The sequence below is a fragment of the Pelobates fuscus genome, chromosome 11, assembly GCF_036172605.1.
Source record: "Pelobates fuscus isolate aPelFus1 chromosome 11, aPelFus1.pri, whole genome shotgun sequence".
NCBI lineage: Eukaryota > Metazoa > Chordata > Amphibia > Anura > Pelobatidae > Pelobates > Pelobates fuscus.
This window is the reverse complement of record NC_086327.1, coordinates 104,441,276-104,729,633: the sequence shown is the minus strand read 5'-3', so window position 1 is coordinate 104,729,633 and position 288,358 is coordinate 104,441,276. Positions and strand designations below refer to the sequence as shown.

Here is a 288,358-nt window from a genome sequence, read left to right as displayed (position 1 = left end):
ACACTTCATCTAATTGATTTGGTCTGGGTGCAGTGACTCTGTCCCCTTAACCATGTTTTCATGGCAGGGTTAAGACTGCCTCTAGTGGCAGTATTCCACACAGCCACTAGAGGTGCTTCTTGGCTTTTCATGGAGTTTCACGCCATGAAACTGTGCTGGAGGTCCTCACACTTTGCATGAGGATGTCCAGCTTCCACAAAATCCCATAGGAAAGCATTGAGTCAATGCTTTCCTATGGGGATGGCCTAATGCGCATTAGGTTCCCCCTCACAAATGACATCAGAGGAGGCAGAGACAGAGCCAGTCTTTAAATGGCATTTAACCCTTTTATTGCCGGGGAATGGAGGGGGCAGGGGTAGAGGGACACTATAGTGTTATTAATACAGCCTTTTATTCCTAACACTATAATCTTCCTTTAATGCTTTCCAGCTTCACCATAATTTGGGTGGTGGTATGTGGGATAAATACGTTAATATATATATTTAGGGGTCCTACTCAATGATCTTCCACTTCTCCTCACCCACAGTGAAGGGTTACAAATAAAATAATTAACAATGGCTGTACAACCACTCCTTCCCGTACCCCTGAACTGAAGGATGCTGAGATTAAAAGTAATACATCTGAGACTTCAGAGGACAACCTATACACAACTGGAGAACCTCAATGAGCCCACACATCTCCGTACCTATCCACCTTTAGCTCCTTCTAATACCACACCCAGTTCAAAGGCATTCCAAATCTCTACATCCCTAGACTAACTTCCTCAGCTTTGTAATTCCTCAGTCAAAGTACAGGGAAAGAAAACCACAGGGATTCACAAGTTTTGCAAATCTATAATGTTCAGAGCTTAGTGAATAGCCAAACAATGTAACTTAAAAAGTTCAGATTGTAACCTATTTAGGCCCACAGCCTATTTCCTTTGGGTTTAAAAAAAACAAAAACAAAAAAAACAATATTATAATAATTTTGTATTTTATGGCTGTTGTTATTAACCTAACTTTTCATTTCAGATGATTGACTAAAAACCCCATTCAGTTTTAAAGATAGTCTTTAGAAGCTGGATCAGAAATGTTTGACTTATGATACACAAGAATGGCTAAGTTGCTGCAGCATCACCTATTGCCAGGTTTAGGTACTGCATCTCGATTCCATAAATTACAGTTCATTGACATTAAATGACCCTTTACTTAGATGGAATGCACTTAATTGTGACACACAGACTGTGTTTAGAGCATAGGCCCTTCTGTGTTATGTTTGGCACGGGTAACATCTGATTAACAAGCTTTCTTTGGGGGTCTCTAACAGGGGGCAATTGATTTGTTTATTCTTTTGAGTGTTATGCATACAGTAAAGAGCTAAGGCATAACATTTAAATACATAGCCGTGAAATTTATGCAGATTTGAAATCTAAGCATATTCATTACAGTAAAATTACAGAGACTGGCATAGCTTTAAAAACAAATTTATTGGTTCATTAAATTGTTGTAAAGTATACTGCCCTCGCTTGCCAGAATCATAGTAGACTGTAAGGTTTTGAGTCTGTCGGTGAGAGATGAATGTTTAAAAAGCCTTTTCATTTTAAAAAAAAATTGGTTAAATTAGGTAGACCCTGTTTTTCATTTCCTGCATAACTAACATTTGTTTTTACATAGGGAAAATTAATTTGAATTGCTGATTTCAGCCCATGACGATGTTTACGCTTTACAGTCTGGAGCAATCAAGGTAATTAATAGATAAAACATATAGAATTCACAGACTATAGAACTATGAAAATCAATTTAACAGGAAGTACAGTTGGATAACATGTTAGAAATTGTTCGAAAGTAATGCTAAGTCCTATGATTAGCAACCTCTAAGTTAACTTTGCTACAGTGTTAAAACAAACAGAGCTATCTATACGTGAAAATCCGATAATTATTAACTCACATTACTAAAGTAAACTTAGCTGCAAAGACTAGAAAATTATCCTAGAGTTTGGACGCTGAATTTTAAAGGATCACTGTCATTTTTTTTCCTGTTATACCTTTCATACGCCCTTTGTGTCTAAATGATTGTACTTGCCACTTGCCCTTAAAAAAAACACAAAAAAAACAGGTTGAAACAGAGTGCCAAAAAAGGATTCATTTAAAAACAAAATCTGTGCAAAGTGTTCATCCTAGCAGTGTATACATGGCTAGCAAAACGGTTCTCCTGGCCTTGTGTACTGACAACTGCCTGTCTGTAAGGATAAAAGCTTTAAGTGCAGTATCACCATACAGCTTACAATTTACCATCTTCAACAGATTTTGTTTTGAATTACTCATGCAATATCAAGTTATATGTTTAGATTGCACAAAATATGTCTTCTTCAGTTTTCTCTCACCTAGCAAGCTTTTCTCAGTCACACACACCCCATTGACTTCACTTACTTGGCTCTACAGCCTTTTCCTAGAACCTTATTAAAACACTCACACACCTATGGTGTTGGTAAACACCTATTTTCAGTATCCCCCCTCTTGTTGAATTAATTTACATTACCTACACTTATAGGGTTAATTTAAGCTTCAGTTTTGTCTCACTGCAGTCCTTGTGTTTCATAATTAAAGGGACATTATAGTCACCAGCTTAATGTAGTTGTTCCTGTGTCAAAAAGGCATTTCTCACATTACTGCCTAGTTTCACCTCTAGTGACAGTCACTCAGATGTCCACTAGAGGTGCTTGCTAGTCTAGTGCTGCACAGTGAGCAACACTGGAGTTTCTGTACGTTCCCCATAGAGAGACATTGATTCAATGCAACTCTATGAGGAAATGCTGATTGGCCAGGGCTGTGTTTTGCTGCGCATCATTTCCTATGTCAGAGCATTGGATTGGCTTTGATCATCAAAAGTGAGGATCTCAGTCATGGAGGTAGAGCGGGGGCCAGCCAGGACAAGACAATAATACAATAACAATAAGATATATGAAGCATTGGTTAAATGTTTAATTACAAATGCATGCAATGTTATAGTATAAAGTATAGATACAACACACTTGATGCTAGTAAGCTAGGACCAGAATAGAGTTTGCCCGCATAGTAAACAGAACTTGGTTGGGGTTCTAACATGAAGCTTGGAAAACAAGGCTCAGATAGAGTTAAAGGGTGAGGCTCGATAACCTAATACAGATGATGTTTATGGACAGATACTATAGATTTTAAAAGTCTTTTCTTCTGGCCAAGTGATGAATTAGGTGTTCTTGGTGGCATGCTGCGTCACCTGGAGAAGTAATAATATGAAAGAATCAATCCCAAAGCATTGTCACTACCCAACGGGTTAAAACTAATTTTCAGCAAAACGCTCTGTACAAAACGCGATTATACTCTGGCAAAAAACATTATTTCCCAGCAGTGCACAATATGCCCAGTTGGCACTTAAACAGAAACAGGGTACGGTATGCCTTGTAAATGGGGGAATTCCACGTTCGCTTTCTTCACCTACCCTAATTATGCCATTAAGTTGAAATTAGTGAAAGTACCTAGTCGAGCAAAACAATGGAGATATGAGGAAGGCCCCTACCAACCCAAATACACAAGATGCCAAAAGATTATAGAGAAAAACACAGACTTACATCTATCTCCCTCTGTCTAGGTAGTGATTCTAATCAGAGTGTCTTCTTCATCTCCTCTGCTTTTTATACCAAGACGCAGAAATGTCTGTAGAGTCAACTCGTATGGATCAGTGGAAACCTATTGTATCTGGCAAGAAACAAAACTCTTTAGTTACTGATGGTCAAACAGTCAACCAATCCATAGATGCAAATAGTGGGTAGTATACATAACTGTAACACATTCACCGCCTGCAGGTAAATATCTTGGCTTTGCGTCTCCTGTGGGAATTTCCAGGGAAAGGAGTTTCAATAAGGTAACTGCCATCGGTAATGCTCATAAGACAGGAAAACAGACAGGATTTTGACGTACTATTTTTGTGCAAACTACAAAGTGTTTTTCATAAGCCACAGTTGCATTATGAATAAACAGGCTCAAGTGAAGTGATCTCTCTAAGTGTGGATAATTTTTAATTAGCTCAATAAGAATCCCGGGGCTTTTTGGCTTTCGATGGTATTGGCTTACATTTATCTAATTATCTAATATTTCTCCATAATAACCCTGTGGTTTATTCTCTGGTTTGATCATTAATAAATAAATGGAAAAAATATATATTATGTATCGAATGTCAGTTCCTTTTGATAGCAGTTTCTCCACTCGACCAACAGACCTTATAAATATTCATGTTTTTTTTATTTCCTGTTAGTTTTTAGCCTCACGGCCCCGCCATTGGGCAAAGGCCCTGTACAGATTCCTAATTTGATTATTTCTGGGCTTCATTCACAAAAAAATACGATATGTTTCTCAAGAGATATAATTCATGCTGCAATTCGGCACCTGGTGGCGGAGCTGGAAGACATGTTACAAAAAAAGTGTGTTTTCTGCTTATTGTGTTTTGTAAACTAACGTATTTTACTAAGAATGGTACATAGATATTGATGTAAGATAAACATTTGTCTCAGAGCAAACAGAATAATTTATCAGGAACTGACCTCTGTATTTGTATTTTTAGGCAAAAGCAAGTGCTTAGTAATAACTTATAACGCTCTTAATACCGCAGTTTGTTTGTCTGTCTGTTTCTCTGCCCATATATCTCACCATTTATAACAATCTACCTACCCATCTATCCACATGTCAATATTCATATCTAGTGCTCTGTCTATATATTTGTCTTCTTAACTAACGTACAAAAAATTACTACTAATACTACTAAAGAACTCAAGTTTAAACTAATCCAGCCGTGTTACTTTTATATAACTGACTGCTGAATACACACACACCGACTGCTGAATACACACACACACTGCCTGCTCAATACACACACCACCTGCTGAATACACACACAGACTGCTGAATACACATGAATACAAACACACACACACACACACAGACAGAGTGCTGAATACACATAGACTGCTGAATACACATGATTACACACACACACACACACAGTGCTGAATACACTCAGACTGCTGGATAGATACACACAGACTGCTGGATACACACACCCACACAGACTGCTGAATACACACACAGACTGCTAAATACACACACACAGACTTCAGTGAGGGGTGCAGTGTATGTGTGTGTAGGGGTGGTGTGTATGAAGGGTGCTGTGTAGGTGGGGGTGGTTTGTGTGTGAGGGGTGCAGAGTGTGTTAGAGGTGCTGTGTGTGGGAGGGGGTGATGTGTGTGTGACGGGAGCAGATTTTGAGTAGAGCAGAGTGTGTGTGGGGGATATGCTGTGTGAGTGAGGGGTGCAACACTCCAAGGGCCTCTCAGGCCAGTGAGGGAGATCATTGATCGGGATAGGGGCTGTAGTGTGTGTGTGTGTGTGTTTGTGTGTGTGTGTGCAGGGGTGCAGTGTGTGTGTGTGTGTGTGTGTGTGTACAGGGGTGCAGTGTGTGTACAGGGGTGCATTGTGTTTGTGAAGGATGTAGTTTGTGTGTGTGTGAGGGGGCAGTGTGTGTGTATGTGGGGCAGTTTGGTCATGAGGGATACAGTGTGTGTGGGGGGGCAGGTTGTGAGAGGGGTACAGTGTGTGTGTGGGGGATTGCAGTGTATGTGTTGGGGTGCAGTATGTGGGAGGGGTTCAGTGTGTGTGAGGGGTACAGTGTGTGTATGGGGGCAGTGTGTATGTATGGGAGGGCAGTGTGTGTATGTGGGCAGTGAATGTGTGTGTATGGGGGGTAATTGTGTGTATGGGGGTAATTGTGTGTATGGGGTAATTGTGTGTATGGGGGCAGTGTGTGTGTATGGGGGTAATTGTGTGTATGGGGTAATTGTGTGTATGGGAGAAGGGTGTGTGTAGGGGGGCAGTGTGTGTGTATTGGGGCGGCCGGCCCCCTGGAATGACAGAACCGGTCGCAGCTGCGACCCCTGTTTGTACGCCACTGTACACACACACTCACACACAACTCACATACATACACATACATACAAACACACACAGAGACACATATATACAGACACACACATACATACAAACACACATACATACAAGCACACATACATACAGACACACAGAGACACATATACACATACATACATAAAAAACAAACACACATACATACAAACAAACACACACATATTCAAAATATTTTAGTCACCCTCCTGTATCCTACCTTTTAGATGCAGGAGGGTGACTTCCCTGGGGTCCAGTGGTGACTCAGCCTGATGGGAGTCAAAGTTCCCACTCTGACTCCCTCCTCTCTTCCTTCCGCGCGGCTCTGTCTGATAGTTGGGAGGAGTGACCAGGGCGGTAATTTCCTTCCAGCGTCTGATGTCATCTCAGGGAGCCCGGTGGCGCTGTTAAAGATCCACAGCTCTTACCGGCCCCCCTGGAAATCCATAGCCATCAGGTGGCCCTAACAGCATGGGCCACCCGATGGGCCCCTTCACGTGCGGTCCCAGCGGTTTTACCACGCGGGCTGGGGCCACACACATGGCTGCGGGCACCCGGTCACAGCTGCGACCCCTGCAGTGGAGTAAACACAATCCATGGTGCCCCGGTGCAAAACTGACTATGGGCTCCCCCCTCCATCACCCCATCCCTCCCCCCGACAGGCACACACACACACATACATAGAGACACACATACATACACACACAAACACATACATACATAGAGACACACACAGATACATATGCAGACAGACAGATACATACAGACACATACATACATACATACACACAGACAGACACACACAAGACACAAATACAAAGACACATATATACACACAAGCACATACATACAGACATACACATAGACACATACACATATATGGACACAAACACACACAAGATACACATACATACAAAGACATACACACACAAGACACAAATACATACAAAGACACATACATACAAACAGACAGGCACACATACAGACAGACACGCACACATACAGACAGACACACACACATACAAAGACACATACATACATACACACAGGCACATACACACAGACAGACATACACACATACACATACACACATACAGACAGACACACACACACACACATAAGACACACATACATACAAAGACACATACATACAGACAGGCACACACATATAGACAGACATACACACAGACACATACACACATACAGACACACACAAACAAGACACACATACATACAAAGACACATACATACATACAGACCGACACATAGACACATACACACATACGGACAAAGACACACACAAGATACACATACATACAAAGACATACACACACAAGACACAAATACTTACAAATACACATACATACAAACAGACACGCACACATACAGACAGACACACACACATACAAAGACACATACATACATACACAAAGGCACACACATACAGACAGACATACACACATACACATACACACATACAGACACACACAATCAAGACACACATACATACAAAGACACATACATAAAGACAGACACACACACACATACACACACATATACATACAAACACACACATATACAAAATATTTTAGTCACCCTCCTGTTTCCTACCTTTTAGGTGCAGGAGGGTGACATTCCCTGGGGTCCAGTGGTGGCTCAGGCTAGTGGGAGTCAGAATTCACACTCTGACTCCCTTCGCTGCTTCCTCCCGCACGGGCTCTGTGTGATTGTTGGGAGGAGTGACCGGGGCAGTCACTTTTTCCCAGCAGTAATGTCATCACAGGGGGCCCGGTCGCCTAAAAAAACCATCTCCATCGGCTGGCCCTTACAGCATGGGCCACCCGATGGACCCTTGGAATGGCGGCCCCGGCGGTACAGGGTCGCAGGGGTCCGCATGGACCCCTGCGATCCCTATATGTATGCCAGTGGACCCCTGTATGTATGCCACTGCATAAAGTACTGTGCATAACAATCTCTAAAATTACAGTTTATTTATTTTGCAGATATGAATGATTTTAAGGGTGTCTGTTAAAAAGGTATAATTTAAATATACACGTTCAGTAGAGTGACATTCTAAAGCTACTGCATACATATGTTCTTTATACAAAAACCAAGAGATAACTCAGCGCTAATTAACACACAAAATACCAGAAGGCAGCAACCTAAAAAAGGGGAACCCGTCAAGACCCTCAAAACTAATATAAAACAAGACAAGACAAGGAAAGGTTGCGCCAAAGATGAAAATATATATACAGATAATATCAATAGTATATTACTAGGACTATCTGTACTATTGGTATTATCTGTATATACATGTGTTTGTTGCATTGCCATTAAACAGCAAAGAAAGGCAATGAGTTATGAATTCTTACTATAGTGAGAATTGTCAAGAAATCAAAGTTAATTTTAAATTGAAGACAAACATAGCCAAACTGGAAAAAATCTCAAAGTCAGCTCTATTTCTAGTTTAGCAACTTTGGCCTTACATTTAAAATTCATTTTGAATTCCTGGCAATTCTTACCTTAGTAAATAACCCTCACTTTGATGAAAAGGATGTACATAAGAGAAGGTCCTATTCAGCATGATCGGGGTTATTGGGGGAATAGGGTTGGTTTAGCCTTTTGGAGTTGGTAGATTTGGGGTTTGCATAGCTTTAGGGTGACTCAGGGTTAGCTAAAGGTTAGGGTTAAGAGGTTTTAGAGCTTGGTAGCATTCGAGTTGGGTGATTTAACGAGAACCTGCGTTTAAGCTGTTGTGTAGTGTACTATAACTCCTATAATTCTCAGCCAGGAGATGAATGAATTTTTTAAGTGTCTAATTACGTTCTGTGAAGATGTGAAATGAAAATAATGTATTCAATTGTAGATAATAAAATATTTTAATATAGAAATCTTATCTTTTTTAAGTATCATCCTTAATATTCCTGATTTAGTTTTATTTATTTTTTTAGATACACTATAGTCTTTAGTTTGTCGTTTACATTTAAAGTATCACTACAGTGTCAGGAAAACAAAGCGGTTTTCCTGACACTATAGTGCCCTGATGGTGTCCCCACCCTCAGGGTCCCCCTCCCGTGGTGCCGAAGGGGTTAAAACCCCTTCAGTTACTCATCTTCTTCCACTGCCGGGCCCCCTTACCTCTCCTCCCCCGCCGACGTCAGCTCCCCCGTCTGACGTCAGCGGAATGGAATGCGCATGCGCGGCAGTGTCGCGCGCGCATTCAAAGTGTCCATAGGAAAGCATTTTTCAATGCTTTCCTATGGACACTCTGTGTGATGGAGGCATAAGCTAGAGGCTGGCTTAACCCCAAATGTAAACAGAAACTGCTATGTCTACAGCAGGCAGGGTTAACCCTAGAGGGACCTGGCACCCAGACCACTTCATTGAGCTGAAGTGGTCTGGGTGACTATAGTGTCCCTTTAATTTATGTGTGCTGGTTATGGATAACTTACTGTTAATACCTAAGGTGGATATTGCTAATGGAATACTTGAATATTAGTTGCTTTTTTCTTGCCCTGACTCCCATTTCATCAGTATAGCAAGTCCAAGCAATGTGCATTATTAAATAGACAGCCCCCAGCCCCCCCCCCCCCTTTAAATATTTAAGAGACAAATTCTTATCATTACTATGGAGTGCTTCTGTGCTAGTACAGACAGTGGTTGTGTGACAAATGATAGACAGATTGCAAAAGTAGGTAAGAGATGAGAGAAGGATGCAATAAGTAATGAGACAAACAGAAGGAATGGAGCATAGACAAACACGGAGAGAGATAGCACAGTCAGGCTGTAAATCTTGCAGAGGATTAGGGATTTACTTCAGATAGAATAATGTAAATGTTACTGGCTCCACTGTGACTGGAAATGTTCTCTCACAGCCAAAACTTGGTCCGTACTTGGCTGGGGAGTCTGCTTTGTGTGCCCTCCTAAATTGGAAGCTTTTCTTTTTTCATAGTGGCTGGAAAACTGGAAAGTTGGTTTCTGTGTCTCCGGCAAAATATAGTCATGCCACGAAGAGATTATTATTATCAATATTAAAATTATTTATAAAGTGCCGTTGAATTACGGGCTGTGTTAGACAGACGTAATACGCACGTAATTAATAGCCTTACAAGCTAACACGCACTGGAACGAAAGCAGAGTTGACAATGATCGTTTATTTTATTTATTTTAGATGTTGCAGCCTTCCTGTCGACATTTCTCAATTCAATCCAATTTGGACACCAGCAATCAAAAACAACTAATATTTGGAACGCGCGTTTTTGATGAATATGTTTCCTATTCACTTTATCCAACATCCTAACATTCCAAAATGTCAAAGGTTAACCCTCAAAGTAGATCACAATAGGTGTAGTGCCAAAAAGTAGCAGTCTTTGGGCTAAAGTATCAAGCCTAAATGTGGTGCACGTCTGTATGTGTATCACCATGGCCAATATGATTTATAAGCCATAGATGGCGTATGGGCAACATTCATCCCTCCATTTGATGATGGACTAGGATGCCCCACGTGCCCTGAAAAGTACCCAACTGGTTGAAAATGATAGGAATTCCAAATCAAAAACATCAGGCAGTAGCAAGACTTCCTATATAGTAAATGGGTTCAGGACACTGGTATATTAAATGGGTGTTAAGTCACCTGCAATATCCCCATGTAGGTGCCACAAAACTCATTGGAGAGTAGGTTATCTAGTGGTACTAAAATATACCATTTTGACAGTGGACGACAAAAAACATGTATTCAAATTTCAGAATGTTACCTCATGAATCACATATGGATTATTTTTCAGAACATGATTACTCTTGACATTTGAAGTAATTTTTGTATCGTTGTACCTCATTGTTCTGTTAACAGCACAGATTCAAATTTTTCAACTGCTGTACCATGAAACTGTTGAGATATCCTACCAATGATATATTGTCCACATGCTTTTCTCATTGGTTCCTGCACTGTTATTCATTGTCAATGTATACTGACTTACCTGCTGTTCAAGCGTAAATAAAGGAGATAAATAAATAAATCAAGTCACCTACAACATTTACCTGCTTTATAGTGTCTGCTAGCTTTGCGAGAACCGATACACTAATACTGTAACCATCTAAGAAGCTCTAACTGTAGCATTCCAAAAGTAGAGGTTGATTTTAAAAATATGATGCACATCTCAGAGGCCATAAATGTTTTGTTCACAACAGTGCATTATAACTATGTCACGCATATTACATGTTTTTAAAAAATATATAGTGTTAGAGTAATATCATAAACCTTGTTACCTTTATTGTTCATCCCTAAAAAATTTGTACAGGTAATAGATAGGGATGTAAGGTGTGAGAAGTCACGGCATAAGTCCAACAGTTTATATTACACCTGTACAAATAGCCGTGATAATCTACAGCCTGGACATTTTAGTTTAGCTTAGTTTATAACGCCCCTGATCAATACAGTTATTTTAAATTTCTCATGTGCTACCCTTATCAATAATGTCTCTGTGCAAACTCACTATACAGTCGCCAACGTTAGGATCAGGTACAATAATAATGTCAACTGTGGCAAGGAGAGTTTAGAGGTTGAGTGACAGGTATACTGATGGATCTATCGGTCCGATGGTATGGAAAGGAAGAGCGAATGGTAGAAAAAAACAACATATAAGGATTATTAAATAGTGAGGCTGGTTAATTTAGATTGTTCAGAGCTAGGAGAAGGAGGTATGTTGAGGTTAGAGAAAGGACATCTGGTGAAGGAGGATTATGGACATTTTTTATATAACAATGAGTTTTCAATAGTTTAAAAAAAAGAAATGAAGGTGATAGGCAACTGGACATGATAAAAGAGTGTGTTCTAATAGTGTAGCATAAGAAATAAAATTTGTGTAACCAGGGTAATGCACAGGGAGATGACTTGAGGTGACTCTCCTAGAGGAAAGAATGTCACCAGGTAGAAATGTAGTAGACTTGTGCAATTTGTTCGGTCCGAATTTAAATTCGAATGAATTTTGGCGAATTTCCGAAGTGCCGAACCGAGCCGAATTGCCGAAGTGCCAAATTGCTGAAGTGCCGAAGTGCTTCGGATTTCTGAAAAGTGGCAAAACAGGAGAGGGAAGGAAAATTTAGGGAATGATTACAGGAATCTAACACTACCCACAACCCTAACCCTAACCCTGCCCCTAAAGCTACCCCCTACTCCTAACCCTACCCTAACTCCTAACCCTAACCCCTACTCCTATCCCCTAACTCTACCCCTACCCATACCCCTAACCTAACCCCTAACCCTTGATACGCCCACCGGGCGGAATGAACAGGGACGAGATGGGAAGCGAGAGTGATACGCCCTGCGGAGACGGGGAGCATGAACATCCTCCTGAGGTACCCAACTCCTCTCCTCAGGACCATATCCCTTCCAATCAACCAGATATTGTACTCTCCCCCGGGAGATTCGAGAATCAATAATAGAGTTGACCTCATACTCCTCCTGACCCTGAACGGAGCGAGGAGGGGCTATTGTGGAGGAAAATCTGTTACATATGAGTGGTTTCAGCAATGAAACGTGAAACGAGTTCAGAATGCGTAAGGTATTAGGAAGAGCTAAACGATACGCAACCGGATTGATACGGGTCAGCACCCTGTAGGGTCCAATATAACGAGGAGCGAACTTCATGGAGGGCACTTTTAAACGGATGTTCCTCGTGCTCAGCCATACCCTATCACCTGGAACAAAGACCGGAGCCGCCCTTCTACGTTTATCAGCGTGTTTCTTGACCAACATAGAGTTGTGCACAAGGATTTGTCGAGTTTGATCCCACAACTTCCTCAAATTGGCAACATGAACATCAACCGATGGCACCCCCTGGGAAGGAGAATCCGAAGGAAGAATAGACGGATGAAAACCATAATTCATGAAGAAGGGGCTTGAATGAGTAGAATCGCAAACGAGATTGTTGTGTGCAAACTCCGCCCAAGGAATCAAACCGACCCAATCATCCTGGTGTTCAGAAACAAAGCATCGTAAATATTGTTCAATTTTCTGGTTGGTACGTTCAGCAGCTCCGTTAGACTGAGGATGATAGGCAGAAGAAAAGTTTAATTTAATACCAAGTTGAGAGCAGAAGGACCTCCAAAAGCGGGAAACAAATTGGGAGCCTCTGTCCGATACAATTTGAGAGGGTATCCAATGTAGGCGAAAAATCTCCTTGGCGAATATCTCTGCCAATTCGGGAGAAGACGGAAGTTTAGGCAGGGGAATGAAGTGTGCCATCCTAGTAAACCTGTCAACCACGGTGAGGATAACAGTCTGTCTTTTAGAGATAGGTAGATCGACAATAAAGTCCATGGCCAAACAGGACCATGGTTTCTCTGGAACCTCCAAGGGTTGCAGGAGTCCACATGGAAGCGTATGGGGTTGTTTGGTTTTAGTACAAACTTCACATGCAGCGATGAACTCCTCAACATCCCTCCGTAAAGTAGACCACCAGAAGTCCTTAGAGATCAAGGCGTAAGTTTTGCGAATACCAGGATGTCCCGCCATCTTGCTATTATGTAAACACTGTAAAAGTTCCAGTTGAAAAGCAGGAGGAACGAAATGACGACCCGCAGGGGTCTGTTTAGGTGCGAGATGTTGCAACTTAATGATCTCGGCCAGTAATGGAGAATGAATCCTGAGATTCGTATTAGCAATGATATTGCACTTCGGAACTATAGAAGAAAGAACTGGTTCAGGTACAGTAGAAGGTTCATATTGGCAAGATAATTCATCGGCTTTAGAGTTTTTAGAACCAGGTCTGTAAGTCAGTACATAATTGAAGTGAGTCAGGAATAAGGACCAACGAGCTTGTCTAGAGGATAAGCGCTTAGCCTCCCCAATATATGACAAGTTTTTGTGGTCTGTCAAAATCGTAATAGGGTGTAGGGTCCCCTCCAACAAATGTTTCCACTCCTTTAAGGCTTTAATGACTGCTAACAGTTCCCTGTCTCCGATGTCATATCTGCTCTCAGCCCCAGAAAGTTTCCTGGAAAATAAACCACACGGGTGTAATGGTTTATCTACCGCTAATCTTTGTGACAGAACCGCACCTACTCCTGTCTCAGAGGCATCGACCTCGAGTAGAAACGGCTAAGTCGTATCAGGATGGACTAATATTGGAGCAGAAGCAAAAAGTTCTTTGAGCCTCTTGAAAGCAGCGAGAGCTTCAGGAGACCACGTCTTAGTTTCTGCCCCCTGTTTGGTCATATTGGTAATGGACGCAATAATAGACGAGTAACCCTTAATGAAGCGCCTATAATAATTGGAGAAACCAATAAACCTCTGAATAGCCTTGAGTCCCTTAGGTAATGGCCAATCTAAAATAGACTGGAGTTTGTCAGGGTCCATCTTAAAACCTTCCCCAGAAATCACGTAACCAAGAAAATCTATCTGAGACTGATCAAAGCTGCATTTTTCCAATTTACAGTATAGACCATGTTGCAGAAGTTTCTGTAATACCGCTCTGACCTGTCTATGGTGTGTTTCAATCTCCCTAGAGTGTATCAGTATGTCGTCTAGGTAGACAATGACACAATCATGTTGAAACTCCCTAAGTACCTCATTAATCAGATCCTGAAATACTGCAGGAGCATTGCAAAGTCCAAACGGCATAACTGTGTATTCATAGTGACCGTACCGAGTATTGAACGCCGTCTTCCACTCGTGTCCCTGCTGGACTCTCACCAAATTATATGCCCCTCTGAGATCTAACTTGGTGAAGATTTTGGAGCCCTTAAGATGATCAAATAACTCGGTGTAACGGATCGCCTGGCACCCCGACTTGGTACCTCCGTTAATGGATGCTCCTAGTGCTTCCTGAGGACTCCAAGCACTCTGGCAGACACCACAATCACCGAATCCGAGAAACATATGAACCTTCTCAAGCCTCTGAATGCTGTAGACCATTGAATAGGAACCATACGAATAGGCTTGTACTCCTAGCAGTCAACTGGAACAGCATACAATAAATCCTTCCCCCAATAATGAGACGACACATCACTTTGAGGGTAAAACAGGAACTCTGGACTGGCTCATCCAGCCTGGCTTTTATTTCCAACTCACACATACAAGCCACACCCAGGGGGAGGCATAAAAGAACCAATGACATAGATGTTACCTCCCATACATCCCTTCCCCTTAGTGTGACACATAATCCCATTATGCATACAGTGTAAAATATACTTTTACACAACTTTCATAACTTTAAAACCATACATCACATTCACATAAAAATACATATCCACAATCAATCCATTCAGGGGAACAACATATTAAAAAATGGCATGAATCCGACCAGGGGTTCAAAAGTTACTAAAAGTATATTTTGTTCCTTTCTGGCTGGCAGAAAAACATTCCCACAATGCACCCTGGTTTCCTCCCTTCTGCCCTGGAGTTAATTGGAGAAGTAATCCAATTACCCAGGACTAAAGGCAGACTCCATTAACCACATGGTTGCAAAACAACATAAAACTTTAAAATACATAAAGTCACATTTACACATAACACACAGACATTTCACCTATCCCCAGATAGCTGGGATCTGCACGCACAAAACTACCGAATAGCGCGCAGATCCTACTCACACAGTACAATTGCCATGGAGCTAAAGTCTTTCCCATTGTCTTTCATTATATGAATAGGCTCCATGGTATGGCTATCTGGGGTATCACATTCCCATAAAGTCTGGTCCATAGTCCAAAGGCAAGAGGCAGGCAAGCAGCCCCCTCCAAGGACACGTGGCGAGGTCGGTTTCGCCACACTTCTCCCCTTTACCCCCCAGACTAACAGGGTACTTGACCTCCTGCCGGTCAGTGCCCTTGTTAGTCCAGCAGCCCACCCACAAGACAGAAACAGCAGAGCAGCCCACCCACAATAAACAGTTACTACACCTGGGTGAGGGAGAATCTTGTCCAGGTTCAGGTGCCTCACCACGGCTGTGTGGGGGACTGGTAGGCTGCCTTGGTAGGTTGCTGAGGGGGCAGAGACCAGCGGTACTCTGTCCTGTTGCCAGCACTACCACGGGAGTAGTCTGGTTGGAGCCTGGTTGCTGGAGACCGACTGTCTCCCCTTGAGTTACACAACTCTGCTGCTGGAGACCGACTGTCTCCCCTTTAGTTACACAGCTCTGCTGCTGGAGACAGACTGTCTCCCCTTTGGCTAAACAGCCCTGTTGTGGGGGTGCAGGACCGACCGTCCCTACCCCCTGTGCTGGAAGTGCAGAGACCACGGTCCCATCTGCACAGGTGTGGGGCTTACAGTCTCCCCCTGGTACATTAAGCTGCCACTGGGGAGAGGTGGTAACCAGCTCCTCTCCCATTAGAACACTCTGCCGCTGGGGAATGGAGACTGGGCTCTCTATTCCCTGTACATTAATGATCCGCCGCTGGGGAGAGGTGGTAACAATCTCCTCTCCCATGCATACTTCCCGTCTCTGTGGAGGGAGACCGACTGTCTCTCCTCCCAGCACAGAGTCCTGCTGTGGGGAAAAGGGGGCTGGGCTCTCCATTCCCAACAAATCACACTGCCGCTGGGGAGGGAGGACGGCCCCTTTAGCTCCCTGTAACTTGGGCGCAGAGACCACGGTCCCATCTGCGCTGGTGTGGGGCTTACTGTCTCCCCTTGGTGCGCTAAGCTGCCGCTGGGGAGAGGGGGTAACAAACTCCTCTCCCTTACACACTTTCAGCCGCTGGGAGCAGGGCTGACCCTCTGTACTCCCTGTAGGCAGGGCGCAGAGACCACGGTCCCATCTGCGCTGGTGAGAGGCTTACTGTCTCCCCTTGGTGAGCTGCGCTGCCGCTGGGGAGAGGGAATAACAAACTCCTCTCCCTTACACACCTTCAGCCGCTGGGGAGAGGGGATAACAGGCTCCTCTCCCTGCACCGTAGACTGCCGCTGGGGAGCAAGAACGGCACCTTCAGCTCCCTGTAACGCACACTGCCGCTGGGGATCTGGGCCGACTGCCCAGCATCCCTGTAGGGCCGGTAGAGAGACCGCAGTCCCATCTCCACCTGCCCTCTGTGGGTCTTCCCAGGACCAATCCGTGAGGCCCCTCAACATTTGTGAGTAAGGGCCACCTGATTCCCCACCTGGCAACTCTGGCTGCTGCTGGGAATCTGGGCCGGCTGCCCAGCATCCCGGTGGGCCCGGTGGAGAGACCTTGGTCCCATCTCTACCTGCCTGTTGTGGTTCCTCACAGGACCAGTCTATGAGGACCCCCACTTCGGGTTCCTCCCGCCGCCTCAGGGAAAGACGGCTAACCTCCTCGGATGCAGCCTCTACTCGGCTGCTGTAACGCTCCTGCTGCTGAGCATACTTCCTCTCTTTTGCCAACCGGAATTCTCGGTCCAGCCTTGTGTTTCGCTCAGCCATGACCTGGTTCCAGATCACCCGGCGTGTCTCCATGGGTATATCATCCCCATACTCGGCCACTCGCTGCCTCACCTCGGCCAGCCAATCATCTCCAGAGCCAGAACCTTCCATACTTGTCTGCTCCCAGGGGCGCTGCACGACTGCTAGCGTTGCCCTCAATTTGTAAATCCAAACAGTGTCTCTGAGCTGCTTTACCTCACACTAGGACGCCATCCCACCGCTTGCCACCAATGTAACGGATCGCCTGGCACCCCGACTGAGTACCTCCGTTAATGGATGCTCCTAGCACTTCCTGAGGCCTCCAAGCACTCTAGCCGACACCACAATCACCGAATCAGAGAAGCATATGAATCCTCTCAAGCCTCTGAATGCTGTAGACCATTGAATAGGAACCATACGAATAGGCTTGTACTCCTAGCAGTCAACTGGAACAGCATACAATAAATCCTTCCCCCAATAATGAGACGACACATCACTTTGAGGGTAAAACAGGAACTCTGGACTGGCTCATCCAGCCTGGCTTTTATTTCCAACTCACACATACAAGCCACACCCAGGGGGAGGCATAAAAGAACCAATGACATAGATGTTACCTCCCATACATCCCCTCCCCTTAGTGTGACACATAATCCCATTATGCATACAGTGTAAAATATACTTTTACACAACTTTCATAACTTTAAAACCATACATCACACTCACATAAAAATACATATCCACAATCAATCCATTCAGGGGAACAACATATTAAAAATATGACATGAATCCGACCAGGGGTTCAAAAGTTACTAAAAGTATCTTTTGTTCCTTTCTGGCTGGCAGAAAAACATTCCCACAATGCACCCTGGTTTCCTCCCTTCTGCCCTGGAGTTAATTGGAGAAGTAATCCAATTACCCAGGACTAAAGGCAGACTCCATTAACCACATGGTTGCAAAACAACATAAAACACTTTAAAATACATAAAGTCACATTTACACATAACACACAGACATTTCACCTATCCCCAGATAGCTGGGATCTGCACGCACAAAACTACCGAATAGCGCGCAGATCCTACTCACACAGTACAATTGCCATGGAGCTAAAGTCTTTCCCATTGTCTTTCATTATATGAATAGGCTCCATGGTATGGCTATCTGGGGTATCACATTCCCATAAAGTCTGGTCCATAGTCCAAAGGCAAGAGGCGGGCAATCAGCCCCCTCCAAGGACACGTGGCGAGGTCGGTTTCGCCACACTCGGTAATAAGTGGAATAGGATAGGCATTTCTGACAGTTATTTTATTCAAGCCTCGGTAATCGATACAAGGTCTCAGCGTGCCATCCTTTTTCTTAACGAAAAAGAACCCAGCCCCGGCCGGGGAAGAAGACCTCCTAATGAATCCCTTTTCTAAATTCTCCCGAATATACTCCTCTAGAACCAAGTTTTCCTGAACAGACAAAGGATATACATGGCCCCTCTGAGGCATAGTCCCAGGTAGAAGCTTAATTTTACAATCAAATGGCCTGTGTGGCGGCAAAGAATCAGCATTCTTCTTGTCAAATACTGCCTTTAATTCTAGGTAAAGGTCTGGTATCTGTCTTTCTGTGGACTGAATAGGAGTCTCAGGTATGTTAACATTAGCTAATGGAGAAACCTTGCATAAACACCTATCCTGGCAACCCTGGCCCCACGAGAGTATCTCCCCTAACTCCCAATCGATAATAGGGTTATGTTTCTTCAACCATGGGTACCCCAGAACTATGGGAACGGAAGGGGATGAAATGAGCAAAAGAGATAAATTCTCCACGTGTAGGATACCAACATTTAAACTAATGGGTATGGTTTCACGAAAGATAACAGGGTCTAGTAGTGGTCTACCATCTATGGCCTCAACGGCCAAGGGTGTCTCCCTTAGCTGGGATGGGAAATTGTTCTTAATAGCAAAGGCTTGGTCGATAAAATTCTCAGCAGCACCGGAATCTATCAATGCCATAGCCCTTACTACTTCCTTCTCCCAAGTTAAGGAAACTGGTAGCAGAAGCCTGTGATCTTTATAATTAGGAGTAGAGGACAAAATAGAAACACCCAAGGCTTGTCCTCTAGAGAGACTTAGGTGCGAGCGTTTCCCGGACGGTTAGGACAGTTCGAGAGTAAATGACCCTTGGCTCCACAATACATACACAAACCCTCTCTTCTCCTGTACTGTCTTTCCTCCTCAGAGAGGCGGGTATAACCTATCTGCATAGGTTCAGGAAGCAAAGATACCGTGGAGTCAGGACTTGGAAAAGCGGGGGCTAACCTAAAAGAAGGTCTCCGGTTCCTCACTCGAGTGTTCTGTCTCTCTCTTAAACGTTCATCTATACGAGAGATGAACGAAATTAAATCTTCTAAATTCTCAGGGAGTTCTCTGGTAGCAACCTCATCAAGGATTACTTCAGATAGGCCATTCAAAAATACATCCATATACGCCTGCTCATTCCACTGGACTTCTGACGCCAGAGACCTGAACTCTAGTGCATAATCCACCAGTGTTCGGTTCTCCTGTCTCAGGCGCAACAGTAATCTGGCTGCATTAACCTTTCTACCTGGAGGATCAAATGTTCTTCTAAAAGCAGCTACAAATGCGTTATAGTTATACACTAATGGGTTATCGTTCTCCCATAGTGGGTTGGCCCATCTCAGAGCTTTCTCAATAAGTAGGGTGATAATAAATCCTACCTTTGCCCTATCTGTAGGATAAGAGCGGGGTTGCAATTCAAAGTGGATACTAATTTGGTTTAAAAAACCACGACACTTCTCAGGAGCCCCACCATAGCGTACTGGGGGGGTAATGCGAGAAGAAGCACCCACTGTGGCTACCTCTAGACCTAAACTGACAGGAGAAACAGGGGTATTACGTATCTCCTCTGGTGGGTTATTGGCATGAGATAATAGAGCCTGTAGCGCAAGCGCCATCTGATCCATTCTGTGATCCATGGCTTCAAACCTAGGATCAGGAGAAGCCAGCTGACTGTTTGTACTTGCAGGATCCATTGGCCCTGTCGTAATGTCAGGATCGGGACAGGGATCCAACACGCAGAGTACAAACAGTAGCCAGATACGTATACCGGACCTTAGAATGGCCGGACTAACGTAAGTAGTACAGTATAGAATGGTCAAAGACAAGCCGAGGTCGAGGGTAACAGAAGACAGGTAAGCGAGAGACAAGCCGAATCAAGGGTAACAGAGATAAGCAGAGTAAGGTAAACAAGCCGGGTCAAAACCAAAAGGGATAATAGAATACACAAGCACTGAGTGACTAGAACAAGCTAGAACCACGACAGGGCAATGAGCTAATGAAAGAAGCTCTGTTAAATACCCTGTTCAGAGCAGTAACCACACCTCCGAGACGTCCTGATTGGTCCTGCAGCAATTGACTGACAGGTCGATCTGGGGGAGTGTCCTGATGATGACTTCCTGCCTAGATGGTGTAAAAGGCAGTCACTCCCTCGCGGCCGGCCTTGCATGACCGGATAGACCGCGGGGAAGGGAGTCATCAGACCATCTGGATGGTGGAACAGCTAAGTCTCTACCTCTTTTGGAGGTAGAGACCACAGGTACCCTGACACTTTTATTTAGAGGGATGTGACTTCCAACCACATTCATCGAATGGTGCAGAATTGACCAGCATTATGGTATATTGCTTAGTAGCATTAAGAACTGGAAGATAAAATATGGACAAAATTTTGAATAAGAATGAATAAGAGATGAAATCTGAAAATAAAGGCAATCTGAAGCATGGGCGTAGGAACCCAAAAAAATCTGGGGGGGATAGCATTTTTACTCGCCGGTTATATTCTTATTCCGTAAACTAGGAGTTGTTTATCCCATTGTACAGCGCTACGGAATTTGCAGTCGCTATATAAATAATTAAATAATAACATTAAAGGGTCACTACAAGGAAGGGGTTTTACTTACCCGGATACAGCGCCGGGATCCTCCTGATTAGAACCACCCCTACCCTTCCCATGAATATTAGAAGCACCACTACCCCTTCCATGCACAAAAGAACCCCACCTACCCCTTCCACGCATATTAACCCCCTACCCTTTCCATGCATATTAGTACCCCCCTAACCACTTCCATGCATATTAGTACCCCCTAACCCCTTCCATGCATATTAGAACCCACCCTACCTCTTCCATTCATATTAGTACTCCCCTAACCCCTTCCAATAATTTTTCTACCTCCCCCTCCTCCCATACATATTAGTAGCCCCCCCTAAACCCTTCCAATTATTTTTCTACCTACCCCTCTCCCCCTATCCTTATTAGTAGCCCCCCAACCCTTTCCAATTATTTTTCTGCCATGTTAACTAACGCCAGTGCTGGAGTGCCGCCGTGTTTACATTAAAAGGCCCGCAGGGACAGGCTATAGACACCAGAACCACTACATTAAGCTGCAGTGCTTCTGGGGACTAGTGTTTCTTTAATGTGAGGTAAATTAGAGATTAGTGCCACGAATAATATGCTAGATTGCCTACTTACAACCAGATGAGGATGATGATGGGCTCTAGCTGCAGTCTGGCTCCACTGGTCTGGTGTAGAACAGGCTCTCTGGAGGCTGTTTGTAACTGTGGTCACAAAAATCAATGTTCTGTGAGAACGGGAAGCAGCTCAATTTTTTGGGGGCCCTTTACACAGCTCAAGGTCTGGGTTCCAGGGTCCACCTTCACGTTCCACCAATGAGTTTGTTCACAGGGGGTGGAGTAGGGGATGTCCTGATATGTGTGTAAGGAATGCATTGTGTGAATCTGTGTTTGTATGTGTAAGGGCTGCAAGGTGTGATTCTGTGTATGTACGGGATGCAGTGTGTGCGTCTGTAAGGGGTGCATTGAGTGTGTGTACGGGGTGCATTGAGTGTGTGTACGGGGTGCATTGAGTGTGTGTACGGGGTGCATTGAGTGTGTGTACGGGGTGCATTGAGTGTGTGTACGGGGTGCATTGAGTGTGTGTACGGGGTGCATTGAGTGTGTGTAAGGAATGCATTGAGTGTGTGTAAGGATTGCATGATTGTGTGTGTGTGCACGGGGTGCATTGAGTGTGTGTAAGGATGAATTGTGTGTTTCTGTGTGTGTAAGGGTGGCATGATTGTGTGATTGTGTGTGATGGATGTCAATCTCTTTCTCCCCCTCCCTCGTCACTCTCTTTCTCCCCCTCCCTCCCTCCCTTGTCACTCTCTCTCTCTCCCTCCCTTGTCACTCTTTCTCCCCCTCTCTCCCTCCGTCCCCCCTTGTCACTCACTTTCTCCCCCCCCCTCCCTCCGTCCCCCCTTGTCACTCACTTTCTCCCCCTCCCTCCCTGTTTCTTTCTCCCCCCCCTCCCTCCCTGTTTCTTTCTCCCCCCCTCCCTGTTTGTTTCTCCTCCCTCCCTGTTCCTTTCTCCCCCCCCTGTTTCTTTCTCCCCCCTATTTCTTTCTCCCCCCTCCCTATTTCTTTCTCCCCCCCTCCCTGTTTCTCTCTCCCCCTCCCTGTCTCTTTCTCCCCCCCTCCCTGTCTCTTTCTCCCCCCCCTCCCTGTCTCTTTCTCCCCCCCTCCCTCCCTGTTTCTTTCTCCCCCCCCTCCCTCCCTGTTTCTTTCTCCCCCCTCCCTCCCTGTTTCTTTCTCCCCCCTCCCTCCCTGTTTCTTTCTCCCCCCCCTCCCTCCCTGTTTCTTTCTCCCCCCTCCCTCCCTGTTTCTTTCTCCCCCCCCTCCCTGTTTCTTTATCCCCCCCCTGTTTCTTTATCCCCCTCCCTCCCTGTTTCTTTATCCCCCCTCCCTCCCTGTTTCTTTATCCCCCCTCCCTCCCTGTTTCTTTATCCCCCCTCCCTCCCTGTTTCTTTACCCCCTCCCTGTTTCTTTATCCCCCCTCCCCTCCCTCCCTGTTTCTTTCTTCCCCCCCTCCCCTCCCCTCCCCTCCCTGTTTCTTTCTTCCCCCCTCCCCTACCTGTGTTGTAGCGTGGCCGAGCTCTGTACTGTCCGCGGGTACAGGGAGCTTTTGTTTCCTGTACCCGGCGGACTAAAAGGAAGTGCACACTCAGTGTTCACTTCCTTTTAGTCCGGCCGGGTACAGGAGACAGATGCTCCCTGTACCGGCGGACTATACAGCACTCGGCCATGCTACATTGAGGGAGTGACAGGAGGGAGCGCTGAGCGCTTACCTCCTGTAAGCCCCTCTCCTCTGGCTGCGCCCAGCCCGGGCAGAGCTGCAGCCGCCTGAGGCTCTCTACAGAGCGCTCGGGCGGCTGCAGCAAAAGGGGGGCCGGCGGAGCTGGGGGGGATTTCCCCATTACCTGTCCCCCCCGCATGATTTGCTGGGGGGGATGCGTCCCCCCCATCCCCCCCGGTTCCTACGCCCATGATCTGAAGTCAGGATATGGTCAAGACAGCAGAATTGTATGGGAAAGGGGATAGGGTCATGGACTGACCAAAGAGGGGGAAGGTAGATGCAGTAAAGACTTTGGCTATCTAGGGTGTGAAAAGTTAAATGTTGTTTTATATAGAGGTAAAGATGTAGCAACAATACAGACTTAATTCAGCGAACAGTGAATGATGCAACATGAAAACTAATTTGCAAAATTCTGCTATTTTGACCCAAACTTTATAATTCGGTTTTCAATTCACTATAATTCACTTTTAATTGAATAAAACTTCATTGCTTTCTCTTCAGTGTATTATAATTGTAGTTTGAGATAGCTTTGGATTGAAGAAGTGAGTCTATATTGAAACGAAAATGGAAAATGGTAGAGGCATGTAGACAGTAATCAGGAGAAGAAAGTTAATGTTATCAAGAGAGAATTACTCCTTCTTTGTATCTCCTACAGTTATCTCGTTGCATTCTGTCTGTGGAATGCTCTGTCTCCCTACATTACAATCACCGTGAACTTTCATAGCTTAGATTGTTCACTAGTCCCTTATCAACCTCGCAATGAATAATGAAACTGGCACACTCCTCAGCAGAAAAATATATAAAAATACATTTCAGCTCTTAATACATTTTCATTAGACAAAAAGCAGGCAATAGCATTTATGTACTAGAGTTAATTTACTAGCCAGTTAACTGAAGTGAATTAAAAAAATAAAATAAAGCTAAAACAACTGGAAAAAAATGCTCAAATAAGCTAGAGTAACAGATTGGCTAGTTTGAACTGAATTCTCAAATTCAGTTTTTAATTTAATTTAATTGAATCTTGGTGAATAAATCCCATTGTGCTTTTCTATATCTGTACTGAATTCCTGGATGTATTTTTTCTGCCAGGAAAAAAAAAGAAAACAAAAAAAGGATTGCTATTTTTGGAGTGATCATCTCTCTCTCTTTACACCAGTGGATCTTAACCTTGGTGGACAGGAACTCAAATCATGTGCATGGCATTAGCTTTGAAATTAATTCTTCAGTTTTAAAATTAGCTCAGTAGCCCCACAGTTCAGACAGATTATAATGTATAACAATACATTGTGCAAAACATCTTCTTTAGCTTTTTAGATTTTTCCCAGTTTCAGAGAAGACACTGGAGAGCAATGCCATTGTATGGGGAGTTGGAGACCCAATTATTGTTCCTGACCCAACACTTAAGAACATCTGCTTTACAAACCTATGTCTCATTCCAAAACGGGCAAGGACCACTTAGACCCCGGGCACTACCGACCAATCTCCCTATTAAACACTGACTTAAACCCCAGATGACAGGCGGCGGATAACTCACAGAATGATCAACACTCAACGCAATTATCTCCCTGGATGCCGAAAAGGCATTTGTCTGTCTCCTATGGCCATATCTATTTCAGACGCTGGCCCACATAGTTATTCCCACAAACTTTACTAATGGCCTTCACTCACTCTACAACCGCCCCAGCGGACACCTCCTACTCCCCAATATCTCAGCCCCAACCTTCCATTACAAATGGGACGAGATACGGATGCCCCCTATCCCCACTGTTATTTTCCATTTCAATGGAACCTCTCCTCCAAGCCATTCGAAGCCACCCAACTATTACAGGACTACAGATAAAACAAGACAAAGACACAACGTACCAGCATACGCAGACGATATACTTCTCACATTGACTAACCCAATACAATCACTTCACGCGACTGTAACTCTCATTGATGGCTACACAGCCCTTTCCAGGTACCAAATAAATGTAGCCAAGTCCAAACTAATGCCTCTGGCCCTCGCAGGGGATCAACTCCACACAGGCCCGGACTGGCCATCGGGCACACCTGGCAAATGCCCGGTGGGCCGTGATGGCCGTGGGGCCGAGGCCGGCAAGGGAGATCACAGGATCTCCCCTGCCAGCCCCAGCAGGGCCAGCGCTACCCAAGCGCCAGCTCTGCTGTGTGCCTTCATGGGCCGGTGGGGAGATCCCTCACCAGCCCACAGGCACTGTTAAAGGCAGCCGCCGGCTGAGGAGTGAGGGAGGGAGGAGAGGACCGGCGGAGGAGAGGACCGGCCTCTCGCGGGATTCTGAGCGTTGCCGCGGTTACCGCGGCAACGCTCAGATCTCGCGAGAGTGAACTCTAGCCTGCAGGCTAGAGTTCACTCTCACCACTGGACCACCAGGGATCAGGCAGAACGGCCCTCCTCATGGCAGCACGGCTCCCCACCCCCCTCCCAGGCTAAAGGTAAGAAGGCAGGGGGGGATATAACTTTTTTTTTTAAATAATTAATAAAAAAATATTTAAATGTAAATAAAAAATCACACTAACAGTCCCCTCACACACACATCACCCATAGACACACACAACACCCCCAGACAAGCACAGCACTAAAACACACACAGCACCCAGACACACACAGCACCCCCAGGCACACACAGCACCCTCAGACACACACAGCACCCCCAGACACACACAGAACCCCCAGACACACACAACACCCAGAAACACACAGCACCCAGACACACACAGCACCCCCAGACACACACAGCACCCAGACACACACAGCACCCCCAGACACACACAGCACCCAGACACACACATCACCCAGAAACACACATCACCCAGACACACACAGCACCCAAACACACACAGCAACCAGACACACACAGCACCCCAAAACACACAGAGCACCCAGACACACAGAGCACCCAGACACACACAGCACCCTGACACACACAGCACCCCCAGACACACACAGCACCCTGACACACACAGCACCCAGACACACACAGCACCCCCAGACACACACAGCACCCCCAGACACACACAGCACCCAAACACACACAGAGCACCCAAATACACACAGCGCACCCAGACACACACAGCACCCTCAGACACACAGCACACATCACCTTCAGACACACACAGCACCCTCACTCACACACAGCACCCTCAGACAGACAGCACCCTCAGACAGACAGCACCCTCGCACACACACACACACACACACACACACACATATATATATATATATATATATATATATATATATATATACACATATATATAATATATAAAATAACCCTCAGTGAGTTAACAGACAAAGAAAATTAGAAACCTAGAATGTGACGGCAGATAAAAACACCCTCACACACAGCACCCCTCTTACAAACACACACACTGAGCCCCTCACACATACAATACGTCCAAATATATATATATATATATACACACACACACACTACAGCACCCCTCACACTGCACCACTACACACATTACGCTCCAGATACACGCTAGATTCCTTACCCTATATGCACTCTTAATCCTCTATACACACACACACAATCTCCTATACACACTCTGGGTCCTTTATACAATAGATCTCCTACACACACACACTGCACCACCTACACACACACTACATTCCTTGTCAGCAAACACATACAACATTCTCTAAACACACCCTCTCTACAACCCCTACACACACTACGTCACCTATACACACACACTACAGCCCGTATGCACACACTTGCTACATCCCCTATAACACTATGCCCCCTATACACACACTCTCTACAGCCCCTAGCCACACATATTACACCACAAACACAAATGAAATTGACCTATTTACACAATACCACACCACACTCTACACACACGCAATCCCACAACCAGGCTTCAAACACATGCGCCCAGTTACTCATGGGGGGCCCAAAGCAGCTGCCCTGTGGGCCCCGCCACCAGCATTAAAAAAAATTTACAAACATATTTCCCTACCTAATGGGCCCGCGGTGCTAGTATTGCGGCTGCACCAGGGCCCGCACACTAAGGGGGCCCACCGGGTGGCCCATACCCTTAGGGCCACCCAGTGAGCATGTTCCAGCAGGGGTCCGGTCGGCGCTGTGGCCCTTTAACAGCGCGACCGGGCCCTTGCTTAACGGCTGCATGGGAGGAAGTGACGTCCGCGAATCACTTCCTCCCACCTCAAAGACATTGGGCTGCGCAGGAGGCTGCTGAGCCAGGATCCAGTGAGGAGGGGGAGCAAGCAGAGCCAGACCCCCAACTCCCAACTACAACAGCCAGCACACTGAACCCCAGGGAAGGAAGCCTCTTGCAAAGGTAGGAAACTGAAGAGTGTCTGTCTGTGTGTGTGTGCCAGTATGTTTGTCTGTGTGTGCCAGTATGTTTGTCTTTGTGTCAGTATGTCTGTATGTGTGTCAGTATGTCTGTCTGTGTGTGTCAGTATGTCTGTCTGTGTGTGTGTCTGTATGTCTGTCTGTCTGTGTGTGTCAGTATGTCTGTGTGTGTGTCAGTATGTATGTCTGTGTGTGTGTGTGCCAGTATGTTTCTATGTGTGTCAGGTTGTCTATCTGTGTGTGTGTCAGTATGTCTGTGTGTGTGTCAGTATGTATGTCTGTGTGTGTCAGTATGTCTGTCTGTGTGTGTGTCAGTATGTCTGTCTGTGTGTGTCAGTATGTCTGTGTGTGTGTCAGTATGTATGTATGTGTGTGTGTGCCAATATGTTTGTCTGTGTGTCAGTATGTCTGTGTGTGTGTCAGTATGTCTGTCTGTGTGTCAGCATGTCTGTCTGTGTGTGTCAGTATGTATGTCTGTATGTGTCAGTATGTCTGTCTGTGTGTCAGTATGTCTGTCTGTGTGTGTGTGCCAGTATGTTTGTCTGTGTATGTGTCAGTATGTCTGTCTGTGTGTGTCAGTATGTCTGTGTGTGTGTCAGTATGTCTGTCTGTGTCAGTATGTCTGTGTGTGTGTCAGTATGTCTGTCTGTGTGTGTGTGTGTGTGTCAGTATGTCTGTCTATGTGTCAGTATGTCTGTGTGTGTGTTAGTATGTATGTCTGTGTGTGTGTGTGTGTGTCAGTATGTATGTCTGTGTGTCAGTATGTATGTCTGTCTATGTGTCAGTATGTCTGTCTGTGTCAGTATGTCTGTGTGTGTGTCAGTATGTCTGTCTCTGTGTGTGTGTGTCAGTATGTCCATCTATGTGCCAGTATGTATGTCTGTGTCAGAATGTCTATGTGTGTGTGTCAGTATGCCTGTCTGTGTGTGTGTCAGTATGTCTGTGTGTGTGTCAGTATGTCTGTGTGTGTGTGTGTGTGTGTGTGTGTGTGTGTGTCAGTATATCTGTCTATGTGCCAGTATGTCTGTGTGTGTGTCAGTATGTATGTCTATGTGTCTGTGTGTGTGTCAGTATGTCTGTCTGTGTGTGTCAGTATGTCTGTCTGTGTGTGTGCCAGTATGTTTGTCTGTGTTTGTGTCAGTATATCTGTCTGTGTGTGTCAGTATGTCTGTCTGTGTGTGTCAGTATGTCTGTCTGTGTGTGTCAGTATGTCTGTCCGTGTGTCAGTATGTATGTGTGTGTGTCAGTATGTATGTCTGTGTCAGTATGTATGTCTCTGTGTCAGTATGTATGTCTGTGTGTGTGTCAATATGTATGTGTGTGTCAGTATGTCTGTGTGTGTGTCAGTATGTATGTCTGTGTGTGTGTGTCAGTATGTATGTGTGTGTGTCAGTATGTCTGTCTGTGTGTCAGTTTGTATGTCTGTGTGTGTGTCAGTATGTATGTCTGTGTGTCAGTATGTCTGTGTGTGTTGAATGCAGCACCGCCACTGTGACCCCATACTGTCACAACTCACCGCCACTGTCACCCCAAAATGTCACTGTCACCCCACACTGCCACAGCTTCACATAAAGTAAAATATATGGGGAGTTGGAGGCTTTCCATATTAATGCATTCTTTGCTATGTTATAAATGGTTTGTTTTTCTGACAATCAGATGAGAAACATGGATTTACCAAACCAGGAAACTGGGGAAACTGAGAATAAATTGCAAAGTTTAGGCTAAAATACCCAGACCGAGTAAAAATTCTATATCTCAGTTACATAATTGAGTGTGTCAGTATGTATGTCTTTGTGTTTGTCAGTTTGTATGTCTTTGTGTGTGTCAGTATGTCTCTGTGTGTGCCAGTATGTCTGTGTGTCTGTATGCATGTCTGTGTGTGTGTCAGTATGTATGTGTCAGTCAGTATGTCTGTGTGTGTGTCAGTTTGTATGTCTGTGTGTGTCAGTATGTATGTCTGTGTGTGTGTCATATGTCTGTGTGTGTCAGTTAGTGTGTCTATGTGTATGTTAGTGTGCCAGTCAGTATGTATGTGTATGTGTTAGTATGTATGTCTGTCACAGTGTCTGTGTGTGTCAGTATATCTGTTTGTGTGTGTGTCAGTGTGTATCTGTATGTTGTCAGTATGTATGTATCTGTGTGTGTCTGCCAGTGTGTATACCTGTGCATGTATCTGTATGTAGCCAATGTGTGTATCTGCATGTGTGTCAGTGTTTGTATCTGCATTTGTCAGGTTATGTATCTGTGTGTCTGTTTGTTGTCATTGTGTGTGTCTGTGTATCTGTATGTTGTCAGTGTATCTGCGTGTGTGTCAGTGTGTGCATCTGTGTGTCTGCATGTGTGCCAGGTTGTGTGTCTGTATGTGTGTGTGTAAGTGTGTGTAAATGTGTCTGTATAGCTGCATCTGTATGATTGTGTATATATGTGTATCTGCAAGTGTTTCTGTGTGTGTATGTGTATCACTGTGTGTGTGTGTGTGTGTTTGTGACAGTGCATGTGTATTTGTGCATACATCTCAGCATTCAACACTACACGCAAATACACACCTGCATTCAAACTTCAGCACTACAAATAAACACACCTCTTTTTTTAAACAACAAAATTATATATAAACACACCAGTGTATTCATAAACCAACACTACACATAAATGCATACTTGCATTTAAATGCCATCTCCACATACAAACACACCCCTACATTCACACAAACATACTGCATACAAAAACATGCTTACACTCAAACACACAAATACTGCTCAGTGCTAAATACAACCCTGCATGCATGGGAAAATGGTAGCGCCCCAGCTGTCAAAGCATTGTTGGAGTTGCATGACAGATGGGGATCTACCTTTTGCCCCCTCTTGCCCAAAATAATTCATGCACCAGAGCCCTCTCTACTTTACGTCCGCCTCTGCGTTGGGGTGGGGGGCATGATTGCATGCCAGGGAGGGAACGACAGGGTTCAGGGGGCCCAAGCAAATGTTTGCCCAGGGTCCAATCCATATTAAAGACGGCCCTGCACACTGCACATTGGCAGACCCAGGGTCCGCAGGTCCACTATGTACACCCCAAAGACACATGGCGGCCTGGGACTCCCCAACTTCTTTCACTATTACCACGCGGCCCATCTGGCGCAACTCCAACAATGGCATGCACCAACGAGAGAAAAGTGCTAGGTGGACCTCAAACATAATATTCTTGGTTGGGAGCTCCCCAAACACTACCTCTGGGTTCCAAGGGAAAAACGACCGCTCCCATCTCTGACCTCCCCAGCTGTTACACAAACCCTTGACCTCTGGGACAAACTTAAAATTTAAATATGACCTCTCCTCTTTCCACTCCCCGCTAACCCCCATATAACGCAACAGACTATTCCCACCGAGACTGTCCCTGATACACTTATGTAGCTTCGATCAAAGAGACGCCTTGAGATTGCAACACCTATATCGCAACTCTGAAGTGATCGCCTACTCCGACCTTCCAAACCCTGACACTCTACACACATCAGACTTCTTCCGATACTTACAACTTAGAGACTTTGCTGCTACCCACTGCATCAAACAAGCAGGCATGGCACCGCCTATAGAGTTCGAAAAACAATGCTTTGACACCCCCGTACTAACAGGGCAAGTTTCTACGATCTACCATACACTCACCACACACTCCTCGCAAATTAGCATCACATATGTAGCGGCATAGGAGCACAACCTGGGCCCACCGAATGACTCCACACACTGGCTGGATATCTGGGAAGCACTAAGCTCCCTAACTAACTGCGTCACACACAAGGAACAGGCATCCAACATTTTATTCCGGTGGCACCTCAAGCCCACTAGACACCATAATATTGGCCGACTCCCCACCAATCTCTGCTGGAAACAGTGCGGCAAACCTGGCACATACTTACCATTCTGGTGGAAAGTCCATCAACTCATCGAGCAAGCCCTCACAAAACCTCTTCCACCAGACTCCCTTACCAGAAGCAAAAATATGCTTGCCGCCAGAATTACGCTTGCTGCGCGCAGGGCACTGGGAGAACTGTGGGCCAACACACAAATCCCTACAAAATGAAAGAAACACATAAATTAGATAAACTGACCGCTCATATACACAACACCCCTAAAGCATTCCATAGACTCTGGGATCCCTGGGTCACCAATGGCCCGTAACTAACAAACAACTACACACACACTCATATACAGAAATAAGGTATACAAATTATACCAAACAAGTGGAGCGCTCTAAACAGTAGAGGGGTTTACTCACCCCTTTGGTACAGTGACAGTCTTGAAAAACTTGAATGTACATATAAAAGGAAACAAGAGAAACAAAAATATAGTGCAGATGTTCCAAAATGGATAATTGGTAGTAAGTAATGACTGAAACCACTCACATGGACAGGAGCCTATATGGTATTGGCTCCGTAAAAGGATCCTTTATGCTTTTAGGGCAGCAACACACCCCTTTATCCCAGGTAGTGTCCCTCCAGGAGTATACAACGAGAAGAAAAGCAGAAAAACAACTGTGTAGAATTGCACATACTATAATGGTATTTTGAAATATAAATAGTTGTGCTCACCTTCTGCAGAGCCCTGAAATCCCGGCTCTGAGGTTGATAAACAATGTGCTACTTTAGAGGGGGAATAGCACTCTCCCCAATGGAGTTCCTGATGGCTATAAAGGACTTTGGACTAAAGTATAAAATAGTAAATAACATTTATTGTTAATACATTAAAAACAAAATAAATGGGTACTTAGAAAGTAAAAAGATCCAATAAAAGTCCAATAAAAAGTCCAGAATAATCAGCTAAACGCGTTTCACTCTATGAGCTTCCTCAGTAGCTGCATGATAGCCTCAGGAATCCTTCTTTTTAAATGTTTGAAAGGAGGAGTGGATTTTCAGAGGAGGAAAAAGAGACAAGCGGAACCATTAGATAAGAAAGCAACGGAGATACAAGCAGGAATTTTTAATTTAACTCCACACGTTCTTAAATCCCCTCAAATCAAACTACTACAGAAGGGCCTTAAATTTGCACCAACTAAAAGCTTAAACAAATTCAACACATATGTTGATCTCAATAGATTCAAAAGAACGTTATGTTTAAAAAAATTCTTTCAAAAGAATCCCATCATGACTAATTTTGAAAATTCTCAAGACAATTACAAACATACTAATCTAAAAGAAAAATCTAAATTTTACCCTAAGAATTTGATATCAAGCGAAATGGTAACTTTTGAAAAAATGGTATTAAAGGATCTCAACAAAATTAAGAAACCCAATAAATATCAGCAGAATCTCACCAAAAAAGAATGTATGGCCTTAAACAAATTCCAGAAAGACAATTCAATAGTCATTAAACCAGCGGATAAGGGGGGGGGGGGTAGTCCTCATGACATTGGAGAACTATAACAAAGAATCTCAGAGATTATTGGACGATGATAACACATATAAACAATTAAAAGTAGACCCCACTAAAGAATTAAAAGAAAAATTCCATAAGTACCTAGAGAAGGGTTATAAAAAAGGTATTCTAAACCAAAAAGAATTTAATTATTTAAAAATAGATTTCCCAAAAATTCCGGTACTATACCATCTACCTAAGGTCCATAAAAATCCCACCCAACCCCCGGGAAGACCTATAGTTTCAGGCATTGGATCTATATCATGTAGACTTTCCGAATATATAGATCGATGCCTGCAACCTTTGGTACAACGTACACCTAGTTATTTAAAAGATACAGGTGACATTTTGAGGCATATAAATCAACTAGTGTGGAATGAAAATTGTTTCCTAGTAACCGCAGACGTTAGTTCCCTCTACACCATTATTGAACATGATAGAGGTTGCACTGCCACGAGACATTTTTTAGAGCAATCTAACGATTTCTCAATTGATCAAATTAATTTTATTATGGAAGGGATCCTTCTAATTTTGACAAGCAATTATTTTTGGTACGATGGCAACTTTTATCTCCAGGCATGTGGAACGGCGATGGGAACGAGATTCGCGCCTAGCTCTGCCAATTTATTTATGGCATACTGGGAGCTCCAGTTTGTCCATTATGGGGCCGGCTGGGCAGCGGGTCTCGTTACCTATCGCCGTTATATAGATGATCTATTCTTTATTTGGGAAGGCACGGAGGAATCTTTAACTAGTTTTATAAATTCACTTAACTCCAATAATTGGGGTATAATTTTATCCACAGATATTAGTAAACTTAAAGTAAATTTTTTGGATCTTAATATTTATGTAGAAGACAATAAGATAAAAACAAGCACCCATTTTAAACGGGTAGATGTTAATAGTTTTATTTACACCACAAGCTGTCATTTTACACCCTGGTTAAAGGGAATCCCTAAATCACAATTTATTAGAATTAAAAGAAATTGCACTGAGGAAGTAGAATTCATTAAACAGGCACAAAAATTGGAAAATAATTTCCTTGAAAAAGGTTATAAACAAGATGTTTTGTCAAATGCACTTAACGAAGTATCAATAATAAAAAGAGATAACTTATTGAAGAATACAAAAAAGAATAAGATAGAATCTAATGCCACAATACCAATTATTTGTAATTATAGCCATGGAAATGATCAATTCAGAAGAATAATTAATAAGCACTGGCCAATTCTAAGGGAAGACCCTGCTCTAACCGTCATTCTGCCAGAAAAACCTAAACTAATCTTTAGAGGAGCTCCCAATATGAAAAAATTACTAGTGAGAAATCACATTCGAAAAGATTGTAATATAAAACCAATTGACTGTAGAAAAGGTTTCTTTGGATGTGGTATATGCCTAGCATGTAAGAATACTGGAAATAAGAAAAGACACATAGAAAATTTCAATAATGCAAAAAACAATGAGGAGTTCCACATAAAAAGTTTAATTACTTGTTACTCTAAAAATGTCATTTATATGTTGGAATGTCCATGCGGCCTAAAATATGTAGGCCGCACGAAACGTAACTTACATACAAGGGTAGAGGAACATGTTAGGAACATCAAGAAAGGATATGAGGGACATAGTATTTCTAACCATTTCAAGATCTCCCATAATAGTAATCCTAAGGGACTGTCTTTTATAGGTATTTATAAAGTTTTAGGAAATTGGAGGGGGGGGGATTCAAACCAAATTTTAGGCCAACAGGAAATGAGATGGATGTTCAACCTTGGTACTCTACAACCCAATGGTTTGAACATTGATTTCGAATTATGCCATTTTCTTTAAATCTATACCAAAGTGTAATTTCACATCATTAAATTAGGTCACCATTTAAAATGGAGGATGGAGATGGTTGGCAATATCACTTAGTGATGTCACTTCCGCCAACCATTTACACCATTGGATATTTAAAATTATGTTACCATTTAAAATGGAGGATGGAGATGGTTGGCAATATTATTTAGTGATGTCACTTCCGCCAACCATTCACACCATTGGATATATAAAATCATGTTACCTTTTAAAATGGAGGATGGAGATGGTTGGAAATATCACTCAGTGATGTCACTTCCGCCAACCATTCACACCATTGGATATATAAAATCATGCTACCATTTAAAATGGAGGATGGAGATGGTTGGCAATATCACTTGGTGATGTCACTTCCGCCAACCATTCACACCATTGGATATACAAAATCATGTTACCATTTAAAATGGAGGATGGAGATGGTTGGCAATATCACTTAGTGATGTCACTTCCGCCAACCATTCACACCATTGGATATATAAAATCATGTTACCATTTAAAATGGAGGATGGAGATGGTTGGCAATATCACTTAGTGATGTCACTTCCGCCAACCATTCACACCATTGGATATTTAAAATTATGTCACTACCAATGAACATTACGTAACTAAACATCACTGATGATTGACAATTTTGTCAACAAATGGAAATTCTCTACCACAGATGTTTTCTCTTGTAACATATAATGTAGAGCGTAACCTGTTTTCCAATTTGTGATTAATTCCACACCATGTGACTTCAAGAGGAGGATCCACAAGGACTTTCAAACATTTAAAAAGAAGGATTCCTGAGGCTATCATGCAGCTACTGAGGAAGCTCATAGAGTGAAACGCGTTTAGCTGATTATTCTGGACTTTTTATTGGACTTTTATTGGATCTTTTTACTTTCTAAGTACCCATTTATTTTGTTTTTAATGTATTAACAATAAATGTTATTTACTATTTTATACTTTAGTCCAAAGTCCTTTATAGCCATCAGGAACTCCATTGGGGAGAGTGCTATTCCCCCTCTAAAGTAGCACATTGTTTATCAACCTCAGAGCCGGGATTTCAGGGCTCTGCAGAAGGTGAGCACAACTATTTATATTTCAAAATACCATTATAGTATGTGCAATTCTACACAGTTGTTTTTCTGCTTTTCTTCTCGTTGTATACTCCTGGAGGGACACTACCTGGGATAAAGGGGTGTGTTGCTGCCCTAAAAGCATAAAGGATCCTTTTACGGAGCCAATACCATATAGGCTCCTGTCCATGTGAGTGGTTTCAGTCATTACTTACTACCAATTATCCATTTTGGAACATCTGCACTATATTTTTGTTTCTCTTGTTTCCTTTTATATGTACATTCAAGTTTTTCAAGACTGTCACTGTACCAAAGGGGTGAGTAAACCCCTCTACTGTTTAGAGCGCTCCACTTGTTTGGTATAATTTGTATACCTTATTTCTGTATATTTGTTTTTTATTGTGGGTAAGGGGTATTCCACTTTTAGTGTTGAGCAGCTTTTACATTTTGGGCACTGTAAAGAAACACTTTCTATCTCTTTATTGAGGTAGTTTTCTCTATTTTGATACACACACACTCATATTGCTGCACCACTGACCACCCCTCATACCACCGAATGCAGCTCCACTAACGCCAAGACAATCCTGAACTGCTTACCACATGGGAAAACCCAACTCCCCTCATTTATTATTTTTTACTCTCCTACCTGTCCCCGTGCCGTAACCACTCTGCATAACCCCAAGCAATGACTCCACTCACTGCAAATGTTCCCTCCAAACCCACCAGATACAACCTAAGACTCACATAACCTAGGGTGAGCCACGCTAACCACGGTCCTTGTTGACTCTTGATCTTAACTCATTTTCACCCCCCTCCTTATTTAGAATTTTATTGTTACACTCCTGTTTATCCCCCACCCTCCCTGTGCACCACCAATTCCACATCACCTTGCAGAACCGTAGCTCCCACCACACAAAGCAAGACGGCCTTCACTAACACGGGCCAACTGATTCAACCATTATCAAACCTGACACTTAAACACGGCTGTATATCTGTACTGCTTGCAAATACACACACAAGACCTGTTATGCAAAACCTAAAAATGCCAGGACCAGCCTAATCTCAGTCACTGAAGCTACGGACCACCAGACCCTGCTTGTGCTGCGAGACAAAACGTTCTTTATCTATAACCCATAAATTCTTTTGCAGAACAACCTGTATACTATTGTTATCCTGTTATAAATATATATATATATATATTTTTTTTTTTAAAGAACATCTGCTTTAGACAGCAGTGCTTTCTGTTGACACCTGTAAATATTGACACCTGTAAACGCTGTTGGCGTGTTATACATAAAAGATACTAAACATATTCTAAAAGGACAGCCTTAAATGTGCACTGTAAGGTACAGTGCAGATCCAGGTAAACTAAGTAGCCCAGAGCACCGTAAATGACATGAGCTTTCACTGCTTCTGACAATTTACATACTTTGCTAAATCGAGAAAAAAAAACACCATGCACACATATAAACTTCTCAGTATAGCACACTTTAGTATATCTCCCCACTTTGATCCTCTTAGCTTCACCCATACTCAAGGAGATTTCACTGAACGTTGCCGTTGACTTGTTGGTGGGTGGTGGCCACATGTAGAAGCAAAACAGTCGATAGCTCGGTTAAAGCAGAAAGCTAGAAATTGATTTTGCCAATCTTAACTAAATCCCTGTTCTTAGTCTTGCTTCTGATCTACGTTATGCCCAGGATTATTGTACATTTTTGTTCTGTTTTTAAGCCGGTGGGTTTTATTTTGGTATTCTAACTGGCACATTTACAGATATTCTCCGTAGCTCAGCATGAACAAATGGAGCCCAAACACAAGCAGATGTGTTTCCATCTACTGAGCTCCTTAATTCTCTCACTGCTTTCAGATGCAGAGCATTATACTATGAACACATGTAGGTAATCATAAATCTCAGTAGGACATGTGCATTACAGATACTGACACCGATTATGATCTACCAGGATTTGTTCTCCTGTATCCCCTCTGAGTCCTCGATACCTGTCTGCTCTGCTTTACTTCTTTTATACTAACGGGTCTCTCCTCCCTCAAAGCAATCCCATCTTTATGAAGTTATTTTGAGGTGTAAACCTTTTTCAAACAGTTTAACACCTAAGAAGCTCTTGAGATGCCCGTCCATGCTCTCCTGTCCGTTTCCTGCTGTTGGGGTTTGACAGGAGGAGCCCAAGTAGCAGAAATAAGCCAAAGCGAGGGACCAATAGGGATAAGCGCAAGCTTGGTCAGGAAAAGCCTAATGTCAGGACAAGCGGTACATGTTCAATAATGGAAAAATATGCAAAAATGGGTCAACAGAATGCAATGGAGATGTGCACAAACTGAGAGCACAGTATAACTGAGTATAGGGGACATGGTTAGTTGTGGTTATATAGGTGAGAGGGCCACACCTCTCCCACTCTATTGGTAATCATGTCTCCACCCCCTAATGTAATCCTATCTCCTGCCCCTTTAAGAGCCTGTCCATCGGTTGCGTGCATGCCTATTGAATATGTAATATTCCCAATCGAGGGCGATGCTGCAGGCCACAGCGAGAAGGTGAGAGCCCTGGTGCCGCTTCCACTGAGGGAGAAGACAACCATCCTCCTTCCCTGGCAGCGAACATGCCGAAGGACCGAGTGTGCACTCAGGGCCGTTTGAAGGAATTTGGGGGCCCCAAGCAAAATGGACATGGAGGTCCCCCCCAACCTCCCCCCCTTCCCCCCCCCCCACGCACGCAAAGCCTACAGGAACCACAGCATAGCCATACAGTTTAAGTTCACCCACACTTTATATAAATAAAAAAGGTTTACAGTGCAAATACTGCTCTTGCATATACTGTGCATAAAATTTTAACATTTTCAACAATTGAACATTTGCAAAAAACACCACTGTACCATAAAATCAAATATACATAAAAAAGTGCACAATAACTAAATCCAACGTACATAAAACACACACGCACAGTAACAGACACACACACACACTAACAGACACACATACACTCACATTAACATTTTTCAGTTCTCGCAAACATGTGCAAATTATCTAAAACTGCTCCCCCGTGTCCTTCTTACTCCCCCCCCTCCTTGTGTCCTTCTTACTCCACTCCCCCTTTCCCCTGTCCTTTTTAATCCCCCGTGTCCTTCTTATTCCCCTCCCCGTGTCCTTCTTACTCCCCCCTCCCTGTGTCCTTCTTACTCCCCTCCCCCTCCCTATGTTCTTTTTACTCCCCCTATGTTTTTTTACTCCAACCCTCCCTATGTTTTGTTTACTCCAACCCTCCTTATGTTTTTTTTAGTCCCTCCTCCCCATGTTCTTTTTACTACCCCCCTTCATTCCTTATGTTTATTTACCCCCCCTATGTTTTTTTACTCCGCCCTCCCAATGTTCTTTTTACTCCCCCGTGTTCTTTTTACTCCCCCATGTTTTTTTACGCCCCCATGTTTTTTTACTCACCCATGTTTTTTTACTCCCCCTCCCTATGTTCTTTTTACTCCCCCTATTGTTTTCTTACTCCCCCCTATGTTTTTACTCCCCCTCCCTATGTTCTTTTTACTACCCCCATGTTTTTGTTACTCCCCCTATGTTTTTTTACTCCCCCATGTTTTTTTACTCCCCCTCCCTATGTTCTTTTTACTCCCCCTATTGTTTTCTTACTCCCCCCTATGTTTTTACTCCCCCTCCCTATGTTCTTTTTACTACCCCCATGTTTTTGTTACTCCCCCTATGTTTTTTTACTCCCCCATGTTTTTTTACTACCCCCTCCCTATGTTCTTTTTACAAACCCCTCCCTCCCCCTTCCCCATGTTCTTTTTACTCCCCCCAGACCCACCTCCCTTCCTATGTTTGTTTTACTCCCCCCCATGTTTTTTTACTCCAACCCTCGCCATGTTTTTTACTCCCCCCTTCCCATGTTCTTTTTACTCCCCCCTATGTTCTTTTTACTCCTCCATGTTCTTTGTACTCCCCCCATGTTTTTTTTATTCCCCCCTCCCCATGTTCTTTTTACTCCCTCCCTATGTTTTTTACTCCTCCTATGTTTTTTTACTCCAACCCTCCCCATGTTTGTTTACTCCCCCCTCCCCTTGTGCGTTTTACTCCCCCTCCCTATGTTCTTTTTACTCCCCATGTTCTTTTCATTCCCCCCATGTTTGTTTTACTCCCTCTCCCTATGTTCTTTTTACTCCCCTCTATGTTTTTTTACTCCCCCGTCCCCCTCCCTATGTTCTTTTTACTCCCCCTATGGTTTTTTACTCCCCCCTCGCTATGTTCTTTTTACTCTCCCCTCCCTTCCCCTTCCCCATGTTCTTTTTACTCCCCCAAGGCCCCACCTCCCTCCCTCCCTATGTTATTTTTACTCCCCCTATGTTTTTTTTACTCCAACCCTCCCCATGTTCTTTTTACTCCCCATGTTCTTTTTAATCCCCCCCCATGTTTTTTTACTCCCTCCCTGTGTTTTCTTTACTCCACCCATGTTTTTTTTACTACCCCTCCCTATGTTCTTTTTACTTCCCCCTATGTTTTTTTTACTCCCCCCATGTTTTTTACTCCCCCTCCCCATGTTTTTTACTCCCTCTCCCCCTCCCCCTCCCCCTCCCCATGTTCTTTTTACTCCCCTCTATGTATTTTTACTCCCTCCTCCCCATGTTTTTTACTCTGCCCCTCCCCATGTTTTTTTATGCCCCCTGCCCCTCCCTATGTTATTTTTACTCCCCCCTCACCATGTTCTTTTTACTCCCCCATGTTCTTTGTACTCCCCCATGTTTGTTTTATTCCCCCCTCCCCGTGTTCTTTTTACTCCCTCCCTATGTTTTTTTACTCCCCCTATGTTTTTTTACTCCAACCCTCCCCATGTTTGTTTACTCCCCCCTCCCCATGTTCTTTTTACTCCCCCCTCCCTATCTTCTTTTTACTCCCCCATGTTCTTTTTACTCCCCCCATGTTTTTTACTCCCCCTCCCCCTCCCTATGTTCTTTTTACTCCCCCCATCCTATGTTCTTTGTACTCCCCCATGTTTGTTTTATTCCCCCCTCCCCGTGTTCTTTTTACTCCCTCCCTATGTTTTTTTACTCCCCCTATGTTTTTTTACTCCAACCCTCCCCATGTTTGTTTACTCCCCCTCCCCATGTTCTTTTTACTCCCCCCTCCCTGTGTTCTTTTTACTCCCCCATGTTCTTTTTACTCCCTCCATGTTTTTTTTACTCCCCCTCCCTATGTTCTTTGTACTCCCCCCATGTTTTTTTATTCCCCCCTCCCCATGTTCTTTTTACTCCCTCCCTGTGTTTTTTTACTCCCCCTATGTTTTTTTTACTCCCCCTCCCTATGTTTTTTTACTCCACCCATGTTTTTTACTCCCCCTCCCTATGTTATTTTTACTTCCCCCTATGTTTTTTTACTCCCCCCATGTTTTTACTCCCCCCTCCCCATGTTTGTTTACTCCCCCTCCCCATGTTCTTTTTACTCCCCTCTATGTTTTTTTACTCCCCCCATGTTTTTTTACTCCCCCCATGTTTTTTTACTCCCCCTCCCTATGTTCTTTTTACTCCCTCCTCCCCATGTTTTTTTACTCCCCCCTCCCTATGTTCTTTTTACTCCCCATGTTCTTTTTACTCCCCTCATGTTTTTTTACTCCCCCCCCTCCCCCTCCCTATGTTCTTTTTACTCCCCCCTATGTTTTTACTCCCCCCCTCCCTAAAACACATGTTTGTCCCAGAGGTCAAGGGTTTGTGTAACAGCTGGGGAGGTCAGAGATGGGAGCGGTCGTTTTTCCCTTGGAACCCAGAGGTAGTGTTTGGGGAGCTCCCAACCAAGAATATTATGTTTGAGGTCCACCTAGCACTTTTCTCTCGTTGGTGCATGCCATTGTTGGAGTTGCGCCAGATGGGCCGCGTGGTAATAGTGAAAGAAGTTGGGGAGTCCCAGGCCGCCATGTGTCTTTGGGGTGTACATAGTGGACCTCCCCCTTCCCCATGTTCTTTTTACTCCCCCCAGACCCACCTCCCTTCCTATGTTTGTTTTACTCCCCCCCATGTTTTTTTACTCCAACCCTCGCCATGTTTTTTACTCCCCCCTTCCCATGTTCTTTTTACTCCCCCCTATGTTCTTTTTACTCCTCCATGTTCTTTGTACTCCCCCCATGTTTTTTTTATTCCCCCCTCCCCATGTTCTTTTTACTCCCTCCCTATGTTTTTTACTCCTCCTATGTTTTTTTACTCCAACCCTCCCCATGTTTGTTTACTCCCCCCTCCCCTTGTGCGTTTTACTCCCCCTCCCTATGTTCTTTTTACTCCCCATGTTCTTTTCATTCCCCCCATGTTTGTTTTACTCCCCCTCCCTATGTTCTTTTTACTCCCCTCTATGTTTTTTTACTCCCCCGTCCCCCTCCCTATGTTTTTTTTACTCCCCCGTCCCCCTCCCTATGTTTTTTTTTTTTACTCCCCCGTCCCCCTCCCTATGTTTTTTTTTTACTCCCCCTATGGTTTTTTACTCCCCCCTCGCTATGTTCTTTTTACTCTCCCCTCCCTTCCCCTTCCCCATGTTCTTTTTACTCCCCCAAGGCCCCACCTCCCTCCCTCCCTATGTTATTTTTACTCCCCCTATGTTTTTTTTACTCCAACCCTCCCCATGTTCTTTTTACTCCCCATGTTCTTTTTAATCCCCCCCCATGGTTTTTTACTCCCTCCCTGTGTTTTTTTACTCCACCCGTGTTTTTTTCTACCCCTCCCTATGTTCTTTTTACTTCCCCCTATGTTTTTTTTACTCCCCCCATGTTTTTTACTCCCCCTCCCCATGTTTTTTACTCCCTCTCCCCCTCCCCCTCCCCCTCCCCATGTTCTTTTTACTCCCCTCTATGTTTTTTTACTCCCTCCTCCCCATGTTTTTTACTCTGCCCCTCCCCATGTTTTTTTATGCCCCCTGCCCCTCCCTATGTTATTTTTACTCCCCCCTCACCATGTTCTTTTTACTCCCCCATGTTCTTTGTACTCCCCCATGTTTGTTTTATTCCCCCCTCCCCGTGTTCTTTTTACTCCCTCCCTATGTTTTTTTACTCCCCCTATGTTTTTTTACTCCAACCCTCCCCATGTTTGTTTACTCCCCCCTCCCCATGTTCTTTTTACTCCCCCCTCCCTATGTTCTTTTTACTCCCCCATGTTCTTTTTACTCCCCCCCATCCTATGTTCTTTGTACTCCCCCATGTTTGTTTTATTCCCCCCTCCCCATGTTCTTTTTACTCCCTCTCTATGTTTTTTTACTCCCCCTATGTTTTTTTACTCCAACCCTCCCCATGTTTGTTTACTCCCCCTCCCCATGTTCTTTTTACTCCCCCCTCCCTGTGTTCTTTTTACTCCCCCATGTTCTTTTTACTCCCTCCATGTTTTTTTACTCCCCCCTCCCCCTCCCTATGTTCTTTGTACTCCCCCCATGTTTTTTTATTCCCCCCTCCCCATTTTCTTTTTACTCCCTCCCTGTGTTTTTTTACTCCCCCTATGTTTTTTTTACTCCCCTCCCTATGTTTTTTTACTCCACCCATGTTTTTTACTCCCCCTCCCTATGTTATTTTTACTTCCCCCTATGTTTTTTTACTCCCCCCATGTTTTTACTCCCCCCCTCCCCATGTTTGTTTACTCCCCCTCCCCCTCCCCATGTTCTTTTTACTCCCCTCTATGTTTTTTTACTCCCCCCATGTTTTTTTACTCCCCCTCCCTATGTTCTTTTTACTCCCTCCTCCCCATGTTTTTTTACTCCCCCCTCCCTATGTTCTTTTTACTCCCCGTGTTCTTTTTACTCCCCTCATGATTTTTTACTCCCCCCCTCCCCCTCCCTATGTTCTTTTTACTCCCCCCTATGTTTTTACTCCCCCCCTCCCTATGTTCTTTGTACTCCCCCCATGTTTTTTTACCACCCCTCCCTATGTTTTTTTACTCCCTCCTCCCCATGTTTTTTTACTCCCCCCTCCCTATGTTCTTTTTACTCCCCATGTTATTTTTACATGTTTTTACTCCCCCTCCCCCTCCCTATGTTCTTTTTACTCCCCCCTATGTTTTTACTCCCCCTCCCTATGTTCTTTTTACTCCCCCATGTTCTTTTTACTCCCCCATGTTTTTTTACTCCCCCCTCCCCCTCCCTATGTTCTTTTTACTCCCCCTATGTTTTTTTTACTCCCCCCTCCCCCTCCCTATGTTCTATGTACTCCCCCCATGTTTTTTATTCCCCCCTCCCCATGTTCTTTTTACTCCCTCCCTATTTTTTTTACTCCCCCTCCCTATGTTTTTTTACTCCACCCATGTTTTTTTACTCCCCCCTCCCTATGTTCTTTTTACTCCCCCATGTTATTTTTACATGTTTTTACTCCCCCTGCCCCTCCCTATGTTCTTTTTAATCCCCCTATGTTTTTTACTCCCCCTCCCCCTCCCTATGTTCTTTTTACTCCCCCATGTCCTTTTTACTCCCCCATGTTTTTTTACTCCTCCCTCCCCCTCCCTATGTTCTTTTTACTCCCCCTATGTTTTTTTACTCCCCCTCCCTATGTTCTATGTACTCCCCCATGTTTTTTATTCCCCCCTCCCCATGTTCTTTTTACTCCCTCCCTATGTTTTTTACTCCCCCTATGTTTTTTTACTCCCCCTCCCTATGTTTTTTTACTCCACCCATGTTTTTTTACTCCCCCCCCTATGTTCTTTTTACTTCCCCCTATGTTTTTTTTACTCCCCCTCCCCATGTTTTTTATTCCCCCTCCCCCTCCCCATGTTCTTTTTACTCCCCTCTATGTTTTTTTACTCCCCCCATGTTTTTTTACTCCCCCTCCCTATGTTCTTTTTACTCCCTCCTCCCCATGTTTTTTTACTCTCCCCCTCCCCATGTTCTTTTTATTCCCCCCCTCCCTATGTTTTTTTACTCCCCCTACCCATGTTCATTTTACTCTCCCATGTTTAACCCCATGTTTATTTTACTCCCCCTCCCCCTCCCTATGTTCTTTTTACTCCCCCTATGTTTTTTTACTCCCCCTATGTTTTTACTCCCTCCTCCCCCTCCCTATATTCTTTTTACTCCCCCCATGTTTTTGTTACTCCCCTATGTTTTTTTTTACTCCCCCCATGTTTTTTACTTGCCCCTCCCTATGTTCTTTTTACTCCCCCTCCCTCCCCCTTCCCCATGTTCTTTTTACTCCCCTCAGACCCCCTCCCTCCCTATGTTTTTTTTTACTCCCCCATGTGTTTTTACTCCAACCCTCCCCATGTTTTTTTATTCCCCCTCCCCATGTTCTTTTTACTCCCCCATGTTCTTTTTACTCCCCCCATGTTTTTTACTCCCCCATGTTTTTTACTCCCCCTCCCTATGTTCTTTTTACTCCCCCTATGTTTTTTACTCCCCCATGTTTTTTTACTCCCCCTATGTTTTTTACTCCCTCCTCCCCCTCCCTATATTCTTTTTACTCCCCCCATGTTTTTGTTACTCCCCTATGTTTTTTTTTACCCCCCCCATGTTTTTTACTTGCCCCTCCCTATGTTCTTTTTACTCCCCCTCCCTCCCCCTTCCCCATGTTCTTTTTACTCCCCTCAGACCCCCTCCCTCCCTATGTTTTTTTTACTCCCCCTATGTGTTTTTACTCCAACCCTCCCCATGTTTTTTTATTCCCCCTCCCCATGTTCTTTTTACTCCCCCATGTTCTTTTTACTCCCCCCATGTTTTTTTTACTCCCCCATGTTTTTTACTCCCCCTCCCTATGTTCTTTTTACTCCCCCTATGTTTTTTACTCCCCCATGTTTTTTTACTCCCCCTCCCCATGTTTTTTACTCCCTCCTCCCCCTCTCTATGTTCTTTTTACTCCCCCTATGTTTTTTTTTACTCCCCATGTTTTTTTACTCCCCCTCCCTATGTTCTTTTTTACCCCCCTATGTTTTTTTTACTCCCCCTCCCCATGTTTTTTACTCCCTCCTCCCCCTCTCTATGTTCTTTTTATTCCCCCTATGTTTTTTTTACTCCCCATGTTTTTTACTCCCCCTCCCTATGTTCTTTTTTACCCCACTATGTTTTTTTACTCCCCCATGTTTTTTACTCCCCCTCCCCATGTTTCTTACTCCCCCATCCCCCTCCCTATGTTTTTTTACTCCCCCTATGTTTTTTTTACTCCCCCATGTGTTTTTTCACTCCCCCTTCCCCTTCCTATGTTCTTTTTTTACTCCCCTCTATGTTTTTTACTCCCCCATGTTTTTTTACTCCCCCAATGTTTTTTTACTCCCCCTCCCCATGTTCTTTTTACTCCCCCATGTTTTTTTACTCCCCCTCCCCCTCCCAATGTTCTTTTTACCCCCTATGTTTTTTTAACTCCCCCCATGTTTTTTAACTCCCCCTCCCTATGTGCTTTTTACTCCCTCCTCCCCATGTTTTTTTACTCTCCCCCTCCCCATGTTTTTTTTACTCCCCCTCCCTATGTTCTTTTTACTCCCCACCCCTATGTTCTTCTCACCGGGGTAACAGGAGATTCAGTTTCCTGTTCCCGGTCAGACTGAAAGGAAGTGAGCACTCAGTGTGCACTTCCTGTCAGTCCGTCCGGGAACAGGAAACTGAATCTTCTGTACCATGCAGTACCCGGCCGTACTGACAGCCAGGAGGAAGAAGAGCTCGGCCACGCTACAGGGAAGGGGAGGTGATGAGAGAGGAGTGCTGCAGCCGCCTGAGGCTCTCTATAGAGCGCTCAGGCGGCTGCAGCCTTATAGGAAGCACCGGCTCTGCTTGGGGCCCCAGGCAATTGCTTGGTTTGCCTGCCCGGTAGCAACGGGCCTGCGTGCACTGAAGAGGAGCTGCGTTGGACGATGAGGGAGGGGTGGCAAGGGAGTCACAGGTGAGTAAGTTGGAGGCCTGACACCTGCATAGCCAGCATACAGAGCAGAAAAGGGTAATCATTGATAAGCATCGGGTGCCGATCACTGGTCTCCCATTCCGAGTAACAGTACATTCTATACACGTAATGGGCAGCCAAAGATAGGATGAAGGAGAGATAGAGAAAGTAATTTTAGTTTGACTAACCACCCATTTTCTATGATAATAATTCCAGTGCTCCTTTCTGTTCCTTGCTAGAACAATATCACTTGAGTAAAGAAGTCATTTCTAGTGGATATAAATCAAATATATTGTGTGTAGCAAAAATGTATTAGTAATACTAGTTTTAAGGACAAGTCCAAAGGGGTTTTAGAAATTGTTTAATGTGGTGAGCGGAGCTAGCAAACAAACTACTCAGACGACATTTTTAGCAGCTCCTCAAGATCGCCCTAAAATCGCCCTTATTCGAACCCATCCAGCTCCCTAGACCTGATATTCCTCCCCACCGCATCAACTCGCATCGACAGATGCCGTTTTTCCAGCGGCTCAAACAATCTAAGCCAGTCCGGGGCCTTCCTTACTCTGACGATCACAGACCTGGCCACGCTCCTTGGCGGCTCAGTACTAAAGGAATCGGCGTAAACATCCTTCCCGTCGCCACCCATGCCTGACCGTATGCCAGCCATGGGACACTGCTCAAAAAAGCCAAATGCCACGATGGACATCAGGGGTATCGGGGCTATGCTGCAAAGACCCGCACAGCCTAAGCCGACTCCTGTGGAACTCCTGCGCACCGCCACATCACCAGAGAGCATGGAGCCAGAGACAGCACCAGAACCTCAACTCATACCACAGCACCCTCCCGACCCCTTTGACGGCTCGCACCAACCAATAAAAGCGACCTGAGAAATCTGCTGGTAGACATCCAGGAAGTCTGGGCAGCTGCCCTGACACTTATTATATCCGACTTGCAAGCAGTCAAAGTACGCATAACCTCAGAGGAGGAAACCCTCAAGGACACTCAGAATGACCTTATAGTCGTCAAAACTTCCATGCAGCAACTCTAATCACAGCAAATGGCCCTGGCCATCAAATGACGGCCATGGAAGATCGACAGTGCCGAAATTACGTCACAGTTCGCGGCATCCCGGCCGAAATAGCAGCTGACAAACTCCCACACTACATCAGGAGACTGCTAGCAACTAGTATACCACATCATGTGGCCAAGAAAGTGGCTGTAGATGGAGCATACCACATAGCTGGTCTGGCCACATCCTCACCCTCTCTAAGCAGAGATGTCATCCTCCGGTGCCAATCCTACCCAGATAAAAGCCTAATCATGCAAGCCCTGAGAGGCAAAGCACCACTGGCTCTCAAGGGCACATCTCTCTCCTTCTATCTAGGTTAGGTTACCATTGTCATGGAGTAACACTTCCGGGTTCGGCACTCAGCTGTGAGGAGCCGGACCCCGCCTCACTCTGACACAGCTCTGACGGTATTTAGGGAGACTGGGCCAGAGGGAGGGTGCTTGGTGATTGATTGTGTGAGCTAACGTGTGAGCTGCCTCCGCGAGACCCGGGCTCCACAGGCTCAGCTACTGGGAGCTACTTCCACCAGACTTACCTCTCCACAAGCTCAGACAAGCCGTTCCAGCCTTTGAGCAAATGCAAGGATTGCTGCATGCCATAAAGGATTACTGGAGAATGGATACTTTGCTACTTTACAAGTGGACATATCTCTGAACTATTGGAGGACTACCCATATTAACCTTAAGTATATCTTTCAGCTACTTGTCTACAAAATCATTTATTAATGAACTAATGCTTGCCTTACTCAAACCTCCATTGCTACAAGTTACTAATCTCAGGAAGGACAACTCCCCATCATGCTTATTAACTATGAACTGTTTCTTGCTTTGCAAATACATTTAGTGCTTCAATCTACTAATTACATGAAGGACAACTCCCATAATGCATATTCACTATGAAATGTTTTTGCTTTGCAAATATTCTTAGCTACTTGATTATTGTTCCTATTGAAGATTATTCTCATGAACTAATGTTACTTAATGGATCTCTGAAGAAATACTTAATAATGAACTTTGTGTTGTTGATTACTTGCACTTCTTCTTATTGGATTATTGCCTAAATGCAATTCATTTAAGTTTAACACTTATTAAAACTTCGGTTGAATCAAGTTACCAGTGATTCTCTCTTTTCTTAAAGCTACAGTATTGATACTTAAGGATTCTCCATTTCATCACTATTGTAATTAGGGAGTTTACAAGCTGCAGTTGAGTTCCAATCCAAAGCACCCCTAGTAGCGTAACAACCATGTTGACTCTCCCAACCCCACCCCTTCATTCTTCACATAGGGATGGTAAATGGGGACAAGCAAATTAATGGTTCTGGGGCCTCTGTTTAACTCTTGGGTCCAAAGGGGCCACCTAGGGTTGCCTTATGGTTATTCCGGGTCTGGCCATTAATCCAAACAGTAAATCGGTCTTACATGGAGGAGATAACTCAGAAAAGTGAAGAGAAAGACTGAGTTTCAGGAAAGGGGAAGCGAGCTGACACTTGTTCTATGCAGAGGCATTTATAACCACAAATAGGCATTTTCCCTGCAATACCGCATAAGTCTGTTCACGTTATATTCATTTTTATCCTCGATACTGATGTTGGGTTCCTCAAAGAACTGCAGTCTTATTCCCCCATAAACTCCCAAAATGTGAACAGTAAATTTCAACACTCAAAACTGTCCAATTTAATTCAAATATCTAAAAACAAATAACTGTGAACAGGGGATGTGAATTACAGGAAACTTCTACTGAACCTTATCATCTCCATCTAAAAAAATAATCAACGTAACAAAATGAAAAATATAATGCTGTAGCATATGATATTTACTTTAGTCATTAGGACTTTGATTTTTATCATCAACATGTTCAAGTAAATAGTTTCACATGCAAAACCATGTATAATAAAATCTGTATTTAAAATAGGTATGATTTTTCTTTGAAAAAAATTATAGCACTTCTATCGCTACAAACAACAAAAGAACACTGTAAACAACATACCCACTACACTTCATTCTACCATGCAGGTATGGTTCTTTGAGACTACAGACACATTGTTGACACAGTGATTTTCCTACACTCTAATCAAGCACAACCTTTTATCTCCTTTATCCTTATCTTATTTATCCTTTTATCTAAGTCACTGAAAACAAAGATCAACAGCCTTGATAATTTGTAAATATATAAATCCAATACATTAATAAAATATAATATAAGTATTAGATTGTTTTCTACAGGGGCCTGAATATTAGGCAACTTTTATGAGCTTAATGAGATACCATAAGTGCTAGGAATAGAAAGCAGTATTCCTTGCACTATAGCTCCCCCCTTCCCCTCTGGTAAATAAAGGGTTAAAAACTCTTTATTTACTTACCTTTTCCCAGCACAGTTGTCCCTCGGCACAGGGTCGATGCACCACCCCCTCCAACGGCCCGCATCGAGCGGGTGCTAATGCTCATGCGTGGCAAATGCCACGCGTGCATTAGATCTCTCCATAGAAAAGCATTGAATCAATGCTTTCCTATGGGGAAAAATCTGACGCTGAATGTCCTTATGCAGAGCGTGAAGACGTACAGCGAACAAAGATCTGTTTAGAGTCAGGAAGCCCTCTAGTGGCTGCATAGGCGCGCGCAGCCTATTGCATTAGGGTGTGCACCCTAAAGCACAAGCACACGCGGTGTTTATATATATATATATATATATATATATATATATATATATATATATATATATATGTATATGTATATGTATGTATGTATATATGTATATATATATATACACACACACACACACACAAAGCTGTGTGTGTGCTGTGTGAGGGTGCTGTTAGTGTGATGTGTGTGTGAGGGTGCTGGTAGTGTACTATGTGGGTGAGGGTGTTTGTGTGTGCGTGCTTGTGAGGGTGCTGTGAATGTACTGTGTGTCAGGGTGCTGTTTGTGTGTGTGCACTTGTGAGGGTGCTGTAAATGTACTGTGTGTGAGGGTGCTGTTTGTGTGTGAGGGTACTGGTAGTGTGCTGTGTGTGTGTTTGTTAGGGTCCTGTTTGTGTTTGTGAGGGTACTGTTAGTGTGCTGTGTGAGTGTGAGGGTGCTGTTTGTGTAATGTGTGTGAGGGTGCTGTGTGTTTGTGAGGGTGCTGTGTGTGTGGGTGCTGTATGTGTGTGTGGGTGCTGTATGTGTGTTGGTGCTGTATGTGTGTTGGTGCTGTGTGTGTGTGGGTGCTGTATGTGTGTTGGTGCTGTGTATGTGTGTGGGTGCTGTATGTGTGTTGGTGCTGTATGTGTGTTGGTGCTGTGTATGTGTATAGGTGCTGTGTATGTCTGTGGGTGCTGTGTATGTGTGTTGGTGCTGTGTATGTCTGTGGGTGCTGTGTATTTGTGTGGGTGCTGTGTATGTCTGTGGGTGCTGTGTATGTCTGTGGGTGCTATGTATGTGTGTGGGTGCTGTGTATGTCTGTGGGTGCTGTGTATGTCTGTGGGTGCTGTGTATGTCTGTGGGTGCTGTGTATGTGTGTGGGTGATTGTGGGGGGGTGGAGGTGGGGGTACATTACTTAATATCCCCCCTCCCTTCTTACTTTATGTAGGGAGGGGGGATCCTTCCTTGCTGCCTTCCCTGGTGGTCCAGGGCAGGTGGGGGCAGATCAGTTATCCCCCCTCCCTTCTTACCTTATGCCTGGGAGGGGGGATCCTGCTGCTGCTGCCATCCATCCCTGGTGGTCCAGTGGAGAGTGAACTCTAGCCCCGCAGGGCTAGAGTTTACTCACGCGAGATCTGAGCGTTGCCGCGGCAACGCTCAGATCTCGCGAGAGGAACCCGGTGGAGCTGCTGGCAATAGCTCCCCGGCTCCTCTCCTGCCTCCCTCCCTGCATGTGGGTCGGTGAGGGGAGGCTGAGCGGTCTCAATACATAGGCGTGCCGCAGGGATTAGGGTGCGCCCTAACACCTGGACTGTGGCATGCCGGAGGGGGATCCATGGCAAAACTCCCATGGAAAATTACAGTTGATGCAGAGTCTGGTTTTAATCCATAAAGGGCATAAATCACCTAACAATCCTGATGTTGTATCGATCAGGTAGTGTAAGGGTTACGCCCGCTTCACAGTGACAGACCAAACTCCCCGTTTAACGCACCGCAAACAACCGCAAACAGTCCATTTGCACAACCGCAAACTCCCCATTTGCACAAGGTTGGATACCAAGCTAGCCATGTCCCGTTCCTTGTCCTCACTGATGTCATTGAAGGTCTCTTCCTCCACCCAGCCACGTACAACACCAAGGGTCCCCGAAAGGTGACAACAAGCCCCTTGTATTTTTTTTTTTTTAAATGTACACTACTGTTACACCAGATATGAGTTGCACTGGTGTGACACTGTGCCCTGGCAGGCCCTGAAACGCACACGTGTGAAGGAAACTGACTGCTATTATTTCACAGTCAAATTTCTAGTTTTTTTTTTTAATGTACACTACTGTTACACCAGATATGAGTTGCACTGGTGTGACACTGTGCCCTGGCAGGCCCTGAAACGCACATGTGTGAAGGAAACTGGCTGCTATTATATTACAGTCAAAAAAGTTTTGGTTTTTTTTAAATGCAAGCTATTGTGACACCAGATATGAGTGGTGGCACTGGGACCACCTTAAAAATATTGGATATAGCTAAAAACCATGATCACTATATACTTTCTCTACAAACCTCTAAAACAAACCAAACTACTCATCCATCCGCTATACCACTTTATCCCACCTAGAACTAGTGCCCAGTTAAAATACTTGACTCTTACTTACCCACACTCAGTCATGCCGCACACATTTCACCACTACTCTCACTGAATCCCTCTGACTACGGCTAAATTCATCTTCTACATCAGAACACTACTCCTAAGATCGGGTTATATCCATGTCTCGGGTCTTTCATTTAGAATAGGGGCAGCTTCGGTCTCCTTCAACACTGACACTCCAGTGCATATTATTAAAAGATTGGGCAGATGGAAATCTTCAGTCTACAACCGATATATTCCTCATCCCGAGAAACAAATGAGGAAAGCTTTTAAAAGTTTGGATTTGTAAATTTGATGCAATACGTGTGTTTTTCTTTATTACCTTTTCACCCTCTTTGCATGAACCCGATTTACATATATTACTAATATGTTTCTGAACATATATATTATATTATTCACCCACTCACTCTCTGGGCGGGCCTAAGACATCATGCTGCCTAGGTCCAACGATAAATGACTATGGGGGATAATGTATAATAAACACAGGTTACTGGCTATGGAGGGGATAATGTATAATAAACACAGGTTACTGGCTATGGGAGGGATAATGTATAATAAACACAGGTTACTGGCTATGGGAGGATAATGTATAATAAACACAGGTTACTGGCTATGGGGGGATAATGTATAATAAACACAGGTTACTGGCTATGGGGAGATAATGTATAATAAACACAGGTTACTGGCTATGGGAGGGATAATGTATAATAAACACAGGTTACTGGCTATGGGGAGGATAATGTATAATAAACACAGGTTACTGGCTATGGGAGGATAATGTATAATAAACACAGGTTACTGGCTATGGGGGGATAATGTATAATAAACACAGGTTACTGGCTATGGGGGGATAATGTATAATAAACACAGGTTACTGGCTATGGGAGGGATAATGTATAATAAACACAGGTTACTGGCTATGGGAGGATAATGTATAATAAACACAGTTTACTGGCTATGGGGGGGGTAATGTATAATAAACACAGGTTACTGGCTATGGGAGGGATAATGTATAATAAACACAGGTTACTGGCTATGGGGAGGATAATATATTATAAAAACAGGTTACTGGTTGTGGGGGGATAATGTATAATAAACACAGGTTACTGGCTATGGGGGAGATAATGTATAATAAACACAGGTTACTGGCTATGGGAGGATAATGTATAATAAACACAGGTTACTGGCTATTGGGGGGATAATGTATTATAGACACAGGTTACTGGCTATGGGAGGATAATGTATAATAAACACAGGTTACTGGCTATGGGGGGATAATGTATAATTAACACAGGTTACTGGCTATGGGGGGGATAATGTATAATAAACACAGGTTACTGGCTATGGGGGGGATAATGTATAATAAACACAGGTTACTGGCTATCGGGGGATAATGTATAATAAACACAGGTTACTGGCTATGGCGGGATAATGTATAATAAACACAGGTTACTGGCTATGGGGGGATAATGTATAATAAAAACAGGTTACTGGCTATGGGGGGATAATGTATAATAAATACAGGTTACTGGCTATGGGGGAATAATGTATAATAAACACAGGTTATTGGCTATGGGAGGATAATGTATAATAAACACAGGTTACTGGCTATGGGGGGATAATGTATTATAAACACAGGTTACTGGCTATGGGAGGGATAATGTATAATAAACACAGGTTACTGGCTATGGCGGGATAATGTATAATAAACACAGGTTACTGGCTATGGGGGGATAATGTATAATAAAAACAGGTTACTGGCTATGGGGGGATAATGTATAATAAATACAGGTTACTGGCTATGGGGGAATAATGTATAATAAACACAGGTTATTGGCTATGGGAGGATAATGTATAATAAACACAGGTTACTGGCTATGGGGGGATAATGTATTATAAACACAGGTTACTGGCTATGGGAGGGATAATGTATAATAAACACAGGTTACTGGCTATGGGGGGATAATGTATAATAAACACAGGTTACTGGCTATGGGAGGGATAATGTATAATAAACACAGGTTACTGGCTATGGGAGGGATAATGTATAATAAACACAGGTTACTGGCTATGGGGGATAATGTATAATACACACAGGTTACTGGCTATGGAGGATAATGTATAATAAACACAAACACAAAAAAAAAAAAATAATAAAAAAAAAATGAATGCAGCTTCAGAATTAATCTAAATTGTATGCTGTCCAGGAGGTGGGAGGGTCTGGGAGGAAGGGTTTGCTGCTGATTGGCTGGAATTTGTCTGTTGACTGTGAGGTACAGGGTCAAAGTTTACTCAATGATGACGAATAGGGGGCGGACCGAACATTGCATATGTTCACCGTCCGTGGCGAACGCGAACACACTATGTTCGCCAGGATCTATTCGCCGGCGAACCGTTCGGGACATCACTACTTAAGAAATAATTACAGTTTTTCTAACCTTTTTTCATATGTATTGTTTTCCATTCCCCTTATTAATTTTGTAGCTCGTCTCTACACTTTTTCTAGTTCTGCAACAACTCTGTTTAAAACTGGAGCACAAAATTGCACCGTATATTCAAGGTGGGTTCTTACCATTGATTTTCAAAAAGGCAAAATGATTTTTTAATCCCGTCAATCATTAATCCTTTTTGTACCTGAGAGCATCTTACTAACCCTTGAAATAGCCGACCGGAATATAAAAAATTTGTTATCTATAATTGTTTCTAAGTCTTGTTCTTTTAATGTTTTCCCTAACTTAAGCCCATTTAAGCTGTTTTTGAACAAAAATTATTCTAGGGTTATTCACTAAACTGAATGATAGTGAATTTATGAGTTGGAGAATCTTTCCAGATCACTAATTTTAGCCTAAATTATACTATTTGGAATTCAATTTGCTATCATTCAGATTTTAGTTTATAACCTTATTGAAATTATTTTGAGAGAAAATACAGTTATAACGTTTTCTTTCCAAGTATCCGGTTTCGGGACCAATAGCTGTTTTGCTGTTTGTTTTAAATGGTTTTTATTTTGATTGCAAAGTAATATTGAACATCTCACAAATTAAGACAATAAACATGTTCGCCTACGTAGACGCATAGCTGGTCTGTATGTAAATAGTATATACGTAAACAAATCAGACCCGTGTGTGTTCGGAACAAAATATTTCAGTACGTCAAGTCAAACATGTGGGTCAAAAGATGTCATATAATGATGTAACCAAATGTCGACAATTATAGACAAAAGTAACATATATCAAAATAATGCTGACATGGCAATATTTGTTTTGCTGTGTTGACACATGCAACAACTGTTTATAGGTATAGTGTTAGTGTTAATAGGGAAAGGGTTAAACGTGTATTCTCTTATAACTCCCATCAATCAAAGCCATGTCAACATGGCCAGACCCTTGCAGAATATGATGAACAATGATGGCTTCACAACTAGACAGCCACGCATGGCTATGAATTCTAGGTCCCCTTACCTCCTAATGAGAGACTGGAAATGTTTATACACAAGACTGACATATCTGAATTTAAAGTAAGAGTCACACATAGCAGATTGACATGCAATATTCTGGAAAAACTAAACATTGTGATTAAATTGCATGTACTCTAACAGAAATAGATTCTTACGTGTCTTTTCGCACATCTTCCTCCTAGAAGCAGAACAAAAACACAATTATACAAGGAAAGTGAAGGCATCATTATTTTTCAGTCCTTATAAGCAAAGTCCTCATTTATTGTGGTACCTGTAAGTAAATGTATTTGTTTATATTTATTGGTGGATTTTGCAGTAGTAAAAGTTAGTGAACAAATGTCATAACATTACATTTAGTATTACACGTATGAGGTCTGTTAGGAAAAAAATCCAGCCAATTTTAATATAATGAGTTTGAACGGTTTGCGTGATAACGATGTAACCTGGCAGCCAAGGAGAGTGGACTGGAATGTGCATGCGTGAACAATGACGACTTCACTGTACAAGACAGTGGGGGCGCTAGACGCTGTTGAGTGAGCATTTTTACTGTGTGGCCTTTGCATTCAAAATGGCTGAGCGAGTAGAGCAACGAATATGCATCAAACATTTTGTTTAAGATTGAAGACTCCTCCACGGATGATTCAGAAGGCTTTCGGGAACAATGCAATGAGTACAGCGCAAATAAAAGTGTGGTCTAAACGAATCAAAGATGGTCAAGAATCTGTTGAAATATTTGGCACCCTGCGACTTCTGGGTTTTCCAAAAACTAAAATCACCTTTGAAAGGGAAGAGATTACAGACTGTCAATGAGATTTAGATAAATACGACGAGGCAGCTGATGGTGATTCCAACAAAGGAGTTTGCAGAGTGTTTTGAACAGTGGAAGAGACACAGGGAGAACTGTGTGAGGTCCCAATGTGCCTACTTTGGGGCTGAGGCATCCTTGTCCTATGTACAATGTTTTTTGTATCTTGTATCTTCTTCAATAAATGTCTCTATTTTTCATATTAAATGGCTGGATACTTTCTGGACAGACCTCGTACACTGATGTTATAAATTATTAGAGAGAAGGAAAGAGTCTAAAATTACTTTAGGTAACCTAAGAAGTATTTTATAAAGTTAGTTTTCCATTAAGGAGAACACGGTTATTTGCAGGGTCGAAAAGTATTATCTTCTTATAAATTATAAAAGTGATGCAAAGGTGACAGTATTGTTGTTTAGGTGAGCGGGTAATAACTGCACGCATTCAGGATAAGCCGTTGTGTCGTATCATTGTTCAGATAGATTGACTGTTGCAACAAATATCTTAGTAGCCAACTAGCCATGTAGTAATGGTCAAAATGCATGAGATGAAAGCACAGGGACGGACTAGTCATGTACCGAGGGGTTGTAGTCCTAAGACCCTTGATAGTATCACAAGGGTCTTAGGACTACTTAGTAAGGGTTTACACTGCTAAGTGGATATCAATTTCCAATAGTCTTCAATGGCGGAAAAGCTATTCAATAAGTGTAGTAAACCGTTACTCTGCTACAAGAACACAGCCCATGCTTTTTTTATGCGTTTTCTTTTTATGTGGAACCATCAGAACAGTTTTTTTTTGTTTTTTTTAAATGTGTGTAGATTATTCTCTAAGCAGTGATCTGCAGTGAGATGACAATCAAGTTAAAAAAAAAATGATTGAAAAAATGCCAAGTGAGAAAAAAAACTTCAACTTGGCACCTGTGTTGGGTTTAAAGTTTCCATCCAGTCGTCAGATGACCAGAACGCACTATTCGGTGAAATAACCCATATATTAACTAGTTTTGAATCCTATTCCCAAGTGATTAACCCAAGGAGCCCTAGGGGGTTAAAACGACTGGTTACAAATTGAATGGCATCATCTAAGCCCTATATTTGTTCAGGAAGACTAGAATGATGTCATAGATGAGAAAAAGATGTCCCCAGCCCAATTGATTATTTTAATGAGCACATAGCTGAAATTTCCTAGCACAAACACACTTACAAACAGAGGTTTATTTCTCCACATAACCCCCCCAGCCTTGCCTAGCTTGTGACTGTGTTTGTAAGATTTGCTGTAAACAAAATTCTACCTTTCACAAAGATGTCACTTATTGCACTGGCCTTAGGTCTTTCTAGAATTAGTGTTTACAGCTACATTACCTAACCCATTGCTAAGCACTAGAGAACACTGGGGGGTCTGTTTGCTAAACAGTGGGCTATGGTGATTGGACAGACAATTTAGACCAAAATAGAACACTTAGGGAAAAATAAACTCCATCTTGGCTGAGATGAGAATATTTTATAACTCTGGAAGGTTGGCCTAAATTTTCCAAGTTTGTGTGCAGTCCATAACCCACTATTCAGTAATGGAACTTTGAAGATTCTTCCCCACAGAGTGTAAAACAAAGGTTGCTGATTTAATACAATCTACCTGGACCAGACACGTTATTTACTAGGAGAATTCGCAAAATTAATTGCTTGCCCTTAAAAGTCAATTATTTAATTACAAGGACAAATGGGATACACATGGAAAAAAATACAGGTTATCAAATTTCAAAGTCTACAAAAGAAAAATGGTAGTAGGTGACCTAATTAGTTCGTACCTACACGTTTTCACTGATCACAGTTTAAAAAATAGATTTAGTGTGTCATCAAGGGCTTTCTTTTCAACAGGGCAGCCACATAGAGAAATGGCTTTTCACTCAGTGAGTGAATGTAAAAATTAATTGAGAGGAAAAACAAGAGAAATACAATCGTATCTTAGATTAAGAAAGTTGAACCATCTCTTTTTTGGAAAACACACCATTGATAACCACATTGAAAAATTCACTTGAGTGAACCTTTTTTTTTTTTATTATTTTTTTTTTTTAAATGTGATGTTCTGTTTTCTGTAAAATGCTGGCCTCCAACCATCTCGATATCAGCAGGACAGTTTAAGATTTTGGGGTTCTGTCCCACCGTCCCAACTTCCCACTTTTGGTGACATCACGGATCTGTCATCAACAAGCATAGTCCAAGTGCAGCATTAGATGCCCTTGTGCAATGCACATGGTACTATGACCGTGCAAAGAGCAGTGAAACAGTGCAAAGTCTGCCCTCAGTGGGCTGGCCTTAGATGATAGATGCTAGTAATTCAGGCTTACCGGACCCCTTTTCCGGACATGTCCGTCCCTTTGAACAGGGCCAATTACCTCTCCCGACTGGCCTATCCCCTTTATCCCCTACCATCTGTGTCCCAATTCTCTGTTTGGACATATGGAAAAGTATTTTAGTAAATTGCATTCCACCGGCTTGTCCCCTTTACTCCCCTCCCAACGGGGTCCTGTTTTTTTAAATTGGGAGGTATATTACATTTTTATTACCAAAACCGCAATTGCCATCACAATCCAGTTCAGCCCTGGCACAGTGATGTCATGCATTTCATTATAAACAGAAGTACTGATTCTAATGTCAGTAATTTGCATTTCAGTTCATTATGTTCCATCACTTTACACTTTGTAAAGATGTGATATGAGCCAGGGACAGGCATAGACAGAATGTTGATGTATAGCAGGCTTTTCAATGCACTAATACCCCTACATTGTCAAAATAAGTTCATTTTATGTAGGGCTTAAGATAGGTGACATAAATTCATTGTCATTGAAGCATTCTATATAAATATTTACAAAGGTTCATACAGATATAGCGCAGTAAGGTTTAACTGGCACACACAGCGACTGTAACATAAATTCTTTAAAGAGCAACTGTCATATTTTTGTCCATTAATTTGCTCCAAAAAACCCTGGACACATTTACATCGATGTTTAATTCATGTAAGTACATTTTCTGTAACAACACATTATTTATGTATAAAATATTTTACCAGGAAGGATACACTGAGATTTCTCTCGTTTTTAAGTATGTCCTGGGTCCACAAAACATTGCATTGATACAATAGGGTACAATAAAATACAAAAACAATATTAATACACATGTACTAAATTTAGCATAGAACAGGTAAGAAATATATAATCAATCATGACAGGTGCATTCTATGAATTCTGTTTTGAGATATGTAGAGAGGGATCTTTTAAAGTATTTTAGGCCTGGAGAAGATTTGAAAGTGTGCGGGAGGTCGTTCCATAATTGCGGTGCTCTGTAGGAAAAGGAGGATCGAGACGCTTTCTTTTTGTATTGAGGTAGACTAAATAAAGTGCTGGTACTGGATCGGAGGTTATAGGAGGTGGGAACAGCCCGGGAGAGCTTTCTGCTCAGGTAGGGTGGGAGCTTCCCAGAAAAGCTCTCAAACACAAGGCTGGAAAGATGAAGGGTGCGTCTGGATTCCAGCGACAGCCCGTTTACTTCTTTTAGCATGTCACAATGATGGGTCATGTAATTACATTGTAGCACAAATCGACAGAACAAGTTATACAATGTATTAAGTTTATTAAGATGGGTTTGCAGTGCAGGTGCATATACTACATCCCCATAATCAATGATTGGCATCAGCTTTTGCTGTACAATCTTTTCCTTCAAAACAACAATAATAATGAATAATAATGCATTGTAAGGGTACCTAATAAGTGGGTTGCAGGGGTGAGACAGTGAGTGTTGCAGGGGTTACTTGAGATCAGAGTCAGAGATTACCTAATAAGTGGGGTGCAGGGGTGAGACAGTCAGTGTTGCAGGTGTTACTTGAGATCATAGCCAGAGATTACCTGTGGGTGAGAGTAGAGAGATGCCAGATTAGTTTACATTTGTCCACGTGTGTGGAAGAATTGAAGATGCTGAGTTAGTTCCCTTGGTAAACTCCTAGGATTCAGGGCACTTATTGGAAGTTGGCACTTGATGGATAGTGGCACACAGATGAAATGTGGCCTGTACTCCCTACGGTCCCTATAGTCACATGCATTAACCTTGTGCTCAAACTCCCAATACTCTTGGACCATAATGGCTCTAGTATTCAACCCCATATATGTAACTCCCCCTGCCCTCCTAAATATGTCCGCCGTCATTTGCGGCTACTCTATCCTCCTATCAATCTTATTGACCTCCTTAACATGGCCGCCTCCATTTTCAGCCACTTTATGATTTTCCTAATATGGCCGCCGCCATTTGCCCTCCACAAAATGGCCACTAATACTCACAGCCAACTCTTACATAGCAACTCTTGCTATATTACACTTCAGACCTCCACAATATGGTCGACGATACTCGCGGCTAATCTATCCTTTTTCCTGCCAATCACCGGCATAAAGTGAGTAAATACACGCCCTTCCTGTTATCATTCGCACTGACTACATATCCCATGTAGCATTGCAACCTATGATGCTTTTGCGTCACGTGACTAATTTTCCACTGCGATTTTCACTTTATTTAACCCTCGTTTTTATTATAATTTATGATATTTAGCATTTATACTATGTAAAAAATGTAATGTAATACCTTTTATGTACTTTTAATATGTTTATAATATGTTGAATTCCAATTGGAAATGATGATTTCGGCGCCAATTTTAAACACAGTTATCTCTATATATACCACTATAGCCAGGTTGAATGTTTTTTATTCCTTTTGAAAAAACCTGCAAAGGTGAGACACGATATGGACATTTAATATTGTGTATTTTAACTTATTAAAGATGTTAATGTTACCTTTTTGTGCCAAACATCTTTGTTATATGCACTTTTCCTGGCATTTTAAAGTTTTATACTTCAAGTAATCCCAAGGTGGGGATAATACCACCAACGCTGAGTTCATAGAGCAGTTAGCCTGCTCTATCCTTGTAAGTATAATTTTACTTCCTTTTATTGGAGATTATTCCATTTTATTGAGAGCACTATCTGTTGCCTTTTTTATTCCTTCCTGATTGTGTGGACATGGTGGACAGTTGCTGCATATCCTTTAAAGCGGGGATTATACCGCTGTACGCCCGTACTGCTAGAGCTGGCTATAGCTCTTTTAAATGTAAGTGTTCTATCGTTATTTTATACTTTGATCTGATTGTATCCAACAATCTGCACTATCATGCGCCCCTGTCTCCTGTCTTTTATATCATCTTGGTGTGGACGTAGTTGACAATTGCCGTTGCCGTCTATCCTTTAAAGCGGGGATTATACCGCTGTACGTCTATACTGCTAGAGCTGGCCATAGCTCTTTTAAATGTGAGTGTTCCATCGCTAGTTTTTTACTTATAAAAGATTCTACTTAACAGGCTTCACTATCACTTATACCGGTCTCTTGTCTTCCATATTATCTATGTTCAAGTCGAACTGAGCACAGTACATCCTATCACGTTCTGACTTTCATCTTTGGATAATAAGAACTTACACTGTGAGACTGCTTTGCACTAGCCCTATCCTTGCTTTTGTGCTAGATACTGTTGTATCACTAGATTTTTTTACTTGTGGCGCAGCCCTTTCCTTTTCTCTTGTCTTTACAGGAAGTGTTTAAGAAGTATATGCAAGTCACATGCAGGGAGATGTTACTAGGTGTATAAACAGTGATTAAACTCCTAAATGGCAGAGAATTGAGCAGTGAGACTGCACGGGCATGATCTCTACAGCATAACTGCTTCATTAAGCTAAAGTTGTTTTGGTGACTTTAGTGTCCCTTTAAATGTGAAATTCCCTTTGAATTCAAATTTTAGTAAAGAAACCCGATTAAGCTAATACCTTTCTTTCTTTGACAATGATCAACTTTCATACTCCTTGGGTACTGTGCAAATAAGTGAAAAGTATACCCTTTGCCTCTAGAAAAATGCACAAATAAAACGTCAATAAAATTACTCATGTAATAAATGCAACAGACTAAATAATAAAGTCCAATAATAGTCTGTGTAGGTCCCTTTGTTCCCGATGTTTTCTGGTGTTACTCCATGATCAAATAAAATATGAAAATGCAAAGAAAAAAAAGGGGTAAATTAGTGATACACTATTTCACTACAAAAAGGGAATCCTTTGTACAAATAAGAATATTAATAAATTGACTTTATTTGAATCTTAGCTGGAAGCTAAGTATCAGTGTAAAAAAATTCACATAAATTAAAATTGGAATTAAAACAAACTCCAGATATCTTTAAATGAATAATAGTAGGGCTTCGTTACGGTATGCCTACTAGTTAGTACAGAAAGTGCTGGGTGCAGACCTTATGCTGTTCTCGGCGTCCCGAAATCAGCAGTTCAGATGTTGGTTTGCTGGTAACAGTGAAGGTGAATGCTCCCCAGGCGCTGGCTTTCTGTGATGTGAGTTGTGTCCCTCCAAACGCGTTTCTCCGTTCCAACGGCTTTATCAATGGATCCTTGGGTACTGTACCTGGAATCCTTTGCTAAAAGGTTGGGGTAGCGTTTGCATCTTAATAGTAACACATATTTTGGCACCAGGGTTTTTACCAGAGCAAATGTATACAAATTAACAAAAATATATTTATAAGTTTAGCATTTGTAATCAGTTTATTTGCATTTTTCTAAAATACCTATAAGTTTAAGTATGCTTTGTAAGTACATTTCCAATAGCTCTTCATCTTTTATTTAAAATAATAATAATAATAATAATAATAATAATAATAATACAAATGAATAACTGGGTTGATATAAGCTTTATTTGCAGTTGTTTTGGCATGTATACATGTTTCTTTTCTTTCTTGTTCATAATTGTTGTATTGAAAACCTTTACTAAATGCTTTAATTGCACAAAAGAAATCAAATAAAACTGAGGTGCAGGGCCTATCCAAATGTCTGACAGAAAAGTTATTGAATTCACAACCTCGGGAATTACATTGTAACAATTTTTCTTGGTTCAATTAAATTCATTACACCTCCTACATGAGGTCAGATTGTATGATCAGTCATAATGTTATCTCTTTTCAATAAAAAGTGGTAAACTTGTGTGGTCGGTTTCAAACGAACTGTGATTCATCTGAATTTTGGGCGACAGGCAGGACGTCCGAAAATGATAACCTCGAAGAGCCACATGGATCTACCACAAACAAATGTACTGGACAATGGCCGAGCATGTCTGCCACTTATGTCCAAACTCCTGCAGTTTAATGACGCAGTTAGGAGGGTGATTAAGTGAGTGGGCACATGACGTGATTGCCACCACGCCAGGATGCCTTCCAAGCTGGCCCACTGACAGCACACCCTGCAGGAACCACTCTTTCAGTGCTCTCTGCACGGTCCTGGTACCCTGAACTTAGCATGAGTACATCTAACGACGTACTTGCACTAAGCTGATTGGGGACAGTTCCCCTATGTCCCCAAAAGCAGGAAACCGGAAAACAAAATTGGGACGGCAGGACAGGGCCCAAATATCGGGACAGTTTTGAGGCATGGATGTCCCTAGCATTCCCCCCTGGGTTGCTCCTCTTTGGGGAGATCTTGAAATCCAGGTCTGTTGAAGGTCTGAAGAACACTCATCAAGAACACAAACAATTTACCATTCTAATAATAGGGCTTATAATGGCACCTGAAAATCATTGTTCAGTGTTTACTCGTAACATCTCACGCTTCTCTCTAACTCTCATGTATCTGTCTGTCTTTACAAGTATATCTTTTTTCAATCTGCCTTCTCGCCTTTAGGACTCCAGCTCTCGCTTTCTCTCATTTCAGTCTTGTTTACACAGTTTTATGTTAATCCCGGCTCCCTTCTCATGTCTCAGACACGAGGCAGAGATTAATGAGGGAGGCGTAGAAATATCAAACAATATCTACCCTCAGACTTCAGGACTCTTGGTGTGTGTTTGGAATGGGGAAAGGAGTCACACTCTTGTGTTCACAGCCTTGTTCTATCTCTTGCTGATTAATGTATATACATATATCTCTGGCTTGGCAGCTCTAAGTTAACCCAATAAGATCCGACTTGTGTAGTTAGACCACAAAGAAAATAAAAACGTGGCCAAAAAATCAATCTGGAATTGCATTCATTTTAAGTGGATTATAATAAATTTTTACCAATTAGAAAATAATAATACGGTAACTGAAAAAGGATATATTTTGACACATTGATTGCTATGGCCTATACCAGGGGTAGGCAACCTACGGCACTAGTGCCATGCACGGCACTCGAGGTGCCTTTGCACGGCACTCAAGGCTGCTAGAGCCAAACAGGCTCTGGCCTATCAGGAGTCCCAGTAAAACAGGCTCTGGCCTATCAGGAGTCCCAGTAAAACTTCAGATATCTGCTAATCCGAAAAGGTGGTGAAGGACAATCCTCAATTTATGCATTGCAGCACGTAGAGGAAGTGATCTCAGATCACTTCCTCCCAGCTCTTGTGAATGGGAATCCACACAGTAGTAGAGCAGCACGCAGTTGCAGGTCCTGTCTTTGACATGTACCTGGCCGGCCTGGTCCCCACTGGAACCCAGGGAAGTCGCCCACACTGCTAGATATACACAGAAATGCAGAATAACCCTTCCCACCATACAAATAATATGGACAGCCCACACACAAACATACACACAATCCGGACAAACGCAACACCACTAACAATCCACATACATGAACACAACCCCACATGCAGCCTCTCACATGCAATACCCCAAACAGCCCCCACACACCACCAAACACACAATGTGACATATCCATCCACACACACAATTTCACAAGCAGCCACCATACACAGCTTACATTCATATGTATTATACACAATACCATAAACTACTCATGAACATATACAATATAATAGCTCATATACGTAGGGCTGTCTTTAACACGGGGCAAACGGGGCAGCTGCACCGTGAGCCCCGCTGGCATGAACTATTTCTCACCCCCCCGGCCAGTAATCCGCACACTAAGGAGGCCCACCGGCTGGCCCATGCACAAAGGGCCACCCGGTGGGCTTCTGTCAGCAGGGGTCTGGTCGCGTGCTGAGGCGCTTTAACAGCGCGAGTGGGCCCCTTGCTTTTCGGCAGCAGGCTGGGAGGAAGGGACGGCCGTGCATCACTTCCTCCCACAAAAAGAGGAGCGCGCGAGAAAGAAGAGTAGGCAGAGTGGAGGGGGGCTTGACGAGAGAGCCAGACCCCAACTCCCAACACCTTCAGCCACCAGCAGGAAAGGTAGGAAACTGGAGGGTGGGTTTTTAAAGTGTAAATTTTGTGTGTGTTAGTATGCTTGTGTGTGTGTGTGTGTCAGTATTTTTGTGTCAGTATGTCTGTGTGTCTGTCTGTCAGTGTGTGTGTCAGTATATCTGTGTGTGTGTGTGTCAGCATGTCTGTGTGTGTCAGCGTTGGGGTGGAGGAGGTGATTGCACGCCTGGGGAGGGGGGACAAGGTCCAGGGGGCCCCAAGCAAATGCTATGCCCAGGTCCAGTCAATATTAAAGACGGCCCTGCATATACGCACATATACAAAGATACAAAGCAATTACAGTAAAAATAACACAAGCAGAATACGGCAGCACACGCACCTCAATTAAAAAAAAAATAGGACCGCACGCTTCGGGACATCACAATCCTATATCGGCACAGTGCTGCTAAAAGGTTGCCTACCCCTGGCCTATACCATGCATTCAGATTTATTTTGCCACACATATTTGCTTTATGGAACACTTAATGCTTGCATTTTAAATGGAAACCGTCAGTTTTCTGAGATTACACCAATTTTTTTTTAAAAAAAAACTCTTTGAAAATTAAATAAAACTTGTTAACTTTTTTTTTTCAATGCTCTTTTTTTCTTTTAAATGTATATTAAAGATTTAAAGGAACACTTTAGTCACCTAAATTACTTTAGCTAAATAAAGCAGTTTTAGTGTATAGATCATTCCCCTGCAATTTCACTGCTCAATTCACTGCCATTTAGGAGTTAAATCACTTTGTTTCTGTTTATGCAGCCCTAGCCACACCTCCCCTGGCTATGATTGACAGAGCCTGCATGAAAAAAAAACTGGTTTCACTTTCAAACAGATGTAATTTATCTTAAATAATTGTATCTCAATCTCTAAATTGAACTTTAATCGCATACAGGAGGCTCTTGCGGGGTCTAGCAAGCTATTAACATAGCAGGGGATAAGAAAATCTTAATTAAACAGAACTTGCAATAAAGAAAGCCTAAATAGGGTTCTCTTAACAGGAAGTGTTTATGGAAGGCTGTGCAAGTCACATGCAGGGAGGTGTGACTAGGGTTAATAAACAAAGGCATTTAACTCCTAAATGGCAGAGGATTGAGCAGTGAGGCTGCAGGGGCATGTTCTATACACCAAAACTGCTTCATTAAGCTAAAGTTGTTCAGGTGACTATAGTGTCCCTTTAATAATTCACATAACAATCCAGTTCAGGGGGCGGGGCCGGGCCGCCGAGCTGAGCCGCAGCAAGCCATGCCAGCTCCAGCTCTAAGAAGCTTACAAACACCAAAATAATGCACCAAAGCCCACCCGGAGAAGGGGCAAAAACAAGCTTTAAACGGGGAGAGGCACAGGAGCAAATCACGGAGATACCTGCTAAGCCACCGCAGTGCAACCCGCACAACTGGAGCAACATGAGCCCATGAGGCTTACTCACACACCGGGACGGCAGGAGCCACGAGATCAGGTGGCTGAGGGAGAGAAGGGGGCCCAGACCCGGCCCCGCTCCCCCCCCCCCCTTGGGCCGGCGGGGGTGATCCCGGCCCACGAGTCAAATCTTCGGAGACTGGAGGCGGAAGGCCTGCACATTGGGGAGCCCTTTCCCACGTGGAGCTAAGATGGCTGCCATCCGCACGCACTACTGGGAGTCACGAGGGGTCACCCTGGCCCTCCGGTAGGACTGATCCCACAGATGGACCCCTCCGGGCGGCTGAATGGTTGGCGCGGAGCCGGCTCTAACCCCTGGATTTGGTGGTGGTCCAGGGAGGCATGCCCCCAACTCTGTGAGTCCAGTGGAGCCGGGGTGAGCTGGACCCCCGGCGGACCGATGGCCGGGGAGGCGAACACCGGCGACAAGTATGAGACCGGAGAGGGGTGAGGCACAACGGAGCTGGAACTCCAACGGGGAACTATAGGTGATGGGGAGGTGCAGGGGACGAGGGGCCCGGGGGACTTTTCAGGGGTGGGAGTCTGCCGGACTGCTGATGTCCTTGAGTGCCCACAGCACTGCTGATCCCCAGGCCGACCGACCAGAGCAGACCTGGAGTGGAACACAGAGGGGGTTGGTCACAACGGGGGAGCTGGAGGAACCCTACACTGAATAACCAGCTAGGCAAAATACGCACCCCGGGCACAAGCCTGCAAGAAGCCACGGCACAGATATACCAGAGGGGGCCAGGGACCCCCACGCTGGGCAATGCTCCCCAACAGGCATTACAACGCCACCCCCAGTGGAGAGACTCACCAATTATCGTTAACTAGATCAGGAAACACCATATAGATCTAGCAACAGGACATTACACTATCATCAGCTGCTTAAAGGAGGAGAAACGAAAAAGAGAATACTATATATCTCTATTTAATCTTTATTTCATTTTTCTGGGGTGTTTTTTTTTTCTTTTTTTTACTTCAACGACAACGTATAAGCTTTGTCTACGCTCATACCCTTCATGTTCATACCATATACTATTGCTCAACGTTATACTGCTCCTTAGTTAATACATACTCAGCTTTAAGGCGCTGTACAGGGCAGCAAATTAAGCAATTGCTAGGCTAACATGTTGGGATCCGTTATACCTAAAAAGTTAAAGGTTCCCTGGTAATACGTCTCAGAAACACTCTTTATGCATGTTAAGTTTTTACTTATTTCGAACATTTGATGTTGGTTCCCTATTGCCATGTTAGGTACAATGCCAAAGGAATATACAGTCCGTGCTATAATGCCCCTAGGGGCCAAAGATTGCTACTACTCATTGCTGCTTACATAATAATTGATTGCTGCATGATAGGCTGTAAAGTCGTTCATAACCGCATACTTAATAGCCAGATTGCTACATCACATAGTACTTTACCACAGCTTAAAAACGAATAATGTCAAACGTTAGACAGTTTTTTTTGTTTTTTTTTTCACATTTACAGAGTCTTTAGTAACGGTGTACGCCTGATATCCACTTTGGTAGCTTAATTAAATGACGCTGCCTCTATATGCCTCCTTACTGCGACATTGCATTTTCATAAGGGCCCATTCAGAACCATCCTACACTAGTTTTAGCATAGGCTTATGTTATTTTCTGTTATGTAGTCAAAAACTACGCTATACTATGAAACTGTAAAGCTACATATTATTCTTGGTGCACATAATTGCCTTCACTGACTATGTTATGCTATACAAGCTATGACAAATCCGCTTCTGCGTAAGCGACAAACTGTTTGCACCTTTATTTACTAATGTTTATGCCCCTGCGCGGGCGACTACTTGCTTTACCACAAATCAGTTTGATATATGCGTTTACATTGTGAAAACAATAAAGATATATTCAAAACAGTTCAGTTCAGGCACAGCCAAGGCACACATTGCATTGGAGGATATGAAAAAATAAACATTGTTTATGTTTCTGCTCTTCCCTCTATGCTTCCTCTGCTCTGATTGACAGGTACAAAAGGTAGAGCTTGTAACAATGATTGAAAGTGAGCTAAAATAGAAGTCTGATAGCATTCTATACAGGGGTTTTAATGATCTTACTTTAAACTTTGTTAGGGGGCACTGAGGCTTTAAATGCAAGGTACAAGTTCATAATATCAAACATTTTTAAAGATTATAATTCTCAGTTTATCACAGTTTATCATGGCCATTTATTTTGAGTAACAGTAAAAAAAATTTAAATGTTAATGAGGGGGCGGAGCCTGACTGCCAAGCCGAGCAGACATGTTCAGCTTGAGCTCCTGCATGAAATCAAGAAAACTGCAATTTTGAGCCTAAATGCGGGGCTCAAAAGCAAAATCTTAGCAGAAGTTACACACAGGGGACTCCGGGCACACGATCCTATACTTACCCTGAAACTATCATCGACAACAGCCCGAGAGCCCGAAGGCAACCTGCAGGGGCCTAGACGAGGGAGAGGCGGCCGATCTCCCAGAGCTCGGGCCCTGCTTACGGACCCGCTATACGCCGAACCCCCCCCCCCCCCCCGGACCGGTGGGGGTCATCCCGGTCCACCAACTAGACACGGAAGGGGACACAAGCACGGAGAACAGGAGGGCAGAGTTACTATACAGCACGGACCTCGTGGCGAGACCAAGATGGCCGCCACGCGGGAAGCCTGGCAAAGTAACCCACACAATCAATGGAGGGCCCTATTTGAAGCCAGGTTTGAAGCCATCTGCCACAAATTCTGGCAACGCATTAACCGAAGGGCAGCCACGACAACCTGCCTACCTGCCAAACTGGGGGCCCGCCCTGAGAAGCATCAGGCAGTCAAAACTCCCACCCGGAGGGAACTCTGGAGGGGGGAGAAATCTAGGTCCCACGCCTATGCTGAGGTGAAAGTGAGGTGGAATCAGAAGGGGACGCACTCAGGCACACCATACGGAACCGCAACTACCCCGCACTCTACAAGCCATCCTAGGCCGAGGGCCAACCGGAAAATATTTCCAAGGCACCGTCCACACTGTCCGAGACCCGACCGCCGCTGCCTATCAGGGATACAATTTCTAATTAGTGGGCAAATAACTGCTTGATCCAAGGAGACATCTGACTGCTATTTTGGGGTCAAGAAGGAATTTTTTCCTAGTTTGTTGCAAAATTGGAAGCGCTACAGACTAGGTTTTTTGCCTTCTTTTGGATCAACAGCAAAAGCATATGTGAGGAAGGCTGAACTTGATGGACGCAAGTCTCTTTTCAGCTATGTAACTATGTAAAAATGTAACAACCGGGCACATCTGGGCACCCGAAAAGGGGAAGACCCAGCCTTAAGTAGTTCCCGAGTCTGTGGGCCGCAGGTGCTGGCCCTCTTCACGGCCTGGGGCATGAGGGCAACCCTCCAACATCCGCAACTCACTATCCTCCGGGGGACACCCCAAATGCACGGTACCCCCACACCCAGCTTGGGCATCGGCTGATCGAGGACTCAAGGGTCGGGGGGACCTACACATAGCCGCTTCCAGCTGTGGTCCTCAATGCTCATCAGGAACCCCACTTAGACTGTACACACTGCCAGTCACAAGCCCAGCATAATGAAAGAAAAGAAAAAAAAACAAAAGGAAAAAGACTGTGTGATTCACCATAAAGTGATAATAAAAATTGAAACAAACTGGATATCTTAGATGTATTCAATATGAATATCTATAGAAAGAATATAAAAAATATATAGTGTAATATGGTTAACACATATGAAAGGTGGGGGTGGTAGAGAACTCACAAAATCAAGATGAATTCAGGCATATCTCCCCTAATAGGGAATAATAGCGATGGAATGGACTTCCAGCGATGTAACTCCTGATGTAGAATGATCAATATTCTTTGCTCACTCAAAGTAAAGGAAGAGAAATGATGGTGCAGATTGTATAAAAAGTATTACAATTGGGGGGGCGGGGCCTGACAGCCAAGATGGCCAGACGTGTTTGCTACTAGCTCCTGGTAAACTACGCTCAAACAACTAAAAACTGTGGCAAAACCTGAGAAACTCGGCCCTAGGCAACCAAGGGAGCACCCTCACTACACTCAACTACTCCCTAAGCTTGAATTTGGGTGACCCGATGGAAGCACATGGAGCCTCAGCTTGCGGCCTACTACGGTCGACGGTCAGGGTGCTGGGGGAGACGGCCGATCTCTCGACCCCGGACTCCAGGCGGCCAAAAAAGTCTGCACAGTCCTGTCCCCCCCCCCCCTTGGACCGGCGGGGGATATCCCGGTCCCCTCTGAGTGCCACCTCACCTCAGCAGGGTCAACAAGACGGAGTAAAGACCCTAGAACCGCATGGTCACCAAAGATGGCGGATGGTCTAAGGGGCAATCGAGAAAATGAGCCCTTCGAGTCTGCCTTTGAAAAGTTCTGGCAGGCATTCTGGCTCCGCATGAAACCCCAGGCACACCGACTAACCTCTCATGCAAAACGTGAAAGCCTAACGACAACGGAGGCTAAGGTACCTCCATCCACAAAGAGCACCTCTGCCGACCCAGCCAACATAGCGGACGCCACGAGGAACCCAGAACCCACAGCCATGTGGGCGGACATAGAGGTCAGACTGACCAGAGCCTTCACAACGTTCTGGAGTAAACTAGAAGAGAGGCATGCAGCTCCAGGCCCAACAGCACCTGAGCAAGCACTCACCTTCACCGGTGCCACCAAACAAGCGACTACAAAGAAGACGGACACCAGCAATCCTGGCACGGATGAAGAGCCCAAAATGGCCGCGAGGCGGGAAATACCCTGCACACCGGCTGAGAGCAGCCCGCAAGGCACAGCCACTCAAACACAAGCCACGAACCAGTGGAACACAAGCACGGTGGGTACTCACCCCTCCAGGGCCCACTGCTCTATAGCCCACAGTCCTACCAGCCTCCCACCTCTATCCTGGTCCGAGGGAGTGCCCGGTCCGCTCCAAGCAGAGACGCACCCATGAATCGGGCTGGAGGACCCAGGGCACAGCACCAGCATGGCCTGACCACACACCCACATTGGCACCCAGATGCTTGATACCCTCCGGGGCAACGGCTTTGCCGCTGACAGGGGTTGGCTGAACTTTCCCTAGAGACTGCAATCTGACCAAACACCCTCTCCGACAACAAGATGAACATTCGATATGCCTTAAGTACCACGCACTGACTTTTCTTCTATGATTTATCGTATGATTTTCCTTTTTGTTGCATTCTCTCTAACGACCATTAACCCTTGGCTATGTGATCCACAAGCACTATTATAAGCGCTAGCTAAATCAATCTAATGTGGCATCCTAGGCATGTTTGCAAGTCACTAGGTGGCTGTTGGACTACCTGCATGTTAACATGTTAGAAAACACAAATCTATAAATGTATCACCCATTTTTGCTTTATGTGCAGTTTACGTTAAGCGAATCACAAATTTACCTTAAAAATCGTGCCAAGATCAGACTGTCATGTTCAAATGCTAGATAGGTATACAGCGAGAGTCTTTAACATGCTCTTATGTTATGTTATAATGTTTTACTTTAATTCCTATGGAGCTTTTGCCTTTGTTATTGTTTTCTTTCTAGGTGATAACCTAGCATGGCATTAAGACGCCCGCCAACATAACTTACGGCTGAAATCCAAACCTGCATATAATTGGCACTACACTGAGGGATTACTTTTTGATGGCCATAACTCATAGCATAGATCGACAGTTGTTGTATGGCACTCTGTCCTATTTAAGCGTGTACCACTCTTGTCCTGATAAAAGGGAGAAGGGGCCTGAACAGCAATATCAAAGCAAATGCAATGGGTGCAGCACTATTTAAAACATACCGAACGCGAGGCCCTGCTAGACTAATGGCTCACCCAAGCAATGTTAATACTATACGCCTGCGCGGACAAACTCTAATCTCCAGACCTACTCTTACGTTATTTCGTTTTATGTTGCCCTATCTTTATTGTTGCTTTCTCAGATTAACGCATCATTCTATAACATATTAAAAAATGTGCATTGTTTAACCATTCCCTACTGTATCTATTGTTGAAATAAGCATGTGGATTGCCGTTGGGGTACCGCATGTACGTCTGTTCCAACTATATGCACTACAAAAATAAAGAATTAAAAAAAAAAAAAAAAGTATTACAATTTATTACAAATATTGCACTTACAATGTTGCAAATAAAAGACAGCTTGTCTCCACACCAAGGTGGTCTCCATGCAAATCAGCCAATCGGATCACAGCAGGAAATAGCAGACAGTTGCAGCAGTCAAAATTAAAATAAAGTAAATAAATTAAAACAAAAGTTCATATGAACTAGCATATACTGGCTCTACCTTGTTGGTCCAGGGGCCTCCATAAGTTACTTAAAGGCCCATTACTGTCTACTGCTATGTAGGTTTTTCATAATGTAAAATAAGCTTGATGTTATTAGCCTGCAATTACATAGCCATTGTGTCCGCTAAGACTGAACTGTATTACCTGTACCGTAGTAACTGACCTCAGTTCAGCCTTACTATATTGTATACCTTGATAAGCTTATATCCCAGCCTGTTAGCAGAATATCTAAAGGGATACATCCCTAGGTTCAAGCGAGCTAACAAGACTGGATAGAGCCATAACAATTGTTGCAAGAGAACCCCTAGCACTGTACCTAGCAAAGGAACAGCCACACGGTGTGATATGCCAATATAGAAAAGCTTTTTTCTCAGCTAGACATGGGCTCCTGCCCTACCTCCGGTGCTCACTAACAACAACTATATATAGCATACCCTCCATTGCGATAAGCCTGTACAATTAACTATGCCATAAGTACTAAGCGAAACAGTTCAGCATGTTCAAGTTTTAATAACCCATAAAAATGAGGCACCGTTATCTAGGAAATGTTATTTACAGCTGTGATTTCCCTAACATGTACCTAAAATTGCACATTTCCCTTCTCTTTTTTTCTGTATCCCAACTCAATTGCCTCAATAAAAGAAAGATTGACAAAAGTGTTAATGATATGCCAGTGACAGGCTAGAATTCAAGTCAATCATTCCTGAAATGTGCGGTGGACATGAAGAGGAGCCAGTGCAGATGGGCCAGGGAATATGACTTTGGGGACACAGTAGGCACTATAACCATTTAATTTAATATCATTGGTTATAATGCCTAGATTCCTCTTGCACTGTCCCTCCATTGAATGTTAAATCATTTTTGAGCAATTTAATGCTGAATTAGGGTTTCTGGCAGCCCACAGTTTGTCTCCTACTGGGTGGTGGCTAAGGCAGAAATTATACACTTCTTTCTACTCATATTAAAATATACTTGAAATGGGCATTGTGATAAGCTGAAAGAGGTCACCACAAAGGGAGATCGGGAGTGGAACAAACACACACAAAAGGAACTGGGGCAAAAAAGAGATACACAGAGGGGCTGAGGGTAAAAGAGACACACAGAGGGGCTGAGGGTAAAAGAGACACACAGAGGGGCTGAGGGTAAAAGAGACACACAGAGGGGCTGAGGGTAAAAGAGACACACAGAGGGGCTGAGGGTAAAAGAGACACACAGAGGGGCTGAGGGTAAAAGAGACACACAGAGGGGCTGAGGGTAAAAGAGACACACAGAGGGGCTGAGGGTAAAAGAGACACACAGAGGGGTTGAGGGAACTAAAATACACATTGGGCTGGGGGGAGAAGAGACACAAAGAGGGTCTGAGGAAGAGTTACAAGAGACACACAAATGGACTGGGGGATAGAGATACACAAAGGGGCTGGGAGAAAGTAAGTGATACACAAAGGAGGGGAGTAAGAGACACACAAGAGGCTTGTAAGACACACACAAGCGGATGTAAACCAAACAATAGGTAAAAATGTGGGATAAGATACCCTAAAGTGTGTAATACAATGAAAAGAGGGGCAAGAAACACAAAGGGGGGTAAGAAGTGATAGTTAAATGATTTCTAAAATAAAACATGGGACAATGACCCTGAAATTTAAGCAGACCACCGCAATGTTCTTTCAAGTTAAATGACAAGTCTTTATTTTTATTACATCATAATTAATAAAATACAAATTTAGGTTAATGAAACCATTAAATTCAACATTAAAAAACATTTTTTATGTAGGGTAATACACAAAAAACGTTGCATTAATAGCACAATTATAAAAAAAAACAATAACATATGCCACGATTTATACCCCAAATTTATATATTATTGCAACATGAGAAGTCAAACTATTAGATACAGAATAATGATTACAAGAAAATAGGGGGCTATGTGGGTAAAATAATGACTGCAGCGACAGGTAAGCTTCAGCTCCACTAATAGACCACGGGGGCAGCTGTGATGCAGAGAGGGGGTAGGTGGTGTGGGGGGAGGGGGGGTAGAGTGAGACTATGTCACCAAAACTGGAGATAAGAGCAGAACTGATGATACATACATAGGATGAGTGCCCTGCAATATAAAATATAACTTTTAATAGTAAATAGTAAAAAATAAGGTGAAAAACCACCAATAAGTGAAGGACAAATAAAATCTGTACAATTCCGATAGAATACAGTATCCCACACACCAGATAGGTGCTAAGTATATGGGTCTATACGGATAATATGCCAGATGTTCCAACATGTGAGGGATAGGAACCCAATATTGTAGACCCCCACCCTGTTGGAAATAAAACACTGCTGAAAATAACAAAAAGGAGAAAAAGGGAGGACAAACACTAATAGCAGATATAATATTAGCAAAAATTGGCAAATAGTGCCATGGGAACAAAAACCTCAATCAAAGGATCCCTAAAGCCATAAATAAGGTGACAGATTGGTAATTAGCAATCATGGGTTAATACCCTAATACATAATAGCCCTAGAGAGAGGTCCTGTTCAGAAGTTTTCAGTGTCCTCTCTTAGATACCTATGTGCAAAAGAGCAGTAATTTTGCACGTAATAAGTGAATAAGAACAGCTGAGACCTCTAGAGTATGAGGTATCAGACAGGTCACATGAACATACCGTGTTCAGGATAAGGGTTGTAAGCGGTATGCCTAGATAATAAGAGCAGCCCTAATAGAAAATAAAAAATATAATAAACACCCCTCAATTATAAGGGAACCCTAAATGCCTGACACATATATGGACGGGTAGCACACTCAATAATGTGCCCTAAGTGACAAACTCCTGATAAGTTACAGAGAGACTTCAGCAAATACCCGGGAGACACTGGGTGCAGCCAAATCAACACAAACGTTAGTAATAACGAGGTAAATGGGCTGCTGCAGTATCCCAGTAAACCTTAAGTAGCTCTCCGGGTTTCGCCTGATGGGAGTTGAAGTCCACTCCACACTGTTGCAAATAACAAAAAGGAGAAAAAGGGAGGACAAACACTAATAGCAGATATAATATTAGCAAAAATTGGCAAATAATGCCATGGGAACAAAAACCTCAATCAAAGGATCCCTAAAGCCATAAATAAGGTGACAGATTGTTAATTAGCAATCATGGGTTAATACCCTGATACATAATAGCCCTAGAGAGAGGTCCTGTTCAGAAGTTTTCAGTGTCCTCTCTTAGATACCTATGTGCAAAAGAGCAGTAATTTTGCACGTAATAAGTGAATAAGAACAGCTGAGACCTCTAGTGTATGAGGTATCAGACAGGTCACATGAACATACCGTGTTCAGGATAAGGGTTGTAAGCGGTATGCCTAGATAATAAGAGCAGCCCTAATAGCAAATAAAAAATATAATAAACACCCCTCAATTATAAGGGAACCCTAAATGCCTGACACATATATGAACGGGTAGCACACTCAATAATGTGCCCTAAGTGACACACTCCTGATAAGTTACAGAGAGACTTCAGCATATACCTGGGAGACACTGGGTGCAGCCAAATCAACACAAACGTTAGTAATAACGAGGTAAATGGGCTGCTGCAGTATCCCAGTAAACCTTAAGCAGCTCTCCGGGTTTCGCCTGATGGGAGTTGAAGTCCACTCTGGATCCATTGTATCCCTGTTGCCATGATGTGCTAAGAGAGTAGGAGATACAGCTGGATCAACGGCCCCTGACGTGCACGTTTCGCCCGCAGCTCATCAGAGGGGAGCTGATTTGCGGGAACTGAGCCGGTATTTAAAGGTAAGTGGAACAATTTCATTGGAGGAAAGTAGAAGCCTGTCAGCCTATGGTAGCCAATCCACATCAGGTAAGGGGTTGGAATCGTCACGTGATGATTACATCATCTAAATTAACCCCATAGGGGGTCCGACAGGAAAAAAGACACGGGAGAAAGGGGGGGAGAGAGAAAAAGAACCAAACAAAGGGCTAGAGTCCCTGCGTCCATACTATCAGGTGAGTATGTGGAACGACCCTACCTAAGAAATAAAACTAGTCCAAACAGCACTTATCATAACTGTCATAAAGGCTGCCGAGTGCCTATTCATTAAACAGACATGGCAGATAGAAAATCAAGGTCCTTGCAACTGGATAACTCCTGTCAGTGCCGTGTAGGGGGTAAATTAACCCCTTCAGGGGGCACCAATATAAACCCAGGACATTTGTATCCTCCAGCCGGAGGATTGCAACCTGTTAGTATAACAAAGTATATTCTTGTAGCCTGAAAATGTTACCAAAATCTGACGTTTCGGGAATGTAGCAATAAATGTTAACACAACCTGAGCGTTGTATATGACATAGAGATAGAGGCTCAGGGTGCACTGTGCACAGTCCCTATGTCTTCATATTTCAGGGTAATGTGTCATTTTAAACCGAAGTGATGTGTGTATACTGGGGTATAATAATAAATGTTAGTAAAATTGATTCCCCTATTCATAGTGGAAGGAACAAAAGCTGATTGGTCATATTAACGAGATGGTGAATATGACTATAAATGAATAGGCAGATAACCATGATGATAACCATTAACAGACCGATGTAATTAAATTGGTAAATATATCAACAATAACTATGGAGAAGAATGGTTGACCAATGTGGAGCCCCCTGGAGCTGCAGGTCCTGACTGGTTAAAGGACATTTCCCACATCAAAGGCTTAGATACAATAAGTCAAGAGAACTGTGACCCCAGGCCTCAGGGTCCCTTATGTGGGGACTCCCTGTGTTTAAACCAATAGTACCGAGAAAGGATGATCAGGTGATATACAAAAGTCCACACTGACAGGCACCAACAGCGTGATAACTCCCCTCAATCACTAGACCTATAGTGTGGAAACAGAACTCGTCATCAAACGGTGTTCAGATGAGAACAGGTGGATTAATGGATAAAGGGGGTAAAATTGAATTCTTCATTCATCCCCCCTGGGGTCAGGGTCTTAAACTCATAAATCCACCTGGACTCTTTTCGAAGAAGAGTTAAGTTGAAGTTACCCTTCCTAGAGTTTAATGGATAAAGGGGGTAAAATTGAACTCAAGCATTAGAAAAGGTGACCCTAAACTCTAGGAAGGGTAACTTCAACTTAACTCTTCTTCGAAAAGAGTCCAGGTGGATTTATGAGTTTAAGACCCTGACCCCAGGGGGGATGAATGAAGAATTCAATTTTACCCCCTTTATCCATTAATCCACCTGTTCTCATCTGAACACCGTTTGATGACGAGTTCTGTTTCCACACTATAGGTCTAGTGATTGAGGGGAGTTATCACGCTGTTGGTGCCTGTCAGTGTGGACTTTTGTATATCACCTGATCATCCTTTCTCGGTACTATTGGTTTAAACACAGGGAGTCCCCACATAAGGGACCCTGAGGCCTGGGGTCACAGTTCTCTTGACTTATTGTATCTAAGCCTTTGATGTGGGAAATGTCCTTTAACCAGTCAGGACCTGCAGCTCCAGGGGGCTCCACATTGGTCAACCATTCTTCTCCATAGTTATTGTTGATATATTTACCAATTTAATTACATCGGTCTGTTAATGGTTATCATCATGGTTATCTGCCTATTCATTTATAGTCATATTCACCATCTCGTTAATATGACCAATCAGCTTTTGTTCCTTCCACTATGAATAGGGGAATCAATTTTACTAACATTTATTATTATACCCCAGTATACACACATCACTTCGGTTTAAAATGACACATTACCCTGAAATATGAAGACATAGGGACTGTGCACAGTGCACCCTGAGCCTCTATCTCTATGTCATATACAACGCTCAGGTTGTGTTAACATTTATTGCTACATTCCCGAAACGTCAGATTTTGGTAACATTTTCAGGCTACAAGAATATACTTTGTTATACTAACAGGTTGCAATCCTCCGGCTGGAGGATACAAATGTCCTGGGTTTATATTGGTGCCCCCTGAAGGGGTTAATTTACCCCCTACACGGCACTGACAGGAGTTATCCAGTTGCAAGGACCTTGATTTTCTATCTGCCATGTCTGTTTAATGAAAAGGCACTCAGCAGCCTTTATGACAGTTATGATAAGTGCTGTTTGGACTAGTTTTATTTCTTAGGTAGGGTCGTTCCACATACTCACCTGATAGTATGGACGCAGGGACTCTAGCCCTTTGTTTGGTTCTTTTTCTCTCTCCCCCCCTTTCTCCCGTGTCTTTTTTCCTGTCGGACCCCCTATGGGGTTAATTTAGATGATGTAATCATCACGTGACGATTCCAACCCCTTACCTGATGTGGATTGGCTACCATAGGCTGACAGGCTTCTACTTTCCTCCAATGAAATTGTTCCACTTACCTTTAAATACCGGCTCAGTTCCCGCAAATCAGCTCCCCTCTGATGAGCTGCGGGCGAAACGTGCACGTCAGGGGCCGTTGATCCAGCTGTATCTCCTACTCTCTTAGCACATCATGGCAACAGGGATACAATGGATCCAGAGTGGACTTCAACTCCCATCAGGCGAAACCCGGAGAGCTGCTTAAGGTTTACTGGGATACTGCAGCAGCCCATTTACCTCGTTATTACTAACGTTTGTGTTGATTTGGCTGCACCCAGTGTCTCCCGGGTATATGCTGAAGTCTCTCTGTAACTTATCAGGAGTGTGTCACTTAGGGCACATTATTGAGTGTGCTACCCGTTCATATATGTGTCAGGCATTTAGGGTTCCCTTATAATTGAGGGGTGTTTATTATATTTTTTATTTGCTATTAGGGCTGCTCTTATTATCTAGGCATACCGCTTACAACCCTTATCCTGAACACGGTATGTTCATGTGACCTGTCTAATACCTCATACACTAGAGGTCTCAGCTGTTCTTATTCACTTATTACGTGCAAAATTACTGCTCTTTTGCACATAGGTATCTAAGAGAGGACACTGAAAACTTCTGAACAGGACCTCTCTCTAGGGCTATTATGTATCAGGGTATTAACCCATGATTGCTAATTAACAATCTGTCACCTTATTTATGGCTTTAGGGATCCTTTGATTGAGGTTTTTGTTCCCATGGCATTATTTGCCAATTTTTGCTAATATTATATCTGCTATTAGTGTTTGTCCTCCCTTTTTCTCCTTTTTGTTATTTGCAACAGTGTGGAGTGGACTTCAACTCCCATCAGGCGAAACCCGGAGAGCTACTTAAGGTATACTGGGATACTGCAGCAGCCCATTTACCTCGTTATTACTAACGTTTGTGTTGATTTGGCTGCACCCAGTGTCTCCCGGGTATTTGCTGAAGTCTCTCTGTAACTTATCAGGAGTTTGTCACTTAGGGCACATTATTGAGTGTGCTACCCGTCCATATATGTGTCAGGCATTTAGGGTTCCCTTATAATTGAGGGGTGTTTATTATATTTTTTATTTTCTATTAGGGCTGCTCTTATTATCTAGGCATACCGCTTACAACCCTTATCCTGAACACGGTATGTTCATGTGACCTGTCTGATACCTCATACTCTAGAGGTCTCAGCTGTTCTTATTCACTTATTACGTGCAAAATTACTGCTCTTTTGCACATAGGTATCTAAGAGAGGACACTGAAAACTTCTGAACAGGACCTCTCTCTAGGGCTATTATGTATTAGGGTATTAACCCATGATTGCTAATTACCAATCTGTCACCTTATTTATGGCTTTAGGGATCCTTTGATTGAGGTTTTTGTTCCCATGGCACTATTTGCCAATTTTTGCTAATATTATATCTGCTATTAGTGTTTGTCCTCCCTTTTTCTCCTTTTTGTTATTTGCAGCAGTGTTTTATTTCCAACAGGGTGGGGGTCTACAATATTGGGTTCCTATCCCTCACATGTTGGAACATCTGGCATATTATCCGTATAGACCCATATACTTAGCACCTATCTGGTGTGTGGGATACTGTATTCTATCGGAATTGTACAGATTTTATTTGTCCTTCACTTATTGGTGGTTTTTCACCTTATTTTTTACTATTTACTATTAAAAGTTATATTTTATATTGCAGGGCACTCATCCTATGTATGTTTTTTCTATAACTACCTTGGTAGTTTTTTTAGGGTTACCCCCTACTGTCAGAGTGCCCGTCCAAGTCTTCCCTGTCCTCCCCCTTTTTTTGCCAGAACTGATGATAGCTCCACAGTGCAAGAGAATAAACCCATCTCAGATCGTACAAAAATAGTTGCTGATAAAACATAACTTGAACAAGAAAATAAACATACAGTGCTCATCCTGGAACAATTGGTTTCCTGAGTGAGCATTTTCTGGTCTAGTCCCAGACTCGGGGAGTAGGGAGGTATGTAGGCAGGGGCGTACCTAGAGCATTTGGCACCCGGGGCGGACCCTGAGTGTGGCACCCCCCCCCCCTCCCCATAATAAAAATGTAAGAAAACACCCACATTTTTTTCAATGTTTTCAATAATATTTATTGCACAAATTTGTAAACTGCTTGTAGCATTTGTAAAATGCGCCAGTTTTGTAGAAGGGGGAAGACCAGTGCTTTTGTAGAAAGGGGCTGGTGAGAACTGCCCTGCTCCTTTCTACAAAGCCCCTTGTCTCGCCCTTCATATAAAAACCCTGCACCCCGATCACATAAATTTCATACACTCCCTACACATAAAAACCCTGCACCCCGATCACATAAATTTCATTCACTCCCTACACATAAAAATCCTGCACACCCCTTAATAAAAAACCCTGCACACCCCCTTAATAAAAAACAAAAACGTGCACAACCCCTCTTAATAACAAAAAACCTGCACACCCCCCTTATAAAAACCCTGCACACCCCCTTAACAAAAAAACAAAAATCTGCAGTGCACATCCTCCCTTAATAAATAGAATACTGCAACCCCCTTAATAAAAAAAAACCTGCACCCCCATTATTTAAACCTCCCCCTTTAATTCTTTAATCCACAGCCCCCTTTAATTAATCCACACCCCCCTTAATTAATACACCCCCCTTAATTAATCCACAACCCCCTTAATTAATACACCCCCATTAATTAATCCACAACCCCCTTAATTAATCCACAACCCCCATTAATTAATCCACACACCCCTTAATACACCCCCCTTAATTAATACACCCCCCTTAATAAATCCTCACTGCCCCTTAATTAATACACCCCCTTTAATTAATCCACACACCCCTTAATTAATACAGCCCCCTTAATTAATCCACACCCCCTTAAAACATCCCCTTAATTAATCCTCACTGCCTTAAATACACCCCCCTTAATTAATCCTCACTCCCCCTTAATTAATACAGCCCCCTTAATTAATCCACACACCCCTTAATTAATACACCCCCTTAATTAATCCTCACTCCCCCCTTAATTAATACACCCTCCTTAATTAATCCACACCCCCCTTAATTAATACAACCCCCTTAATTAATCCACCACCCTTAAAACACCCCCTTAATTAATCTTCACCCCCTTAATTAATACACCCCCCATAATTAATCCTCACTCCCCCTTAATTAATACACCCCCTTAATTAATCCTCACTCCCCCCTTAATTAATACACCCCCCTTAATTAATCCACACCCCCCTTAATTAATACACCCCCCTTAATTAATCCTCACTCCCCCCTTAATTAATACAGCCCCCTTAATTAATCCACACCGCCCTTAATTAATCCACCCCCTTAATTAATCCTCACTCCCCCCTTAATTAATCCACACCCCCTTAAAACACCCCCTTAATTAATCCTCACTGCCTTAAATACACCCCCCTTAATTAATCCTCACTCCCCCTTAATTAATACAGCCCCCTTAATTAATCCACACACCCCTTAATTAATACACCCCCTTAATTAATCCTCACTCCCCCCTTAATTAATACACCCTCCTTAATTAATCCACACCCCCCTTAATTAATACAACCCCCTTAATTAATCCACCACCCTTAAAACACCCCCTTAATTAATCTTCACCCCTTAATTAATACACCCCCCATAATTAATCCTCACTCCCCCTTAATTAATACAGCCCCCTTAATTAATCCACACCCCCCTTAATTAATACACCCCCTTAATTAATCCTCACTCCCCCCTTAATTAATACACCCCCCTTAATTAATCCACACCCCCCTTAATTAATACACCCCCCTTAATTAATCCTCACTCCCCCCTTAATTAATACAGCCCCCTTAATTAATCCACACCGCCCTTAATTAATCCACCCCCTTAATTAATCCACACCCCCCTTAATTAATACACCCCCTTAATTAATCCTCACTCCCCCCTTAATTAATACACCCCCCTTAATTAATCCACACCCCCCTTAATTAATACACCCCCCTTAATTAATCCTCACTCCCCCCTTAATTAATACAGCCCCCTTAATTAATCCACACCGCCCTTAATTAATCCACCCCCTTAATTAATCCTCACTCCCCCCTTAATTAATACGCCCCCCTTAATTAATCCACACCCCCTTTAATTTATACACCCCCCCTTAATTAATACACCCCTTTAATTAATCCACACCCCCTTAATTAATACACCCCCTTAATTAATACACCCCCCTAAATTAATACAGCCCCCTTAATTAATCCTCACTCCCCCCTTAATTAATACACCCCCCTTAATTAATCCTCACTCCCCCCTTAATTAATACAGCCCCCTTAATTAACCCACACTCCCTTAATTAATACACCCCCTTAATTAATCCATACCCCTCATAATACCCCCTTAATTAATCCTCACTCCCCCTTAATTAATACAGCCCCCTTAATTAATTCACACCCCCCTTAATACACCCCCTTAATTAATCCTCACTCCTTTAATTAAACCTCCCTCCCCTTTAATTCTTTAATGGCCATTATCCACCCCCCCCCCCCCCCCCTTTAATTAATTTAGCCACATCACAAAAAATGACTACTTACATTTTGATGATGCCTTGACCGACTGGGTGCCTCACCGCCCGGATATTGGATCCTTCCGCTGGATAGTTCCGTGAAGGCGGGCTGACGGCGCTGCGCACGACGTCATCACGTTGCGCGACGCCGCGGCCCACAACACTCCTCCCCCTTCTCATCCTGGAAGTAAGTCCTGCCGGGCCGCAAAGGTGCTGCGGCTGTGCGCAGCCGCCGCAGCGTAATGATGGGGGGTGACACATGACACTGGGCGTCATGGCACCCCCCTAGTCAGTGGCACCCGGGGCGGGCCGCCCCCCCCGCCCCCCCCGCCCCCCCCTTAGTACGCCACTGTATGTAGGTTCCATCGCCAATACCAAGAGTACCAGAGTCGTGCAAGGAAGATAGGAGCCTCTTAGAGAGATACAAGTTTGAGAATAGTCCCCTTATAGGTCTTGCAAGTGAATGAAGTGCTGAAATGCAACAAACTGTTTAACCCCTTAAGGACCAAACTTCTGGAATAAAAGGGAATCATGACATGTCACACATGTCATGTGTCCTTAAGGGGTTAAAAGTCATATTTCAAACACAGCATGTCCACACGTAGTCTGGTATTTCTACACCACACTCCCAGAATGTTGTACAGTGATATACAATATATACATTTTGCCACACAAGTATCTCCAGGTATTTTTACATTTTCCTTACACTTGGGGACTATCTCTTCTCGAAACGCTGCTGAATGTGGCAAAGTGGAAATTCGAGGGTTTGAACTAGAATTACATTATTTTCCTTAAACCTTTCTAAAGGTCCCCACTCCAGTTTATATGAAATGCATTAGAACTCCATGTAAAAAGTCAGCGTCTCTATTTTGTGTTGCAATGGGAACCGTATCTTGCAAGTTTTTTTTTTTTTAATTTTTAAGGAAACTGTAAATTACAGAGCCAGAAAGACTGGGTAGAAGGTCTCCAATAAACCACATCCTCACCACTACTGATAGGGAAAAGAAAATGGACCATGCTAAAAAGACGTCTGTCTGTGTTTTTGGAATGTCATTATATGCATTTCATTGTGTTTTCTTTGGAGGGCTCCCCTGAAAGGAACGGCCAGAAGATTCTGGTTTTACTGGTGAAATTAATTCAGTTTTATTTTATTTGTAACAAGATGCTGATGTCCTGGGGAGAGAGTAAAGACAGTATATTCATTTATTATCTTATTGATTTCCTAAATGCAGCAACCATAGGTTAATTGTTAATTGGAGTTGTCACTTGTGAGGTTTTATGCACAACTCCTGCCTCTCCAATTTACATTGAATTGACTCAGACAAACAACTATTTGGGTTTCTGGCTCTTACAAGTCCAGTCGATTATTTTTTAAATTCAGTTGAGTGAACATAGCTTCAAAAGACAGTCTAACGTATTCATCATGTAACCTCTAATGCAGCAAGTAATTACACACTTTGTGTGATTCATTGTATCAGTCTTCCTGTCTTTAAAATAAATTGGGGAAATTTATCAGAGTGTTCTATTGTGAAAGTAGTACAAAAAAAATTAAAATCAGTCAGTAATGGAATGTGTCTTCTGGGTTCACTAGTTTCCATGGGGATTGCCTTTGGACCAGTTTTTAGAAAATAACAAATTGATAAATAACCCTGAAAGTCTGATTTTTATTTTTTTTTTAGCACTTGGGATATCACTGTATATGATTTTGTATATAGAAAAGGCTGTTTGACCACGATATCCATGCCATTAAACGACCACTCCATGCATCGTAACCACTACAGCCCACTCGGTAATAATCCGGCCTTGCACGACACGACAGGACCACAGAAGGCAGCCACAGGTAAGCTGTCAAACCACTGGCAGACAGTTTGACTACTTACCCTGGGGGGGGGGGGGGGGGGTGGAGGGGAGGGGCATTGTTTGATGAGGTAACTGTTACACCACTCATGCACAGTGTTAACCCTTTTTTTTGTGAAGCTGGACATTTGGTAAGGTTATAGAAGTATTTTATTTGTATTGATTGGAATGCCACAGACAAACTTGCTTTTGTAACAGATATTGTCATTATCATATTCTGCATTATATTTGTTCTAATAGAAACATGTTATTATACCAATGGTCGAAACTTTCCACCTCTTTCCAAGTTATTTTGCTTTATTTATGGCCTGTAGCATATTGCACAAAATGTGCCTCTTTGCGGCTATGCTTGAGGGTACAACACTGAGGTCTATTTAGGGTCATGTGGGATAAATTATTAATGACTATAAGGCGCACCCGAGATTTGAGACACTCTCAGATAAGTACTTTTCCAATGCAAAACAGTCGAATTTTTTTTTTTTTTTAAATAAAGTCTGTGGGGAAGTGCAATGGTTAATCCATGACATTGCTAACAAAAGGGACAGTGACATGGTGATCGTAGACATGACACACTTGTTCCCTGCTCCCATACCCTGGGAGAGAACTGCAGCAAATCGAATAAGGGAGGGAGACAGGTTGGGAGGGGACAGATTGCATATAGTCTCCAAAACTCATAACATTGCATGTTCCTTATTCCTGTCTCAGGATCCAGACAGAGACAAGAACCTGTTTTGTTTACGAGGCACTTTATTAAAGTAATTAACGTGCAGTCCCCCGCCCCCTCCTTATTTAATGAACTCTAATTAAAATAACATAATTACATTTTTGGTTTATGATGTAAGCAGCTACTTTGATAGCTTTCACTCATATATCACACATTTACAGAATGTCTAGAATAACTATATTAAAGTATAAATTCATTGAATATAGTGCCCCTTTATCTGGGAAATAGCAGTTTCTTACACAAGGTGGGATTTACATGAAGAAAGTCTTTTTGTACACGTCTGTAAAATAATATTGTTACACAGCTGCATAACTCACCCATATTACCCATTACATAATCATCGTAGACCGCAAACATCAGAGGAAAAAACAAAACTGTAAAAATGTACATACCCCATATAGTATTTGAAAACTATATAATAATGAGTACAAATAAACCAGAAGTACATAGACAAATATCTACAGAGAACATGTACAATGTAATGTAAAACTGCCCAGGCATATACCACTAAAGCACGCATATAGAAAATAGGGTGGAATGCATACAAAATGTGACCACACTTGCATAGGTGTTTTGTTATTTTGTTAATCTTTAAATTACAATTGTCTGGACCAACGAAACACTGTTTCACTTTACAAATAATAAAAACAAAATGTATACATTGTAATTTTTTTGTACATGTAGCTACTCTTACAACTGTAATTTCTAAACACAAAGTTTAAGGGACACTCTGCTTCACTAAAAGCACCCAGACCTCTTTACCTCAATGAAGTGATCTGGGTGCAGAGGTCCTTTTATTTGAACCCTGCGTAAATTGCAGTTTTGTAGAAAGTGTAGTGTTTCCATTGCATGGATAAACACACCTCTAGTGGCTAACTTCCAGACAGCCTCTATAGCTGTTTCCCTGTGAGAATAGCATTTGATTAGTGCAGTGCAACATTTTACGCACTAGCCTCTCAATGTTTACCCATGAGGAAGCATTGGATTGGCTGAGATTATTAAAACTGATGATCTCAGCCAAGGAGACTGGACCTAGGAAAGGGCTACAATATACGTAAATATGACACAGTGGCCAGACACCTACGCAGTTAGTAAGAAACTACAGCAATAGGAATGTATAACACACAGATGATAAAACTATATATTCCCAGACCCATGCAAAAGTATACATGATATATATTCACTAATCCCTCTCTAGACTGTCATGTAATCTCCCTCCACAGAATGCCGCCTTATCTCTTTTGCCACCTAATTTATTCCTAGACTGCCATCTTACCTCCCCAATACTTCTCCAGACTAATCTCTCTAACACCTCTCCACACTGCCACCTTATCTCCCCTATATCTCTACAGACTACCACCTAATCTCCCTAATTCTTTCCGAGCCTTCTCTACTGTCCGACAGCCACTTCCCCACCTCATTCCTGATCTCAGCCAATCAAATTCTTCTCCATTTGGAATAAATGGGAGGGAAATGTCCATACTCAGCAAATTGACACATTGCTCCAATTAGCATCTCATTATAGAGATTTATTGAGGTAAATGCATCTCTATAGACAGCGTTCAACATCTTCATGCAAAGCGACCCAGGAAGAGTAACAGTCACTAGAGAAGGCTTTAGGCAGCGATGTAAACTGCTGAGGCTGCAAGGACATGCTATGTAGCCCAGAACCACTACGTTAAGCTGTATTGGTTCTGGTGTCTATTGGGTCCCTTTAAGGCACCATAGGCACTAAACTTTAGCTTAATGAAGCAGTTTTGGTGTATGAATGATCCCTAATTCATACAGGATATTTTCATACTGTATATGAACATAGAATAATACAATGTCTTACCTTTTCACTGTATAAACACTGTATCTATTTATTTCGCTCCATTTTTAAATAGCAATTATTGTAATTTCTGAGTGCCTTTTAAATAATACTGGCTGTTTATAACTCAATTTAAACCTGCTAAGCGAGAATAAATCACGTTTGCTATAAATATTTGTGACAATTGTGACCTCTGCTAAGGTGAATTGGTGAAGCTAAGGGGCCTGTGTGAATGGCATTCTCAGACTGCATAAGATTTATTTTACAATGAGTGTACGATAACGTTTACAGTAGTAGAAAACCTCCATCTTCTACACTGACCGGGCAACTTGGACTAAGGATCGATGCAACCTTTGGCACTCCAGATGTTTTGAACTGCACCTCCCATGATGCTTTGCCAGCATTATGGGTATAAGAGCATTATGGGGGATGTAGTCCAGAACATCTGGAGTACCGAAGGTTGCTTATCCCTGAATGGTCAGGTCGCCAAAATCTGACCTACAATGAAACTATGAATTTTACAAAAATAATGGATAACATTGAGACAATCTTTAAAGGAGAAGTGTAGTTTCCCAGGATTTGTAATATTGTGATTACGTTTGACCTATTTTTTACAGAAATATGTTTACATCTTCTAAAATTCTATAAAATTAATGTTGAAATCTACAGCACTGTGTTTAGCTCTTCCCTGAAACTGATCGCCTCCATCTTTGCTTCCTGTCGATCACTGTTATAAACCAGGGGTGTTACTAAGTAGGAGCTGACTGGGGCTGGAGTCCCAAATGGGGTCTTGAGGAGCCACGGATCTAATTTTGGCACTATTTTATTGTTATCCCCGAGTTACATGTAAAACTAAGAAACAATTTGTGTAATTTGTGTCAGTGCTGCTTTAATGTACCATACTTGGTGTTAATAATACGTCTTGGTGTGGGGGTATTGCTGTGGGTGGAGGGCTTTAATGAAGCAGTGAAGGTTTAAACACAGCATGGTTAGAAGTTATTACAGCTGGTCTGGAGTTTAGAAATATCGGTCCATGTAATACGTTTCGGATTATTTGCTAAAGTGATAATTCAAAGTGAATTTCAAATTTACCGCCAAAGTAGCCAAACTGGAAGTATAACTGACTTAGAGAATGTTTCCAGTTTAGGTATTTTACCTTAACCCCTTAAGGACCAAACTTCTGGAATAAAAGGGAATCATGACGTGTCAGACATGTCATGTGTCCTTAAGGGGTTAAATTTGAAATTCACTTTTAATTCACTTTGAATTATCCCTTTATTAAATAAACCTGTCCAACTTTTAGGGCATGGTATAAGGCTGTTTTTAAGAGGGGCTTAATTCAATATATGAGAGGGAGGCCATAAAATTTACCCTTGGGCTGATGCCCCTGAACTTTTTGCTACGTAGAGCAGGGGTACCCAAATTACAGACCCCCAGCTGTAGAACTACAACTCCCATGATGCTATGCATGCCTTCAGAGTGGCAAAGCATCGTGGAAGGTGTGGTTTGAAAACATCGGGGGAACCACTGATCTTGAGGCAGCCATTTTACCTACACTGACCTTCTATGTCATTGAACAAGCACGTTGAGGAAGAGCAGGCACAATGCAACAAGGCAATGTCTGCCCTGGGGAACCACTGATCTTGAGGCAGCCATTTTACCTACACTGCCCTTCTATGTCATTGAACAAGCACGTTGAGGAAGAGCAGGCACAATGCAACAAGGCAATGTCTGCCCTGGTTGGCCCAGGACTAAACTGGATTGCGATGTCATTTGGAGTAGGTTAAGATACATTTAAAAGAGAATGGAGCATTGTATTCAAAAGTATTATACAAGTTATAGATGGTGTTCAGTGTATTTTTTTACGTTATAATTGATAAATACTGAATATTTAAGAATTGACCGTTCCTTTTTAAATTAGTAAAACATAGCCAAATATTTTGTAATCTTGATGGTAGTTCCAGTCCAGAGCAGCTTTTGCATCAATGAATGGCTAGGTCCAAATATCTGTGATGGTATTAATGAACAAAAACATCTATACTGGTTCAAACAAGTGAAACAAAACACAAGATTCTATCTCTTTCCACATCAGTGTATTTGCATGTGCTTCCTAAATGGCGCCTCTGCTGTACTTAAATGATCTCATGTATGTATATATGTACACACAGATGTTTTTCATTCAATCTTGTTTCTGCTCACGTGGTTGCACTGCAGATGCAACATGCCTCTTTTGCAAAAAAAATCTCCAAGGCCTTAGCTTGCAAATCCACATAAACAGTATGGAAAGTTACATATAGAACTGAAGTCTAGTCATTTTTTGTTAATTCAGCACATGCCGTATTGGAACTGTCACTTATGAGATTTTTGCACAACCCAATAGCTAAATTAGCTGTGGGACGTTTTTTAGCTTGACTAAAATTCGTTGTTGTTTTAACTTGTAAATTCCATTAACCCCCGAAGTGCAATATGCATGGGTGCAGACACAAGGGGGTGTATCGCACATTTAAGGAATGGCTCAGCACTTCACAGATTCGAATTCTCAGCAGCATCATGGGTAAGTCATTGTTTCCCAGAACGCAGAACTACTCGTCTTAATATCCAGCAGAGGGGACTGCGCTCCAAAGACATGGTTAACTTCCAATGCAATGGGTTCAAGATAACAGAAGGAAGCATTTTGCCCCAGACCATAAACACGGCCTCAGCTTCCTGTATACATAGGGTTAGAGGTCTAGGCAAGCGGTCTGAATCTCAACAATCTTTATTGGAACATATCCCACTGGCAATGTCAGTCATTTACTGTGACTTTTCCTCAAGGCTTGAGATAGATCACAATAGGTGACCAAAACATTGACAGTGTGATCTGTTCCAATAAACTCTGTTGAGATTGAGAACGCTTACACCTCTTCTTTGGTATTCTAAAACACAGAAGTACAGCAGAGAAAATTGTGTTTTTTTGACTTGACTCTGCAACACACTATCCACTCCAGCAAACGTAAATAGTTATAGTTCCATTTAGAGTTTTAATGCTAAGTGAGAGTCCCCAGCAGTCAATCACCTCTGTGCTTCTTGGGCTAATGAGGAAGCATTAGCTGAGAGCACCAACTGACCCTGTTCAGTCTATTACAGTGCTCATTGTTGGTATGAATTCGTATGGCTATAAGAAAGTATATAGTCACTGCCTTAGCCAGTACTGCTCAAACATGGTTTAAAACTGGGTGCAAGGACAACGCCAGGGGACTTCACGCACTGTAACCAATTCAGTCACAACCAATAACAATTCAGTAACAACCAATGACAATTCAGTGTTAACCAATGCTTGCCTGTCTCAACCATTCTAAAATGTTTAGTGCTTTTAGTCTTTGGCTGAGATCATCAATCCTGATGATCTCAACAAATCCAATGCTTCCCCATAAGAAAGTATTGAGAGCTCAGCATGGGCGTCCGCAGGAATTTTTCCGGGGGGGGGGGGGGGGCGGGGGGGCATAATTGTAATGACATCTATGCTTGGCCCCTTTTTGACAGTGTCATGAAGGGGAGGAGCATAGTCATTATCACATAAAGCCAGGGTGAATAGCGTTTTCACAACAATGGTGTCAGGAATACATGTTTGTATTCCTGACACTAGAGTGTTCCTTTAAGCAAATTAAAGGAACATTCTGGTCACCATAACAACTTCATCTAAATGAAAATGCTATGATGCCAGGAAGCCCCTGGGTGCTCTCTTTCCTTTAAGGGGTTAAACTGCTCTAAGCCAATCGCTAGTTCCCGGTTCATAACAGTTTTTTTACTTTTTTTATGAATGGGGAGCTAGTGATTGGCTTAGAGTGCCAGCTGACCACTCTAGCCAATCAGCGACACCCCTACCCAGCGGCACTCTGTGCTTCCTGACACTCAGTAAATAAAAGTGAACACATTAACACTGATATTTTTTTTACCTGGGGAGATGAGAAGGTCCAAAGTTTCCCTGCCAGGCCCAGGTACCAAAGCCTTATGATGTGGTGTCCAGAATAAAGTGGAGGGTTCACTTCATTTGTCCTTCCTGCTCCAATCTCCTTTTCTTCTCCTTCATTTGACAGTCTTCTTTTTCTTCTGACACTGTCTTCTATATTTGGCTCCTTCTGCTCCTTTACCTTTCTGCTCCTTTCTGCTTATTTTGCGCCCTTCTGATTCCTTTCTGCTCCTTGCAGACCCTTTCTGCTCCTTCTCCTACTTTAGCTTTGTGCTCCTTGCTGTCCCTTTCTGCTCCTTCACCTTTGTGCTCCTTCTGTCCCTTTCTGCTCCTTGCAGACTCTTCATTTAGGCTGCACCCACACCCCCCATGCCTCATTTCCCTAATCTATAAGCTGCCCCCCCCATGCCTCACCTATAAGCTGTCCCTCCATGCCTCACCTATAAGCTGCCCCACATGACTCACTTATAAGCTGCCCCCCCATGCATCACTTGCCTCACCTATAGGCTGCCCCCCCATGCATCACTTGCCTCACCTATAGGCTGCCCCCCCACATGCCTCACCTATAGGCTGCCCCCCCCACATGCCTCACCTATAGGCTGCCCCCCCCACATGCCTCACCTATAGGCTGCCCCCCCACATGCCTCACCTATAGGCTGCCCCCCCACATGCCTCACCTATAGGCTGCCCCCCCACATGCCTCACCTATAGGCTGCCCCCCCACATGCCTCACCTATAGGCTGCCCCCCCACATGCCTCACCTATAGGCTGCCCCCCCCACATGCCTCACCTATAGGCTGCCCCCCCACATGCCTCACCTATAGGCTGCCCCCCCACATGCCTCACCTATAGGCTGCCCCCCCACATGCCTCACCTATAGGCTGCCCCCCCACATGCCTCACCTATAGGCTGCCCCCCCCACATGCCTCACCTATAGGCTATCTCCCCCCCCATCCCTCACTCCCCTAATCTATAGGCTATTTTAAACCCCCCATTCCATCCCTCACTTACCTGATGTGTAGGCTGTCTCTGGCTGCATGTGTTGCTCCCCTGCGGTTTCAATCAGCAGAGAGAAGCAGGGATAGATGCAGCTTCCTATCCCTGTCTCTCTCCATACCGGCCGGCGCCGGTATTGCAGTTCATTTTAAATCTCACGAAAAATAGCAGCACAAGCTGAAAAATGAACCCCCTGCGGACGCCCATGGAGCCCAGTGTGCATGCGTGGTAAAACACCGTGTTGCACCAAACAGATGGTCTTGACTTTCTGATAAAGCTGAGTTTCACTCGTATGACAGCCAATAAAGGCTGTAATGTAAACATTGCCTTTTCTACAGTACAGCAATATTTTCTGTTGCAAGGTTAAAAAACTATAGGGACATGGCACCCAGATCACTTATTTAAGATGAAGGAGTCTGGGTGCCTATAGTGTCCCTTTAAGATGTAAAATAAATAGATGTAACATGGGTGGGTGGATGTATATAACGTAGTTTGGTCATGCATTAAAATAGTTAAGATGAATTGCTAAATGATGCAGTTTTACAGGAAATTGCCTGTGCACATCAAAAGGTGGAATTTGGGCTCTTGCATTATCAGAAAGAGTGCCAGACTGGGCAGTTGTCTGATCTGTCTTGTGGGATACCAGGCTGTAATTGAACTATTGAAAATACCCATTTTGCCACCTGGAAAACACTTGAAGACGAGTTAAAGATCATCCTTAGCCACAATATGAATTCATTATTATAACCATTTTTATTTGTATAATAATATAATTTCACTGACGTTATATGTGCCTATAGTGTCCCTTTAAAAGCACATTTCAAGCAGAATTAACAGAGTTTCCTCTAAGTTTTACCAATAATTTGGATTTGTCTTGCGAATTCTCCACAATCCCTGGTTTAAGGAATTAACCTCACAGGGACGGAACGTTAGCCCATGAGGGAAGGTGTTGTACAGAGATACATTATTTACATAACCGATGGTTTTCATGCCTGAAGCCCTTAATTATAGGAATAATGAACATATGGCACAAGACATTTATCGGAATATACAGGAACAAAGAAATGGAAAAATATACAAAATAATATTAGACTTCATGTGACTCCCTATTTTCTCACACTTTTCGTAAGAGGAGCCGTTTAACCTATTTCCTTCCACAAGCAGTCAGCAAGAGCACAACAGAGACATGAGGGTTGACCTGAGGGTAGGGAACATTTTGCTCTAACCACCAACAAGTGCTTCCGCCCAGTGTCTACCCTGCAGGCAGAGTACGCAAGACTCATTGTCGCCTCGGAGCGGCTCGGTTCTCTTTAGATTAATGCCAATAGGAAGATTTCTCATGTTAGCAACAAAGGATATAGAGATTGTTTATGTATTTTCATTTTACGATCACAAAACGAGAAACAAGAACTGATTGTGCCAATTTTTTAATTTTCTTATTTTAGACTTCTTTTAATTCTTGCATACAATGCAAGGTACACACGAATGTCTATAGTAAATTGATGCATTGTTTATACATACAATGGAACAGATTTAATTAAAGCTGTTGCATGGAACACTGTGGAAAAGAAAACCTTTCCATGAAATCCCTATGTGTCAGTAGGACATTCTGTATTATTCTACGTTACTCAGTACTGGCTGTGAGCCCTTTAAAGTTATACGTATTTTTTTCAAAAATCTATAAGTCAGTATTGGTCTACCTGTCTGTATATCTATCTTAATATATTAGAGCGAGAGAGAGAGATAGATAGATAAATGGATAATTGGACAGATAGGTATATGATAGATAGATAGGTAGGTAGATAGATAAAGTGGCATACCTACAACTGTCATAGGGGTTGCAGCTGGGACCAGGTTCATCACTCCAGGGGGCCCGGCCACAGCTGCAACCCCGGCAACTCATGCGACCGTGACTGACAGCATACCTTCACGGTTAGTGCACTGCAGCACCGACCAGGGCCCGCAGGTTGCCGGGTTAATGGCAGGAGGGGAACACTGTGCTGTGCTGCTTCCCTCCTGCCGCTGTGTGAACCGATTGGAACGCATCTGACAGGAAGTGTTCATTGAGAGAGCTCTTCCTGTCAATCCTGATACCGCCCTCCCTGTGAAAGTTACAGAAGGGGAGGGGAAGAGGAAATGGAGACGCATGTTGGGGTTGGGGGGCAGAGGGAATGGAGACACATGTTGGGGCGGGGGGAAAGAGGGAATGGAGACACGTGTTGGGGCTGGGGGTGGAAATGGGACACATGGAGGGACTGGGGGGAGAGGGAATGAGACACATGGAAGGACTGGGAGAGAGGGAATGGGTCACATGGAGGGGGTGGGGGAAAGGGAATGGGATATATGGAGGGGCTGGAGTGGGAGAAAATAGAGACACATGTTGGGGCGGGGGGAAAGAGGGAATGGAGAAACATGTTGGGGCTGAGGGTGGAAATGGGACACATGGAGGGACTGGGGGAGAGGGAATGAGTCACATGAAGGGGTGGGGGGAGGGAATGGGGGTATATGGATGGCTGGGGGGGAGGGAATATAGACACATGTTGGGGTTGGGGGGTAGGAATGAGACACATGGAGGGACTGGGGGAGAGAGGGAATTAGACACAGAGAAGGACTAGGGGGAGAGGGTATGAGTCACATGGAGCGGTTAGTGTAGGGAATGGGATACATCAAGCATGTCAAACATGCGGCCCACAATGCATATATTTGCGGCCCACCTGCCCTGGGGCCACTTTGTGTTGTGGCTGCAACCCAGGGCTGGCGCGTCCATAAGGCGGCACAGGCGGCCGCCTTAGGGCGCACGGGCTCTGGGGGCACAAGATTTCAGTGACCGGCAGGAGGGAAGCTCTCCCTCCTGCCGGGCCACCATCTCGGCCCCCGGTGCTGCGTGCGGCTGTGCCGTAATCAGACGCGGCGAGGGAGCTCTAACCTCTCTGCTCTGCTCCCTCGCGCGCTGTCTGCTGATACCGCGGGAGCCGGAATATGACGTCATATTCCGGCTCCCGTGGTATCAGCAGACAGCGCGCGAGGGAGCTGGAGCAGCGAGGTTAGAGCTCCCTCACCGCGTCTGATCTCAGCACAGCCGCACGCCGCCCAACAGCCCCACTGGACCCCAGGGAAGGATTCATCATCCACACCAGCTCTCCAGGTAGGGAGGCTGGGTGGAAAATATTTATTTATAAAATAATTAGTGAGTGTATGTGTGTATGTGTGTGTGTGAGTGTATGTGAGTGTGTGTGTGTGTGTATGTGTCTGTGTGTGAGTGTATGTGTGAGTGTATGTGTCTGTGAGTGACAGAGTGTGTGTCTGTGAGTGACAGTGTGTGTCTGTGAGTGGCAGCGTGTGCGTCTGTGAGTGGCAGCGTGTGCGTCTGTGAGTGGCAGCGTGTGCGTCTGTGAGTGGCAGCGTGTGCGTCTGTGAGTGACAGTGTGTGTCTGTGAGTGACAGAGTGTGTGCGTCTGTGAGTGGCAGCGTGTGCGTCTGTGAGTGGCAGCGTGTGCGTCTGTGAGTGACAGTGTGTGCGTCTGTGAGTGACAGTGTGTGCGTCTGTGAGTGGAAGCGTGTGCGTCTGTGAGTGACAGAATGTGTGCGTCTGTGAGTGACAGAGTGTGTGCATCTGTGAGTGACAGAGTGTGTGCATCTGTGAGTGACAGAGTGTGTGCGTCTGTGAGTGACAGAGTGTGTGCGTCTGTGAGTGACAGAGTGTGTGCGTCTGTGAGTGACAGAGTGTGTGCGTCTGTGAGTGACAGAGTGTGTGCGTCTGTGAGTGACAGAGTGTGTGCGTCTGTGAGTGACAGAGTGTGTGCGTCTGTGAGTGACAGAGGGTGCGTCTGTGAGTGACAGAGTGTGTGCGTCTGTGAGTGACAGTGTGTGCGTCTGTGAGTGACAGAGTGTGTGCGTCTGTGAGTGACAGTGTGTGCGTCTGTGAGTGACAGTGTGTGCGTCTGTGAGTGACAGTGTGTGCGTCTGTGAGTGGAAGCGTGTGCGTCTGTGAGTGACAGTATGTGTCTGTGAGTGACAGAGTGTGTGCGTCTGAGAGTGACAGTATGTGTCTGTGAGTGACAGAGTGTGTGCATCTGAGTGACAGCGTGTGTCTGTGAGTGACAGCGTGTGTGTGTGAGTAAGTGCGTCTGTGTGTGTGCATGTGAGTGTATGAGTGTGTCTGTCAGTGTATGATGAGTGTGTTTGTCAGTGTATGAGTGTGTGTCTGTCAAATCAGTGAGAGTATGTTTGTCATTGAGTCTGTGTGTGACTATCAGTGTGTCTGTCAATGAGTCTGTGTCTGTCAGTGACGTATGTGTGTTTGTCATTGAGTGTGTGACTGTCAGTGTGTACAGAGTGTAGCGGAGCGCGGTACAGGAGCTTCTGTTTCCTGTACCTGGCCAGACTGACAGGAGGTGCTCACAGAGAGAGCACTCCCTGTCAGTTCGGCCGGGTACAGAAAACTGAAGCTCCTGTACCGCGCTCCGCTCCGCTACACTCTGTACACACTGACACACCAGGAAGGGGAGTGTGACCACTAAAGGGGTGTGGGGTGCACCAAGGGACAGGGAGGGAATGGGAGAGAAACACCAAGAGACAGGGAAAAGAGGGGGTAGGGGAAAAGAACACTAAGGGACAGGGAAGGGACCATTAATGGTCAGGGAGGGGAGAGGGGCTGGTTAAGAGGCACATAGGTGAAGATGGTTTTTTTTTTTTGGGGGGGGGCGGAAAAATGCATCTTCGCCTATGTACCTAAAAATCCAAGCACCGGCCCTGCTGCAACCACAAAATATATTTCCTGTCTGATTCTTGTCTTCCCTCCCACAGCCGATTGCCTGCTCCAACCAACCACTCACCCTTCCCTCCTGCTCTGAGTGCCAGAGGAGCGACTGGCCTGCTTGAGCAGAGAAGAGCAGGACTGGAGGAGGGACCTGTGTAGTGTGTCAAATTTGGGAGGGGGGGGGGCATTGTATTAATTTGAGGGAGGGAGGGTACTGTGTACTAAATTGGGCAGGGGGCAGTGTATTAATTTGAGGGAGGGAGGGGGCAGTGTATTAAATTGGGGGAAGGAGTGGGCAGTGTATTAGAGTAGTGGTTGGGGGAGGCAGTGTATTAGAGTGGGGCAGTGCATTAAATTGGGGGAGGGAGGAGGTCAGTGTTTTAAAGTGGTGGGAGGGGGCAGTATGTTTAATTGGGGGGAGGGCAGTGTATTAAATTGGGGGAGGAATGGGGGCAGTGTATTAAATTAGAGTGCTGGGAGGAGGGGAAGTGTATTCAATTAGAGTGGAGGGAGGAGGGTCAGGATATTAGATTAAGGGGTAGTGTATTCGATTGGTTGGAGGGGGCAGTGTATTAGAGTGGTGGGAGGGGGCACTGTGTTACATTTGGGGTAGAGCAGTGTATTAATTTGGGGGAGGAAGGGAGTAGTGTATTAGCATTGTTGGAGGCAGGCAGTGTTTTAAATTGGGGGAGGGCAGTGTATTAAATAGAGGGAGGGAGAGGGCACAGTATTAATTTGGGGGAGGGAGGGCAGTGCATTGAATTTGGGGGCAATGTATTGGATTTGTGGGCAGTGTATTAGAATGGGGGGAGGGGCAGTGTATTAGGTTGGGTCTGCATGGAGGCACTGAACGCTCCCCATGGAGATGCTAATTGGCCACACAGGATTTTACCACACATGCACAATAGCCTTCCAATGCTTTCCTGTGGAAAAGCATTGCATTGGCTGAGATCATCATGTTTGATGATCTCAGCCAAAGTGAAGAACACACTCATAGGACTTCAAAATAAACAAGATAACGTAATTTGTTTTTTACAACTATGCAACGGCATACATTCACCATTTCAGTCCCATTACCAAACTTTTCTTAATATGTCAAGGTAGTTGGACTGAAATATTGGTTATATGCAAATACATATCTCCTTAAAATATATTTGCTCTTTTGTTTACTTTGAAGCACTACGAGGACATCCAGTGTCAGTTACTTTTTTAAATAAACCTATGTTTCTATGAAAACTGAAGTTTTTGTTTTTTTGCGGCCCACATAAACTTAAACCTTGTTAGAGTTTGAGTTTGAAACGCTTGGGATACATGGAGGGGCTGGGGGGACAAGGGAATGGAGACCATGGAGAGGCTGAAGTGGGAGGGAATGGGACACATGGAAGGACTGGCAGGATGGAATGAGAAACATGGAGGGACTGAGGGACTGAGGGACTGGAGGGAGGGAATGAGACACAAGGAAGGAGTGGGGGAGAGGGAATTGGAAAAATGGAGGGACTGGGGGTGGGGGGGAATTAGAGTAAAATAGTGTCATTGAGGAGTTTTGAGTAAATCATAATAAACCATAAGACCTATGAACACATGCAGGGTTATTTACTAAAATAATGCATTCTTCACCATTATTTGCCCTTAATATAACATGATTTTTTAGGGTTCAGGCTAGGGTTCTTGTTAAAGTTGAGGTTATAGTTATGGCTAGGAGTCTGGTTAGGGTTAGAGTTACTTGAATCTCAGGATTGCTTCAGTATTTACGCTCCCAGGGCAGCAGCTCTTATTTGCAGCTGCCATCATTCATACAGATCCTATCTCAATAGTAATAGACTGGCAGAGGAGCTGGTATGACAAAATTGCACTGTTTCTGTGTCCCGAGATTCTCTCTAGAATATTTAATAGAAGAGAATAGAATAAAAAAAACAGTGCAGCTAAAATAGCAACAGTTGCCTGCGAGTGTAACTCGCACTAAATGCAGGTAGATCAGGGCATCCATGTCCTAAAATTAGGGACCCCATACTGCAGAGTGTCAGTCAAACTGTTTATTACGGAAAATAATATGTGGATCATGTCATCCACTGTGTGGCAAAGGGCTTTAAAACATGTTTGCTCATTAAAATAAAACAGACCAACTACTTTAAGTAGATGGTTGAATGAATGGATTGCCCGACAATGTGACGAACATTATGACAGACAGACAGACAAACAAACAAACAAACAAACAATACGTGTTCCAAGATGATTTTGTTTTCCTGTTGAGACTTTCTTGTTTCAATAACCTTTGGTTCTCCTAAAGCAGTAAGGGTAAGAATATTAAAGTTTAATGGTGCTTGTTTCTGAACAGTGTTCAAATATATATAAAGGTGGAATGGATGATGTTTTATTTCTGCATTTTATTATAGAACTATCATATGCAGCGACATAAAATAAATAAAGTAACTTCGATATATTCTTTTAATAAAAATATTATTTAGGGGAATATTGCCATTCATAGAGAGAAATAAAATGCTTAGTAATCAGCTAACAGGATTATAATTTCATCACAAACAACATATTTATAAAGGGTGTTGAACTAAAGTGATTCCGATTTCAAGAGATTCACATTTTCCAGAATATGAACCTGATGTAAGACTGCCCTCTAAAGGTCATCTTCCAAATGGCAACAAGAAAGAAATATAAAAAAAGGAAAGCTGGATTTTATCAATACATCCAGAGCAATATTATAACTATTATTATCTCCATTTATATAGAACCAACATATTACGAGGTGCTTTATAATATCAAAAAGGGGGGAATTTTACAATACAAATGTTACAGGAACAATAGGTTGATGAGGATCCTGTTCAAACGAGCTTACAATCTAGAAGAGGTGGGGTATAAAAACACAATAGGAAGAGCTTACAATCTAGAAGGGATGGGATATAAAAACACAATAGGAAGAGCTTACAATTTAGAAGAGGAGGATATAAAAACACAATAGGAAGAGCTTACAATCTAGAAGAGGTGGGCTATTAAAACACAATAGGAAGAGTTTACAATCTAGAAGAGGTGGGGTATAAAACCACAATAGGAAGAGCTTACAATCTAGAAGAAGTGAGATATAAAAACACAATAGGAAGAGCTTACAATCTAGAAGAGATGGGATATTAAAACACAATAGGAAGAGCTTGCAATCTAGAAGAGGTGGGATATTAAAACACAATAGGAAGAGTTTACAATCTAGAAGAGGTGGGATATTAAAACACAATAGGAAGAGTTTACAATCTAGACGAGGTGGGGTATAAAAACACAATAGGAAGAGCTTACAATCTAGAAGAAGTGAGATATAAAAAGACAATAGGAAGAGCTTCCAATCTAGAAGAGATGGGATATAAAAACACAATAGGAAGAACTTCCAATCTAAAAGAGGTGGGATATTAAAACACAATAGGAAGAGCTTACAATCTAGAAGAGGTGGGATATTAAAACACAATAGGAAGAGCTTGCAATCTAGACGAGGTGGGGTATAAAAACACAATAGGAAGAGCTTACAATCTAGAAGAAGTGAGATATAAAAACACAATAGGAAGAGCTTCCAATCTAGAAGAGATGGGATATAAAAACACAATAGGAAGAGCTTCCAATCTAAAAGAGGTGGGATATTAAAACACAATAGGAAGAGCTTACAATCTAGAAGAGGTGGGATATTAAAACACAATAGGAAGAGCTTGCAATCTAGAAGAGGTGGGATATTAAAACACAATAGGAAGAGCTTGCAATCTAGAAGAGGTGGGATATTAAAACACAATAGGAAGAGCTTCCAATCTAGAAGAGGTGGGATATTAAAACACAATAGGAAGAGCTTGCAATCTAGAAGAGGAGGGTATAAAAACACAATAGGAAGAGCTTACAATCTAGAAGAGGTGGGATATTAAAACACAATAGGAAGAGCTTACAATCTAGAAGAGGAGGGTATAAAAACACAATAGGAAGAGCTTACAATCTAGAAGAGGTGGGGTATAAAACCACAATAGGAAGAGCTTACAATCCAGAAGAAGTGAGATATAAAAACACAATAGGAAGAGCTTACAATCTAGAAGAGGTGGGATATTAAAACACAATAGGAAGAGCTTACAATCTAAAAGAGGTGGGGTATAAAAACACAATAGGAAGAGCTTACAATCTAGAAGAGATGGGATATTAAAACACAATAGGAAGAGCTTGCAATCTAGAAGAGGAGGGTATAAAACCACAATAGGAAGAGCTTACAATCTAGAAGAGGTGGGGTATAAAAACACAATAGGAAGAGCTTACAATCCAGAAGAAGTGAGATATAAAACCACAATAGGAAGAGCTTACAATCTAGAAGAGGTGGGATATTAAAACACAATAGGAAGAGCTTACAATCTAAAAGAGGTGGGGTATAAAACACAATAGGAAGAGCTTACAATCTAGAAGAGGAGGGTATAAAACCACAATAGGAAGAGCTTACAATCTAGAAGAGGTGGGATATAAAAACACAATAGGAAGAGCTTACAATCTAGAAGAGGCGGGTTATTAAAACACAATAGGAAGAGCTTACAATCTAGAAGAGGCGGGTTATTAAAACACAATAGGAAGAGCTTACAATCTAGAAGAGGCGGGATAATAAAACACAATAGGAAGAGCTTACAATCTAGAAGAGGCGGGATATTAAAACACAATAGGAAGAGCTTACTGTCACGACACTCCTTAGCTGATTTGCCTTCGAGCAGTACTCATACTCACCACTGTTTCTGTTTGGCACTGTTCCTGATTTCTTTTCATTAAGCACTTCACCTGGTCCTTGTTTAGCACCTATTTAGTTTGGGTTCTCCCCTCACTCCTGGCCAGATCATTGCCTTTTGTTTCCTGTTTCCTGTGTTCTTGGCTCCTGGCTCCTGCATACTGTGAATTGGTCCTGTTTCCTGTGTCCTCCTGACCCTGCGTTATTGTGTCCTCCGATCCTGTGTTCTGGTTCCGTGGTTCCGGCTTTACTACCAGTGATCCTGTCCCTGCAGACTTGTTCATTGATTTTCCGTTGGATCTTGATGTCACTATATTTGTCTTGTGACTCTGGACCTGTGCCCTACCTGATAATCGTGGTAGCTGCACAATCCTACCCTTATACCATGGGTAGGCAACATTCGGCTCTACAGATGTTGTGGACTACATCTCCCTTGATGCTTTGCCAGCAATATGGCTGTAAAAGCATTATGGGAGATGTAGTCCAAAACATCTGTAGAGCCGAAGGTTGCCTACCCCTGCCTTATACCAAAGGACTGTTTCAATATTTGTTGCCTGCACGATTAGTGCTAATTTTGATTTATGGTATATATTTTGTGGCCTTGTCTGTGTGTGTGTGTATATATATATATATATATATATATATATATATATATATATATATATATATATATATATATATTGTTTTGCGTTTTCCTTTGGTTTCCTGTAAATATATTTATCTCTTGATTTATCCTATTTATTTGTGTCTTGGCATTTATTTCTCTGCTGAATGGGTTCCCACATTTAAAGTGACAGTGCTGTTCCAGGGCAGCACCCCTTCATGTCATTACAGAATGATCTGGCCATTTGGAACCAGCAGAGAATAATGTCCATGATCACGATGGATAAAACTGTTGGTATTAACGCTGATTCACAGCAAGAGTATGCTCTCATTAAGACTGGTTATGATCAGTTAAAACATATCCAGCGGCAGATAGAAAAGGCCTCTGCCTTATGCTTGTCTACTATAACTGTTTCTTTCCAAGTTCAGAAATCTGTATTATGTGGACTTATCACTGAACTGCAAATTTATCACAAACAAATATGTGACCCTTTGTTTTCTCTGCTACCTAACTGCAAAAAATGGTTGAGAAAGCCCCCTGTGATTAATAGGGTGAATGAACTTCTTTGTGTGTCTCTTAAAGAAACCTCACGTAACAAATCATCATTTATGCAGAAACAGTTAAGATGTATGCACAATAATTACATTGCCCTGATTCCCGAAATTAATTTTCTTATCGATCTAGTACAGGAAAGGATGAGTGTCGTTATGTCTGATAATGATGTTTACATTCCCTTTCCTAATTTGCATAGCATCCCTAATCCTCCTGACTCTGACTTGGACAAATGGCTTGTTGATCCTCCCGACTGCAAAACCGAAGTTCCTTGTGAATTTAAAGCTGAATGCTTTCCAGCCCAAACTGAAGACGAAGATGTTGAGGGGTTATATAGCACTGGCGATACCCTCATGGGCCAGGTCTTTGATGAACTGGGTGCTCGTTGCATAGCAGCTTTGGAGGATGAGCAGTCTGAATGTGAAGGTAGTACCCTTATACCACCGTCTCTTTTCTGCAAAATCCACTCGCCTATTCCCCAAGTGAGAATACCGACTACCAAGATGAACGATCTTAACACCGTTCAGGAGGGTACAAGTCTGGTCAGAGAGTGTCTCAAGCAAAGTATGCCCAGCCACGAAGCAGAAACAGACTCCCCTGAGTCTGCAACCAGAGATACTGTAAGTGTCAACCCAAATACTGACTCTATGGAATCAGAGGTTCCAATTTCTCCACCTCTTCCCAAGTCATCCTACAAATTTGACTCAGATCAAATAGACATGGCTGAGTCATCTAATACTGGAGACTCGAAACTAGAAGAGTCACCTATAAAATTTGCTGCGGGTGATGCAAGTGACGACAAGGCTGGACCATTGAAATTGGAGACCAATCTCGTGGAAGGTGATCCTCCTGCCAAAAAGCCACCACGTAGGAAACGTGGTAAATGACCTACTTCTTTCAAAACACTGCCTGAGAATGCTGAAAAACCTAAGGTGAAAGCTTCAGAGCAACCAGTGGAAGAAGAGGTTAGTGTGCCAAAGGCAGCTCATGACTTTGATGTAGAGAGGCTTGATGATTCCAATTTTAACCCTTCTACCTCTGGGGGTTCGAAGATTGGCACCTCTCTCACAACCGCAACTGTGAAAAATGAGTTGTCGCCAGGTAAAGAAGACTGTTATCCTCAAATAGAAGACAAAGAGTCAGACCTGGTGCAACGTGAAAAACCCGTGATGGATCAAGCCCAAGAAAAGGATCTAAATGAGACCAGGCTTGTTCTGAACCCACAGTCTGAAGAAGACTCTAGAATTCTATGCAAGTCTAATACCGTTCTTCAAGTTACATGCTCTGGTAGAACAATTTCTCTGCTGCAAGAGGAAACACCAACTACCACACTTGTACCTGAACTAAGCGGCGAAGATTACTCAAATCAGCCGCTTAACCGAACTCCAAGAGAAGTGAGTGAAACCGAACAAGAAGGTAGCATTCACACATCCGGTACCTGTTCTCATGATGAAGGAAGCTCCTTCTATGACTCATCAGTTGCCATGATGTCTGTCACTCCACCTAAACTCCAGCAAGTATTAGAAGAAGACTTGCCTTCAGTTGAGAGTACTTCTACGACAAGTAAACAACTACCTCAAGCTGAGCTCACAAGTGAAGAAGAGAATGATTTCTGTAACCAGGTATCTCTAGCCGTTACAGAATTATATCAATTTGAGAGAGAGTCGTCCCTGCTTCGGCTGGCCCCATGCTCGGAGATATTGGGGGAACCGTTCCTTGATGCATTTCTGCGGTCTGAGGAGGAGGGCTCGCAGAGGGCTCCTGATCCTGTACTCGTTAATTTAGGGGATTCTCCTCGTTTGATTCCAGTGGTACCTACCCAAGATTACGCAGAGACTGTTCTCCCTTCTACTGAAGTTGCATCGCAGTCTTTGTTCCGAGGATCTTACAAGCCAGAAACTAAGTCAGACCCAGGACTTCTGAGTGATGCACCTGTTACCAGCAATAGTCCCAGATCTAGTGGGTTAGCACATTTGTCGGTCACTGGTAAGGAGTGTTTCTTAGCATATGTGCCTTAATTTCTGTTTATGTGTCTGCCCTTCTAATGCTAAATGTTACTCTACAGTCCTTGCTTTCGTATGTTTCTATTCTGCCTCGTTGGTTTCTCCCGTGGGATTCTCCACCTCTCATTCCTCCTGAACCTCCTCCTTGTTATCCTCTACTGATTGGGTGACCCTGTTTTTCTTCTGTCACCCGTGGGGGATCTTGGGGTTTTGGAGCGCCGGGAGTCGCTCCTTAAAGGACCACTCTAGTGCCAGGAAAGCATACTCGTTTTCCTGGCACTAGAGTGCCCTGAGGGTGCCCCCACCCTCAGGGACCCCCTCCCGCCCGGCTCTGGAAAGGGGAAAAGGGTTAAAACTTACCTTTTTCCAGCGCTGGGCGGGGAGCTCTCCTCCTCCTCTCCGCCTCCGTTCCTCCCCGTCGGCTGAATGCGCACGCGCGGCAAGAGCTGCGCGCGCATTCAGCAGGTCGCATAGGAAAGCATTTACAATGCTTTCCTATGGACGCTTGCGTGCTCTCACTGTGATTTTCACAGTGAGAATCACGCAAGCGCCTCTAGCGGCTGTCAGTGAGACAGCCACTAGAGGAAATAGGGGAAGGCTTAACTAATTGATAAACATAGCAGTTTCTCTGAAACTGCTATGTTTATAAAAAAATTAGTTAACCCTAGCTGGACCTGGCACCCAGACCACTTCATTAAGCTGAAGTGGTCTGGGTGCCTAGAGTGGTCCTTTAAGGGGGGGGTACTGTCACGACACTCCTTAGCTGATTTGCCTTCGAGCAGTACTCATACTCACCACTGTTTCTGTTTGGCACTGTTCCTGATTTCTTTTCATTAAGCACTTCACCTGGTCCTTGTTTAGCACCTATTTAGTTTGGGTTCTCCCCTCACTCCTGGCCAGATCATTGCCTTTTGTTTCCTGTTTCCCTGGTTTCCTGTGTTCTTGGCTCCTGCATACTGTGAATTGGTCCTGTTTCCTGTGTCCTCCTGATCCTGTGTTATTGTGTCCTCCGATCCTGTGTTCTGGTTCCGTGGTTCCGGCTTTACTACCAGTGATCCTGTCCCTGCAGACTTGTTCATTGATTTTCCGTTGGATCTTGATGTCACTATATTTGTCTTGTGACTCTGGACCTGTGCCCTACCTGATAATTGTGGTAGCTGCACAATCCTACCCTTATACCAAAGGACTGTTTCAATATTTGTTGCCTGCACGATTAGTGTTAATTTTGATTTATTGTATATATTTTGAGCCTTGTCTGTGTGTGTGTGTGTGTGTGTGTGTGTGTGTATGTATGTGTGTATATATATATATATATATATATATATTGTTTTGCATTTTCCTTTGGTTTCCTGTAAATATATTTATCTCTTGATTTATCCTATTTAATTGTGTCTTGGCATTTATTTCTCTGCTGAATGGGTTCCCACATTTAAAGTGACAGTGCTGTTCCAGGGCAGCACCCCTTCATGTCATTACACTTACAATCTAGAAGAGGTGGGATATAAAACCACAGTAGGAAGAGCTTACAATCTAGAAGAGGTGGGATATTAAAACACAATAGGAAGAGCTTACAATCTAGAAGAGGCGGGATATTAAAACACAATAGGAAGAGCTTAAAATCCAGAAGAGATGGGGAATAAAAACACAATAGGAAGAGCTTACAATCTAGAAGAGGCGGGTTATTAAAACACAATAGGAAGAGCTTACAATCTAGAAGAGGCGGGATATTAAAACACAATAGGAAGAGCTTAAAATCCAGAAGAGATGGGGAATAAAAACACAATAGAAAGGGCAGTGTGGGGCAGCATCCAAATGAGAGGATGAGAAGTAGCTGAATGATAAGGTGAGATGGTGGTGGAGCCCTTTTAGGTGAGAGCGAGAGACAGGTTTGTGAAATATAAGTTACTACGGGAGACCATAGGCTATCATGAAGAGGTGAGTTTTGAGGGACTTATTAAATGATTGAAGACTAGGGGTAAGACTAGTCTGGTGGGGTAGGCAAGTTGTTCCAAAAGGGAAAAAAGCCGCATGCGAGAGGTAAGGGTGCGAGCAGCGGACAGGAGAAAATCAACGGCAGAGCGGAGAGACCGGGAAGGGCGTACCTACGAATTGTAAAAGGGGTAGAGTTGTCTAGAGCTTTAAAGGTAAGGGCTAGTATTGCATGGAAATGAATCCTAAAGGTTACACGGAGCCATTGAAAGGATTGACACTGGGGCCGACGGGAGAGAAAGATCCACCTGGCAGCAGCATTCATTACGGACTGTAGCAAGGCAGTACAGATTCTGGGAAGACCAATTAGGAGAGAATTACAGTAATCAATTAGATAAATTACTAGAGCATTAACAAGCCGTTTCGTAGAATATTGCATGAGGAAGGGGGGAATGCGGGCAATGTTTTTCAGGTGGAATTGGCAGGTTTTAGCAACAGACTGAAAGGTGCAAAGGTGATGCTCGAATCATAGATAAAACCAAGACCGCGAGCTTGCAAGGTTCAAATAAGAAAGAGGCATGCCTAGAGAGAGAGAGGCTTACTACTAGTAAAACTAGCAATGTCTCTGTGCATTGTTAGTTCATAAAATATAAATCATAGGGATATACAAAAGGAAACAGAATATTTTTGCAATCAAATGCAGAGACTTGCTTCATACCCTACAAAAATATATTTAACAACATGTCTCTTTTAAATGAATACTCCAAGAATCATAACCACAACAGAATGTTGTAGTGCTTATGGTTCTAGGAATGCCCTGGTGCCCCACGCTCCCATCGTCACTTTAAGGACTCAAACTGTGTTAGAACCTGCCGTCACCCGGGTGCCACTCCCTGCCTCCACTTCACCTCAGTGAGAGTCGGTAACTGTTGCTTAGGAGTTTCCATTTGCTCTCCTGAGCTAAACCGTGCAGTGACGGACAAGCACATTGGCTGAGAGTGTAAGCTGATCGCTATCAACCAACAATCTAAACTCATTCCCTCAGCCTAACGTAGCTTAGTGACGGGTGCTTTCTGCTCTCTAAACTGTAGTTGAGGCAGGGAGCAGAGCCTGACAGACAACAGGCAAGAAGTTCTAAACCATTCTAAAATAGTTTGACACCTTACAACGGGAGGGAACCCACGGCACCTTAATCACAACAGCGCACTATACTGTTTCTGTAACTACATTACTACCTGAGCCGATGTGTGTTTCTTCCTGCAGCATATTTGAACAAGCTGTTCATTTTATATTAGAAAGTCCATAATTTGCCAATGATTCAGTATATTTTTGCACCCCTACTGCAGTAGGTTATATTACCACCCTCTCATTTATTAATTTCCCTCAACTATCCGGATAAATAAAGCAGGCCATCTTAATGCTCTATTCTTCCCAAACTCCTGTGTTGTATAATCTTTTAGTAAGTTCATATCTTAACCCCCCAATGTATCATTCAAAATAAGAAGAATCATGATAGATTGATTATTCCTTAGTGAATCCATTGGAAAATTTACAAGCTGTATTTAGAATCTAGATGTAGCTCTCCCAAAAACTTTTGTTTATTCTTGAAATTATCAAACCATTTATTAATCATGGTCAGCATCAGAAATGTTTTAATCTTTCAATTTTCATTAGAATCTGGCAGTAGCCCTATGTTGTTAGGAAACCTAAGCCTATGATTTTATTTTAATGGATTTTTTTTCTCGCTGCTGCTGTAGTAACGAGTGTTTAGCAGGCCTACAAACCACGGAAAGAAAGCAGAGCCAGCGGAATATTCCCAAATCCATATCATTTTGTTCTGGCTAAGTCCATCTGGAGCCATGATACTGGGGAGCTCCTGGCTCTCTGCCTTCAGTCTGATTGACACACGTGTCCAACATCCAAGACAGTATAACCACACATTTTCTTCTCACTTCCTTTGGCTTATGACTGCAGTTCCTTTTCATATGAGATTGTCCACCTTCTTCTTCTTCTCCCCCGGAGGTGCCACCATGTAAGAAGACCTTTGTAAAAGATGCAGAGATCCGAAAAACAACAGTTGACAATTTAAATTGTGAAATAAAATATCACAGTTGCAATCTAAAATAAAATAAACTAGCATTTCTGCGAAATACCTAAGTTCACAAGGGTTATGATTGGCATAAAGTCAACCAAAGTGTTGCTTTACTTCCAGTGAATTAACTCATCAAGACTTTTCATCAAGAATTCTTACGTACGCTCTAATTATACATGTTTCACTATGTAATTTGTAATTTAATTATGGGTGGGGGGTAGTTACTAATCAGGGCAGAAACAAATGAGAATTGGAAAGTACTTAAAATAATAAAACATAAGCTATTTACTTTAGGCAAATAAAACATTGCAAAAATTACCACTACATGCTTGTATCACGTTAAGAAACATTTTAGGCATCATAAGGCACCATAACAACTTCATATAAATGAAGTTGTTATGGTGCCAGGAGGCCTCCGGCGCACTCTTACTTCAAGGAACACTATAGTCACCTAAATTACTTTAGCTAAATAAAGCAGTTTTAGTGTATAGATCATTCCCCATGCAATTTCACTGCTCAATTCACTGTCATTTAGGAGTTAAATCACTTTGTTGCTGTTTATGCAGCCCTAGCCACACCTCCCCTGGCTATGATTGACAGAGCCGGCATGAAAAAAAACAACGTGTTTCACTTTCAAACAGATGTAATTTACCTTAAATAATTGTATCTCAATCTCTAAATTGAACTTTAATCACATACAGGAGGCTCTTGCAGGGTCTAGCAAGCTATTAACATAGCAGGGGATAAGAAAATCTTAATTAAACAGAACTTGCAATAAAGAAAGCCTAAATAGGACTCTCTTTACAGGAAGTGTTTATAGAAGGCTGTGCAAGTCACATGCAGGGAGGTGTGACTAGAGTTCATAAACAAAGGGATTTAACTCCTAAATGGCAGAGGATTGAGCAGTGAGGCTGCAGGGGTATGTTATATACACCAAAACTGCTTCATTAAGCTAAAATTGTTCAGGTGACTATAGTGTCCCTTTCAAATGGTTTAACCCCAAAGGTGTCTGCAGTGCCGATCTCCACACACTGATATGTCAGATTCAATTACAGAGTGACGCCATGCATGGGTCAGGGGCGTATCTAGAGCGTTTTGCACCTGGGGAGGATCCTGTGCTTGGCACCCCCGCCCCCTCCCACAAAATAAAACAAAAAAAAACTGTAAAAATGTTTAAATGTTTTCTCTCTTTTTTTAATGTATTAAACAAATTAGTAAACTTTGCAAAACCGCTGTCAGCCCCCTTCTGCAAAACCCTTGTCCTGCCCTGTCACCTCCTACAAAACCCCTGTCCCGCCCCTTCTACAAATCCTGTACTGCCCATCTACAAATCCCCTGCTCAGCCCCCCTTATAAAGACTCCTGTCCCAATACAAAACCCCTTGCCTCCTTCTACAAAATCCCTGCAGCCCCACACACACACATTTACAGGCAGACAGTCACACACACAGTTATAGGCAGACAGTCTCACACAGTTACAGGCAGACAGTCACACGCACACAGTCACATGCAGACAGTCACACATTCAATCACAGACATGCATGCAGACAGTTACAGGCAGTCACATATACATTCACAAACACACTCACAGGCAGATAGTCACACACACACAGTTAAAGGCAGCAGCAGACAGTCACATGCACACAGTCACAGACAGATAGTCACACACACGGTTACAGGCAACATCAAACAGTCACATGCAGACAGTCACACACACACAGTTATAGGCAGACAGTTACACACACAGTCAGTTACAGGTAGTCACACACAGTCATAGCCCGACAGTCACGCACACAGTTACAGGCAGAAAGTCACATATACAGTAACTCACACACACAGTCACAGGCAGAGAGTCACACACACCGTTACAGGCAACATCACACAGTCACACATAGTTACAAGCAGACAGGTACACACAGTCACAGGCAGTCACACACACAGTTACAGGCAGACAGTCACACACACACAGTTACAGGCATGCAGTCACACACACAAATACACACAGTTACGGGCATGCAGTCACACGCACAAATAAACACAGTTACACGCAGACAGTTTTACACACACACACACACACACACACACAGTCACACAGAGACACACACACACACACTCTTACTTACAGACAGAAGCTGGAGGAGGAGTGAATTCCCTGAAGTCCTTCCCTGGAGCCTGTTAGGTACCGAAGCAGCACCTCCATGTGCAGCAGTAACAGCAGTGGGTAAGGGCTGTATAAAGCCCTACCCCCACTGCCGGTTTGGCTCCGCCCCTGGTTTTCTTAGCTCCTCCCCCACTTCCATTTCATGTGGCCAATTCAGCTGGTCTTTGCGTGTGTGAGCTGTTCTGGCCGCCCAGCACCCTAACTACCATGGGGCACTGTGCGGCCGTACAGCTCACACAGCCCCTTACAGCCCCCAGACCAGGGTCATGGCACCCACTACCTGGTGGCACTCGGGGCGAACCGCCCCCCCGTCCCCCACTTAGTACACCACTGGCAGGGGCACAGTGATTGGCTGAGAGAGGTCAGTTGATGCTTTCAGCCAATCAGAAATGCCCAATTTACAAAACTGGCTTGGAAATGGTACATTTCTTTCCAAGCCAGCTTTGTGAATGGGGAGCCACTGACCTCTCTCAGCCAATCAACGGTGCCCCTGTCAAGCGGTTTCCTGAATGTGACATTTCAGATGCTGGATGCCGCCAGGGGGAAGGCAACTTCGGCATTAAACCGTTCAAAAAATGTTTAACCCCTGAAGATAAGAATGTGCCCAGGGGCCTCCTGGCACCATAACAACTTAAATAAGATGAAGCTGTTTTGGTGCCTGGAGTGCTCCTTTAAAGGGGAATTGTGACTTATTTTGGAAATTACACCACTAAATAAAGCATTGAAAATCACCTATAACATGTGTTAAAATTTTTTCTTTGTGTCGATCCATTACATTTTAAATGCATCTGTTCTGCTGGCTACTCCAGACAAGATTTGAGTCACGCTTGAGATGGAAAGAGAACTATAGGGAGCATTTGAAAGCAGCATGCTTATTTAGAATACACAACAAATATAAAAGCAGATACTAGACATGTGCAATTCGTTTCGGTCCGAATAAAAATTCGGCCGAATTTCTGGTAATTCGGACATTCGGGTGCTTAAAAATTCCCGAATAGCTGAATTGCCGAAGTGCCGAATTGTCGAAGTCCTGAAGAGCCGAAATTACCGAATTTCCGAAGTGTAGTAGTGCCGAAATGCCGAAGCGCCAAATTGCTGAAGTGCCGAAGTTCCGAAGTTGCCGAAGTTCCGAGGTATCAAAGTGCCGAAGTTCCGAAGCACAGTATTGCCTAAGTATTAATATACTTACCCAGTGAAAGAAGAAGAATGTTACATTGTATACAATTTTAAATAAAAAGTATACAAACATAGCCATGATTCAGCTGTAAGCATTTGCAACACTTACAACAATCAAGTAACACACATTCATATAAAATGTAAGTTACTTGGCCAGTCAATGTAATGACAGGAATGAATAAGTAGATAACTCCCTAATTTCCACGGTATTAGGGAGCTATCTACTAAAAGGCTGAAAGACCTGAATTGGTCTTTCAGCCAAATTTACAAATACTAAGTAAAGATTACTTAGTATTAGTAAATTATACCCCTACTCGCTATATCGCGAGTAGGGGCATGTCTATTAAACAGTGAGTAGCCTGTGGCTGCTCACTGTTAAAAAAAGAAAAAAAAAGTCCCCCCTCCTGAGCCCCCACCCGCGACGTGTGAGTGGGGTCTTTTAAACTGTGGGGGCCCTAAAGTAAAAAAAGGGGGGAGGACCTATTGTCGTCCCCACTGGCCCCCACCCCCGAGCGGCGGGTGGGGGCCATAATGTAAAATAATGGGGGGGGGACCTATTGCCCCCCCCCGGCCCCCACCCTTGAGAATTTTCCCACGCTGTGTAATTTGACTCATAACACTCTGATTGATGGATTTCAAACAGGAGTGGAGTGCTGTGACAGGTAAATGTAGAGGCTTACCTGTCAGTCTCTTAATTTACCTGTCAGAGCACTTTGATTGGATGGCTTAAACCCACCAATCAGAGTGCTCTGAGCCTAATTGCAGGGCGGGGCAAGTCTTTATAAGCCTTCCCCTGCCCTGCAGAGCTCAGTCGGCACAGAGCCCTCGCCGGCTGAACATGGATTTTTTTTTTTTTGCACTCTGGTTTTTTTTTTTCAATTGCATCGGTTATTATGGATTTTTATTTGGCCCTTTTTGGGGCTGAAAAAATAAGATTTTAGAAGAAAGAAAACATCAAACAGTAAGTTTCTTTTTATTTTTACAGGTACTTAGTTAAAGGTCCCCCCTCATTATTTTTAGGGTGAGGGGGGTAGGTAGGGCTTCATTTTTTGGGGGAGGGAGGTGACTAGGGGTTTGGGGACCCCTAGTCACCTGGGGGGGATAAATTTGTATTTAGGGCCCCCACCCTCCACTCAGGGGTGGGGGAAGGGGGAGGACATTAGGTCCCCTCCACAATTTGTATTTAGGGCCCCCACCCACCACTCAGGGGTGGGGGCCAGGGGGGAGGACATTAGGTCCCTCCCCCTTATTCTAGTTTAGGGCCCCCACCCACTGCTCATGTGTGGGGGCCAGGGGGAGGACATTAGGTCCCCCCAATTTGAACTTAGGGCCCCCACCCACTGCTCAGGGGTGGGGGCCAGGGGGTAGGACATTAGGTTCCCCCCCCATTCTAGTTTAGGGCCCCCACCGACCGCTCAGCGTTGAAACGCGTTGTGCTTTTACTCTTTGAATGAATGGCACTCCAGAAACCTTAATGTAAGGCTTTTTATATTTTTTGTAATAAATATTGTGATTTTATACTAATCTGGTGTTGCCTTTCTTTTCTTTTCCACAATTCTTTTCTGAGGGATCATCTCCAACTCACCTGGATCTGCACGTTGCATTTAAAGTGATATTACCTGAGCCAGTTTCGATATAACAGAAAAATGTGAGTTGGACCCTTCAGAGTTTTAAATTGAACCCTCTTTTATAACAGTATTATCCTATGAGTTCTCCTTTTTATATCATACAGGAATACCTGTGTCTTTTGCCTGCATTATTGGAGAATGATTTATACTGTATTCAGGTATAACTATAATTCACCTGTGTAACACATATGGTGGTGTCAAGCTCTGGGAGTTAGAGCATTAATATTATTCCAATTTTGCGCTGAGCACTTTATCTTTGTATTATATATTTCTTTCACTGTTGGTGGAATCTTTTGTGATTAATTCCACTGTGTTCACAGCTGCATGTCCTAGTGCTCATATTATTACACTACTATCTGGTATTCTATACCACAAATATGTCTCAGGTTTTGTTTCAGGGAAGATAGATGGTAAAGAAGGTTGGTCACACTACACGGTACCCACTACCTGCACACATGCCATCACCAATGAAAACCATGCCATGCCCCCCAATGAGTATGTTAGTGTGATGCAACGTAGCATGCTCTGTGTTTGATTTTGACTTGTCTCTGGTGTCCACAATAGTGGGATACCAGTGAACAAGACTGGTGTTTGGAGAAATACCATTACCACAACACTATATATGCTGAGGTGGGGATTAAACCATCAATACTGAATACAGCAGAGCTCTTAGTAGCTCTAAAAAGTATGAGCGTGCCTTCACTATACTATCACTATGAAGTTATTTAAAAATACGTGTTGCACTATTGTTTGTTTCTTTATTTTTGTCGTTCTTTATTTCTGTCTATGTTTCTATGTTTTGACATGCCTGGCATTGTATAGAGAATACTACATATGTTTATTATAGTCACACATACAGTTTTACAACTCTTTTGGCATAGTTACATAGTTACATAGCTGAAAAGAGACTTGCGTCCATCAAGTTCAGCCTTCCTCACATTTGTTTTTTTGCTGTTGATCCAAAAGAAGGAAAAAAAAAAAACAGTTTGAAGCACAATTTTGCAACAAACTAGGAAAAAAATTCCTTCTTGACCCCAGAATGGCAGTCAGATTTATCCTTGGATCAATGGGTTATCATTTGTATTGCTTGAGTATATTTATCTGTCACAAGGTTGGGGAATCCTTGGTAGATTTACCGCTGCCTTACTGAATATAATAGTGAGCATCTATGTTTTCTTCTAATATATATATATATATCTCACAAGATCTAGAGCACCCCCTCTTCCACGAAACAGCCACTTCAAAGCTTACAGATTTAAAAGAAAAAAAAATTTAAAACACCTAATCTCCTCAAAAATAATGACACCAGATGTCTTTGTGAACAGCCAGAAATGATGCTGGATGGCACTCTTTACCTTGAGGCATGGTAGCACCAGTGACATCCTGCCACCATAACAACTTAATTTCAATAGTGCTCCTTTGAATTCAGAAAGGTAGTGCAACCAATCTATAACTGAAGAACATATCTCCCAACAGGGTATGAATGTGTCACTGGCAAATCCCAAAATGAGCAGTTAAGTCCAGGAAGGTTGCAGGACTGCATGAAGAAAGGTTGTTTCAATCTGGCGTCAATGTATTTTAGGCTGACAGATAGCCTTCCCACAGAGAGCGCTGCTGACGTGCCTTTACTCATGCTTTTATGCTGTGCTGCCTTATAAAAGTTGCATAGAACCCAGGAAGGAGGAACAGGATGGCCCTCCTGGAGCCGTGACTGTTGGGAGGCATGCAAAAAATAACCAATAAAATACTTCTCCAACCAAATAAATGAATACTTGCAAAAACATATTATTTAGAGATATAATTTTTATTATGTATGGTTACAGCTTCTTTATCCAAAGAGAGATATGATTGCCATTCTGAGGTTGAGAGGGATTTAATTTCCTAGTTAATTAAAGCTGGGATATTTGTCTTCTTTTGGATCAACAGCAAAAACAGATGGAAGAAAGGCTAAATGCAACTATGTAACATCTGTACCACTCTGCACTACTCTGTATAACTAGATAGATATATTTGACTAAATTCATCATTATATTAAATGGACAATATAGTCACCAGAACAACTACAGCTTATTGTATTTGTTCTGATCAGTATAATCATTCTCTTCAGGCCTTTTGCAGTAAACACAGTCTTTTATGAAAAAAGGTAGTGTTTACATTACAGCCTAGGTATACCTCCACTGGCCACACATCAGAGAGCTACTAGAGGTGATTCCTGGGGCAGTACTGCACAGTTTGACTGACATTCAGTGTTTCCACCCTCTGCATGTAGACACTGAACTTTCCTCATAGAGATCCATTGATTCAATGCATCTCTATGAGGAGATGCTAATTGGCCAAGGCTGTGTTTGGCTTGTACTGGCACTGCCCCTGATCTGCCTCCTTAACAGTCTCAGCCAATCCAATGCTTTTCTATAAGAAAGCATTGTGATTGGTTTTGAACACCACTTCTGATTATGTCAGCAAAGCGGACAGATCAGGGGCAGAGCCAGCAGCAGCAGACTGGAATAAAAGTAAGATTTTACTATATTTAGGGGAGTAAGAGGGGGAGAGGGGGACAGGTGGACTAGATGGTGTTTTTTTTTTTTAACACTATAGGGTCAGGAATACATGTTTGTGTTATTTCCTTATAGTGTTCCTTTAAGTAACTGCTGCAATCTCACTGGAAAAGGGGAGACAAGTTATATCCAAGTCCTCTGTGCCAAAATAGTGGAGAGGAACAAACCTCTGTGCCTATATATGAAAATCTAATTAAATGCAGATTGGATTGCTTTATGGCATTGTGGTCTCGGACAGCATTTTCTAATTTGTACAAGTGGCTGTTACTCTGTGTGTAATTTTATGTTATTGATCTTCTTTGCGAGGCATAATCGACTGCCTAATACTGTGTATTCTTTGACTTTAGACCACGGATGAAGGTCCACTATGAAATAAAGTCACAGCAACTTTGACATTGAACTTTAGTAAGAATATAAAATGTGTTGCATATAACATACCCTGGTGGGCTATGAAATTGCTAAGATTTCAATAAAATCATTAATAAAATATCATGGTTTTAAGATTTTTAACAAATTAGTAGACACGTGCATGTGCCTACAGAAGAACTGCAAAATTACTGACATTTTTTTTTGTCATTTTGTCAGAGAAAATCACCAATTTTCATGATACTATGCAGTGACTAAATGTTTTGTTTGTAAGTTCCTGCAGACAAGGGGTTAAAATCCGTTTAGGCGATATGCCCCTTTCTGAGAGACAGGCACAGCTACTGCAGAACACCAAACTCCCGAACTGGATACAAAATAGCACTCCAACTCCCGAACTGGAACCTCACAAATAGCTGCCAGCAGACGAACAGGAAAAGCTCCCAAGTAGTTTACACTCCTGGCAATCAGTCTCTACCAGCATACAGTGAATCCCCCCAAGAACGAGACAAGGCTCCGTGTTGAGGGTCAAGCAGTGGTCTGAGGTGCTGGAACACCCAGCCTGGATTTTATTACCATTTTGTAAATATAGAACCACCCACAGGGAGGGACAAAACAACCAATCATACACGTACATCATTGAAACAACTCCCAGTAATTACACACAAAATCCTCCCTTCTGTCTGTCTGTGATATAATTATGGTTTAACATAATTATCACAGACAGTAAAACTACAGTTTTTACACATACACTGTAACTTTAAAACCATACATTCAATCTCCATAAAAATTACATATTTAAACTCAGCATACATCAAACATAAACACTTCCAAAAATCATACAAATCCCTCCAGCGGATCAAAAGTTAAGTGGAAGTCCTTTATGACCGACCGCAAGCACAATTTCCTGCCCAAAACAGTTCCATAGATTTGGGCTGTGCGGTCGATCAATTTCATGCAGAAAAACGACTAAGTCCATCTTCGAACGGGACTTAGTCTCTGGAGCTGAAAGTTCAGTATGGAAGAAGGTAAGGGTCAGCGGTGTTCGTGTATTTGCGCATCCGATTTTAGTTCCACAGAATCTTTAGCATACACCGCTGACCGCGTTCGAATGAACAAAGATGGCCGCCGCCACGTGTTCGACTGTCGAATGGCGGCCACCCAGCGGTCGGCAATTAATCTGCAGTAACCTCACAGCCTGGGAGGTAAATTGCCTGCACATTTTAACTTCTGGGAGGTCTGCCTGTGTGGTACTTGGTTCAGTAAGCCCCATTTACTGAACCAAGAGGGAGAAAGCCAGGAACAAGTTATTTTACAGGTCTGGGGACATAGTCTTAAAGGGGCATTGTTCACCATTGTAACACTGCCCCGCCTCCCCCTCTTTTTGTTTTGTTTTTTAATCCGCACTGCAATTAAGTAATCTTATTCAACCATTTCTGAGATTGGGCTGTAAATCCACCCTGGATATAGCAATGTTTGTAGAAAAGAAATACATGAACTGTGTGGATATAAAAAAATAATGCATTAAAATGTGTGTTTTGCTGAGCACCCAATGATGGTTAATTCACCACACAAATGAAGTGGAACAAGCTGAGAATATGTTAAGAATCAAATGGGGTTAATATTGTGCCTTGTGGTTTCATCTAATAATCTGAGTTTTTAGTTTGTCAATGAATATATACTGTACATACGCAGCCCATTCATACAGCTCAGCTTTATGACATAATACTTTAACTGCATAGTATCATGAGAACCTTTTCTTGTGTGATGTCACAATCGGTGTGATGTAATTTACTTCTGTTCCGAGAGCTGGCCGAGTTTTCAGTGAGTTGTAGCAGGTTAAAGATGAGGAAAAGAGGAGCACTTATAATGAGACTGATGATGCTGATATTTATGTATCAGTTGTATCGGAAGAAAAGACTAAGTAAGAGGGAAAGGTGTAAAGATGAAAAGAAACATGCGCAAAGAAGAAGAAAGAAAGAAGATAAAAGTCTGTACACAAATTATACAAAGCGAGAAACCAATGGTAATTTCCACTGAGGTACAAATACGAGTACTGCTTTGTTCAAGTATCCATCAAGCTGAACACTCTCGTGTCAGATCTATTGAAATGCAAGCAAATGAATGTTGAAAAAAACAACACAGAAGAAGTGGAACCAATGGACATGATACAATTGTTTTAAATAAAAGAATGCATGGGCACAAGTTAAAACAGAGGCCTTAGCGTTTTAAGTTTATTTTGACACCCGCCCCCGTGCTTCTAATACCGTCCCTCCCCCATCTATATATAAATTACCATCTCCCCTGGTGCCCTAAATGTCAAAGTGTGTTGTTAATTAAGTTTTAGTAGAACTCAGATTCAATCCATGTTTGCATCTCATTTTCAGTGACCAGGTTGTGATGTTGACAAAAATGTAATTGGTCCTTAAAGGGAAATTATGGGTTTAAATATGTAGACCATGGCTCTGATCACAGTGAAGCAGGCTGAGTATAAACTGATAGTATGTGTAATATGGCTTTCAAATATATTATATGGTCTATTCAATGAGCGGTGAGTTTTATTGATTTGAGAAACAACTGGTAAAACCGAGGACAAATTGGATACAATCTCTGTATATAAGGCATCTGACATATAACCAGTTTAGCTACTTTTGCTTTTATTTTGCAAATCTGTTCTTATCTCGTCAGAGCCCTGTTTAGCCCTGATGGGTTTTCCTGCAATGATGGAAACACATTTTAAGGAAAATCAAAGAAGGTGCATTATTAACATGCCTTTGGGTTACTTACCTGTAAATCCTGGACAGCAAACAGGTTTCCTTACTAAATCTGATCTGGCATAGAAAACAAAAATAATCTGGGACAATCCAGGAACTTTCCGATAGAAAAATCCAGACATCATTCTCAAATGTCCAAATGGGAAAATATTTTAATAAATGGACTAAATTCTGAGAAACATTTGGACAGAAATAAGGATTAAGTCGGTCCCCCTGTTCTATTTTTGTTCTTTCTGCTTCCAGAACTATGTCATTTAGCCAACCTGACTGTGGTGCAGAATAGTTGTTTTTTTCATCACTGAGTGTTTCAGTATCATCAGAATTCTCCATGTATTCGTCAAGAATTTCAAAATTCCCAGTCTAGATGCAACGACAAAGGTATGCCTTCGATGTTTCATATTTTGATGTTTCAGAGACACAGACTTTACCTGTTGTCTGACATACAGAGAGAATAAAGGTACTGAGAACTAGGCGTTTTAGAATGTCAAACGAGTCACACTTGACCATAAGTCCAACACTTCCTAACAAGTTTTACTTTTTTTGGATAGCATTCCCACTGACATACTGTTTTAATGAGATGGGCAACATCTCCTTGTATATAGCATTTGGGTTTTTCATTTTTTCCCCCAGTAGGATCAACATGCAGGTGTTAAGGTAGGTGTTAAGGCTGCAGTCATTCAGGATTCGTGATATTGCACCAAGTAATGCATAAGAAAAGTCACAGACACAGGCAATTTCTGTACATCTTTTATCCATTTTTCCATCCAAAATGTTATAGTTGGAGTATCTTTAGCAGACAATTTATTTTCTCGTTTTAGTTTTGATACCAAACTTCTTGTGGTATCTACCTGAATTTTGGAGAAGGAAGCCTTTCAACAATACCTTTTATAAATATATATTTGTTCCCTTGACCAGTAATGAACAGAAAAAGTGTCATATGATATAGTATGAATATCTCTTGCATACTTATGAGTACTTTTAATATGAGAGAGTGATAAAACCGTATCTTTAAACTTAGGTGTACAGAACAACCGATCCACAGCTTCCCCGTCTGGCATCTTGACAAATTCTTAATGATGGCATGTTGGGTGACTTCTTTTTCTCCAAATGTAATTTTCCAATTGGAGGGTATTGTTTTTAACATTTTTTCTCCAAGTTTCCTTCTCTTCGCACCTCTCAACTGATTTTCTGTTTAAATGTGCTATGGGTCTTGTGTCAGGGGCTCGAGCATTAAGAATTAAAGGGTTCCTGTGCAATGCCCATTTGCAGTTATGAATGTTCTTGTTTTGTCTTCACCTATACTAACTTTGTTCCTCTTTAATGAGAAAGCACATGGGATTCCATGCTGTTTATAAAGCACATCTGCAATTGTAGCAGTCCATGAGTTTTCTTTAAGCAACTTGCACCTCTTCTTGCAGTTAGCATCATTATAGATCACTGTTTTTGGCTCAATTTCTAAATATTGTTCATAAGGTATTGATATATGCCATAGAAGCATTGGTTCATTTCCCTGTGTGTGCACAAAGCCACCTTCAGAAGAGTCTTCATCAGGTGTGCTTCTGTCAGGCCACAGCTCTTCCATAATTTCAGTAATGTTTGATTGAGGTAAGAAGCTGCTAAATTCCATGCGCAATAAAGTCTGCAAACCATACATATTTTGAAATATGTAATCGTGAACCAGTTTTGGTTTAAATATACGCTGAGACGTTCCTGATTCTTTAGCATCAGAGGTATATTTTTGGAAGGAAGAGTGAGAACATACTTCCTTCCAAATAGGATCAGAGACTGACTTTAACTCTCCGTTATCATTAAAAATGCCTGGATAAGATTTTAAGGTTTCTTTTAATATGCGATTATCAACGGCTGGTTTTCGTGGCATCTAAAATCAGAATATGAAAATATTTTAATGGATAAACTAGACATTTTATCAGCTACTAGTATAAACATGTTGCTAAATATATATTTACTTTCAAGTAACCAAATCTGTATAAAAGGGTGCATGGGAGGCAAGGGGGGGAGGGGGGCGCTCCCCCCCTGGATTTTTGCACTTGCCCTTTAAAAAGGGCGGACTGAGCAGGAGGGGAGGGGTATAGGACAGGGGGTGAGAAACATGGGGAGGGGGCATAATAAGACACATGGAGGGGTGTGCAGAATAAGAAACATGGATGAGCTGGAGGGCAGAATAAGACACATTGATGGGGATGTGGGGGGATAAGACACATGGAGGGTATGGGGGAGAATGAGACACATTGAGCGGAGAATAAAACACATGGGGAGAATGAGATACATGGACGGCCTAGATGTGATGAGGCAAATGGAAGGGCTGGGAGGAGACACATGTAGGGGAGAATGATACATATGGAGGGGATGAGGGGGATGAGAAACATGTGGGGGCTGGGGGAATGAAACACATGGAGGGGTAAGTGGGGAGACACATGGACAGACGTATGGAGGGACAGTGGAGGGTTAAACACATGGAGGGGCTAGGGGTAGAATGAGATACATGAAAGAGCTGGGGAGAAGAATGAGACAGATGGAGGGACTGGGGAAAGACAGAGACAAACAGGGAAAGCAGGTAATGACACAGAGGGGCTGAGAAGGGGACAATGACACAGTGAGGGCTGAGAAGGAGACAGTGACACACAGACGGGCTGGGGGAGGTGAAAAATAGACACACAAAGGGGCTGAGGAGGGGGAAAAAGACAGAAGGGCTGGGGGGGGTGGGGGACAGAGACACACAAAAGGGATAGGGAAGGGGATAGTTGTTATTATTATTATTGTTATTAAAAAAGGAACACTGAAAAAGACAGTGTTTACAGCAAAATGCATGACTCTACTCACCAGAACAAATGCAACAAGCTGTAGTTGTTCTGGTGACTATAGTGTCTATAGTAGAATACTGTTTAACAATAAATGAGACAATTACAAAATTTTACAGGAACAATATATGAGGACCCTCCTCAAATGAGCTTACAGTCTAAGGGGACAGTGAAACAGAGAGGAGCCTGGGAAAAGGACAATGACACACATAAAGAAGTTAATAACACAGAGGGGCACGAGCTCTGAGCTTTTCTGTAGTTACCATGGCAATGCTCCAGATCTCACAAGAGTGATCTCTAGCCCCAGGAGCTGCAGGCTAAAGTACACTCCCCAGTAATACCCCCCCCCCCCCCCTCCCTGGGCAAAGGTAAGAAGAGAGGGCACCTATAAAGTATATTTATTTTAATTGAAAAAAAACAACATATATATATTTGCTTCAATCCTGCCCCACTACCTACACACACACAATAACTCCTTACACATTCACACTCTGCCCCCTATACACACACATTGCCCCCCCCCACACACACACACACACACACACTGTTCCCCCATACACACTGCTCCCCATACACATTTCCCCCCCACACACTGCCTTCTATACATACACACACACTGCCCCCCACACACACACTGCACCCCTTACACACTGAGCCTTACACAGACAAAAGTCTGAACAAAGTGTCTGTCCACTGATAGAGCTATACAGGCATAGAAAGCTTAGTAAGGTACTTTATTTGTATTTTTTCATTAAAGCATTTCTATATAAATGTCTACACCTGTTGCAATCTTTCAAACACAACTTATTTTTTTGCCAACCGTTATCCTTCTACAATATCCGTCAATTGTTTATAGGACAATCCCAATTTTCTCATTATTTCCCTCTTTGTAAACCCTTTCTCTAGGACACATTAGAGGCCTAAAGATTGTGCAAACACAAAGTATGTAAAATTGTGAAAACACACAGTTTTACATACAAAATAATTAACCACAGTACTGCAACACAGTACATCTCTGTCTCCTTGCGTCTCACTTATATTGGCCTGCATATAGGTGGGTGTGCATAGCTGCCAAAAGCGCCGGATTTGTTGGGACAGTTACGACTTCTGGTGTCCTGTCTCTGAAAGTTCCAGACTGTCTCAACATCTTTGTACAACCAGCTTTTAAAAGAAAACAATAAAAAAACACAAACTATGTATGTTCGTGAAACATACATAGCTAAAAGGTGCATGGTGATAAACCCAGTGCATGGGACGTGTCTTAGCCAAAACTAGAGAGGTCGGGGCTCTCTTAGAACATAGAATGTGATGACTGATAAGAACCATTTGGCACATCTAGTCTACCCAAGGTGGGTCAAGCTGCGTTTCATGGTGCCATGTATCCCATTCCTCACTCCTGCTCCACTGTGCATTCCCAGCAGGAAATGTTGGTAAGTATAACACCAAGATGAACTGAGGTGCATGTGATTCTATCATTGCTGCATACCATGTTCTATTTAATTTATTTAGAGTTTTCCCCTGGACAACTTAGGAAGGGGGAGCATGACTGCTGCCCATGACTAGTGCGCTGGATGAAAAAAATGATACAAAAGTTGCAAATGGTCAGTTTTGTAAGATGCCTGAGGAGGAGGCTCACCGGTCAGCAGAGACAAGGGACAGGAGCACACTGACTTTCCCACCCTCCCACCCTGTTAAGCTCTGGTTGTCTTGTGTCTGGCTTTGTTTTCTTTCTGTTTTGTCACCGCTTGGCGGTATCCTTGACAGCGAAAAGGAAAAGGTTAAGACAAAGAGTCGCTTTGGGGAGATTACAACCCGCACGAGAGCTGATGGCAAGTGCCAGTTGTTTAGGCTCATGGACAAAGGTTGGGGAACTGTCTGTTGGGCAACCGCTCAACAGCTAACAGAGTGGGATAATGTTAAAGTTAAAAATGTAATAAAGTTGTGGCCGTTGCCCTTATTCACTAAGAAGGTGTCCGGTGTGTTATTGGGAGGGCAACAGTGGGGACATGGATGATGGGTCAGCAGTCATGTCAAATGCTTTGCAACACATTGGACACACAGCTGGCACTCAAAAGATTACTACACCACATCTGTGAATAAATGAATTGCCGTATGATCATTCATTCACAACAAATAAAGCCTACTAAAGGTAAACTTGAAAGTACTAGGGCTGTTTACGCAACTACTGTAACAGAACTGCTTGGCACCCTGACTGGGTACCTTCCATTGACGGATGCCCATAGTGCTTTCCGAGGGCTTCAAGCACTCCACCTGACACCATAACCACTGCAGATCCCCCGTACCGCCGCAGCTTGGTTGGGGTCTCGCCGTCTCCACCCACTCTGGACCCAATACCAGGGTCCAGCTTCCAGTAGGTCGACCTCTCCGAATTCCAGAGAGCAGGAACAGGAACAAGAACAAGCTCTTATAAGAGCTGACTCTGGGGAGTATAGTGATTATAGCAATCCCCAGAGTGTAGGCAGTTCTGCAATCCCCCAAACATGAGCTGAAACTTCATGAAGGTACAAGATGATCTGTTTAATGAGCACAAAGGCATTCCTTTTATACACATTTTCCCACAAGGTTACCACCCACGTGGACCTTGTGGTACACAGGACACAAAGTTACAACAGCCAATCAACACAGTACAACACTGCTCTTCTTTGCTCCTCTCGCCCCACCACTTGCCCGCTCGATCCTGTCCCATCTCACCTTATCAGATCTCTCTCCACTTGTCTCGTGCCTTCTCTAACACACATCTTCAACTGCTCGCTCTCTTCTGGCATCGTCCCTGCTGACCTTAAACATGCCACTGTAGTACCTATACTAAAAAAAACATCCCTCGACCCATCCACCCTCTCTAACTACCGTCCCATATCCCTGCTCCCTTTTTCCTCAAAGCTTCTGGAAAGACTTGTCTCATTTCCTCAATTCCAACTCTCTCCTTGACCCCCTTCAATCTGGCTTCCGCCCTCTGCACTCTACAGAGACTGCCCTTATCAAAGTTACTAACGACCTAATCACAGCTAAATCCAAAGGCCACTACTCCATACTAATTCTTCTTGACCTCTCAGCGGCCTTTGACACTGTTGATCATGCTCTCCTTCTTCAAACTCTTCAATCACTTGGTCTCTGTGACTCTGTCCTCTCGTGGTTTACCTCTTATCTCTCCCAACGCTCATTCAGTGTCTCCTTTTCTAATGATACCTCCTCCCCCCGCCCTGTCTCGGTTGGAGTCCCCCAAGGCTCCGTCCTTGGTCCCCTTCTATTTTCTCTTTATACTGCCTCTCTTGGCAAACTTATTACCTCTTTTGGATTCCACTACCACCTGTACGCTGATGACACGCAGCTATATCTGTCCTCCCCGGACCTCTCCCCTGCCGTCCTGCAACGTGTCACTGCTTGCCTTTCTTCCATCTCTGACTGGATGTCCTCCCGCTTTCTGAAACTCAATCTCTCAAAAACTGAGATCCTTGTCTTTCCTCCTCCTAATACTGATCCTCCTCTTTCGCTCTCCCTTCAAGTTTGTGGTACCAACATCAGTCCATCCTTGCAAGCGCGCTGTCTTGGCGTCATACTTGACTCTGGTCTCACCTTTGAGCCTCACATCCAGCATGTTGCCAAATCTTGTAGATTCCATCTTAAAAACATAGCCCACATCCGCCCCTTTCTTGCACCAGATACTACCAAGGAGCTTGTCCATGCTCTAGTAATTTCCCGCATGGATTATTGTAACCCTCTCCTGATTGGTCTTCCCAATAGCCGTACTGCACCCCTACAGTCCGTAATGAACGCTGCTACTAGATTGATTTTCCTCTCTAGTCGTTTCTCTCACACCTCACCCCTCTGCCAGTCCTTACATTGGCTTCCTGTATGCTATAGGAGTCAATTCAAGGTACTAACTCACACCTATAAAGCACTGAACAACTCTAGCCCCCAGGGCCGGACTGGGGATACAAAGCAGCCCTGGAAAAAAATGTTATGCCAGCCCCATAAGTCATTGCGCCATATATTGTCGTATGTATTATGTAAGGCTATGTCTTACCACCCCAGATGACAGATGATTGATATAGACGCACACACACAGTTTAATCTAGTGGTACTGGTATCTATAACATGTCTCTACAGGTTTTCAACGTAAACACTGACTTTTCAGAGAAAAGGCAGTGTTTACATTGCTTCAAAGTGACACCGCTAGTGACAGTCACTCAGACGGTCACTAGAGGTGCTTCCTGTGTCAGTGCACCTACATTCAGGGCCTCCACACTCTGGAGGTGCTGAACGTTCCCCATAGAGATACATTGATTCAATTCATCCCTATGAAGAGATGCTGATTGGTGTAGTGTTTTGCAGCCAATCCTATGGCAAAGCATTGGATTGGCTGAGATCATCAAGCTTGATGATCTTAGTCATAGAGGCAGGGCCAGTCGAGGGGAGACCCGCACGCTACGTGGGAGAAAAAAAGGTGAGCAAAAACACTATTTTTAAAACACACATATACCATGACACACACACCATGACACACACACCATGACACAGACAGACACACACACCATGACACACACACATATACCATGACACACACCCCATGACGGGCAGACACACATCCCATGACAGACAGACACACACACACACCATGACTCAGGCAGACACACACACACCATGACACAGACAGACACACACACACACAACATACAGACAGACACACACACACCATACACACACTATGACGGACAGACACACACACACACACCATGACACAGACAGACACACACACACACACCATGACACAGACAGACACACACACACCATGACACACACACACATCCCATGACACACACCCCATGACGGGCAGACACACATCCCATGACAGACAGGCAGACACACACACACACACCATGACACAGACAAACACGCACACAACATACAGACAGACACACACACCATGACACACACACATATACCATGACACACACCCCATGACGGGCAGACACACATCCCATGACAGACAGACACACACACCATGACACAGGCAGACACACACACACCATACACACACCATGACGGACAGACACACACACACCATGACGGACAGACAGACACAAACACCATGACGGACAGACAGACAGACACACACACACCATGACGGACAGACAGACACACACACACCATGACAGACAGACACACACACACACACACACCATGACGGACAGACAGACACACACACACACCATGACGGACAGACAGACACACACACACACCATGACGGACAGACAGACACACACACACACACACCATGACGGACAGACAGACACAGACACACACACACACCATGACGGACAGACAGACACACACACCATACAGGACAGACACACACACACACACCATACAGACAGACACACACACACCATACAGACAGACAGACACACACACCATACAGACAGACAGACACACACACACACACACACCATGACAGACACACACACACACCATGACAGACAGACACCATGACACAGACACACATACACACACCATGACAGACAGACACACACCATACAGACAGACACCATGACACAGACAAACAGACAGACAGACACATTAACACACATTACTTACATAACACACATTACTCCTACCTGGCTGCCAGGGGGGCGTGCAGTGCAGACTGCTGACTGTGCTGGCGGCTGCTGGGGGAGGTCTGCTGGCGGCCGCATGTGAAGCTGTGCTGTGCTGGCTCTGCTCTCCCGCCTTCGCGCGCTGCTGAATGAGACCGCGGCCGGAATATGACGTCATATTCTGGCCTCGGTCTCATTCAGCTGCACGCTGGGGAGCAGAGCCAGCACAGCACAGCTTCACATGCGGCCGCCAGCAGACCTCCCCCAGCGGCCGCCAGCAGACCTCCCCCAGCGGCCGCCAGCAGACCTCCCCCAGCGGCCGCCAGCAGACCTCCCCCAGCGGCCGCCAGCAGACCCAGGTGTCTGCCCGGCCCCAGGTGCCGACGGCCCACCGGGAAATTTCCCGGAATCCCGGTGGGCCAGTCCGGCCCTGCTAGCCCCTCTTATATCTCCTCACAGATCCATAGGTATGTCCCTTCTCGGTCTCTCCGCTCTGCCCGTGACCACCTCCTGTCCGTTGTCCGCACTCGTACGGCCAACTCACGCTTGCAGGACTTCTTCTCGGGGGCGGCTCCCTTCCTATGGAATAGCCTGCCTACCGCCATCAGACTCTCCCCTAGTCTTGCATCTTTTAAGAAGTGCCTTAAAACCCATCTCTTTAGGAAAGCTTATGGCCTCCAAGACTAACCCCTACCTCACATACCTGTCTCTTGCCCTCTCCTAAAGGGCAGCCCACCTTATTTGATTGCAAATTCCTGTCCTAATGTGTTTTACACCCCACCTCCTATAGAATGTAAGCTCAATTGTGCAGGGTCCTCTTCAACCTATTGTTCCTGTAAGTTTATTTGTAATTGTCCTATTTATAGCTAAATCCCCTCTCATGATATTGTAAAGCGCTACGGAATCTGTTGGCGCTATATAAATGGCAATAATAATAATAATAACACAGACAGACACTCCCAGCTAAGGCACACAAACCCTCCCTTCTGCCTGTGATATAATTACTGAACACAATGGGTTAACTTAATTATTACAGGCAGAAAATATACAGTTTTACACAATATTCATAACTTCAAAACTATACATGCAATTTCCATAAAGGTTATATTTTCTGAACCAGCAAAATCAGTGAGCAAACATATTCAAAAATCATACGAATTGGTCCAGTGGTTCTGAAGATAGCTGACAGTCATATTTGACCGACCGCAAGCATGGCTTTCCTGTCCAAAAGAGTTCCATAGATTTAGGCTGGGCAGTGGGTCTATCTTCACCTTCAAATATAGTACAATTTGCACGAACGGATCAGTTCATGCATAGCTTCATTGTATTCAGCACGTTCGACAGTTTATTCCCTGGAATTAGCGCTCCTTTCGTATGAATATAGCCGAACGCCAGGAAGGTAGAAGTCTCAGCGGTGTTCGTGAAACTGGTAGCCAAAAACAGGAGTTCGATGACCAAACACCACTGAGCGCATTCGGCTAAACAAAATGGGCGCCGCCACGTGTTCGTTCATACGAACGCCGGCCACCCAGGCATTCATCAAATAAGCTGCGGTTAACCGCAGCTCCTGGGTGGTCAACGAGCAGCACACTCCACATGCAGGGTGGTCGGCTGTTCGGAGGTTTGTTCGGTAAACTCCATTTACCGAACCACATAGGGAAAAAGGCACGAACAAGCCTTTTTACAGTCTTTGAACAAAGTTTTAGCCATGGGCCATAGTCAAAGGGTAAAAGGCTAGCCATTAGTCCTCTCCAAGAACAAGTGGCGAAGAGCACTTTGTCACAACTACTAAACGCATTTTGCTGTTATGCACTTGTGTAAATAAGTAAACCTTTATGAACACAATACACAGTTCTATGCACATAATGTTATATTGTCAAGCATACATGCACATGTCCATGCTCATAAACCAGAGGTGCCCAAGAGGTAGATCCCAAGATATTTTAAAACTACAGCTTCCTTGATGCTTTGTCATTCTAAAGGTATGCAAAGCATCATGGGAGTTGTAGTTCTACAACATCTGAAGACCCCTGTCATAAACAAATACACCCATGGAAATTATACACTGAAAGAAGTTAATTTATTACTTGCATATAAATATTACATACACCTTAAACCAATACCCACCGTAATATTTAGTTAGTGGTCACGCAGGGGCTTACTTCTACCACTATGTGCTTCTTCGACAACTGTTACAATTGGAGGGAAAATTATTATCCAATTATAGAAGATATCATACACAGCATTACTCAGGGTTATACATGCATATTCAAATATCACTAATAACGTCAGGCTGGGCATATGCTAGACTGTATCACCTAAATGTTGTTTTACTGTGCATGTAGAGAATAAAACATTATTGAAAATGATCTATACATTGTGTTTTGCAAAACTGCAAGTGAATTCCTAAATCAGGAGAATATGTGTCCGTGGTATCTCCTGTTTATGACGTCACCTGTGGCTTGATATGAAAATGAACTGGTATATAGGTGCAAAATCAAAATAAGATTGTGAATACCGCCACTATCGAGTGATAGATCTAATTAAAAAAAAAAAACAGTTTATCATATGTGATCTAACGAATATCTACCAAAATCAAGCAAATAAAATGTCACATTTCAGTTGAGGGGGGGCTTACCATTAGTCACGCTCGCAAGTTAAGTAGTGAATACCGCCTCTTACTTGATAGATCTATTGAAAAAAAAACAGTTGATCAAACCTCATCTAACGAATATCTACCAAAATCAGTAACATTTTGACCAAATTTAATTTGAGAGGGGGCCAGTCCACCCTAATTATATATGCAATATCTCAGTAATTAGACCAGATCTAAAACCTGATCTAACGCAGAGCTACCATAATCAATAACTTTTTTTTTTTTTTACACATTTTTGTTGAGGGGGGTTAGCTGGCTATGGGTTAGCCCTCACTGAAAATTATTGTTAATATTGCATATTTTAGAATAGATCTTACGAATAAAATTTTTGATCTAATCTAACAAAAGGAATAATCTTTTAACATTCTTAAAATGGGGGAGAGGGGGGTTGGGGGGGGGGGCTAACCTGTAGGTGGTCTACTTTGTCTTGCAATAAATCTGAAGTTGACAAAAGGTTTAGCTCCGCAGTCAACTTTGTCCAATCCCGACAGTTGTCACTGTGGGATTCAGACATCACTCTGTAGAGGCTTCCCGACCACCGTTGCATTGCATGGAAAAGGTATTCTTACCCACCTTTTCTCTCACACAGATAATTTTTCCTACACTTTGTTTGTTGAGGACAGGATAACTTACCAGGGACCTACAGACAGCCATCATTGTAATGTCACATTAATGGTACCCAGAAATAGCTCTTTGACATACAGTGTACATCATTGGTCACCAATGTATAATTGACCATGACATACACTGTATTCCATTCATTACAGAGGGGGTAAAACTTAAAAGTTAAGAAGGACAAATGTGATGGGATGAGTTGGGCAGCCACTAGCCAGGCTCAGTTTCCCTTCATGCATGGCAAAAGAACAATGGGAATACTATAAGCCTTGTATAGATGACTGAGATCACTTGCTCTATCACAAAAAGATTTCAGTGTCATAAGTGATTTAAAGCCTCTGGTGGTTTCATAAACATTAGTGATTTTTGAACAACTGATAAATTACTGTTACTCATCATCAGTTTCCTGAGATAGCATATTTTTAACTCTCATTAAGAGACACCCCATGGCCCAATAAGAAATAAATAAAAACAATAAAAATCAAGGCTTAACAGATATGCCCCCTTAATGAAAACATAAATGCGTTTAATTATGCATTTTTTCATTCTGGGTAAATCTAAAAACAGCGTGTAAAACTACTGATCTCTAGTCTGAAACCTTTACAATCCCTCCCCTTCTAACCCAGGCCAGACTTTCTGTGGCTGTCCAATCACAGACTTCCCAATGCAACTCAATGAGACGATTTTGCAAGGAAGGTGTTCTGGGCAATTGGTGCCTCTTGAGTTTCGCTGAACTAAACTACATGGATGTAACAGGAACAGGTCTGAGCCAAGGGGTGTAGCAAGGTCTATTTAGAAAAGTGACAATTTTCTATTGAAATCTGCACTTTTTGTAATATTTAAAAAGAAGACAAGCTCTTCACACATGAAGCACTTCTATGTTGTTTTCCTTTTATTCAGATCCATTAAGGCTGCTAAAAAATATATATAAATCAGTTATTAATCTAGTATGTAGTTGTTTTTTGTCAGCATTTTCCTGTATGTAATTGAGCAGCGACGCATAGTGTACTGGGCCAAAGAAAACAACATATCTTGTTCTGAAGCATTCACTGAGTTAGATAATGAGGATGAAGATGTCAGCAGCCATGTTTATTTGATATATGTCTAATATTAGAAGCCAACTTTTCTCAAGAAGGAGGGAGTCCGCGCATTCCTAAAGTGATAATCCTTGGTGCAAACCAGACCTGGATCTGGCAACCCCTATACATAAAGTAGAAAAGAAGTATGGTCCAGGCACTCAAAGTAAATCTTGTAGCGGTTTATTGGAAAAACAGAACCGGGACAGAAAAGTTTTGACCTCCAATGAGGTTCGAAAAAAGCTGGGAGCTTATAGCATGGGTTTCCAACCCAGTCCTTATGTACCCCCTACCAGTCCAGGATATAAGGATTGCCCTGTTGTGTCTAAAGTTTTTTTCTTTTCTTTTCTTTTCTAAAAACACCTTAGACACAACTATGTCATCCATAAATCCTGGACTGTTAGTTGGTACTTGAGGACTGGGTTGAGAACCACTGGCTAGGAGCATCAGCTGACCACTCTAGCCAATCAGTGACACCCCAATACAGGGGCACTCCGCGCTTCCCCACCTTGGGGAACCGGAGATCGGCGCTAGAGGCAATTTTTGGGGTTAAACAGTTTGAGAATGGTTTAACCACTTAAGGTAAGAGTGCACTCGGGGCGTTCTAACACCATAACAACTTCTTTCAGAGGAAATTGCTATGGTGTTTCATTAAGGATTTTCATCCTGAGTATGCTAATGATTTTGCCACACCTATGCAAGTCATATGGTTATAAATGTGCTATATAATGCCCTGTGCAGCTCCTCTCTTGCTTCCACTCAGCAGTCAGACCCCACCCTAAGGGGGTTTGATTTTTAACTATAACCTGTATTTTTTCTTTAAACTTTCTTTTTTGAATATTCAATCAATTCTTAACCCACATTTCAGGCAATTTGTCTTATGCAAGTAATGTTGGCCACTCTTACACCATCAGGAGGGCTACAAATGCTCTGCATCAAACTTCCAGATGACATTTTACAGTTCACAGATCTTGTACAGAAACTATGACACCAATATTTTATGTGCAACATAAATTTAAATAAAGATGGTTTGTTTTTAAAATATATCAGGTAACATACATTTCTGTAAAAAAAAATACTGATGCATGTATTACAGTTTATCAGGTGTGAAGTAACAGTTCATTACAGTGGTTATGATGCTATAAGTCTTTGGACAATTCCGCCAATATTTAACAAAGCTGTTTTGGAGCAGTTTGGCAAAAAGCTGGGTACCACCAAACACCCATAGCCTGTCCCGTCTTCAGCTGAACTGATAATGCAGAAACTTGTGTGTGATTCCATCTAAAATGGAAGACAATGAGACGCTAAGAGAGCTGGAGACATGTTGGCCAAAATCGCAACTGATAATAAGTATAACTTATAACACCATGAACCCTATAATTGGTAGAAATTGTTAGAGTGCCCCTTTAAGTAACAGCTGTATTATCCCCACCTTCACAAATCTCAATCCTCACAATTTAGCGCATGCAAGACTTTGGAATGGTCCGATCATTGCCTTCCATCACAAATTCACTCATTTAGCTTCTGAGTTCTGTAAAAACAAAGCATAACTTTGTAAAACATTTTAGTACATATGATAAATGGGCAACAAAGCATAATTTATATTATAATGCATAATTTTCAAATGATATCTAGCAAATATTGTCATCCTCTAATGGACAAAAATGGTTAAATAAAGTCTTGCATAATTCATTGTGCCCCTTGGCAATTTCTTGCAAAATCAAAGCAAAAGAAGAAATTGATTTGTTCTCAATTTCCGCTGAGGGATAAAAATAAAAGATTAAAAAGAAAAAAACGTGTGAGTCAAAAAAAGTGCTGGCAAAAGAGATACGCAGCTGGTTCCTCTAAGGAAATTAGTTTAGAAACTGAAGCCAACTTGTGATTTGCGATCAAAGGCACACTTTTCCACCTAAGCATCTAATCAGTTGTTGGTTTATTTTTGGGGTTGGGAGGAACACAAGACTTTGTAAATCTTCTTGGAATGATTGGGGTGAAGAGTTGAGAGATTTGGATAAAAAAAAAAAATTGCACTCTAATATAGAAAATTTTAACTTATTGAAAACACACAATCCGTTAGCAGATTTTTTTTTTCATGTTTTCTTTCATCGTTTTAAATCCTGATTAGATAAAAGAAAAGCTAATGATTTAATTGAAATGTATGCCTAAAACCCCGGTAAGGTGTTAAACCATAAAATATGTTTTTATATAAAAAGAGGGAATAGACCAAGAAAGGTGATATCAGCTCTCCACATGTGTAATGAAAAGAAACTATTGTCAACAATTGCTCATAATTCTTAAAGTATTTTGGAGATAAAGCAAGAATTTTTTAAATTGAAAAATCTGACTTTGAGGGATACAGTTTCAGGCAGACTCCCACCTTAAGATAAAGTGTCTTCACTAATCAAGAGCCTCTCATTTTGATCTATTGGATATGAACTTGTCACATAAGATCCAGCAGAGGTTTACGTGATAAGCAGTTTATTCCTCGCGCACAATTCCATATATAACACAAGTGTGGGAAACTGCTCTATAAACTAATGGCTATTTCACGGTTGCTATCACTTTATACACAGACTGTCTCCCAATTTTGTAGACTGTCTGTGTGCATAGATTGGCAAAGGGAAGCAAGGAGGACAAATACATTCTTTACCCTTCTGTGTGTGGTGTCTTGATGTTGCAGGCACATTATCGACTCAAATTTTTTTTTATTTTTTTTAAAAGGTGAAATAAAAACAACTCCCTGTTGTATGTGAGCCAGGGGCACTGGCTTATAGTTGTACAATTTTCTATAAATTGCTGCAGTTATAGGTCACGCTGAAAACTAAGGGTGCAGGCATGGGCGTCCGCAGGAATTTTTCCAGGGGGGGGCATAATTGTAATGACATGTAATGACACTGGGCTTACAAAGCAGTCTTGGAAAAATATGTGTGTGTGTATATATATAGATATAGATATATATATATATATAGAGAGAGAGAGATTATTGGTATGTTTCTTTTTCTAATTCAAAACATTGGTTCTGTCAGTGTAAAAAAATGTAATTACCTATACAGTAAGCATACTCACATGCAGAAAGATAATCTCCCTGACACAAGCACACAGACTCATTGATACAATGCTTCACAGACCGACAATCTCATTAATACATATAAGCTCATTGACATAAAAACACAATCTCACTGACACACACAGACAAGGTTGCTGGTACACACACACACACACACTTAGTACAAACTCTGACACCCACACGGTTACTACAGACAAACTCATTGGTATACAAACACAAACTTACTACAGACAAGCATACTGTCACACACACACAAACGCTCACTACAGACAAGCTCACTGACACACACATGCTCACTACAGAAAAGCTCTCTGACACACACATGCTCCCTACAGACAAGCTCACTGACACACATACACATGCTTATTATAGACAAGCTCACTGACACACACATACATGCTCACTACAGAAACGTTCACTGACACACACATACATGCTCACTACAGAAACGCTCACTGACACACATGTTCACTACAGACAAACTCACTGACACACACACATACTCACTACAGAAAAACTCACAGACACACACAAGCTCACTTACAGACAAGCTCACCGTAGTGGGGGGGTCAGGGTCAGTAGTGCGGTGGATCTGGGACCTATAGTGTGGGATCAAAGGCTGAAATGGGGGGCAGGTGGGATCAATAGGAAGAGTGAGGGGAAAAAGGGGGGGTCAGGACCTGTGGTGAAAGGTGAGGGGAAAAAGGGGGGGTCAGGACCTGTGGTGAAAGGTGAGGGGTAGTAAGGGGGTCAGGACCTGTAGTGCAGGGGTCAGGACTTGTAGTGGGGGATCATAGGCAATAAAAAGGGATTAGGGGCTGTAGTGGGTACTTAGTGGCAATAGTGATAGGGGGCTGTAGTGGGTGCTTAGTGGCAATAGTGATGGGTTAGGGGCTGTAGTGGGTGCTTAGTGGCAATAGTGATGGGCTAGGGGCTGTAGTGGGTGCTTAGTGGCAATAGTGTGGGCTTAGGACCAGGTGAGAGCCATGGACTGTGGTTCTGCCTAAAACTGAACATAGAAAGTGCAACAATAATGGAGAGACCAACTGATCAATCCACTAGAGTTGTTAATGGTTGAAGGGTAAATAGGGCATAACCCAGAGTCAACAGTAGCATAAGGAAAAACTGAGATGGGTGAGAGAAAATCAATGCACCCATCATCGGAATTTTACCCCAGAGTGAATTAGCTCCGTTAGCAAATTACACAAATTTGCCAGTAATGGAGATTGAAATTGCACTTAATAATAAAAATAATATTAAAAACCTTTATCGATCCCTCTTGAGGGAAAGAAACGAACACCACAAAAATAAATAAATGGAAAAGGTGAAGTATATATACAGTGATAAATGTGTGAATCGTCTAGCCCCACCTAGGATATAGGTATAGGTGGTCCTAGGGGACTACCGTAGTAAAGTGGGTGCTGACCGATCCCTAGGATAAGGCTTCGTTAGAGACCGTGAGCCAGATTGGCAGTGAATGCATATGGCCATTCACTGTTCTGAACAGCTGGTGCAAAGCTGTTCTGTAGCAGCTCGTGAGCGGATAAAGATTCCGCCGGTCTAATTATACAGGATGTGGCTAAACGGAGCCTGATACAAAAATTAAATAAGAGCAAAATTATAACAAAAAGTATAATGGTACAGACCCAGGAAAAATACAAACTAGGCTAGTAAGGTTCAGTTATAGAGGGTGTACAGGGATATAAGAGGGGGGGGGGGGGGGCCTAAGCCCAACTTAATAGTATAATGGTACAGACCCAGGAAAAATACAAACTAGGCTAGTAAGGTTCAGTTATAGAGGGTGTACAGGGATATAAGAGGGGGGGGGGGCCCTAAGCCCAACTTAATAGTAACATGGTTAAGTGACCCTGATTCCCCGTTTCCTGATATTCCCAAATAACCTTCCAACAGCGACCTGAACTGTCATACGAGCCAAGTAGGCTAATACCTTAGTTAGTTAATTGCAGAGGGTGCACCGGAATGTATGGGGGCAGTGTACGCCAAACTTAATGAAAAAGTTGGTAAGTAACCATGCCTCCTCAATTCATAAAGTTCCGAGTGAACTTCCCAGAGCAACATGGGCTACCAGAGAATTAAAGGAGAAAAGCAGAGAGTGACCGGCAAGATAAGTTGCAAGTAAAACGAGATTATAAGCCTGGGCACCTCTAAGTATCCTCATTCTCTGGAGCCCCAGTGGTATTGAAAATCCTCCCAGCTCCTACTGAATATACACGAACACCCTTAGTAGGTTGGGTGTCCAGGGTTCATGTCCCGGATATCCCCATACCAAATGATTACCAGGGGAACTGAAAGTTAATACGACAAAGGTGTAAATACGGCGAATAAGCCGTGAGACAGCGAGGTATCTAAGTATAGAGTAGAATAGCCCTTAGATGAAACCTGGATTGAGGCTAAGTAGCAACGGCACCGTTCAAAACGGGACGTGCTTCGTGGATAAGGTATCTTTCCTAGGTCGGACAGCGCCTAGAAACTTAAGTAGTTAGCCAAAATAAGGCAGACTTGTTAGAAATTGCTCTTAAAAAATAATAAATTTGCTATCCTAAATAGGACACATTGTAGATAGCGCTCATGAATTGATTAACTATCCTGGATAAGACGGTAATGTCTGTAACGCTAGAAAGCTAAATGCTCAGGGCTTTCTTGGATAGAATATACAGCTGGCTATCTATCCTAAGTAGGACAAGAGAAAACTACTCTTACGTTAAGTAGTTTTCTTGAGTAGGACGCAACGCTAGATGCTCAAACCTTTCTAGGTAGAACACGAAAGCTGACTAGCTATCCTAAGTAGGACCAAAGAGAATTGCTCATAGGTTAAAAAATATTCCTAAGTAGGACATAATGAAGATAACGCTTGGAGGCTAAATAAGTATCCTAAGTAGGACAAAGTTTGTCGGAAACGCTCAACGCGCGTTTCGGCGCAGCATGCGCCTTTATCAAGAGCTGAGCCGACTGTGAGGTTGGCGCTTCTTTTTAAACCCTCATAGGGCCGGCCCCTCAGGGAAAATGACGTCAGTGGATGTGTCAGGGCTGTCAGAATTCTGGGCGGAGCCTTAGACGTAACTGACAGCCTGCTTTGGGGAATTAACCCCTTATACGTCAGTAAATGTAAAGGTATAGAGTGAATGTATATCATAAAAACATGAAGTGCACCAAATTGTGCGACCAAGGAATGTCATTAGTATAGTATGCATAGTAGCAAGTAAATTATTGACCAGAAACTTATTGGTAGTATATTTATGGTAATTTAGGATTCGTAGATGGGGTTACACACAATTGATGTGTGTGGTATATCGGGTCAGATCAGACCTGTGAAGATTAGAGAATATTTATTAATTACATACTGCTCCACTGCTGAGGATAGGTGCAGGAGATACTATTATTGGGATATAGGAAAATTGCATTAGATTTCAAATAGGTCATTAACCAAAAACGTGTTAGTTAATATGTTTGTGATAGTTTAAAGATGGAATTACACACCCTTGCTGTGTGTGGTATATCAGGTCAGGGCAGACCTGTGGAAATTAGAGTATATTCGCTATTTACATATTACTCCAAAGCTGCAGATAAGTGCAGAGGATGATATTGTTGAAATATAGGAAAATTGCATTAGATGAATGGTGCAAAAGAGAACCCTTCATTGAGTCCTCTTGGTTGCAGAGTCTTCAGCCTATATATCCAAAAACTTTCCCGTTGTCTTAAAAGCTTATCATAGTCACCCCTTCGCTTGTCCCGTTTTACAAGTTCTATTCCACAAAAGCGTAAGCCGTGCGATTTTCCTGAGTGGTGTTCTTTAAGGTGGCGGCTAATGGGAGTTTCAACGCTCAGTTTAGGCGATCGGACATGTTCTTTAATTCTTTCTTTGAAGGGGCGGAAAGTTTTGCCTACATACTTGGAATCACATTCGCAGGTAAGGAGATATACTAGACCTGCAGTGTTGCAGTTAAAAAATGAGGTGACGTTAAAAGATTGTTGGTTTTCACTGTCAGAGATTTTTTTGGAGTCACGTTTAATGTGTTTGCATGCAACACATCGCCCACATTGGAATGTCCCGGTAATAGGTGTGCTCAGCCAGGTTCGAGTTTGAGGTCGTTGTGCTTGATAATGACTTGGTACTAGAAGGTCTCTCAAGTTTTTACCTCTTCTTGCTGTCATATCAATGTTTGGACCTAAAATTTTCTTGAGATGTGTGTCTCTCATGAGTAGAGGCCAGTATTTTTGGATCCCTGATTTTACTCTGTCCCATCCAGCGTCATAAGTAGCAATCATGCGTGGTGGAGGGTTGGTGGAGGAAATAGGTACGTTTTTTGCCAATAAAGTCTCTCTTTCTGATTCAAGGGCTCTCCTGTATGCTCTCTTAAGGCACCTGTTGGGGTAGCCCTTGTCCTTGAAATGTTGTCGCAGGATGTCGGCTTGAATTTTGAATTCCTGCACAGAGCTGCAGTTCCTACGAGCCCTTAAGTATTGGCCGATTGGGATGCCTTGCTTCAGGGACTTTGGATGGAAGCTATCCCAATATAGTAAACTATTAGATGCTGTGGGTTTTTTGAACAAGGTCGTCTGCAAGGATTGTTGATTGTCAATAGAGACAGTCAAGTCTAGGAAGTTCAGGGTCTTTCCACCGAACTCCGAAGTGAACCTCAGGTTGAGATCATTCTCATTGAGGAGAGCTACAAAAAGATCAAATTCCATAGATGTTCCTTTCCATACTATTATGATATCGTCTATGTACCTAGCCCATAGGTGTATCATGGGAGTAAAGGATGAGAATTTGGATGATCTTACAACTACTTCCTCCCACCACCCCAGGTGCAGGTTGGCGTATGATGGGGCACAAGCCGTCCCCATAGCGGTTCCCTGCACCTGGTGGTAGAACTTATCGTTGAAGAGGAAGTAGTTGTGTGTTAGAATGAATCTCAGTAGGTCTAAGACAAACTCAGAATGAGCTGTGTAGCTAGTTCCTCTCTTTTCCAAGTAGTGCTGGACGTGTCGTATACCCCCCTCATGGGGTATAGAAGAATAAAGGGCTTCCACATCCAGGCTACATAGGTTTACTGGTTCAGGAAGGTTGAGGTTGGACAGAAGTGCCAAAGTCTGTTTTGTATCCTGAATAAAAGAAGGTAGAGATTCAACAAATGGGCGTAGGATTTTATCTAGGTAGATGCTCCCGTTTTGCGTGAGGTTGTTTACACCTGACACAATTGGGCGTCCTGGAGGGTCCTTTTGATTTTTATGGATCTTAGGTAAGCAGTAGAAGGTTGCTATCCTAGGGTATCTGTTCAGGATGAATTCATATTCATCCCTAGATAGCAACCCTCCACTGCGACCCATGTCTAAAATCCGTTTGTATTCTTCTAAGAAGATATTAGTCGGATCCCTTTGGAGCACACAATAGGTTTCATTATCATCAAGTATTTTCAGTGCCATTTTTACATAATTAGATGATTGCATGATGACGATGTTTCCACCCTTGTCTGCGGGTTTCGTGACAATTTCCCTATCATCTTTCAGGGACTTCAGGGCCTTCCGTTCTTGCTTGGTCAAGTTCATATTTGGATAGAGATCAAGGTCTGTGCTCTTGATGTCTTCAATTTCGAATTTAACAGCTTCCAAAAAAAGCTCAATGTTCCTAAAGCTACCAATGTGAGGAGTAAACCTGCTCTTTGGTTTCAGGTTTGTCTGATTTACCGGAGTAGTGATGTCATTTTCTTCTAACAGTGATACTAGGGTCACAAGGCCCTCATAGTCTCTGTCCGATAGGCCAAGTGCTCTGGCTTTCTTATCGGCCTGCAGTTGATGGTATTTGCAGAGTGCCAATTTTCTGACGAACAAGTGTAGGTCTTTAATCCATATGAATTTGTTATAAGCTGGTACTGGTACAAAGGATAGGCCTTTTTTCAATACACTGATTTCATGGTGATTCAAAATGTGGTCTGAGAGATTGATTATTTGGGTCTGGTTGTTTAGTACCGTCTTCTCCTTGTGAACCGTCCCCCTCCCCCTCTGCCCCTGTTGCGGGTCTGATATACTTGTCGGGGGGGTCCAAGTAATCCAGGTCTAAAAAATTAACCCCTTTTTTTAGGATTCCTCTAGTATTAGCTTGATTAGAGGTCGAGGGGGTAGCTTGTTGGCTCTGCTGTTTGTTTTCACTATCTGTATCAGAAGAGTCATAGTCAGAGGTCAGTATGTTGTCTGAGTTAGTTCTGGTTCTACGGGAGAAGTTGCCATAGATGTGACCTGTTTTATAGTCTTTGAGATCTCGAATAAATTTGAAATGTTTCCTATATTTTATTGATTGTTGGAATTTGTCCAAATTTTGTTTGAGTTTGATCTCTAGTTGATTAAATGCCGGGTCCGTTTGAAAACCACTCGTTTTATCAATTTCCTCTCCTAATTTCTTGTCAATTTCTGCAAGTTTGATTTTTTCATACTTGCATATAATTTCCATGAAGGTATTTGAACAGGTACCGGCCGCCGTTTCCCATTCTTTTACCAATTCCGGGTTATCAGAATGGGAAGAGGGGATGTTGTTTACTCTCAGGCCTCTCGGAATCATATCTTTCTTGAGGTAGTTGTCAAGAGAAGATATCTCCCAGCTAGCTCTTATTTGCTGTCTGTACAGTTTATTCAACGTGTTGAATGTTTGGTTAATATCTGATGGTATATCTGTTGTGTTTAGTTGTTCACTAGAAAACACATTTGCTGCATCTTTGCACCATATGGAGCTGTCAGGTTTATTTGCCAAAAAGCCTGACATAATGGCTGTACTTGGTCGAAACAGTCTGGTATGGTAACAACCCAGGTATTGAAACCTAATAATCGATAGAAAGTGCAACAATAATGGAGAGACCAACTGATCAATCCACTAGAGTTGTTAATGGTTGAAGGGTAAATAGGGCATAACCCAGAGTCAACAGTAGCATAAGGAAAAACTGAGATGGGTGAGAGCTTTGCACCAGCTGTTCAGAACAGTGAATGGCCATATGCATTCACTGCCAATCTGGCTCATGGTCTCTAACGAAGCCTTATCCTAGGGATCGGTCAGCACCCACTTTACTACGGTAGTCCCCTAGGACCACCTATACCTATATCCTAGGTGGGGCTAGACGATTCACACATTTATCACTGTATATATACTTCACCTTTTCCATTTATTTATTTTTGTGGTGTTCGTTTCTTTCCCTCAAGAGGGATCAATAAAGGTTTTTAATATTATTTTTATTATTAAGTGCAATTTCAATCTCCATTACTGGCAAATTTGTGTAATTTGCTAACGGAGCTAATTCACTCTGGGGTAAAATTCCGATGATGGGTGCATTGATTTTCTCTCACCCATCTCAGTTTTTCCTTATAAAACTGAACATAGCCTGGTTCACTAAACAGTGAACTGGGCTATGTGAAACTATCTGTTTGGTAAATATATATACAGAATGTGAGTATTTACCCCACACACCTGTCTTTGTCACCACTTACTTTCTCACCACACTACACCCCCCCCCCCCTCCCCAGCTGTACCTCTGCCTCCATTAATCATTTATTAATCTCTTCCTTCTCAAGCCCCCACTTTTATTTGTTTTAACTTACCTATTGCTTGAGTCTCTTCTCTACACCAGCCCCTGAGCAGCATGCCTCTGCAGTAATCCTGCCCACAGGGTTTCCTCCTGCAAGCAGCATCTCCTAGCAGAGCTTACTACACGTGCTGGGAGCACATAGCATGCTGCAGAAGGAGGAGGGGATGTCACTCCCTATCTCCTCCTTGTATTCAGCTCTGAGCTCTCCTCCCTGCACACAGAGAGCAAGACCTGGCAGGGAGACTTCTAACACTGCCAGGTCTGGCTCTCTAGAGGATAAGGGTGGTGGGGTTGATACTTCATCGGTCAGAGAGATCTTTTGATCTCCCTGCAGGCTCAATCAGCAGCAGGCTCTTTTCCTCGGCACCTCCAGTGAGCTGGTAAGGGCTGACCCTGGGGGAGGAGGCAAGCTGAAAAATCCACCCCCCCCCCCCCCCCCCTGTGGACGCCCATGGGTACTCAATGCACTGTAAAGCTATGAGGGTTAGACTGAACTTTGAACTGAACATAGAAAATCTGAAGTCTCAGGGTGTGTTTTGAAGTGCCCAGCTGGCTAATTGGCCCCCTTACCTGTCAAACACCAACATTTAAAAACCATGAACATGAACTAAGAAGGTTGCTCAGTCGTGCTGTGCTCTAACTAAACTTTTCCAGTGTGCTGCTACAGTTTATTGTGTTATATTCTTCATATTCTCTGGCCCTGCTATATCATTGCCTTTTGTGGACCTCACTTGGACCACTGTGACTCTGGACTCTAACTCCTGGTCTGACCCGACCTTGCCATTAGATTGTCCCTTGTGTACCTCACTTCGACCTTTGTTTCTCGGGACTCTGAATTCAGGCCTGACAACTCTGTTGGATTGTCCCATGTACCTCACTTGGACAATTGCTTCTCTGACTCCTGGCCTGACCAGAACCCATTTCTGGTTTTACCCCATATTAGCTCTGGTATATACAAACTTGGCTCCTGTCCCCCAACAAGACAAGTATGAACTGAAACAGAAAGAGTGAGCCTTACGCTTCATCTCATACCAAGATGGGAATGCCCAGCTTCCTTGCACAAATGTGTCATCCTTCCATCTTCCATTTATATATATAGGATGCCCAGTTCCCTTAAGGTCCATAAGGGCAGCACCATCAGATTCTATGCTACATTGTATCATCATGAAGAGCATCCCAAAGCCAAATAGTACCAATGTACATATCAATTTATTCATACTTCATTACTAATGCCCCTAAATATGCCTGGGCGTAGGGAGGTTTCTTCCACAACATTTAAACTGTATGGCAGGGATGTCCATAAGATGAATTCCTTGTTGTTGAACTACAACTACCATGATGCTCTAACAGCCTCGTGTTTTTGTTCTACAACTTAGAGATCAATGTTTAGGCTACATCTGATGTTAAAAAAATATTTTTTTTACTCACATAGTGTCATGATAGTTTCATGTGGTGAACTGTGTCTGGGAAGCCATGTGTTTAATGTTGTGTACCTTTGCAAAATACCCTGCTGTGTGTTTATTTATTATATGCAAACTGCATGGTTTGGAGACATTTACAACAGATATCTGGTTCTTTATCATTGGGCCTTATCAGACATGACATTAGAGGGGGCTTGAGAAACAACACAACACATGCAATGTATATTGTAATTTCAATGAGGGGTCATTCACTTAAAGTTTGTAACTTCAGATACTATTTTATTGTGAGGGCAGTGTATTTAAAATATATACCATGTTTGGTACCAATTGATTGTCTGGATGCAGCAAGGTGACCTAAAATTATTATTATTATGATTATTATGGTTACAAAATGATCAGAAACATCTATATGTAAATATATTGCATTCCATATTTTTATCTAGGTTGGGAATACACTGATTGTCTCTCATATACCTGGAATTCCTGCCCGTTCTCCCCCTCCTCAGGACCTGAGATGAGAGCAAAATGTATATAATCTCTGATGAAACCTTGAATTGAATTTGTAGTGGATTGCGATCTTCGATAGTATAGCGAGTAATAAAAATTTTCTATAATAATTAAATATTCCATGAATGCACTGTGACTATTTATGTTCATAGTAAATGTCACTTTATTAAGTGCCTTTGTCTGGTATAAGAATCAAGTTTCCCAAGAGACTACATATGTAGTAATAATGTGGTTTCATAGATTTTTTTGCTAATTTGTGACCGGTGGGGGTCACCCTGGTCCACACCAGCCTGTACTCACCCAGGCAACACCCTGCAGCTGCACACTGCCCGCTCCTCAATCACATCGACCCTGAACAAAATGGCAGATGCGCCATGTTCCTGGAAGCCTCCCACGCAGCATGTACAGACACACCATGGTGCTATAGAGTGGTCCCTGCAGAAACTGGAGGAAATCTTCCAAAGATACGGGGACACCCTGGGTGCAAGACAAGTTAGAAACCTGACAAATGAAGCGGTATGTGGAGGTGGCGGACAAGGGGAGCCCAAGGCCACTTCAGGCACAGCTATTCCTAAAGCTCCGGTTGCACCTAAGAAGCGCCCACCTGGGCCGAGGCCATCAGGGGACCAACCCCAAAGCTATCTCCCATGCAAGTGTTAGACCACCCGCCACTGGTGGCGATTACCCACCAAGGTTGTCTGCTTTCCCCACATGAGGTGGACTTGGACTCAGTGAACCTCCGAGTCCGTGGCCTCGATACCGGCTTGGGGCTGGGAGCAGGTTTTGGCTCGCTGCATACAAGATGCCATCCTGAACATATGGAGTGTCAACCAGCGGAAACCCAAACGAGGCATCGGATGGCGGCCTGATTCTCTTCAGTGACATCAATGTCTATATAGCAGGGAAACAGGCCTATGTGCACAACGCTTTAGGAGGAATCTGGGGCCTGGTAGCATTACAGCTAATCCGCTCAGTCATATAGTTTAGCATGTTATACGTTTTAGAAATTTCCTGTTGTTTTACATGTCTAGCTAGCCTACCACTTTACCTACACGCATACTTACCTACAGCTAGGACATGAAAGCCTGGCAAGTTATTAATTTTAAAATTGTGCACATTTTCTCATGTGTCCAAATGTTATATAGATGTTGATTAGCTTGTGGACTGCCATTGGGGCACTTCAAGCACGTTGTACACTTTGGCACTGCAAAAATATAAAATAAAATTTCAAAACAATTGTAAAATTTACAGCAAATTCCCAATACAGTAAATAACTCCGTAATTACCTATGGCTCATGCAGCGTTTGGAGGTTTGAGGCAGCTCTCCAGCGTCAATTTATAATAGGACATGTTCTGCAATATTGTATTGTAAAGCACTATGGAATATGTTGGTGCTATATAAATACCAGTAATAATAATTATAATAATAATAATAATATATATGAAATCAGATCTCCAAAATCAAGGATCCAAACTCACATAATACAGTTTACAAAAGTAAGTATGTTTTGGCAATAGCAAAAATAAAAAAAAAATAGCACCTTATGCAATTATGATCTAAATCTGACATTCACTTTGAATTCTTACTTTTAGTGAATAACCCTCTTTGGGAAAAACTACAAATCCCTGCATGCAACGCGGCACAGGAGTCTACCTATAACACGCATGTGCAGACCGTTGGACAGTTCTGGTGACCAGAAGGCGAACGTGGGCACGGACGGTCAATGTGACAGAAAGGCTGCTCTCCCATTGGATGCCTTGTTGGATCCCTCCCTCCCACATCTAATCTGACTGAGTGGGCAAGGTGAGGTGGCCCGTGAGCAGGGGGCTGCAGGCAGCGCCGGACACGTGACCCAACAGAGCTGTCAAACGGCTCGCGCAGCAGCGCGGGAAAGTAAATAACGGCCAGCCGGAGGCAAAATGGCGGCCTGACAGGACACAGGGAGGAGGAGGGGGGATACTCCGGTGAGGAGGCGCCCGCCGATATGAACGTAGTGCGGTTAGTATGCCGCCATAAGACGGCGCTGGGCCTGGCCGCCCTGTCGCTATTCGCCGTAGTGCTGCTCTACCTGGCCAAGTGTACCTCAGAGAGCCTGAGACCGGCGGATCCCCGGGGGCTCCCTCAACAACAGCCCCCCCGGTACATGCAGCGGCACCCCCTCCCCGGCCCGGCCGAACTGCAGCCCCCACCGCCGCCCGAGAAAACCGCCTCGGCCTTCCTGGCCGTGCTGATCGTCAGCGGGCCCAAATACACCGAGCGGCGGAGCATCATCCGCAGCACCTGGCTGTCCGCCGCCTCCCGGGGGGGAGAACATGGCGGCGGCGGGGGGCAGCTGTGGTGCCGCTTCGTGCTGGGCACGGCCGGCCTGGGGGAGGACGAGGCCGCCTCGCTGGACATGGAGCAGCGCAGACACGGGGACCTGCTCCTCCTGCCCGCGCTCCGGGACTCGTACGACAACCTGACCGCCAAGCTGCTGCACATGTACGTCTGGCTGGACCGACACGTCGACTACAAGTTCGTCCTGAAGGCCGACGACGACACCTTCGCCCGGCTGGACGTGCTGCTGGAGGAGCTGAAGGCCAAGGAGCCCAGGAGACTGTACTGGGGCTTCTTCTCGGGCCGGGGCCGGGTGAAGGCAGCCGGCAAGTGGAAGGAGAGCACCTGGCTGCTGTGTGATTACTACCTGCCCTATGCCCTGGGAGGGGGCTACGTCCTGTCCTGGGACCTGGTCAGATTCCTGAGCCTCACCAAAGACTTCCTGGCCCACTGGCAGAGTGAGGATGTTTCTCTGGGGGCTTGGCTGGCCCCCCTGGACGTCAAGCGGGTGCACGACCCTCGGTTTGACACGGAGTACAAGTCCAGGGGTTGTAATAATAAATATATCGTCACCCATAAGCAGAGCATAGAAGATATGTTGGAGAAGCATCAGACACTGGCAAAGGAAGGCAAACTGTGCAAAGAGGAAGTGAAGCTGAGGTTATCCTATATCTATGATTGGGGAGTACCACCATCCCAGTGCTGCCAGAGGAAGGATGGCATCCCTTGATATCCCCATTTTTCCAATATATTGAATCTAAGAAATATTCCTAAATGGTACCAGTGTACACGTAACCAATACGGACCAAACCTAGGCATTTGTTTTAAGATGAGAGAAAACGTGTATATTTGGGATTTGAATTAATATGGTTTATCTGCACCATGCACTTTGGATATCTGGCACATGCCAGTGTGTGACTAAAGCTGAAAAGAAAGATCTGCTTATTTATTTTTTGAGCAATTCCTTATGTCAAGTGTAGTTGTGTTTTTGTGACAATTTGTTTGTCATGTCTGTCGTCAATGAGAATTGTACACGTGTATGTTAATGTTATTTTACAATTATCTTGTCTCAGGGGTCAGGGATAAAGGTTGTTTATCCCAACTGGTTTTTGAGCAACTATTTTTGTCTTCTAACTGGTGACATGAGCCATTAAATCTATACAGGCTGTTACAGATGGCATGCTGTGGGTATGACTGTTCTTTAGCTCAACCTGCACCATGTTTTTAAACCTTTTGATTTCCAAGCAAAATAACATTCTTAGCTTTGTACTTAGCCGTGTGTGTCTTGAATGTCCTTTTATTTTGGCAGCTAAGTTTTGTGTATCAAATGGTGAATATGTTTTAGAATAACCTGATAGTTATCCCAGTGACAGTATTTTTACTGTATTAAAAGTATATCCTTTTCTAGTAATTGCTTTTCAGAAGATCATATTCTGCAGTGATTCTAGCCTTGTTATTTGATTGGGGCACTCTAAGGACCCTGCCCTAATGTAAACCCATTTTCAGTTGGTTTGACACTTGGCACCCACAGTCTGGCTCCCTCACATAGATCACTAAAGCAGAACTTCTTCTTCTTGATACTTTGTGATTTCTGTCCTAACACAAACTCAATATTGCTCATTTGGGTTTGGATACAAACACTTCTTAGCTATATTTGTTAAGAGGAATTGAGCCGGAAGTCCCAGCTAAGTGTTAAACTGACCTGTTAAAAATGGAGTGACACAGTCGCTAGTGTGCTGTAGTGGTTATATTGCTTAGAGTGCTTCTTTAATCCCCTTAAGGACTCTGTAAAGATCTTCTATAGAATGTCCCAGTTATTAAACGGAAAACTCAAATTATAAGCATTGCACACATTCAGTGCCTGCACAGCAATCTCCACGGTCCACCCATACAAAGCTTCACTATGACGATTTGCATAGCAGGTATTCAGCTTCAACATACTTTGCATGCCACCACCAGATGTAAAGTATATTAAATTATTTAATAATTTTATTCCAAATAATCTACTGGCTGTCTGAATGACGGCAACTAGAAATGTGTTTTTTTTTTTTTTTTTTTTTTTTTTTTTTTAAATGGTATGGTTTTCAACTGGAAGGACAGAATCTATCGCCCAAAATCATCTTCTTTAAGATTAATTTTTTTTTGGTGATTAGACTTTTTCTTTAATAAATGCAAAACTGTATAATGCTCTGATACAAATTAAGCAGGACATTCCATACTTGCATAGGATCCTGAGGGACCAAATTGTGTCTCTTAAGATGTTAATGCATATATTCCGGCCTAATTCTTGTCCGAACATTAAACTTATTTTAGCCTAATGTCTTGGATATCAGCTCCTTATAAAAATATATGTAATTCTGTTGCTTTCAGATCATGTGTAAGATGTATATATTTATAGTTAAGAGACACTCAAAGCGTTTTTTGTGGGTGCACTGTAGTACAACATAAACCTATGTGGTGCCCTAGTGAAGGCATCTGTGTAATGCAAGTGAATTTTGCAGTAGCACACACATGCATCACAATGTAGAAAATGTGCATGTTTTTATTTGATGATTCCATTACATTCCTTCTTTCACTTTTAATGTGGGACTACAGCACAGCTTTATCTTGAAGTAGTTTTTGTATGAGAGGCAAAATATTATTTAATGAAAAGGGCATGTCATTGAGTAAAAATGGCACTCCTGGTTGGGTTTATATTTTTTCTACAAACAAGGAATTTCAAATGGCCCAAAATATCTAAGCTGGAAAACTTGATCTATTTGGGGAGTTTTTGTCACAAATTGGTAATTATCTGGTCATTTCCTAGTATTGTGGCTAAAGGGACTGTCTATAATTGAAAATGTGATTTATAATGTATACGCATCTAACTTTATTATAGCATTAAGAGAAATATACACTTTGAAAAAGTCCCACTACGCATGGGTGGCAACAATGACTATAGTATGCACCAACCCCAATACGTATAATTAAAACAAAAATGTTACTTGTAAAAAATTAGGCATTATTGGGGTGTTGGAGAACGGTTAAACCTCTTGCGGTAAGAGTATGCCTGGTGGCTCCTGGCTCCATAACAGTTTCATTTTGATGAAGTTTTATTTCCAGAAGTGCCTCTTTAAGCCAAGATTGCCAAGTGTATGAAAATATAGTCCCTACTTTGTCTTATGTTTTAAAGAGAATTAGATCAGAAATGAAGAAAAGTACAGATTCTGGAAGAGGAAACTATTGGAGAAAGTTAGGTTTGCGGTGCCAGAGCCACTTTAATACCAAACTATCCTCGTGTAATGTTTCATAGTTTTCTTTTTAACATTTCAGTTTGGCACAGTATAAATGTTGCAATAACGTGCTAGAAAAGCCTGAGCACCATGACTAGTGGTTTGGGGCTGAGTCATCTGTGCCCCTATCTCTCCCACCTGTTTTCTGTCAAACTATCTCTCCCCAGACTCCTAATGCCATACCGACCACAATGACCAATGCTGGTTGTGGTGTTTTAGAGTGTTTTTATGGTTTTGAATTAAAATATTCCTCTACAAAAAAGTATGGGAAATCTATTTCTCAGAATAATCAGCATTTGCTGTACCTGTAGCACTAATAGTTGTTTAAATGTATGTAGCCTGTAAGCTAAGCTATTTTTTTTTATCAAGTATTAATAAATGGGTATTATTATAGCTTGTAATGCTTTAAATTAACACCAAGTCAGTGAGTCTGTTTTGTTTTTAACAGTGGTTCTTATCCCGTAGCCCAGAACATATGGGTTTTTTTCCACAAATGCTATTTCAGTGGATCTTTGATGGGATCCACAAAAAAATTGGTTACTTTAGCATGTGACTTTCTTAGATATACTGAGGAATCGGTTAATGATTCAATTTTAAAACTGAATGGGTCAGCAAGCTAAAACTCTGCATTTATTTTGGGTTCCCTGTCAAAAGGTTACAAACCACTGGTTTATCACCTTAACCCCTTAAGGACACATGACGTGTGACATGTCATGATTCCCTTTTATTCCAGAAGTTTGGACCTTAAAGGGCCACTATAGTCACCCGAACAACTACAGCTTAATGTATTTGTTCAGGTGAGATCTATAGCTTCCTGCAGGCAATCTAATGTAAACACTGTATTTTCAGAGAAAATACAGTGTTTACATTGATTGGAATACCTCCAGTGGCCGTCACTCTAAAGAGGCCCTGTATACGTCAGACGTATTAAAATACGTCTGACGTGTGCAGGAGAGAGAAGGCACTGTGCGCGCGACCTTCTCTCTCCAGCCTGTCAGCAGAGGAGGGGGCGGGCAAAGACCGCAAGCTGAGCTGTCAGTCAGCTCGGCTGCTCAGGACTTCAGAGGGCGGCATGAATGCCACCCTCTGAAGTATGTGCGGCAAAGCCGCACAAGGGAGCAATGACGCTTCCAAATGGAAGCGTCTGATTGCTCCCTGCTCGCGCCCGCCTATTTCGTCATTTTGACGAAATAGGGGGCGCGGCTTCACGAGGCTCCCGGCGCTGGAACGAGGTGAGTAAAAGACTCTGCATGGAGAGTCCCTTTAAGGGGTTAAACCTGAAGGTTTCATTCCATATGTAGGGTAGCCTAATGCTTTATTGGCTGTGATTAAATCAATATTGGATTTCAAACACTGTTCAACCAAAGGTGCATGTTTATGAAAGAAGAATTCTGTCATACACTAAAGGTAGTTTTTCTCATTTATTACATATACTTCATTTAAAAAGAAATTCTTTTCAAAACTTGAAAAATAGTTTTGAGGAGACCCTTGCCCTTTAAAGTAGAACTGTCACCGTCTGGGGAATTTGTAGTATTTGCAAAGACACCCGATGATAACATTGCTGGGGCAAGCAGGCAAAGGTGAGTTTTACTTACTTGAACCTATCCCTCGCGGGTCCTGCCACCATCTTTCTGACAGTTCTCTTCTGCTCCTGCTGCTTCAGCAACGAGAGCCGACATCACTGGTGTACTCTTGCACATGTGTTGAAAGTAAAGCATTGAGATCAATAAAGGGTCCTGCAAGACAGCTGGTTCCTCCATACATAGAGCCAATTTCCTGCAGGCACTGCTGACACTTCTTGATGGCTGTGGTTCTACCCAGTGCCAAGCAGAGGAAAAATGCAGAGACAATGTAGCCCCCTACTTTGTCTTGGTATATTTTTTGACTAGGTTGGAATTCCAACACTGTCAATTAGTTTTTATAAAAAAAATATCTTCATGAAATACTAATTTTGCCAGTGACAGTGCTGCTTTAAGAAGGGACTGTAATACAGAGCAGCCTATTTTCTGGACAATGCTAATTAGAGTAAATTCGGACTGGACAGAAAGCAGTAGGTTTTGTTGGTGTTTTTGAAACAATAGAAAGCAGGTGTTCATTACATCTAATGTGCAAAGTAATTGTTTTTAAACCTTTCTACCTGCAGATTGATTAGATTACTTTAATGTTGCATTAAAACTATTTATTGTGTTTTTTGGTTTTTTTTAATATGCAAGCAACAGGTTGGTGAAAAATCTTGTCATAATTAAGTGTAATTCACATACAAATCATTTACCCAAGAGGTGCATGTTTTTTTATTTTATATTTAAATAAAGTTGTTTGTTTTTTGCATCTGTGTTTAAGTTCTTTGTACATTGACATGTTTTGGAATGCTTAAGGTACTTGTAAAGTACAATAACTACTACAGCTTACTGTAGTGTTTATGTGGTCTCTGAAAGTGTGCCCAGCTTAACATGGGAAAGAAATAAATATTTTTTTCCTGCGTTGGGAGCTAAAGTGTAGGAAAACGGGCATATAGCATAAAATTTTGGCTAAAAAACAATGCAATAAAGAAGCATATGATACTACATAATTTAAAATGGCTATATCATGAAAGTACATCTTGTGCCTATTTAAACCTGCAAAAAAAATAGGCAAAACGGCAATGGTTTCGTGGGGGGGGGAGAGGGGGGACATGGCACCCACACCACTTCATTGAGTGCTTGTGGATTATCTGTGGAGATCGATATGTGAAAGATTTGCTTTGTGTCCGGTTTCTTGCCTGTATAACTAAGGTGTGAGCTGTATCTCTAAGGCTCCTAATTAGAACATAAATCATGGGCTGTTGCATGCAGCAAAGTAGGCACTGAACTCCATGAGAAACCAAATTTTCATTCTACTTAAAGGGAAAAATATAGTCAAATTTGTAAATCTCAACACGCCCCAGGCAAGCATCTGGCTTCTAAAATTTCAGTTTCAGAAAGCATGGAGTGCTGCTGATTGGCTGAGAGTTGTCAACTGATGCTCTGAGCCAATAAGTGACTCCCCATTCACAAAACTGGCTTGAAAAAGGTAAATTTTTTTCCAAGTCAGTTTTGTGGCTGGGAGCATTAGCTGACCACTGTCAGCGGCACTCTGAGATTCCTGAAACTGAGCTTTTTAGAAGCCGGATGCTGCCTGAAGGGTATAAATTTGCACTTGAGGCAACTTTGGGGCCAAATCATTTGATAACAATTTAACCCCTTGCGGTAAGAGTATGCCTGGGGGGGGCCTCTTCACACCATAACAATTGTATTTTAGATTAAGTTGTTATGGTGTCTAAAAGTACCTAAACCATCCTTTTTAAAGTAAGTCGCTCAAGCTGTTAAAATAAAGGAGCGGTTTGTAGTCCTTGAAAAATCATACCATTCAGCAGTGAATCAACATTTCAATAAACAAGCATGCAAATCTTAGGAATGTACACCAAAATAAATTCATTATAATATTGCAGGTGTAGATCAACAAATAGCAACTCTATAGACAGCACACACAAACGTTTGAATTCTTACAAAGCTACTTAAAATCCTGTATCTTACCAGATAAATATGGTTACATCTTATGGCCATACTGATTTAGCCCACTACTGTGACAACGTACCCCAATATCTGTGGGTCTTACACTAATGCTACATTATTTCAGAATCAGTGGTTCGTAGATATCCTCCCAATGAAAACATGCATGCATTTCACTATGCGTTTTTTCAGTGGGAGATTATCTAAAAGCTGCTTGAAAAAGCTGCAGGTCTCTTATCTGAATCGTTTACAAGCCCTCCCCTTCTTGCCCAGACGATCTGTGACTGTCTAATCATAGACATCCCAAAGCGGCCTCAATGAGAGTTTAGCTCCACTAAACTACCAGGAAGAAACCCCTGGTAGGGGGGGTTTACAAGGTTAATTTATAAAAGTGCCAAAATGTATTGTATCTGCACATTTTACACAAAACACTTTAGCAAGCTAAAGTGTCCCTTTATAATAGTTCCCAAAGATCATAATATAGGTTAACAGGTAGTTGCCATTTGGTTACATCCTTGTTGCTGAGATTTAACGACAGCCACAATTTAAAATCCTGCCTCTGGTTAGTTGAAACACAAAATCAATTTAACAACTGATAAACCTCCTGTACATCATATAGAGAGCCAATCTGGCCTATCCAATAATACCAAGTAGGGGCTCAACCAAATCACCTAAAAATGGATGATGAATTGCTGAAAATATTTAAAACAGAAAAGACCGATTTGCAACAATAAAAATGAAAAAGCAAATGAAAGCCCACGAAATTCAACTTAGCCCATGGAGGTCTCTGCCCAAAGTTATAAACACCTACCCATGCTTTGAATGCGCATGCAGAACGTATTAGTCTTATCTAGTTCAACTAATAATAGTATTCTGAGTGAGCACTCGCAGCATGCCTTGAATGCTCAGCATGAAACCCTCCATAGGCTCACTTTAATTATTATTGATTGAATTGTAGTTTTTTTTTTTTTTTTGGGGAGGTTGTTTGTTTGTTTTTACCTTTATTTAGCAGCATAAACCTCAAATGTAAAGTATAAAATATTTTTAGTATTATTTCAGGTTTATTGGACCTTAACTAACCCACTTCTTCCTCCCTGTTATTTACTCCCACAAATCATCATAATACTATTATCAATTACTTCCTGCCATCTGTTTCATATATCATTATTATTGCAGATGTCTCCCCGACCTCTACTCCTTATGTCACTTTACATAAAAAGAAATAGAAGAAAACTAGATTTGCACCAAAACCAAACAATAATGAGTAGTACAATATTTTTATCTTACAGGGGTGTATTCCTAAGGAAACCAGTATATTACATCAGCGTATTGTATCATTTCTTATATTACAGTAAAGGAGGTGCATTGCCAATTCCAGGCCACTAGATGGTGGTCATGTCGCTCTGATAATTCTCTACAAATATATATGAATGGAGTTACTCTCCAAAAGCAATGTAGCAAATTCCTCAACTGGATATAAGAAAAATGTAACATAACAGTTGGAAATACAAAGACATATGTTCTAATAAATGAAGCTACCTAGGTAGTAACTATAAACAGATGAAGTGGATTTGGCTTTACTTGTAAATTGGTAACACAGCACACTTCCAAATAACAAAAGCAAAAATGTCTACCATACCCTCATTCTATAAGTTTGATGACTTACTCAATCAACACTGGAGCTTAAGAAAAACTATATATTATTACTTGTACCTCAACCATAAATGTAGCATAATGATCATCTACTTTACCTCCCATCTATGGCATAAGCAAGTTAGATGTGATCAATAAGTTAATATATAAGTACTGACACCTTTGTAACCTCATCTAAAAATGCACTATTGGTATTACTATGGAAATAAATTTAAATTTCAGTGCTAAATAGTGCACCTAAATCATGGCACTCAAAGCCAGTAAAAAGCAATGTAAAAAAAGATATAAATGCACACCATGCCTGGGCCAAAATAGCACAAACACAGGCACATTAAATTAGACATATTCAGTGTATAGCTGTCCAACTACAGTAAAAGTGGGTTACTGGGTGCTGTCCACTGTCTTGACTTGAGGTGACAAATCAACCTGTATAACTGTCCCAACACACAATTTCCTACTGTATCACAAAAACGCATCTATAAAAAAAGCAAATCTATGTTGATATTTAGCTTGTAGACATCACAATCTGGTGCAAGTTTATAAATGAATATCCATAATCTAGCCATCTAAGATCACTAAATCGTTTGTTCCTACTTGGCCCCAAGAAATTCATGGCAATGTCTTTACCTCCAGTTACACAGACACACATAAAATGCTCTAAAGATTATGCACACTGCCATTGATCTATGGAACATCAGCTTAAAGGAACATTCCAAACATTATAACTATTACAGCTTACTATAAGCCCTCACAGGTAGGGATGTGCATGGGTAAAAAATTTGGTTCTGTTCGGAAATTCGGGTAAGTAAAAAAACTTGTCTGCTTCAGCATTTCGGACCAATGGCATTCGGTTCGGGACTTCGGAAATTCAGAACTTCAGTCATTCGGACTCTAACCACTTGTTTTGCCCCTAACTGATGGAGAATTAATTGTTTTACTTATGCAATGCTTAGTGAATATTACTCTAGACATACAGAGCTATAAAAAAAATATATATACATTAACCTATGAGTGTATTACATAACGAGACATGGATTTAATATCATGTATTATCCTGTGTCTACAAATACCTGGACAGGCTCTCTTTGGATGGTTTTGTGGGTGGAAAAGGCCAAAGGAAATAGAGGTGAAGAAATAGTTAAAGGGATTCTCCAGTGCCAGGAAAACATTTGTTTTCCTGGCACTGCAAGTTCCCGCAGTGCCCCTCTCCCTCCCACCCCCCATCCCAAGTTGCTGAAGGGGTTAAAACCCCTTCAGTGACTTACCGGAGTCCAGCGCCGATGTCCCTCGGCGCTGGGTCAGGCTCCGCCTACTCCTCCCCCGCCAACATCAGACGGTGGGGAGACCTAATGCGCATACGCGGCAATGGCCGCGCACACGCAGTAGACCTCCCCATAGGAAAGCATTATACAATGCTTTCCTATGGGGATTTCGGCAATGCTGGAGGTCCTCACATAGCGTGAAGACGTCCAGCGTCGCTGAAAACACTTTTCGTGTTCTATGAACACGGAAGTCCCTCTAGTGGCTGTCTAGAAGACAGCCACTAGAGGAGGACTTAACCCTGCCATGTAAATATTGCAGTTTATGAAAACTGCAATAATTACACTTGCAGGGTTAAGGGTAGTGGGAGTTGGCACCCAGACCACTCCAATGGGCAGAAGTGGTCTGGGTGCCTGGAGTATCCTTTTAAAGTCCCACATATGTATTTAGTACATCTGGATATACCTTGGCTGACACTTCCACCTGTGATACCAGAAAAGGGGACTTGTCATGCATACAGGCAACTAAAGGGTTAAAAAGCCTTTTTTCCTAGTTAGGTCCTTCCACGTCAACAGAGGTTAAAAGCTACATTTTAAATCATGCTTATGTTCGCAGTTTCTGCAAATGCTTCTGAAATGTTTCGTTTGCGTTGACCTTGGAGATAAGACCCTCAAGTAAAACAATTGTCCTTTGTATTAACTAACAGCATACGTAATGTTCTGCACTGAAACGTTGTTGATTGGTCGATTTTGTCTTTTGTCATACACACCCCTAAGAAAACTGTATTTTATATATACGCTGTACCTGCATTAAAAAAACGCACTTTTTTTCTGGAACTCCATAATGACTGTTGTACATTAATTGTTCTCTGCAATAAAGAGATTAGGGAAAGCAGGATGTGAACCACTTGTTTTGCCACTTTTCAGAAATCCGAAGCACTTCGGCAATTTGGTTCGGTTCGGCACTTCGGAAATTCCCGAAATTCATCCGAAATTACATTCGGAACAAAACAAATTGCACATGTCTACTCCCAGGATAAGTAGTCAAACCATTTGCTGTAGCCTCAGTGTAGCTACAGAAAGCTCCAATAATGAGCTTTGTGCTCCAGAAGAGCCTATGACCAGAGCTGGTGGATGCTAGGTAAGTTGTCAAACTGTTCATAAAAGGTTTAAATACCTACCCTGGGAGTGCACCAGTCTGGACTGTAAGAATTATGGAGCTTTGAGTGTTCCTTTAATATAGGTTTGTTGATGGTCTGCTGGTGTAAAGACAGGGAGAACGGGAAGGAAAGTGGGGGGAAATGATGGGGACCAATAAAGTGGGGGGATATGGGAGGGGGGATATAGGGGACCAATAAATATCAGTCTTCCATATCATTACTAAAGTGCGTAATGTAAATGTACTTACTTATTACACCAAGATGCAGTACTCTGTCTTTTTTTATTATTAACTGTTTAAGATTGTTTGGATCACAGCTTGTGGATCTTTTTGGACAATGTCATATTCTTGTTTGTATTTCCCTCTGGGAGCAGGTGTATGTTGGAGAGAATTTGTTTTATTCATTTATTTTTTCATTTTTATTGCATTTTACCACATTTTATTATGTTTTGAATAGGAAAGTGTAGTCGCTCTCTAATGTTTTATTTGTAATATATATATTTGTTTAGGATTGGACATGTATTTAACCCCTTAAGGACCAAACTTCTGGAATAAAAGGGAATCATGACATGTCACACATGTCATGTGTCCTTAAGGGGTTAAATATATATTTTGATCTTGGAAAGGGTTAATTTGTATACTTATGTTTTATTGTCTTATCCCACTTGTAATTAAAGTGACCTTGTCACCGACAGGACATTTACACAATTTGCAAAAAAAACTGACGGTAACATCACTGCTGGTAGTCCAGTGGCCAGTAGGGAAGGCAAGGGTGAGTTCTACCTACTTGACTGTCTCTCATGGGCGCCACCATCCTATTTTGGTGGATGCTCTTGAAACACCAGGAGCTGACATCGCTAGTGAAATCTCACCCAGGTGTAAAATGACAGCATTGAAGTCTATAGATGATCCCACGAGACAGAGGGATCCTCTATAAATAAAGCCAATTCCCAGCAGCCATCACTGGTAATGGCTCGGGGGATTGACACTTGTAGACAACAGTAGCTCCATCCAGTATCTAAAAGTATCTATCTGTTGCGTAGGAGAAATACTGAGAAAAAATACTCTCTAATAGTATATCTCTTGACTAGATTATAATTTCAATGAAATTCTATCTTTATGAAATACTCATCTTTCAGGAGTTGTGACAGTGCTGCTTTAACATTTAGGTAAATTTTATTAGATTTATGCGTTAACGGTATACTCCTAGCACCAAAAGAATTTTAGCTTAATGAAACAGTTTGCTATATAGATCATGCCCCTGCAGTCTCACTGCTCAATTCTCTGCCGCTTAGCGGGTAAATTGCTTTTGTTTCTGTTTATGAAGCCCTAGCCACAAGTCCCCTGGCTGTGACTCATGTAGCCTCCATGGAAAAAAAAAAGTTTTTAGTCAGGTCATACAGCACAGTGTGATCACTTTAGACCAGGGGTCCTCAAACGGTGGCCCTCCAGATGTTGCTGAACTACAACTCCCACGATTCTCTGGCTATCTATGTAATTCAAAGAATCATGGAAGTTGTAGTTCAGCAACATCTGGAGGGCCACAGTTTGAGGACCCCTGCTTTAGACGTTATCATCTCCTGCTCTGTAAACCGAACCTTAATCACACTCAAAACTCCAGCAGGCAATTAACAGAGAAAAAGCTAAAAAAAATTGTAAGTTAAATAGACTTTGCAATAAAAGAAGTTTAAAAATGATATCTCTTGTTACAGTAGGCTGCATAAACAAATTGATTTAACTCCTAAATGCTAGAGAACTGAGCAGCGAGACTGCAGGGCCATGATCTATTCACCAAAACTGCTTCGTTAAGCTAACGTTTTTGGTGTGTACAGCGTCCCTTTAGTGCAGGCTTCCTCAAACACAGGACAAAAAGAAACATTTACCAGTATATACACCTCCCCAATGTGATCACAGCAAAAATTTGTAATATTACCAATATAGGACCAATATGGGACTGGACTGTATTGCAAACAGCGTGGAGCTGGACTTGGGTATAAACTACAATAGAAAAACAATAAAAAACAACAACATAGTGTAAACTGTATAATAAAAGATGTGTAGTAGGTAAGTATGTGACTCTCACTCACATTCTCCAGAGCCGTACCAGGCTCTGTAAAACAGGCTCAGGGGTGCCAGTACTGGCTAACGATCCAGGTGATCCAGATAGATGCGACTCCAGAGTTTGGATGCAAAATATATTTATTGTATAAAATTTTTTTTTTTTAAAAAGGTATAGGCACTAATGGGCACTATGGGGGTGGAACCCAAAACAGACAATAGTATATATAACAAAATTGGAGTTCCACTTACCCCTATCTTTTAGCAGCCCAGAGTGTCAAAAATACACATAAAATAACAAATGTATATATGCAGTAGATTGAAGCAGACGCGTTTCGGCTAACAGCCTTCCTCCAGTGCTTGTCTTCATGTTCTGTTGGGTCTTCTTTTATAAGTCCTATCTGTCCCATTCACCTGGATTCAATTTCGTACCGGCGTCGCGTCACTTCCGGTTTCGCGGGTGACGTCACTTCCGGTTTTTCGGCCGGCTGGAACGCACGCTGAAACGCGGCGTTCAAGATATTGGTTGCTCGTAATTGTTATACTTGAGTCCCCATAGCAACCTTGACCTCCATATTTGCAGGATATTATAACAAAATGAGAAAAATAAAAATTAAAACGATGATCTATAAATGGCTTTCACATTGCAGATATTATATTAGCTGACATCAATCTCTTTGTGTTTAACAGTAGAGCAATGTATTCTTAGAAGAGCTAATTAATTACATATATTGAACAATGCTATGTATGACCTCAGAGACTTTACATTTAGATAGCAATTAAACAGAAAGCCAATATAGCCTTCTAAACCTAATAATTCAAATAAAAAAGATTAAATAAATTCTAAAAAATATATATAAAAAATATGTATGTATGAATTTTATAAAAAATGTATAAACTCAAAATCTAAATTTAACCCCTTTGGGGATAGGGTATTAACATCAAAAATCCACTTGCCCTCTATCTTTGCTAGCTCTTTGACATTGTTATCACCCCTCCAATTTTTAAATTTCTTGAAGATGACAGTATATGACAGTAATGAAGAATCACCGCCATGTTTCTCAGTGAAGTGTGCTGATACACTATGTTTCATATACCCCCTCTGGATATTGCCCACATGTTCCGCAACCCTGGTTTTAAATGCTCTGGTGGTCATCCCAATGTATTGCAGACCACATGGGCACCAGAGGAGGTATATGACGTTAGTGGAGTTGCATGTTAAAACCTGATGGATTTTGAATATTCGATTAGTAGAGTGAGAAGTAAATTCTGTCTGTTTTTGTTTGCTGAATATTGTTTTCTTACAAGCTGAGCAGGACTTGCATGGATAGAAACCCTTTTCCAGTCCAAAGAGGTTTTTTCCTTCCCCTTTGTCCCTAATGAAGCTTGTAGTTAGATGTTGCTTTAGGTTTTTAGCCCCTCTATAGATAATACGTGGCTTATCACCAACAATTTCCTTCAGATTCGGATCTGATTTTAGGATCCGCCAATGTTTGTTGATAATATGCTTAATTTGCTTGGCATCTTCACTATAATTTAAAATAATTGGTACTTGGTCTGTACCCTTCCTCCCCTCCCTAGACATCTTTTTCTTCAGAGTCTCATTCCGGTCCATCTTTTTAATAGAATTAATACAACTATCCAATTCCTTGGCGTCATATTTCTTCTCTACAAACCTGTCTCTCAGGCAGACTGCCTGTTCTTCAAACACTTCAGTGTCACTACAATTCCTGAACAGCCTAAGAAACTGGCCCTTAGGGATACTTCGTAGCCAGGATTCATAGTGACAGCTGGACATTTCTATGTACCCATTTACGTCGACCTTCTTAAAGAAAGTCTTGGTTTTAATGGCTTCATTGTCCACATAGATATTTAAGTCCAGGAAGTTGATATTGGATGTACTGTACTCGCTTGTCAATTTAATGTCTGGATGTTGAAGGTTTAAGAATTCTAGGAATGGCTGCAGTGATTCTGCATCACCGCGCCAAATAAAAAAGATGTCATCTATAAAGCGACGATAAAGGACCAGGTTACGCGCCCAGCTATCTTCCTCCGTTAGGAACGGGTTCTCCCAATGCGCCATAAATAAATTGGCGTAGCTGGGCGCGAACCTGGTCCCCATCGCCGTCCCCTTAAGCTGCAAAAAAAACTTGTGATCAAACCAAAAATAATTGTTACAGAGGATAAGTCTAATTCCATCTAGGATAAAGTCCACCTGTAATTCCTTCAATTCGCTTTGATTTTTAAGGAAATACTCGACTGCTTCGCAGCCGGACAAGTGTGGTATACTCGTATACAGACTTGAAACGTCGCAAGTCACCAATAGCATATTGCTATCCCATTTGATCTTTTCCAGGGAGTCCAACAGCGACATAGAGTCACGTAAATAGGATGGTTGTACAACCACCAAGGGTTGTAATTGCTTGTCTATATACTCTGACAAGTTACTCAGAAATAGGGATGAGTTCCAATACTTGGACTCCACCATAGGTAGGACCCCGGTATTTTACACCCTGCCAAAGATACATAAAAGTGAGGACAATCCGCCTGGCAGGCCCATAGTGTCAGGGGTGGGGTCACTTCTGAGTAACTTGTCAGAGTATATAGACAAGCAATTACAACCCTTGGTGGTTGTACAACCATCCTATTTACGTGACTCTATGTCGCTGTTGGACTCCCTGGAAAAGATCAAATGGGATAGCAATATGCTATTGGTGACTTGCGACGTTTCAAGTCTGTATACGAGTATACCACACTTGTCCGGCTGCGAAGCAGTCGAGTATTTCCTTAAAAATCAAAGCGAATTGAAGGAATTACAGGTGGACTTTATCCTAGATGGAATTAGACTTATCCTCTGTAACAATTATTTTTGGTTTGATCACAAGTTTTTTTTGCAGCTTAAGGGGACGGCGATGGGGACCAGGTTCGCGCCCAGCTACGCCAATTTATTTATGGCGCATTGGGAGAACCCGTTCCTAACGGAGGAAGATAGCTGGGCGCGTAACCTGGTCCTTTATCGTCGCTTTATAGATGACATCTTTTTTATTTGGCGCGGTGATGCAGAATCACTGCAGCCATTCCTAGAATTCTTAAACCTTCAACATCCAGACATTAAATTGACAAGCGAGTACAGTACATCCAATATCAACTTCCTGGACTTAAATATCTATGTGGACAATGAAGCCATTAAAACCAAGACTTTCTTTAAGAAGGTCGACGTAAATGGGTACATAGAAATGTCCAGCTGTCACTATGAATCCTGGCTACGAAGTATCCCTAAGGGCCAGTTTCTTAGGCTGTTCAGGAATTGTAGTGACACTGAAGTGTTTGAAGAACAGGCAGTCTGCCTGAGAGACAGGTTTGTAGAGAAGAAATATGACGCCAAGGAATTGGATAGTTGTATTAATTCTATTAAAAAGATGGACCGGAATGAGACTCTGAAGAAAAAGATGTCTAGGGAGGGGAGGAAGGGTACAGACCAAGTACCAATTATTTTAAATTATAGTGAAGATGCCAAGCAAATTAAGCATATTATCAACAAACATTGGCGGATCCTAAAATCAGATCCGAATCTGAAGGAAATTGTTGGTGATAAGCCACGTATTATCTATAGAGGGGCTAAAAACCTAAAGCAACATCTAACTACAAGCTTCATTAGGGACAAAGGGGAAGGAAAAAACCTCTTTGGACTGGAAAAGGGTTTCTATCCATGCAAGTCCTGCTCAGCTTGTAAGAAAACAATATTCAGCAAACAAAAACAGACAGAATTTACTTCTCACTCTACTAATCGAATATTCAAAATCCATCAGGTTTTAACATGCAACTCCACTAACGTCATATACCTCCTCTGGTGCCCATGTGGTCTGCAATACATTGGGATGACCACCAGAGCATTTAAAACCAGGGTTGCGGAACATGTGGGCAATATCCAGAGGGGGTATATGAAACATAGTGTATCAGCACACTTCACTGAGAAACATGGCGGTGATTCTTCATTACTGTCATATACTGTCATCTTCAAGAAATTTAAAAATTGGAGGGGTGATAACAATGTCAAAGAGCTAGCAAAGATAGAGGGCAAGTGGATTTTTGATGTTAATACCCTATCCCCAAAGGGGTTAAATTTAGATTTTGAGTTTATACATTTTTTATAAAATTCATACATACATATTTTTTATATATATTTTTTAGAATTTATTTAATCTTTTTTATTTGAATTATTAGGTTTAGAAGGCTATATTGGCTTTCTGTTTAATTGCTATCTAAATGTAAAGTCTCTGAGGTCATACATAGCATTGTTCAATATATGTAATTAATTAGCTCTTCTAAGAATACATTGCTCTACTGTTAAACACAAAGAGATTGATGTCAGCTAATATAATATCTGCAATGTGAAAGCCATTTATAGATCATCGTTTTAATTTTTATTTTTCTCATTTTGTTATAATATCCTGCAAATATGGAGGTCAAGGTTGCTATGGGGACTCAAGTATAACAATTACGAGCAACCAATATCTTGAACGCCGCGTTTCAGCGTGCGTTCCAGCCGGCCGAAAAACCGGAAGTGACGTCACCCGCGAAACCGGAAGTGACGCGACGCCGGTACGAAATTGAATCCAGGTGAATGGGACAGATAGGACTTATAAAAGAAGACCCAACAGAACATGAAGACAAGCACTGGAGGAAGGCTGTTAGCCGAAACGCGTCTGCTTCAATCTACTGCATATATACATTTGTTATTTTATGTGTATTTTTGACACTCTGGGCTGCTAAAAGATAGGGGTAAGTGGAACTCCAATTTTGTTATATATACTATTGTCTGTTTTGGGTTCCACCCCCATAGTGCCCATTAGTGCCTATACCTTTTTAAAAAATTTTATACAATAAATATATTTTGCATCCAAACTCTGGAGTCGCATCTATCTGGATCACCTGGATCGTTAGCCAGTACTGGCACCCCTGAGCCTGTTTTACAGAGCCTGGTACGGCTCTGGAGAATGTGAGTGAGAGTCACATACTTACCTACTACACATCTTTTATTATACAGTTTACACTATGTTGTTGTTTTTTATTGTTTTTCTATTGTAGTTTATACCCAAGTCCAGCTCCACGCTGTTTGCAATACAGTCCAGTCCCATATTGGTCCTATATTGGTAATATTACAAATTTTTGCTGTGATCACATTGGGGAGGTGTATATACTGGTAAATGTTTCTTTTTGTCTTATGTAAATTTAGTGCATTGGGGAAGCACTAGGTTACCGGTTACACCATTTATTGTATATCTTTATTATATACAGAACTGTCTAAATTTCAGTGAAGCGCCTACGCACTATTTTCTGTTTGTTCCTCAAACACAGGCCCTTCAGATGTTGCTGAACTACAAATCCCATGATTCTATGAATGAAATAGATAGGCTGAGAGTCATGGGAGTTGTAGTTCAGCAACATCTGGAGGGCCAGAGTTTGAGGAAGCCTGTTTAGTGCTTCTCAGTTTGTATAAACGATGAATACAATTTCACAGGTATATACCAGAGATTGTTTTGTTCTGACTTAGATTAGGAAATTGGGGGTATAGCCTTTTACTTCCAGAGGATATAACCCCCCCCCCCCCCCCCCCCACACCCATTATTAATATTTTATTCTGGATCACAAGCTTCGAAAGTCCACTAGCCAAGGGTTATCTTATTTTCATAACACCAAGAGAAACAGGTAAATAATGATCCTGCTCAAAAGATCCTACAATATAGAATCAGACAGGTTTAACCCCTTAAGGGCCAAACTTCTGGAATAAAAGGGAATAAGGACATGTCACACATGTCATGTGTCCTTAAGGGGTTAAATGTGTCTTGCTTTGTCACTGAATATCTTCAATGTAAATAACTTGGGTTTCAACAATTGCTAACCATCTCAACGCAAGAACAAAGTCAACCCAGAGCCACTCCATCCCTTTATAACAGACAGCCAGTGATTACAGCGGAAATACGTCACCACAGACGCTTTAAATTTCTATTCCAGGTATTTGCACAAGAGACATAAATCGATCTTTGCCCCTAGGGCTCCAAATGTCGAAGCCATCTTGGTGTAGGCAAAGTTCTAGAACTGCCTCGGTGTCCTTAATGCTTGTCTCGGTTGTTTAGAACTCTTATCCCTGCAATCCATTTCCCCGGTTGCTCATCACTTCCTGCTTCCAGTCTGACCGGAAGCGGCTGCCACAGGGGTAGGACTGTAACAAGCTCAAGGTAGGTGTTAGCTTTACAGGTACATACTCAGATTTGGGGGTCCCTGAGTTCATATCTGTTACTTATTTGTTTCATTAATTAAATCTTGTAATACTGTGGCAATTTCTTCTTATGTGTTAGTAAGAACATATATTATATATATATATCTATATAAAAACAACAACAAATGGGTGACCAGACAGTCCAAATAGGAGTGCTAACGAATGATCACAGAGCCATCATGGTTTCATGGACACATCTCTTCATCATAGGGATGAGCAGTACATGAAAAGTTCTGCCTGGAGTTATGTACCATGCATGAACTGTAAGAGTAAAATAAGTTAAAAAAATATATAATAATCCATAAAACCTGCTGTAGTGGTTATGGTGTCAGGGGTGAGCTGGTGTAACTGGCACCTTCCCAGTGTAATCTTTCAGACCATTTTAGAACAGATTAACAATTCAATCGGGTCGCTCAAGCACCTGTGCCGCATCTGGTCTTCTCCTGCAGAAGTCAGGTGTCTTTATTGAACTAAAGCATGGCCGGTACAGTACTGCCCTCACTGAAAGCGTTCCCGCTCTAAGCCAGTAAGCGTTTCTCCTGCATGGCCCTGCTTAGGTCAGTTTAGCTAACCAAATTTTCATGGAAACAGAAGCAGGGCATCTGGCCATGGGCACCAGACAAGGCTCAGGTAAGTTGTTAAACCATTCTCCAGTGATTTTATGAATTACACTGGGAAGATGCCAAAGAACTCCTACACCAAGCAAGTTTGAGACATGCCTAGTGTTAAAGCATGTCTCATGATTTCTCAACATTGCAGGTGCCCACTCTGCTAAAATTTTCCCGGGGGGGGGGGAGAGAGGTCGCTGGAGCAGCTCAGTCTTCCTACTCCCTTATGCGCCGTCTGTAGTAGTGCCGGAATATGAGATGAAATATTCTGGCAGCCGGCATCGCTACAGATGCCGCATGCGAGGGATCAGTAAGGAGATCTCCAGATAGAAGATCCCCACTGGACCCCGGGGAATGATGTGTGTGTGTCAGTGTGAGTGACCGTCTGTCAGTGTGTGTGTGTGTGCGCACTCGTCTGTCAGTGTGAGTGTGTGTGTGCGCGCACTCGTCTGTGAGTGTGTGTGTGTGCGTGTCTGTCAGTGTGTGTGTGTGTGCGTGTCTGTCAGTGTGTGTGTGTGTGTGCGTGTCTGTCAGTGTGTGTGTGCACTCGTCTGTCAGTGTGAGTGTGTGTGTGTACTCGTCTGTCAGTGTGTGTGCATCTGTCAGTGTGTAATAAAAATCCAGCACACTTCCTAATCTACTAAACAGCAACTTTGGTGCTGACAGATTTTGCTAGTTTTTTAAAAACACCTAATCTAGGCAAAAAATAATGGGAGTTTAGTTACGTTATATAATCATACATTGCATAAGCCTGCCACAACGTCAATGTACCCCATCTTTGGCAGGTCCTACTCTAACAGCCAAATGTCTGCTAAATGAGCTACTTACTTGGGGAAAACTGTGTGTGTGTGTCTGTCAGTGAGTGTCTGTCAGTGTTGCGATGGACGTGGCTGGACAGTGGAGTACCTGGAGGTGTACAGAGGCACGTGACGTCGATGTGCTCCACCTTCACAGGGTTTCAAGAAGTAGCGTGAGGATCCGCTTTGGCACATTGTGCTGGCGGCGCGATTTGGGGTATACCAGAGGCCGGAGTCACATACTGGCAGCGGCAATGTGAGTGGAGTCTGCTTGTTGGCTAGAGAAGGGTGCTGGGATTTAGTATATGGGGAGGACTGGGATTTAGTGGGGGGGGTGTGCTGTTTTTTTGTTTGTTTGTTTTTTAACTCTACTTTTCAAAATAAATCTGTTTAACTCCAAACTCCGGCCCTCCAGATGTTGCTGAACTACAACTTCCGTGATTCTATGAATGAAATGGATAGGCTGAGAATCATGGGAGTTGTAGTTCAGCAACATCTGGAGGGCCGGAGTTTGGGGTAGCCTGTTCTACACCATATCGACTACATAGCACTGTATTGATTTTGGTGCTTAGCGTGTTCCAGTAACTAATAAAGACAGTTCTCGGGTAGTACTAAATGTATTTATTTACCAGTTCTTATTCAAAGTGCTTTACAAGATTAAAAAATAATCAAAATGTAAAAACATTTACTTGTCCAACAAACTAGTTGCCTTCTTCCCCTTGTCCTGGCATAGATAATTGTTTCGGACTGGGGCTCTGCACATTGACAAAGTCATTTTACTAAACCCTGAATGTCCCCAAAACAAATCTGAATGGAAGAAATGAGGCCAAAATAGCTGATCTGGAAATAAATCTTCAACAGCTATAGCCACAACTGGCTATTTGTTCGGATTTGCCATTCAGATCTAATTTGAGTTTGAGTTTTGTGTCTTCCCTCATAGAGAGAGAGTCTGTGTTAGCTGGGTGTAATCGGTGTGTACTGGCCAAATGTAACGCATACGTTGCATGTGCTGACTGTTTTTAGCGTGTGTGGTGCTTTTAGTTTGGATATATGTAACAATAGGGCAATGGCCCCATCTTTGTAGGTATCAGTATTTAAGCAAGAAAGGTTGATGTAGCTTAATAGTTTCCAATTATGTCTAGGATGTAGATTTCAATAACACTCCCCATCCCCAAGAATTAAAGACAGAGCTCACTTTGCTGACAATTAGCTGACAATTAGCAGGCGTTACTAGTTTTCTTTTCACCCAATAGTATATTAACACCAAATACTTAATAAGGACTAAGCCAACCTTTTGCCATCAAAACAGGTGCATTCCTTTTAGGGATGTTGTCGTACCAGTCATAAATGGTATTGTATAAATGGTATAGTTTTTTTTTTTAACCAATATAGTGGTTATGTTGTCTGGAGTATCTGCCTCGTGGATCCCCATTTTTCAAACTTCTCAGAATAATGGTTTGATATAGAATTAGGAGCTGCACTCATAGCCTGTTTGCACCATAACCACTTCAACATGCTGGAGTTTTTGTGGTACTTAGACTGCACCTATAAATCATGCTGTAGAGAAATAATCTTTAGTAGGAAGCATACGTTCAACAGAATAGTAGGAGCGTAGTTTAGCTTGTTTTCATAATGAATAATAATTGTCTTCTAAAGCGTAAATTGTCATGGATTGGCAACTGAATCATGCTTGTTTTATCCATCTGAGAAGAATGAAAGACTGAGTTCACTTTGCTGGAAATTGAGCCACATCATACAGGGTTATTCACTAAGTGAAATTTGCTGGAAGTTCAAAGTAAATTTCAAGTCATAACATGTAGTGTGAAACAAGGGACACTACACCATTATTTAAAGTGTTCAAATCAGCATTATATTGCTCCTTTAATTCACGTTATAGGGGAATGACCTTTAAAGGGGCTTCCTGACACTATAGTACCCTGAGGGTGCCCCCACCCTCAGGGTCCTCCTCCCACGGCACTGAAGGGGTTAAAACCCCTTCAGTTACTCACCCTTTTCCCCCGCCGGGCTCCCTTACCTCTCCTCCCCCGCCGACATCGGCATTCTTGTCTCACGTCACCGGCGCCACATGCGCGGCACTGCCACGCGTGCATTCAAAGTGTCCGTAGGAAAGCATTTTTCAATGCTTTCCTATGGACGCTCTGCGTGATTGAGGCATTAAATGCCTTAATCATTGCCGATGCGCCTCTAGTGGCTGTCCGGAAGACAGCCACTAGAGGCTGGCTTAACCCCAGATGTAAACATAGCAGTTTCTCAGAAACTGCTATGTTTACATCAGGCAGGGTTAACCCTAGAGGGACCTGACACCCAGACCACTTCATTGAGCTGAAGTGGTCTGGGTGACTATAGTGTCCATTTAAAAGGTAGCATCACCGCAGCATCAATTGTAGTGGATTTGAAAATCACAAAATACTGCGTAATTGAAGAAGAAAAAATGTTTTGGTGTTTTTTAGCGATTATAGATGCGTAGCAGATTTTGGGGGTCAAAGTTAAAAAAGTGTTTTTTTTTTTTTATTTCCCCATCATATTTTATAATTTTTTTTAAAAAGTAAATTATGATATGAAAATAATGGTATCTTTAGAAAGACCATTTAATGGTGAGAAAAACGGTGTATAATATGTGTGGGTACAGTAAATTAGTAAGCGTAAAATTACAGCTAAACACAAACACCGCAGAAATTTAAAAACAGCCCTAGTCCTTAATGGTGAGAACATAAAAAAACGGTCTGATCACTAAGGGGTTAAATCATCGTGTAATGTTTAGATTGTTTTTTTTTTTTTTTTTTTTTTTCAGTGCCTCTGCCCCCCCAAAAAATTCTTTAATTCTCTTTTTTTGGTTTCCTTTTAAGAATATTAAAAAGGCTTTCATGTTCACTGTCTGACCTATTTTTTCTTTTCTTTTCTTAAGGAACATAAAGAAAAATGGTGTCTAAGCAAGCCTTCCTTTTTAGCTTGGGGTCCCTTTACCTTTCCCTCCTCTTCATATTTCTTCTTATGGACGTCTATGCAAGACCTGCAAACAACTCTGCCTTAAAAGAAAAGGCCTCGGACAATAAAGATGAAAATGAAATTTTGCCTCCAGACCACCTGAATGGAGTTAAGATGGAGATGGATGGACACCTCAACAAAGAATTCCATCAAGAAGTTTTCTTGGGAAAAGAGATCGAAGAATTTGATGAGGATTCAGAGCCTCGCAAAAATAGGAGGAAGCTAGCAGCTATCTTTTCAAAGTAAGTAATGGCCCATTAGGCAATAGTGGGGGAAATAAGAACCAACACAGGTACAGTTTATTCCGCAAAAATGTACCATACTACATTAATGTGGTTATTCACTAAAGTGAAATTCAAATGTAAGCCTAAAATAGCCAGACTGGAAAAATTCTCAGTCAGCTATGCTTCCAGTTCATCTACTTTTGCCTTCAATTTGAAATTCACTATGAATAACAGTGTAAATGTTAAGGTGGCGGTATATTTAAACATAATTTAAGCATAGGCTCTGTGACGGACTGCCTGCACCCCGACCAGGTACCTCCGTCAATCGCTGCTTCTTAGTACTTGCGGGTAACATAAGCACTGCGCTGGAGCACCATAACCACTGCAAACCCCACGAATCGCCGCAGCTTGGTTGGGGTCTAGTCGTCTCCTACCCACCCAGGACCTACGACAAGGCTCCAGGTTCCAGTGGGTGAACCTGTCTCGCTCCAGAGAGTCAAGCAGGAACAGCTCTTACAAGAGCTTAGTGATTAACTATAGTTCTCCAATCCCCTAAACATGAGCCGAAACTTCATGAAGGTGCAATATGATCTGAGAGTTTAATGGTACAGGTGGAATTTTTATACAACTTTTCAGGCCAGAGGAACACCCACTGGACCTGATGGGGCACAGGACACATATTGTACAGACCAATAGAAACTTTGTAACAATGCCTGACACTCCCACAGACAGCACACAATCCCTCCCCTCTGCCTGTGATACAATTAAGGTAGATAATGTATTAACTTAATTATCCCCAAGCATAAAAAACACATATTTTACAAAACCCCCAAAGTACCCCAAAACACAACATATCCCCATAAATCTTACATCCTGATCTTGGTGAACAACATATCCAAAAATCACCCAGATCAGAGCAGGGGTTCAGGAAATTCCTGAAAGTCTTATTTTTGACCCACCGTGCACACGGTCCCATGCCCCAAACAGTTCCAGAGAATCAGGGCTAATGGTCGGTCTCTCTGTCTGGAATACAAAATACAGAAAATAACATTAAAGGGACACTAATAAAATATATATAATTTTGATATTGCAGTGTTCCTTAGGCACCCCTCCTTCCCACACAGTCTAACTTGAGCTTTAAATATGTTGACATTCAAATAAAAGCACTATGAACAGAATATTGGCTACCAGTATGTAGTATAAAGATATAATTTAAACATGTATTTTGCAAAATTCAAGCATTTCTTTTTACACACTTTTTGACGCTTCCTAAAGAAAAGAAAGTACGGTTTTGTTCGTACACCTTGGGTGAGGTTTGAAACAAAGACTAAACAGTTACCCATCAGTATGTAAGGGAGCACTGCCAGAGGTGGTGACTGTTTGCCAGGAACTGGGAAAAAAACTCATGAGCATTGCTACAGGAAGGGAAAACAAGAAAGTCCGTATGCAGCCATTTGGATTAGAGGAGAAGGCCAATTTAGGGGTACGTTGTTAGAATACACTACACTATGTTGAGGTCATGTAATTGTACTGAAACATATATATATATATATATATATATATATATATAGTGTATACCTGACCAAATGGTCACAATCCAATAGTAACGGAAAACGTAAGTCTCTTGAACCAGGTGAAAAAATTATCTATGAAAAAATATATCTTTGAAGAGAGTCTTTGCAGATAATAAAAAATATACAATGAAAAAATTTATAAAAATGAATAAAAATAGTCTCACTGATATAGCTTGGTGGGATATCTGTACAGTCCTCAGGAGTTGATCCGTCCGGGTAGTAGGATAATCCGTATATGTGGAGACAAAATAGGAGACACGACAAACTGCCAATAGTGAAGAATTGCGGCTCCAAGGATAAAATGAGAAAATAATATGATAATACACTCACATTTGTAGGAGCTTTGGACCAGCTCTAGACTTATAGGCGTTGCAGCGGTATGATCCCCGCTACCAGGATATACTGGAGAAAACGTCTGTCGATCCAACCTTGGTACTCCGGAATGTATAGAAAACAACAATAGTGCTCTCAGTAGGTAGGGTATGTAAAGTAACAGTAAATAAAATATACTTACAAATATAGAGCAGGAAATACTGCTCTATTAATAGGGCGCTGGTGGAATAATCCCCACCTGGGATTTCTTTGGCTCAGGATCCGAGTATGAGAGGTAAAAATAGTAGTGGTTATAGAATAAAATAATAATAAATAATATTGGGAAAAAATAGTAAGTGTATAAAAATAAATATAAAAAATATATATATATATATATGCAAAAAAAAGGGAAATTAAATTATAAAAATGCCAGGAATAGTAAAATAGTTAATCAGATAAAGTAGGAGTTGGTCCTATAAAAAAGGTAACCAAAATCACTTTTATTATTAAAATACACAATTTAAAACCATTAACGCGTTTCACCTAAACAGGCTTTTTCAAAATGGTATTATAGCATTATACCTGGCAAGATACAGTATATATAAGACAATGTAGATTGTTAAAATTTGCGCCAAAAAATGATTGGCCAATCAAAAAAACACTTAGATTAAAACACTGTTATACACTAAATAAGTTGAAAACAAATGTACATATAAATGGTCATAAGCAATATATACACAATGGAACACAGAAATCTAAAAAACGAAGCTTATAACACATATTTAAAATTGTTGAACTTGTGTCACATGACCGGACTTTGGGTGTATGGGAAATGTAGTACCAGAGCGCTGTGCGCGTGAGGTATTAGCCCCTCCCCGTGAAACTTTACCCCGCCGGCACTACTATAGGGCTAAGCACGGGGAGGGGCTAATACCTCACGCGCACAGCGCTCTGGTACTACATTTCCCATACACCCAAAGTCCGGTCATGTGACACAAGTTCAACAATTTTAAATATGTGTTATAAGCTTCGTTTTTTATATTTCTGTGTTCCATTGTGTATATATTGCTTATGACCATTTATATGTACATTTGTTTTCAACTTATTTCGTGTATAACAGTGTTTTAATCTAAGTGTTTTTTTGATTGGCCAATCATTTTTTGGCGCAAATTTTAACAATCTACATTGTCTTATATATACTGTATCTTGCCAGGTATAATGCTATAATACCATTTTGAAAAAGCCTGTTTAGGTGAAACGCGTTAATGGTTTTAAATTGTGTATTTTAATAATAAAAGTGATTTTGGTTACCTTTTTTATAGGACCAACTCCTACTTTATCTGATTAACTATTTTACTATTCCTGGCATTTTTATAATTTAATTTCCCTTTTTTTTACATATATATATATATTTTTTATATTTATTTTTATACACTTACTATTTTTTCCCAATATTATTTATTATTATTTTATTCTATAACCACTACTATTTTTACCTCTCATACTCGGATCCTGAGCCAAAGAAATCCCAGGTGGGGATTATTCCACCAGCGCCCTATTAATAGAGCAGTATTTCCTGCTCTATATTTGTAAGTATATTTTATTTACTGTTACTTTACATACCCTACCTACTGAGAGCACTATTGTTGTTTTCTATACATTCCGGAGTACCAAGGTTGGATCGACAGACGTTTTCTCCAGTATATCCTGGTAGCGGGGATCATACCGCTGCAACGCCTATAAGTCTAGAGCTGGTCCAAAGCTCCTACAAATGTGAGTGTATTATCATATTATTTTCTCATTTTATCCTTGGAGCCGCAATTCTTCACTATTGGCAGTTTGTCGTGTCTCCTATTTTGTCTCCACATATACGGATTATCCTACTACCCGGACGGATCAACTCCTGAGGACTGTACAGATATCCCACCAAGCTATATCAGTGAGACTATTTTTATTCATTTTTATCAATTTTTTCATTGTATATTTTTTATTATCTGCAAAGACTCTCTTCAAAGATATATTTTTTCATAGATAATTTTTTCACCTGGTTCAAGAGACTTACGTTTTCCGTTACTATTGGATTGTGACCATTTGGTCAGGTATACACTGTATTTTACTGTATCTTACTCTTTAGCGCAGCCCTTTCCCCCCGTTTTTTATCTCCAGTCTGTTTTTAGGGTTTTTGTGGGATTCCCTAATTAGGGTTGCAGCTTTTTCTGTTATTGAGCGCAGACTCTTCCCTTTGTTTCTATATATATATATATATAATATAAGGATATTATTGGCATGTATAAAGCACCAACTTATTCCATGGCGCATTACAATATTTTAAAGGAGTAAATTTAACTATAAATGAGACAATTTAAAATTGCTACAGGAACAATGGGTTGAGGACCCTGCTAGAAAGAGCTCTTAATCGACAAATGTAACTGTCGTGTGACATTTAGCGTGAACCTGTCAATTATCCTGCAAGTGGGTGACATATTTCCTTCATGCCTTTAAAAGTGACATCAAATCGTGTTCATCTTGATCGGTTAAAAAGATGACTGTCACTTTGAGTCAGAAGCAAAATAGTGCAAGATCGCGGTGCTGCCAATGGCACAGATCTCATCATTGCCCTCGCCCCTGTCCACACTCTTAGAGATTTAGGCTTCTCGTTTCTGATAAAGCATCTTGGAGCCTTCATTTATTACTAGAGGGAAGGCTTCTATTTGGCTGATGGAATGTTACAGTGGGAGGTTTTCAGAAGGATATTACAGCACCTTTTGGCACGTCGTCATACTACGGCAGTGCAGAAGCTATTTCTTTAGCCAACTGATTGTTAGACTTGGAATGTTTATGTAAAACACAATTCATAAGCACAACCAATGTTTTACGTTTACTTTGCAACCTGTTCTAACCCTTCTTTATTTATATAAAGTGTTAATTAAAATGTTGAACACAGAACCGCTTACACATTTTATAACTGAAATATAAGGTCATTGACATTTGAAATGAGTAGGAAGTATTTCCATCTAGCATTCATTGATCACCTTTTTTTAAGGTGTGTCAGTGAGTCAAATATGTCACTCAGGACGTGTTCTGAACTAAAAAATTCAAAAGTCCTACAATTCAATGTGTTCTAGCAATTTGTTACCGTTCTTCAGATTCCTATTTGGGTAGATTGGTTCAGACAGCCACTCTCTGATTTGCTTTGTCATAGTAATTTTGACGAACAATCTTCATAGTTTAGGCATGTTGCTGTAATTGTGCCACAGATGTTTTGAAATGGGTTGAACTAAACGGCTTCATGATATTCATGTGAACCTGTTACTTTCATATTTAGCAATTATTTAGAAACATAGAAACAGAATGTGACGGCAGATGAGAACCATTAGGCCCATCTAATCTGCCCAATTTTTTATTTTTTTTAATACTTTCATTAGTCCCTGGCCTTATCTTATAGTTGGGATAGCCTTATGCCTATCCCACGCATGCTTAACCCCTTAAGGACACATGACGTGTGACATGTCACGATTCCCTTTTATCCCAGAAGTTTGGTCCTTAAGGGGTTAAACTCCTTTACTGTGTTAACCTCTGCCACTTCAGCTGGAAGGCTATTCCATGCATCCACTACCCTCTCAGTAAAGTAATACTTCCGGATATTATTGTTAAAACTTTGTCCCTCTAATTTGACTGTCCTCTTGTTGTGCTAGTTTTTCTTCTTTTATATATAGTCTCCTCCTTTACTGTGTTGATTCCCTCTATCATATCCCCCCTGTCTCGTCTTTCCCCCAAGCTATACATGTTAAGGTCATTTAACCTTTCCTTGTAAGTTTTATCCTGCAATCCATGAACCAGTTTAGTAGCCCTTCTCTGAACTCTCTCCAAAGTATCAATATCCTTCTGGAGATATGGTCTCCAGTACTGCGTACAATACTCCAAGTGAGGTCTCACCAGTGTTCTGTACATACCTGCGAAAAGGTGTGTCAGACACTAGCTGCATTCTGCCTTAAATAGTAACTCAAATAGTGCCTGTTGAAACAGAACAGTCAAATTTGAGATATCTGTCGTGGTTGTGATGTCAGTAGTCGCTCTGTCGTGGCTGTGATGTCAGTAGTCACTCTGTCGTGGCTGTGATGTCAGTAGTCGCTCTGTCGTGGCTGTGATGTCAGTAGTCGCTCTGTCGTGGCTGTGATGTCAGTAGTCGCTCTGTCGTGGCTGTGATGTCAGTAGTCGCTCTGTCGTGGCTGTGATGTCAGTAGTCGCTCTGTCGTGGCTGTGATGTCAGTAGTCACTCTGTCGTGGCTGTGATGTCAGTAGTCTGTCTGTCGTGGCTGTGGTGTCAGTAGTCGCTCTGTCGTGGCTGTGATGTCAGTAGTCACTCTGTCGTGGCTGTGATGTCAGTAGTCACTCTGTCGTGGCTGTGATGTCAGTAGTCACTCTGTCGTGATTATTTCAGTAGTAATTCTGCAGTGGCTGTGATGTCAGCAGTAATTCTGCAGTGGCTGTGATGTCAGCAGTAATTCTGCAGTGGCTGTGATGTCAGCAGTAGCTCTGCAGTGGCTGTGATGTCAGCAGTAGCTCTGCAGTGGCTGTGATGTCAGCAGTAGCTCTGCAGTGGCTGTGATGTCAGCAGTAGCTCTGCAGTGGCTGTGATGTCAGCAGTAGCTCTGCAGTGGCTGTGATGTCAGCAGTAGCTCTGCAGTGGCTGTGATGTCAGCAGTAGCTCTGCAGTGGCTGTGATGTCAGCAGTAGCTCTGCAGTGGCTGTGATGTCAGCAGTAGCTCTGCAGTGGCTGTGATGTCAGCAGTAGCTCTGCAGTGGCTGTGATGTCAGCAGTAGCTCTGCAGTGGCTGTGATGTCAGCAGTAGCTCTGCAGTGGCTGTGATGTCAGCAGTAGCTCTGCAGTGGCTGTGATGTCAGCAGTAGCTCTGCAGTGGCTGTGATGTCAGCAGTAGCTCTGCAGTGGCTGTGATGTCAGCAGTAGCTCTGCAGTGGCTGTGATGTCAGCAGTAGCTCTGCAGTGGCTGTGATGTCAGCAGTAGCTCTGCAGTGGCTGTGATGTCAGCAGTAGCTCTGCAGTGGCTGTGATGTCAGCAGTAGCTCTGCAGTGGCTGTGATGTCAGCAGTAGCTCTGCAGTGGCTGTGTAGTACCCTGACCCTGTTTTCTAGTAATGGGACAAACCGATTTGCAAATGTTTGCCCTCTTACTTGGGTCCCCCAGGCGCTGTGGGTCCTTTTGGGGACGTACATCCAGTTTCAGCAGAGCTTCAGATGCGATGCCATTGCTATTCATTGGCTGAGAGCTTCAGTTGATTGAATTCAGCCAATGCATGCAATTCTGTGTATAGATTTATGCACAGAACTAACATTAGCCAGCGTGGAACTCCCCAATGACACTGCTGGAGATGGAGTTACACCTCCAGCAGCAAAGAAGCTAAACTCTGTATGTGCAGCACTTCATAGCAAAATGCTGCATACAGACTCTAGGCACCATGAACCTTTCAAATCACTAAAGTGGTCATGGTGCTTGGAGTATTTCTTTGGCTGTGGCTCACAATGAAACAAAATGTTTTTCTTTTTCTAATCAGATATCATAACACAATGTGTTTTACTTTAGAAGGTTTTATCTCCTGCTCTTTAAATTGGACTTCAATCACAATCATGAGGTTCCTGCAGGCTCTTTCAGACAGGTTACAGAAAAGGATATAATAAATTCTAAATTAAAAACTGCCATAAATGAAGTAGACAGATTAGATCTCTCTTTACAGGAAATGTGTAGGGAGTCTATGTAAGTCACAGGCAACACAGAAGGGACCAAAGGTGCATAAACAGAGTGATTTACCTCCTAAATGACATATACAGTGAGACTGTGGGGACATGATCTATACTCCAAAATCACCTACTTAAGCTAAAGTTGTGTTGGTGCTTTCAGTGTTCCTTTAACCCCTTAAGGACCAAACTTCTGGAATAAAAGGGAATCCTGACGTGTCAGACACGTCATGTGTCCTTAAGGGGTTAAAGGGATACTCTAGGCACCTTAACTACTACACAGTTTGACAATATGCAACTCTCCTGGCACCCAAGTCCGAGGTGCTGCTCAGATAACGCAATTGTACTTCTGTATTATACGTCCAAACCTGTTAAAGATTGATAGGTTGAAAGAGCTGGGCAAATTTTACCTCAGATCGTCATTGTTGTCCAAGAGTGGACAGTTTTGTACAGGTAAGGCAGGCGTATCATTTCTATATTAATAATAAACAGTAGAATCTTCAGGCCTTGGTTGATGAAAGAACATGATTAGAGTCATTCTACCATGGCTCTCCTATCTTGGTTAGGGTAGCTAGAGTGCCACTTTAATATTCACTCGAAAATGCACTTATTTTTTTAATGTTTTCTGAGAAATCTGATTCTGTGCTGACGGTAAGATTAGGATAGGACCGTAATCTGCCTCTTCCTGCTGGGAGTACACATTGATGTGGTACATTTACCCGAAATTATGTCTCAGCATAAACTCGGATAACCTGAACACTAAAACAGTTTTACAACCTCAGAGCGAGCGAGGTTACAAAAAACAATCCCACACAGACTACTAGGTGCAGACTGTGTGGTTTTGTACGTATGACTCTCGTAGATATATTTTACATTATTGCTTGCTTTTTTGTGTGAACCAACACATAGTCACGTCTCATGCCCTGCAGGTCTCTGTTGGCCAATATTTTTATGTAGATGTTCGCATACCTTTCAGAATTTCAAGCTAAAGGACTAAACCTGATGAAATTAACTGCTATGCTTTAGTGTGTGTGTGTGTGTGTGTGTGTGTGTGTGTATATACACGCACACATATATGTATACACACACAAGCATAGCAGTTAATTTTATATATAGTTTTAATTTTATTTAATCTGGGTATTCTTTTATTCACTTTTCTCAAAACAGGTCCTATGTTAACGTCACTATTAAAGGGAATATTTTGTGTCACAACCCTTCATCGGATGGGAAAAATAGATCAGTTATATTAATTAGTTTACAGTGCTTAAAGGGAACCTGGCATCCAAAAAAAACTGTGGATGACTTTCATTTTCAGGTAGTTTTAGATCTCATGTTTGATTTGTGCTAGCAAAATATATAACAACTACGGTATATAGATTTAAAAAAGATATATACTTGCCTGAAAAACTTCTTAATCTACATAAAAGATGGCGTTGGGAAATGGGACTGGCGCCATGATTAAGGCAAAAAAAAAGGCAAATAAACTCAAAAACTGAACATCCCGTATACTTGTGTGTTATCAAATTAGCTGTGAAATTCTATCCTCTATACTTTGTGTGTTGTAAGATGCACTGCATGCAGCTTCAGTGATTATTAAAAGCTGAAAAGTTGTCCCTTTTTATATTCATTTTAACTCACAATGCAGAATGTGTGGAAAGAAGCATGGCAGAATTTTAATACCATACATTATAATACGTGTCGTTGCTACAAGCTGGGTGATATAAAAATGAAAAAAAGAGGGCTACCAGTTTAAAGTATTTGGGTGTAATCAAGGAGGACTAGAGGAAGTTTTGTCAAACACCAAAACATTTTTTTCTGCCTGTCTTATAAGTGAGTTCTCTTTGGGTTTTTTGCTATTTAGGACCTTGATGCATTTGATGAGAAATACATTGAAGGTCTTTAATGATGTGTTGAACTCTGGGGAACCTCATTGCCAGTTCATTTGCAGAGAGTTTTAACTAAATTCACATTCTGAGCCCATTCTCCTTTCGGTAGTAGGAGGGGAAATTTAAAATAAACAGATATCACACATTCGTCTGCTAGAATTCTGACAACTTCCTATTCCTCAGAGGTTTATCAGCCTGGTTTATATCTACATTGTGAACATTGGTGATCACCTCTATCATACACAATCATGAACTTGGTGTTGTTTGAGAAATGTGTATTTTTACAGTAGATAAAAAGCCAATTTATCCATGTAGTCTGTCCATTACCTGTGTAAAAGAAAAACACATTTAAATTCTGTTACGGTTTGTCTTGACAGTCACTTTAAAGGTTAACAACTCTTAAAACAATAGCTAAAATTTATTACTCCTAGATAAATTATATGTTTAATTGCTTTAGTAGCTGCTAACCAATGATTACTTGTACTCCATCTTGCCACTGCCTCCATGATCCAGATATCGTGGGTCTTATATTAATCTAACACCCATCCGTAGCCCCCACCTTCGTCCCCAGTCTCCCCGCTAGGGAATACTTCCTCAAGCGGTGCAATCCTCCCACATGACACTCGACATGTTCGTATATTTCACCTGCACACCTGAGATGCGCATGCTGAGGCAATATCACAGCAACTACAGCAGATGAGCTCTATTTGCAACACTAAAGACCAGGAAAACTACCCATACTTTGGTTTACTATTGTGATTTAGTTATAATGCAGAATGTGTTGGCCCTTCGTAAATTAATAAAAGTAATTTAATTACTTAGTTTGTGAATCCAGAAATCAGAAGCAGTTATTAAATTGGATCCATTCCCAATTCAACAGCAAATATTTACTTATTGCAGAATTCCTCTATAGAGCTTTTTTTTTTTTTTTTTTTTTAATAGATATATATATATATATATATATATATATATATATATATATATATATATATATATATATATATATAGATATATATATATATATATATATATATATATATATATATATATATATATATATATATATATATATATATAGGAAACATTGGGGGGATGGTTGCACTCACCTAAACATGCTTAAATGGGGTGCTGCTGGGGGCCATATTATACAATAAATACACAAGATCCAGCGCACTCTCCTATCTACTAAACAGCAACTTCAATGTCGACAGACTTTATTAGTCTGTAAAAGTTTTTTTTAAAAACACCTAATCTAGGCAAAAAAATGGGGATTTAGTTACATTATATGCTCATACATTGCATAAGCCTGCCACAACGTCAATGTACCCCATCTTTGGCAGGTCCTACTCTCACAGTCTAATGTCTGCTCTTATGAGATTAACCACTTACTTGGGAAAAAATTCCATCTGAGGCTCTCTGCAGTACAAGGCTAAATAGGGACCTGAGATGAGGCACCTGTAACAGGGAGGGGTGCAGAACCAAGGAGTTGGCTAGACTCCCAAATATATATAGGAATATATATATATATAAACTCTTTAATTTGCCATTCATTGTCATGAGGTTTTTCTGTAAAATGTACCCAGGCGAATTCAAGTTGCATGGTTTATCGCAGGTAAATTGCTTGATCCCTATTAAATTATCCAGATATATGCAATGCCCATGTGCAACCTAAAATTAAATTTTTATTTTGTTTGTTTCTGAGGGTGTTATTTTCACTTTCTCACAGCTTTGGTTAAAAAAAACTGCAAGAGGTGGGATGTGCTTTGTTATGAATGGGGTCGACAATTCTGTGGTTTCCTGTAGAGCGTTGATCTAATACATTTAAAACCTGAAAAGATAACTTGTCGTCAAGGAATTTAAACATCATTTTTTTTTTCTTTTTCCCATTAAACAAAAAATATAAAAATCCTTGCAAGTCTGTGTTCATGCCTTCGTCATAATTGTTCATGCATGGTAATATTGAGTCATTGTGGATGGAAGAAAGTGTTACCCGTGCACTGCTCTAAATCTTTAATAATAACATAGCAAAAATCGGGGCACAAGAGTATACGGAGACCGGGCAGCAGCTGAAATAACCTGCCCTTCGGTGGGTCCCCGCTCAGATCTCAAGCTGGTTTTAGCTCATCTTGTGCCATTACAGAGAGAACATCTCTGAAACATATCAGACTGGTCCCACCCATACGGGCAGTCCAGACCCAAAATGCCAGCAAGTTCCCTCTGCACGAGAGACACAGCAACAACTGACGATCATTTCAGCCTTGTTGGGCATCATCAGTGAGGCATAGCTGATATCTCTCTAGGCACTGTGAGCAAGGGGTCCACGTCTGGATTACCCTTTAAACTTATGGAGAGCAAAAAACGGGGCGCAAGAGTATACTGAGATCGGGCAGCAGCTGAAATAGCCTGCCCTTCTGTGGGTCCCAAAGAGACGCAGAGGGAACTTGCTGGCATTTTGGATCTTGACTGCCCGTATGGGTGGGGGGACCAGTCTGATATGTTTCAGAGATGCTCTTTCTGTAATGACACAAGATTATCTAAAACCAGTTTGAGATCTGAGCGGAAACCCACCAAAGGGCAGGCTATTTCAGCTGCTGCCCGTTCTCAGTATTCTCATGAGCCCCGTTTTTTGCTCATAATAATAACATACTTAAAGAACCACTATAGGCACCCAGACCACTTCAGTGGTCTGGGTGCCAGTTCCCCCTTGTTTTAACCCTGGAGCTGTAAACATAGCAGTTTCAGAGAAACTGCTATGTTTACATTGAGGGTTAATCCAGCCTCTAGTGGCTGTCTCCCTGGCAGCCACTAGAGGCGCTTCTGCGATTCTCACTGTGAAAAGCTCATTGAACACACGCAGCATGAGTTCAGACCCCCATAGTAAAGCATTGAGTAATGCTTTCCTATGGATGGTTTAAATGCGCGCGCGGCTCTGGCCGCGCATGCGCATTCGGCTTCACTCGGGAGCTGACGTTGGCAGGGGTAGGAGAGGTCACCAGCGCCGAGGGAGCCCGATGCTGGATTAAGATAAATGGCTGAAGGGGTTTTAACCCCTTCAGCCCAGCGGGAGGGGGGCCATGAGGGAGGAGGGGACCTAATAAACAGGTTTCTAATGTATGATGGAGATAACATGTTAAAGGAACACTATAGGGTCAGGAACACATAACATGTATTGCTGATCCTATAGTGTTAAAAACCCTATCTTGAAACATTCTCTTGCCCCCCTAAATATAGTAAAATCTTACATTTTTTCCAGTCTGCTGGTGCTGGCTCTGGAATCTGCCTCCTTGATCTGCCTCCTTGTCAGACATCATCAGAAGTGATGATCTTAGCCAATCACAATGCTTTTCCATCGGAAAGTATGGATTGGCTGAGATTGTCAATTCTGATGATCTCCGCCAACGAGGTGGCCCGGGGCAAAGCCAAACGCAGGTCTGGCCAGTCCGCATCTCCTTTTATAGAGATGCATTGAATCAATGCATCTCTATGAGGAACGTTAAGTGTTTCCAAGCTGAGGGCGGAAACACTTAATGTTAGTGTTAGTTTTCTCTGAAAAGGCAGTGTTTACAGCAAAAAATCTGCAATGACTGACTATACTCACCAGAACAACTGCATTAAGCTGTAGTTGGTCTGGTGACTATAGTATCCCTTTAAAATAAATGTAAAAGAAAAATAGTAATGATAAAATTAAATACAATAAAAATATTAAGTTAAAAAGATATTCGTAATGAAAGTTCCTTCCCCTGCTTTAAATGTGCAGGCATGTGGCTGTAGAGGGGAGTTCTGCCTACACCAGGAAGAGGCTCTGCCAGTCCGTAGCTTTTCTTTCTGATCTGTACAATGTATCCTTACTTCATATACTGTCACTTTGTTCTTGCACAGTATTAGCAATGTTATGTCACCTACATTGAGACACCACATAATTTGTTGTGTTGGTTGTATGCTGGTTGTCCTTTGGCATGGGCCTTATAGTCAGCCTCCACTGCATGCAAAATAACTATCCATTTAGCCTAACTAGTATTCATACCTTTACAAATGGACTGGACCAAACACTAGAGCTTCACTACTGGCAATTTCACAACACCTGCACCTTGGAATGCTTATCCTTCTTTTGTTTGTTCCATACATCCGTACCCCTCATACAGAACTATTCCAGCAGCTCAGGGTTAACATTGAGCACTTTGATTTCCGCTACAATACCTCTACACATGGTCATCACTAGGCCTTCACTCCATACGTTTACACATGGTCCTTAACAGGCACTACGACAATTTTGGCCCATTATTTGGGCAATTACATATGTCAATTTCCTGATATACGAGAGTCAAAGAAATACAACCTTTCATACTACGTTCCAATATTGTTAATTTTCAGTTACTCCACATGTCTGCACTGGTATGTTTTATATTATGCCTTTCTGTCACTATCCCTACTTGCTCCAAACTTGCGGCTGGTTATCCTCAACTTGATAATTTGTGAGCTGTACCCTCACCTCTTGACATATACTTCACAGGGGTCTTGTTGTTCAATTATTTTGGTCACCTTCTTAATGGCCAAATCATTATGCCAAGTCTCACCAGGTATACTTTATACCGACTATTGCATATCTGGGGGTTCTTTTGCATGTATGGTCAACTGAGTCATTTATTACACTGTTCAATTTCCTTTGGTTAGTTTGGTAACAGATATTAATAGAGTACTTTGTGTCCTGGGCTCATTCCACTTACTTTACCTACCTTACCGGCAATCTCTGTTGCATTTTCATTGGTGTTGGTGTCGTAGTTCTGAATTATGAACACTAAGTTCTTGGGTCTCTCCCTCTGGTTGGATTTCGGTTTTAGATCTCTGTAAACATATTTTTTTGCCCTCCACTTTATATTCACCTATTCTTACCATCAACTTCTAGCATAGCTTTCATTAATCTGCCAGGTGTATGTCTAATCATGCCACATTTATTGTTTTGCATTTACGTTTTTCAAGTCACCACGTAAGTGACTCGCTTTACGATACTACCTCCATTCTTACAACAACCACTCGCTCTACAGAACTTATCTTTAGCTTGGTCTGGCTGTTAGGGTACCCTAAGTGGCCATAGGTAGTTTTTGGCTTCTTGTGCCATTATATAGCTGTCCCGCGAGATCAACTCCCATCCTCAACTACGGAGGTATTCGCCTCTCGGGCCAAATCATAGTTACTGTCTCGCATCTCCGCCCTCTTGGAAAAAGCAGTTAGGGCCTCACCTGTCACGGCCAATTTAGTTTGAATCTCTTTAATCCTCACCGAGAGGCCAACACCCCGCTACAACGCTCAGTGGCAAACATATCCAACGGGCCAAATCCTAGGTAGAGCCTCTCATAGCCACTTGGCAACTAGTTGGTTCACAAGTGACAATTTAGCTTAATTGTTTTTCCACTTGGCATAAAATAGGTCAGCCAGTATCATGGTGTTATACAGTATCTCCCACTAACAAATTTTCTCTCAGGTATGGTTTTAAATGCTGATAAAATTTAAAGTGATTGCGTAATGTAGACACGTATTAAAGGGTTAAACTATTAACTTTTTGCCCTCTTTTTACAGGCCTACCCAAATGTCGGTTTCGGCACACCACAACCGACTTGTGCAGCACTAACCAAACTCTGCTTATTGTCCCAGACCACAAATATATATATATATATATATATATATATATATATCAATATCAAAAGTCCTTGCACTCAAGCTAACTGCTGTATATTAGCCAAAAAAGCTTTTATTTGCCGGGTGCCAGTCTTCTGGGGAATGGCATGCACATAAATAGAGCTGGGACTGCACTCACGGTCTTCACTTGAAGACAGTGAGTGCAGTCCCAGCTCTATTTATATATATATATATATATATATATATATATATATATATATATATATATATTTCCTTTATCTGTGTATAACTATACTTATGTACAGTTCATAAATATTCTGGACATTTCCACATTTTGTAGTGTTCCGTCCTGGAATTACGGTGCCTACATGCCTATTTTATAACAATAAGTTGTGGGTGTAATACAGTAACATTTCACAATTTATAACATTTATATATCACTATGTCAAAAGTCTGCATTTATATTCTTAGAAAAAAATACTGCATATATCACATCTGCGTATTAAAATACTATATGATTACATTTTAGCATAAAATTATAATTATTTTACTTTATCAAAATGATCGACTGTTACCACAGTAGTGTGTATATATATATATATATATATATATATATAAAATCAAAAAATTACCGGCACTCATGGGCTTCTTTCATCCGATTTATTAATAGGTGAAGATAGTCAGGTCAACGTTTCAGCTCCCGATCGGAGCTTTCATCAGGACACCAAAGGCACATTACATGGCATAAAACAAACATATATAGGACAAATAAATCACATTTAACCAATAAACACTGACCTTATCAGCTGTGCTCCATTAGCTCAGATGCTCGGCGTTCACTCAGTCCCATTGCGCATGTCTAGCGTTGGTATGGACTTCCGCATCACATGATCGGGAGACCGGAACTCTGATCCGATAGCGTCATAGTAACCAAGCAACCGCTGGTTTAACCAGCAAGGATGCTACTATGTTTACAGCCATCGTTAGGAATATTCTCCCTACTAATACAGAGCCTGTCTCTCAGTGATTGCGGACTATTTGGATCCAACCTTGGTGCTCGCCGAGCATCCCAATGGATTCACACTGTTATTATTGCTATTCATTTTTAGGTGTGCATTATTCATATTTATATTACTCACATTCTATTAGCTAGTAGTTTAAAACTAAAAAGGAAAGAAAAAAAACTATATGCTTGCTCAAAAAAATCTATACAAGTGATAAACATGTGTCAATTTATCTATAAACATAAGTCAATATATATCATCAGTAAGGTATTGGTACACTATCATAAATGTGTTATATGAACAATATTTGTTCTAGTGATTTGCTTATAAAGTATAGGATCCTTAGTGAATGTACTATGTTATATTACAAATATTTGAGACTATGTGTGTGCCTCAATGTACTTATATGTGCGTTTCATACGTGCTAAAACATTAATAATCTGTCTCTAATTAGTGGTGGGAAGGAAAACAAGAAAATATAAGACGCATTGTCTATATTATAAATTTCTTCAGGCTAAGATATTTATGTAAGTAATTTTTGGTCAGTGTCTATGGTTACAATCTAAACATTAATAAGTACATTTTAAAATTCCAGTGAAACCAGAGTAAATCTCCCTCTAGGGGATATCTTCAATAAAATAAAATATATCATATATTATTAATACATGGAACTAATCCTGTAGCTTACTCCTTAAGGTAGCTCTCAGTATTGTTCCATTTCCATACATTTCAGTGGAGAGAGCATGGGCACATACTTAAACCGTAAGTCTTGTTAAACATACACCTAAGGACTGGTTAAAGAAAAGGAAAAAATGAACATTTTTCATTGAGACCTCTGGGGGAGATCGTATCGAGTTCTGTTATCCAGTTAGTTTCTCTTTGTAAGAGAAGTCTCCCTCTATCCCCACCTCTAGCCGCCACTGGCACATGGTCAAATGCCACGCAGCGCAAGGCAGAGAGTGGGTGTTGTTTTTCCAGAAAATGTCGGGCCACAGGTTTGTCCGACTTGCCATCACGATAGGCAAGGCGGATACTTGATCTGTGGCCCCTAATTCTCTCGCACAGTGCTGTTTCTGTCTTTCCTATATAACTCAGCCCACAAGGGCATGTGAGTTTATATATGACAAATTCCGTGCGACAGTGTATCCTGTGGGCTATTTTGTAGACTTTACCACTATGGGGGTGGGTAACTACCTTGGAAGGAATTATATGCCCACAGGTCACACACCCTAAGCATCTGACACAACCATTGTTCATAGTTCCTTTTTTTGTGATGTTATAACAATGAATGGGGTCTGTTTTAACTAACAGGTCTCTCAAGTTTTTGTTCTTCTTATAGCAGAACATGGGTTTATTCGTCAGTTCCTTCGGCAGTGTTGTGTCTTGTCGCAAGATGTTCCAGTTGCGAGTGACAATTTCAGAGATTTCCTGGCTTGCAGTATGTAACATTACTGGGAAAATTATTCGATTGTTAGGTTCCTTTTTTACATTATTTCCTTTCTGATATTGTTCTCCTGCTTGTGTCAATGCTTTTTCAAGAATCGGTCGTTTGTATCCCCTCTTTTTGAATTTAGAATACATCAACTTCAATTGTTCTTTGCGTTGTTCCTCCTGGGAATTGTTTCTATAGACCCTTAGGAACTGAGACAGTGGCAGGGCTTTCTTCAGATGTTGGGGGTGAAAACTATCATAGTGTAGAATGGTGTTCCTGTCAGTGGGTTTTGTATATAACTTGTACTCCAACTGATGGTTGATGACTGATATTTCAAGGTCAAGGAATTGAACATTATTGTGATCGATGTGTGAGGTCACTCTTATTGGCGTAGGCAGGTCATTGATATGTTGTACAAATGTCCTCGCTTCCTCATCTGTGCCACTCCAGAGAATTAAAATATCGTCAATGAAGCGATAGTATCTGACTATTTGCTCTCGATATTGTGTCAATATATGTTTTTGTTCAAAGTCGAACATAAATGTATTAGCATACATTGGGGCCATCGCGGCCCCCATGGACGTACCAGAGACTTGTAAGAACCATTGCTTTTCAAACCTAAAATAATTATTATGTAACGCCAGAGATAGTAATTCCAAAGTAAATTCAATCGGTGGACCACAGTACTGTGTAGACGTAGATAATAGTTGTCTCATCGCCTCAATACCCTCCTGGTGCGGTATCACTGTATATAAACTGTTGACATCCATTGTTATTAATACCCCATCAAATTCTTTGATTTCTTTGAGGTCTGCTATCAGAGTATTAGTATCTTTGATACATGTAGGTATGGCGGTAACCGGTAGTTTGAATAGATGGTCAAGATATTTAGCTATAGGCTCTATAATGCCATCAATGGCAGACACGATGGGTCTTCCTGGGGGGGTATTTGGGTTTTTGTGGATTTTAGGCAACGTATATAATATAGGTGTACGTGGCGCTTTCTTTTGTAGGTATCCAAAAAGGTCTAATTCAATAAAGCCCGCTCTCAGTCCAAATAATAGAACCTCTTCAATCTTTTGAGTTATGATACTCGTTGGGTCTTTATCTAAGAGTTGGCAAGTTGTCTGTACAGACAGTTGTTGTTTGATTTATTTTGCATAATCAGAATAGTTTAAGACCACTATCCCTCCTCCCTTATCCGCAGGGCGAATAACTATCGATGGATCTGATGCTAGACGACGTACTAATTTATGTTGTTCTTTTGTGAAATTCCAATACTGTGGCTTATGTTCTTTAAGCACACTCTTTGTTTCATTCGCAACAGTAGACAAAAACGTCTTGATCGTAGGTTGAGTTGGTAAGGGATCGAATTGACTCGGTTTTCGAAAAGATTGTGTTCTTGGTTCCGAAGTTTGGTCACTTGTGTTTTTCTGTTGTTTATTAAAGTGGTCTTTAAGTCTCAATGTACGGCCAAATTTGTATAATTCGACATTCCACTGAAAGTGGTTAGGAGCCTGAGTTGGTATAAAAGATAGTCCTTTACTTAGAATGTCCAGTTCTTTGTTATCAAGGGGTCTGTCCGATAGATTGAAGACTGGGATTACCTCCGCATCGGCGGTTTCCCTTTGGGTCCAGTGTATCCCACCCTTTTGTCCACGTCTTGTGGCTGATCTCTTTCGCTTTTGCTTCTTGTCGCAATCCTCTGTGGGAGTTGTTCCTCCTGATGTTCCTCTCGATCTAAAAAATTAGCCGGTTCGTTTGGGCGTATTCCTTCATTGTCAGATGCTGATTCCCCTGATGTGACATCAATCGTCCTGATGTTGGGTTTGACGATCCTCTTTCGAAATCGTCTGGGGCGATTTTTATGTTCGCCTGAGAGCCATCTATACACTGAATGTTCAGTATAATCTTGCTGCACCCTCTCCATTTTCTGTCTTTTAAACTTGGAAAAACAACACCCACTCTCTGCCTTGCGCTGCGTGGCATTTGACCATGTGCCAGTGGCGGCTAGAGGTGGGGATAGAGGGAGACTTCTCTTACAAAGAGAAACTTACTGGATAACAGAACTCGATACGATCTCCCCCAGAGGTCTCAATGAAAAATGTTCATTTTTTCCTTTTCTTTAACCAGTCCTTAGGTGTATGTTTAACAAGACTTACGGTTTAAGTATGTGCCCATGCCCTCTCCACTGAAATGTATGGAAATGGAACAATACTGAGAGCTACCTTAAGGAGTAAGCTACAGGATTAGTTCCATGTATTAATAATATATGATATATTTTATTTTATTGAAGATATCCCCTAGAGGGAGATTTACTCTGGTTTCACTGGAATTTTAAAATGTACTTATTAATGTTTAGATTGTAACCATAGACACTGACCAAAAATTACTTACATAAATATCTTAGCCTGAAGAAATTTATAATATAGACAATGCGTCTTATATTTTCTTGTTTTCCTTCCCACCACTAATTAGAGACAGATTATTAATGTTTTAGCACGTATGAAACGCACATATAAGTACATTGAGGCACACACATAGTCTCAAATATTTGTAATATAACATAGTACATTCACTAAGGATCCTATACTTTATAAGCAAATCACTAGAACAAATATTGTTCATATAACACATTTATGATAGTGTACCAATACCTTACTGATGATATATATTGACTTATGTTTATAGATAAATTGACACATGTTTATCACTTGTATAGATTTTTTTGAGCAAGCATATAGTTTTTTTTCTTTCCTTTTTAGTTTTAAACTACTAGCTAATAGAATGTGAGTAATATAAATATGAATAATGCACACCTAAAAATGAATAGCAATAATAACAGTGTGAATCCATTGGGATGCTCGGCGAGCACCAAGGTTGGATCCAAATAGTCCGCAATCACTGAGAGACAGGCTCTGTATTAGTAGGGAGAATATTCCTAACGATGGCTGTAAACATAGTAGCATCCTTGCTGGTTAAACCAGCGGTTGCTTGGTTACTATGACGCTATCGGATCAGAGTTCCGGTCTCCCGATCATGTGATGCGGAAGTCCATACCAACGCTAGACATGCGCAATGGGACTGAGTGAACGCCGAGCATCTGAGCTAATGGAGCACAGCTGATAAGGTCAGTGTTTATTGGTTAAATGTGATTTATTTGTCCTATATATGTTTGTTTTATGCCATGTAATGTGCCTTTGGTGTCCTGATGAAAGCTCCGATCGGGAGCTGAAACGTTGACCTGACTATCTTCACCTATTAATAAATCGGATGAAAGAAGCCCATGAGTGCCGGTAATTTTTTGATTTTTTATGAATTTGGGACTTGGCACCTGGCAGTATCATTAGTAAAAGTTGGAGTGCAGGGGTTTTTTCATTTGTTTGTATATTGGATCCTTCCAGGGACCCTTCCCTATGCACCCACTGATTTCATAACATTTATCCTCTGGAATGTAAGGATTTTCAAACATTGGGACATTTTTTTGTACAGTTCGCTGTATTGTTTTTTGAATCCATAGTTATTACCTCTTTTTTCATTTTTAATGCATACCAGTAAAATATTGAGTTTTATTCTATAAGAGGAATACTATTTTTATAATTTCATACTCCATACTACTTAGAGAGGACTGGGACAGAACTTTTTGGAGTCAAAACTTGATATACCCTGTCTTAAAGAGACAGTGGGGTAATATGGATACTTTTTTCCAAGAATCAGGGGCTCATGCAACACAAGCTGACACCCTCCAATTTTCAGAGGAACAGGCTGAACAAATCCTGTGGGACTCTACGAGTCTATCTTTACCAACTACAACTACTATAAGGGATATATACTTTAAATTGTTGAGATTTAAGAAAAAAGAAACGGATCTGGACCTACATGGCCTTTTTTTATCTGACTATCATAGGGCCAAGCAGATACCAAGGGGCTTCAGAGTCCACAACATACCGACAATTGGAAGAACCAAATCCAAGGTATGTAGAGATTGGACCTCAGTCCTGAATAAATGTGCATTGGATTTAATGTTAATTACAATCCAGGATGTAAAAGAAGACCTTATGGAAATCCGTAAAAAAATCCAACAACTTGAAAATGAATATGCAGTCTTATTGAATTCACAGGATGGAATGAAAATGCAGCTTAAACTCAATGAGGAACTGATAAAATATAAAAATCAGTTGATAAAGTTTAAAAGACAGAAAATGGAGAGGGTGCAGCAAGATTATACTGAACATTCAGTGTATAGATGGCTCTCAGGCGAACATAAAAATCGCCCCAGACGATTTCGAAAGAGGATCGTCAAACCCAACATCAGGACGATTGATGTCACATCAGGGGAATCAGCATCTGACAATGAAGGAATACGCCCAAACGAACCGGCTAATTTTTTAGATCGAGAGGAACATCAGGAGGAACAACTCCCACAGAGGATTGCGACAAGAAGCAAAAGCGAAAGAGATCAGCCACAAGACGTGGACAAAAGGGTGGGATACACTGGACCCAAAGGGAAACCGCCGATGCGGAGGTAATCCCAGTCTTCAATCTATCGGACAGACCCCTTGATAACAAAGAACTGGACATTCTAAGTAAAGGACTATCTTTTATACCAACTCAGGCTCCTAACCACTTTCAGTGGAATGTCGAATTATACAAATTTGGCCGTACATTGAGACTTAAAGACCACTTTAATAAACAACAGAAAAACACAAGTGACCAAACTTCGGAACCAAGAACACAATCTTTTCGAAAACCGAGTCAATTCGATCCCTTACCAACTCAACCTACGATCAAGACGTTTTTGTCTACTGTTGCGAATGAAACAAAGAGTGTGCTTAAAGAACATAAGCCACAGTATTGGAATTTCACAAAAGAACAACATAAATTAGTACGTCGTCTAGCATCAGATCCATCGATAGTTATTCGCCCTGCGGATAAGGGAGGAGGGATAGTGGTCTTAAACTATTCTGATTATGCAAAAGAAATCAAACAACAACTGTCTGTACAGACAACTTACCAACTCTTAGATAAAGACCCAACGAGTATCATAACTCAAAAGATTGAAGAGGTTCTATTATTTGGACTGAGAGCGGGCTTTATTGAATTAGACCTTTTTGGATACCTACAAAAGAAAGCGCCACGTACACCTATATTATATACGTTGCCTAAAATCCACAAAAACCCAAATACCCCCCCAGGAAGACCCATCGTGTCTGCCATTGATGGCATTATAGAGCCTATAGCTAAATATCTTGACCATCTATTCAAACTACCGGTTACCGCCATACCTACATGTATCAAAGATACTAATACTCTGATAGCAGACCTCAAAGAAATCAAAGAATTTGATGGGGTATTAATAACAATGGATGTCAACAGTTTATATACAGTGATACCGCACCAGGAGGGTATTGAGGCGATGAGACAACTATTATCTACATCTACACAGTACTGTGGTCCACCGATTGAATTTACTTTGGAATTACTATCTCTGGCGTTACATAATAATTATTTTAGGTTTGAAAAGCAATGGTTCTTACAAGTCTCTGGTACGTCCATGGGGGCCGCGATGGCCCCAATGTATGCTAATACATTTATGTTCGACTTTGAACAAAAACATATATTGACACAATATCGAGAGCAAATAGTCAGATACTATCGCTTCATTGACGATATTTTAATTCTCTGGAGTGGCACAGATGAGGAAGCGAGGACATTTGTACAACATATCAATGACCTGCCTACGCCAATAAGAGTGACCTCACACATCGATCACAATAATGTTCAATTCCTTGACCTTGAAATATCAGTCATCAACCATCAGTTGGAGTACAAGTTATATACAAAACCCACTGACAGGAACACCATTCTACACTATGATAGTTTTCACCCCCAACATCTGAAGAAAGCCCTGCCACTGTCTCAGTTCCTAAGGGTCTATAGAAACAATTCCCAGGAGGAACAACGCAAAGAACAATTGAAGTTGATGTATTCTAAATTCAAAAAGAGGGGATACAAACGACCGATTCTTGAAAAAGCATTGACACAAGCAGGAGAACAATATCAGAAAGGAAATAATGTAAAAAAGGAACCTAACAATCGAATAATTTTCCCAGTAATGTTACATACTGCAAGCCAGGAAATCTCTGAAATTGTCACTCGCAACTGGAACATCTTGCGACAAGACACAACACTGCCGAAGGAACTGACGAATAAACCCATGTTCTGCTATAAGAAGAACAAAAACTTGAGAGACCTGTTAGTTAAAACAGACCCCATTCATTGTTATAACATCACAAAAAAAGGAACTATGAACAATGGTTGTGTCAGATGCTTAGGGTGTGTGACCTGTGGGCATATAATTCCTTCCAAGGTAGTTACCCACCCCCATAGTGGTAAAGTCTACAAAATAGCCCACAGGATACACTGTCGCACGGAATTTGTCATATATAAACTCACATGCCCTTGTGGGCTGAGTTATATAGGAAAGACAGAAACAGCACTGTGCGAGAGAATTAGGGGCCACAGATCAAGTATCCGCCTTGCCTATCGTGATGGCAAGTCGGACAAACCTGTGGCCCGACATTTTCTGGAAAAACAACACCCACTCTCTGCCTTGCGCTGCGTGGCATTTGACCATGTGCCAGTGGCGGCTAGAGGTGGGGATAGAGGGAGACTTCTCTTACAAAGAGAAACTTACTGGATAACAGAACTCGATACGATCTCCCCCAGAGGTCTCAATGAAAAATGTTCATTTTTTCCTTTTCTTTAACCAGTCCTTAGGTGTATGTTTAACAAGACTTACGGTTTAAGTATGTGCCCATGCCCTCTCCACTGAAATGTATGGAAATGGAACAATACTGAGAGCTACCTTAAGGAGTAAGCTACAGGATTAGTTCCATGTATTAATAATATATGATATATTTTATTTTATTGAAGATATCCCCTAGAGGGAGATTTACTCTGGTTTCACTGGAATTTTAAAATGTACTTATTAATGTTTAGATTGTAACCATAGACACTGACCAAAAATTACTTACATAAATATCTTAGCCTGAAGAAATTTATAATATAGACAATGCGTCTTATATTTTCTTGTTTTCCTTCCCACCACTAATTAGAGACAGATTATTAATGTTTTAGCACGTATGAAACGCACATATAAGTACATTGAGGCACACACATAGTCTCAAATATTTGTAATATAACATAGTACATTCACTAAGGATCCTATACTTTATAAGCAAATCACTAGAACAAATATTGTTCATATAACACATTTATGATAGTGTACCAATACCTTACTGATGATATATATTGACTTATGTTTATAGATAAATTGACACATGTTTATCACTTGTATAGATTTTTTTGAGCAAGCATATAGTTTTTTTTCTTTCCTTTTTAGTTTTAAACTACTAGCTAATAGAATGTGAGTAATATAAATATGAATAATGCACACCTAAAAATGAATAGCAATAATAACAGTGTGAATCCATTGGGATGCTCGGCGAGTACCAAGGTTGGATCCAAATAGTCCGCAATCACTGAGAGACAGGCTCTGTATTAGTAGGGAGAATATTCCTAACGATGGCTGTAAACATAGTAGCATCCTTGCTGGTTAAACCAGCGGTTGCTTGGTTACTATGACGCTATCGGATCAGAGTTCCGGTCTCCCGATCATGTGATGCGGAAGTCCATACCAACGCTAGACATGCGCAATGGGACTGAGTGAACGCCGAGCATCTGAGCTAATGGAGCACAGCTGATAAGGTCAGTGTTTATTGGTTAAATGTGATTTATTTGTCCTATATATGTTTGTTTTATGCCATGTAATGTGCCTTTGGTGTCCTGATGAAAGCTCCGATCGGGAGCTGAAACGTTGACCTGACTATCTTCACCTATTAATAAATCGGATGAAAGAAGCCCATGAGTGCCGGTAATTTTTTGATTTTTTTATGAATTTGGGACTTGGCACCTGGCAGTATCATTAGTAAAAGTTGGAGTGCAGGGGTTTTTTCATTTGTTTATATATATATATATATATATATATATATATATATATATATATATATATATATATATATATATATATATATATATATAGTTTGGAATCGTTCTTGTGTGTGAAAGCAGATCAGGAAGTGAGATAAAGCTGTATTATTTTTCTTTAAGAAGGTAAATGCATTTTTTTTGACATTGTGACTCTTTTATATGTCATTTGACGAGGTGTGGAATCTTAGTTTTACATCCACCGCTTGGTGTTATAAAAATAGCCACTGATTCATGTAGACGCTGTCTACGCATATTGTGCTTCTCCAAAATCATATTTATTCGTTTGGCTGATTGGAAAAAAATGTGAATATTTCTGAAGAAGGAAGATTTGTACGTACAGGGTGGAATTTCCACTAGTCTGTGGCTAGTGAAAAATATAACTGATCTGAAAGAAATTCTAATTTTTCTAACTTGGTGACATTAAGTAAACTATAATCTTAAATTCTAGTAATGATTCTTAATATGTGTCAGATGCCTTGTTCCTGATTAGTGTCTCATTTGTCTTTGTTTTGAAACGGAAAAAATAAATACTCATTAGATCTGAAGAAGGACTCAAGCAAGGAGTGGTTTTATTTATTTTTTTTAAATTCTTTATTTTCCGTGCAAAATGTATTGGTTTTACAACTTTTTGCCGCAATGGCCATGTAAAAAAATCAACAGTATAACATGTTACAGGTGATGCATATTGAAGGTACATTTTGGCACATGTTTTTGTTATAGCAGGGCTATTGGGTTTTAACGGTGTGTAGTCGCTACCTAATAATAGTGTGTGAGACATTCAGTAGACGTTGTCACCACTAACTTGGCCTGGTCGTATTGGTATGCCTCAAGCACCGAGTCTATTGAGACTGGTGTTCGTCGGTGCCCTCTGCCAGGCGATAATCCTGGGGTATTTCTCCATGGGCGGAGCAGGGCTTAGCGTGTGTACCTATGAGATAGTCGAGTAGGCTTCCGTCGTGTGGTGACTCACTAGGTGAGGTCTATGCGTGGGTGGTCTAGTCGTGTATGTTAGGTCCGGGCCAAGGAGGGTTTAGCTAAAGTGGGTCCTTACATGTCTATTGCGAAGCCTGTGGTGGCAGCCTATCTGTTCCGTCTGATTGTGACTTTGCTAGTGTCAGGCATTAGTGAGTGTGGGACCGCTTGGGAGGTATTTGGGCTCCATCAGTTGCTATTCCCCTGTAACCCAGGGGCTGGGGGGGGGGGGTAGGAGGGGTGTTCGAGCTCCGGATTGTCCCGTTTTTCAACTGGGGTTGAGTGAAGTAGGTTTCCAGTTAGGTAGTCTCTTCTTGTAGTTCCCCATTGTCAGGAGCTTCTCCGCTCTTCGCTGGCCCTCGCCGGTGGCTTGAAGGTGCGCTGGTTCTTTAGACCCAATGTGTTTAGCAGTGCCGGTCCTTCTGCAAGGTCCGAGATTTTGTAGTGTTTTCCCTCTTTGGTTACCCATAAGGTCTGTGGCGTCGCCCACCGGTAGTTAATGCCTGCTTCCTGGAGGGTTGCAGCTCACTCATGGTCTCATGGTCTTGCGCCATATGAGAGTGTCTCTGCTCAAGTCCTGGAATAGGGAAAGTTGGCTGTATTCAAACTCGAAGGGGGTTTGTCCTCGAAATGCTGCCATTAGTCCCAGTTTGTCGGTCATAGTGCAGCAGCGCAGGATAACATCTCGTGGTGCTGAGGTGGGGGCCTTGGGCGATTTTGCAATCCTATATACACCATCAAACTGAAATTGCTTGGCTTGCTTGGATGGCAGCATCGTTGCCACCAGGCGCCTGACGAAGTGGGGCAGCTCTTCCAGTTGCAGGTTTTCTTGGACGCCCCGTATTTTTATGTTTTTCCTCCTGCCTTTGTCGTCTATTACATTAAGTTGTCTGTTGCCTGTGATGATTGCAGGTCTTGCTTCAAGTCCGCCAGGCCTGTTTCTGTTGCCAGTGTGCGGGCTGTTACAGATTGTACTTCTGCGGTGAGTACTGCCAGATCCTTCTCCCACATGCTTTTAAGGTTGTCCTGTAAGCTCGCAAGCATTTCACGGATGTCGCTTCTGGAGGCAGGAGTGTGGTCACTTGTCTTCGGCGTTGCCTCCTGAGGGTGAGCAGTGTAGGGGAGAGGGTCTGTGCAGTCTCCTGGTCTTGGTAGTGCCTTTGCCAGGTGAGTATTAGAGGGGAGGTTGCCTGCGTTGTCTCCCTCCATCGGACAGGCCGGTGGTGCCAGGTTCACTGGGGATGGTGGGGTCTGCAGCATTAAGCGTATGTCCCTCTGTGTTTTCGTGTCGTGTAGGGGCTGCTTTTGCGACCTGCGCCCCATCTCACTTGCCTCAGTTATGTCGGGATAGTCCGGTGTGTAATGCGGGCTGAATCCCCAAGCAAGTCCAGCCGCGTGTCCGCACCCGGGGTAGGCCTTGGCGCCTCGTTTTCGGGTTTTCCTGCCCGGTGTGGAAAAGAAGGGCATCTGTAGGCTCAGTACGCTGTGCTGAAGCCGGTACCCTCGGTGTGAGGTGAGTTTTTTGACGGGTTCCGAGTATTTTAGTCGTTTTTGCCGTTTTTTCTCCGGAGCTCTGGAAAATGGCGACCTCTCCGTTCAGACTCCATGCTCCGCCCCCCGCAAGGAGTGTTTTAAGAAAGACCGTAAATGCCTTTCTTTTATATATTCAGTTAGAATGAAGATAATTTAAAATGAGAATTTTGAAAATAAAGAAATAAAGATCTAGCTTTGGTTGTATATATATTTTTATAAATATACTTGTCCTTTTTAAATGGAGAAAGGGACACCATTTTGTTAGGAATACAGCTTTTTTTTTTTTTTTTTTTTTTTTTTTTTATTCCTAACTCTATAGGGTCTCCTCACTCTTTAGATTAGAACTACCCCCCCCCCCCTAAATTTAACAGGAAAAAAAAGGTTTTACTCATGTTTTTTGTTCTTGGTTTTTGTTTTTTATACCCCCCAATGCCATGACTCTCTTGGTGCTGCCTCCCACAACGCATTCTTAGGGCATCACTTGTGATCTTCTCATCCAATCCTGCTCACATGTGAGACGAGTATGTGCATGCATTCAAATGCTTCTCATGGGGTCTCATGCTTCTCATACGAAATGCAATGAATCCAATGCTTCCCTGTGAGCTTTATTTGACATTGAATGTCACATGAACCCATTAAACGTCATGTGTAACCTCAGCACAAGTACCTCTGGTGGCTTTCAAGAAGACAGATAGTAGAGGGGTGTTTAACCTTCAGCAAGACATTACCATATCTACTAAACGGCAATGTTTTAGATTTAAGGGATAAAACTAAAGGGCCAATTCACCCAGACCACCTTAACCCTGCTGCAGCTGCAACACAAAGTTGGGATGAAGAAGAATAATGTTGATGGTTTCATGAATTTATTTGAAGACCTGTTGATATTTAAGTTGGGGAAAATTATGCCTATGTTTGTGCCCATTTTTATTATTGTCGGTTGATCGTTTTCAGGGTGGACACTAACAAGGATGACCGGATTAGCGCCCAGGAGATGCAGACCTGGATCATGAAGAAGACAGAAGAACATTTCCAGGAAGCTGTCAAGGAAAATAAGATTCATTTCCATGCTGTGGACCCTGATGCCGATGGTAGGAAATTCTAATTTTTGTCAAGTGACTCTCTTTTTTTTTTTTTTTTTTTCTTGCCGCAAGTGATTTTCTTTTTAAACTGAATTTCATGGCTCTAGGCATATTGGCCAGTAGTTATGCCGGTTAGACAGACCAGCCAGTTGTTAGGCAGGTATATTTTTAGATAGGACAAGTCAGCATGTAATCCTTCTAAATTAAATAGTGCCATTACAGTGCAATTTTTGCAAGACTCCACCCTCCCAACTTCCCCTCAGGCACCGTGTCCTCTGAATGAAGGCACCTAGTAGAATGTCTGGAGAGGGAGATCTAGTGATCTCAAGTTATTCACCCTTTTACAGCCATCTTCCTTAGCTTATCTGGCGTGCCAGCGGTCATGTTACCTTTGTTCTCTCACACATGCACAATAGTACAAAATGGAGGCTTGTGGGACATTCTGTGAGAAAAAAAATTGCCTTTTCCATCAGACAAGACGACTTTAAATAATATTTTATTTTGCCGTTTCCATGAGCAGATTGTCTGTCTTTATTTTATAGTGTCTAATTTGCCATTTTATTGAAATTCCATTGTAGTTTACAGGTTTTAAATAAAATTTCTAATAAAAAAAAAAATCAGAAGTGGAAGCAATATGACCCTTATGTTGTTCTTGAAAACTAGTGAAAGCTAAATGTTAACTTCATTTTTAGTACTTCAATAATATTATTAATTGTCGTGATTTTGTGGAAACCATAGCAAAAACATATATATATCAGCATGTGAATTGTGAAAGATATTATATAGTTTCTCGATATGTGCATTACCTCTTTTATAACCCAATGCTCCTCAACCCTCTCGTCAAGGCAAACCTCACAGTTCAGAATTTTGGGATAAGCCGGGGGTATCTAAGTTGTAAAAAATCAAATAAATAAACACCTTTAGACTATTATGGTGTTTTTATACCTTTTTCTAAACACCTTAGACTTGCCTGCGTAATCCCTAAATCCTTGGCTATTCGGTGTGCCTTGAGGAGCACGGCAATAGCCTGTCTGAAAAGATTTGATGGTGCTAGCAATCATTATAATTGACCAGTTTGTTCAAGTTCTTTAGCAGTATTTCCACAAGAAATGTGTCTTGGGAAACAAGCGTGCAAATACTGCAAAAAGGACTGAGTGTTTTGTCACCTTAAATGATTGCGCTAACATTACATTCAAATGTTTATTATGTGTGTTTAGACTACTGGAACCTCCACTTGTTTAAAAAAAAATTGAATAAAAACTTAAAATGCCTGTGTAATTCAAAGCTGGGATAATCTCTTTGGTGCAGCAGCTAGAGCTCTGATCAAGTCATCATTTATGATGACGTTTTTGAAACCCAATGATTCTCATAGAGAAGCATTGGGGGTCATAGAACAAGCATTCAACTATCACAGCTCTCTGCCAATCACATTCTTCTAGTCTAGAAGCTTTGAGTCCAATACTTCTATGATAAGTATTGACGTGTTTAGTGTCAAATGGCATGCTCTCTGACAAAGTCTTAGACATGGCAGTATTTCCCAGTGGCTCATAAAAAGGGGCAGGATGTATGGACCAAAACCACATAATTAACCCCTTAAGGACACATGACATGTGTGACATGTCATGATTCCCTTTTATTCCAGAAGTTTGGTCCTTAAGGGGTTAAAGGAACACTATAGTGTAAGGAAAACAAACATGTATCTGTGATACTGTCTAGAAGTGGCTTTTTAAGTGCCCAGCCCTGTCCGTTATCAGTAATTTTAACTCTCTTTTTCTCCGACACCACACCGATCTTGCCATGGCTGGCCCTGCCTCCATAGATGAGATCATCAATCGTGATGATCTCAGCCAATCCAATGCTTTCCCATAGAAAGCATTGGGAGGCTATTATGCATGCACAGCAAGACGCTGTGCAAATCGGCATCTCCTCATAGATAGACATTAAATCAATGCATGTCTATGGGTAACTTCAGCATCTCCATTCAAGGCGTGGACGCGCTGAACGTAGGTGCTGCACACAATGCAGAACTGGACTAAGAATCACCTTTAGCGGCCGTCTGAGTGATTGTCACTAAAGGTGTTACTAGGCAGCAATGTAAACACAGTCTTTTCTCTGAAATGGCAGCATTTACATTGAAATAGCTGCAGGCCCAGGCAATAGAGACCAGAACCGCTACATTAAGCTGTAGTGGTTATAGTGACTATAGTTATCCTTTCAGATGGATTTGGGGGATCTCTATCATTTAATTTACACAGAACACATTAAAGGTGCAAAATATTTTTAATTCTCCTTAAAGTTCATTTGTCTCGTGGCCTGATGTCACTCTACAGAGAATACATCATGATCACATTGCGCTGGCAAATTGCTAGCAAATATATAGATGAGAAGTTTCTTCACAAACCATTTTTTGACCTTTATTAGTGTCTGCCACAAATATTTTGTCTTTACTGTGAATAGTGCAAACATGGTGGTCAGGAGAAGATGCACTTCCTTTTGCAGCACCTTCAATTCATGCAACCGCTTTCCATATTCCAGTGTAGGTAACCATGGCACTCCAGTTGTTGTGGACTGCATCTCCCCTAATGCTTTGCCAGCAATATGGCTTGAAGAGCGATATGGGAGATGTAGTCCACAACATCTGGAGTGTCAAAGGTTGCCTACCCCTGAACTACTACAAGGATTCACATGCATGATCGGCATTGTGGGGCGCTTTGCATATCATTTGGTTGTCGGGCAGTTGTTTTTATTGCAGTGCCAAAATACTATCAATTAACTATACATTACATACAATCAAATATAAGAATGCAACAAAAGGTTATACTTGGTCAGGGCTCAAGATTTCAAGTTCAAGCTATTAGACAGGCTTAAATGTGGCCTGTCACTATAAGCACTGAAGGTCTGTGGCACACTCAACATGGGTTGAATTTCTGTTCAACAAGCATTAAACCAGACTTTTCTGTTGTTCTCCAGGGCACGTGTCATGGGATGAATACAAGATCAAGTTTTTGGCCAGCAAGGGGTTTAATGAACAAGAGGTGGCAGACAAGGTAAAGAATAACGAAGAGCTGAAGATCGATGAAGAAAGTAAGTTCCCTCTCATCGTTTTTGTGGCAATAATAAATTAATTCTGCGTTTATTTAGTACCTGGACATTGGTAATTATTGAATAATGAGGGCTCTACGTATAGGTTCTAAAAGTGGAGAAATCTACAGGAACTGTCTGTTTTACCAATACATTAATTTATTATATCTACATATTTTGGTGGGGGTCTGCAGGCCAATTCATAATTCTATTCATGAATCATAATTCTATTCAGGGGATTATTAGTTGAATATTATAGTCACAAAAGCAAATAATTTTATATACATTTTTGCAGGGATGGTTTTTATGAAGTATGTGGCATTCAGAAGCGAATGACTACTTGTGTTATTTTGATGTTTTGTCCTTTTGAGTAGGTGGGAATTGTCCCATGCTTCATAATCTAAAGCCTCAAACCAAAACATAGAATATTTTCTTCTATTCAAAATTGTTGTTTGTACCCACAGTACAGCTCCTCTCTAACTCTCGCAAGACCCGTGGCTGTTACACGTGGCACCCAAGCCATTCTCGCAAAAGTTGTAGAGGAGCTGTACTGGGCCCCCTCTGCAGTAACCAGTAGCTGGGGGCCCCACCATTCCACCGGACCACCAGGGAATGGAACCTCCCCCCTCCCTGGACAGAGGTAAGAAGCAGGGAGGGGGGAATACAATTTTATTCAAATAAATGTGAAAATAAATTCTCCTTTTTTACCCTGCACATTGCAGGCCCTAGTTTACACAACATTTACACAAACTGCATACAATAGTAAAAATCAAACAAACACCACAATCTGCATTCACTACACTAACACACGCTCTCTGCATTCACTACACTGACACACGCACTCTGCATTCACTACACTGACACACGCACTCTGCATTCACTACACTGACGCACGCACCTTGCTTTCACTGCACTAGCGTGCACTCTGCTTTCACTATATATATACACACACACACACAGCACCCACCACACATTCAAATACTCTGCATTCACTATACACAGAAACTGCATCAAATACATACACATACACACACACTCTGCATTCACTATACACAGAAACTGCATCCAATACATACACATACACACACGCTCTGCATCCACTACACACACACTGTATTCACTATACACACGCTACATCCACTACACAAACACCCACTTTGCGCACACTGTATCTAATAAACACAACACAACATTACATCCATTACACAAATGTAAAATTGGCATCCACTATACACACTGCATCCATTACACACGTACTCTGCATCCACTTACACACATTCTAATTCTACACCCACTATACACACACCATATAGTAGTGGAGGTGCAGAGCTGTACCTGGCATACTCCAGCTAAGAATTTAAACCAATCTAAACTAGTACTATTTGCCCTGGGGGGGAAGTGGCAGGTGGCTCCAGCACGCTCCTTGCTCCATACCTTCATAGCACGCTGTAAGGTTTATGGGGTTTAAAGTGTTCCTTTAATATTATTTCCATCTAGCATTAGTGTCGCTGTAACTATTGCGTAGAGTACAGTGTAAGAATATGTAATCATTTTAATCCAAATTGTATTTGAAAAATAACCTGGAGAAAACAAAAATGTTCTTTATATATGATATATTTTTTTCAGATTTTAATTCATTTAGCTTTACTAAATGGTGAGCATGTTGACTACTCCAGTATATAATGGACCACCTGTCACATTTAATTGTGTTCAGCTTTCCAAATGGCTGGTTTTTTGGGGGGGGGTTTAATAACAGAATTATAATTTCATAGGTCGCTAATAGGGTGAAAGAAAATATGGTTTTGTTTTTTGTTAAAAAAACTGTTACTTTATTTTTTACATAAAAATATGTATTTTTTATTCTGCCTCTGTTGACATGGGCCTTCGGTGAACCTACTTCCATAGTACAGGAACATGTATTAATTAACCATTCTTTGCATGCTTTCACAAAATGTTCCTTACATCTGGGACCATCATCTTCCACCTGGTCATAAAAAATGGTGTTTCTTATGGCATACTTTCTTTTCATTGAATACAGAGACTATATGAAGAATACTTGTACTGTGTTAACTTGCTTGTTCAGAAATCTACTTTGATTCAAACTCTACCTGCCTTTTATCTTTTAAACTTGGCTATTTATAAATCTCTACATGATCAACATCTTTCTGCATTTCACTTGTTAATTTAAACTACCTGTTCAATTTTACAGCACAAGAAGTTCTAGATAATCTGAAAGACCGCTGGTTTCAGGCAGACAACCCTCCTGCTGATCAGCTGCTAACTGAAGAAGAGTTCATGTCTTTTCTGCACCCTGAACACAGCCGAGGCATGCTCAAGTTCATGGTGAAAGAGATTGTGAGGGATCTAGGTGAGCAGAACGTGTTCATCATAAGTAAATGGGATTATTATGCAGATAAGGTTATATGTTTGCAAAAATCACATTGTAGAAGAAAAAAATGAATTACGTAATAAATACAAGCTAGGGTCGTTTTTAAAGAAGGGTACTACAGACCTTATTAAGCAAATTAGACAAAGATAGTCAGGGTGACACGTTGCTTGGGATACTTTCTTCTGTGACTGTCGACAGTTCCTTGGAAGGTTAGTGTTGACAGAATTCTGCTGAGAATATTTTGGTGACATTTTTCCCCTCTCTCCTGTTGCCCTGCATCTTGGGATTCTAGAATTGGTGTCACACAGGAACCTGCCTATAGCTCGAGCTGAGTGAATTGGTGTTCTCACAGGTGGAGAAATTATGCAACTGTATCGCAGGCTAATAATGCAGATTGAGGGTTACATAGTTGCCTAAGTTGCAAAACGACTAAAACCCATTATTTTATGCTGTTGATCCAAAAGAAGGCTAAAATCCCTAATTGTAGCCATTTCCAGTAATGCCACAAAAAAGGGAACAAAAATCCTTCTTGACTCCATAATGCCAATCAGATTTCTCCTTGGATAAACAACCAGTTGACTGTGATTTGGGATTTTAGATTTCTTAAATGTACCGTGGCAAATCACAAGTTGAATTCTCGGACTTAACAGATTTATTTAATGAAGTTTATGGCAGAAGAAAGTGAGGTCAGAGTCCATGCCTTGAATGCATTTGCACCCTCTCTATGCCTACAGCAAGTAGGTATGGTGTCATGTGTTCAAAAAATATTCTATATTCTGTATTCTATATTGCACATTTAGTAGCTCTGTTCTGTTTGTTTAGTAGTCTTTTAATGGCCAGGTTTATGAATTTGGCTGCCCTGCAGCTATCTTGGTAATATTGTGGAGGAGGCATTTCTCGTATAATAAACGGTTACATAATCCTATTTCTATTAAAATAAAGATAGTAAGCCTAAACATCATCTTCATCTTTTACTATTATTAATGCTTCTGGAAAATACCCACATCAGATATTGCTTTGATAATTCGCAGAGTACATGGCTCCTAGCATTGCTAACTCGGCAGCACTGAACATTTTTATTGAATCATCTTACTGAAAGTTTTCGTGCAACTCTGCTCAGAAAAAAACATCTATTTATGCTGTATTTAAACTGTGCAAAAAAAGACTGACTTTGCTTCTTTTTTTTTTTTCCTGATACCTGCTCGTATGACCTGTGCCGCTGCACCCTTCCTCTGCTATCTAGCGATGAGATTATCTTAGAAAAACAGGAACTTGTTAAAAAAAAAAAAGTGCTGACAAAACCTGCATATAAATTTCCCCATAACCATATTACATTTACGGTGGTATTTCCACTCAGCTGTTCATTTTAAGAGCCATGTATCTCTGGCTTGTTTATATTGTACCACCTTGAATTTATTAAATAGCAAGACTAGCAGTAAATTAAAAGGGATACTTTATTGCCAGTAATACAAAGCTGTATTCCTGGCACTATCGCTCCCCCTGTGTTCCCTTAATGAGCTGAAATGGTCTGGGTGCCTACAGTGTCCCTTTAATAGAAAAACCAGAAGCTTCTTGTCATTTTATTTTGTATTATTTATACTAATTGTATTACTTGTAACTTCATGTTATATCTTACCTGAAGTTGTAATCCTGCCCTAGTACTGGTTTGAATGAATGATGCATCTTGACAATATAAATGCTGTATGATGGAAGTGACGCTCATTTATAATACATTATATAGATACCCCATTAAAAATCTGCAAATAAAATATACTTTTACTACCACTACGGCAGATCCATAGGCAATCAGGAACCCCAGGCAGCCCGTCTTAGACCAGTAGGAGTCTTTTTCAATCGGGAGCATTTTATTCTGGTCTGTGAAATCTGGTCTTCTCACTTAAACCCCAGCAGAACTTCCATTTATCGGACCCGATGTGTGGAACTGCTGGCTAAGTGAACAGCCATGTGGTTAGAGTCAGCCTTTACACAGCACCATAAGTTTTTTTTTTTTGTTTTTTTTTGTAATCACTCAAGCAGCCGACCAAGCATGTGCACAGTCACAACTCCAGATTTCACAGAATGCTTAAAAGGACACCATAAGCACCAAAACACTTTAGCATGATTTAAGTGGTTTGGGTTTATTCATTACATTCTGGCATTTGTCTTACAAATTGTGGTTCCCTACAGAAATGTGCTCATCCCACCACAACTCCTTAGCTGTAAATGTATCTCTGTGCCAACTGCATAAAATACAGGATGGAATCTTCACAATCTTCAGCTAATAAAGTCGCGTCATATATTGACTGGCAGTTGGGGTAGTTAAAATATTATCAGTCTTAAAGCAACTGTTATTTTCAGGTTCACTTGTACACCAGCCGCATAAAAGCTCTTTGTCAGAGTAAAAAATGCACGTATTAAAGAAATTAGTGGTGAATCCTGCCCTTTTTATTACAATCTATACTGAAAAGGGTTCACATTAATGGTGAGAATACAAGATGACTTTATTTAAAAATACCTGTCTCTGCACGATTTGTAGATTACAGTTACTGTCTACATGCACAGGTTGAGCTCTGTAGAGCTGACTAGAGAGCATTACGCCAGGTCTCCAATGTACCAGGGTGGCATTTATTTAAATACTACCATGCAGGGTGCAGTTAGTATCGGGGCTATAATTAATGGGGCAGTGTAGTTCCTTTACTCAGGTTAGCAATTTGCATGCGTGATCCCTTTCTGCTGGTTTCATTATTATTGGTATTGAAAGTATCTATGTAGTAACGCGTGTCTGTCCTCCACAAAACACGTAGATCACAAAGTCAGCTTTAATTTTTACAATGTGCTGGTGAAATAATTTGCAACAAACGTAGATACTTGCCTGAGGTTTGTGAATGACTTGTCCACAATGATTGACCGTTACTAAAGGAACAATTTTAGCACCCTAAAAATGTAATCAGAATTACGATGCAATGGTGCCCGGAGGTTCCATTTAATGCAGGTGAATGCATCCAACACTCCCAAGTAAAGTGTCTCGTGTAATTATTTCTTTTTTTTAGGCATATCGGCTGCTCCTGTCTTGCTTTGTAGTTTTGAGACTGCAGCATTTCTGTCAACAAAGTATAAAATAGGCATTAGATGTTTTTCATAGATGTATTTGGATAGGACAAGGTATGCATCAAATTTTGAATCCAGGAGAATAGTCCCATAATTAACATATTTTGTAAATAGTTATGAAAACTATCTATGTAAATTCTTTTATGGGAGCACTCTGTACAACATAATCACTACTTCTAAGCATAGTGGTTATGGTGCAATGAGTCTGTGGGCACTATCCTCTGAATTGGCCTCTCCTTGGTAACTCTAAATCCACCCTTTCTTCCGCCACTCTAGAGATTTCACTTCTATATTATCAATGTGAAATTTTGTTCAACCTGGACAGCGATTATAGCCGATGGGGAGTGGTTATAATACTTATTGTCCCTTTAACTTTAGTTATCTATTTGAAATTGCCTATGCATACCTTTCTTTTTCCAAGGTGTGAAAATACGGTCTTGCTCTTTAGACACCTTTTTTGTTATTTATTTATTTATTTATTATTATTTTTTTTTTCTGTAGATCAAGATGGCGACAAAAAACTCACCCTCTCAGAGTTCATCTCTCTGCCTGTTGGCACTGTTGAAAACCAGCAAGCCCAAGATATCGATGATGACTGGGTACGAGACAGAAAAAAGGAATTTGAAGACGTTATTGATGCAGATCACAATGGAATTGTCACAATGGAAGAGCTGGAAGTAAGACAATTTGTGTCGTAATAATGTCTGAATAGCGTGGCTGGAAAGATGAATAATTTTCTAAATTGTGTTTAGGAGTGATTTTTTTTTTTCTTTCATTGTTGAAAAATACAGAAATGTTTCAAATGTAAGTCCAGATAGCACTATATTCTGTATATACGCTTCGGGTAAAGGGCTTTATGTTTAAGATTATGGTGTGTGAATGAGAAATATCTCAGTACAAGTATTCTAGAATGTTAATTTAATTCTGTGTTTTGTAGGAATACATGGATCCCATGAATGAATACAATGCTCTCAATGAAGCTAAACAAATGATTGCCGTCGCAGATGAGAACCAGGACCACCACTTAGGAAAAGCAGAAATCATGAAGTATAGCGAGTACTTTACCGGCAGTAAGCTGATGGACTATGCCCGCAATGTACACGAGGAGTTCTGAGTCTCCCCCTGCCCTGTTCTTATTTAAGATGGCTCCTCTTCCCCTTTAAATGAAGGAGGTCTTGGTAATTTCATGGGTAAAAGATCAGTCTTGTAGTTTAACGGGAAGAGGAGGAACGCCAGTTTTGCTGCTACTACCCATGTGTGTTTTTAGTGTGCAGTATTGGGTGGGGTGATCGCCTTCCCTGCCACATGCAAATCATTTCCATGGCAGAATTTGCACATACGTAATGGCTTTTGGTTGCTTCAGTCATTTTTCACCACCCTATTTTATTGATGATGTAGAGCACCTGCAGGTCACCTCTCTGCTATTCCCCTTTGCTATAGTAGAGCTGTAATGCATCAGAGGCCTGACATTTAAAGAGCCGTCCATATAATGTGTCTTCTGCTAGCATTCTCTGGTTGTTCTTGGTGGGGAAATTTGCTTATTTATACATTTGACACAGCTTTGTTGGGACACCAAGTGGATTCTGCAGAATATAAAACGGAGTCCATGACATTTACAGACTGGCTTATGTTTTATCTACATTGGGGAGTTACATTATTTGTGGAAAATACACTGTGGTTTCGGGGTACATTTTAATATTTAATGTGCATTAATGTCCAACAGATTATACAAAAAAAGTCACATAATATTCTAAATGTGTTATTTTCAAATACAAAATAAATCTAAAATTGTAATGAGGGTGAATATAAATATATATATATATATATATATATATATATGTGTGTGTATATATATATATTTTTTTTTTTTTATTTTATTTTTAATATTTTGTTTTATCTAGGAAGTGTACTAAGTTACGCAAGTGAAACTAAAATCGTTTTTTGTTTTTTTTTTGACCAGTTTGTTTTTTTCGGGGGTTCTGTAAAGGAAACGGGAAAAGCACTAAATATTTCCCTTACAGGGTAAATCCAAAAGGGAAGTCTTACAGCAGACTGTGGGGGGTGGGGGGGGGGGTGCTTAAGTTGAGCAACAATAAAATACCAATATTATATTTACTTGTGTTGAAAATCATAATCTCAGATTCCTGTTAAGGAAAACAAGAATGGATTTCAGCGTAGTCTATTAGTCGACTATACGATTGTAATGTGAAAATCTCGTTTTATTTTAAGATCTGATAAGAGTTGACATTTCTAAATCAAATTATTAGGGCTGATTAGATGGTAATTGTTTATATGTTTGAGTTCTTTGGGGATCTGTGTTTTGAGGTTTTTTCTTTTTTGTTTGTTTTTTATAAATGTGTAATATATCATTTATATTAATAAAAATATAAAGAATTGTAACATTTGTGTCTGTGAAAGCAAAACCCGTTTTAAGACATTGCTAGAATTGATCCAACGTAGAAGCTATTTTTGTGATTGATAAAAGTCTATACGTGTGTATTTTCCAACCCCTTCTCCAATTATTTATTTATGAGATGGCCATACAGATTTCTGTTGATCTTTCTATGGTGAGATGACATGCTGGAGCAATTGTTTATTTGAAGAAGATTGTATCCAGTTGCCTACATCAAGGAAAACCAGCTTTCAGAATGTAAAATTGGACTAATTCACTGGTAATTGATCTACAGAGAGCTCGGAGCTTCAAAACAGAGAACTAGGTCCTGGTGCTCAATATCGCTTTTCGGTACAACCTGCTTTTTCTAAAATAAACAATAGCAGACTTACGAATGTGGAAACCAATGGAGTGTGTCCGCTGGATTATTCAGGTTGTAGATGGTTATTCCAAGATGTATATAAATAACACCAGTTATATCAAATACTTATCTGCTTTATGGGGGATCATATACACATGCATTTAAAATAAAGAACTGTGAAGTGTGTAGTATGGGAATATAATAACATTAAGAGGCTCTGGAGACATCACATCATTTAAGGTAGAGTGAACATCTAGATGTCCTTTTTCCAGGAAATATAAGTCATTGCTGTGTATCATTTCTATTACATGAATTCTTTAGGGGTTACAATATTGCTGGGAAACCGAGCCTGCCTGATATTAGTGGGTATTATATTCCTATGCAAATACCTGCCCATGTCCTTAATTCAGCTCATCTCCCATTACTGATATGCTGGGAGAAGAGCTGTAGTGATGGGGAGACCGTTTATTTCTATCTAAGTTGTTTGTTCCTGTTTAAAATTAAGGACAGCAACAGAATATAGTCTGCTGCCCAGAAGTGTAATTTGCACTATTCTTGAGCAGGCTGTAACTGATATGTTGTACTACTGCCCTAGGATTGGTAGAACCAGTGTTGCATAGTGTCAGTTGTGGTGAAACACATTTTTTTATTGCATAATGTTATATCTCCCTCTTTGCGGTATCGCTAAGTAACTCACACAATGACGTGAATGCCACACATTCTCATTGAGCTCTCTGTCTGGTAAAAAATGTCCTCCACTAATTATCCATGTTGTTTATTTCAGTGTTCTCAGTTACCAACAGTGCCCTGCTAGCTGCCATTTAACTCTAGTATTAAGGCTGTATTTCAAGTTTCCTGGGCTTTTTACAAATAATCTCAGTTAGTAAATGTACCATATGCTGTGGCTTATATTTCAAAAAGAAGCCAGCAATAATTATTTAATATTGAATCCAGTGACACATGTATTCTGTTTGTACCAGCTCATGTTACCTGTTGTGTTATAAATGTCAAAGTGATGTCTGTAACAATAAAGAATCCAAAACTGATTACATTTTTGTTTTGCTTGTTAATAGCATGCTACCTTTAGTCAAGGAACAGTATTTAAAGGGTTACTCCAAACACCATGACCACTGAATTGATTTAAAGTTATCATGGAGTCTGGATGCGCAGAGTTTCGGTATTAAATATTCCACCTCTGTCGGCATTATTGGACTGTTTTTTTCTTTGCAACTTTCATTGCACAGTGTGCCATTCATTGGCTGAGAGTAGTCAGCTGACACTCTCCGCCAATGAATGACTACTGCCAAGGCTTCTGACACGCAGGCAGCACCACACCACCTTGGAGCCTGGCGGGGCAAAATATCCTAAGTATTGCTTTCTAAAGAACCTCAGGAATTTAAAGTATGTAGCTTCTTAACCCCTTAAGGACACATGGCATGTGTGACATGTCATGATTCCCTTTTATTCCAGAAGTTTGGTCCTTAAGGGGTTAAAGACACCTCTAGCATATAGGACAATGACTGTGTATGTGGGCATAATGCCTATATAAACTAAGTAAAGTTTCCCCAAGCATCTCTACTGTACTGGGGTTTACAGGCAGTTGATGCAGCCTGCAAAGTGTTCTGGTTGTCTATGTAATGTCTCCTAGAAAGCAGTCATGACATTTGACCTTCAAGCATTGCGTGTGTGTGTGCACGCACGCAATTGGAGTGAGGTATCCTTATGGCCATCTGCAAAAAGAGGACTAGACACAATTTAAACTTTGCTTTTCTAGAAGCGACATTTAATACCTTATATTTAGTAGAAATTAAATGGCACCTACTTTTTACAATACATACAAATTTCTGACCAGGGTTTAGGCCCAGCTTTTGCAACTTTAACATCTGTGCAACTAAAGGTATTAAGCATTTGCATACTTGTTTACAGATGACCAATAATTCAGTAATTTTTGCTGAGAAGCTCCGTAATTCTTACCTGCGATACGTACTCATATTGGCAGTTTCCTCTATAAGTGCGTGCAAGTCATTTAGAAAGTCAAAGTAGCGAAACCACTAATGCAACTGTGCAAGATGTTTTTCTGTTTTAGTATAAGCAGGATGTAAATGCACATTTTGCACTTGTCCATGTGTACGAAAAAGGTATGCCCTCTCCAGGCCAGCACATACTCTTATAGGGTCTCTAGTAATAAAGCAGATTGAGAAAAGGTTTTCACTTTTCTGGGTGAGTTTGTGCATATTAATTAATAACCCCCCTTTCCCTGAACCATGTGTATACGGAATTGAACTAGTGCACAAACACTACTTATCTTCCCTTGCAGTGCCATCGAGAACCCCCCTCCCCATTACATTTAGTCCCTCTGCATTGGGCAGGGGGACTATAAAAGTCCACCATCACTCTACTACTATCGCTCTGTACTAAAAACTACAACTTTTACAACGAAAATGCTGCTAAATATCAGGCAAGGAGGAGAGCAGAGAACTGTTATTTACAGACGTTCTTTTTACAGCCAAATTAAATATATAACTAAGTGTGGCGCAGCTCCTGTAGTCCGACAGAGAACTACCGCCCAGTCCGCTTCCTAGACGCTTGCAGGTACCCTGGCAGAGTTCCGCTTCCAGAGAGCTTCTCCTTGGAGCTCTTTCCTTCCAGGCAGGTTTCGTCTGCTCTGCCTATTCCGCTGTAGCCTGCCTGCAATATGATAGCTCCTATCTTCATAAAGACACTTGCGACTCTCAGGCCTAGCTCTCTTTTTGGTTTGACCCCGACTAGAGTGATCGTGCAGCCAGCTAACTGGTCCGAAGACCCTGTTACTGGGATTCCTGAAAATCCACACAGGACACACATTTGCAAAAAGGACTAACATACTCTGATTATTTTTTTTTGGGGGGGGGGGCAAGGTCTAATCTTTGGGGAACTAGCCCTTAAGCATGTGGTGACAAACATTTAAAATACAAACATAGAACATTAACAAATGAGCAATTAAAATGAATACCCAAGCTATATAATACAAAAAACACTTTGAAACACAATTACAAGCAATATATGGATTTAACCACGTGTTTGATTGCCCTCATTTGCATACCTGCATTATGTAAATGCACACACTTCCATTCAACCAGTAGAAAGCACTGCAGGGTTCCAAAGTAACAATGAATTGTTTGTACATTGATTGCTGCTATTAAACACCTTTGAGGGACTCCTAGGACCAGGTCCAAAGTCTGTAGGTAGGAAGCTGGCTTTCAAACTTCTCCAAAAGGCCCTGACATGGGAGCTTCTGTCACACTAAGCCTTTAAAAGAATACCCATTCATGTCTCATAAGAGATCAAGGTTCTTCACTAAAGTGAATTTCAAATTTAAGGCCAAAATATCCAAATTAGAAAATGTAACTAATTCAGCTATGCTACAGCTATGCTGTGTGTTTGGCTACCTTGGTCTAAAATGTTAAATTTACTTTGAATGCTCACAGGAGCTGAAAGCAGCAAGGTGAATTGTTAATGTAGGACTCGCCCAAGAGGTTTGCCTTGAATTGGCAGATGAGCTTACATTTTCCTTAATGGCTATTTAATGGCCATAAATATACTTTAACAAACACAATATACTTAGTGGTAAAAAAAAAAAACTCTTAAGCACAACGCGTTTTGACCGTAGCTGGTCTTCCTCAGGTGCATATGCTGTGTAGCTGGTCCCAATGATTTATTCCTCAAATGAAGATGAGGAACCATAAATTAAATAAGTAATATACTTTATTACAAAATGAACAAATACAATATACTTAGTGGTAAAAAAAAAAAAAAAAAACTCTTAACCCCTTAAGGACCAAACTTCTGGAATAAAAGGGAATCATGACATGTCACACACGTCATGTGTCCTTAAGGGGTTAAAGGAACACTATAGTCACCTGAACAACTACAACTTAATGAGGTTGTTCAGGTGAGAACTATAGCACCCTGCAGCCATTCTCGTGTAACACTGTATTTTCTGAGAAGTGTTTACATTGAAAGCTAGGAACACATCCAGTTGCAGTCATTCAGAGTGAACCAGAGGGACTTCTGAGTTGATGGAGATCTGCTGTGCACGCGCATCCTGTGATTCAGTATCTCCTCCCACTGCATGCAGACACTGAACTTTCCTCATAGAGATTCATTGATTCAATTCATCTCTATGAGGAAATGCTGATTGGCCAGGGCTGTTTTTGAATCATGCTGGCTCTGCACCTGATCTGCCTCCTTGTCAGTCTCAGCCAATCCTATGGGGTAGCACTGTGGTTGGATCAGGCTATCACATGTCAGCAGACTGCTTGAGTCTAACAGCATGCAGATTTACAGCTTCTGGCTTGAATACAGTAAGATTTTTACTATGTTTATGGAGGCATGAGGGGGCCCAGGGGGGCTAGATGTATACATGTAGTTGCACTGGTGACTATAGTGTCCCTTTAAGCATATGTACCTGAGAAAGACCAGCTACGGTCGAAACGCGTTGTGCTTAAGAGGTTTTTTTTTTTACCACGAAGTATGTTGTGTTTGTTTATTTTGTAATAAAGTATATTACTTATTTAATTTATGGTTCCTGATCTTCATCTAAGGAAAAAATCTTTAGAACCAGTTACACAGCAATACGTTGATTGGTTTTACTATACCTACTGAGTTCAGAGCCGACTTGAAGGGCTCTTGAATATGTGTCCTCTATATTTATTACACGGATACCACTTTTGTACAGTCTGCTCTATGTTGCTTTTATGTTTTTATCAATAGGTTTTATCCTGTCTACCTCTGCCAGTGTGAAATACACTTACCAACTGTGCGCTATCACCCTATTGTTTTCAAGATTTTATGTATGTATGTGTTTTTTTGGCATAACACTTGGGTGAACTTGAGCTGCACTGGTCTTTGGGTATTACTGTGGCACCATTTATTTTTAAATTTTCCTGAAATATTAGGATATATAGTATGTTTGTGTTGTGTTGTTGAGGATAGGGGCTTTACAGTGTGTTTCAGGGGATACGGGGCAGAAGGGTGTGTTTGGGAAGAAAATTGGGGATGTAGAGTGTGTGTGTGTGTGCGCATGCACGCATGTGGATTGGGGCTATAGTGTGCTTGGGCTGGAGACAGGCTGTTGAGGGGGAGAAAAAGGCTGTAATGGGAGTTTTAGGGGCTGTAGTGTTTGTAAGGTGGCTGTACTGGGGGATAGACGGTATAGTAGGAGAGTAGAGGCTATAGTGTAGGGGCTGTAGTGGGGGGATAGGGGCTAAAGTGGTTGGAAACGGTCTGTACTAGGGGTTATATGATCTGTGAAATGGAGGATAGTGTCTATAGTGGGGGTATATAAGCTGTAGTGGGGGGATAGTGTATATTTTGTTGGGGGATAGGGACTATAGTGGGGGGGAAAGGCTTTAGTATGGGGATTGTGGCTGAAGTGTATTAAAGAAATTAAAAAAATAAAAAATTTTTTAATTAAACATACAAAAAATAAAACTAAACAAGCTTATTATCCGCTCCCAGAGGTTGATTATGGTCTGGAATAGGGGGGATCCTGATCCCTGGTGCACTGTGGAAGAACCATCCGTACCCGGCAGGGAAAGGGGGGAGGGGTGGGGTAACAAGCAGCCTGGCCTGCGAAGAAGAGCAAGTGCAGAGCCTGCTGAAGAAATCTTCCATGTCTGCCCTCCGGCAGAAGAATGGGCTGGTGAGGAAGATCCTCGCATCTCCCCTTTCAGCTGTGCAGCACCTCTCCTGCCTGCCAACCAGGGCCAGATTAACATAGGGGCTGATGGAGCTGCAGCTCCAGGCCCAGGCCCATGGAATAGGCCCATTTAAAAAAAAAAAAAAATACAAAACATTTTTTTTTACTTTTTTTTAAAAAACTTTTTTTTTTTTTTTTTTATACACTACTCTTAGGTCTGCCATCTGACTGGTATTTTACCAGCACAGACGGTATTTTGGGCTGCCTGGCCGTGCCGGTATTGCAGTAATACTGGCAATACAAATGCAGATATTTTTATCAGTATAAACAGAGATTACTCTGCAATACCAGCAGCAGCCAGTAGGGGTCACTGTGTGTGGAGAGAGGCAGGAATAGGAAGTTACAGCATATCCCTCCCTTCCTCTTTCTACTCACTAATCCACGGGGGAGCAGCTACAGAGCACAGAGAGTCTAGACAGCAGCTCCCAGCCTACAGAAACAGCCTACAGCTCAGGGAAGTGAGGGATGAGGGGAAAGGCAGCAGGGAGACATTGAGACACTAAGAGACACATGGGGACACTGAGACACTAGGGGACACTGGGAGACCTGGGGACACTGGGAAACATGGGGACACTGAGACACTAGGGGACACTGTGAGACATGGGGATGCTGAGACACATTGGGATGCTGTGAGACATAGGGACATTGGGATACACATTGGGACGCGGAGACACTAGGGACACAATGTCTCCATGTCTCCCAGCCAGTGTCTCTAGTGTCTCTTTGTCCCCATGTCTCCCAGTGTCCCCTAGTCTCCCAGTGTCTGTGTCCCTAGTGTCAGCAATGATTGTTAGAACGTTGGTTAACCCTGTAGTCTCTGGTTTAAGGCCTTTACATTGAAGTTAATGTTCTTATTGAAAGACTTCATATCCTGGCTCCTGTGAACCTGCTTAAGACTTACCTGCAAACCTGCTCCTAACAATAACCTGCTCCACCCTTACCTATACTTCAAACCAGCCTGCCTCTGTAACCAGCCTTCCACTGTTACCAGCCTGCCTTTGTTACCTGGAAATTACAGACATTCATTATTATTTGCAAGTAACCTGTTCTGTGGCAAGTATCCTGTTTGGTGGCATATTGCCTAAAGTCTGTTTTTATTCAAGTTTCATAATATGTCTAAAACCACTAATAAAGTACCTGAAGTCCCTGGCATAAGTCTCCTATCTGACCTGCACAAGATCATGACAATATCTCCCAGCGTCTCTGTCCCCATGTCTCTGTGTCCCTAGTGTCTGTGTCCCCATTTCTCCCAGTGTCCCCAAATGTCTCAGTGTCCCCATGTCTCCCAGTGTCACCATATCTGTATCCCCAAGTGTCTCAGTGCCCCCGGGTCTCTGTGTCCCCATGTCTCACTGTGACACAGGACACACTGAGACATGGGGACAATGGGAGAAATGGGGACACTAAGACTCTGGGAGACTAGGGGACTGGGCGACATTGACACTGTGATACATAGGGACACTGATGCCAGGCTGGCTTTCCAATTCTTTGGACAGACATGCCCCCTTTTTAGGCATGTTTGCCCCTTTTTGCAGTTCTGGTCACGTGATTCGCGTCAGTTGCCCACCCTTTTACACTGCCCATTGACTTCTTGCTTCACTGGACACTGCTGTTAGGGGGTATATATTCAATTGAAAGATGAAAGCATATTAGAAAGAGATTAGCATATAGTGTGTGTTTTCTCATAGTTGCATCCTATGAGTTTCCCTCCAATACCATCTCAATCAGATACACAACGCTTGGGAGGTATGACTGTTTTAAAGTGTTTTTGCTCGATAAGATTCTGTTATTAGGCCCCATCATAATTGTCAGCACCAGGCCCACTGGGCTCTTAATCTGGCCCTGCTGCCGACCCATGTTTTAAACAATTTAAAAACAAAACAGGACTTAAAATAAAGAAAACATTTAAAGACTTGACTAGTCAGTTTCTTGACAAAATCATATCCAGTGAGAATTCCACCTCCGAGAGCCAGAAGCTCTTCCATGGAACTTATGTTAGCTCTCCAGAGCTGTACATGGCTGTGTAGGGTTTGCACATTGACAAAGAGAGTCAGCTGACTGCAGATCCCTACAAACTCACATACACACACACATACAGTTTGATAACACCGAGAGGTTTAACATGATATTTTAACCGCCTTTCCCCTTTGAAGAAGTGCTGGATAACCCTAGCTTGGGACATGACTTGAAGTCAAGAGGGACTAAAATTATGCTCTTTAAATGACTTTAAGTGTCATCAAAAGGGACAATGAGTGGGAGAGACAGTAAAGGGGAGGCTAAAAAAAGAAAAAGAGAAAAGTGCAAAAAATTAAGTGGGAGTGAAAGGAAAGGTTGAAGTAGCATTAAAAGACATATGAGGAGAATGGGAAGGGACAGAGCAGTTTTATGACCCATACAAGCATGCAGACTATTTTGATACTACCTAGAAAGTACCGCGTACCGTGCTCGTAATTAAACACCCTTAGATATTTCATTTGTGGCTTTTCATTAAACTGGTAAGCTGTTGAACTATTAACAAAATGTTTGTCCACTTACATTTGGAGAGGAGACCATTTCACCTTTGGCAACGTAACCACTTAATCACGCTGTAGTGGTTATGGTGCTTGGAGTGTTCTTTTAACATGTTTTGAAATTTACATGTAATTATTCCAGAAAGCATGACATTGAACTGATCTCATCTAAAATCTACTTAATTCTGGTAGAATTGAAAATACTAGCATTATAAATTCTGGAAAAATAAGGTTAGCTAAAAAGTTTTTTTGACATTGTAATTATATATATATATATATATATATATATATATATTTTTTTTTTTTTTTTTTTAACTATGCTACAAATGACAGTTGAATATGTGATGTACATTTTATCTGAGTTGATTCCCGTTCCATGTGTGCTTGGATGTTGTTTAGTGCTCCCTTGAAAAGCTATTTCCATTTATTTGTATTAAACAATATTACAAATCAAGTGTTTAAAATGAGGGTGATCTAAATGAAATATGTCACCCTATTGATCACTAGAGATAGTTTTGCTGATCTGCCTGGCTAGATGAATGCATACTTCTGCCATTTTCATTACACTGTAGGGAAGCACAGATATAAGGTTCTGGTTATATAAGGGGCTCCTTCTCTTTTTGAACCTCCGAGACAGATTTGAGGTCCCAATTCCGAAAGAGAAACCTGAGGTCATCATGCTATGAAACTTTAGATACCTTGAAGAGAGGAACTGAATGTGAGTATGTCTTTCCCAAAAATATATGGTCCAAATTTATAATGTTATCAGCTGAGTCAAAGGTCGGGAACCACCTAAATGCCAGCAAGACGTTAAAAGTTAGGTAATGTTTGCATGGAAGCAAAGCATCATGTCAATAAAATTCAGGGTAAAGTGCAGAGTTTCAGTTTACCACTAAAATCTACTGCAATAATCTTGCCTCATATGTGAGTGTATCACAGGTTACATAATAAAACTTGCAGGGATCTATTCACTTTGTAACAAATTTTGCTTTTGCAATTTCAGCCAATTGCATTCGGCTCAATTCTCCTGCCTTTACATAGAAACATAGAAACATAGAATGTGACGGCAGATAAGAACCATTCGGCCCATCTAGCCTGCCTAATTTTCTAAATACTTTCATTAGTCCCTGGCCTTATCTTATAGTTAGGATAACATTTAGTTGTTAAAATTCCTCTGCGGTTCCAGGTATTTACTAACAACTGAATGGCAAACTAATTGAGCAGAGTGGATCACTGCTATTCTCATATGAACCTCATTGCTGCAGTGAGATTAATTTGAAAATAGCTTAGTTGAATTGCAATTAAATTCCAACCAAACTGCGATTGAATTTTCCTGCTACAAAAAAAATAAAAAATAAAATATAAAATGCACTTATGTAAGAGTCAGATATGGAGGAGGATTTAGGCATGAGGTATCCTTAATGTTCTAAACGGTGGTTGTGGTAGCATTAGGGTGTCGAGATTATATGGCTTTCAGTTTTAGGGGAATTGAGCAACTGGATGAAGTCAATTGAGTTACAATTTGGATGTTTGTGAATAGGCGACTTACACATGCTATATTAAAGTTTGTCTGATTTCAACACACACAGTCAAACCACAGTGGAATGGAAATGTGGATTCGGTTTAAATAACCAAACTTGTCTTTTGCAAATAGACATATGTACTAAAATAGCTAAATTGTGACAAGTGACCAGCATTCAGGTGTTGTTCAGTTGCTGTCCAGCATTGAGAAAAAAATTCACAATAATATGAGGTCATGTTCAAATGGACATGTGTTGATGACATCACACTGACATCCAGGAGAATACCCTGAACAGGAAGTTAATTAGCTCAGCATGAATGCCCATGCAGAAGCCCTCACTTTTGAGATTTCTTCTGGAGTTCCTGAGAAGCTAAACAACAGTGGTACGGAGTCTGGACTGTGTTCCTAAATTGGATTGTCTTTCCAGATCCACGTATCTTACTGTAGGCCAGAGCTACACTGCTCATGCAGCATGTATCAACTGATCACAGAGCTCCCAAGCAATAAAACTCACAGCAACATGGAGTGTGTAAATTAACGTATCACAGGGCTCCTTCAACAGTAAAGCATACAGCACTGTGTATTAAATCTGTATTCAATATGTTCACAACTCAATTTGTGTAACCAGCAAACTAACTTTTGCTCCCAGTAGCTCTAAATAATCTAGTTACAAAAACTGATATCAATACCTAATTTAGTCACTATTCAAAAAAGTTTGCTAGTGTTCAGACGCTAGCCAAAAAATGTTCCATCTGAAAAAGCGAGAGATTTCGAATTAAAAACTAGCTTACTAGGCAAGAATTTAGTTTTTTTTGTTCGTTTAGTAAATTTACATATACCCACCCCCTTCCTTCCCACAAAAAGAGAATGAATGAATCCACACATGTGTAACTTCATTTTTGCAGAAGCAATCTCCACGTTACACTACCAAATAGAGAAGGGAGTAATGGCTGTGATTTCTGTTACAATTTACTTAGTATTTCTCACAACTACCACTTGGGCATTGTGCCAGCCTAACCAATATTCAACTCGATTGACCTCAGGCAAAGAAATCTGCTGCTTTTACTGTGCTGCAGGTAAGACTAAAAATGTTTTCGATTATATAGTACAAGTATTTAAAGAAATATCTCAATTTTGTTGAAATAAATTGGGATATTTTATTTTTCTACACAAATAGTGCTAATAACGGTACATGCCCTACAAAGATTTACTTAAAGAACTTACGCTAATATGGAATGTCCTGTTTTATTTAGTCAGAATGATTCTAAAATATCACACTTTTATTATTTTGACAGGAAATGGAAATAGCTTCTTTAATGACTACATTGTCGTGTTCTTTCAATGGATAAGTTGTTGCTAAAAGAAAGCAGTTAGCATAATTTTCTTTTTTTTTTCTCTTTTTTTTTTTTTACATTTTACCAGCAAACTTAGTACAAACTATACTCAATGACTTGTGCTAGGATTAAACTGTACCAGGATAAAAAATATATGCTTGCTAGCAAGGGATCTTTTTTTTACAATGTATAAAACGTATACTTTTATCTCAAAGAGTTTTGCAATTTGTTAGCGTAAATATCAGCCAATTATATAACTTGAAGGAGAAGCACAACCGTTGGTGTTACAATTTTATATTTTAATGTGTGTAAACCAGGAAATAAACTGTTTAGAATTGTTCAAAATTTTTATTATTTTTTCCCCCAATGACTCTTGTAAACTCATAATGAAAAAATCTGATATTTCCCAGGACAAAATTGATAAACGTTGTCATTTATTAATGTGTCAAAAATGTATGAACTTATTTGAAAATTTGATATTTTTTATTTTTGAAGAAAATTATATATTTATTGAGATATTTGAAGGGGAACTTTCACTCCTCTGGAATTTACACAATTAAATAAAACACTAAAAGGGATCTATAATTCGCGATCACCATTTTCTTTTCCATAAAAGGCTCTTTTTCTTTTTCATTTGTATTAAATATTTAGCAAATGACTTCATAATCCAGTTCAGACAAGGCAAAACCAGGGCAAACATTGCAAATGAAAAGGATAAAGAGAAACATTGTTTCATTTCTCCTCTTATGTACGTACTTTCTCCAACCTGGTGCAAAGAACAGAACTTGCCAATGATTGACAGGTAGCTTAGGTGGAGCCACCTAACTGCACAATTAAATATTGAGATTTCTTCTTTTAATTTTTATATTCACACCTCACAAATGTGTATTGGTTAAATATAGGGATCAGTAAACTTAATATTAAAAACCTGGAAAGTGAAAGTTTAAAAGTGACTTTTCTACTGTTTGACAGTCAGTAAAAACATGCATGAACATACCCTTAATATTAGCAATTTATATCCTAAAAAAGTGGATCAGTTATAATTTTTTTTTGTTTTTTTAAATAATTCTTTATTTAAACTACCTATAACTTCAGCTGGAGTTGTTTAATTCAGTTAGATTTACAGCTGTTCTGTTATTTTCTTCCAGTGTCTTTTCACAACTTTTTTTAAAACCACATTGTTTAAAGGTCCGCCACCAGGCTCTTCCTGCTGGTCTTCTTGAGCTCCTGGTGCTTCATCTACCAGGAGTCCACATCAGTGCTGTACTCTCGCGCATGCATTGATGTCTCCTGATAAGCCCTCAAGACTGCGGAAGGCTCCATAGATATTGTCTCACGATGAGAGAAAACTTGACAAAGGTAGCTCCTCATTTTGTCAAATTATGTCAACTGATCAAATCAGAGGAAGGCAAGGCTCTCATGGCAAGACACATGACCCCTCAGTCATATTTTACAAAAGGGACAATTTCAAGAAAATGTGTCACTTTTATAGAATTCCTTAGTTTCACTGTCTGTTTCCATCCTCACTCATTTTTAACTGTAGTTGTCTGCACCTGCTTTAAAGTCTTTGAGAAACATTGGATTGGCGGAGTGTAGCAATTGTTGTGCATGCGCGGTAGGTCCAGATTGGATGATAAATGTTTACTCGTGAGGATCTGTATCGTGTAAACTGTATCGGCGATGGAAAAATGGTGAGTTGTTTTTTTTGTATTATTATTTATGATGGGGGAGGAATGGGAGGGAATGTAGAACAAAAAGGAATTATATTTAATTTTAATATTGGAGCGTTCCTTTAAAACCACCACGTACACAAGTTATATATTCGTATTTCCCCAGCATTCACTAAACCTCTTGTTCCCTTCCATTTTCTTGTTCTGAAAAAAAAGGGGATTCTATAACAGAAAACCAAAGAAAGCATGTAAAGTCCTGGGCATTCTGGGCCTTGTGATAGATGACATTGAAGAACTATTATAATGGAAACCTCCTTACCTAGTCCTTCTCACAAAAAGGTTACTCTATTGAGTAATATATACCAGAATCAACCAAGAATCTAAAAGAATATCATTATGGAGAAACTGTGCAGTGCTTTAGGTAGAAATAGGAAGTGGTGATTAAATTACGTTTTTACAAGAACTTACAAGCTGTTTTGCCATATTTATGCTTATTTATGCCACTATATAAATCACGAAGATAAAAACATAAGTTGGCCTCTTGCTATAACATTGGGGTGGTGTTCCATCTAAGCACTTTATTTAGAACTCAGAGAGAAAGAGAGAGTGTTGCCTGGTTGGTATATCGGGGAACTAACTTGTCGCTTTGGTGAATATTTAAAGGACCACTATAGTGCCAGGAAAACATACTTGTTTTCCTGGCACTATAGTGCCCTGAGGGTGCCCCCACCCTCAGGGTCCCACTCCCGCTGGGTTGGATGGAGAGGAAGGGGTTAAACATTTACCTGTTTTCCCCCGCCGGGCTCCCTCGGTGCTGGAGACTCTCCTCCTCCTTTCCCGTCATCGGCTGAATGCACATCCGCGGCAAGAGCCACGCGCGCATTCAGCCAGTCTCATAAGAAAGCATTCTCAATGCTTTCCTATGGACGCTGGCGTCTTCTCACTGTGAAAATCACAGTCGGAAGTGCCTCTAGCGGCTGCCAATGAGACAGCCACTAGAGGCTGGATTAACCCTAAAGTAAACATAGCTATGTTTAAAGCAGAAAGGGTTAATCCTAGGTGGACCTGGCACCCAGACCACTTCATTAAGCTGAAGTGGTCTGGGTGCCTATAGGGGTCCTTTAAGGTGCACTACACTACACTACAGCTTAACCTCTTTAATACCCAAATCAAATACAAATGTTTTATCTGTATGTATTTTAGAGTATAATATCTAGTCCATAAATCTTCACTCACCGTCATTTATACTCTAGTTTTGATTACCAGCAAGTAGAGGAACACATTTATCTGCCAGAAGCACCTAGTCACTGATATAATGTATAATGCTTGCAAACTTGCTTAAAATGTAAGCTCATCACCTGATTTTAAACAATACAGGGATTTTTAATGGGTCATATCATTCCTATAGTCTGGAACTATATACCTTTTTTTAAAAATTATATGGTTTACCTGTATTTACTGTATGTTGGCATTATGCTTAAATGCAGAAATTATTTTACATTCTCTTGCTATATTTAGCAAGCTGTACTGCTAGTAAAGTCTTCAGTGTGATTGCAAATACCTATAAGCAAGGTATGTGAGAATTTTTATCTATTTTGTCACATCTACTGTATGTGAAAAAAATGTAATTTCCTGCTTTTATACGCTGTCTGCAAGATATTGCAAGATAAAGGATACTGTATTCCTTCTAAAGCATTTAATTTGCTAAATATGTTTATGAAGGATGAATGAATAAGTGAAACATAAAAATTGTGTAAATTTACATAATTAAAATTCTTATGTTTGCCTACAAACAAAATTGCTGTATTAATATTTGTTTATATGCTAGCTACACCTTGCTTCAAATAAATCTTATGCTAATATTTTTTCAATCATGTAGTAAAGGGATTAAAGGGACACTGTAGGCACCCAGACCACTTCAGCTCATTGAAGTGGTCTGGGTGCAAACTCCCATCACCCGTAACACTGAGCTTGTAATTATTGCAGTTTTTATAAGCTGCAATAATTAACTGCTAGGGTTTACTCCTCCTCTAGTGGCTGTCTACCAGACAGCCACTAGAGGGACTTCCGGGTGGATAGGTGACTTTTGGTGGACTAAACGACGCTGGACGTCCTCACGCTATGCATGAGAACTTCCAGCGTCTCCTGAATCCCCATAGGAAAGCATTGAATAATGCTTTCATAAGGGGAAATACTAATGCGAGCGCGGCCATTGACGTCAGCCGGCGGGGGAGGAGAGTGACCCCTTCTACACCATGGGGGGTCTTGACAGAGTTTGTTTTCCTGGCACTATAGATTCCCTTTAATGTAAGCAGTTCTGTTTGTATTCCTAATGCCTTAGTGTTCTGGGAACAGGGCATTACATTTCCAGAACCTGAGCATTAGGCTGTGATACAATCTGTTTACCGAACATTCTATACCTTTTCTCGATTTTCATTTGTGTGCAAACGAAAATCATAACGCTGATATAGATTTCTTACAGGAAACAGGTACAATTTCAAAACCACCTACACCTTTTAACCACAATGAAATCATGCAGTGTGTTGAGGTCTTTACAAATCCATAAACGTGGTGAGAACGCACAGCAGACTGTGTGGGAGTAGATTAAAGTGCAGACTACTCCACTCACAAACTGTATTAAATTTTTTTTTATTTTTTTTTTTACTTAGTGTATGTAACATGTCACTTATGCCCGACCATCACACAGATTTGGAAAACTAAAACTTTCTTTCCTTTTCCTTTCTTCTCTGTTTATTTAGAAGATAATTACAATGTATTGCACAAGAAATGGGGATGTTATAGGTTATCAGATATTGTAAAAAAAAAAAACATAGATAGAAAATAAAATTAAAATAAAAGCTTCAGGTATCAGCTAATCCATTACTTTTTGTGTTTTCTCTAAATAGAGAATTTAATGTAAATTGAAAATGAATTTCAATATTTAGGCTAAAATAGACAAGAAAAATTATCCAAGACAGTTCTGCTTTTAATTTAGCCCTTTTTTGCTTAAATTTGTAATTACCTTTCAATTCACATTGAATTCACATGTATTGTCTCTTTACTGAATAACCCTAATAGGGTAAAAAAGAAAATATTTTTGTTGAGTGTACATTCAAGAGTGACATACAGAGGTATAACATTACCAATACAAGGCGATACAGTGTATACAATTGTACAATAAGGAGAGCATGCCATAGAAATGTCCATGTACGAATAAAGGTCTATTCGCAACGTTCGACCTTATGCATTAATTGTCCTGACATTAATTTGTATAGCTTTCTGGAGTGATTATGGCTCTGAGCCACCTCAAATAGGTCCTGTAACACACATCAAAATGAAGTTGTCCTGACGTTTTCGATATAATTCATCACAGTGGCCCATATAACACCTGTTTTTAAAAAAAAAACTGGACTAGGGCGAGTGTAGTGAGAGAGAAGTGAAGAAAGAAAATAGAGAGATGAGATAGAAGAAGGTAAGCGTCCAAGGTGGTGAACGGTGGTAGCCCTAGCAATCTCTATGGGCTTGTCGAGTATGTATGGGGAAAAGGAAGGCACCAGAGGTGCTGGGTTCCCAACAAGGGGAATAGAGTGTGTCTACAGAACTCAAAAAGGGGATAACCCTTGTATTTATACAAAGATAAAGGAGATAGGCGTGATCCTTGGCTGGAAAGCTACAGGAACGCCAAAAGAGATAGTCCTGCAGAAGTTGTTCTGCTTTAAATAATAGTCTAAAATACTTTAATTGCGGGTGTTATTGAAAACATGACCCCAATAGAAAATAAATCAACAAATCAACAAATAAAACATACAACCAGCAGCTCCTTCAACAACTAAGGGGGGGGGGGGTGTATATGACTTTAGCAGACTTTTTCTAGTCTGATATCTGCAACTTAGTCTCAGACTCTCCATATACCACTAATATTCATCACATCTTTTATCTTTTCCAATAGAATATCTACAGCTCCCTACATACAAGGGGCTCTCAAGTGGCCCTGAATAGTCCAAAACTTCATATTCTGGCTGATACATATTCTCTCTAGCAGACTCAAGGGTATCTAGTATCTCTTGTTCACCCAAGAGATATTTTTGTTGCAACATAGCTGAGTTTTCTGCATTATTCTACTGTATGATACCTGGGACATTACCAGCTGCTACTTGATTGTGTCTCTTCTGTACTAGTCACTTGAGACACAACTATCTTCAGGTAGCAGAGGTGTTCCTTTGGGGCATCAGTTTCACTTTACACAACTAAGCACATACTATGGTCTAGACCCACCCCAGTGTATATAGTGGTTTTGGTATATCTAGTTTTATTTGTTGATTTATTTTCTATTGGGGTCATGTTTTCAATGACACCCGCAATTAAAGTATTTTAGACTATTATTTAAAGCAGAACAACTTCTGCAGGACTATCTCTTTTGGCGTTCCTGTAGCTTTCCAGCCGAGTATGTATGGGGGCTGGAACTCGAGGGGGGGGGAGTTAATAGGATAAATTTTAATAGACAAATGGTGACTGGAAGAACATTGGTAAGAGCTGTATAGGGTCTGATAAAAATCTGCAAAATCAAGATGTCACATTTTTGTTGAACGTTGCTCTTATATTAACCCGAGCAAACATTACTGAAATATTTAGTGGAGTATGGTGTACTATGGAGGTATATATAAATAATTGTATCTACTGTACATTTCTCTATGCTGGCTATACCAATTTTACTGAGATGTCTTACTCTTGCACGCAAGTTGATCACCATTTTCCCATAACCCCTTGTGTGCGTGCATTCACAGGCAAAGCATAAAGAGCCATGAGATCATTTGTATCTGCTGTGGACACCAATCTGTGCCAGCACAGTTTTGCATTTTTATAGCTTTCTAGAAAAATAATACCCCCACCCCACAGAAAAAATATATTTTTTTGGTAATAAAACATTTTACGAAATTATACTAGATTGTACGCATGGAATGCAATGTGAGAGCACCAACAGGTTGAGAAAATGTGTTGCTCTAGCAAAAGGAAACCCTTCTTAAAGGACAACTATAGTGCCAGGAAAACAAACTCCCACCCCGCCGGGCTGAAGTGGGAGGAAGGGGTTAAACACTCACCTTTCTCCAGCGCCAGGCTCCCTCGGCGCTGGGGACTCTCCTCCTCCTTCGGTCGTCATAGGCGTTCGCATTCAGCCAGTCCATAGGAAGGCATTCTCAATGCTTTCCTATTGACGCTGGCGTCTTCTCACTGTGAAAATCACAGTGAGAAGCACGGAAGTGCCTCTAGCGGCTGTCAATGAGACAGCCGCTAGAGGCTGGATTAACCCATATGTAAACATAGCAGTTACTATGAAACTGCTATGTTTACAGCAGGCAGGGTTAATCCTAGATGGACCTGGCACCCAGACCACTTCATTGAGATGAAGTGGTCTGGGTGCCTATAGTGGTCCTTTAAAATGTCTGGGATAGATGAATGGACGTATGGACTGATGGATATGTTTACAGTTAAAATAGTGCTAACCCCATGAAGTTATGAATAGAATTACCTGTAGTAAAGGTGTAATATTCCATTATGACTTTTGGAGGACTGAATCTATAACCATATCTTTCCCAAACCTGTTCCAAGTAAATGGGTAGAAAATGTGTGATGTATAAGAAAAGTATGTGATGTAAAAGAAACTCAGTCAGTAGTTATGATTTTTTTTGTAGGAAATACTGTCTCAAACCACAACTTCTCAACCCTTTTCACAAAAAAGATTTTACGTATTACTCACCACAGGGAACATTTTATTTTAGCTCTCAGATATGTAGTGTAGGTTCCATTTCCTCTTTTTTAAAACCTAAATGTTTCCATTCTGTGGAGAAATAACAAATGTTTTGAATTTCAACCTTGCCTACAATAAGGTATAGCGTTACATTAAGATAAAGATCAGGCGAGATACTGGCGATTATGTTGCGCCTAATTACAGAATTTTAAGGACAGAAAACATTAAAACAGCCATACTTTCAAACGTGTCTTGCATCTGGAGGAGGGGTATTTGCATGCTAGGAATTGTGGGGCGCTTCTCACATTATTTGGTGGTTGGGCAGTTGTCTATACTGCAGTGTCAAAATACTATCAATTAACTATACATGGCATGCGGTGAAATATAACAACAAAAGGTTACACTTAAAGTCAAGGCTCGAAATTTAAAGTCTGAGCTTTTAGGCAGGTTTTAAAGTTACAGGTCCCAATAAGCACTATAGGTCAATGGCAAACTCACTATGGGCGAATTTCTACACATACTCTATGTCACAGGTAGGCAACCTTCGGCACACCAGGTGTCGTTGTAGGCTTCATCTCCCCTAATGCTTTGCCAGTGTTATGGCTATGAGAGCATTATGGGGGATGTAGTTCACAACATCTGGAGTGCCATGGCTGGAACATGACTCCAATAAAACAGCCTTTATAGTCCACAACAATTGCCTTACTCGTAATCAACTGTCAGTGACGATCACTCTCTTTTCCATTTTTCTCCCTGCTTTTTGTCCCTGTAATATCTTTCTCTCACGTATCCTCTACTGTTTGTTTTTTTGTTTTTGTTTTTTGTTTTTTTGCTTTCTATAATAATTGTTAAAACTGGCAAAATAGAGACGCTGAATACATTAACCTTGATGTAACAAGTGATATTTTCTGGTGTTTCTCCATGTACCTAAAAAAAAAACAAAAAAAACTTCCTACATGATTTATCTACAAAAGTCACCATTAAAGTCTAGGGGAACTTTTGTAAATCAACCATTTGGAACGTTTTTCTAACAGTATTGAATCATTTGGAAAGTTTATTAGATCAGGGCTTAAATTAATTAAAGGGAAACTCCAGTGCCAGGAAAACAATCCGTTTTCCTGGCACTGGAGGGTCCCTCTCCCTAACACCCCCCAATCCCCGGTTACGGAAGGGGTGAAAACCCCTTCAGTGACTTACCTGAGGCAGCGGCGATGTTCCTCGTCGCTGTCTCCGCCTCCGCGACGCTACTCCTATCCATTGCGTCAGCCGGTGGGCGAGACTGATCTCGCCCACCGGCCGAGGGGACCTAATGCGCATGCGTGGCAATGCCGCGCATGCGCATTACGTCTCCCCATAGGAAAGCATTGAAAAATCCTTTCAATGCTTTCCTATGGACTTTTAAGCGACGCTGGAGGTCCTCACACAGCGTGAGGATGTCCAGCGACGCTCTAGCACAGGTTTCCTGTGCTAGAAACCAGGAAGTTCCCTCTAGTGGCTGTCTAATAGACAGCCACTAGAGGTGGAGTTAACCCTGCAAGGTAATTATTGCAGTTTATAAAAAACTGCAATAATTACACTTGCAGGGTTAAGAGTAGTGGGAGTTGGCACCCAGACAACTCCAATGAGCAGAAGTGGTCTGGGTGCCTAGAGTGTCCCTTTAAAAATAATAAAATCGTCAAGATGGAAAAATTTTATTAGTAGGTTGGGTTGGACATTTACCAAAATGACTATTTTATTCTAAATGTTGCCATTTGGTTTTCATCTCAAAACCACGTACTGTTCAGTGAATAGACAATTTAGTGTTATATAAAGTTATTAAAGGGACACTATAGTCACCAGAACAACTACAGCTTATTGCATTTGTTTTAGTGAGTAGAATCATTACCTTCAGGCTTTTTGCTGTAAACACTGTCTTTTCAGAGAAAATGCACTGTTTACATTACAGCCTAGTGATAACTTCAATGGCCACTCCTCAGATGGCTGTTAGAGATCCTTCCTGGGTCATGGTTGCCTAAAATGCATCCAAACATTCAGTATCTCCTCCCTCTGCATGCAGACACTGAACTTTCCTCATAGAGATTCATTGATTCAATTCATCTCTATGAGGAAATGCTGATTGGCCAGGGCTGTGTTTGAATTGTGCTGGCTCTTCCCCTTGATCTGCCTCTTTGTCAGTCTCATCCAATCCTACGGGGAAGCACTGTGATTGGATCAAGCTACCACTTCTGATGATGTCAGCAGACAGTGGGCAGGTCTAAAGGAAACAGGGATAAAATAAGCAGCTGCAGACTTGAATACAGTAAGATTTTAGTATATTTAAGGAGGCAGGGTGGCTAGATTGTGGGTTTAACCCTATAGGACCAGGAATACATGTTTGTGTTCCTGACCCTATAGTGCTCCTTTAATATATATTTTTGTAAACATTGGTGGCATTTTGAAATTAATAAATATATATCTTTACCTTCTTTAGGTGAGGCTGTTAAACAGCCCTGCAAAAGTAACAACTCAAATTCAATCTGTGTCACGTGTCAAGAAGGATATTACAACCGAGAAAAAACTAAAAGCGAGTGTTCACCATGCTTCTATTGTAACACCAGTAAGTTAATACTTTACAAAATGTGGTTTATATATTTAATTTAGCAATAATCTGTAGATCAAATGTAATTGTGGTAAAGCGAGCTGGTAGCACCCTTTGACTCACTTCCTATACTCCTTCCATTCTAGTGTCATAAATCTGCAGTTGTCTTTTTTTTTAATATACATAAATTTTCATTGAGTTTTTGCATTACAAAATGAATAGACAAGTTTTAAACGAAAGGCAGAACACATTGAGAAACTTGGAACAAATGGACAAGACAACATGGTACACATATAAAAGAATGCCCTCATCAGTCAGTAATGATAGATGTAGTGTATGAAACGTCTTATTGTATAAATCTCCAGTTCTTGACCTCCTATTCACACCGAGATGGACCAAAAAGTACCTTGAGACTCAAGATTGAACTCTGACAATTTCAAAATGTTAAGGCATCAATGAACAGTGAAAATGCACTTGAAGACACAACAGCATGTGTGAGCTCTCAGTTCTTACTTAAATTTAATTATTTTGGATAAACTTTTGGAATGATCACAATCTGTTAAAATAATAATTTTTCAAGATATTAACCACTGTTGGAAGAAGGCCTGGGAGTACCAAATGTGCACATCTACCACAAAGCAGCTCAGTCGTCAACAGTAGTATGGAAATCCACAGACATGCCGTCACAACACCTTCTCCACCAACAGATCACGTTTCACCAGCCCCAATTGAGAAACAGAGCTTTGGCCTTGAGAAAACATTGGGATGATAGTTTATCCACCTACTTGAGACAACCTCTACTCCAATTAAACAACCAACATTTAACCAAGACTATGTACCGACAACCAACATACAGGAAGAAAACATAGACAGGAACGGAAAAGGGGAACCCTAAAACCTGCTAGGCACCCTGCTCTCCACTATATGCTCTTAAGAGGGATAATCAATAACCTGAAACCAAACGTCACACAAATCAAACCACGCCAGTATAGTCTCTATATATTCGCTATATTCACATACTCGTCTCTAATCTAGAGGGTCCCCCTAATCGGTTTAGCCACTCTGTTAACTCACCTGCTTTATTGCTTGCTTGTTATACTGTATAATTGTTTTACTACGCTACACACTGTTTATAAAAGTCTACAAGGTGATGCAGCGATCCAATATGATGGCACCAACACTCATGACCCTAGCTACCTCATCCTAAAAGTACTACCGAGATAGGGCACACGACACGAGCAATACCATGAAAAGGTTACCTACCCTACTGCAATTCCCTGTACCCATTAAAATCTAAGGTATATAACCTTTATACACACCTGACACAGCCCGGTGTTCACTTGAACACTGTTCGTAGAGGATCTTTTTCCCCTAGTTGACCAATACCGCTAGCCCAGGGCTTCTAATACCTAATTATTTACAAGTCACACGTCCCTACACATACAGTAAATCTACAATCCATACTATGAAACTTCATAGAATGTCCATATGAGTCTGGGAAGAAGTTAACCTTCAAACATCATGTCATATTATCAGAGTATACACCACCTACACCCTTAGTTCAGTCCTGTATTTGAATGGGCTTAAATGTATCTGCCCAGCACCACATCTTGTTACCGTTCTACGAATTGTACATGTACCTGTATTGGGATTGAGCCATGAAATGTTCCACGGTTGCCTTGTTTATCACTGATTACTGTTACCTGGTAAAACTCAATAATTGTCAAATTGAAAAATAAATAAATAAATAAATAAATAAATAAATACATTTCCCCCACCCCCCAATTTTCTAATTAAAGAAATCAGCAATGGCCATTGTCCACAGCTGTTGTCAGGCTTACCTTGCTGGGAGTCCAACATGCAGAGATAAAAGCTCACCCTTGCATTTAGACACAGGCCGAGGTGGTCAAGGTAGAACTCACCTGGCCTGTGAATCTGTGCACGGGGGCTGTGCAGCTGAATGCTTGTAGTCGCAGTACAGACAAGGAAATCCAGGAGAATAGTCGTAGGTAAGCCAATGGTCAGAGGGTGCCGGAAATCAGGGGATACGAGTAACAAGCCAAGGTCAAAGGATGCCAGAATTCAGGAGATACGAGTCACAATCCAAGGTCAGGAGAAATCTTAGCACGTGGAGTAGCAACTCTCTAACCAGAGTCATTGAACTGACACTGCCCTTAGGGAGGAGCAGTGTCTTATACCTTGATGATTAGTATATCAGGTTCAGCTGGAGAGTGATCGACAGGTCTGAGCCAGGTGAAGTCCAGCCCCTTAGTGCTGCAGGCAATACAAGATAAAACAGGAGTTATCCCAAGTCCTGAAATGGCTCAGATGTTAAAGAGCAGGTTCAGAACTGCCAAGCATACAGGTTCAAATCCCTCTTCGGGCAATAAAAGGGCGACCCCGTCTGGCAGTCTGGAGGTCCAGGCGTGAATCCTGACAGTACCCTCCCCTTAAGAACGCACTCTGGGCGTGAACAGGTTCCTTTTGGGAACTGTATTCCTCGTCTTCGGACTCCGTATCACTGAGGAAGTCCTTGTAATCGAAGTATCCAGAGTGGAGTCCCTCAGTCGGGGACCTTGGGGTATCAGTGTCGGGTACTGGTGGAGAAAGGTCTGGGCCATTCAGAGACCTGGTGCAGGCGGAAATAAACTTAGTCCCACAAACCATTTTATCTGAACTATTTCCCATAGGTGAGTTTTCTGGAAGTAGTGATTTCTTGTGGTCTTGAGATCCACTGGCATCAGCAGCCATCGTAGTCTGGGTACTCTTCTGCATCACGGAACGTGGAAATATCCGACAGCACCTTTGACATTTTTTAGGTCGTGTTGCCGGAATAACAGGGTGCAGCTGAATTGTACCCACTTGAAGAGGTTCAGGCCGAGTTGGGCGAATAGGGCAGTGAGAGATAAAGTGCCCTTCTTCACCACAATAAAAACAGAGACAACGCGCCCTCCTTCGATCTCTTTCTCTAGATGGCAGTCTTGTTTTAGAGCGGACGAAGCCTATCTCCATGGGTTCCTCCCTGTCCACTGGAGATTCACAGCTAGCTAGAGGAAAACCAGGGTCACAAGGCGGTTCCTCCATGTCCATTGGAGTTTCATAGCTAGCTTGAGGGAAAACAGGGGTACAAGGAGGTTTACTGGAGGAGGGTTTGCGTTGTGACCTTATGGGGACTTGGTAGGAGTCCTTTTCTTTAGGTAACAGCGATCTGCGGTTAGATGGAGCAGGCTTGGGAGTAGCTTTCCTGGAGGTAGAGCTCTGAGAGTCCATTGCGGACATAAATGACTCCCAACTGTCCAAGACAGTGCTTTTCTCCTGTAGCTTCCGGTATGCCCACTCCTTGATCCGTCCGACAAGTAAGTTGATGGCCGAACGGACCTTGACAAAGTCACTGTTGTAAGTTTTAGGCTTGAGAGCAAAAAGAAGTTCACAATCCAGTCTGAATGCTGTGAAGGAGGTACGGGAACCATCAAAGCGGTCAGGCATCACAACAAACGGTTCTGGAACTGGGCGTACTGTGCCTTTAAGAGATAAAAGTTCTTGCTGCAGTTCCGAAACAGTCTGGGTCAGGCTGGACACTTGCTGAGCAAGGGAGGTGAGCATTATCTCTGTGGACTCCATAAGGGTCAGTTCAATATGTCAGGCTTACCTTGCTGGGAGTCCAACATGCAGAGATAAAAGCTCACCCTTGCATTTAGACACAGGCCGAGGTGGTCAAGGTAGAACTCACCTGGCCTGTGAATCTGTGCACGGGGGCTGTGCAGCTGAATGCTTGTAGTCGCAGTACAGACAAGGAAATCCAGGAGAATAGTCGTAGGTAAGCCAATGGTCAGAGGGTGCCGGAAATCAGGGGATACGAGTAACAAGCCAAGGTCAAAGGATGCCAGAATTCAGGAGATACGAGTCACAATCCAAGGTCAGGAGAAATCTTAGCACGTGGAGTAGCAACTCTCTAACCAGAGTCATTGAACTGACCCTGCCCTTAGGGAGGAGCAGTGTCTTATACCTTGATGATTAGTATATCAGGTTCAGCTGGAGAGTGATCGACAGGTCTGAGCCAGGTGAAGTCCAGCCCCTTAGTGCTGCAGGCAATACAAGATAAAACAGGAGTTATCCCAAGTCCTGAAATGGCTCAGATGTTAAAGAGCAGGTTCAGAACTGCCAAGCATACAGGTTCAAATCCCTCTTCGGGCAATAAAAGGGCGACCCCGTCTGGCAGTCTGGAGGTCCAGGCGTGAATCCTGACAGCTGTTTATCAAAAAGACAAAGAAGGCATTAGATCATTGCCAAGATGTTAATACAGCACAATGAGAACTAAGTATGATATCAATTAATATTGAATACAAATATACATTAAATAACTAATTCATAATATTTAAGAAAATAAGAAAAGCAGGAAGAAAGGTAGTAATAGAAGAAAGAGACGTAGAGAAGGGTGCAATGGGTGAATGTTGTTTGGAGAAAGCCATTCAGGATTTTCTTGCATTTTACCGGGCATGTATTAGAGCCAGGGAGTCTATTTACCTTATAGAATGCATGAGGGGTATGATGCTATAGGGTAGTGAGTTTGTCCATCTGCATGTTATCTTTAATCTTACCAATGACATCATTCAGAGAGGGGGGACTATGTATAGCCGGCCTAATAAAAAAGTTTTTTCAAAAAAAAATTATTTTTACTGTGCAGAAGGGTACAAATAGTCCTACAATGCCACAACAGCACAAACAGGTGCATTCAAGTCAAGCATAATATAACATAGCTATGGCATTGCAGAGAATAGTTTACAAAAAAACTTTTGAAATTCTGAATCTACAAAAATTCTCATATTTTGAATGGTGACTTTTATAGTTAAAGGACCACTCTAGGCACCCAGACCACTTCAGCTTAATGAAGTGGTCTGGGTGCCAGGTCCAGCTAGGGTTAACCCATTTTTTCATAAACATAGCAGTTTCAGAGAAACTGCTATGTTTGTGAATGGGTTAAGCCTTCCCCTATTTCCTCTAGTGGCTGTCTCATTGACAGCCGCTAGAGGCGCTTGCGTGATTCTCACTGTGATTTTCACAGTGAGAGCACGCAAGCGTCCATAGGAAAGCATTATGAATGCTTTCCTATGTGACCGGCTGAATGCGCGCGCAGCTCGTGCCGCGTGTGCGCATTCAGCCGACGGGGAGGAGAAGAGGAGGATCGGAGGAGGAGAGCTCTCCGCCCACCGCTGGAAAAAGGTAAGTTTTAAACACTTACCACTTTCCAGAGCCCGGCGGGAGTGGGTCCCTGAGGGTGGGGGCACCCTCAGGGCACTCTAGTGCCAGGAAAACGAGTATGTTTTCCTGGCACTAGAGTGGTCCTTTAAAGCATTTTAAAAGTTTTTCTTCTAACAGATGGGAATAATTTCTGATGCTGATTCAAACAAATAATATCTAGACTAAAAGCTTATCCAAAAAAACTAAATTGAGGCCCAGATTCACTAACAGGTTCATTTTGTCCACCACCCAATATTACATTGGCCGTATTGAAGCTAGTTTGCTTGTTTTAATAGTCTTGCTTTATTTGTCTAATAACGCTCTGTAATATGTATTCTGTGTTAATGGTAATAATATAAACTTGTTATTTTATGATCTGTAGAACTGGGAAGCATTGAAAAGAAGGCTTGTACCAAAAGTGCCCAGGCTGAGTGTATCTGTCCGAAGGGGAGCATCTCAAAAAATGAAAGACACACTGCGTGTGAATGTCCGAAAGGAAAGCAAATAGTGAAAGAAGGCAAGGTTTAATTCTACTAAGATGTTACCATTATATAAAACTTAAGTAGAAGAAAAAAGCTAATTTTTAGCTGATATGTTAAACTGCACATTATGCTTTACTGGAATGGACTAACAAATAGATAGATAGACAGACAGACTGAAAGATCGATATGAACGGAAGGATTGGTAGATAGATAAGTAGTAGACAGACAGACAGATGGACGAATGGCAGGCGGATAGAATGGCAAGCATTCCATGTAAGTTTAGCATATTTTATATTATGAAGAAAGTCAGGTTATGTCAATACTGTAAATTGTGTTGGATGTAAGCATTGATGTACACCGTACACTTAAAAAGAACTTAAAATATGTAAGTACTTACATGTCTCTTTCTATATTTCAGAATGCGTACAATGCCCAGTAGGACATTTCTCAGACAAAGAGAACAGTATTTGCCGGCCATGGACAAAGTAAGTGGGAGATGAAACACATGGCGTTCTTTCATCTTTAAAAAGTTCTACAAATGGGTTTATTTTCTCAGGCTAAGTGATAACTGAAGTTATATAACAGAAAAATATAATAATAAAATATAATATAAAGTGTCTTCTTGCTCTTAGGATAACACAACGTTTCTTAGTGATTTTCAATGTTTTATTTAATGGTATAATATCCCAAAATATAGATTCCATTAAACAAACTCTCTAAGCATCATAAGCACTACATTACGCTGTTTAGTAACGGTTTGACTTCTTACTTGGAATCTGCCGGTCACTGACATTCCAACCCGGTCAGATTAGTAAAACCCACCTTTACCTTCTTCTACCTGGCTACAAGGTTACAAGTAGCTACGCCATGTGGGTTTTTTATATTACATAGTTACATAGTTACATAGCTGAAAAGAGACTTGCGTCCATCAAGTTCAGCCTTCCTCACATATCTTCTTTAGTTTTAAAAATAAAAATAATAATAAGTAGTTTAGTTCCATAATTGTACAGTTTCTGTACCTTCTTCTACCTGGCTACAAGGTTACAAGTAGCTACGCCATGTGGGTTTTTTATATTACATAGTTACATAGTTACATAGTTACATAGCTGAAAAGAGACTTGCGTCCATCAAGTTCAGCCTTCCTCACATATCTTCTTTAGTTTTAAAAATAAAAATAATAATACGGTAAGTAGTTTAGTTCCATAATTGTACAGTTTCTGTACCTTGCTTCCAACCTCATCTTCTCTTTTTGTTCCATAAATGTTACTGAACATGAATTTAAGACTTTGATTTCAGAGAGCAGTAGTTTAGCTGTTAACTCTCTACAGGAGTAAGTTGACAAAACATTAACACAAGAACGAGTCAACTCCATCTTGAATTGACCTTTAATTAAATAAAAAATAGTAAATGTTTTATTTTATTTTTTTCATTCTAGATATAGATTTAAAAAAAAAAATTAAATTATGAATGTTCTTTAAGGTATATCATTGAGTGGCACTAATGTATAGAGAAAGAGCTCTATCCCGTATTTATATATACAAGAGTTTCCACATATATTCCTCCTATGTAATGTGCTGGTTTCAGCAATTAAACGTACAGTCAGCCTAACGTGTTGATGTCTGTTAAAGGCTTAGATCTGAACAATATATATATATATATATATATATATATATATACATACATACATTTGGGAAGGGGGAGAGGGGGGTTACTTAATATGTCCACGAAACTAAATTATTGACTATATAAAATTGTTGAAAGTAAAATATATAAATAAATACATTTATATTATACAAATTTAATTTAAAAAAACTTTAATTTAAAAACAGAATGCAATATGTATGTATTTGATTACATATTGTCCTTACAAAAAAATGCCTCTTCTCTATTTTTGGTAAAAGTGCAAAAAAAAACATAGTAAATATTAGTGTTTATTAAAAAGCCCTGACTTATTACAAAATATATGTTTTAATCCCTGGGATTTATGAAAGATGCTCATGGTTCCTCTTGCTTATCCCTCTCCAATGACAGCTGCAGTGCTAGAGGTGACGTTGTCCAGGAATCTGGTTCTAGCACATCAGACGTGATATGTTCTAAAACAAAGAGCCAACCTGAACCTGTAACAACAAAACTTTCCAACCTACAAACCAGCAGAATATTTCTCAATAACCTCAAAACCATCTCTGCTAATCAACATACCGTCACTAGAGAAGATAAAAAAATTACTGATGTCTCCAAAAATAATAATACAGGTTCCGGAAACTTGATGACCTGGGGTGAGTTGTGTAACTTTGATAAGGATTAATCATTGACTTGGCCATCAGATTGCAATAATGTTAGGTCGACATAGACAGCTTTTGGCCAGGTGACAGCCATTGGATAGTATCTCCCTAAATGGCGTCAGTTCTGTTCTTCATAAAAATGCTTGAGTTCAAACATTTCCTGATTTAATTGATGAGTCCAAAATAACTTTTCAGCTCTGCTGCCTCTAAGTTGATATCACAAATGCAGAAATACGGAGTCCATCTCTTTGACTCTGCTTTGAATGTTCTAGGTCTAGTCTGTGTCTGCAATTTGAGAAGCACTGGTCTTCATTTCTTTACTGAAACAAAAAATTAACAGATCCCTGTTTGGTACAGAAACGGCAACTGAGGCAGAGAATAAATAAATATCCCATATGAATGAGTAGTCCTGTTCTTGTCAATGACTATCCTGCTATGCAAACTATAATATCTACCTACTACAAGTAGCAAGACTCTGCTCCTCTTGAAATAAATATATGCATATATGTTGTTTTATTTTATTTTTAATTCTTTATTTTTATTGTGCAGGGAGATTCACAAACAGCACGCTCTGCCATAACAGCAAGGGCGTGTAGAGTGTTGACAATATTGTACATTGGTTCGGCAGGAAAAATCATTGCACATTTTTATATTATAATCGAGTAACAGAAAGTTGCATCCTATTTCGTGTTTGTAAAAATAATAATAAATTGTTAAACTCCACTGATAACTGTAGCATAACCATCTTCTTCAATAAGACTGCGCAGTTGGTTTGGGTTATCTCTTAGTGGTTCTCGCTGTTTGTGCAACAGAGTATATCGCAGTAGGGTACTAAGACATATAGGGTTAGCGTTTGTTCTAAGCTGTACTTTGTAGAAACTGTGCTTGTTAAGACATAGCTAGGGTACATATTGTGTCGTGCTTAATCGTAAACAGCAGACAACAGGCAGTATGTTAGTGAGTGACATCTTGCATATAGTGCTAACAGATGTGAACAGTTGCAGAAACAGGCTAGTCTAAACCTGGTGAGGAGTGGCTACAGATTTATGTACCTAGAGCCTGTCATTTGCTAGGCGGTAGCTAGACAATGTGAAGGCAGGCGCATTATAACATATTAAGATTGACCTTAAAAATTACATGTCATTGATCTGCGTCTCTAATGTTGTGCTGCCCGGTGGGTCTTAAGAAAATATAGAACATAAAAAAATTATGCAAGAGCCTATAACCAACATAACCTGACTCAGTGGCGTTGCTTAGTCTCAATTATTGTCCAGAGAGTGGGCTTGTGCTCCGTTGCTGCATTTGTGCCTGCGGGGGCACGTCTTGTCTCCATGTGTAGTCCATTCCGTTCAGCCGATGCCGGTCTTGGAGGCCTGATGAGTTGGCCAGGGACAGTAGCAGAGTTGACGCCGCGGCAGAGGTCCCCGTCCCATGTGCCTTCGTGGGGCCCCCTCGCCCGCGCCGTTCGCCAGGAGGAGGCCGCGCCGCTCTCCGGGCAACCCTGCGGCAATCAGCATGAGTCCCTGGCTGTGGAATCGCGCCTCGGCGGTCGGAGGTTTCCGGTGCAGCTGAGTGGTGAGTAGGCTCTCCCTGGTGTGTGCGGGGTCGGTTGTCGGCGTATGAGGGACCAGTTGCCTCTTCCCGCCAGTTTGTTCCCTGATTCTGGATGGAGGTCGCTCTGGGGGCTTGAGGCAGGTATCTGCCTATGTGGCGCCGGATGGTCGGGCGAATCCATGCCGCTATCACCCTCATTGCTTGGTGGAGGGATTGGCCCATGTTGCTGAACTGTGCCTTTAGGCTGTTACTTAGCCGGGCAAAGAATTCCAGGGTGTCCCTGGGTGGCTTGGAGAGGGGGCTTTTTGGAGCCGGGCGCGCCCGTGCCGCATCTTGCCTGGGCCCCAACAGTCCAGGTGAGGTGCAGGTTTGGTCGTTTGTTTAGGCTGCTGTGCTGGGGTAATCGCCCCCCCAGCGAGGACCGGGATGACCCCCGCCGGTCCAGAGGGAGAGGGGGGGGGAGGTAGCAGGGCATCACCCAACGCTCATTTTCGTGCAGGTCTCGTGCTGGAAAGTTGGCCGCCTCCCCCAGGCCTCGGGTCCCGCTGATTTGTAGGCCTCGTGGTCGGTAAGAGTGTCTGCATCGTGCAGTGGAGCTGGTTGAGCATCCTTCTGTTCCTTGTATGTTCCTGCACCGTTCTTGGGGTCGTTTGTGCAGCTATCTTGGTTGGTGCAGTCGGGATTTTCAATTTTGTGCTCAGTGATGCAGGAGCTCTCCAAGAGCACGTCCGGCCATCTTGGCTGTTAGGCCCCGCCCCCTGCATATATGTTTTAGATAATTAATTTGGTTATATATTTTATAAAAGTTGAAGAATAGCTAATTTTAGAGTTGAAGATTGGATTGGAGTCTCTGTCAATAAAAGATTAAGAATCACTGTTATATGCTCCGTGTTTGCCACTACTGGTTAACTTTTGGTATACTTGTTGTATGTCAGCTTTCTGGATGAGTATCAAGTAAATGTTGATGTACCAAAAAATTGGGGGCATGGGCCCTGCACAGGGTATTTCTTGGTAAGCAAGATTCAAGATGAATTAAGTAAGACTCACTTAGTGTATTGACCAAGAAACATTAAATTATGTTCTTTTCCTTTTGACATGAATAGATACAGAAGAGTTTATGGTGGTATCATCGTTACAGTTGTGTCCAGTAGATATGGCTTCTTCCCAGAACTGCCTACAAAGTGTCTAAATTGGTGTGTTTGGTGAGATCCTGAAAGGTAAGTAAAGTTAGAGGTACTCTGACAGTCAGAGATCATTGTGCACTACAACACCAGGAATAAGAAGGAAATTTGTGATTAAACTAAGGGTTAAAATCAAGAGGAGTGATACATCGAAACCCAAATCTTATTCTAACCCTGATTTTAAATGTAATACTAACCTTAAACCACGAAGTCCCTAAAACTAACCCTCTATTTAACCATAACCCTAAATGTTCTAACTCCTGGTGCTCTAGTGGACTACTTACCCCTAACTTTACTTATATTGCAGGACTTGACCAAGCAGTGCTTTTCAGGCACTGTGTCTGGTACCCAGAAGTATCCGGTGACTCAACTGTGCATGTCTCTTGAATGTTTGCCTATTTAACTTTTCATCTTTTCTGCCACCACAGGTACCTTGTCGTTGATTCTGGTTGGAGTTACCCTGCTTTCTCTCTCTGCTGGGTTCATTATAACAATGATTATACAGATGAAGCCAAAGAAGATGAACAATATATTGCGTAGCAGTAAGTAAAATCCTGTATGTCTTTACTGCTTTCTGGATCATCTGGCCTAGAATTTCATATTGAAAGAATGTAAAAAACACTTGTCTTGTTTGGTAGAGAGGTAATAGAACATGCTCACCACTTCTTCTTATTGGAATGTCTAGGGTAGCGCATAAGCTTCCCCTGTAGTGAAGCTAGGTCGATGGCTGAAGTCAGATATGACAATTGTGGAAGGTCAAGTATCCTATTGTCATATCTAATGGAACAACATGTCCTAAAACAAGTTAGGATGGCAGAGGACGCATGGTCTTCTCCTGACGTGTCCTTCAAAGACTCTTAAAAATAAAATTTTAGAATGAATAATTGTAAATAAATAGTTATACTATTAGAATTCCAATCCTTGTAACTTGTAGTTAGAGAGACACTCTTTATCTAGAAATGCCGTATACACCATGTTCCTTCTAGATGTAACAAGCACTTTTGTTGCTGTTTATTATCACAGGAAAGTGCAGACACCCAGTACAAGAACAAGAAAAAGAACAAAGTTCAGCCTCAGAATCCAGCCTGGTGAAGCAATGTTCCGAATCTGCATGACGAAAAAGCACCTCAACATATGCATTGGGTCCATGAGACACTTGCATCTATTTACTGGTATCCAGTAAGGATTTATTAAGTATCAAGGAACATCAAGAACTGAAGAGGCTCATTTGTAAAAACACATTTACTGATGCGATATGTAACATTTTTATGAACTTTGGATTTTCCTTTTATATTTTTTACTGTTCGGTTTGTATTTATGTATTTTTGAAAGACCTTGCTACTTGCACCATCTTTTTCTTTTGCTCCTTCCCGTTGGACTTTTTTAAATTTGCTTTGTAAAGACCTTTCGCCTTGCGCTACCTCTTCATTTTCTCTTGTGAATTTCTGAAAGAGGCTGTAAATTATTTATGTAAATTGATTTATCATTATAGAATGCTATTAAAATGTCACACAGGGTCAGTACGATGATGTATTAAGTGAAATATTAACACCTAGAAATTGTTTAAGGCAATTCATGAACCTTTATCAAAGCAATAAAAATATTATGTAGTGTTTATATGTATGTAGTACCTTAGTTCATATATGTGGTATATGTACCATAAGATCTCTCTCTCTCTTTGTTGAACTAATTTGCATATGCCTACCCAGAATCCCTTGCAGTAGTAACATAACACTGCAAATTTGAGATTTCTGTGGGGAAAAACAAGTCACTTTGGGAGTGCAGCGTTTCTGGTTTTTTACTTGCTTGCCTTATGTCCATGACCACCGATGATTTACTTTTACATACATTATTCCTTGTGATGTTGTTTCAGGGATATTGTTGTACATGACTGTTCAAATAGTGTAGCGAAAGCTACTCTCTGCTTCTGGTGCATGTTAGAATTCTGCGCCAGCGTCCATAAGACAGCCTCCCACTTTACATTAGCCCTCATCTACCATGAAAAAACTGTGCGGTATGCATTGAGGCGTGGGGGGCATGGAATGGGCATGAAATATCCTGTGAACCCTAACCCCAAATCTCGTGGCTATCCGTAAGACAGGGTTTAATTTTGGGGGGACGTTTATCTCTATGTGACTGGATTTTTCTGTGTTTGTGCTTTTAGTCCCCCTTCCCTGCACTATTTCATGGTGCTTTCAGCAGGTCGTGACTCGAATGATCTAATGATCTCTAATGATCTAAGGTAGGACGTTCAGACTAGCAAAAACTGGCTAATCTGCCTCTAATATAAGTCGTCTGTCAACCCGTTGTGTAAACATTGTATTGTATGTAAACCCTAGGTTGAGTTCATTAAAACCAACATTCCTGTTGTATTTAAATTGTAATAAACTCCACCTGGTGTAAATGTGAACAAGACCTGCTACTTGTCCAGAGGGCCGGTGCTGAAAGTCTGCCACCTTGTGGTAGGTACTGATGCAACGGATTTAATGCTGAGAAGCATTGTAGATTGGGTTCTGGATCTCAAGCCAGAAACCAGTCCCTCTGTTCCAGTTACAATTTGTCTCTAGAAATCACAGTTATCCTATCATAGTAGTGGCCAACTTGTTGTAAGTGTTAATCCCTTTGCTTTGGTCTTTAACTCTGGTTGACTCCGTCATTTTAATAACTCCTGTTACGAACGCAGACTGCTCCAAGCTTGCTCGCAACTTGGTTTTGGGGTTGAAAGAGTTTAAATACACCATTTGCTTGTACTAGACTGTAAATAATGATATAAACCCCAGGTATCACCATCACCCACACTTAACTCTACTACTAAAACGTTGCCACCACCAAGACAATATATAAATACGGTGCCTTGGTCCACAGAGCAAATTGGACTTGCAACCCACAAAATATGTTTTTGCAAAATAGTTGGACAATTTAAAATGACTAATAAATTGGTCTAATCAGGTAACAGAACCTGTGACACAATACAGTGGACTTCACAGTTCATTTAAAATGGCTTAAGTTGCTCTAGCTGGACTCCTTTTGTACACTGTGCACATTTGCCATTCTGAATATATACAACAAGAGGCATTATTATTAAACTCTAGACTATTATTAATGCTTTTTGGATATGATTCTTTGATAGACAATGGTCTCCTAACTACTAATGGCCACTTAGTTAGTATGTCAAAGGGATCCTCTATCTATTTTGATGGAATAGTTGTTTGCAGTGAGTTGGTCGTTGCGTTTCAGATGGGTAACTATGCAAAAACAGAAACCAGTGGCGGAGTATATCTAACTATCTGTACTGGAATAGATGTAAAAAGACACTTACATTTCTTAGAGCTCTAGGGCATTGCGTATGGGCAAAACAATCCCTGCCTATGATATATATTGGTGTCTTCTTATAATAAATCCTCAGCAAAACATGTAATGTAAAGCAGAACACGTGAGCAATATATAGTAAGGTATATCAAACACCCCTGAATGATTTTTAATTTATATATCAGATGCACTCACACGATTTAGAGCCGCAGGTGGCTCAAACAAGATGGTGTGAAGTATTACAATGCCCACTCAAGGATAACATTCAGCCAACTGTAGCCAGCAGTATACAGGTAGTTCCCGACTTTACAAACTAATTGGTTCCGAAGCCTAGTTCATAAAGTGAGAGTTCATAAAGTGAGAACTAATTTCCCATAGATCATAATGTGTTAAACACGGGTTCCGTTCCTGACCAACAAATTTTACCATTGAAAACCTAAATGATTAAGTACAAATACAAAATGAAAGCATAGCAAATACATGTATGTTGTAGGAATTTTAAAGGCATGCATACCATATTGAAATACCCATCAAATTATCATCAATTCTCACACTATTCAATGAAGAGACATGCTGCACTTGTTGAACGGGGAACCTCTCTTAAGCCCTCCTACTTATTCATTTTCTTCATTATCAGCTTCCCCCTCTCCTTTATCACATTTCTTTTACTCCTTTTATTTTTACAGCTCTCAAACTCCCCTCCTTCTCCTCTCTTACTTTTAAGCTTGCATCTCTTTTTTAGCACTTTTCTGTTACTCCTTTTATTTTTACAGCTCTCAAAGTTTCTTCTTTCACACCTTTTTTCAGGCTTTTCAGCCCTTCTCCTGCTCCTTACTATTGCTGCCTGTCAAAACATGGCACAATGGCAAACACACATAGACACAGACAGCTAGCTATGTCAGAAACACACAGACAAATCAAGTCAAATCTCTACTCAATAGCACACAGTGCAATAATATTACAGGATCTGTAATTTATGCCAATGAAAGCACAAAAAGAATACAGTACAATCTAAACCTGTATTTTAGGCTTCCCTTTATCTTCAGGAACTGTGTTCCTGATCCTCATCTCTCTTCTTGTCTACTCCTGATCACAAATTCTTCTTCTACTCTTCTTGTTTGTGTTCCAAAGCACTCTTCTCGATCCTGATCCATAGACCACTGACACAAAATGGCAGTGAAACAAAATGGCGGCACATCCAGAAAAAAGTTCATAAAGGCGGGAGTTCATAAAGTGAGAGTTCATAAAGTGAGAAATGCCTGTATGTGAAATAAAACACAAAATATAGTTCTCTTTATAGATAACAGCTATGTACTAAATAGAAGAATGCTACATACATTTATTTGAGCAATTTGTGGTATTGCTCAATCCTTTAGGCTTTAGTGGATAGTATCCCGCCAATGATATAATCAACATAGAGTAGTTAGATATGAGAGGGCATCCAGGATAAAAAAATAGCTTTATTATAAATACATTTATTAAAAGAATAAAATAATCTAAAATATATCAGAAAAACATTAACGCGTTTCACCTTCTCAAAAAGGCTTTTTTAAACATATAGATGTTTAAATATTTAAGTTTGGTGCCAAAATCACGTCATAAGGGTCAGTTGGTGACCTCTGATGTCTTGGTAAGGTAACAACTTGAAATTTTTAAATATATGTAATAATTGGAAAAATAACTAATAATGTGTGTGTTATTTAATTTACATTAATGTTGTATAAAAAGGAAAAGCATTAGTATTGAAAACCAAACAAAGGCAAAAAAAATAAATAATAATAATAATATATAGAGAAAACAGTCTCTAACAAAATGTTAGAGTCAGTAAGCATGTGGCACTATGTGGTCTTCCAAAAAATGGTGGGCTTTATCAAAGAATATATTCCAAAGGCATTAAAAATAAAGTTATATGGTTAGTCCAGAAAGGGCGGCTAAAAAGATATCTATATAACTTTGAAAAAAGAAAAGCAATCAGACATACAATGTAAGCTGAAGCCAAAGAGTGGGTTTAATGGTAGTCTAAGCTCTAATTACATAGTTTTGAACAGATGAGAGGAGAACCCTAAAAGGGATCAAGTCTCACTAGATTATCATATGTATAAAGCACTTATTTGACATACAAATTCATTTAATTTATTATATTAAAACAAAATCAAAACAATAACATGTTTTTGTTTTTTGTTTTGATTTAATATAATAATTTGGGTGGCCCAACATAGACACACACCAACACTCCTTCTCTCCATGGACGCCGAAAAGGCATTTGACCGCATGCTCTGGCCCTTCCTCTTTGCTGTCCTGCGTAAACTCTGCTTCCCAGAACCCTTCATCACAGCCCTAAAAACCCTTTACGATCAACCAACAGCTACCCTTCTCATCCCCAACACATGAGCACCAGAATTCACCATCCAAAATGGGACACACCAGGGCTACCCACTATCCCCTCTCTTATTTGCCCTATCCTTGGAACCCCTACTCCAGAAAATTAGTAACTCTCAAACAATCAAGGGCCTAAAAGTCAGGAACAAAGAATATAAAACCACTGCCTACGCAGATGATATCCTTCGAACCTTCACAGACCCGTGTCACTCACTACCACCTCTACTGGAGCTCTTAGAAGAGTACGCCAAACTCTCAGGGTATAAACTAAACCTAGATAAAACAGAAGTCCTCCCAATAGGCATTCCAAACCAACTCTAAATCATCTTCAGCAAACATACTCTTTCCGCTACATCACGCATAGCATCCACTATCTCGGGACACATCTTCCAACCGACCTCTCCAAAACATACAACCTCAACTACCTACCATTGCTACAACAAGCACACACTGATCTACAGAAGTGGCACCCCATGTCCATATCCTGGATGGGCACACACTGATCTACAGAAGTGGCACCCCATGTCCATATCACATCTTCCAACCGACCTCTCCAAAACATACAACCACAAATACCTACCATTGCTACAACAAGCAAACACTGATCTCCAGAAGTGGCACCCCATGTCCATATCCTGGATGGGCAGAATAGCCACTATAAAAATGAACCTCCCCAGGTTTCTTTACCTGTTCCAAGCCCTCCCAATTCTTATCTCTAAACAAAAATTGACAACGTAATCTCCGCAGGTAAAGAAGCAAAAATCAAAAGATCAACAATGTACATCACCAACAGAACAGGAGGATTAGGGCTTCCAAACTTCTACCACTACTTTTAAGCGACTCAACTGACGCAAATCCAGAACTTACATGCGCAAGCGGGCATGAAATTGTAGGTAGACCCAGAACATGACCTCCAAGGAAGGGATTTTTACCTCCTTCTCTGGCTCCCTAGAAAAGATAGAAGAGAAACCCCCCTAACATCCACTGCCCTAACCACATCCTTCCAAATCTGGGATAGGGTAACATCACGATACACACTAGTAAATGCACCCTCTCCACTCACATCAGTCTTGAGAAAAATACAATTCATCCCTGGTATAACACCCCAGAACGTTGCACATTTTGAATGCAACAGGCTGCTAAGACTCTTCCACTTCTTTCGCAATCAACTATTCTTACCATTCGCAGACCTATCAAGAAACGTACCACTGACTACCTTCGATCATTTCCGTTACCTACAATTACGCAGTTTCCTCAACGAACCACACATCACGGCCATAGCCACGACCATACACACACCCATTCAAAAAGGACAAATTTCCACTATCCACTCCCTCCTGTATTCATCCTCCCTGGTGGATGCTCTCCCTTAGACATCAGCCTGGGAAAGAGACATAGGTCCACTAGAAGATCCCTCAGACTGGGTGGACATCTGGGAGGCCACGGCATCGCTCACTGTGTGAGTTAACCACAAGGAGCAAGCATACAAGACAATGTTCCGTTGGTACATCTCTCAGACTGAAGCAAATAGGGCACTCTGACACGGATGTACAAAAAATGGACGAATTAGGCGCTCACTATATGAAATAATAGGCTGCAGTACCCAATTCAAGGAACCCCAACCTTGTAGAAAAGTGACGTGAGAAAGAGAGGGAGGAGACCGCGCCTTAAATACCGATATAAAGAACTAGATAAATATACAAAAAAGTATACGTACACAATATTTGAAGTAATGGTCCTCTTATACAGTATGACCTCAGAAATAAAAGGAACATACAGAGAATAATAGTGCAATATGTCAAGTACAATAAGTATGTAAATGAATAATACTAATCATTTTCCACTCACATATCCCAGAGCTAACCTAGAGCTCTGCCGTTAGTACGCCTGGACGGAACAATCCCCGTCTAAGGATATATATGAGGTAGTGGTGGTCCCAATCGTCTCGGATGGAGTAATATGTGAAGAGACAGGAGAATCCAAATAGTGCAATATATATTTATAAAATAAAGAATGAATAAAATGATATAAAATCAGTACTCACATTTACTAGAACAGAACTTGCTCTAGTTTCTATAGCGTAGGTGGTATAGTCCCCACCAAGGAACAGGATGATATCCAGGATGGAAAAAATAAAATTCAAATGTATATAAACAAAGAATTTATTAAACAAAAATTGGATAAAATAAATAAGAGTGCTATATAAAAAGTCTTTCAAAGGTTAACTCTGACACGGATGACTGCTGGAAGGTATGTGGCATAAAGGGCACATATATCCACCCATGGTGGCAATGCCCATCGATCTCCCAGGGGGATTCATACTGACTCACCACCCGTCCAACAACAACAACATAACCTCTTAGAATCTGGGGAGTCAGCAAGCAGACGCCAACTAACTGGAACAATCCTAGCTTCTACAACACTTAGGTTGAATACGGACACCTTCTCTACGCAAACAACATGGATAGACCCCCAACTAGATTATTACAGCCCCATACAACTCTGGTATCCCAAAAATGTTGTACCCTTACTTCAACAGTCATACCTGTTACAAGTGCAAAGTTTGTGTATAATTGATATAACCGCATTGTTAACCCCTATGAGCTTGTCTATCACTGTACTGATTGTGCAACCTTCCTAAATCCTTGTACCTTGTACCTCTTAAACTTAAAACTGAAAAAAAAAGAATTTAAAAAAAAAGTGTCATGGCATGGAAGAGGAAGAAGGTATTAACAGCTCTTAGAGCAATTAAAAAGATAAATTATAAGTACTGCTGTGCGAGACATAGGAGGTCGTAACCCATTGTTAGATTACGACATTGTAGAGGCACACCAGGAAAATTTCACAATTCATTGTATGACCACCACACCCACATGACATGTTCCACGCTATGTCTGTGTGACTCATGTCAGTTAGATGTCAATTTTCTAACTTTGACCTCATAGTTCTATTTTGTCATTTTCTAATGGATCATGTTATTGCCCCTCCAGACATAGAGCCCTGATTATGTTCCTTCTTCTAGAATTTAATACATTCACAGTAACCTTAATAATTACAGAAACCCTTCTACCTTGATGATTGCTAAAGGGACATGCCTATCACTTGGTAACTTACATGTGTGTTTATTTACTGAATTGGGCATTGTCTGGAAATGAACAGCAAATTTCCAATTACAAAGACAATATTAATTCTGCTTAGCTATCAAATTTTCCAATCCAGCAAATAAAAAAAGATTGTTTTATGGGTTCTGCTTCTTTTTTCAAAACTAACAAATTATTGACTGAACCCTGAACCATCAGAAATTCCAGCTGTAAATATAGCCTATTTTGAGCATTTTCTCATTTGCAAAGAATCAGGAGCCAAAATACATTGAGACAATTGTCCTACTCAGTTATAGTCACAGCTTGATTATTTTAATCTGAATTTTAAAAGATTTTTCTTACATTATACAAAATAAAAATCAGACAAGTTTTTTTCAGTCTGAATTTATTAGTTATTAAAACCAATATTTAGTGAAATAAAAAAAGGAACTTGCCGAAACCCGGGATCGAACCAGGGACCTTTAGATCTTCAGTCTAACGCTCTCCCAACTGAGCTATTTCGGCAATCTGAAAGTGAGTCGTTGACGAAGATTGAGTATACATTGTTATAACCCACTCAATATGACGGAATAAGTTGTATGATTTTTAATACAATACCATAATTATTGTACATTCCATCTAGGTAACAAAACTACAGAAGTGTATTTTTAAAAAACAATACACGATTTTAAATAAATTTATATAACAAAATATTTCCTGCTACACTCAATGAAAATTGCCAAAAATACAATACAAAAGAGGGAGTTGGTGGAATGTAGTAAAATTACAAAAATCACAGAGTTTCAATAAATTTTTTTCAAATGATGTATTTGCAAAAAGAAGAACACCCCAGATGGGACTCGAACCCACAATCCCTGGCTTAGGAGGCCAGTGCCTTATCCATTAGGCCACTGGGGCTGAGATAACAGCAATTGGTCATCTATGGAATTACAGCCAATATATAGCCTATGGGCATGCCCACCCCCCTTTAATTAATTCACCCCCCCTTTAATTAATTCACCCTCCCCTTTAATTAATTAAGTCCCAGACAAAAAATACCGGTATCTACTCACAGTTCAAAGAGTCCGACCACTGGGTGCCTCACCGCCCGGAATGGATCCTTCCGCTGAAGATCCGTGAAGGCAGACTGACGGCGCTGCGCACGTCGTCATCACGCTGCGCACGTCGTCATCACGCTGCGCGATGCCGCGGCCCGCAACGCTCCTCCCCCTCCTCCTCATAGAAGAAGGAAGTCCCGCCGGGCCGCAAAGGTAAAATGCCTAGGTCTTATTTTTGGGGTAGGGCTTATATTGCAGCCCACCCCGAAAATTCAGCTAGGGCTTATTTTCGGGGTAGGTCTTATTTTCGGGGAAACACGGTACCAATAAGAGGACTAAATGGTACAACTATTTGCACATACAGTGGTACCTCGATTTCCAACACCTCGATTAACATAATTTTCAGTTTACAAATGAAAATCCATTGAAAATAATGCCTCGGTTTACAAAGAATTTTCACAATACAAAGCAAGTTTCCCCAGGATGCATTGCACCTGGGAGGTTTATAGCACCGCCCCCTGCATGCTGGAGCCTGTGGGTAGCACGTGGCGTTGAGTGTTGGAGCGGCTTTTGCATTGAGTTTTGGAGCCATTCTGGAAATTGTTTGCAGTTGTTTTGGGACTTTTTGGTGCAATTCTCGAGCGGTGGAAAGGTAGGGAGCTGAGCTTTGTCGTTCGCATGCCTTTTATTGTGTGTTCTGCATTGTGGGTTGGTTTCCATGCCAGCTCATTTTGACTTTTTTCGGACCTCCAGAACGGATTAATTGGTTTTCAATGCATTCCTATGGGAAACCGCGTTTCGGATTACAAATTCTTCGCAATAAGAAACGTCACGGAGAACGCATTAAGTTCGTAAACCGAGGTCGCACTGTATATGTTATAACTATTTACACATATAGACAATAAAGGCTCAAGATGAGGCAAAACATATATCTATTGGCTAAACTCTTCTGCAGAAAAGGGTCTAGTGGTTTGTCCCAACTGCCTCTCTTACAAAAGCCATAGGTGTAAAGTCTCCCATAAACACCTAATCAAAAATAAAGAAATAAGGCAAAAATTGCCGATAAATTTCCTGTGGCAAAAGGTCCCTAGTGATAGTGGATCACGGGGGTCAGTGTATAACAGACTATTTATAAATGAGAATATTTAACGTCCTGTGCCTGACTTGTCTGGTCGAATTAAATCTAATGTGCCTTCGTGGGCACCCCTTACAAAATGCCGACACTACCACTAGGTCCCCCCACTCTCAAGCAAGATAAAGTTGAAGTGTAAAACGGACTGAAAGTTCAATCGCAGGATGCCTGTTCAGAAGCAAATGCGGTTTCTGTCTGGATGACGGCAGTGTTAGTATAACACTTCTGTATTGCCGACAAGGCGTCCTGAGCCCCTGACGTGCGCGTTTCGCCAAAGTTGCTCATCTGCATACTTATTAAAAGTTACATTTTAACTATTATTTGTTACTGTGACAAAAACCCATTATGGTAAATATGTTACATTATATTGAGTTAGAAGACACTTGCTGGTAGTTTTTTTGTTTTCCTTTTTTTCTGTTCCATTAGATATTCCATGCATCCACTATCCTCTCTGTAAAGTTATACTTTCTGAAATCATTTTTAAACTTTTGCCTCTCTAATTTAAGAGTTTTTTTAAATGAACACTTCCCTCCAAGGCAAAGTAACCCATGGACAGTGCTTAAGCTTTCAATGGGTTTTCCACACATCTCTCTAGATTAAATAACTTAAAGGCTGGATCCTTTGGCTATACAGGGGAATTTAAAAAAAATGAGACAATAACGAAGTAACTCGAACATTGGAGTAATGAAAGAGGTCATCATACCATTTCTAAAACATCATGTACAGGTAGCGTGGCCGAGCGGTCTAAGGCGCTGGATTTAGGCTCCAGTCTCTCTGGAGGCGTGGGTTCGAATCCCACCGCTGCCATTTTGCAAATCTTGATCATTTTAAATACCAAAGAGTCAACTTTGTTTCTCCACTAGGTGGCGCTGCAGCGCTAGTTAAAGTATATGTCAATTAAGACTTCATTCATTCATTCACTAGCTTAGCAAATTCAAAAACATTTGAATAGAACAAACATAAACATCATATAAAGTAATCTTCTAATTTACATGAGTTTTCCAGTGGCACACACACTACAATAACATGTATTTTTTAATTGAAACATTGCTGCAAACATGCCTTATTTATTGTTGTTTGTGTCCATTCTGCAGAATAAAGTACCCCCCAATGTTAAATGTAAATGGGTGATTTTATAATTGTTCTCTTTAATCAGATTTGAGGTGATATGTTGATGTAAATGACCTATTCTAACAAATTTCTGCCTTAGGGCCAATAAATAACCTCCAAACCAAACCTGTTCTTTCTCAGATAACAGGAGAGTGGGTCACTATAGTTCAGGTATTGCTAGCAGTGATCAATCAATTGATCATCAATGCCTATTGCAAAAAAACATTTTAGTTCCATGTGTGTCTCTTTTGCAGACTTTTTAATTTATTTTATTTTTTTTCATTTATTTATTTATTCAGTAGCAAGGAATGGGTGGCCAGTTACATAAGGGATAAGCAAGTATTCCCATTGCAAAACCCAGGTGGAGGAAAATGAAAACAGACTTTATAATAGTTAAAATGAGGACTTGTTTTGAGGTCAGTTAATTAGTACTGGCCATGAGTTGAAGGTAGCCGAAATAGCTCAGTTGGGAGAGCGTTAGACTGAAGATCTAAAGGTCCCTGGTTCGATCCCGGGTTTCGGCAATGACTTTTTCTTATTTATAATTGAAGTCCGAATTGTTATAAAATTAAAATCGAATATTTATTTAGAAATGTTTTAAGACAAACAAAAAATTAAAATCATCATGAATGGATGTGTATTATATAAACATTCAGGATATATGTACATCTATGAGAAAGATAGTGCAAAACTTTGTTGTTGGGATATACATGTCTCCCCACAGATACATTTAAAGGTGTGTCCTCTATGAAGAGATGCTGATTGGATCAAGATAGATGATCTCAGCCAATGAGGCATGCGGCACCACGGCGATGGAGTTACGGTAAGTAAATCTCTATAACTTACTTCATTTACATAAACACCAAATAAAAAAGTTACCTGCGCTCTTCCCAAATCCTTTTGCATATATAAACAAATGGAGGTTATTTAGTTTCTCCAATAGCCAATGTCTCAAACTCCCATCACTCCTGGGCGGCAGCAACGACCATAGTACACATCAGCCCCAATACAGACAGTAAAAGTCAAAGAAAAAAGTTACCTGCACTCTTCCCAAATATTATTAGTTTGAGGGGAATAGGTAGGGTATTTTATTGGGGGGAATTGACTAGAGAGAGGGGAGGGAGGGGGAGGCATGAATCAGTTTTGCACCGGGGCCCCATGGGTTATGTGTACGCCACTGGATAGGGAGATGAAGATGGAAGGAGAGATAGATAGATATAGATAGATAGATATAAATAGAAAAAGAGATAGATAGTAATAGATAGAAATAGATAAAGTGTGTGTGTGTTTACAATATTTATTTACAATTTGTATGTTTTTATACTAACACTATATATAGACATATATTTACATATAGTGTTTGCTTTCAAACATTTGGCTTAGGAGGGTTCTCGTTATGCAGAATGAGAACACAAAACCATAATAAACTTAAAAATAAAAAAGGGATATAGATGGGAAGGCAAGGGAAGGGAGAAAAAGGGCCAACTCTCCATAAAATAGTAACTCAAAGTGAAAAGCACAGTGAGAAGCGCGGAAGTGCCTCTAGCGGCTGTCAGTGAGACAGCCACTAGAGGCTGGATTAACCCATAGGTAAACATAGTTCTCTGAAACTGCTATGTTTACAGCAGGCAGGGTTAACCCTAGATGGACCTGGCACCCAGACCACTTCATTAAGCTGAAGTGGTCTGGGTGCCTATTAAAGTCTTTTAAAGTTGGGACAATAGGAAAAGCCGGGCATCCTAATATAATTACATTTTCAAATTCCTCTCCTGCTGAATCTGTTATCCTGATCTCTCATTACGTTGCTAGTACACAGGGGCAATACACTCGTGTGTAGTTTTACAAAGTATTAAATATTTAATGTATTTGGTTTTCTACATCAACTTTACATCAGCATAGTGCTAAGTGGGCCCTTTGGGGTGTGAGAGAGAATATTGAGCGTCTATCACACAGACATCCCAGGTGTGCTGCTCTACCGTCATACAGAATATTGGTGTTAGAGAGGCCCATGATTATGGTTCTCCTTGGGTTCCCCCAAAGTATCATGCCTGGGGCTGGAACCAAATATGCTGCTCCCTAACTGTGGACCTGATATAAGTTCAAAAGTCAATATGTGAGACTCTGAAAATCCTACTAAATGTGTGCATGTACGCTTTTCTGATATTTTAAAATCATAAATGCCTAGTTTAATGTGAAATGTGTTTTTAGGCAATGTTTTAGCATATCTTTACCCCGTGTCATTTGATGTGGTTCACACCGGCCATTAATTAACATGAGAAGCAGCTCATGACATGTGGAAAATACTGACGACTCCACATGTTTCATAACTGTAATTGACATATACTAAGTGCAATAAAAGGTTTTAATAGTTCTTTGGGGATTATGGCTGAGTTTGATAATTGTCAGTTTTAAGGTAAAAACAAAAAAGGGAGGGGAGAGATAAGAAGAAACGATTGTGAAGCTTGTGTATATGATTCATTTTATTGCACATTACATTTGGGATTTTAGGTGTAACCATACATCAAAATGCATTATCTTATCTTCATGTTTTTGAAGTATTAGTAACGTCGAAAAAGTTGTGATGTTGAGTAAAAATAACGTAAGACAGCAACTACTACAGTTCGATACGAGAAAGTAAATGGGGTCGACCATGTTAAGTAAAACTAAAATCACAGGATACCATAAATTGAAAATGTCTTTCTTTGCAAAATGCTTCCAAGGAATGTGTGATCTCTGTTGTGGTGAAATAAGTAAACATGAAGGCTATTCTTGGCAATACTGCAAAACTTTGAAAGTCTTTATGAAATGCTCAAAAATACTGTGTTGGGATTTCATTAAAATTCCAACTCATTAAAAATATATAAAACAAAGCAGGGACTATTTTGTGTTATATAGAATCCTTAAGTTGACAAAACAAATTAAACATTTTAAAAAATCCTCTAACTTGATCAGACCTCAGGAAGACACTGAGGCTACTGAGGGAGAGAACATTTTCATATTATACACTTACATTTGGCAAGGGCTAGGAGTGGTGGCTGCTGTGCTCTCTATGTACCAGTTCCAAGATAGCTGATTGTTTCTGTCTCCCGTGTGCTCTGTTTCTGTCTGCCTGTGTGTGTGTGTGTGTGTGTGTGACTGACTGCCTGTGTGTGTGTAGCTGTCTGCCTGTGTGTGTGACTGGCTGCCCTTTTGTGTGTGTGCGTGTGTGTGTGTGTGTGTGTGACTGTCTGCCCTTTTGTGTGTGTGTGTGTGTGTGACTGTCTGTGTGTGTGACTATCTATGTGTTTGACTGTCTGTCTGTGTGTGTGTGTGTGTGTGACTGTCTGTGTGTGTGTGTTTGACTGTCTGCCTGTGTGTGTGTCTGACGTATGATTGTCTGCCTGTGTGTAAGACTATCTGCCTGTGTGTGTGTGTGACTGCCCATGTGGGACTGTCTGGGCAGACTAGATGGGCCGAATGGTTCTTATCTGCCATCACATTCTATTTTTCTATGTCTGCCTGTGTGTGTGTGTGTGACTGTCTGTGTGTGTGACTATCTATGTGTTTGACTGTCTGTCTGTGTGTGTGTGTGACTGTCTGTGTGTGTGTGTTTGACTGTCTGCCTGTGTGTGTGTCTGACGTATGATTGTCTGCCTGTGTGTAAGACTATCTGCCTGTGTGTGACTGCCCATGTGTGACTGTCTGGGCAGACTAGATGGGCCGAATGGTTCTTATCTGCCATCACATTCTATTTTTCTATGTCTGCCTGTGTGTGTGTGTGTGGCTGTCTGCCTCTGTGTGTGTGGCTGTCTGCCTGTGTCTGTGTGTGGCTGTCTGCCTGTGTCTGTGTGTGGCTGTCTGCCTGTGTGTCTGTGTGTGACTACCTGCCTGTGTGTGTGTGTGTGTGGCTGTCTGCCTGTGTGTGTGTGACTGCCTATGTGTGACTGTTTGGGCAAACTAGATGGGCCGAATGGTTCTTATCTGCCGTCACATTCTATATTTCTATGTCTGTGTATGTGTATGGCTGTTTGTGGCTGTCTGTGTGTGACTGCCTGCATGTGTGCGTGTGGCTGTCTGTCTGTGTGTGTGTGTGACAGAGTGTGTGGAAAGGGGGGAGAAGGGGGAAGGGGGGAAGGAGTGGGGGTGGGAGGGTGGAAAGGGGGGCGCTGTGAAGATTTTTCACACAGGGCGCCCAACGGCCTAAGGCCACCCCTGGCTACAGTTAGTCTGCAGCTCTGCACCCGGCGGGTTACCACGGCAACACTCTCATACTTTTGGAGATTGCGAGACTTACCATGTGGTCTGCAGCTCTGCACCCGGTGAAGCTGCAGACCAGAGAATCTGCCTGCTGGACTACCAGGGACCGAGACACTGGACCCCCAGAAAATAGTTAAAGGAAAGAAAGGTATTTATGAGCTCCCCCCACAAGCTGTCACCTGCAAATCCACCCTCTGTCAGACCCCACTACCCTCTCTCAGCCAATACCACCCTCTCTCAGCCCCCACCACCCTCCCTCAGTCCCCACCACCCTCTCTCAGACTCCCTACCCTCTATCAGCCCCCACCACCCTCTCTCAGCCCCCACTACCCTCTCTCAGCCCTGCTACCCTCTATCAGCCTCCCTACTCTCTCTCAGCTCCGACTACCTCTCTCAGCCCCCCACCCTCTATCAGCCCCTACTGCCCTCTCTCAGACCCCTACCCTCTCTCAGCCCCCACTACCCTCTACCATCCCTCCTACCGTCTCTCAGCCCCCCACCCTCTCTAAGCCCCCCTACCCTCTCTCAGCCCCCACTACCCTCTCTCATCTCCCACCACCCTCTCTCAGCCCCCACTTCTATTTTTTCAGCCCACCACCCTCTCTCAGCCCCCCTACCCTCTCTCAGCCCCCCTACCCTGTCTAAGCCTCACCCTCTCTCAGCCCCCACTACCCTCTCACAGCTCCCCCTACCCTCTCTCATCCCCCTACTGTCTCTCAGCCCCCCTACCCTCTCACAGCCCCCCCACCCTCTCTCATCCCCCTACTGTCTCTCTGTGTTTATGGGGGCTGCCTGTGTTCTTTGTGCATTCTGTTATGGCACAGTTACATTTCATGACTAAGAGAGTGTGTGTGTGTGTGTGTGTGTGTGTGTGTATGATGAATGTCTTCAGTTGGTGAGTGTGACAGGGTGAGTTTGACATGGTGAGGGGGATAAATGAAAGAATTGGGAACGCGTGTGTGACAGAATGAAGGAGGTTGAGAATGATAGGGTGGTTGTGACATGGCTAGAGGAGGAAATGTGACAGGAATGGAGGAGGTTAATGTGACAGGGTGCATGTGGCGGGAGTGACAGGTGTGTGGGGGGGGCAGTGGGGTGACAGGGTGGGTGGCTGTGATGGTATGTGGGAAGGGCTGTTACAGGGTGAGGTGGCTTTGACAAGTTGTGTGGGGGGCTGTAACAGGGTGTTCGTGGGGTGACAGATAGGGGGGAGTTGTGCTTGATTTTGAAACAGATTCCAATCACAATGTAATAGTTTACTTTTAGAAGTTTGAGTGGTGAGTTACAGTAATTAGTTTTTATCATTTTTTTATAAAAAAAAAGTGTACAGATCAAATTTATAAAACAGAAATCTTTAATACTAGCTCAAACTATTCAAGTATGGGAGTAAATAAAAAAATGTTTGGGTTTAAGACAAAAAATCCCAAAGATATGCCGACTGATATCCTTGAGAGATAATATGGAGGACTTATCACTAAAAAAGTGACTCTGGCAGATATTACTGAGGAAGATCAAATAGAAGCATTTGCTGACATTATATTAAAATATCAAATCTCAAATAAAGAAATATTTACATTCTTAAGAATATATATATATTTTAACGCAGCCTTACATGTGGAAGAGATATTATCTTATAAGAAAGTAAAAAAAAAAACCTCTAAAGCCAACCAGATGATTGATTTACTAAATGACAAACAATTAAACATAATTAATACTTGGAATAAAGATCCAGAACTGAAAATATCGGCATCAGAATCGTTTTATAAGAACATTCATTGTTTAAATTTGATAGAACGCCAATTTAAGATAATGTACAAATGGTATCTAGTTCCAACTAGATTATATAAGATGTACCCTGACAATACTCCAATTTGTTGGAGATGTGGTAATCCAGTTGGATCCTTTATTCATATGTGGGGGTCATGTCCTTTGGTTAAACCATTATGGAAATGGGCATATAATAGTTTCAGAGTTTTATGCAGTAGAAATATGAAATGGGGAACCAAAATAGCACTACTCCATGTGAATTTAACAACATTTAATCTTAAACGTCTGGCAATCCATTGTCTTATAGCTTTTTACTTGGTCAGTGATGAGGAAGCACCTCTGTGGCTGTCAGAAGAGGTGGCTCTCTAATTAGGCCCGTAACGCGGCCGCCTAAGGTCTCACATACACCTCACATACCTGTCACAGCCCCCCACACCTTTTCCTTACACACACCCTCACAGCCACGCCCACATTGTCACCCCACTAACACCGTGTTACAGCCCCTCCACACTTGTCAAAGCCACCCCACCCTGTAACAGCCCTTCCCACATATCATCACAGCCACCCAGGGCCGGTGCAAGGATTTTTGCCGCCCTAGGCAAAAAAAATTTTGCCGCCCCCCCATATGTCCAGCCCACCATGTGACATCACAATGCCCCGCCCATATGCTCTACCATATGGGCCAACGTCAGTCTTCACAAAGTGTCTTATCTGAAAAGACAGTGTGTTTACATTAAAAAGCCTACAGGCACAGGCTATAGACACCAGAACCACTACATTATGCTGTAGTGCTTCTGGTGACTATAGTATCCATTTAATGTGAGGTAAATTAGAGATTAGTGCCACTAATAATATATTGGATTGCCTACTTACCACCAGATGAGGACAAGAGGCTGATGATGGGCTCAGTCTGGCTCCACAGGTCTGGTGTAGAAGAGGCTCTCTGGAGACTGTTTTTAACAGTGCTCACAACAATTAACGAACAGGAAGCAGCTCCATTTTTTAGGGCCCCTTACACAGCTCAAGGTCTGGGCCCCCAGGGGGCATACGCCTACAATGCCCACCCATAAATCCACCTACATGGCCCATCCATGAGTTGGGGATGTTTTATGTGTGCAATTTGTGTAAGGGATGTAGTGTGTTTATAGGGGATGTAGTGTGTGTTTGCATGTAAGGAATGCATTGTATGTTTCTGTGTGTGTGTGTGTGTGTGTAAGGGGTGCAAGGTTTGTTTCTGTGTATGTAATTGAATGCAGTGTGTGTCTGTAAGGGGTGCATTAATTATGTAAGAGAACGTAAGGGATGAATTGTGTGTTTCGGGTGTGTCTGTGTGTGAGTAGGAATGCATTGTATGTTTCTGTGTGTGTGTGGGGGGGGATGCATTGTGTATGTGTGTAGTGTAAAAGAGAGGGTTTGTGGGGTAGGATAGGGACTGAGATGGGAACAGCTTTCTTTTTTAAAAAAAAAATCATGGTGCTCTCCCCTCAATTATTGATTTCCCCTTCCCTTCTGTCCCTCCGTATTCTCCCCTTCTGTCACTTAGTGCTCTCCCTTGGACCCCTGTCCCTCTGCAGTCCCCCTTGGTGGTCTTCTCACTCCCCCCTCCCCCCTTAGTGGTCCTCCCTCTCCCAAACCCCTTAGTGGTCCTCCCTCTCCCAAACCCCTTAGTAGACATTCCCCTACTCCCCCCACCCCCTTAGTGGTAATCACCCTCCTCCCTTCTCCTTAGTAGTCCTCCCTCCTTACCCCCCTTTGGTGGTCCTTCCCCCCCTTAGTGGTCCTTATCCCCCCTCCCCTAGTAGTCCTTATCCCCCCAACCTCCCATAGTGGTCCTTATCCCCCCTCCCTCCCTCCCCTAGTGGTCCTTATCCCCCTCCCCTAGTGGTCCTTATCCCCCCTCCCCTAGTGGTCCTTATCCCCCCCTCCCCTAGTGGTCCTTATCCGCCCCAACCTCCCATAGTGGTCCTTACCCCCCCTCCCTCCCTCCCATAGTGGTCCTTATCCCCCCCCCCTCCCATAGTGGTCCTTATCCCCCCTCCCTCCCATAGTGGTCCTTATCCCCCCCTCCCTCCCATAGTGGTCCTTATCCCCCCTCCCTCCCATAGTGGTCCTTATCCCCCCCTCCCTCCCATAGTGGTCCTTATCCCCCCCTCCCTCCCATAGTGGTCCTTATCCCCCCCCTCCCTCCCATAGTGGTCCTTATCCCCCCCTCCCTCCCATAGTGGTCCTTATCCCCCCCTCCCTTAGTGGTCCTTATCCCCCCCTCCCTTAGTGGTCCTTATACCCCCCCTCCCTTAGTGGTCCTTATACCCCCCCTTAGTGGTCCTTATACCCCCCTCCCTTAGTGGTCCTTATACCCCCCTCCCTTAGTGGTCCTTATACCCCCTCCCTCCCTTTAGTGGTCCTTATACCACCCCCCCCCCTTTAGTGGTCCTTATACCCCCCTCCCTTAGTGGTCCTTATACCTTCCTCCTCCCTTAGTGGTCCTTATACCCCCCTCTCCCTTAGTGGTCCTTATACCCCCCCTCTCCCTTAGTGGTCCTTAACCCCCCCTTAGTGGTCCTTAACCCCCCCACCGCCCCCCTTAGTGGTCCTTAAACCCCCCCTCCCTTAGTGGTCCTTAACCCCCCCCTCCCTTAGTGGTCCTTAACCCCCCCCTCATTTAGTGGTCCTTAACCCCCCCCCCTTAGTGGTCCTTAAACCCCCCCCCTCCCCCCCCTTAGTGGTCCTTAAACACCCCCCCCTCCCCCCCCTTAGTGGTCCTTAACCCCCCCTCCCCCCCCTTAGTGGTCCTTACCCTCCCCTCCTGCCCATGTAGCGTGAGTGAGCACTTCCTGTCATTCCGCCGTCATTCCGCCGGCGGCCGGAGAGACCGCTACACGCTACATGGAGAGACCGGCAGGAGGGAGCGCTCTGCGCTTCCCTCCTGCCGGTCATAAACCCGGACGCCCTCCAGGCAGCAGTGCTGCGCCGCCTGGGGCTTGCTAAAGCGCTCAGGCGGCGCAGCATGAGGAGGCGCAGCGGGGACAGGGATCCGGCGCCCCCTGTAAGTTGCGCCCTAGGCGGCTGCCTAGGTCGCCTTACAGGTGGTGCCGGCCCTGCAGCCACCCACAGTGGTGTATCCTGGTTTTGTGCTGCCCTAGGCAGGACAAAATTCAGGCGCCCCCCTCCCGCCCGCGCCACCCCCATTCAACCCTTCCCCCCGCCCGCACCACCCCCATCCAACCCTTCCCCCCGCCGGCACCACCCCCACCCTTCCCCCGCCCCGCCTTCTAAATACACACACACACACACATTCACTTACAGATACGCATACACTAGCTAACAGAAACACACACTCGCTAACAGAAACACACGCACACTTACAGACACACACTCACTAGCAGATACACACACACTCACACTAACAGACACACACTAACAGACATACATACACACACACACACACACTAACAGACACACACTAACAGACATACACTAACAGACATACATACACACACACACACACACTAACAGACATACACACACTAACAGACATACACACACACTAAGAGACACACACTAACAGACATACACACACACACACACACACACTAACAGACATACACACTGACATACACAGACACACTAACAGACATTCACACACACACTAACAGACATTCACACACACACTAACAGACATTCACACACACACACACACACTAACAGACATACACAGACACACTAACAGACACACACACTGAGAGACAGACACACACTAACACACACATTCACACACACACACACACTAACAGACATACACACATACTCACTCACATATTTAACACATTTTTTTTTTTAATTTACCCCCCCCCCCAGCCTCCTTACCTTTGGGAATGCTGGGGGGGGGGGGGGGGAGGGGGGGTTCCTATTTCTCCATGGTGGTCCAGTGGCTGCTGGGCGGGCGGCTGGCGAGGGAGCACTTCCTCTGAGCTGTCTGCTCAGCTCCCTCGCAGCCGCACAGTGAGGCTGGGAGGCGGAGCCGGAATATGACGTCATATTCCGGCTCCCAGCCTCACTCTGCGGCGCGCGAGGGAGCTGAGCAGACAGCTCAGAGGAAGTGCTCCCTCGCCGCCCGCCCGCCCGGGACGCCCAGCAGACCGGCCGCCCGCCAGGGACGCCCAGCAGACTGGCCGCCCGCCTAGCAGCATGTCTGTTAGCCGCAAGTCTAACAAGGCATTTGCCCTGGGCATTTGGGGGCAGCGTTTTTTGCCGCCCCCTGGAAAATGCCGCCCAAGGCAAATGCCTTGTTTGCCTCGCGGCTAATACGTCCCTGGCCACCCACCCTGTCACCCCACTGCCCCCCTACACACCCTGTCACTCCCCACACACACACACCCTGTCACATTAACCTCCTCCATTCCTGTCACACTTCCTCCTCCAGCCATGTCACAACCACCCTATCATTCTCACCCTCCTTCATTCTGTCACACACGCCTTTCCAATTCTTTAATTTACCCCCTCACCATGTCAAACTCACCCTGTCACACTCACCAACTGAAGACATTCATCACACACACACTCATGAAAAGTAGCTGTGCCCACAACCCTCCCTTAGCCCCCTTACCCTCTCTTAGCCCCCACTACCCTCTCTCAGCCTGCCTACCCTCTCTCAGCCGCCCCCACCACCCTCTCTCAGCAGCCCGATAAACACAACACACCTGTCAGGATCGGGACAGGGATCCAACACGCAGAGTACAAAGGGTGGAAAGGTACGTATACCGGGCCTTAGAATGGCCGGACTAACGTACCGAGAGTAAAGAATAGTCAGAGACAAGCCGAGGTCGAGGGAAGGAGAAGACAGATAAGCGAGAGACAAGCCGGGTCAAGGGATAACAGAGAAGCAGGGTAGTACAACGAGCCGAGTCAAAACCAATAGAGCAAACTAGAATACCAGAGCACTGAGTGACTAGACAAGCTAGAACCACGACAGGGCAATGAGCTGAAGTAAGGAGTAAGCTTAAATACCCTGGCTCTGGATGGAAATCACGCCTCTGACAAGTACCGATTGGATATCGGACACTTGAGTGACAGATCGCTCGTGATAGCGTCATGACGTCACGTATTGAGCGTCCTGCTAGAAAAGGACGTGGATTCCTCGCGGCCGGTGTTTAAGTGACTGGATGAACCGCGAGGAACGGAGGAAACCGCTCGCCTGGACGGATACACCACCAAGTCTCTACCTCCCTTAGAGGTAGAGGCCTCAGGTACCCTGACAGTACCCCCCCTCTCAGATACGCCCACCGGGCGGAATGAACCGGGGCGAGATGGGAAGCGGAGGTGAAATGCTCTGCGAAGGCGAGAAGCATGGACGTCCTCCTGAGGTACCCAACTCCTCTCCTCAGGACCATATCCCCTCCAGTTGACCAGATATTGCAATTTTCCCCTTGAAATTCTGGAGTCAATGATGGAGCTGACCTCGTACTCCTCCCGACCCTCCACCTGAACAGGACTAGGCGAGGGGACCTTAGAGGAGAATTTGTTGCAAATGAGGGGTTTCAACAAGGAGACATGAAAAGAGTTAGGAATGCGCAAGGCAGGTGGCAGAGCAAGGCGATACGCAACCGGATTGATACGAGTGAGAACCCTGTAAGGGCCTATGTAGCGAGGAGCAAATTTCATGGATGGAACTTTTAGGCGAATATTCTTAGTACTCAACCATACCCTATCCCCAGGAACAAAAACAGGAGCCGCTCTTCTATGTTTGTCAGCGTGTTTCTTGAACAGCGAGGAACTATGTAATAGAATTTGCCGAGTCTGATCCCATAATTTCTTCAGGTTGGCGACATGATCATCAACCGACGGTATCCCCTGAGAAGAGGAAACCGAAGGAAAAATCGAAGGATGAAAGCCATAGTTCATGAAGAAAGGGCTAGAGCGAGTTGAATCGCAAACAAGGTTATTGTGTGCGAACTCCGCCCAAGGAATCAGACCGACCCAATCGTCCTGGTGTTCGGAAACAAAGCAACGCAGATACTGTTCGATCTTTTGATTAGTACGTTCAGCAGCTCCGTTAGACTGAGGGTGATAGGCAGAGGAGAAGTTCAATTTGATGCCCATTTGAGAACAAAAGGATCTCCAGAAACGTGAGACAAATTGAGAACCTCTATCAGAAACAATCTCTGAAGGAATCCCATGTAGGCGAAAAACTTCTCTCGCAAAAATCTCCGCCAATTCAGGAGAAGTCGGAAGTTTAGGTAATGGCACGAAATGGACCATCTTAGTAAATCTATCCACCACCGTGAGAATAACAGTCTGTCTTTTGGAAGCAGGCAAATCAACGATAAAGTCTATGGACAAACAGGACCAAGGTTTCTCAGGAATGTCCAAGGGGTGTAACAGGCCACATGGGGATGCATGAGGTAGTTTAGTCTTGGCACAAGTCTCACAAGCTGCGACGAACTCCTCAATATCTTTTCGAAGTGAAGGCCACCAGAAATCCTTGGATATCAGAGAGTATGTCTTGCGAATACCAGGATGACCAGCTATTTTACTTTCATGAAAACATTGTAAGAGCTCCAGTTGAAGTTCAGGAGGAACAAAGTTTCTTCCCTCAGGAGTGTTTCCGGGAGCTAGATGTTGTGACTTCAAGATCTGGTCAAGTAGCGGAGAATGAATTTTGAGACTGGTATTAGCAATAATATTGCATTTGGGTACAATGGAAGACAAAAGTGGTTCAACTGAAGCAGAGGGTTCATATTGGCGAGATAGCGCATCGGCTTTAGAATTCTTTGACCCAGGTCTGTAAGTCAGAACGTAATTGAAATGGGTAAGAAACAACGACCAACGAGCCTGCCTGGAGGACAGGCGCTTGGCCTCTCCGATATAGGACAAGTTTTTGTGGTCTGTCAGAATGGTAACAGGATGTAATGTACCTTCCAATAAATGTCTCCATTCTTTCAAAGCCTTGATAACCGCTAGTAATTCTCTGTCACCAATGTCATACCTGCTTTCAGTACCGGTCAATTTTTTAGAGAAAAATCCACATGGATGTAATGGTTTATCAACACCCAACCTTTGAGATAGAACAGCACCTAAACCAGTCTCTGATGCGTCTACCTCGAGCAAAAAAGGCAGAGAAGTGTCAGGGTGAACTAAAATTGGAGCGGAAGCGAAAAGCTCCTTGAGAGTCTTGAACGCAAGGAGAGCTTCAGTAGTCCAATTCTTAGTATCAGCCCCCTGTTTGGTCATGTTAGTGATAGGTGCAATAATGGAAGAATAGCCCTTAATAAAGCGCCTATAATAATTGGAAAAGCCAATAAATCTCTGTATGGCTTTAAGACCTGTGGGTAAAGGCCACTCTAGAATGGATTGGAGCTTATCCGGATCCATCTTAAATCCCTCCCCAGAGATCACATAGCCGAGAAAGGTTACCTGGGTTTGATCAAAGCTACATTTCTCCAACTTGCAGTACAAGCCATGCTGGAGAAGCTTGTGCAAAACCCTCCTGACTTGCTTGTGATGAATCTCAATCTCACTAGAATGAATGAGTATATCATCTAGGTATACAATGACGCACTCTTGCTGAAATTCCCTAAGAACCTCGTTTATCAGATCTTGGAATACCGCTGGCGCATTGCATAACCCAAAAGGCATAACAGTATATTCATAGTGACCATATCGAGTATTGAATGCCGTCATCCACTCATGTCCCTGCTGGATTCTCACCAAGTTATATGCCCCTCTGAGGTCTAACTTGGTGAAAATTGTAGAGCCCTTCAAACGATCGAAGAGTTCGGTGATCAAGGGAATCGGGTAGGCATTTTTAATGGTTATCTTATTCAAGCCTCGATAATCAATACAAGGTCTCAAAGAACCATCTTTCTTTTTAACAAAAAAAAATCCAGCCCCGGCAGGGGAGGAGGACCTCCTGATGAATCCCTTGTCTAAATTCTCGTGAATATATTCCTCTAGGACTGAGTTCTCCTTTATAGATAATGGGTATACATGACCTCTGGGAGGCATGGTACCAGGGAGTAGGTTAATTTTGCAATCAAAGGACCTGTGTGGGGGTAAGGTATCGGCTTTCTTTTTGTCAAATACTGCCTTTAAATCTAGATACTGAGGCGGAATTTGTGTCTCTGTAGGATTGTCAGAGGTATTCGATGTATTAGTTAATCCAAGAGGTAAGACCTTCCGCAAGCATTTTTCTTGACAATTCTCTCCCCACGAAACTATCTCCCCTGATTCCCAATTAATAATAGGGTTGTGTCTCCTCAGCCAGGAGTACCCCAGGACTATGGGAATAGACGGAGAAGAGATGAGCATTAAGGATATATCCTCTTTATGCAGGATGCCAACAGTCAAGTTAATCGGTATGGTCTCATGGAAAATAACAGGCTCAAGTAATGGTCTACCATCGATGGCCTCGACAGCCAGAGGTGTCTCTTTTAACTGGGATGGAATAGCATGCTTGGCAGCAAAACCCTGATCTATAAAGCTCTCAGCAGCTCCAGAATCGATTAGTGCCATAGTCTTAACTACTCCCTTCTCCCACTTTAAAGAAACGGGTAACACAAGCCTGAGCTCCTTGTAGTTGTGAATAGAGGACAAAGTAGAAACACCCAAGGCCTGTCCTCTAGAGGAACTTAGGTGCGAGCGTTTCCCGAACGATTGGGACAATTTAGGCGTAAATGACCCCTGACTCCACAATACATACATAAACCCTCCCTTCTCCTGTACTGTCTCTCCCTTTCAGTGAGATGAGTACTGCCTATCTGCATAGGTTCAGGAATACGTAAGTCTTCGAACTCAGAGATTTGAAAGGTAGGCGCTAGTTTAAAGGAGGGTCTACGGGTCCTATCTCGAGTGTTCTGCCTCTCTCTTAAGCGTTCATCAATACGAGATATAAAAGAAATTAAATCCTCCAAATTTTCAGGGAGTTCTCTAGTAGCGACCTCGTCAAGAATTACATCTGATAACCCATTCAGAAACACATCTATATAAGCCTGTTCGTTCCACTTAACTTCTGCCGCCAAGGATCTGAACTCTAGTGCATAATCCACAAGTGTTCGATTGTCCTGTTTAAGGCGCAACATTAATCTAGCTGCATTGACCTTTCTGCCAGGAGGGTCAAAAGTTCTTCTAAACGCAGCTACAAAGGCATTATAATTATAGACTAGTGGATTATCATTCTCCCATAAAGGATTGGCCCATCTCAAAGCTTTTTCAATGAGCAGAGTAATAATAAATCCAACCTTTGCTCTATCTGTAGGATAAGAGCGGGGTTGTAATTCGAAATGGATGCTAATCTGGTTTAGAAAGCCACGACACTTCTCCGGTGACCCGCCATAACGTACTGGTGGGGTAATACGGGAAGAAGCACCTACAGTGGCTACCTCTAGACCTGAGACTGCAGGAGAGATAGAAGGAGTACGTGTCTCCTCAGGTGGATTACTAGCACGAGACAAAAGTGCCTGTAGTGCCAAAGCCATCTGATCCATCCTATGTTCCATGGCGTCAAACCTGGGATCCGAAGAACCAAGCTGACTGTTTGTACCTGCAGGATCCATTGGCCCTGTCGTAATGTCAGGATCGGGACAGGGATCCAACACGCAGAGTACAAAGGGTGGAAAGGTACGTATACCGGGCCTTAGAATGGCCGGACTAACGTACCGAGAGTAAAGAATAGTCAGAGACAAGCCGAGGTCGAGGGAAGGAGAAGACAGATAAGCGAGAGACAAGCCGGGTCAAGGGATAACAGAGAAGCAGGGTAGTACAACGAGCCGAGTCAAAACCAATAGAGCAAACTAGAATACCAGAGCACTGAGTGACTAGACAAGCTAGAACCACGACAGGGCAATGAGCTGAAGTAAGGAGTAAGCTTAAATACCCTGGCTCTGGATGGAAATCACGCCTCTGACAAGTACCGATTGGATATCGGACACTTGAGTGACAGATCGCTCGTGATAGCGTCATGACGTCACGTATTGAGCGTCCTGCTAGAAAAGGACGTGGATTCCTCGCGGCCGGTGTTTAAGTGACTGGATGAACCGCGAGGAACGGAGGAAACCGCTCGCCTGGACGGATACACCACCAAGTCTCTACCTCCCTTAGAGGTAGAGGCCTCAGGTACCCTGACAACACCGCAAGCAGCTGCCCCACACACATAGTTCCCAGGCACATGTTCACAAAGACAACGATTCACACACAAGGATACTCTCTGTCAGACACACACTTTCATGCACATACACAGGTAGACAATGCCAGACACACTCAGAAATACACACACCCACACTTATGTATACCTGATTGCAAGGCTATGCAACGATACCCCGCAATCGTGTGTAAACCATTAGCATAATTGCTAATTAAATTAGTTTATTGCAAATTAATTTAGTTTGCTAATCATGTCGTAATCAGTCAGAGAGCTCACAACGCAGTGGCACATGGAACCACGATACTGTAAGCCTCTGGACAATGAATACAGAGACTAGCTCTCTGTATCCATCGCTGCAAGCCCATTTTTCAATATAACTACAGTACCTTATGCACACAATGAACCCCTATTTATTTTCACTTTGGGTATTAGTGTGGGCCTCGTGTTTGTGTGTCACCTAAGGCCTTACAAAGTCTAGAGCCACCACTGGCTGTCAGTATGATATAACCCTGCAATGTTAACACTGCAGTTCTTTGCACCAGAACCACTACATCACCCACCCAAACCACTCATGCTCTTCGGCAAGAGCTATATAGTGTCATGAATACATTGTACTAGGAGTTTTGCTAGGTAAGAGAGGGGGGCTAAGAGAGGGTAGGGGGGCTGAGAGAGGGTAGTGGGGGCTGAGATAGGGTTGGGGGGCTGAGAGAGGGTAGTGGGGGCTTAGAGAGGGTGGATGTGAGGGTTGCAGGTTGTGTGGGGTAGCTCATAAATACCTTTTTTTTCACAGGCTGCTGAATACATACAGACTGCTGAAAACACACACACAGACGGCTAAATACACACACACACAGACTGCTGAATACACACACAAAATGCAGAATACACACAGGCTCTGAATACATACACACAGACTGCTGAATACATGCACATACTCTTGAAAACACACACACATAGACTGCTGAACACACACACAAACTGCTGAATACACACAGTGTGTGTGTGTATGATGAATGTCTTCAGTTGGTGAGTGTGACAGTGTGAGTTTGACATGGTGAGGGGGATAAATGAAAGAATTGGGAACGCGTGTGTGACAGAATGAAAGAGGTTGAGAATGATAGGGTGGTTGTGACATGGCTAGAGGAGGAAATGTGACAGGAATGGAGGAGGTTAATGTGACAGGGTGCATGTGGGGTGAGTGACAGGTGTGTGGGGGGGCAGTGGGGTGACAGGGTGGGTGGCTGTCATGGCATGTGGGAAGGGCTGTTACAGGGTGAGGTGGCTTTGACAAGTTGTGTGGGGTGACAGAGTGGGGGGGAGTTGTGCTTGATTTTGAAACAGATTCCAATCACAATGTAATAGTTTACTTTTAGAAGTTTGAGTGGTGAGTTACAGTAATTACATTATTTAGTAGTTACAGTAATTAGTTTTTATAAAAAAGTGTACAGATCAAATTTATAAAACAGAAATCTTTAATACTAGCTCAAACTATTCAAGTATGGGAGTAAATAAAAAAATGTTTGGGTTTAAGACAAAGAATTCCAAAGATATGCCGACTGATATCCTTGGAAGATAATATGGAGGACTTATCACTAAAAAAGTGACTCTGGCACATATTACTGAGGAAGATCAAATAGAAGCATTTGCTGACATTATATTAAAATATCAAATCTCAAATAAAGAAATATTTACATTCTTAAGAATATATATATATTTTTTAACGTAGCCTTACATGTGGAAGAGATATTCTCTTATAAGAAAGTAAAAAAAAAAAACAACCTCTAAAGCCAACAGATGATTGATTTACTAATTGACAAACCATTAAACATAATTAATACTTGGAATAAAGATCCAGAATTGAAAATATCGGCATCAGAATCATTTTATAAGAACATTCATTGTTTAAGTTTGATAGAACGCCAATTTAAGATAATGTACAAATGGTATCTAGTTCCAACTAGATTATATAAGATGTACCCTGACAATACTCCAATTTGTTGGAGATGTGGTAATCCAGTTGGATCCTTTATTCATATGTGGGGGTCATGTCCTTTGGTTAAACCATTATGGAAATGGGCATATAATAGTTTTAGAGTTTTATCCAGTAGAAATATGAAATGGGGACCCAAAATAGCACTACTCCATGTGAATTTAACAACATTTAATCTTAAACGTCTGGCAATCCATTGTCTTATAGCTTTTTACTTGGTCAGTGATGAGGAAGCGCCTCTGTGGCTGTCAGAAGAGGTGGCTCTCTAATTAGGCCCGTAACGCGTCCGCCTAAGGTCTCGCGCGGATTGTGTGTGTGTGTGTGTGTGTGTATGATGAATGTCTTCAGTTGGTGAGTGTGACAGGGTGAGTTTGACATGGTGATGGGGGTAAGTTAAAGAATTGGGAAGGTGTGTGTGACAGAATAAAGGAGGTTGAGAATGATAGGGCAGTTGTGACATGGCTGAAGAAGGAAGTGTGACAAGAATGGAAGAGGTTAATGTGACAGGGTGCGTGTGTGGAGGGAGTGACAGGGTGTGTGGGGGGTATGGTGGCTGTGAGAGGGGCGGGGGGCCGTGAGAGGGTAGGGGGTGCTGCAAGAGGGTAGGGGGTCTGAGAGAGGGTGGGGGGCCGAGAGAGGCCTCTCGCAGCCCCCCCTACCCTCTCATGGCCCCCCTACCCACGCACAGCCACCCTACCCACTCACAGCCACCTTACCCTCACACTACCCCCCTACCCTCTCTCAGCCCCAACCACCCTCTCTCAGCCCCAACCACCCTCTCTCAGCCCCCACTACCCTCTCTCAGGCCCAAACACCCTCTCTCAGCCCCCACTACCCTCTCTCAACCCCCTACTCTCTATCAGCCCCCCACTACCTCTCTCAGCCCCCCACCTTCTATCAGCCCCACTACCCTCTCTCAGCCCCCCTACTCTCTCTCATCCCACACCCTCTCTCAGCCCCCACTACTATTTCTCAGCCCCCCACCCTCTCTCAGCCCCCACTACTCTGTCTTAACCCCTACCCACTCACAGCCACCCCAACCACCCTCTCTCAGCCCCCACTACCCTCTCTCAGCCCCCTACTCTCTCTCAGCCCCCACTACCTCTCTCAGCCCCCCACCTTCTATCAGCCCCACTAGCCTCTCACAGCTCCCCCTACCCTCTCTCATCCCCCTACCATCTCTCAGCCCCCCTACCCTCTCACAGCCCCCTACTGTCTCTCTGTGTTTATGGGGGCTGCCTGTGGCCTTTGTGCATTGTGTTATGGCACAGCTATGTTTCATGACTAAGAGTGAGTGTGTATGTGTGTGTGTATGATGAATTTCTTCAGTTGGTGAGTGTGACAGGGTGAGTTTGACACGGTGATGGGGTAAATTAAAGAATTGGAAAGGTGTGTGTGACAGAATAAAGGAGGTTGAGAATGATAGGGCGGTTGTGACATGGCTAAAGGAGGTAGTGTGACAGGAATGGAGGAGGTTAATGTGACAGGGTGCGTGTGTGGGGGGAGTGACAGGGTGTGTGGGGGGGTATGGTGACTGTGAGAGGGGCGGGGGGCAGTGAGAGGGTAGGGTGGCTGTGAGTGGGTAGGGGGGCCGTGAAAGGGTATGGGGTGCGGCAAAAGGGTAGGGGGGGCTGAGAGAGGGTGGGGGGCCGCGAGAGGCCTCTCGCAGCCCCCCTACCCTCTCATGGCCCCCTACCCACTCACAGCCACCCTACCCTCTCAAGGCTCCCCTACCCACTCACAGTCACCTTACCCTGTCACAGCCCCCCGCCCCTCTCACAGCCACCATACCTTGTCACAGCCCCCGTAATCCTCTTACAGCCCCCTACCCTGTCACAGCTCTTCACCTTCTCAAAGACCCCCTACCCTCTCATATTACCCAGCCCTGTCACTGCCCCCCACCCTCTCACAGCCACCCCACCCTGTCACAGCCCCCACCACACCCTGTCACCCTGTCACCCCACACCCCACATACACCCTGTCACAGCCCCCCACACACACCCTCACAGACACTCCAACCCTGTCACCCCACTAGCACCCTGTCACAGTCCCCCACACCCTGTCACAGCCACCCACACCCTGTCACCCCACACCTCACATACACCCTGTCACAGCCCCCCAAACCTTTTCCTTACACACACCCTCAAAGCCACGCCCACATTGTCACCCCACTAACACCCTGTTACAGCCCCTCCACACTTGTCAAAGTCACCTCACCCTGTAACAGCCCTTCCCACATACCATCACAGCCACCCACCCTGTCACCCCACTGCCCCCCTACACACCCTGTCACTCCCCCCACACACACACCCTGTCACATTAACCTCCTCCATTCCTGTCACACTTCCTCCTCCAGCCATGTCACAACCGCCCTATCATTCTCACCCTCCTTCATTCTGTCACACACGCCTTTCCAATTCTTTAATTTACCCCCTCACCATGTCAAACTCACCCTGTCACACTCACCAACTGAAGACATTCATCACACACAAACACACACACACACTCATGGAAAGTAGCTGTGCCCACAACCCTCCCTTAGCCCCCTTACCCTCTTTTAGCCCCCACTACCCTCTCTCAGCCTGCCTACCCTCTCTCAGCTGCCCCCACCACCCTCTCTCAGCAGCCCGATAAACACAACACACCGCAAGCAGCTGCCCCACACACATAGTTCCCAGTCACATGTTCACAAAGGCAACGATTCACACACAAGGATACTCTCTGTCAGACACACACTTTCATGCACATACACAGGTAGACAATGCCAGACACACTCAGAAATACACACACCCACACTTATGTATACCCGGTTGCAAGGCTATGTAACCATACCCCGCAATCGTGTGTAAACCATTAGCATAATTGCTAATTAAATTTGTTTATTGCAAATTAATTTAGTTTGCTAATCATGTCATAATCAGTCAGAGAGCTCACAACGCAGTGGCACATGGAACCACGATACTGTAAGCCTCTGGACAATGAATACAGAGACTAGCTCTCTGTATCCATCGCTGCAAGCCCATTTTTCAATATAACTACAGTACCTTATACAAACAATGAACCCCTATTTATTTTCACTTTGGGTATTAGCAGGGCCGGCGCTACCATAAGGCGGCACAAGCGGCCGCCTTAGGGCGCACGGACCCGAGGGGCGCAAAAATGTCCGAGTGACCGGCAGGAGCACAGAGAACTCCGCTCCCGCCGGTCAATTTCTGCAGCAATCTGCCAAGGAAACTTGCAGCCACCGAGGAAAGGGGGCGGAACAACGAGGAGCGACCGCAGCGAATATCTTCCTAAGCTACAGGCTGCTGGGATATGTGACATCATATCCCGGCGGCCAACTGCTGTGGAGAGGGGAGGGAAACTACAACAGTGCAGCGGGACCTATAAGCAACTATAAGAATCAGTAAGTGTGTGTAAGAATTAGTGTGTGTGTGTTAGAGCCAGTGTGTGTGTCTGTGTAAGAGTTAGTGTGTGTGTGTTAGAGCCAGTGTGTGTGTCTGTGTAAGAGTTAGTGTGTGTGTGTGTTAGAGCCAGTGTGTGTGTCTGTGTAAGAGTTAGTGTGTGTGTTAGAGCCAGTGTGTGTGTCTGTGTAAGAGTTAGTGTGTGTGTGAGAGCCAGTGTGTGTGTGTGTAAGAGTTAGTGTGTGTGTGAGAGCCAGTGTGTGTGTGTGTAAGAGTTAGTGTGTGTGTGTGTTAGAGCCAGTGTGTGTGTCTGTGTAAGAGTTAGTGTGTGTGTTAGAGCCAGTGTGTGTGTCTGTGTAAGAGTTAGTGTGTGTGTGTGAGAGTTAGTATGTGTTAGTGTGTGTTAGAGCCAGTGTGTGCATGTAAGAGTTAGTGTGTGTGTGTTAGAGCCAGTGTGTGTCTGTGTAAGAGTTAGTGTGTGTGTGTCTGTGTGTATAAGAGTTAGTGTGTGTGTGTGAGAGACTGTGTGTTACAGCCAGTGAGTGTGTATTAGCAGTGTGTGTAAGAGACTGTGTGTGTCTGTTAGAGCCAGTGAGTGTGCATACGCAGTGTGTGTGTGTGTGTGTGTGTGTGTGTGTGTAATGGTCAGTGTGTGTGTGTCTGTTAGAGCCAGTGAGTGTATATAAGCAGTGCAAGTGTGTAAGAGACTGTGTGTGTGTGTGTGTGTGTGTGTGTAAGCAGTATGTGTGTAATGGTCAGTGTGTGTGTGTCTGTTAGAGCCAGTGAGTGTGTATAAGCAGTGCAAGTGTGTAAGAGACTGTGTGTGTGTGTGTGTGTATAAGCAGTGTGTGTGTGTGTGTGTAAGCAGTATGTGTGTAACGGTCAGTTTGTGTATGTGTATGAGCGAGTGAGTGTGTGACGCAAGGGGGTAAAGAAAAGTGGGAAGAAGACACAAAACACATAAAAAAGAATGCCAGACAGGGGATACAATATACAAAAAGGGAAAACAAGAGAAAAAGGTAGTAAACTGCACAAAAGGGGCAAAAAAATGGGTAAGAAGGGCAAAAGTGGGAATATTAGACAGACAGGTGAAGATAAATTTTGGGGGCAGCAAAATGTGTCTTCGCCTGTGTAGACAGAAGTCCTTGCACCGGCCCTGGGTATTAGTGTGGGCCTCGTGTTTGTGTGTCACCTAAGGCCTTACAAAGTCTAGAGCCACCACTGGCTGTCAGTATGATATAACCCTGCAATGCTAGGTAAGAGAGGGGGGCTAAGAGAGGGTAGTGGGGGCTGAGAGAGGGTAGTGGGGGCTGAGAGAGGGTTGGGGGGCTGAGAGAGGGTAGTGGGGGCTTAGAGAGGGTGGATGTGGGGGTTGCAGGTTGTGTGGGGTAGCTCATAAATACCTTTTTTTTCACAGGCTGCTGAATACATACAGGCAGACGGCTGAAAACACACACACAGACGGCTAAATACACACACACACAGACTGCTGAATGCACACACACAGACTGCTGAATACATACACACAGACTGCTGAGTACACACACACAAAATGCAGAATACACACAGGCTCTGAATACATACACACAGGCTCTGAATACATACACACAGACTACTGAATACACCCAGGGACTGCTGAATAAACACACACAGATTGCTGAATACACACACACAGACTGCTGACTACATACACATACTGCTGAACATACACACAGAGACTGCTGAAAACGCACACACAGACTGCTGAATACATGCACATACTATTGAAAACACACACACACACAGACTGCTGAACACACACACAAACTGCTGAATACACACAGTGTGTGTGTGTATGATGAATGTCTTCAGTTGGTGAGTGTGACAGGGTGAGTTTGACATGGTGAGGGGGATAATTGAAAGAATTGGGAATGCGTGTGTCACAGAATGAAAGAGGTTGAGAATGATAGGGTGGTTGTGACATGGCTAGAGGAGGAAATGTGACAGGAATGGAGGAGGTTAATGTGACAGGCTGCATGTGGGGGGAGTGACAGGTGTGTGGGGGGGCAGTGGGGTGACAGGGTGGGTGGCTGTGATGGTATGTGGGAAGGGCTGTTACAGGGTGAGGTGGCTTTGACAAGTTGTGTGGGGGGCTGTAACAGGGTGTTCGTGGGGTTACAGAGTGAGGGGAGTTGTGCTTGATTTTGAAACAGATTCCAATCACAATGTAATAGTTTACTTTTAGAAGTTTGAGTGGTGAGTTACAGTAATTAGTTTTTATAATTTTTTTTATAAAACGTGTACAGATAAAATTTATAAAACAGAAATCTTTAATACTAGCTCAAACTATTCAAGTATGGGAGTAAATAAAAAAATGTTTGGGTTTAAGACAAAGAATTCCAAAGATATGCCGACTGATATCCTTGGAAGATAATATGGAGGACTTATCACTAAAAAAGTGACTCTGGCAGATATTACTGAGGAAGATCAAATAGAAGCATTTGCTGACATTATATTAAAATATCAAATCTCAAATAAAGAAATATTTACATTCTTAAGAATATATATATATATTTTTTTAACGTAGCCTTACATGTGGAAGAGATATTCTCTTATAAGAAAGTAAAAAAAAAAAACAACCTCTAAAGCCAACCAGATGATTGATTTACTAAATGACAAACAATTAAACATAATTAATACTATAATATATAATATTATATAATAATATATAATAGTTTCAGAGTTTTATCCAGTAGAAATATGAAATGGGGACCCAAAATAGCACTACTCCATGTGAATTTAACAACATTTAATCTTAAATATCTGGCAATCCATTGTCTTATAGCTTTTTACTTGGTCAGTGATGAGGAAGCGCCTCTGTGGCTGTCAGAAGAGGCGGTTCTCTAATTAGGCCCGTAACGCGGCCGCCTAAGGTCTCGCGCGGATTGTGTGTGTGTGTGTGTGTGTATGATGAATGTCTTCAGTTGGTGAGTGTGACAGGGTGAGTTTGACATGGTGATGGGGGTAAGTTAAAGAATTGGGAAGGTGTGTGTGACAGAATAAAGGAGGTTGAGAATGATAGGGCAGTTGTGACATGGCTGAAGAAGGAAGTGTGACAAGAATGGAAGAGGTTAATGTGACAGGGTGCGTGTGTGGAGGGAGTGACAGGGTGTGTGGGGGGTATGGTGGCTGTGAGAGGGGTGGGGGGCTGTGAGAGGGTAGGGTGGCTGTGAGTGGGTAGGGGGGCCGTGAGAGGGTAGGGGGTGCTGCAAGAGGGTAGAGGGCTGAGAGAGGGTGGGGGGCTGAGAGAGGCCTCTCGCACCCCCCCTATCCTCTCATGGCCCCCCTACCCACCCACAGCCACCCTACCCACTCACAGCCACCTTACCCTCACACTGCCCCCCTACCCTCTCTCAGCCCCAACCACCCTCTCTCAGCCCCCACTACCCTCTCTCAGCCCCAACCACCCTCTCTCAGCCCCTACTACCCTCTCTCAGCCCCCCTACGCTCTCTCAGCCCCCCACTACCTCTCTCAGCCCCCACCTTCTATCAGCCCCACTACCCTCTCTCAGCCCTCCTACTCTCTCTCAACCCCCACCCTCTCTCAGCCCCCACTACTATTTCTCAGCCCCCCACCCTCTCTCAGACCCTACTACTCTGTCTTAACTCTGTCACTCACAGCCACCCCAACCACCCTCTCTCAGCCCCCACTACCCTCTCTCAGTCCCCCTACTCTCTCTCAGCCCCCCACTACCTCTCTCAGCCCCCCCACCTTCTATCAGCCCCACTAGCCTCTCACAGCTCCCCTACCCTCTCTCATCCCCCTACCGTCTCTCAGCCCCCCTACCCTCTCACAGCCCCCCACCCTCTCTCATCCCCCTACTGTCTCTCTGTGTTTATGGGGGCTGCCTGTGGCCTTTGTGCATTGTGTTATGGCACAGCTATGTTTCATGACTAAGAGTGAGTGTGTATGTGTGTGTGTATGATGAATGTCTTCAGTTGGTGAGTGTGACAGGGTGAGTTTGACATGGTGATGGGGTAAATTAAAGAATTGGAAAGGCGTGTGTGACAGAATAAAGGAGAAAGGAGGTTGAGAATGATAGGGCAGTTGTGACATGGCTGAAGAAGGAAGTGTGACAAGAATGGAAGAGGTTAATGTGACAGGGTTCGTGTGTGGGGGGAGTGACAGGGTGTGTGGGGGGGTATGGTGACTGTGAGAGGGGCGGGGGGCTGTGAGAGGGTAGGGTGGCTGTGAGTGGGTAGGGGGGCCGTGAAAGAGTAGGAGGTGCTGCAAGAGGGTAGGGGGACTGAGAGAGGGTGGGGGGCCGCGAGAGGCCTCTCACAGACCCCCTACCCTCTCATGGCCCCCTACCCACTCACAGCCACCCTACCATCTCACGGCTCCCCTACCCACTCACAGCCACCTTACCCTCTCACAGCCCCCCGCTGTGTGCTGTGTGTGAAAGGTGCTGTGTGTGAGAGAGGTGTGTGTGTGTGTGTGTGTGTGTGTGAAAGGTGCTGTGTGCAAGAGGGGTGCTATATGTGTTAGGGGTGCTGTGCGTGTGAGAGGGGTGCTGTGCGTGAGAGGGGTGCTATATGTGTGAGGGGTGCTGTGTGTGTGAGAGAGGTGCTCTTTGTGTGAGAGGAGTGCTGTGTGTGTGTGAGAGGGGTGCTGTGTGTGTGTGAATGAAAGGTTATGTGTGTGAGAGGGGTTCTGTGTGTTTGAGAGAGGTGCTGTGTGTGTGTGAGAGGGGTGCTGTGTGTGAGTGTGATGGGTGATGTGTGTGTGTGTGTGTGTGTGTGTGAAAGGTTATGTGTGTGAGAGGGGTGCTGTGTGTTTGAGAGAGGTGCTGTGTGTGTGTGAGAGGGGTGCTGTGTGTGAGTGTGATGGGTGATGTGTGTGAGTGTGAGGGGTGCTGCAGTGGCGGCTCTAGACTTTGTGAGGCCTTAGGTGAAAAAGAAACACAAGGCCCACACTAGTACCCAAAGTGAAAATAAATAGGGGTTCATTGTGTTTAAGGTGCTGTAGTTATATTGAAAAATGGGCTTGCAGTGCTGGATACAGAGAGCTAGTCTCAGTATTCATTGTCCAGAGGCTTACAGTATTGCTGCTCCATGTGCCACTGCATTGTGAGCTCTCTGACTGAAGTTATGGCATAATTAGCAAACTAAATTAATTTGCAATAAACAAATTTAATTAGCAATTATGCTAATCGTTTATACATGATTGTGGGCTATGGTTAGATAGCCTTGCAGTCGGGTATACATAAGACCGAAGACCCGACATGTCACTCTGCCCTAAGGTGATTTAGGCGGCCGCAAGGCCCTGAACCGAGCGAGGCCCTAGGCGGCCGCCTAAATGGTCTAATTAGAGAGCCACCTCTGCTGACAGCCACAGAGGCGCTTCATCATCACTGGTCAAGTAAAAAGCTATAAGACAATGGATTGCCAGACATTTAAGATTAAATGTTGTTAAATTCACATGGAGTAGTGCTATTTTGGGTCCCCATTTCAAATTTCTACTGCATAAAACTCTGAAACTATTATATGCCCATTTCCATAATGGTTTAACCAAAAGACATGACCCCCACATATGAATAAAGGATCCAACTGGATTACCACATCTCCAACAAATTGGAGTATTGTCAGGGTACATCTTATATAATCTAGTTGGAACTAGATACCATTTGTACATTATCTTAAATTGGCGTTCTATCAAACTTAAACAATGAATGTTCTTATAAAATGATTCTGATGCCGATATTTTCAATTCTGGATCTTTATTCCAAGTATTAATTATGTTTAATGGTTTGTCAATTAGTAAATCAATCATCTGGTTGGCTTTAGAGGTTGTTTTTTTTTTTTACTTTCTTATAAGAGAATATCTCTTCCACATGTAAGGCTGCGTTAAAATATATATATATTCTTAAGAATGTAAATATTTCTTTATTTGAGATTTGATATTTTAATATAATGTCAGCAAATGCTTCTATTGATCTTCCTCAGTAATATCTGCCAGAGTCACTCTTTTAGTGATAAGTCCTCCATATTATCTCCCAATGATATCAGTCGGCACATCTTTGGAATTCTTTGTCTTAAACCCAAACATATTTTTTATTTACTCCCATACTTGAATAGTTTGAGTTAGTATTAAAGATTTTTTTTTTTTTATAAATTTGATCTGTACTTTTTTTTTATAAAAGAATTATTTAAAAAAATAATTACTGTAACTCACCACTCAAACTTCTAAAAGCAAACTATTACATTGTGATTGGAATCTGTTTCAAAATCAAGCACAACTCGATTGAATAGTAAATGTTTGGAACCTGATATGGGAAAGTCCTGTATTTTACTTACGGTATTTATACACATTATGCATAATTTTTGTACAATATAAATATTTTTTAACATTCAAAGTAGTACAAACAGGCTCGCAATGCCGCAAAAACAGTAGCAAGCGTTTCGATAGCATACAAAGTAAAACATTTGCATGGCACATAGTAATCATGCACAGCATGCAGGGAGAAGTGTCTTACTTAATTGCAAAAGAGAGGTGTGATTAGTGGCGTACACACAATCCATGGGGCCCCGGTGATCCGTGGGCCCCCCCTCTCCCTATTCCCCCACTCCTCCCCCCCTCGACAGACACACACACATACATACATAGACACACACACAGAGACATACAGACACACACACATACATACAAACAAACAGACACATATATACATACAGACAGACACACACAGACACATACATACAGACCGACACACACACGCAGGCACACACACAGACACATACATACAAACAGACAGGCCCACATACAGACACATACAGACAGACACATACATACAGACAGACACACACAGACAGACAGACACACACACGACACACATACATACAAAGACACATACATAAAACAAGAAACAGAGAGCGCTAGTACTAGATGAATGGCTAATATAACAACCAAAAGATATCTAAACAGTATATAAATAAATACCAATATCAATAGATAAGCTGCTAAAACAAAAGAAAATCCCAATTTCTAATAGACATGCATATTTGAAGTTTCAGCGCTTAGTAGATAATCCCCCTATTAGTAAAGAGGGTCTTAAAATAAGAAACAGTGGAAGGAAATATGTGTAACACTGTAAACCATATAAAGCTGAGAATAAATATGGATAAAGATAATAAATAAACTACAAAAATAAAAAAAGATATAAACTAAAGTGGAAAAAATCGAACAGATAAAAATCCAGAATCAAATGTGGAAAAATGCCACTATTAAAAATCCAAAGTACGATAAAAAAAAAGGGAGATGTAAGTCCTGCACCAAAATCCTAATGTGTAGTGGAGAGTAGGGGTCCAGATATACGAAAATCTTTTTTATTTATCTAAGGTATTTTCGTATATCTGGACCCCTACTCTCCACTACACATTAGGATTTTGGTGCAGGACTTACATCTCCCTTTTTTTATCGTACTTTGGATTTTTAATAGTGGCATTTTTCCACATTTGATTCCGGATTTTTATCTGTTGGATTTTTTCCACTTTAGTTTATATCTTTTTTTATTTTTGTAGTTTATTTATTATCTTTATCCATATTTATTCTCAGCTTTATATGGTTTACAGTGTTACACATATTTCCTTCCACTGTTTCTTATTTTAAGACCCTCTTTACTAATAGGGGGATTATCTACTAAGCGCTGAAACTTCAAAGACACATACATACAAACAGACAGGAACACATATGCACAGGCAGACACATACAGACAGACAGACACACACAGGCAAACATACATGCAGACAGGCACACATACATACACATACATACATACAGACAGAAATGGTCCCGGTCGCAGCTGCGACCCCTGCGACCCCGGTATGTACGCTAGTGCACATAGGTACACAGACATGCAGGTACACATACACACGTACACATACACAGGTATACATACATAATGACACACAGATACACATCACAGACACACAGGTACACAAACATAGACACACAGGTGCCCATAAACACTGACACACACAGCCAGATACACACACTGACACAAACATAGTTAGATACACACACTGACACAAACAGCCAGATACACACACTGACACAAACACAGCCAGATAGACACACAGACAAAAGAACTGCAAGATACACACACAGCCAGATACAAACATTGACACACACACAAACAGATACACATAGATATAAGTATCAATTTACATATTTTAATCTCTGCCCTCTAGCAGCTCCTAGACAGCAACTCCCGGAAACCTTGGCCAATATAATGTCTCAACTCTGTTCTTACCCTGGTAGAGAAGTTGGCAAAAGTGACATTTGGAAATAGTCTGCAGCCTTTGACAACACTTTCAGCAATAATATAGGTTATCCCCTATATGTAACAGATGTGTGTCTATAATGTCTGATAAATAAAAGTGAAATTATAAATAAAAGAAAAAAAAATGTTTACATATTTTAGCCACCCTCCTGTCTCCTTAAATTTAGGTACAGAAGGGTGGCTTCCCTTGGGTCCAGTGGGGGCTTGCTGGTTAAGACTGAGGGAGTCTGAGGCACCAGGCTTCCTCAGTCCCTCTCCTCCTCCTCCTCCTCCACCATGTGTGCATCCTCCTCCGTGTGGTGTGTGCCTCCTCCTCCCCAGCGGCACCTTGTTGCTTAGGAGGAAGTGATATGACCTCACTTCCTCCCAGCTAGGGCCGGACTGGCCCACCAGGATACCGGGAATTTTTCCAGGGAGCCGCGGCACCTGGGGCCGGCAGGAAGCCGTAATGTTTTATTTAAATATTTTTTTACTTCGGACTGTGACAGCTTCTGTCAGTCCGAGGGAATTCAGGAGGCAGATGCTGGGGGCTGGTGTGGCCGCATTAAGGCTGCTGATGGCCCGAGGGAACACTGAGTCTCCATTCCTGATTATGCCTGCCACCGCATGGAAGCTCCACCCCCACATGGAAGCTGTAAGGGAGGGGGGGTATTGATGGAGTGAGGGTATTGATGGAGTGGGGGGTAATGATGGAGTGAAAGGGGGTGATGATGGTGTGAGGGTGCGGGGTATTGATGGAGTTGGGGTATTGATGGAGTGAGGGGGGTATTGATGGAGTGAGGGGGGGTGATGATGGTGTGAAGGAGGGAGGCATTGATGGAGTGAGAGAGGGAGGTATTGATGGAGTGAGGTGGGGTGATAAT

The 288,358-nt window shown here is 42.1% G+C and overlaps 3 protein-coding genes and 4 non-coding genes across 9 annotated transcripts; 5 read left to right on the top strand and 2 right to left on the bottom strand.

Moving 5' to 3' along the window:
• The first annotated feature begins 86,796 nt into the window (after positions 1-86,796).
• On the top strand, positions 86,797-212,776 carry SDF4 (stromal cell derived factor 4). 3 transcript variants are annotated; one of them, XM_063436866.1, is made up of 7 exons: positions 86,797-86,820; positions 172,868-173,189; positions 202,276-202,412; positions 205,374-205,487; positions 207,694-207,852; positions 211,483-211,658; positions 211,919-212,776. In XM_063436866.1, exons 2-7 carry the CDS (start codon positions 172,882-172,884, stop codon positions 212,093-212,095), a joined length of 1,071 nt encoding a protein of 356 aa, XP_063292936.1. In that variant the 5' UTR covers positions 86,797-86,820; positions 172,868-172,881; the 3' UTR covers positions 212,096-212,776. The 3 variants fall into 3 exon arrangements, with proteins under 3 accessions (XP_063292936.1, XP_063292935.1, XP_063292934.1); XM_063436865.1 differs by lacking the exon at positions 86,797-86,820 and adding an exon at positions 160,098-160,180; XM_063436864.1 differs by lacking the exon at positions 86,797-86,820 and adding an exon at positions 168,447-168,495.
• B3GALT6 (beta-1,3-galactosyltransferase 6) lies at positions 148,777-152,335 on the top strand. The gene has a single exon (XM_063436198.1). The coding sequence runs from the start codon at positions 148,997-148,999 to the stop codon at positions 150,056-150,058; it is 1,062 nt and encodes a 353-aa protein (XP_063292268.1). The 5' UTR covers positions 148,777-148,996; the 3' UTR covers positions 150,059-152,335.
• An 11,650-nt stretch (positions 212,777-224,426) lies between the features above and the next one.
• On the top strand, positions 224,427-247,081 carry TNFRSF4 (TNF receptor superfamily member 4). Its single transcript, XM_063435883.1, has 7 exons — positions 224,427-224,582; positions 234,727-234,852; positions 240,455-240,589; positions 240,973-241,039; positions 242,586-242,830; positions 246,000-246,113; positions 246,595-247,081. Exons 1-7 carry the CDS (start codon positions 224,453-224,455, stop codon positions 246,684-246,686), a joined length of 909 nt encoding a protein of 302 aa, XP_063291953.1. The 5' UTR covers positions 224,427-224,452; the 3' UTR covers positions 246,687-247,081.
• A 7,710-nt stretch (positions 247,082-254,791) lies between these two features.
• Positions 254,792-254,864, bottom strand: TRNAF-GAA (transfer RNA phenylalanine (anticodon GAA)). Its single transcript has one exon. It is a non-coding gene; the product is annotated as a tRNA-Phe (tRNA).
• Positions 254,865-255,184: 320 nt separating this feature from the next.
• TRNAR-CCU (transfer RNA arginine (anticodon CCU)) lies at positions 255,185-255,257 on the bottom strand. Its single transcript has one exon. It is a non-coding gene; the product is annotated as a tRNA-Arg (tRNA).
• Positions 255,258-257,254: 1,997 nt separating this feature from the next.
• On the top strand, positions 257,255-257,336 carry TRNAL-UAG (transfer RNA leucine (anticodon UAG)). Its single transcript has one exon. It is a non-coding gene; the product is annotated as a tRNA-Leu (tRNA).
• Positions 257,337-258,090: 754 nt separating this feature from the next.
• TRNAF-GAA (transfer RNA phenylalanine (anticodon GAA)) lies at positions 258,091-258,163 on the top strand. The gene has a single exon. It is a non-coding gene; the product is annotated as a tRNA-Phe (tRNA).
• The last annotated feature ends 30,195 nt before the right edge of the window (positions 258,164-288,358 follow it).

Excerpts from the sequence above, each read along its gene's own strand:
- B3GALT6 (XM_063436198.1), top strand. The coding sequence starts at position 148,997 with ATGAACGTAGTGCGGTTAGTATGCCGCCATAAGACGGCGCTGGGCCTG.
- SDF4 (XM_063436866.1), top strand. The coding sequence starts at position 172,882 with ATGGTGTCTAAGCAAGCCTTCCTTTTTAGCTTGGGGTCCCTTTACCTT. Across the intron at positions 173,190-202,275 it reads CTAGCAGCTATCTTTTCAAA|GGTGGACACTAACAAGGATG; the intron begins GTAAGTAATGGC and ends GATCGTTTTCAG. Across the intron at positions 205,488-207,693 it reads GCTGAAGATCGATGAAGAAA|CACAAGAAGTTCTAGATAAT; the intron begins GTAAGTTCCCTC and ends TCAATTTTACAG.
- TNFRSF4 (XM_063435883.1), top strand. The coding sequence starts at position 224,453 with ATGGCTGTGATTTCTGTTACAATTTACTTAGTATTTCTCACAACTACC. Across the intron at positions 234,853-240,454 it reads ATGCTTCTATTGTAACACCA|AACTGGGAAGCATTGAAAAG; the intron begins GTAAGTTAATAC and ends TATGATCTGTAG. Across the intron at positions 241,040-242,585 it reads ATTTGCCGGCCATGGACAAA|CTGCAGTGCTAGAGGTGACG; the intron begins GTAAGTGGGAGA and ends CTCCAATGACAG.